This window comes from Mirounga leonina, unplaced genomic scaffold (assembly GCF_011800145.1).
Source record: "Mirounga leonina isolate KUSES-001 unplaced genomic scaffold, KU_Mleo_1.0 Mir_364, whole genome shotgun sequence".
Taxonomy (NCBI): domain Eukaryota; kingdom Metazoa; phylum Chordata; class Mammalia; order Carnivora; family Phocidae; genus Mirounga; species Mirounga leonina.
In genome coordinates, this window is record NW_023270708.1 from 31,329 (window position 1) to 319,686 (window position 288,358).

Consider the following 288,358-nt stretch of genomic DNA (forward strand, 5'->3'; position numbering starts at 1 on the left):
AGCTCACCTTGGAATAATCACTCACCACCTGCTGGAGTAGGGAACCCAAGGACCCCAGGCCCCCAAGCTGTTCTGGCCTGGGTAGTCTGGTCCCAGGTCTGCCCTCGCTCACTGGCGACCTTGGGAAGGTCCACTCTCCCGCTGAGCTCATCCCATCTAACAAATACACATTGGCTAGTGGGAGAGCATGACGGGACCAGGCTGCCTGTGTTCAAATCCTGCCTCCACCTCTTACCAGTTGTGTCACCTTGGGCAAAGCTCTTCACCTCCCTGTGCCTCACCTATAAAACGCAGATCACCACAGTACCCACCTCGCGGGGCTTTGGGGAGGATTAAATGAGTTAACATTTGCACAGCTCTTAGAACAGTGCCTGACACATAGTAAGCTCCAGAGAAGTGTCATTCTTGAGCACTCACTATGTGCCAGGCTCCGTGCTGGCCACGGGGACGTGCTCCTGCCCCTGAGGAGCTCCAGTCTAGAAGGAACTTGGTAGGATTCAGTAGTGCTCCAGATTCTCCCAAGGCCCTAAGAAGCAGAAGAAAGCTTTGAACCAGCCCAGCTCCCGGTGGAACAACCAGGAGGTGCTCAGGGATCAGAACTCTTAGCTCCATCTGGGTGAGAACCTGACCTTGGCCAGGCCCATCCTACCTGTAGTAAGGGGCCTGGGGGGTGGGGAGGAGGCAGGAGGAAGGTCCTAGGGAGGCTCCCTGGCTAGTCGGGGAAGACCAGGCAGGTATAGTGCATTTCCCATCACTTGGGGGTGCCCCAGGCGCTGTTCTCCCCCTGATACACACACCCACCCTTGTTTCTGCTTGAGAGGGTCTGATGGTTCCAGAGGAGGTCACCCCCAGGATGTGGGTGAGGGAGTGGGTGGGTGGTGTAGGACAAGGCTGGCGGTTTCCAGGGCACCAGGCAATGCCAGCCTGTCTAGACCCTTAGCTGGAGGGGCCAGGAGCTGTGCCTGGCACCAGGGACCTTGCCAACTGTGGGCAGCTGCCTGGGAACCAGGAAAGCCTTGCCCTGCCCGGAGCATTGGCCTTGGCCCTGCAAAACCCCATTAGATGCTCCCGATAACAGGCTTCCGCTGCAGGGCCATTTGCATGGTAAGTGTTCCCTTTGTGCTTTCATCTCAAACATCTCAGCCCACCTCACAGCCCTCACTAAATCCCCCTACACACCCACCCACACCCACCCACCCACGCCCCACCCCCACCCGGTGCTCTCCACCACCCATCTCTTCCCAGCAGGGAGAGTTGCTGAGGGTGATGCCTGGCGGGGGAAGAGAGGGCCTTTGGCTCCAACAGTCCCTCTGGTGGGGGGGGGTACCCTCAACACCCACCCCAAGCTTCTCTCCCCTCTTTCTGTCACGCTGAGGGGCCCCAAGTGGATGCTGCTGAGCAGCATGCCATTCCCTCCATCCTTCAGACTCCTTTCTCCTCTCCTGGATTCCGTGTCACCTCATGCCTCCTCCAAGACCACATCCTTAATGAGCAGCCTGGCCAAGTTACCAGTTGCCATATCCTACCTCTACTTTTTTTTTTTTTAGATTACTTATTTATTTATTTGAGAGAGAGAGAGAAAGAGAGAATGAGCAGGGGGAGGGGCAGAGGGAGAGGAGAGGGAGAAGCAGGCTCCCCAAAGCAGAGAACCCAACACAGGGCTTGATCCCAGGACCCTGAGATCATGACCTGAGCTGAAGGCAGACACTTAAACCGACTGAGCCACCCAGGCGCTCCCCCCACCTCTACTCCTAAAAGCTCCAGCCCCCTTCACTCACCCATTCACTTAAATATAAATATCAACAACCTTATTGAGGGTCAGCTTCATGCCAGGTCTCCCCACGGAAGACTGAAAGACACAAAAGATCACTCACTACATCCTTGTCGGCGTCCCCCTCAGCCCCTCTTGGCTCCACCCCTCCTTTCCTCCCCAGCTCTTAAGTTCAGGACTCCATGAACCCAGCTTGAGGACTGAATCTGGTCACCACCTCCCCCCCCCCCCCACCAGAGCTCATCCCCAGAGCCTCGTCCCCTACCCCAGCACAGCCCTGGCTCAGAGAGAAAAGAACTGGGCCCAGCTGTGGGTTTTGTCTCTCCAAGAACAGCTCCACTTCCTGTCTGCAGCCCCACGCACACCGGGCTGCCTGCTGAGGATGGCATCGGGCAGACGTGTGCTCACAGCTAAGTGAGCAGCAAGCCACCTGCCCAGCAAGCATGCTTTGCATCTCAACAATCTTGGGTATTTTGAGCTTGGCCAGTGCTACATCTGCTGAGGAAATGCTTGCCCTCCTCCTTCCTGTCTCTCTCCCTCTCCACTCAGGCTCAGGCAGAAGCACTGGAGGGGAAGCCTTCATCCCTGGCACATGGATCAGGCGGCACAGTGGCCACCAAAGGTCCCCATGTGCAGGGGTCTCCCTCGCTTCTGCAGGCCTGAGATTAGGAACATCTCCCCCCAGCTCCCTGGCTGGGTCCAAATGCACACCAATTGAATCATTATATTTTAAGGCTGGAGCCTTCAAGATCACCCAGTCCAGAGGTCTTTGCCCTGATGGCTCCTGGGAGGTATTGCAGGGGCTTCTGGGGGCAGGCAGGAGGGCAAGGGGTTTGCCAAGAGTGCAGGTCTCTGCTTTGACCTGTCTGGTGCCCTGGGAGTTCATGTAATATTTATTGTCCAAGGTGACCCAGGACTAGGATGGGATTCCTGATTGTTTCTGTCAAGCCTGGTAGTTTCTGCTTTCAGTTTCAACGCAACACTTCAGGGAAGCAAAATCAGCACCACCACAGCAAATGTCTAGGATGAAAGGAACACAAGATGGGTAGGACTGAAAGGAAGGCAATCTGGTTAGGATTCCTCTGGACCCCTGGGCAGCTAAAGGGAGAGAAGTATGCTTCGTTCAAAAGCCTACTTTTTTCCTGGTCTAAAACTCAGTTTCTTTTTGGCTAAACATCAGAAATAAAGCTTAGAGAAGTGGCCTGCTTATTCATACTAAAGTGTGAGAGTCTGATGCAATCCTAGTGCCTGACAACCTACTTGGCTAGATAGAAGGAAGATCACAGGAGAGGGTCTAGGATCATGAAGAAACCGAAGAGGAAGGGGAAGCCTAGAGCAAGGACGGGTGGGGGGTAGAGAAAAGTGGGGCTGGAAGCCTTAAGACAAGCTTTCCCAGCTTCTTGGGTTCACAGGCCCAGACCTGACCCACGGGAGGAGTAGTTTAGAGGACACAGGGTGGGGACTGCAGGAAAAGGCAAGTAGTCTCTGAGGATGTCTCTTCTTATGGCAGGCAACACGTCCACCCAGTTCGGCCCCAACCTTGAAACCCTGGCTCCCAGGCTAGGTGACTTCGACCAAGTTATTAAACCATAGTAAGTTGACCAACTCCCCAGCTGGGCAGGCTCTGGGTGGTCCCCCTCTTCCCCACAGATGGGCAGGCAGGCTCAGGCTGAGCTGGGGGCCCTGGAAGAGCCAGGCCCCCGGGGAATGCCCTATGTGTGATCCCTGTGTGATTCGGGTAGTTCCGCTGTTTGCGGCTGCTCTAGGCAGAGATGTCCCATGCTGCCTGTTCCATTTGTCCTCCTCCAGGGCCCAGGGATGGTCCACACCTCCACACCTCTCCTCTCAGCTCCAAGGACAGCAGGAGCCTCCCAATCTGGTGAAGGAGCCACGTCCTGAATGTGCCTAGGGGACACCTGGGTGGTCAGGACTGCCCTAAGGGATGAAGTTGTAAGGGGCTCCCTTGGGCATAGAGCGGGGTTCCCTCCCCACCCCCTCAGAGCCGGACCAGGACAGCTTCCCCACCTTGGACAGTCCTGGACTCAGAGCCAGCCGGGGCTGTAGCAGAGGGTCCATCCCCTCGGGCAGTCTTTTCCTGGTCCTCCTGCCATGGCTACCTCAGTCCACTTCATGCCTTCCTTCAAGCTGTAACCCCTACCTGCGATGCCTCTCCCAGTCCAAAAGTCCTCATGGATCTCCTGGACTCTTTTATGGCCACAGCCTTTTTCAAGACTTGACTCAAAATGCAAGGAATGGGAAAGGTGATCCTGAGGCCCCATCCAGCGCTAGCATGCTCTGATGCTTGTCTGCCTCCTCCAGGAAGCCCTCCTTACTTGCCAGCCCCATCTCTCCTAACCATCCTCTTTCTTTGCGTTCTCTCACTTTTCAGATATAACATCCTTAGTTCTGCGTGGTTGACACTTTTTTCTTCCTCCTCAGAGCTGCACAGACAGACTCTCCAAGTAGCCTGTAAGCCCCTGGCAGAGGTCCTGGTTTCTCATACCCTGAGGTCCCCCGTCCCTAGCTCAGATCCTCAGACACCTGCTGGCTGCATAAATCCCTCAGATATCCAACCCCAGGCGGGAGAGTATAGCTCCAGGCTGTCCCTCAGCCTCCCCTTCCACACCCCTGGCCTCCCTGCTGTCTCACTCCCAGGCTGCAGGGTCCACCCAACACCCCACACCCCCAACCTTCCCAAGCTCCGCTCTGCAGGCGTGGGGGGGGCGTGGCCCTGGAGGGCGTGGCTCTGAAGGAGCCTGCCTGCGGCCACGCCCTCCGACTCTGATCACTGGCGCGTGTTCTCCCCAGTGCCAGATCTCGGGGCACCTGGCCACCGTCAGTCAGACCCCGACTCCGCCGGCCGCCGGCTCAGCCCCTGTGGGGACTGAGAAAGTCAGGTCTGTTCCTTCCGGACCTCAGTTCCCGGGGTCAAGCCGTGCCAGGCAGCTGAAGCCTCCCTTTGATAGCCAGCGAGGAGGACCCGACAAGAACTTGGCCAAAAGTCTTTCTTTAAACCTCAGCTTGCACAGCCTCTCGTGGTGGCGCATGCTGAAAGTTTCCTGCAGGTTCACAAACCTTCACCCACAATTCCAACTCGATAAAGCTCGGACAATTAAAGATTTTTATGCAGTCACGGTGAATTCATATGGCAGCAAGTGTCCTGACCTGAACCCAGATGAGAATATTTATGGTCTGCCTTTATCCCAACATGTAGGTATTTTTCTGCAAAAATAATAATGGGGTGCTGCCCTAGATATGGCATATGCATTATATTACCTTTCTAAAATTCAAAAATTCTTGAATTCTGACATGACCTGGCCTTAAAGGGAATGGAACTATCAAGAAAGCAGACTTTCTCTGCTCTTGCCCTAAAACCAGTCTCTAGAATTTCCAGGACTCTGGCGGGGAGGTGGTGCCTGGCTGGCTCAGTGGGTAGAGCCTGTGACTCTTGATCTCTAGATAGTGAGTTCAAGCCCCACGTTGGGTGTAGAGCTTACTAAAAAAAAAAAAAAAAAAAAAAGAATTTCCAGGACTCAGAACATGGTGGTTGAAGCCTATTCTTGCTCTTTGAGACTCTCCACCACCCCCCCTTCGGTCTTCATCTCTCCAGTGAGGGGGTCTGGGCTGGAGCAGCTGTTCTACCCCCCAATTCATCCCAGCTGCCATCAGGATTCCCATGGAAGGCCAGTTGTAGCTGAATTCTGGAGTCTGACAGGGGCAAGTCTCTGCTTTCTGCTTCGCTTCTACCTCCTATCCTGACAGACGCCAGGTCATGACAAAGCAGTGTGTGCTCAAGAGAGCCAAGTGTAAGTAGGTGATGGAAGAGCAAATACGATGGGGCAGAGGAAGATTCTGGGGGAGAGGAAGGGCCAGCGAGAGGGAGAGGGGCTGCCCATCTAGACTTTCACTGTGGACCATGAGGCAGTGCTAAGTGGCTGCGGGGGACTCAGCCAACAACAGGGCCCTAAGACCCTTGCCTAAAGGGCGCTATGCATGAATCGAAGACATAAGCACATGAAAAAAGTGGGTAACAAAGCAAGAGTTTAAGACAAACAGGTGCAAGAGATGCCTAGGTCATATGCCAGGTAAGAGTGTGGGTGACAGAGGGGAGGGTTCAAGGGTCAGAGCGGCCCAGGGGGAGAGGCGGAGGCAGCAGGAGGTGGGGATGACGAGGTTGGCTCTAAACCTCTGGAGGCTGACGAGCCAGAATTCAAATTTCAGTGCTGCCAGCCACTAGCTGTGTGACTTTGGGCAAGGCACTTGGCCTCTCTGAGCTTTTTTTCCCACTCACCTATATGAAGAGACTTCTACCAGCACCTACCTCCTGGGATGTCACAATGAATAAATGAGATCATGCACATAAAATGCTAAGCACGGAAAGGATTTGAATTGGACATTGACGGGGGCAAAGATGAAGAGGGGAAGGAACATAGGACACCAGAGGTGCTCCTAACTTGGGAGTCTCTAAGACCAGATCACTAGATTTCTTGAACTCTGTACATATGGATAGCATTTCAGCAGTTTATATACACTTATTTAAGGGGTGCCTGGGGGGCTCAGTCGTTAAGCGTCTGCCTTTGGCTCAGGCCATGATCCCAGGGTCCTGGGACCGAGCTCCGCATCGGGCTCCCTGCTCAGCAGGAAACCTGCTTCTCCCTCTCCCACTCCCCCTGCTTGTGTTCCCTCTTTCACTATATCTCTCTCTGTCAAATAAATAAATAAAATATCCTTATATACACTTATTTAACTACAACAACTCTATAGGTTAAGGACTAGCCCATTTAATAGATGAGAAAACTGAGGCTGGACCAGTTAACTGACTTGGGGCGCCTGGGTGGCTCAGTCAGTCAAGAGGCTGCCTTCGGCTCAGGTCATGATTCCCACGGTCCTGGGATCAAGTCCCATTATGGGCTCCCTGCTCAGTGGGGAGTCTGCTTCTCCCTCTCCCTCTCCTGCTCCCCCTGCTCATGCTCTCTCTCTCTCAAATAAATAAATAAAATCTTAGAAAAAAAAAAGAACAGTTAACTGACTTGCCCTAAGTCACAGTTAATAAATGGGTTGGATGGAAGATCTGAACTCAATCTATGTGACTCCAAGTCCAGTGCTCCTTACACTGTAGCAGGGCCTCGGGCTGCCTCTCTCCCTGCTTACACTGAGGCCAGGGTGGGGTCACCCTCACAGCACCTGGCCCACCTCCTCCTGAGCCCAACTTCTACCTGAGCACATAATTCTCAAGGCACCTGGACCTCTCTTGCTTAGGGGATTCCAGCCCAGGAGTCCCCGTGCCTTGCCTGCCCTCCTCAACCTTAGAAAATCCATCACTATCCATGAGGGGGCTGGTTTGACCCTGAGCCCAACTACAGAGCCCAACTCCTCCTCGGGGGTGGGGGGGTGGGAGGGTGGGGGTGGGGGTGGTTACAGCTCAGCCAGGGACAAGCCGGCCTAAATTCCTTCCCCAAACACAATGATTCTTATCAGTGATGTTTGGCTTTCAATCTACCACCCCAAAGCAGTAAAATTTCTTTTACCCATTCTTCCCTCCAATGCTGTTTTTCTCGGGACCCAATCAATTTCTAAAAATGTATTTAAGTGAAAACAATACCATCCAAATACAAAAAACACTTAGGAATAAGTTTTTAAATATGTGCACGACCTGCATGCTGAAAATTACAAAACATTGCTGAAGGAAATTTTTAAAAGCCCTAAATAAAGAGATATGCCTGTTTATAAATCGGTAGATTCAATATTGTTGGAATGTCGATCTTCTATAAATTGACTTATAGATTCAATGCAATCCCAAACAAAATCCCGGCAGGCTTTCCTATAGATATTGATAAGTTGATTCTAAAGTTTATGTGGAGGGGCGCCTGGCTGGCTCAGTCGTTAAGCGTCTGCCTTCGGCTCAGGTCATGATCCCAGGGTCCTGAGATAGAGCCTGGATCAGGCTCCCTGCTCAGTGGGAAGTCTGCTTCTCCCTCTCCCACTCCCCCTGCTTGTGTTCCCTCTCTCGCTAGATCTCTCTCTGTCAAATAATAAATAAAATATTTACAAAAATAAAATAAAATAAAATTTATGTGGAAATATAAGGGACCTAGAATAGCCAAAACAACTTTTTAAAAAGATTTATTTATTTATTTTAGAGAGAGAGAGAGGGAGAGGCAGAGAGAGAGGGGGAGAGAGTCCTCAAGCAGACTCCTTGCTGAGCATGGAGCCCAATGCAGGGCTCTATCCCAGGACCCTGAGATCATGACCTGAGCTGAAATCAAGAGTCACACACTTAACTGACTGAGCCACCCAGGTGCCCCAAAACAATTTTGAAAAAGAGAGAGAGAGAGAGGGAGAGAGGGAACTTACTGTACTTGGTTTCAAGACTTACCATACAGCTACTATAATCAATCCTATATGGTATTGGCATAAGGATAAACATATAGGCGAATGGAACAGAATAAACTGTCCAGAAATAGAATCTCCTATGTTGAATCAATTAATTTGCAACAAAAATGACAACAGAGTAAGGACCATCTTTTCAGCAAATGGGGCTGGAACAAGTGGATGTCCACATGGAAAACAATAAACTTTGACCTTGACCTTACACAATTCACATAAATTAACTCAAAATGAACAAATAGACCTAAGTTTAAAAGCTAAAACTATAAAGTTTCTGGAAGAAAACATAAGAGGAAATCTTTACAACCTCTGAGTAGACAGAGATTTCTTGGGTAGGACACACAAAAAGCACAAACCATACAAGAAGTTGTAAATTGTACTTCATCAAAATTAAAAACTTCTGTTCTTCATAGGATTCCAATAAGAAAATTAAAAGGCAAGCCAAAGATAGGGACGAAATTTGCCAATACTTTCTTACAAAGGACCTGGATTCAAAATACACAAAAAATACAACTCAATAAGAAGAAGAATAGCCCAATGAAAAAAGATACTCAGATGACTAACATGCACATGCAAAAATGTTCAACACGTGGGGTGCCTTGGTGGTAAAGTCAGTTAAGTGTCCAACTCCTGGTTTTGGCTCAGGTCCTGATCTCAGGGTCATGTGAGATGGATGGAGCCCCTCATCAGGCTCCGCACTCAGCACCCAGTCTGCTTAAGATTCTCTCTCCCTTTGCCCCGCCCCCTGATTACGCTCTCTCTTTCTCTCTCTCTCAAATAAATAAATAAATATTTTTTAAAAGGTTCAACACACCATTCATCAGTGTGAAAATGCAAATTAAGACCACAATGAGATATCAATACATATCCACTAAAAGGGCTGAAATTATGACCGCCAGTAGCTGACAAGAGTACGGAGTAATTAGAACTCTCATACATCACGGCGGAAAATGGTACAATCACTTTGGAATACCATTTGGCCATTTCGTATGAAGTTAAACATAGGCATACCATATGATCCAATAGTCAGGTCCTAGGTATTTATCCAAGAGAAATAAAAACATATACCCATATATGTACGTGTACACAAATGCTTATAGCAGCTTTATTTGGAACAGCCCCAAACTGGAAACAATCCAAATGTCTATCAGCTGGTAAATAAAGAAACACAGAGTGGTACGTCCATACAGTAGAATACCATTCAGCAGTAAAAAGGAATGCGCTGATATATGTAACAAAGTGGATGAATCTCAAAAACATTATTTTGAGCAAAACCATTCAGACACAAAAGGCTATATGCCAGATGATTCCATTTATGTGAACTTCTACAAAGGGCCAAACTAATCTATAAGGACAGAAAGCAGAGAAGTGAAGATCTGGGGCTGGTGGGGGAGGACTGGTTGCAAAGGAGCATAGGGATCCTTTGGGCTGATGGAAATGTTCCCCCATGCAGTAGTTGTGGCGGTGTTTATACGAGGGTATGCATTTGTTAAAACCCCAACTGTGCACTTAGAACGCATGCATTTTACTGTAGGTAATGTTGATTAGGGAAAACAATTAAGGTGGTGGTTTGCTTTCTTCACATAAGCCAAGAAGACGGTTAGAGCCCCAGCAACCACCAAAAGGGAGCCTGGACAGGCACCCAATCAGGCCCCTTTCATCCACCATCTCAGTGAAGCCTCGCATCAGCCTCTAAGATAGGTATTATCATCACCTAAAGCTCAGCAAGGTTAAGACATTTGCCCAAAGCCACACAGCGAGCAAGACAAACGGCCAGGATTTAAACTCAGGTCTAGCTGACTCCAAAGCCTGTGCTTTCATAAACTTGTCTGTACCCTCTGTAGAGAGGAAAGGAACCTAACTAGCAGAGGTCACACATTATAAAAGCACCGCCTAAGTCAATCAGTATTTACAAAGTTGTATCCACAGGAATGACTTTGAGTTATGAAGCTATTGGGATGACTTAAAGACTGGATTGGGTGATGAGACCTGTCATGGGCTCCACTTGTCACATAATACAGTGCATGTTCATTTATAAAACACCGCACCAGTTAATATTTGCAGAATTCCCAAGCCATCCAAGCCAGAACATGAGCTCTTGAGCAATCCTAGACTTCCAGGCCAGGATCAGCCCATTAGAATTAGGGAAACTTAGGATCTCCAGGTGCTATAGACCTTGGAGGCAAGTAACCTGACCAAGTGACCAAGCAGGGGAGGGGGCCACCCTCTACCCCCTTACCCTCCAGCTCCTTGTAGCTGTTGCTCCCCTGGATGATCACACAGTATTCGCTCTGCAGACTGTTCCCTGGAGGGCAAAGAGCCCAGACTGGGGGCAGAACCTGGTTTCTGTCCTGCCTCTCCCATTGATTTGCTGTGTGACATAGGGTGAATCACTGAACTTTTCTGACCCCCGGGCTCCCTTGGGGAACTATTTACACCATCCTATAGACCTCAAGAATGGCTCTGAGGATCAGATGAGAGAGAGAGGCTGAATGAGAAAAGTGATTTGTAAATCACTGCAATACTAAATTAGGTCATTTTCAGCATCACCAGAATTCAGCTCTGGGTTCGTACAAAAGCCCCAGAAACAGTTGCCAGCTTACTGTGGTTTGGGGATGATGGTTGCTTCATTTGAAAAATGGGAATAATCGTACATGACCTGCTTGAAACAGGGGGTTGGACCAGAGATGCTTCGGGGGCACGTCCAACTCTTAAGTCTCTGATTCTGTGATTTCAAAGACCCCAAGAAGATTGGCTTCCCCTGCTCTCCTGATGTTTGAATTTGCTTTTACCAAATGCCCAAACATTTCATCTTATAATCGAAAATGAGACTTTAAGTGCAAATGACCTGGAGAAAGGAGGAACACATTGTCTTCCATTCTCACTATAGTGTGGATGACTGATATCAGATTCCTACCAGAGAGCAAATTCTGATGGGAAGCTGGAGAATCTGGCCTGACTGAGTCATGATAGGGCTTCCTCAGTGAGAACTCAGGCTGAATCCTGTCCATTCTCTGAGACTAAACACATAACAGCCCAAGGCCCCAGTTTTAGCTTATTCTCCAAGTATTTGTCCAGCTCCCCAGACTGGGGGGAGTGGTGGCTGGAGTCTATTTTGTCAGCCTTGCTTAGTTGGGTTCATGACCTGAAAGAGGTGACTCTAGGGACACCTGAGTGGCTCAGATGGTTAAGCATCTGCCTTCAGCTCAGGTCATGATCCCGGGGGTCCTGGGATCGAGCCCCGAATCGGGCTCCCTGCTCAGCAGGAAACCTGTTTCTCCCTCCCCACTCCCCCTGCTTGTGTTCCCTCTCTTGCTGTGTCTCTCTCTGTCAAATAAGTAAATAAAATCTTTAAAAATAAAAAGAAGAGGTGGCTCTAATACTCATACTCATATGATCCCTCTCAGCCCTAACCCAGGCCTAATCAACCATCCCCCACCTCTGATTTCCTCTGCTCACAAGTCTCAAATTCTACCCTGTGCACTGCCACAAATTCCTTTCCCTTCCAACCATATCAACCAGGGTGGTCCAGGCCCCCTGGAGCCCCTCTCTCCTCACCTACCTGGCCCTCGCCCCATCCCCAACTCCAAAACCCCCAAAAAGAATTGTGGAAATGAGCTGATGTCCAAGAGGATGCAGGTGCATTTGTCCTCTTGCTCTCCATTCCAGCTCAGAAACCCCTGTCAGGGCTGGGATACCAAGCTACTATGCCTAATCTCCTCACTAGTAATAATTACTGGCATTAGTTGAGCATTTACTATGTGCTAGATACTATCCTAAGGGCTTTCCATGTACTAACTCATATAGTGTTCATATGAAATAGGCACTATTATCCTCATTTTACAGATGAGAAACTGAGACACAGAGGGGTTAAGTGACTTGGCGAAGAGCAAGGGCTAGCAAGTAGCTGGGTTGGGGATTGAACCCAAAGTCTGTGCCCTCGCCATTATACCCTGCCTGCTGGGGCGACAGCAATGCCTTCAAGCCTGAAATCACTGTCAAACAAACATGTTTGTGCACTGCTCTCTGGGTGGAAATAGAGGCTCAGTTCTATCAAGTTCAGCCCCTTCTTTGTACAAAAGGGTCACTGAGGCCCAGAGACTGGTCTTCCCAGGTCACCAGCAAGCTGAGTTCAGAGCTAGGGTCTGGGCTGACCTGCCTACCCCACCCCACCCCCTTATATTTCAGGAGAGGCCCCTGCTCATAGCCAAAGCACGTTTTTAACCAGGGTCATGACCCGGAAATTAGCCCACAGCCCTTAGCTCTGCCTGTACGGGGACTTCTCAGATCCTTACTCCCCTCCCTGGCAGGTCCTTAAGAACAGTCTCTGGCAGGTCACTGGCTTGGTGTGTTTTCTCGCCTTTGCTTTAGGCAGGCTGTAAATCTCACCCTGATTTGGAGTGAAGATCACAAAAAATGACAAGATTAAAGTAACAGCCTGTACATATTTGGAGCAAGCATTGGGTGGAGGTCACGTGAGTGCCTTTGCACCCACGACCCCACCTCCCACCCAAGTCCCTAGGTCAGAGGAAGAGGGACAGTTGCCCTGTAACTTGCGCTGCGTTCACTCCCCACTCCCTCCCGCTCCCTCCCCTGGGGTCTCCCCAACTCTGATCCTCCTTTTCCAATCATGTACCCTTCCTCCCTTCTCACTCTTGGTCGTTCTCCCCAGAATTCACCCGACGCCAGGTCTGAGATTTGGCTGGGCTTCCCTAGCGGAAGTTTCCCTCCTGCATCTCCAGGGGACACTCCCCACCGTCCGCAGGTCCGCATTCCCCCGGTATCCGCGCGATCCCCGCCCAGCCACCCAGCCCGCAGGGTCTCGGTTCCGCAGGGGGAAGGCAGAGGGTGGAGAGAGAGCCCGGGGCGAGGACTGTGGCTGGACGGAGACCAGGTTACGAGCAGACAGGGCACGGAGTGAGGATCCAGAGAGGGCATCCGAGCGCGGGAGGGACGCCTGGACCGGCAGGGACCGGGCGCGCCGTGCGGATGGGGCCAGGGTCCGAAACGTGTGCAGAGTCCGGGAGCTCGGGCCGGGGTCCTAGGCCGGGCGGAGTGGGCGGGATGAGGTCTCGGACAGGGCGGGGTGGGAAGGGCGGCGGCGAAGAGGACCCAGTGGGACAGCAGATCGGGGCCGGAGCTGGGGAAGCCAGAGACCGAGCTCGGGGCGCGAACTCCGACAGCGAGCCGGGACTGGGGTCCGCCGGGGGCTAAGGTCTGAGTTCGAGGTCCCGCCGCGGCGGGGGCCAGCGGAAGGGAAATGTTGGCCCTGCTCTAGCCCGAGGAGGGGAGGCAGGCGGGCCGGGGACGCGGGCCGGGGGCGCGGCGGGCACTGACCCGAAGTAGGCGGCGGCGGCAGCGGCGGGCAGCGCCAGCAGGCAGAGCGCGGCCAGGGCCAGCGCGGGCGGGGGGCGCATGGTGCCGGCGACGCGGCGCCCTGTCGCATCTCCTCGCGCCGCTCAGCGCTCGCAGCGCCGCCACCAGCCGCCCGTGGGGCTTTAAAGCCGGGCGGGGCGGAGCGGGGCTGGGGGAGGGAGCGGCTCTGGCGGCACCCCCCGCCCCGGGCCGTGAGCCCCCCGCCCCATTGGCCCCGCCGGCCTCGCCCCGCCCCATCGCGGGTGGGGCCGCCGCCCAGGGCCCGCCCCCTCCCCGCCCCCATCTCCGCGTCCCAGCCGCCCCAGGTGAGAGCTCACCTGACGCGGCGCCCGCCGGGGGCGCGCCGGCGGATCGGGAAGGCCCCCGGGCCTGGAGAGGCGGGGATGGGGGCCCGAGGCGGAGACCAGGGAGTCTCCGCATCTCCCGGCCGGGTGGAGGGACGCGCAAGATTCTCTCCCCCGAGGTACGGGGGGTGGGGGGCGCAGAAGGAGGGAGGCTCCTGGGGTCGGCGGAGAAGCAGTTTCGTGTCCGCTCTCCTGCGCGGGGCGGCCGGGGTGGGGGGGCGGGGGTCTCTCTGCCCAGTCCCGGGACTCTGAGGGCAGGGCCGGGTCCTAACGCAGAGCCGCTCTCCCGGAACCGGAGATCCACGTCTAATGAATGGCTGGGGGGGACCCTGCTGTCCAGGAAAAAGAATCCTGGCGGGGTATCCCTTAGAGCAGAGGAGGGGGAAAGATCGATCCCTCTTTCTAAACGGGAGACCGTCAAGGGCAAGGTGCGCAGCGCGGGGTGGGAATGGGAGGGTCAGAGACGAACCTGCTTTCCAAAGTGTGTGGATGCCAGACCTCTGTCCGGCAAGATGGGAATCTCCGGTGTTGGGCCACAAAGCTCTGTCTTGCTTATCCTTTTTTAAAGTTTAACCCCAATTCCTGCAGCGAAGGTACAGTGATCAAGGCAGTAGGTGACACCAGTCTATGAGAGAGACATACAACAGATGACCCAAGCAAGATTTTAAGTGTTTTTGAGAGTCTTGAGCACTGGGTCAAATCAAGCAAAACAAAATATAACTTGTACTGAATGTCAAGATCCGCACGCAAAGTTTCCAAAATCTCGGCCATGCTTGTAGAACATCAGTTGACAGTGACCTTGGCCAATGTGATGGGAGGGGAGCTGGGAGGCTTGTGGGGAGATGGCGGCTTCCACCTTAGGCAGGATGAGCAGAGGAAGCCCCTGCCACAGTGAGCCTCTCTGAGCTCAGTTTCCCTGCTGAGTGGAGTGATTAGATGATCAATGATCTTTAACAACTCTGCCAGCCCTGTCAGTTCTCATGGTCCTGTTTATTGAGGTGCACAGCCCAGTGTGGCGAGCTGGGGCCTAGAGTCAAGTCATGGAAATCGTGAACCCTGGGCATGAAATGGGGATGCTGACCACTATCTCACAGGATTTTTGTGCAGAGTGATTGCAAATGCCTAGCAGGCGTTGTGCGATGCTCACACAGCAGGCAGGACCAGTGGTGTCCTGGTGTTTTACATGCTTTCAGGGTGTGGATGGGTGTCCGATTGTTATCATTTCCCAATTTCTGTGCTGTAAATACTCCCACCATGGCTGATCTCAAGATGATAATGTGGCATCATCCCCAATCTCCTGAGTTAGGAAGAGATTTGCTCGATCGGTTCTGCAAGCCAGTCAGAGCTGACGCCAGCATACCACTTTTAAGACCTTGAACCAGGCTCGGTGAGGCTCAAGGGGGGGGGGGCAAGCTAAACCAGTGTGAGTCAGGGAAGAGGAAGAGCCCCCCAGCAGGCCCCACCACACCCAATGGGCACCAGAGAGCGGGCAGGTGAAGAGCAAGCAGATCCAGCAGCCCCTCCCATCCTCATGCCCACGGCACATGCCATTATGCACCAGCATGTGCCTGGAGAAGGTGGGGGATGAGGGGGCAGCATATTCTCCCAAAGTGACACATTCTCAACATTTCATATAAGTTGCATGTGGACACCTGTCGGTTAAGGCTGTGGTGCAGGGGTTGGAGGAAAAGCACCAAGATGGGATGGAGAGGTGAGTGGCTAGATAGTGAGATACATACAGCAACTATCCAGATGACTGTTCTTGAGCCCTCACCAGCCAATGGCATGGACTCCAGCCTTGGCTCCTTCCTCCTGATGTTAGAACTGTGTGGGTCTCTGGGGTGACTCCTGACTTGCCCACGAAGGCATCAGAGTTCTGCTTCTGCCGCCCCGCTCCTCCGATGCCGGGGCTTCAAAGAATTGCCCAGGTGGCAACTCCTACTGCTGATCATAATTCCAGCAGCAGCTCCCACGTACCGTGTGTGCGTGTGTGTGTGTGTTTGCACGTGCGCGCGTGTCCCAGGCGTGGCACGTGGTCTCACTGAAACCTCCCACCTGTTGCAAGGTCAGGGCAATCATGATCCCTATTGCAGATGAGGAAACTGGAGGCTCAGAGAGGTTAAGTAGCTGGTGAGGGTGACCTAGCTGTAAGTAGAGGACCCAGGAGTTGAGCCCAGGCCCAGCAGAACTGTCACACTTGTTGTGGCCCACGGTTGGCTGTGGCTGGCTGAGGACTGCCTAGGCACAGCCTGACTCACACTGGCCTTTGCATAATTCATCCTTACGGAGCATCATGTACCTCCAAAGGGGCTGCGGCCTGGAGTGGGAGATGTTGGTGAAGGCATATCATCTCCACAGTGGGGGGCTGTGGAGTCCCCGAGGAAGCACATGAGGGGGGCGGCCCTCAGGACTTAGAGCCTTGTGCCATCGGCAATTAGTTGCTCCCACGTCCTGTGAGCCTGACTTCTCTCCGTATGTCCAGGGGCGGGCACAGGACCCAGCACATAGTGGGTGCTCAGGAAATGTGTGTTGTTGCCAGCTTACAACCTGTCTCTGGTCTTTGTGTGGGGCTGCAGAGATAGAAAGTGTCATACTGACAAAATGCATGCTCACAGCATCCCCTCCCAAGCTCAGACACACGCTCCATCACACACACACACACACACACACACGCAATCACACACCTACAACTTTGACACTCTACGACACAAGTCCAGGCATTCAGTGACACACAGACTCCCCCTGCACCTCCCCCACGGATGTCTAAATTCCTAGGCAGACCCACAGCTGCTCCTGGACCCACAGGTTCACACAGGTATGCGGGAGAAGAATTCTTAGACAGCCACATGCAGCTACCTGTCTCTATTAACCAGCCCAAGGCAGCCACGCTCAGGGATGGAGTCCTCCCCTCCCCCTCCATGTACACACACACACACACACACACAGTTTGGAGGGCACAAGCATGTGCCTGAATGGTTTGCAAAGGCTGCACAAATCCAGTTCCCGGGTCTCTCCAGACCTTCCTCCTCCCCCTGAAGCCTGTCCTCAGATCAGGCTGCCCTGCCTGATTCTAACCCTCAGGAAGCATCCAGCTTTGTCTGGCCCCAGGTACCCCAGGACTCCAAGCTCCAGCTCAACCCAGGCCCCAGACAGAGCCCAGCAATCAAAAAATCTCCCAAGCTAACCACCAGGCCATGAGCAAGTGGAAATGAGGAATTCCAGGCTGGCTATCTCCCTCTGATCGCCCTCAAAGCTGCACAGAAAATGGACTCAACCTGACAGGAAGTGGGGCAGGCGATGGCCCAGCAGCTGTGAGGGAAGGCACCAGTGCCCGGGCTGGTCCAAGGCAAGGCTGCTCAGGAAAGCTGGTCCTGGGGAGGCTCGCCTGCCCTCCCCACCTCCTTGTGACCCAGCCTTCTTTGCTGGGGCCTTGCTATGACTACTTCTGTTCTGACCACTCCCATCCGTCCTACCTCTGCACATTTGAACCAGACTTGACCCTCGCTTGCATTATTTGACTCTGGGGCGTGCGGTAATATGCTGGGCATCCATCACTGTCCTCACTATTCGGATACAACCCTAAAGGCCAGAAAGGTGAGTAACTTCTTCAGTGTCATAGAACTCACTGGCAGTTGATGGTTGGGGATTTGATTTTTTCAGAACATCAGACTGAGATGGGACTGAAACTCAGTGGGCAGAGTGGGCTAACAAATCCCTCGCACAGGAGACTCAGGGCTATGTGTGAAAAGAACAACAACAACAAAAAGACAGTGGAGAGAGACACCAAAATGTTAAAAAAAAAAAATAGTGGATGCCTTGGAGGTTGAAAATCTGGGTAGAAAATGTTTTAATCTTCTTTGTATTTTCAAATTTTTCTGTTACAAGCATGCTTAACATTTATAATGAAAATTCCCTAAAAGGGGGAGAGGACAAATACCCAGAATAGTATCTAATGAGATGACTTTAAACATTGTCAGGAAAGATATTTGGGAGAGGGAGAGGGAAACATTCTGGATACCCTCCTATGGCACCCCTCCATCTACACTTCTGTAGGAAGTGCCCCTGTTCTCTCTTGGGGAGCTCACTCCAGAGTTGGCAGATCTCCCCAACCCATGGCTATTCCAGTTCAAAGCCATCTTGCCTTGATTCCTCTCTCCCTTCCTCACCTTCCTCATTCCAGAACAACACCCTGAGTAAAAACTGTGTTGTGTAGAGGAAGGTATGACCCTCCCTTGTCCCCTGCCTGCATGAGGCTCTCCTCCAGCCCTTGATACAGCAGTATCTTTGAGCTTAGCCAAGGAAGACTGAATGCAGAGGGGTGCCCTTTAGCACCCCTCCACCCAGTCACGCTTCCCTTGCCAAGGCCAGCAGGTTTCCTGCTGTGGAGCACCACCCCTGCTGGAAGCCTTGCCTACCTTGACTGACCACTCCTGGCTCTGCTCACTCACCACTTTGGACCTCAAGACTTGATTGGCACAACTTAATTTTATGCTAGTGATTATGTTAATGCACACTGTCTCTGAGTTTGGGGGATGTTATACCCCTGCTATGTGTAGGTTACAGATTTCTCAAGGACCAAGACCTTGACCCCTGCTTTTTTATATGTACTGAGCTTCAGCCCACAGAAATCATTAAATATTTGAATTAATGAATAAATAAACAATGGACCGTGGATAGGCCAAACCTGACTTACTGATGGCTGCAAAACCTGCCCTTGATTTTGGTTTTTGTGGGTTTTTTTTAAGATTTTATTTATTTATTTGAGACAGAGAGAATGAGAGACAGAGAGCAGGAGAGGGAGGAGGGTCAGAGGGAGAAGCAGACTCCCCGCCGAGCAGGGAGCCCGACGCGGGACTCGATCCTGGGACTCCAGGATCACGACCTGAGCCGAAGGCAGTCGCTTAACCAACTGAGCCACCCAGGCGCCCCTTTGCCCTTGATTTTGTAATCTTCATGAGACATATGATGTTCAGTCCTCTATACTAGCATGGTTAGAACTGGAGGGAGTGTTCTGATCTGTCCTGTTCTGTTTAGGGATCATGGGTAGTTTTGTAGGTAGATGGGTAGGTAGGTAGGTAGGTAGATAATAATGTGGATGGACAATCTCAAATTGAATAGCCTGTTCTATTGTCCCCATACGTAACTCATAAATGTTAGGTGACATATATGTCCATGCTCTGCCTGGACACCAGACTCACCATCCATATACCCACCCCCGTGTCCTCACTTCCAGGAACATTCGAGCACAGCGAGATGACTGGCCACGCGGCGCTGGGCAGCATCCATTCTGTCTTTGACTATTGTGAATCCTCCATGGGGCTTTCTCAGGGCAAAGCACTAAGGAGAGACTCTAATTTGGGATGTCTTACAGCAAAAAGTGTTCCATGCAAGGCACAGCTTACTAATACAGCTCAAAGAAAGAAAAATGAAGGAAGGAAAAAGGGAAGGAGGGAGGCAAAAAAAAAAAACCCACAAAAAAACAAAAACAAACTAAAACCAAAACACCTACCCAACTTTCTTAGCAAATAGAAATGAAAAAACAATCCAGAATTTACTACACATAACATTCTAAAGCTCTGACTCTGGACAGAGGCATGCTCAACATCTTCTCTGTAGGTGGTTTTCATCTGAACACATTCTTGCTCTCTGGAAGGGAAGGGTGAGGGGAAAGGAGTACCGTCTTGAAGTTCAGAATGCCGTCCCCTGCAATTGTAGGAAAAACCATCAGAGACGGCTTCCTCCAGGCCACATTTTCACAACTACAGGTACAAATAAGCTTGCGGGGAGTGCTCGTTAACAGAGTCTTCGCTAGTAGACAGTTGGACCACAGCATGTCTTCCTGAATTCGGCGTGGGACTCCATTGTCCCAGCCTGAGGTCGTTCTTTAAACTGGGGAGAGACTCAAACCTTGACTTATATCTGGGAAACAGTAAGCTCAGGCTTAACTCCTCAAAGAGAAAAAGGTGACTAACTCCATTTTACTGCAAAATTTGCATTACATCTAAAGGGTGATTATATAATATTCAATGTAACGAACTTTGATCAAACCTCTGGTCTTAAGCCCTGGGAGTAAGAGATGATTATTTGTCCTTAAGGAGCAGGCAGTTTATTGGGAAAGACGTATAAATAAATACATAGAGTTTTTTGACATTTCTTTATAAGTGTAAGCTAATTATTTAGTACTCACTATGTGCCAAACATCGTTCTAAATCCTATAGGAATATTAACTCATGTAATCCTCACGACATTTTACAGATGAAGAAACTGAGGCACAGGCAGGTTAAGCAACTGGCCAACTAGTCAGCTTGGACCTGGGATTAAAACCCAGGGAGCTTGGCACCAGAGGCTATGCCTTTCATCATTGTGCTGCAATAAACAGCAGAAAGTCCCAAATGAGAGAGGAACTGGCAAAGGACAATCCACTCATCGTTCCAGGGGAGGGGTGTCTGGGGCATTACCAGGGGTCAGCGATATCTGAGCTGGATCTTGCAGAATGGCTTTTTCAGTACATCTTCCTGCATGTTACCAGACAGACACAGTCCATCCTAATTTGTCACATAAATGTTTGAGAAGGAGTCAAGTTTTGCCCTTGGTTGTCCTTATAATTCTAAGGGATGACCCTCCAGAACATTCCTTTGCTGTATTGAGTGCACCTGTGGAGTCAGAAGTAGATTGAAAGGGTACTGGAGACTTTAGAATAGGAAATGCCTTGAGACTTGCTGAACCTTGCTACCCTGTATTACTGACTCTGGAATCTCATTTTCCCACCACACCCCCCCCCCCCCCCCCGCCTCAGCTCCAAGTCAAGGTCTACCCTAGTCTCTCTTTCTGGGTTTAGCACCCGGGATGTGCCTACTGTTCTCATGGCCCGCAGGGTGATCAGTGTCTACCATGACCTGGCTGTAATACCACATGTCTTCGATAGGGGTCGCCAACTAGTGAGAGGATGGGACATCAGCCCCTAGTTGAACGGAGAGAACCCTGGGTCCTAACTTAACCTTCCTCTGTCACCTCATTTCCTTGTCCATAAAATGGATCTAACACTCGCTATCTGTCTTCCTCACAGAACAGTGGTGAGAAATGTGAGGATGAATGTGGACACCTTCCAGTGTGATTCAGAAGAGGCAGCTCCTGTCCGGATGATTTCAAAAAACGAATCATTCCATAACTACCTTTTGAGCATCCCTCATCTTGCCAGGTGCCATATGGAATCCAGAAATTTTCTCTATCTTGGTATCAAAGGACTTTGAATACAAGTTTTAAAGCAAACTGTAACACTGAATGGGGGGCAAGGAAGAATTCTCCCCGGAGAACAGTAAAGCAGCATCCCCTGCCCTGGGAAAATGATGTGCAAAGCGGTAGGACATCTGCCTCAGCCTGGGGCTGGAAGTCCTTCCCACCCAATAACTCATCTCTTCCTCACATAACCCAGTTTGCGCATGGGGAAACTGAGGCAGAGAGAAGCGAAGTGGCGTGCCCAAGAAAGAACCTGGATTCCAAGGACCTCCCAGACGGCTAATTCCAAAACATGGGGTGGGAAGGGGCATAATGGAAAGGCAAGTGACCTGAGCAGACCGGGCGGGACGGAGAAGGGAAGACCTTCCTGTCCGGACACCCTGGCCAGGCAGATGGAGCTGAGGGCTGCTGCGGCGGCCAGCCTTCTGCAGGAGCGCCCCCTGCTGGTCACCGGTGCCGCTCCTCACGGCAGCCGCGGGTGGACGATGCTCGGTGCTGGAGGGGCCGTTCTCTACAGGACCGGAGACCACCCCTTCTCCCCAAGCTAGAGCAGGAAGGGCCGGGGGGGAGGGACGGGGCGTCCCAACCTCTTCACTTTGCACACGGCAAACGCGAAGCTCAGAGGAGGAAGTGACTTGTTCAAAGGCTCTCAGCGAGCCAGAGGGATGCGGCTCTCCCAGTCGTCCTGCCTCGCAGTGCAGAGCCCTCCATCTCCCTTCGCCTCCTACCCCGCATTCCTGAGCCCAGAGGGCCCCTTGCTCCCCGACCTGCGCCAAGCCAGCCCTCATTCCTCCCCTCCTCTCCAGTCCCGCCCCGCCGCACAAGCCCATCCCCTCCCGGAGCGTTCCCGCCGGGCAGCTCCAGAGGGCCCCCTGCTGCGAAGCCCTATTGCCTCCAGGGGCCGCGAGTTTAAAGGCCTTTCAATTCGGAGACGTGCTTTTGTCCGCCTCCTGGCACGATCTTGGGGACCAGAGATGAGGCCTCTTTCTTTTGGATTCTCCACTCACCCGCTCAGCCCTTCCCCACCCAGAGGGGCCTGGTACAGGGCAAAACTGGCCCTGGGTGATGAATATAGACTCATGTCTTTTTCTTCTTCTCAATGCAAAGCAGCCCAGCCGTGTCTATGGCCCTGACAGCCAGGATGTCCATGCTGGCTTTGGGGCTTTCTTTCCTAGCCTGTGGCCTCGGGCAAGCCATTTTAAATCTCTCAGAGCCTCTGGGCGCCTGGGTGGCTCAGTTGGTTGAGCGACTGCCTTCGGCTCAGGTCATGATCCTGGAGTCCCGGGATCGAGTCCCGCATCGGGCTCCCTGCTCAGCGGGGGGTCTGCTTCTCCCTCTGACCCTCTTCCTGCTCGTGCTCTCTGTCTCTCATTCTCTCTCTCTCAAATAAATAAATAAAATCTTTAAAATAAATAAATAAATAAATCTCTCAGAGCCTCTGTTTCCCAACAGTAAAATAGGAATAAAGCTATTCATTGGGCTGGTTGTGAGGCTTGAATGAGATAATGTGTAAAATGTGCCTGAATATAGTAGGTGCTCAGTAATTGGCAAGGTTGATTAGTGAGATTTCCAAGGAGCCTTGGGCTGGTCTCCCTGGCCTCATCCCTCTCCTATTTGGCACCCTCATTCTTGGATGTGAACCTTCCAGATGTAATCCTCCCCGCCCCCTGCCTCGTGTTGGGAGAAGCATCAGGGAAGGGGCCACCCAGTGAGCGTGAAAGGGCCCTAGGAAAGGAGCGTGCTGCTAGAAGACTGGAAAGGCTGAACAATGGGGGTGATCAAACCACAGAGGACGTGACTTTCAGGTACCGGGGTCTGCCTCCCTCACTCCCCTTTCGGCGGGCTTCCTCACCCCACACTCTTTCTCAACACATCTTGCTGCTTCTGCTTCTGTTAACTCCTGGTTCCTGTTTCCTAGAACTTACAGCCTGCACGTGGCCCCTCACGGCCTCCGTGACCTCCTCCCAGTGCTGTGGCCATTCGGCTTTGGAGCCCGGTGGCATCTGTCATGTATCCCGACATATGTCTGAGAAAAACATGGGGACACTGCATCCAGCGCGGCTTGGACCTGTCAAAGGCCATTGGCCAATTGTGGACTGGCCACCGGACGGTCAGGTGTCCACCCCTGGTCCCGTTGGTTGTGGTCCTGGGGACAGGGTATGTGCTGTGAAGCATGGCCCCAAATATATTGACATGTCTAATAGAATAAGCATTTAATGAACACTTATAAAAAAATAATAATATAAATATTAAAAATAATAAAATAAATAATGAACACTTATATGTCCTCCACCCGCGTCATTATTATTTATAATGTTCAGAAGCATATTATTTATAATAATGTTTGAAACTTGTGGAAGTTCATTTGAAATCCATTCGTAAAGGAAACAATCCCTTATGAACTGCTTTATGTGGTGAGCAATCCCCTCTACCTCCACAGACCTCCATGCCAAATTATGTTTTGTACACCCAGATTTTTATGACTGCCTCCACTCGACTCTTGATATACTCACATGCTTGTTACCATAAATACTGCTGCAGGAAAGAGTCAAACTTGACCGATGGTTTGGGGAAAAAGACTTTCCCCTTTCCCCAAATGATCTATAATGTTATTAAAAATAAAATCTCTGGGGGCACCTGGGTGGCTCAGTCGGTTAAGTATCTGCCTTCGGGGGCGCCTGGGTGGCTCAGTCGTTAAGCGTCTGCCTTCAGCTCGGGTCATGATCCCAGGGCCCTGGGATCGAGCCCCGCATCGGGCTCCCTGCTCTGCGGGAAGCCTGCTTCTCCCTCTCCCACTCCCGCTGCTTGTGTTCCCTCTCTCGCTGTCAAATAAATAAAATCTTTAAAAAAAAAAAAAAAAAAGTATCTGCCTTCGGCTCAGGTCATGATCCCGAGGTCTTGGGGTCAAGCGCCCTTATCCACGTCCCATCCGGGTCCCTGCTCAACGAGGAGCCTGCTTTTCCCTGCCCCTCTGCTGCTCCCCCTGCTTGTGCTTGCTCTCTCTCTCTGTCAAATAAATAAATAAAATCTTTAAAGGTAAAATAAAATAAAATAAAATCTCTGGGCACCTGGGAGGCTCAGTTGGTTAAGCGTCTGACTCTTGGTTTCGGCTCAGGTTGTGATTTCATGGGTCATAGGATTGAGCCCTGCACCCAGCTCTGCGCTCAGCAGGGAGTCTGCTTGAAGATGTTCTCCCTCTGCCCCTCTCCCCCTCACCACCTCTAAAATAAATAAATAAAATCTTTTAAAAAAAAAAGTAAAATCTATAATATTAAAAAAAAGCCAACTCGTGTTCTATATCTTTCCTTGTATTTACCCACTGGGCTCCTGACTCTTCCCTTCCTCCTTCCCTCCCCTCCCTCATCCCCAATTATAAGGCCCTGCTCCAGCAAGGAGAGCAAAAGCCTGAATCTTTAGCCAGATAGCTCTGAGAGGAAACAGCAGGACTGGTGGCACAGTGAGGGCGTTTGCTCCCTGTCACCCCTCTGATGACTGTTGGGGTAGAAAATGCACAAAGTTTCTCCACTCCCAGGCTATGGCCTGGAGTTGCCCCAACAACCGCTCACCCCCTCGGGTGGAGGTCTCCAGGAAGATGAGTGTGCCCGTGGAAAAGGCTGGCTGGCAGGGCACTGCCCACCCACACAGCCCCTCCGAGTGATTTAGAAACACATATGTCTTCCTCCAGGCTCTTTACTTCCCAATGTCAAAAAATGGTCTGAGCAAATACGCCTGTGATGCCAATGGGGCATTCCTATATGGGCTTCCCTTTTGCAGTGTCCAACCTGTGCAGCTGTGCATGGCAGCACCAAAGGCATACACCAAGTCATTCCTCTGCCCCATGAGTGGGAAGCTGAGTCTTGCTGACCCAATTGCTGAGTCTTCCAAACCTTCCCCCATGCACATTCCCAGTGGGGACACCACCACCTTCCTGCGTACCCAGCCTCAGCCCTTTGGAAGAGTCGCCTCTCCCTCCCGGGCTCCAGAGTTCACATCTCAGGTCCAGCACTTCCCAGGGCTGTGACCTCAGCTAGGTCTCACAGCCTTCCTGGGCCAGAGTCCCTTAGCTGTGAAGCGAGAGCCATGCCATGCTCTGACATGGGACTTGAGTGAGGATGAGCTATAGGGAAATAAATGCAGTGCAACACAATCAGGGCAGGATGCCACCGAATTCCCCACATCAGCCCCCCTCCCTATAGTCTCCCATTTATACTCCAAACTCTGCCCCAGGAACCTCAGCACGTGGCTACCTGGGTAGCTGGGCAGAGTCTGATCATATGTAAGCCCCTCAAGTAAACGACACACAAAACACTCGCAAGAGTCCTGTACTGAGCTCCTCCTGAAGTGAAGGATTATTTTATAAACTGAAATCCTCATCCCTGCATTTCTTTCTTCACACGCCTGGCTTTTTATTTATTCCAGGGAATTGCTGAGCAGCTCACCTGTGCCCTGGGACACCATCAGCTGGTGGCTTCCCAGCAGGACCTCCCCCTTCAGCTCTGGGCAGTTGCTCTCCAGCCCGGCTCGCCGGAGAGGCTGGCGGCTCTCGCCCCCGCAGCTTTCATTCTATTGGCGGATTGCCCCCCATATATTGAGCATTGGCTGTGTCATGCACTGTGCTCATTCATTTCGGTATCTTATTGATTCCTGCCAATTTCTTCAGAAACTGACATTACAGTGATCACTTGGATTGTTTTTAATCATTGCCATTTGCGGCATCACACATTTTTCTTCCTCTTCTCAATGCAATACAACACAGAGGGTGTACTTGTTTCTTGGCCCTTAAAAACTCCATTTCACATACAAATGCAAAGAACAATCTCAGACTGCCTTCTGGGTGCATCCCTAGAAACCAGACTCTGAATGAAGTTCAAGAAACACCACCAGTTCGGGGCCCTGGGTGGCGTTAAGCATCTGCCTTCGGCTCAGGTCATGATCCCGGGGTCCTGGGATCGAGCCCCGCATCGGGGTCCCTGCTCCGCGGGAAGCCTGCTTCTCCCTCTCCCACTCCCCCTGCTTGTGTTCCTGCTCTCGCTATCTCTCTCTCTCTGTCAAATAAATAAAATCTTTAAAAAACAAACAAACAAACAAAAACCACCACCAGTTCTGAGGAAGGCAACTCATGGCCTTGGGGCCCTGGCTCTCCCCAGGAACCCCAGTTGGAATTCCAATGCCCCAGTTCCCTCCACACCTTCTTGTGCTTCTCCCCTGGGAAAAGGGATAAGAGTTTAATATCTAAATATCTAAGGGGAATTTCAGGATCTGTGGTAAGGTGTTATTAATTACTCACCCCCCCCATTGTCAACGTCTCTACAGATGCTGTTCCTAGATGCCCCAGCAGGTGTCACTGTGACCCTGACCATCCACACAGGTCCCTCTTCTGGGCCTGTACACAAGACACCTTTGAGGCCTGGGGGGCTCCCAGAGGTGGGAAGTCACCTCTAAGGGGTCCCACAGGAAGAGTCCTGTCCCAAAGAGAAGAGCCCCATCTCTGCTGCACTCTCTCCCAGGGCCATTTTAGGGAAGGACTGTGGTCCAGGGAAGGTTCAACCTTACGGTCAAGGGGCTAGGTATAGAGTGGAGAGTGAAGGGGGAAGAGAGGCCCTAGACCATCCTCCCTTTCCTCTATCAGTCTCTTCTTACATTGCATTAGGAGAGTGTCCTCCCCAACCCCACTCTCCCTCAACACACCTAACCACCAGCCCTGAGCTTTGGGGACAAATCTTGGTGACTGCTGAGGGCCCCTCGGTGTCAGGAATCACTAGACTGATGAGGAACCAGAAGGCACAAAGGGGGCTGTAAGTCAGGGAGGGCTTCCTGGAGGAGATGAGTGTGGACTCAAGAGATTAACTCAGGGCCCTGCCTCGCAAGAAGAATAAGGGAGAAGAGGGGCCAACCTGGGGAGTTGGTACTATCTGGGGGAGGAATGTTGGGAGGTGAGTTTATGGATGGCTGTTTTGGGGGATGTTTCTGGAGTCCAGTGGGCTTCCAGGGACTCTCTCCCCACAAGTCAGGGAAGCAGGAGACACAGACTAAAAGTGCGTGTGTGTGGAGTAGGGAGAGAGTCTTGGGAGGGGCTGGCAAGGGGTATGAGAGAATAACAGGATATTGAGTGGTGAGCAGAGCAGGAGACCTTCCTTCCAAGTTAAAATTGGGCTGTCTGGATGGGGGAGGGGTGCGACAGGAGAGGGAGAGGGAGGGCCAGGGAGGAAGGGCTAAACCCGTGCCCAGCCTTAGGTACGGGGCTGAGCCTGCCAGGTGTGTTTGCTTCCTTGAGCCCTTGGCCTTTCTCAGGATGAAAAGTCAGTGACAAGCCAGGGAGATGGGCTTTTACACAAAAGGTGTGTTGAGCCTCCTATTGTGAAGCCCAAGGAGACCTCAGAGGGCCTGGCAGAACTCACCAGCTCCCTCCTCTGCATTTCCGCCCAGCCCATCTGTCCACCCCCTGCCATCTTTCCCAGAGGCCCTCAGTCAGCACCAGTCCCCGGCCACCCCGCCCCTCCCCCTCCCCGCTCTGAGAGCTGGCGAACTTGCCCTTTTGGTTATCACCTCATGGAGATTTGGCCCTTCTGGAGGTGAGCCTTGACACCTGGCGTGGGGCCTGGCCCAGATGGGGACAGGAAAGACTTGAGAACTAGTAACCACACACACACTCGGGCACGGACAACGTGCAAGAGGGAAGCTCGAGGAAAAGCAAGGGTCTCCAGCAGGAGCCCAGGATGGACGGGGTCCGTGGGCAGTCTCACCTCCTCCTTCCTGCGGGGGTCCCGGCTTCCCGGGCGCCACCACGTGCGGAAGCCACCTCAAGGTGCACGTATAGGCAGGGTGGGAGATTTCTGAGAAGGTGCAGTGATGTGTCTTGTCCAGAGCCCGCCTCTGCTAAGCTGTGTGGCACACACCGGCCTCCCTCAAGTCCCGGGACAGCTGGCGGGGGGGGGGGGGGGGCCCCGCCAAAACCGGCCCCCCCCCCCCGGGGGGGCCCCCCCCCCCCCCCCCCCCCCCGCGGGGGGGGGGGGGGGGGGGGGGGGGGGGGGGGGGCCCGAGCAAAAGCTGGCCAGCCAGCTCAGGGGAGCCTCCAGTGCTGCCCCTTAGGCACCCACAGAAGCCGGATGCCCAGCGGGGAAGCCGAGGCCCAGGCTCAGATGCTGCGCACGGGGCTGTCAGTGCTGCTAGGACTAGAACCCAGGGCTGGGTGGCATGCCAGAGGATTGGGAGAAACTTGCACTCTCTCTAATTTGACCGCGTCCTCTCTAATTGGACCACGTCATGAAGCAACAGAAATCACAGGCTGTTTCCAGTGGGGCAGGAGCACGCGGTGTGGAAGGAGCCCTTACACCAGGGAGGTCACCCGGCAAGGAATCCAACCCATCGGGGCCCCAGCCCAGCTTCCACACACAGCGGTGGCGGGTGCCGTAGCCTGGCTTACTGGCAGCCCCTGTCCTGAGTGCACTGCCCCCCCAACCCCCTGCGGCTGATGGCTCTCGATGGACGGCCAGCATCTGGGACACTGGAGCCCTGGTGTTGCCAACAGCCCTCACGGCCTGTTCACTCCGTGGTCGTGTGGCAGACTTCCGGTGGAAATAGTCGCAGCCCCCCACTGGGCGGCTAGGGCACACCCAGCCTTGGGATCCCTGCAGATCCCTCATGGGGTCTGAGACAAGGACCAGGGGGCCAGAATGCAGGTCAGGGGACTTGCCGACTCCCCAGTCCACCCACCTAAGTCCCCCATTGAGGCTTCTTCGATGTCGAGACGCCCCCAAGCCCCCACGGCCCACCCAGAGCCAAGAGAATACTCTTCGGCAGACACATCCCACTGCCTCGGCCTGGCCTCCCCACCGCTGCCGGCCCCTGCCAGCTTCCCGGCGCCCCTGGCTGGTGAGTTTCACCCCAGAGGTGGCTGTGGCCTTTTGGTGGCCGGGGCCACCGCCTTCCCCGAGCCCTTTTCCATTGCTCCGCAGCCCAGTCTCGCTCATCCATGACCCCCAGTAGTGGGGGGCAGGGCTGGGGGGCGAGAGGGGCTCTCTCTACGCAGCGGCAGGGGGCGGGGGCCAGGGGCTCCCCTAACTGCAGAGGCTAGCCTTACACACCCAGCAACACATGTCCCCCTTTATGGCCAGGGCTTTCTCTCGGTGCTTAAAGGCAACTGTGAAAAGAGCAGGGCTGATTCTGGCTGCCTAGCGGTCTCCTGGCAACCGGCCTGGCAGGAGGTCTTTCTTCCCCCCCCACCACCTCCCTTCTCTCCTCCACCACCCCCCTTTTTCCTTTCCCCCTTGTGTCTTGTGTTGCGTCTCATTAAAACTTCCCTCCCAGCCACTTCGCAGCCAACAACCAGGCCCTTCTGGGGCAGCTCAGCCAGTCGGGCCTGGGGGTGGGGGCTCCGAGGGGTCAAGCCCCCAGAGATGAGGCTTTGTGTTCTGGAACCAAGGCTTAAACTCAATTTGGCAACCTTCGGCACGGTCATGAGAGGCAGCCACTAGAACCACCCCTCCCTCGCCCTGCACGCCCCTCTTCCTTCTCTCCCGGCTCCTCGGTTTCAGCTCCCCAGTGTCTTCTGTTAGTGCCCTAAGCCTGCCAATAGAGCCCCGGCCAGGGCCTCACAGGGCTGGACACCAACAGCCCCTCACCTAGAAGGACAAGCCTCCACTGAAGGCTGGGACGGCCCCAGCCAGAGGCCCGCAGCTAGCTCTGGCCCAGTGTCCTGGTCTGTCCTGGAAGGGGTGGTGGGCACAGGGGTCATGGGATAGGCGGATCATCCACTGTGAGTGTCAGGACCAGGACTCCTCAGTCTAGAGGGACACTGAGACCCAGAGAGGGTAAGTGCTTTGCCTGGGAACACACAGGCAATCGGGGGGTGGGCGGTGGGGGTTGGTGGGGCTGGAACCCTGGTTTCTGCTCTCCCTCTTCTGTGGGCTCTTGACGTTCCTTACATTGGGGAACCAGGTGGCTCCCTGAGGCCAGTGTACCTCCTGAGCTCTGACTTGCCTACCCCAAGCTCTCTGCCTCCTCCACGCAAAAAGCTTCTGTCCGGCCTGGACTGGAGGGGTGGCCCCGGACCTTCTTCCCCAGCCCCTCTGGACAACTGGGAGACAGCTGATCTTCTTCCTCCATTCATCCCCCTAACCACGAGTGTCTGTGTCACAGAGGCCTGGTGCTGGGCCACCCTGTCATCTAACACATTCACAAGGCTGGATGGGTGGCCCCACATTTCCTATCTGATACCTCAAGGTAGGGATGATGCTGGGAGTGAGTCTCAGCTCTTGGCCAGGGTGGCTTCCAGATCCAACTCGGAGGCTTCTCCGCGTCTGCCAGCTCCAGCCTGGCTCACCATCAGGACCCCCGGCCAACCAGCAGGTGCAGGCCACCAAGAAGATGCCCTGACCACACAGGCTGGCACCGTGATCCGGCATTTTCCAGACTCCGGGCATTTCCATGCCGCATCTGCCCCACAGTTTCTTAACACTTGTCTTTAAATTGATTTGCTTTGTTCTTAATAAAGAACAAAGATTAAAGAGGGAATGTTAGATGACGGTGATGTTCAACAATGTGATTTCACTCTAACCAGATACTGTGGCCCCCCAGAGGCTCTGAATGTGTGGCCTTCTCTCTTTATTAGAAAGGAATCTTAGTCGTATTAGCACCAAACAGACTTTCTCCTTGACAATACTCAAAAGGAGTGACGGAGAATGGAATAAGGAATGTGAGTAAATGAGCTTTCTCATTGTGTGATTCAAAGTTATTAAAAACCATGCTTCATCTCGTGGGGCATCCATGGTCCTCTCCAGCTTCTGAGGAACATTACCATTAGTGATGGAAACACTCTCCAAATTCCAACCTTTGGCCAAACTATATTTCAGACTTTCTTAAATTCTGGAGCAGAAAAAAAATAAATAAATAAAATGAAATTAAATGAAAAATATTTTGGTTATACCATGTTCTCTGATTTGGGGTTCAGAAAATGATTTCTCATCTTAGCACCCCCCTTGATGTGCAGAGCAAAAGGCAGAGGGGACCTGGGGAGGGTCCAGGTAAGGGTAGGTGAGAAGAATGAGAGGAAGACTCTTGGGCCCACCAAAGGAGATCTGGGAACATCATCACCATCACCACTGGCCCTCAATCATTAAACAGTCTGATCAAGATTTTGCCATTTGGGGGGTCATAAGTTTATAATAAGACTTAGGGCAACAGCATTTGTGGTCTTCCATGTGCCCCAGGCTCTCTGGGTAAATTATTCCATTTAACCCCTGGGAGGCGTGGAATTAGCATACCCATTTGACAGATAAGAAAACAGGCACATGGAGGTCCAAATAACTTGCCTAAAGTCACAGCAAAGCAGTGGTAGGGCCAGGATTTGAAATGCCTCCCTCTGATCCCAGAGCCCATGCCTTCCTCCCCACAAGGCAACCCAAGGCTGGCTGGCCAGTGGGGACAGACCTAACTTGGAGATCCTGGTCCTGCAGATAAAAGGGTGAAGCTCATGCCCAGAGGCCTGAAAATGGGAGGGGGGGGTGCAGGAAGAACACAGCCCCACCCCCACCCCAGTCCCCAGAGGAGCCTTCCACCAGCCCCAGAGAGCACAACCTCGGGAAGCTGTGTGGATGTGTGGGAGGGGGCTTCTCTGGGAGCCTGAGGAGGCCACGAACGGAGAGCTGTGATTACATGTGGAGAGAGTGTGGGAGGAAGGCAGCTGAGCTCCAGCTTTTTTCCCTCTTTTTTTTTAAAATGGGATATAATTCACACACCATAAAAGTTGCCATTTTAAAGTGTACCATTCTGTGGCTTCTAGTACATTCAGTAAGTTGTGCAACCATCACCACCCTCTCATTTCAAAACCTTTCCATCAACCCCAAAATACGCTTGTACCCATTAGCCCTCAAGCTGCAGTTTCTTAAGGAAAATGGAAAAGGCAGCACGAGATGGAAGTATATTCTGGATTAATTTTAAGCCTCATCTCACTCCTACACCATCTCTTGTTGCTCCCTTTTCCCTCCAAGTTGTCTCAGAGCGAGTCTCCCAGCTCCAGGAGCAATTGCAACTTCACCCCCATCCAGACTAAACCCCCAAACCAAGAAAAAGAAGCCTAACCAGCCCATAAATTAAAGCAACTCGATTGTGAATCAACTAGCAGCACTTAATCTAAATGCACCATACCAGACACTACGGGCAGGAGGGACAGATGTCACTTAGGAGGACTGTGGTTGCAAGTTAACAGCCCGGGGTGGCCTAAACAACAAGGAAAATGTACTCTTACACATACCAAGAAATTCCAAAGCAGGACTCCACGGGGGTCAGCTAATGTCTCAGCAGTGGTGTCAGGGACCCAGCTCCTTTCTCTCTCTTTGCCATGTTCTTCCTCCACTACTTAAGCTCATCCTCAGGCAGTTTCCCTCATGGTCACAGGATGGCTGCTGCAGCTCCAGGCATCCCACCCAGACACAATATCCAAAAGCAGGAAAAAGGGACATTTCTTAGTCTCATTTTAAGAGCCCCCAAACCCTTTTCCCAGAAGTCCTTTTGCACCCTCCAGCAGACCTCCCCTCATGTCTCATTGGCCAAAGCTGGGTTACATGCCTACCTCTAAACCAATCCCTGGTAAGGGGGAATGAGTCCAGGACCGGCTTAGGCCAATCAGGATTGATCACTGAGCCAGGTGGGGGAGGAGTAGATACCAGAACAGACGGGGGGCCTCTTTCAGCCCGGAGGAAGGGACCACCAGCATAGAAGACTTTACACTGGAGAGGCTCAAGGAAGAGCAGCGGGCTGTCATAAAAGTAGAGAAGGGCCACTTACTGAGCTCTTCACACGTCCAGGTGCCATTTCAGACACTGCAGACATCACTCCACTGAATAGGCAACAGCCGTCCGAGGCAGGGTTATTATCCCCATTTTGCCCGTTATTGTCCCCAAATTTGCCGTTTGCCCACAGGCTTAGAGAGGGTAGGTAATGTGCCCAGTGTCACACAGTAGGACACAGAGCTGGTGTTCATTGGGTAATGGCGGTGGCAAGAGATCTGGGCTCTAAGACAAGCACTCAGTTAGAGGGTCTCCCCCCCATACATATGAAACCCCATTCAGGTCTTACCCGGAAGCCAAGGAGACGGACTCTGCCAGGTGTGGGGCAATGCCTGACAGGGGCACCTGGTCTGCCCAAGGACCTGCCTACACCTGTCCCAGCCACCTGCTCCTGGGCTCCTGCTGGTGAGCAGCTCTGACCCCACGGCTGGCCCACTGGCTCTCTAGCCATGTGTGTAGGCTCCCAGGACCCAAGGGCCAACGGCTGGGCCCATCCTGAGGTTCCAGCAACAGCCGCTGCTGGCTGCACTGATCTGTGGGGAAGCTAATTAGCTGCAGAGCTCTGGAGAGTCCAAACCAGGACTTGACCAGAAATTTCCACACTATCTCCCAGAATAATATCAGGCTTGTTCTGTCCCGTTTCCCTAATGTGCCCCACGGAAGTCTTCCCCAAAAGACCCCTGAGATGGAAAGAAACTTCATGGCTCTTACCTTGGTTTTCTTTTCTTTTCTTTTTTTAAAGATTTTATTTATTTATTTGACAGAGAGAGACATAGCGAGAGAGGGAACACAAGCAGGGGGAGTGGGAGAGGGAGAAGCAGGCTTCCCGCGGAGCAGGGAGCCCGATGCGGGGCTCGATCCCAGGACCCCAGGATCACGACCTGAGCCGAAGACAGACGCTTAACGACTGAGCCACCCAGGTGCCCCTCTTATCTTGGTTTTAAAGGAAACTGGGAGCCATAGTCCATACCAAGAAAAACCCTGCCAGCCAAGGTCTGGCTCTGCTTCTCTGGGCACCATCACTTCCCCCCAGGGGGCCAGGCCCGTCTGGGTGGGCCCAAGGCAGCATAAAGGGGCTGGAGGAAAGCTGAAGAGGAGGGAGAAAGGGAAGGAGAAGGAGGGGAAGAGTGACAGAGAGGGGGCACTGACAGCGTGGGGAAGGGCAGCATGAGGGCCGCCAAGCCCCAGGTGCCAGCAGGCTGCCAACCCCTGATCTCACCCCACCTGGGGCAGTGCCACTGTCCTCTGAAAGGGAAGCAGGAGTGGCAGGACAGAGCCAGGGGGCTGGGGTAGAGGGAGCGAGCTCTAAGGGCCAAGGTCTATTCACCATGGGGACCCTGAAGGGCTATGAGGAACCCAGACATGAGAGAGGGGTCCTCCCATCTGAGGCCTCAGCCCCTGCCTCCCCCCTCCCTCCCTCTCTCAGCCAGTCACCAACAATGTTTATATGGGGCCTCCCATGTGCCAGGCCCTACTCTGGGCATTGGGGCTTTAGGTAGTCCCAGAGCTTTGATTTTAGAGTAGGCAATAGACACTAAGGGAGCCACTGAAGAGACACATTTGACATACAGTATATGTAACGTAAGGTCCGTGTTAAGGGCTGTGCAGGAAAATAAAGTGGAAGAGGAGGCCAAGCGTCGGGGAGCAGCTAGTGGTAAGGGGATCTTTCTGGAAAGGAGATTTTGAGGGTAGGTTTAAGTTGGAACATCAGACAAGTTTTTCCTGGATAAACCCTTCTGGAGGAAGCTCTTGGGCGCCCGAGGGGGGACTGCTTAGCTGAAGCTGACTGGGGAACAAGGAGCGACCCAAGAAAGAAACCCAATATTTATTATTGCGGCCGCGGTCTGGCATTCTGTCAGCACGTTTCTCATTTAACGCTGACAGCTCCCAATGAGATAGAATTATCTCCACCTCCCACAGAATAGGGGAGGCTCCGTGATAACCAGCAGCTGGCCAGGGGTGCCCTTCATTCTTCCTGTTGCTCCCTCCCCTTCCCAAGGACTCTGGCCCCAAATCGCTTTCCAAAATGCCCTTGGGGAACCGGAGATGACCAGCACCAGAGGAATTCCTGCGGCAGGGAAAAGCCCTCACGTTCCCACAGGTGGCACCTGTGATCTCGGGGTGCGGGTGGGCCAGCCTGGGAAGGACTCGGTGACATCACTCTGCCGTTTGCAGCCTCGCATATCTCGACACAAAGCGGAGGCAGCCGCAGGGTTCCCCGCCAGGCGGTGCCCAGGACACCTCACATCACCTCAGCCCGCCCGCGTCCTGCATCTGGGGCCGGCCCGCCCTCCCAAGGGAGCCACCTGGGTGGGGAGGAGAGGGAGCCCGAAGCCACGCACACCTTATCCTCAGCTAAGCTCAGGGATTGCGAAGTAGATTAAGGGCATTCGCTCACGAGGACGCCTACTTAACCTGGATCCCCAAAGATCCGGGCTGCTCACCAACAAAGTCTCGGGCTCCGGGCCCCGCGGGCTGCGGGTGCGGGTGCGGGGCCGCATGGGGCCCCCTTCCTCGCCAGCCGACTTCCTGCCTTTTTATCAGCACCGCCGCCAGGGGGCGCGCCAGGGCCGGACGACCGAGGGGTGGCCGGCTCTGGCTGGGCGCCTTGGTGCGTTCCATCGACATTTGTGGCTCCCCTATGGTGCTTACGCGGGGCAGGCTTCTGGCACTGCCAGGACGCAACCTCTGCGCTGGGCAGTTTAAAGAAATCTTGTTCAGTGAATTCTTGGGCCCACCACCCAGTCTATGGCCGGCCTGCTTCCAGGCTGTCCTCTCTGGTTGTCCAGCCTTCTAGTGGCTCCCAAGGAGCTCGCTTGAACCGTTCTGAGGCTCCTATAGCTCTTAGGAGAAAGTTAAAAGCCCCTCTCTCCGGTGAGAGACCGTGGGGTCCCCACGCGCCCCCTCGTGCCGCTCCCCTTGTTCTCTTAGGCCCTCTGGACGGGGACACCTGCTGCTTCCCCACCCCTGCAGCATTCCCCTCTCTTTTCACCCTCCCCAGGCCGGTCTGGGCGCCAGGTTTCTGGGCCCCGAGCAGCTTTCGGGCACGTTCCAAGCAAAAATGAATAGCACGGCGCTCGATCGGAGATTTCCTCCTCCCTCCCGGCGACAGACGGGTAGCCCCCTGCGGGCGGGCTGGGGCCTGGCCGCTGTCGTCTTTGTCTAGGCGGTGCTCCGCAGGCGGGCCGGGCGAGCGGCGCGGAATACACAGCTGCCGACGGCGTGCTCCGGGGGAGCGCACATCAAAAGGAACCTCGGGGCAGCGAGAGAGGTGGGGGTGGGGTGGGGCCGGGCCGTCACCCGGCAGCGCCCAGCTCCCCGATACTCACACACACAACACCAAGGGCTTCCCACGTGCCAAACCTCAACCCCCGGCAAACCACCCCCCCCCCGCGGCCCTCCCCGCTTTCTTGGCCCTCTTTCTAGAGGCCACCCTCCCATTCAGGGCGGAGGCCTCGGGGTCCACCGCACCGACGCCGCCACCTCAGCCACCCCGGCTGACCTTGGAGTGAATTTAACCCTTTCCCTCATTGACTGCAACCCACCCCGAGGTTCAGGGTGCCTATTAGAGAGGCGGTGTTTCCGTTCGTGACACGTGGCGCGGGGGCGTCGTCCCCCTCCCGGGTAGGGACCGTTTCTGTGTTCCACCGGCAGCGCTGGGAGGGTGGGAGGAAGGAAATTAAGCCTGTGTTGAAGGAAGGACACCTGGCAGGGGAGGGGAAAGGGCTCAGGAATCCCCTCCTCTGGGGAGATTTCAAGTGGGGGGAAATGCCCACACCCGCTTCCATTCTCCAGGGCGCCATGCAGGGCAGCTAGTGGGTTCCCACACCTCCCCGCCAGGCCTCCCCTCCTTTACTTCCCCAGGCTGTGCTGTCCGCAGAAGTCCGCGATTCCCTCCTCCCACCCACTTGTTTCCTGGCCCCTCTTCCCTTGCCTGCCTCAAGCTCCTGACCTGGGTCTGTGGGTGCTCCCAGGCTGCCTGGAGGAGGCATTGGGTACAAATGGCCCTGCAGAGAATGACCAGTCTTGCCTAGGCTGCCCAGGGCTACTGGCTGGGCATGTCTCAGCCAACGCTCAGCCCACCCACAGCCTCTGGGATCTTTTGCCCCCACCCCCCGGGGCTGGCACCTATGGACTCTGAGGGCCCATAAATGACCCCAAGAGGTCATCTAGTCCAGCTCCTGCCTCCTGGCCACACTGAATCCACGATGGTGTCCTGGTGGCCATGGCAGGTAGACTTGCTCAGCTCTCAGAATGACAATTATGGGCTCTGGAGCCTCCCAAACTGCCAGGCAGAAGGTGAGATCCAGCAGGCACCTCTGATCAGAAAACCAGGGGAGAGTCCCCGTTGGGCAGGACAGAACACAGGGGAGGACCTAGCAGGCCGTGTGGGGTGTATGGAGGGCTCTCTACCCCTAGTGCTGGGACCCCGGAGTGCCACAGGCAATGATTATGGCAAACCCACTGTGACCCTCTTTCCAGGTGAATCAGAAACAAGGCACCCCAGAATTAGCCCATCACGGGAGCCTCTCTAAAGAATCCTCATTTCTGCAGCCTCCATCCCAGTCGTTGTTCTTGGGCAGGTTGGGGCTTTTTTCCGTCTTGCTCATCCTGCCCCTCTCAGCCTCCCTCCTTCCCCCTTCCCCTTCTCTCTCCTCCAGCTCCCCCTGCTAGTCTCCCGCCCTCTTCTCTCTGTATCGATGTCTCTCAGTTTCTCTCTCTCTCTCCTTTCTTCACTCTGTTTCTCCCTGTTCCCCCCTTCCCTCCTCTCTTTCATCTCTCCCCCCACCCCACCCCACCCCTCCAGCGGAGCACCCGGCTAGGAACGCGGCAGGAGCCATGACAAGCCCAGGCGGCTCTCCCGACCCTTGGTGCCCCGGGGCCAGTTCCCCGAGCTCCCCGCGCCCACAGCAGCGGTGTAGGGAGAGGGCTCTCAGGATGGGCAGGGGCAGCAGGTTCGAGCTGTGGGCACGGGTGGCCCAGATCAAAGGCCAGGAGTGTCTGGCCCCTGGCCTGGACTTCCTCCGGCCATGCCCCCCACCTGGTAGAGAGGTGGCCTGCCATTCCAGGCCTCTGAGGGACTTGGGGGCCACTTCTTTGCTGCTCCTTCTGCCGCCATCCCCTGAGCAGTGGCCCTTGCCCCCCATCACTGGCCTTGCTTTCTTCACCCCTGGCCCAGGGCTGCTCCAGGGTCCCGGGTGCCTCTGGGGCCGTGGGTGGCCTTGGGAAGCAGGTCGCCCAGGTGACAGGGGGCAAGTCCCCCAAGAATGGCCTCCATCCCAGCACCACTCAGGGCTGAGACCTAATTCTCTGGAGTCTGGAGAGGGAGAGGACAGAAAGACCCCAGGGGGCTGTGGTGGGACTTTTCTCCTATGGTGGGGGGTGGGGGTGTTGGATACATTTGGCTTCCACCCAGGGAAAGGACCCGTTATCACTGAACCCCAGGTGGGAGCTCAGGCAGAGAGTTGGGGGGGAGGGTGCCCTGGCGGGCAGCACAGTCTTGCAAGGACCCCAGCTGCGCCCTGCTGGGGCTGCTGCGTTTCACTGGCCCCAAACGGTTCATCCATAAGATCCAAATGGGACTGCGGGCACTGCTTCTGACCCGAGCTGGAGGCCGGGCCTGAACCCCTCGTGGAGGAGAAAGTGACCTGGCTCCGCGAGCAGGAAATGCAACTGGCCGCTGGTGTCAGTTGCAGGAAATGCAAAGGCAGCAGGAGGTCCCGATACCGATCTGATCCCTGACAAAAGACTCAAATGACACTCAGCTCCGTCCCCCGGCGCCGCCCGCAGCCAGACCTTCGAGCCTCAGCGGACCCTTCTGCGCGCCTCTCGGACACCCGGGAAGCGACCTCCCGCCGCCGGGGTCGAGTGGCCGGCAGGCTCGCCGGCTCCGGAGGCTGGAGGCTGGGAGGGGTTGTATTTCCCAACCCCCCTCCGAGACCCTCGGATCCTGTCCTGCCCGAGCGAGGCTTCTGGAAACATCCGTGTGCTTTCTACTCTCGATTTCTCACGCGCCCAAGTCCAAAGGGGTCACGGTCCCCCGAGAGACAAGGAGCCACCCATCAATGCCCACGCCAACCCGGCACCACGTGAACGCCCCCGTCAAAGCCCCAGCTTCTTCAACCTGGCTGGCGGGGGGCGGGGGGGGGGGCGCCGCAGCGGTCCCGGGCCAGCAGAGGGTCCAGCGTGCCACCCCCCCCCCCAAGTTCCCACTGTGTCCGGGGCGCGGGCTTTGCCCAAGTTTGCTGGGCGATGCCCTTCCCGGAGCCCGACTCGTGGGCCGGGCGGGAGGGGCGCGTGATTGACAGGCTGAACTACAGACTCATCTCTTACCTTAGGCCGCGGGCGCTGATTGGCTGCTCGCTGACATCCTCAAACCCGGCTGCTCCGCGCTGGGCTCGGGAGGGGGGCGGCTGCGGGTGGAGGTGCGCTTCTGACAAGCCCGAAAGTCATTTCCAATCTCAAGTGGACTTTGTTCCAACTATTGGGGGCGTCGCTCCCCCTCTTCATGGTCGCGGGCAAACTTCCTCCTCGGCGCCGCTTCTAATGGAGCCCCACCTGCTCGGGCTGCTCCTCGGCCTCCTGCTCTGTGGCACCAGGGTCCTCGCCGGCTACCCAATTTGGTGGTAAGACTCGCCTCTTGTCTGCCCGCGGCCCGATTTCTCCGCCGAGTCCCGGGGAGGTGGGGGGCGCCGGCTGGGGGTGGGCTGCAGCTCCTTTCTCCTTGCCTCCCTCCAGCCCCCCACTCGCCCACCCCTCCTGGATTTTCTGCTGGTGTCGCCTTCAGAATCCAACTCCTGGCTTTTCTGATAATCACCATTTTCCCTGCTACTCGCTGCAGAGGCTGGAGGACTTTTCCCGGCTCCGATGGTCTCTGATTCTTAAATCCTCACCCTCCACCCGTCCCCATCTGGGGGCCCCGAAGACCCTCCATTTGCTTGCAGTTGGGTTTCTGGAAATCCAGAGCTGTCCCTGGGGCCCAGCCACTCCTCTTCTCCATTTTGGGGTCTTCATGGGCAAAATCATCTTGTTTCTTCATTGCCACCCCCATCTCCGCCGGCGCCTCCATCAAGAGATTTCCCCCACAATAACCCCCTTTTGCCTTCATATTTTAGACCCCAATGGCTTCAGGGACCCCTGGGGCAGGGGAGCGGGCGGGGGGTGGGTGGATTTCATCAGATTCTCCCCACTCTGCTCTAGATTAATCTTGAGCCTCAGAAGTGAATATGGTATTTGCTGATCCGAGATGCCATTGAATTCAGATTTTATTCATTTCTTGTTTGTCCATCCTGGCAAAAGGGGGGCTCTTTGAAAATGTAGTTGTTTGGGAGGGGGTGGGTTTGTTCTTTGACCAAAAACCCAATTCTCCATGTCAAATTCGTTCCTTTTGGAAAACCGAGGACCGAGGAGAAAGGGAGAGAGGGAAAGGAGAATTCTGTCCCCGAGAAATGCGGATACAAAAGACATTTTTAGTAAATAAGGCTGGGAAACCAGGCGCGGTGTTTGGGGGGGTGTGCGTGTATGGGGGGGGGACTGACAGAGGAATAAACAGCCCTTTGGGAGCCCCAGTTCCAGGGAGTCCCCTTGTTTTCCAAGCAGCCCCACCGCCCCCCGGCAGGTCCCAGAGGCCAGAGGGGAAAGACACACTGAAACCAGTTCTCTAAATTATACCCCGCCTGTCCTCAGTCTCCAGCCCCCTGCATTCCGGAAAACTTTAATTAAAGAATCTTACCCTCCTGGACGTAGGAGAGCCTCGGCCCGGGGGGTGGGAGGTGAGAAGGAAGAATTTGGGATCCGTGAGTAAGAAGAGGGCCTGTGGCCCCTGAGCTGAAAGTCAGAGAGGAAGGCCACCAGGGCGCGGTGCCCCCTGTGCGTCCCCCTTTCCCTGACTCGCCACCCCCTCCCCAGGCCAAGCTAGGGGGAGCAGAGCCAGCATGGTTCCGGGGCCACACCCTGAGTCTGCCTCCAGTTGTTTGGGGGCCAGGAGGGTGGCAGGAGCAAGGCATGGCCAAGGGTCTGTGTGCAGAGGGTGCTGAGAGTTGCTCCCAGGACATACATCCAAGGGAAAGTCTTTCTTCTGCCCAGCCCATCCTTCCCGCGGCTTTGGGCTGGCCTGGGGCCTCCGGTACATAAAGAAGTCCAAGGGGTGGCTGGGGCAGACAGGGATTCCAGGTCGGGGGCTCTGCCTGTTGGGGGAAGACCGCTGCCTTTCCAGCCCTTTCTGACCCTCTTTCCATCCCTGGGCCAAGGCCATGCTGTTCTTTACCTTCACGGGGACTGGTGGGGGAGGGTATGGAGAGAAGGCTTGGAGCGCCACAGGCTGCAGGGGTGAGGAAGGGGCCAGGTCCCCTACCCTAGTAACTGGAGGAGGGCACTTCCCAGGGCGGGAGGCAGTGTCTGTGGGGAAGGGTTGTGGGGGGGGAGAGTCTGGTGTGTAATGGTGTGTTGGGGAGCATCTAGATAGCAAGATGTTGGAAAAACCTGGAAGGCCAGGACATCGATGTGCCCAATGCTGGACACATGGCTTGTTTGGGGGCTGGCGGGGGGCGGGGGGAGACAGGGATGCTGCTTTGTCTGAGCCGAGGAGAGGGGTGTGTGTGTGTGTGTGTGTGTTCTAGGTCTATGATCATAAGAGGTGTCAACTGTACACGAGTGTGTTTCTGCATGTGGAAGAGTCCGTGCCCGCACCGGGGCCACCATGGATGTAAACTCACGTGAGATGGGGGATCCGTGGCTGTGACAGGGTGTGCTGCGTCCCTATACACAGTGTCAGCAAGTGGCTGGTGCTGGGATGTGTGTGTATGTGTGTGTGAGACAGAGGAAGTCTAGAAGCGTCTATGCCCACGTAAAGGTCAGCCCCTGTGTATGCTTGTGACACTATGCATGACTGTTCATGACCGGGCATGCGAATGGTGTGTGTGAGTGCGCGCGCGCGCGTGTGTGTGCATGCGTGTGCACGCATGCCTTCGTGACGGTGTCAGGGGAAAGCCCCACAGCTGTCTTTGTGCATGGATATCGGTGCTCATGGCAATGACCTGATTGTGCTTGTAAGTAGGAGCGTGAGGCTGTGTCTGGGTCCGCCTGGGACCCTGTCCTCAAGTGCCAGTGACTGGTGGGGCCCAGGGTTGTGGATATGTTTGCAGACCTATGACTTACGGGTGTGAGTGACATCCTGAGCTTGGGTGCTGGGTGGGTGTCCGTGGTCCTGGAGGGGCAGTCCGGCAGGAGACAAAGGTCTAACAAGGAAGTTGCGAAGGGCCCGGCTGACCTAGGGTCCCGGGCTGGGCAGTGTCGGGGCAGGGGAGAGAGCCCTTCTTGGCATGAGCTCATCCTGTCTGCCTGAGGACAGCGGCCAGCATCCCTCCCCTCTTAGGCCGTTTGTCTTTGGTCTTGGAGCTGGGGTGGAAGGGAAGGCACCTTCGTAGAGCTGGGGCTGGGCCTGGGACGGGGATGGTAGAGTGGACAGGCCTCGGATTCCTGTTCCCACTCTGCCTCGAGGGCAGTTGGGCAGATTCCAGCTCTTTCAGCATTGGAGCCCAGCACAACCTGCTCTCTTTAGCCCACCCAGCTCACGCATTCCCCAGGAGGGATTTACAGGGGGAATGGTTTAGCTGGGATTGCTGTCCCTGCCACCTCTCAAGAAAGGCCCCTTAAACCCCCAGGGGCCAGCGCTGCTCGGGCCCCAGCCCCGAGAGAAGGCAGCCCAGAAAGTAGAGCCATCAGGGCCTCAGATGGAGGCTCAGGGAAGGAAGAGATGGGCTCCAGGCCTTCCCAGCCAGGTAGGGGTAGAGTGGGGACAGGAAGCCGTGACAGCCACACTGATTTCTATAATTCTCGTCAGTCCCAGTTAGCGCCTGCTGGAGGAACTTGTCTTTCTTCTCCTTCTTGGGGGAAAAAAGAACTCCCTTATTAGGGCCCATCGTAGGGCCTGCTACATTCCAGAGACAGAGGCCCTGATGGAAGGGGCCTACGCTGGGGGTCGGGAGCCCACCCTGCCTCTGTGTGACCCACCCACTTGGGGCTCTGCTTCCTCTTAACGCTGGAGATTCACCAGCCTGTCCTGCCTCACAGCTTGGGTGAAAGGGTTCTGCAGAAGTCAAGGGCAGTGAGCTGGGAAATAAGACACCTGAGTTCTCTCTCCACCACCTGGGACCCATTCCCCCACTCCAGCGGCTGCCCCAAGCCCTGCCTCAGTTTCCCTCTCTGTCAGATGTCGTGCTGCCTCCCCCACTCGCTCCCACCTCCACCCGCCTTTCAGAGGCTTGTGAACATGTTCAGTCAAACCCCGTGGGGGTCAGTGGGCTGGGCCCAAGGAGGCACCTGGAGACTGCGGGGGAGGAAGGCCCCAGGCCAGGTGTTAACACTTGTAACAGGCAGGAATTACAGCTGGCTGGGGCTGGGGCTGGGGCTGGCGAGGAGCTGAGCTGGCTGGAGGCTGTTGATCCCACAGACAGACAGACAGACAGACAGATGGGCAGATCGGATGGCCAGGCTTGAACCGGGTGGTCTCCCTTCCAGGGCAGGCCTTTCCCTGGGGGGATTTTGGGGGGGTGGTGGTGGAAATTAATCCAGGTCTCTTGGAAGTGAGTTAACAACCCTCTTGCCCACCCCACCCCCACTGTGGGTGGGGCTTGCTGTCTAAGGGAAGCAAATTTGGTGGCGGATCTGTTTGTATTCTTATGATGGGACCACATTTTGTTTAAAACAAAAACAAAAACAGGTCAAATGTTATAATACTACCAGGAGCCTGGAGCTGAGTTATTTTCTTGCAAGAACCTGCTTTAGCATAGGGGAAAAGGCACGGGGGAAGGGGTAGCAGTCAGGGAAAGTTCTCCCCGAATCTCAGAGCATTTTTCCAACAGCTCTGGGGCCAAGAGGTGAGCGATGGGTGGAGTCTGGGCTCTGAGCATCACTCACACCCCAGGAATCTTGAGGGCCCTGGGACTGAGACAGCTGCCTAGTAGGAAGACCTTCTGGGAGTGGGGGTGAGTCAAAAGAGTCAGGTGCCAAGTTCTTTAGTGGACACTCTCTCTCCCCACAGCTTTCCCAGTGACAAACCCAGCCAGCCCCCAGCAGCCCCCATACTCTGCTATCTGGGTGCATGCTCAGTAACTGATGACGGTGGAGAAACTGAGGCAGATGGGGAGGGGGCTAGGTGGAAATCCCCAAAGAGTAGACTCAGCCAAGCGAGCATCTCTAAGCCACCTCACTACAGAACTGAATGTTAAAAAGACCTGAATGGGACTTGGACAGACCAAAGATTGAGACGACAGTGTGGGCAGTTGAGAAGGTGATCTGGACACAAAGTAGGGGAAGGGAGCTATGACCTTAGGGTTTTCTCTAGACTTTGAATAGGTCTGTGTGGGAGACAAGGAGCTTGGGGTCAGGGCAGGAGAGGTGAGTTTTCTCAGAGGAGGATGGAGCTAACTGACTTTTCTGGGGAGAGTGGGGGAAAAGGAAGATCTTCCTGGCCTCAGACTGTGGTGAGCTCAGGAGTGGAGTAGGACCTGGTCTTCTAGCCTTTTCCACCCACCCTGCTGGGAGCCGTAGAATCCTTCTAAAGCCACCAGGGAGGGAAAGACATTCTCTACCTCTGTCCCTGCTTGGGAGAGGAGCTATGTCTCACCCCTCCCTTAAAGGTTAGGGCCAAGGATGTTCTGTCTATACGTTATGTTCCCGTGAGTGCCAGGAAGTGGTTAGAGTGGAGTGGGGAGACTCGGGTCTGAGTTCTGGGTTCACCGCCCACAGGTTGTGCGACCTAGGATGAGTTCCTTGTCTTCTCTCTGCTTCAAGTCCCTGCCTCCCTCTGGGTTTCCTTTTCCTTGACTCCCCTGAGGGATCCCTTCTACCCCCTGGGGGTTCCCAGGGCTATGACAGGGACTGATACAGTGCTGCGAAGGGGCGGCCCTGGTGCCACTCTCCCCCCTGCCCTCCCCACACCCCCCCCTCCCCGGCCCACTCAGACGTTCAGGGCCTGGCTCAGGCAGCCTAGCCTCTGACTTCCACAGCCCCACCTGCCCTCAGCCCCAGAGCTGGCTGCCCACTGCTGCCAGGCCAGCCTGCGTGCACCCCGGACCACACTGCCCCCCAAACCAGCATCCCGGCTCACATTCACATCTGGCTCTTTCACGTACTACCTGGATAACCTAGGGCAAGTTAACCTCCCTGAACCTCAGTTTCCCCATTTCTAAAATGAGAATAGTGATCGCTTCTGCCTCATAGGGTTGTAGAGAAGGTTCAATGAACCATGGGCATATAAAGCTCTTAGAACAATGCCCGGCTTACAGAAACTACTAGGTGAATGTTAGTTACTCACACCTCCTGTCTGCAAGCTATTTTGACCCCTTTAAGTCCTAGATCAAAACTTGCCTCTTGGGGCACCTGGGTGGCTCAGTCGTCAAGCATCTGCCTTCGGCTCAGGTCATGATCCCAGGGTCCTGGGATCAAGTCCCGCATCAGGCTCCCTGCTCAGCGGGGAGCCTGCTTTTCCCTCTCCCGCTCCCCCTGCTTGTGTTCCCTCTCTCCCTGTATTTCTGTCAAATAAATAAATAAAATCTTTAAAAAAAAAAAAAAAAGAAAAACTTGCCTCTTCCAAGAAGCCCTCCCGGGTTGGCCTCACCTGGCCCTGCTTTCTTATCTTCTGAGGTCAGCTTGCCCCCTTATCCTTGGCACTGGTGACCATGAGCCTGTAGCTTTATTCTTTTTTTTAGGTTTATTTATTTATTTTTTTAAGTAATTGCTACACCCAACATGGGGCTCGAACTCACAATCCCAAGATCAAGAGTCCAACGCTCGCTCTTCCTACTGAGCCAGTCAGGTGCCCTGACTAGCTTTATTCTTAACTCGACGGAATTAGGCCAGGTAAACCTACCCTCAGCTCTCTGCTTGCCCAGGAAGGGTAGGGAGAGAGGGCACTGGCGCCTCCCCGAGCCCTCCTCCCACCCCACAGTTTGTGAGGCTCTTGCGGCCACTGCCATTTCCAGCTGGGACCTGGAGTCACCTGGGGCTGGGCTGGGGAGGGGTGGGGGGAGGCAGGCGCAGAGGGGGAGTGGCCCTGGGGCCGCCTGGACCAGCCCGAGCACAGAAGTTGCTCCTCCAGGAGCCGAGAGATGATTCAGAAGGTGATTTATAGACGGAAGGCAGAAAGCTTGGCTCCTGGCAGAGGCCTGCTGCTTAATTACATTCTTGGGGGGGAGGTATGAGTAGTGCGGCAGCAGGGGATCGACTTTTACCCCCTCCCCCTCCAGGCCTGTCCCCATCACTGCCCACACTCCGAGCACGGTCCCTCTTTCTCCTGCTGCCAGAAGAAGGAATTCCCTCTCCTCAATGAGAGGCTAGGCCAGGAGCGCAGGAAGAGCTTCGGGGGCTGGAGGAGGTGGAGAAAAAGGGAAGAGGCCAGAGTTGCATCTCCTGGGACTCCTCCGGGGGAGTCTGGCCTACAAAGGGGGCTGGGAAACAGGACCGCCTGGGGAGGAGGATCGGTTCCTCTCTTCCCTGCTTCTGGGCAAGGTGAATCCATAACCCACCCAGGGAAAAGGGTTTCTAGAATCTTCCTGGAGGTGGCAACTCCACACTTTCCCTTCAGTGTCCTATCCTACCGCTGCTTCTGGATCCTTCCTTCAAGTATGTTCCTTTTATGTTTGGTTCTCAGTGGGCCACGGGCTGGGGACTAGGGACCAGGTTCTGTGCTCGGAGGCTGAAACCCAGTTCTTTAGTGCCAGATAGCCTGTGTGTTGTGGGCGCAAGCGCTGCCTTAGATCCAGAGGGTTCTCCAGGGGAAAGGGCAGGCTTGTATCAGAGGGAGAAGAATTTCCTATCCTCAGGTTAAACCAATGTCTCAGGGAGTCCCCTCAATTCACCTGCTTAAGCTACAAAATCTCTTCTGCACTGTTGACAAGCAACCGCACTCTGTTCAGTTATTTGCTGTGGTGACATCTGGGTCCCCTCTGTGAACGCTGACCCATGTGGCAACCTGACATCTCTCGGCTGCTGCTTGGTTCCCATGTAGTCTCCTCGTGGCTTTGAAACCCAAAACCCCGCCACTAGTTCTGGAGGCTAGAAAGGTGTGTGGGGGGCAAGGGGGAGGGTAGCCTAGGCCAAAAGAGTATATTTATCTGTTTGCAGCTTGGCGTGTACAGCCGGGAGGGGTTGGCAGGGGTCAGGATGGGGACACTAGACAGTTCTCTGGTTCCCCCTGAGGCGGGCCTTCTCAAAATGGCCTCATTATGTGTGTGGAGTGAATTCCAGAAACGTCAAGCACACCCATACATCCAGGGGAAGGATGGAGACGCAGAGGTGCGCTGGGACGCAAGAGGGGGCAGTGTGGGGCAGCGGGAGGTTTCTGGCCAGTGAGTTAGGGGCCCTGAGCCCTGGCTCTGCCCCTACTTGGGGTGTGACATTAGGCAAGTCCCTTCACTGTTTGGGACCTCAATAAAAGGGGACTCGGGCAAGCGGCTGGCCTTGGACTTCCAGCTCTGAGATTTCAATCCTGGCTTCTGGTCACCCAGTGATTTGGACTAGCTGCTTGGTGGAGGGGGGCGGTTGGTGAGAGCTGACCTCGGGGCAGGGTGGGGAGTGCCGAGCACAAAGCTTTGTCCTCAAACAGCTGTGAGGTCCTGGATGAGTCTCACCACGTCCCAGGCCTCGGTGTTCTCATCTGCAACGTGGGTGATGATGATGCTGTCACTTGCCCTGCTCAGCTGCAGGACTGTCCAGAGCCTCAGAAGCAATCATCTTGGTGAGGCCCGTTGAGAAGCGTCGTGTTCTTTCCAGAGAAGTTAGCGTCGTTGCTGGTCCTACCAGAAAAGAGGAGTAGGGGTCGGTCCCTGGTCAGAGGGTGCTGAGCATGGACCCAGCAGGACTCTCTGAGCCTCTGAGCTTGAGGAGTTGGTCTTTTCAGCAGAGGAGGAAGGAATGGGCTGATAGCGGCGTCATGAGGCTCAGTGGGGAGCACCCAAGGGAGGGGCAGACGTCGAGGCCAAGCGGCCACAGGACATGCCCATGTTCACAGCGCACAGCCAGGCACAGAGCAGGATTTCTAAGGAGGGACACACAGGGAAGGCAGTGTGGGTGGAGGTGAGGTGGGGTAAGGGTGAAGGGCCGGGAGCTGGAAGGGGCTTTTCTGAGGCCTGTGGTCATCAGAAAATCCTAACTGCCTATACACGCACTTGCAAACTGGCAGACCATTCACTCAAGCTAGGTTGGAAAACCAGGGAGGACTGGGTGTGTGCGTGCATGCGCGCGCGCGTGTGTGTGTGCGTGTGCACGTGTGCACCTGTAGATGTGTGTTGGGGGTGGTCAGGGGGCTGGGAGCAATAGGACCAAGCACCCAGTCTCTTCGGAGGGCCCTTGTGTGAAATCTGCCCCTGGGCACAGAGTCCCGCTTATCTGCCAGAGCCAGCCGGGCCAGCAAGACAAACCAATCTCTCCTTGCAGGGCCATTGGGAATGCAAATAGGGGCTTGTGACAGTGCGTGTGACCAAGCATCCTGCCTCCTGTCCAGCACCGTCCTTGCAGCTAAAGCAGCCCCATGAGTCCGGCACCTTCATCCCTGTTTTGTCCGCGAGAAAATCGAGGCTGCCAGAGGCTAAGTAAGGAGCTGGGAAGCGAGTGGGGGAGACAGGCCATGGCCAGCTGATACTTCATCGTGTATGTGCTGAGGAAACACAGCACACACTTTAACTCGTGCCCCCTCCCCGACCCAACGACCTCAGGATGAAGATACTCCTGTTATCCCCATTCCACGGATGACGAAACTGAGGCCCCAAGAGAGCCGCTGCCTTGCCCAAGGCTGCACAGTTGGCCAGCCCAGGAGTGGCCGCCACACAGCACAAACTGCCGGCCAGGAAGTTCCTTCTCAGGTCTGACTGCAGTCTTTCCTGACTCAGTCCCAGCCCAGACTCTCTGGTTTGTCCTCCTGGGGACATGAGCTTCACTGTGGATTTCCAGTTCATCTCCAGTTCAGGGGTACATTTCTCCCTGAGTCTTCCCTTCTCCAGAACCATGCTCCCCTGATGACCCAGTCTCCTGCACTCCTTTAACCACCTCGCTCTCCCTCTTCTGATGATCTCTCTCTCCAGCTTCTCTAGGTCCTTTTGCAAGTGCCGTGACCCACAGAACTGCCTTGAGACCAGGGAGCAGGGGTCCCGTCAGACCCTTCCACTTAGAGGGCTCCACTCTGCGGTCTTAAGGCTTCAGGGCTTTGGGGCCAGGGTCCCAGCGGTTGTTCCCACCCAGAGTGCACACTCCCCAGCCCTCAGCCTATGCTCTGGGTCCTCAAGCCCCTAGAGTGTCTTGCCCAAATGGCCGTGAGCCTGCTTCTGGGCTGTGCAGACCTCTGTCTGGGTTTTATCCTGCCAGGGCGGGCCATGCTGCCGGTGTGGGTGTCCCAGGGCCCAAGAGGTAGTCAGGGGAGGCCATTTGCAGGGGTTGTGGATGGAGCCTGGAGGTTTCACTGGGGTGCCCAGTGTGGGATGGAACAGGGGTGGGCCGATGGCAGGCTGGGGGCTGGCTCTCCCGTCACTGTTCTTTCTTTCTTTTTTAAATATTTTTATTTATTTATTTGACACAGAGAAAGACAGCAAGAGAGGGAACACAAGCAGGGGGAGTGGGAGAGGGAGAAGCAGGCTTCCCGCCGAGCAGGGAGCCCGATGCGGGACTCGATCCCAGGACCCCAGGATCACAACCTGAGCCGAAGGCAGACGCTTAATGACTGAGCCACCCAGGCGCCCCTGTTCTTTCTTTTTTAAAAAGTTATTTATTTAAGTAATAATAACCAGGGAGCAAGCCTACACCCAACGTGGGGCTTGAACTCACAACCCTGAGATCAAGAGTTGTATGCTCTTCCCACTGAGCCAGCCAGGCGCCCCCGCCCCACACTCTGATATCACTTTTCTAGCATAAAACTCTGTGGAGAACCCAGCCTCTCAGGTGGCGAGCAAGGATGAGAGAATGACTTTTTAATTTATTATTGAAGTCTACATATAAGAAAGTACGTAAGGTCAAAGTATATAGCTCCCTGAGTTGACTGGGACATACCCTATTTAAGTTTGTTACCCTGACCGGAAACCTTTACGCCTCGGGCAGTGGTAAATGAGCCTCTGCTTGTCCTCTCACCCAGGCCCTGTGAACGCCCCAGCCGGGCCCCAGCACTTGGGCAGGTAACGGGGCTCCCCCAGGGCCACACCGGCACAGAATCTGGAAGAAGGCTTGCTTTCTCCAACTTTGCCGCTTACATTTCTCCCTCAGCAGGTTACCTGCCTTCTGCGTGGGCAACACTTCTAGCTCCTTCACGGGCTGGGGTCACCTCGCACCTTCAAGTCCCTGCTTGTTAGGCTGGAACATTGTCTTACCCATCCTCGGCCTCCAAGTTCCTCCCTGTGTGGTGGGATTTGTCGTTTTTATTTTTTATTTTTTTTAAAGATTTTATTTATTTATTTGAGAGAGAGAGAATGAGAGAGAACACATGAGAGGGGATAGGGTCAGAGGGCAAAGCAGGCTCCCTGCCGAGCAGGGAGCCCGATGAGGGACTCGATCCAGGGACTCCAGGATCATGACCTGAGCCGAAGGCAGTCGCTTAACCAACTGAGCCACCCAGGCGCCCGGGATTTGTCGTTTTTAAATGGCCTGATTAGAAGACATGCAGCGGGGCAGCTCTGCGGTTCCCTCCTCCCCGGCGTGGCCTGTGATGCCCTGCGCGGCCCAGCCCTGCCCCAACTCCCCACCCTAGCTTGTGGCCCACTCCCACCTCCTCCCCAGGACCTACTTTTCCCTGCATGGGGAAGAGCGGGGGCTTGGGGAACAGCAGTCCTGGACTCTAGATGGTTCTGCCTTTAGTATCTGGATGACCTGAACTCTCCAAGTCTCCGTTTTCTCTGTAAGACAAGGGCCACTCTAAGGGAGTAAAGGACATAACACATGTGAGACTTCTTATAGGCTCTGGTGTCCACACATGTTGCTGTCCTTAATCTTGGTTTATGGTCTGTGTTGTTCTTCGACTACCTCCTATCTCCAGACCTCTGTGCTTGCGCTTGCCTTCCCTTGGAATGACCCCTATGAACTTGCGTGTGGTCTTCGAAGCCCAGTTCGGGCAACATGTTCTCTGTGTAGCCTTCCCTGGGCACCGGCCCCAGCTCAGCCCCTTCCACTGGGAGCGCGTTCATGGACTAGACCGGGAGCCCCCTGCGGGCAGGACCAGCCCCCGGTCAGCTTTGTATCCACGTCTCCAAGCATAGTGGGGGGCACACAGAGGGGCCTCTAAGACGAGTCATGGGATGAAGGGACACTGCTGAGAGTCACCTGCCAGTCACAAGCTCAGGCCTTCAGCCCCAGCCGGATGCTTAGAGCCTCCGTGAGGTCCTCCCGGGAAGAGCTGCGGGCACTTGTCACGTATCTTCTTGGATTCTTAGTTAGCTCTTCATGTGCATCTGTCCAGCCTTCCCAACTAGAGAGCCCTTTGAGAGCAGGATTGCCCTTAGATGGCCTTATCTCTCCAGTGAGAGATTACAACTGGTAATTGTGGTGATGGGTTGGCTGATGAACAAGGCTCCTTCCCGAGGAACCACACATCCAGGCTCAGCTAGTTCCCACTCTCTGGGACAGGGTTTTCCCTCACTGTGTGATGCCTCAGAGGGTCCAGCTCTGAGTTTCTAAGTCTCTGTGCTGAAGGGCAGCCTAGTGTTCCAGAAAGACGGGTCAAATCTGTCGTGGGGTGAATCTCAAATGTGCTACTTAATAGCTCTGGGACTTTGGGTAGTTTCTTAAAAATATCTGAATCTCAGTTTGTTCATCTGAAAAATGGGGGTAAAAATTCTGATCTCAGGGCAGTTTTTTTTTTAATATTTTATTTATTTATTTGAGAGAGAGAGCACAAGCAGGGGGGAGGAGCAGAGGGAGAGGGAGAAGCAGACTCCCTGCTGAATAGGGAGCCCGATGTGGGGCTTGAGCCCAGGACCCTGGGATCGTGACCTGAACAGAGGTTTATCCGATTGAGGCACCCAGGCGTCCCTTGAGGATGAAATGAAACAACACACAGGAACTGAGTTAAAGGTGAATACTGAATAAGTCAAGGATGTTCTGAAGGTCATTCCAATGTAGCAAGGGTTATAAAACTATCCCAGGCCAGGATTTGTACAACAAAAAGATCTGAATTCCGGGCGCCTGGGTGGCTCAGTTGGTTAAGCGACTGCTTTCGGCTCAGGTCATGATCCTGGAGTCCCGGGATCGAGTCCCACATCGGGCTCCCTGCTCAGCAGGGAGTCTGCTTCTCCCCCTGACCCTCCTCCCTCTCGTGCTCTCTCTCATTCTCTCTCTCGCAAAAAAAAAAAAAAAAAAAAAGATCTGAATTCCTTCCAAAACAGAAGAGGCCACAGTCAGGGAAAACCATATGCTTTATGTTGTTTGGTCCCAACTAATTAACCTGTTTGAAGAAAGAAGTGGGTGATGGGCACGTGGTAGAAGTCTGAGACTCAGTGGACCCAATGCAATGTGGACTCTGGCCTGACCTTGTGTCCTGGTGTCCTGTTCAGCCCAAATACTCACAAAGGCCTCCAGCTCTTGGGAAGGGAAGGATAAATCAAATGTGGAAGCTGTCTGTTTTTACTGGGGTTCCAAGGACTGGTCTGTGTAGGTTTAATAGGGCCCTAGTTAATGGCTTAGACGCTCGCCCTTTCAGTCTCTCTCTCTCTCTCTCAAATAAATAAATCTAAATAAAATAAAATAAAGTTTTCCCAGCTAAGAATGCCTAGACAATATAAATTTCATTTTGCTTATTTTTAACCATTATAAAAATGGTGTTACGCTGAATGCGGTCTTTGCTCTACATTATGTGTCTAAATTTCAAGCTATGTTGTTGGGTCTTACTGGAGCTCTTCTACTTTCACAGCTGTGTAATAGCCCATCGAGCGAATGTACCACACTTGCCAACTCCTGCTCCTGCCGATGTACCAGTGTCTCAGGGTGCAAACGGGGGACAGGAGCTCCTGGGTGTGCCTATTGCAGGGTGTGCGAATGTTCCCCTTTGCGAGCTGACCCCGAGCTTTTCAAAGTTAGGTTGTGCCCATTTCCACTCTCATCTCTGCTCTACACCTTCAGTGACACTTGGAATCAACTGACTTCATCTTTCTCAATCTGGCAGCTACAAAATGGGATCTGTGGTCTTCATTTGCAGAGATGGGGCTGTTTTTAAGGTCCCAGTGCCGGGCGAAGTGGAGGCAGGGCAAGGACCCAGGTGTTCATGTCGACACATAAGACATGCATTTGGAAGAACATATGGCCCATGGCTGGGGTGTCTGGTGGAAATCCCCGACTTTGGCTTTCAGTCCTTCACACTCCTCACATTCTTCGCCTAAGGGACAGAGGGCATCACTGGCATTTGGTGACAGGGGCAAACTGACTGATGAAGCCTTTTCTTCTCTGCCTCACCTCTCCCTCTGCACCACCTCTCCTCCTTTCTGCTCTTCAGATGCACCCTCCTGGGCTGTGAACCCCTGCCCACTTTCCAGAAACAATGCCACTCCTCCCAGGGAGTCCCACCCCAGCAGCCCCCCCACCCCAGACCAGGGGTCCATGTCCCCCCGGCCCTCTCCTGCCTGAGTGACAGCAGTAACATCTCCCAGGTGCCACATCAGGGAAGACCAGAAGGTGACTCTTTCTCCTAAATCTTGATCCAAATGCTGGGGTTCCTTCCTTCTGAAAGAAAAGCTGTGAGCTCCTCCGCACGCCTGGGAAACCAGATGGGGCAGCCATGTCCTGCTGGAATCTCTGTCCTCACAAGTTTGGCCTTGCCCACCCTCCCTCCCCACCCCCCAGGGAGACTCCTCACTTCCTCGGGCTTTTACTATGAAGATAAAGGGGTCTTAGGATCCCTTCCCCGACTGGAAAACTCTTTCCCATTGCTCCTTCACCTGGCCATAACCTTCCCGGGAGTTTTCAAAATCCAGCTCGGAACTGTCATCTTGCTGGGCACTTTCCCAGCCTACCTGCGTTGCTCCTGGCTCTCCTGCGCGCACTGGGGCCAGAGCAGGACTTGGTACATGGGTGGATGCGCTTCTTACACCAGTCCCAAATAATCCTGCTGAGTTGGGCTTCTGGGGTCAATCAAGTTTGAGAAGTGCCACCTGCTACTTCCAGCCTCTTGGTGTTTATGGTGCTCGTTAGCATATTAACATTCATTAGCATGTTAGCAACAGTAGCACTGCAGGGATGACCCTGGTCTTCGTTTGTTTGGTCTGTGTTCCCAGAGTATTTAACTTGGCAGCCCTTTCTCCCCCAGTAACAGCCATTACCTATTTGGAAAATGTGATCTAGAGGATTCTCCTGCTCCATTCATAGGTCAGTGTGTCCTTGTGGTCTTATTCTCAGCAGTCAGGCTGTGATTCCTCTGACTTTTGATTTTTTATTTCATTTTAAAGGCTTTTTGGTTTTTTTTAGATTTTATTTATTTATTTGACAGAGAGAGAGATGCAGCAAGAGAGGGAACACAAGCAGGGGGAGTGGGAGAGGGAGAAGCAGGCTTCCTGCTGAGCAGGGAGCCCGAGGCGGGGCTCGATCCCAGGACCCTGGGATCATGACCCGAGCCGAAGGCAGATGCTTAACGACTGAGACACCCAGGTGCCCCTCATTTTAAAGTTTTTTATTTATTTATTTTAGTAATCTCTACACCCTACATGGGGCTCAAACTCACGGCCCCAAGATTACGCGTCGCACGTTCTTCCGACTGAGCCAGCCAGGCGCCCCCTCCTCTGACTTTTAAAAATCATCCTTTGTGAACTAGTTCAGCCCCGAGTACCTCGTAGCAGTAGGGCTTGAATGGAATGAATGCACACTTTCATGGATGAATGAATGAATGGAAATCAGTCATTCGGTTGGTCATCCAGCTAGATCCCCTCTCCTGGGAAGCAGTCGAAAACGGCCTGGCCATCGTACCCTGGGGCTGCGTCAGACCCTCTCCACAGTGGAATGAATCACTGTCCCACATTAGGCGCCAGTGGTTTTCTTCTTAGGCATTTGTCTTGCAGGGACCACGTCACGCTCACCTCTCCATATTCCCATAAGTGGGTACACAGTCCCTGGTTCCTGAATGGCGTCTCTCCTCTGACTCCTTCCCGAGGGATCTAGAACACTGTGGTTAAGCCTGCAGGCTCTGGAGCCAGAGTAGATGTGTCTGTAACTCCCCGGGTAATCTCCGCGCCTTCAGTCTCCCTATCCAAATGGGAGTGATGATCATAGTACCTTCCTTACAAGGTTGTTAGGGGACTCAGTGAGTTAATAATATGTGGGAAGCGCATGAGACATGCCTGGCACGGGGAATGGGTTGGCCGCTGCTGGTACTCATAACAGGAGGGACCACCAGTCCTTGTACCGGGGACGGTCATGAGACCGATTTACCCACATTGGCTCAACAACTCCTCCCTCCAGTCTCTTTGAAGGAGCGGACAGTTACAGTTTTCTAATCAGAAAGTGGAGTCCTCCCAAACGGACCCGGAGACTGGGCAGCTCCTCTCCCTCCTCACCTACAGTGACCCCACTGAGCACCTGATCAGCTTCTTTATCCTCTGTCCTTCCCCCAAAGATGGCAATCCATGGCACCGCATGGGGGGATTTTAAGTGCACGGTGTAGACAAGACAGAGTATAAGTGGGTGAGAATGAGTTCTTGGAGAGGCCCGGGGGTTGCCATCACCTCCGTGGTAGAGCCAGGAACACAAAGCTATTGAGGCAGGACTTTGCAAAAGCACAGGAGAAAAATCACCTGTGAATCAGTAACGCTGCAGAACGGGCAGAGAGAGCCTGGAAGTCGGCTTGGTATCACCGCCCCATGGCACTGTGCCCCGGGCCTTGTGTGTGCCCAGGAAATGTTTGCAGGCGGGACATCTGTGGTCGCTTTTATCTGGGCAGGTTATCCAGGTGAAAGACAGATGGTTATAAGAGGGCATCAGGCTTGGGGGGGCCATCCCGGACTTTCTGAGGTGAACATGCTGGAATCCCTTTCCGCAAGCGCCAGCTGGCCTTCTCAGGCCCTGTAGGCTGACTCCATTCTTCTTCACTTAAGAGGAGGACCCCAGGAGTCAGGGGGTTGACTGTCCTCTTTTCTCCACAGTGCCAGGGCTTTATTCCAGCACCGTCCCTGGTCTGGCCGTACCACAGAAGAGAGATGTGGGGGTCTTGGGGGAAGGGCTAATTTGGGGACGTGACTGTAGGAGGTTTAAGATGCACACGCCACAGGCTGTTTGTCTTGGAGAAGAGAAGGTTGGGGGGCTGCATTCCAGGCAGGGGAGCAGCTACTCTCTCAGGACCTGAGGAGAGGCCACAAGGACCAAAATGGCGGCTCAGAGGGATGGGGTTGAGGTAAATAGAGAGATTTCCCATCAAATATCACGAGGCAAAGGCACCCATGAGTGGGAGCAGTCGGCAAGGCTGGCAGAGAGACTGAGAGAAGTGGGCCTGCGAACTTTCCAGCCTGGAAGGACGAGGGAATTCCCAGGAATCTATGGACTGATTGGTCTATCAAAAGCTTGACGAGTGTTGAGAATCGGGTAAGGTGTTAAATTTGGATTTTTCTCTTCTCCGTGGTGGCACAGTGTGTTCTGTGAACAGAGGAGAACCAGAATTCTGTGAAGACGTGGAAGAACCCCCTACCATGGTTGGTTGAGTTCTTTGGCTCCTCAGCCCCATGGGATCCCAACTGAACTCCCAAACTTGGGCTACAGAGCCAGAGGGTGTGAACACTGGGTCTTACTGCCTCTGGGCCTCTGTTTTGTGCCAGATGGACCCCCCAACATTCCTTCCAGCTCTGACACGCTTCTTTCAGGGGGAACAGCCCTGGTCCCCACTTCACTGCCTACAGGATCTAAACTCATCAGCTGGGACCTCAGGCCCTGCCTCCTTCCCTCTTTGCTCCTTGGGTTTTGGCGTTTTTGAGTCACACCAATGTCCCAAAAGTACCCTTCCTCATCCTTCTCTCTCAGGGCATAAAAATCCACCTCAGAGCATACCTCTCTGAAGTCCTGGGGATTACCTGTCCCCCAATCCCACCCCATGTCCTCTCCTTCACTTGGTCCCCCATCTCCACCAGAACGATTTATAAGCCGCTGGTCTCCTCCCTCACGTCCTCTGCTCTTGTGCATGTGGCCTACTCATTAGGTTATACCCTCCTCTGGATTAAGGGCCGTGATGGTGTCCTGTGCCCAGTTGAGTGTAGAGCACACAGTGGGTGCCAAATAAATGCATTCTGCTCGAATGATCTTGTTGTCACCAGAGGGTGGGATCTAGACAAGAGTAGCAGACTAGCAACAACACAACATTTGGTCAAACCCACCTTCACTTACTGGTCCCCTGTCTGACTGAGGCTCAGCTTCTTTATTTGTCGAGTGGAGACCATGTGTTTCTCTCGGGACTCTTGAGAGAATTAACCAAGTTGCTTGTGTGGGGAAAATGCTTTGCAAACCGGAAGGTGCTGGAACGTGTATCATCTACCCTGAGCCCTCTCGGATGCCTCCTGGGAGAGGTCCTGAATTCACATGTCCCGTCTCCCACACACATCCCTCCAGTCCTCAGACAGAGGTCTCCTCCCCACGGGGGGTGCTTTGAGTGTCAGTCTAGCCCTTTCCGGGATACAGACAAGTAGACCTCGAGTGTGGAAGATCCATGACAACATTCAAAAGAAAAAAGATCAATAGGCAGGGGCCCCTGCGTTTGAGTTTACAGCCCTGTAAATCCCGAGAGCAGCCTGAGTGGCCGGCTCAACCTGAGTCTTTCCTTCCCCTCCTCTTCCAGCTCCCTGCAGACTCCGTCCCAAGAAATGTCTCCCCTTCACTGCTTTATTAGGCATCTTGGTGGCACCATTTCCTAGTGGTGCGACCCCAGACAAGCGTGCTCAGCCTCTCTGAACTCATGTTTGTCACCTGTCAAAGGGGGATAATTATAACCTCAGAGAGTTCTTTGGCAAATGAAAAGATATATTCCACGTAACATGTTTTTCCGTGGCTCCTGGCACGAGCTGGGCTCCATAAACGTGAACTGTCATTATTCATCCTCATCACCACGCGGAGCGCCCGGGTAAATTTGGTTGCCTCACTACCTTACCTACAGAATTCAGGAAATTATTTCCTCATGACCTCATTAGGCACTCTCGACCCCAATAAATACACCCTGCATTCTCTTTCTACCATTGGGTATACACCGGGATAAGGCATTCCCCTTTATTTCATTTATTTCATTTCTGATGAAATGATGCTTTGACATTTTCCACGCATGCCGAAGGCACATTACACGCACACATCCTATTTGTAGAGACATTTTTTTTACTTTACATGTTTGCTATGTGTGTGTGAGTGTGTGTGTGTATGTGTGTGAGTGTGATGTGTGATTTTATCTTTTCTGCCTTGCGCGTGTTTCTTCCTGGAAGAAATTCCTACTTTTGTCACGAATGTGACTAGAGCAGCAGACTGAGAATACCGAAATTTCCCGTGGCGCCGGCACTTGCGTGGGGATACGCGTGGTCTGGGGGGATGGCAGGGTGTAGGCAGTGAGCAGAGGTGACGCAGCAGGAGGTGAGGACAGACCCAGAGGAGGGGAGTGAGCCCTCTACCCATGGACTCGTGGAGAAAAAGCATTTCCAGGGAGAGATGAGTGGGGAACTCGAAGTCCTAGACTATATAGCTGTGGGCATGAACCAAGGAAGGCATGGACCCCCGCCGGGAGAAGGCCTTAGGACCTCGAACCCCAGGAGTGTTTGTTCGCGTCCTGCAGCTCTGCAGAGGAGGTTCGGCTGGCTCACACCATTCACACCCCGGCAAGGCTGAGAAAAGTAAGTTGAGCATCAGGAAGAAGGGGAAGTGAGAGCAGGAAACACCAGAGGACAGGGGGGACCGAAAGCTTGGAAGGGGGTCACCAGATAAAGCATTAGGCTGTAGGGGGAAGTGATTTCTCTTGAAGTAGACTTCGTATCTTGTCTTTTCGCAGCGTACGTTAGCGTGTGTTTTGTAAGGCACAGAAAACCCGAGCGTGGTGGCCGGCCGGCCAGTGGTTTAGACCCGAGTGTATGTGTGTCAGTGGCCGGGCACGCCCAAACACTTTTGACTGAGGTGCTGCTGCTGGGTCAATAAGGTTTGCTCCCCTCGCTGTGAAGAGGAGATTTGCTGAGAGCGCAGGAGAGGGAGCTTGAGGGAGGGCTCCTTTCACTAGAGGAAGGCAGGCAACACCAGTGGCTGGAAAGAATGGACTAATTCTGGGAGCAAGAGGTGGGGCCCCTGAGGACGGATAGCAGGGAGGGAGGGGAGCACCCCCTCCCATCACCACCCTGGGCGGGCTCTGAGCCTTGTCCGTGACCTAGGACAGTCTGCACCCTGCCTCTTCCCGTTCGCATGGGATGGCACAGAGAAGCGGGGGCACCCGGACCTGTTCAATCTGTTTCTCCGGCGGTGGGGCCCAGGCACCAGCCGCTGTCAGCACCCCCTGGGGCCGTCTGACACGCAGCCAGGGTTGAGAAGCAGTGACCCACCCCTCTGAGCGCTGGAACGTTTAACGGGTCCTGCAGAGGTCTGTGGTGGCCCCCGGAATACAGCTCTTAACAGGTGCTGAGTAGATGTTTGCAAAGCCCAGGCTGACGCCTGCGGCAAGGAGCCCTTGAGCAGAAAGCCCAGAGGGAGTGAGCGCAAGGAACCGGCGGCAGCACTGCGGCCTGGTGGGTTTGGGGGCGCGCAGAGGAAGATGTTGAGGCTCGCTCTGGCTGCTTCGCCTGCAGATGGGGAATGGGACGAGGGGGAGGGGCAGCCACCGCTTTGAACTTGCGTAGAGCCTCCCTAAACGGAGTGGGCACGTCCAGGTGCGGCGCAGGGCTGTTCCACCTGCGCGGCCTCGGAGCCGTGGGAGGACCCGGCGCCGAGGACGCGCTCCTGGGAATGCGGTGGAGATACCCACCTTGAATGCCTGGGAGCGAGCGGCGCCCCCCCCCCCCCCAGCCCCGGGGCGGCGCCGCCACCCCCCCCCCCCCCCCGCCCCGCCCCAGACCCCTGTCTCCCCCCGCCAGCAACAACGCCGCCGGGCCCTGTGCCCTCTGCGGTTCTGGCCAGAAGTCCCGATGTGGTGGGAGTTTTTATTGTTATTGTTCCTTCGAAGTTTTATTATGAAAATTGTGAATCCGAAAAACAGAAAAAAATAGTACAAGGAGCACACATATGCACACCTCCTAGTTCAACTGTTTCACATTTTGCCATAGTTGCCCTACCCCTTACCCACCCCCCCAGCTACCTCCGCCCCCAGTTTGGCTTGGTTTGTTTTGCTGTACCATTTCAAAGTAAGGATAGTCATCATGACTCTTTTTCACCCTTGTATTTCCAAAATATAAGGATAACCCTTATGACCATATACCATTATCCCACTTAACAAAATTAATGATTCCTTTTTTTTTTTTAATTTTATTTATTTATTTGAGAGCGCGAGAGAGCATGAGCAGAGTGAGGGGCAGAGCGAGAAGCAGCCTCTCTGCTGGGCAGGGAGCCTGTGGTGGGGCTCGATCCCAGGCAGACGCTTAACCGACTGAGCCACCCAAGCGCCCCTAATCATGATTCCTAATGATTCAGATTTCCCCAGTTATCCTCACAATGCCTTCATGGCTAGGATTTTCAAACTAGGCTCCAATTATTTGATTGTTAATGTCTCTTAAGTTTATTTTAATCTCAAGCACCGCCCCCCCCCCCAACACACACACTTTTTAAAAATGACAGGAGCTTCTGGTCAGTTTAGTCCTGTAGCTCTGTGTACTGTCCCACATTCTTGTCTGGTTGCTTCCCCGTCGTGTCATTTGGTTTGTTCCTCTGTCCTTTGTGCTTCCTGGCAGCTGACAGTTCTCAAAGCCTGGGGAGATTCAGGTTAAACCTCTTTGACCAGAGAACTTACTACGGCAGACCAGGTACCTCACGTTGCATCATTTCATCCCGTGCTCTTGTCACGCTCTGGGGGAGGTTTTTAATGATCCAGTTTTCTGGACTCCGCCCCAGAAAGTCTGATTCAGCAGGGCTGGCTGTGGCTCCCAGGTGTCTGTATTTTTCAAAACCACCCCCAGCGATCTGGGCGCCGAGGTGCCACGGCCTGTACCCCAGACTAGCCGCAGACAGCTGATAAATGCTTGTCCCCCTTCTTCTGGAAGGTGGTGAAGTCCTCGAGAGCCCAGCCTTCCCCAGTGTGTGATCGGTGCTGTCGGGGGTGAGGCAGGGTGGGTGGGCATCTGGGCCCCAGCAGGGGAGGAGCGTGGGGCTTCCGGGGGCAGCTGCCTGGCTCAGCTGGGAGATCTTGCAAGACCAGAGGTGCCTCCCGCCACTTCTCTGTGCTCCCAGCGCCCGGCACAGGGCTTGGCCCGGCATACATGTCTGTTAAATGAAGATACACACCAAGCCCATGGCTTGCAGAGGAGCAAGGAGGGCTGCTGTGAGGAGGAATTCCCAGCCAAGTGGTTCTCCTTTCCGTGGTCCCTCCTGGGCTTCTTCCTAGGAGTCAAACAAAGGATTTCTGGATGGTAGAGGCAGCAGTTGCTTAATAAGGCCCAGAGAGCCAGTAGGGCCGTCCCCTGCCCTCAGCTTGGCCTGCTGGTGGACCGCCGGAGCCGAGGAGCTGAGGAGGAATGTCCGGGCTAGTCAGGTGGAGCACTCCGGGTGCCTGGGGGGAACCAGACACTCTGCCCATCATACAAAAATGAGTGAAGTAATTCATCCTCTCAAAAAACTCGGTTTTAGTGGAGAAACAGAGTCATTCAGTGGGACGTGTCTAAGGCTCCCCTCGGGTATGTATAAGAACCGGGAAATATCCAGAGGGAGCAGTTCAAACTGAACCATTAGGAAGGGGGTTTTAAAATCAAACCTTGATGGATGAATAGGGAGTCCAAAGTGAACAAGAGGGCTAGGCAGGCTCTGTCTTGTCTTTTACTGGAACTGGCTTGAAGGGTAAAGGAGTGTGCGAACCCAGAAAAACCCTGGTCTGGGGACCAGCAGACGTGGCTTCTCAGAGCAAGCAATCTAACCCTGTAGGGCCCTCATTTCCCCATCTGGAAAATGGGAGACTGACCCCTGCCTTATATAACTCAGGGGCTGGAGGAGAGGGGAAGGGGAGAAGTGTTCCCAGGCTGTAAAGGAGCTAGAGGTACAGATATGGTTTAGGAAAAGTTTAAAGCAGAATTCTGGTTGGTGGAAGGGGAGCCAAAGAAACAAATGGCCAAGATCCGGGAGTCACAGGTGTCCAAGCTGAGCTCGTCTGCAAGGCCCAGCTCAAAGGTGACCCCTTTGAAGATGGAGACCCACCCGTGTGGTTTCCACCCTTACGCTGTGCTATTCCCGTGGACACCTGCGGGGATGTCTGTCCTGCTCCAGGCTGGGGGCCTCTGAGGAGGATGGAGGCTATGTCTTACGCACACCAGGCACGCGATGCCCGTGTACTGAACGAAGCCCCCGCCCTCGGACGGGGAGGGCTTCGAGAAGGAACTGCACAGTGTAAGGGAGACAGAGGTGTGGTTGGGGTCACAGGGCCTGGGATGACCCCTGCGCTGCCTCCAACCAGTGGAGGAACCCTGAACAAGTCACCCTGCTTCTCTAGGCCTTAGCTTCCCCTGAGGGAGTGGACTAATGAATTAGCCCAAGACCCCACCCAGCTTCAACATTCTACGGCCTGGTACCGTGCGTAATAGAATAATGAACGTGTGCGGCTCTTTACAGACTGCTTCCGAAGCCTTCCTCGGGCATCTTATGCCCCTCCCCGCCTCCTCCAACTAGCCAGAGACCAGCAGGAGAACCTCCTCGGGCAGACACTTTTATTCAGCAGGGCTTTATTTTTTTTTGAAGATTTTTTATTTATTTATTTGAGAGAGAGAGAATGAGAGAGAGCACATGAGAGGGGGGAGGGTCAGGAGGGTCAGAGGGAGAAGCAGACTCCCTGCCGAGCAGGGAGCCCGATGCGGGACTCGATCCCGGGACTCCAGGATCATGACCCGAGCCGAAGGCAGTCGCTTAACCAACTGAGCCACCCAGGCGCCCTCAGCAGGCCTTTATTAAGCATCTACCTTGTACCAGTGAGCACCCAGAGACACCTGGTCCCACCATGGTTTCTAGAACGCTTTGTGTCTCTCAGGTGGGAAAGACAGGACCCACTGAGGGAACTTTCAGAGGGCCACCCAAAACTGGCAGGCAGGAGTGTTGTGACCCTAGGCTAGTCATTTAATGTCTTTGGGCCTCCGTGGCCTCATCTGCAGAGAGCATGGCAACGCCTTGTGTGCCTGAGAGCAGAGGTTGGGCTGCAGCTTCAACTGGGAAGGAGCAGGACGCCACCGAACAAGTATGAGATCACGTGGGCTCAGCCGTGAGTCCTGAACTGCCCAGCAAAGCAAGTGGACCTGGGAGCAGCTTCCCCTCTGGTCCCCTGTGAGCATTCGTCTGCCTGTGGTCTTGGTGCCTCTCGGGAGAACCTCGGGGAGTCTAGGGGTGAGGCCGTGGGCCTGCACCCCTTTCACTTCTCTCTGGGCCAATACCTGCCTGAAGGAGGGCACCCTCGGCTCACTGTGTCCTCTCGGGGTGCCGAGGGAGGACACAGCCCCGAGGAGACCCACGCGGGAGCTGCCAACAGGCCACCAACTCCGCCCCTCCGTTCTCCTCACCTTCTCCCCCGCCACCCCCCAACTTCTGTCAGGCCCTTCCCCCCTTCATCTTCCCACTTCTCACCCTCCTTTCCTCCTCCCCAGGTCTGACCATCCTGCTCTGAGCCCTGCCTCTCAATTTGGCTGAAGGGGACAATCGCTTTCTCTCACCCTCCTCCCTTTCTCCACTCTGATCAACTCCACTTTCCTATGAAATTGAGAAAAAAATAAATAAATAAAACTCTCATGCTCACAACACAACCAAAAAACAGGTTTAAACATTTTACAGGTTTCAACATTTTTCAGGCCGCCTTGTCACATCTTATCAGATCAGCCGGGAGCCGCAGGCCAGGCGCTCCGGGAGCTGCTTTGGAGAACAGAAGCTGTAACATTCCAGCTGAGGCTGGCCCGCCTTCCCCTCCCGCCCTCCCTCTTCTCCCCGGAGAAACATCCCACAGGGCTCTGGGACGGGATGGCGGATGGAGCTCGGGGCCAGCACCTCCGCCTCCTCCCTCTGACTGGGACTCAGTCTTTGATCCCTTGGCTTGGAGCATCCACCAGCCACCCCTTCTCTTCCTCCCACGCTTGCCCAGAGCTATGGCCCCTCTGAGCTCTCAGGTGGTCTCAGCGCACCTCCTCGGAGGGCCCCACTTGGCCCTGCAAGGGGACCTCTAGAAGGCGGCAGGCAGAGGGCAGTGGTCAAAGTCACTCACTGAATGTAGAAGTGACCACTTGGCCGGTAGGGCCAGCAAGTTGTGTTGGAGAGTTTAGGGAGCGAGAGGAAGGGAGGAAGAGCCTTCTTGGGCTCTCGTGGCGAGTCCTCAGTGCTGCCCAATGGGAGGGAATGGCTCTTTACTTTGGCTTCGTGTTTGGGGGATGTGTAGTTTCCCATCACGTTCACTCCCAGGCTCCCATCTTCCTGTTCCCGCCACACTCACAGTGACCTTGGGCACACACTACAGGGTGATAGGTCCAGAAAAGGGTGACCAATGTCCAAAGGCCCAGACTTCAGCTGAGCCAACCCAAGGGAAAGGCCCAGAATCTGTGTCCCAGGGTGAGAGGCAAGGGCTACCTTTGTGGCTCCCAGGTAGGAGGAGAAGGGTCAGGCTGGGAGGTGCCACCCATGTGCACAGGGAGGGGCCCCATAGGAGGATGAGGGGATGGGGATGGGATGGGTTGATGGTTTAGTGTGTGTTCAGATCTCTCACCGAGGGAGGAGGGTGGGGACAAGAGTGGAAGGGGGAAAGACCAGACCAAAGGAAGGCTGTGGTGACTCACTCTGTCCAAGTATGTTGGCCGCACCTCCGTGGGGACCTCATCAGAAATACCGGGAAACAGAAGGCAGACGTGGGCGCTTGGTGCCTATGTTGGCTAAATGAGGCCCAACCGAGCTGCCTCCTGCAGGTTTTGGGAGAGCCCTCCCCATTTCCTGGCCTGAAGTGTGAGGTCTGTCTGATATGATGTCCCCACCCCCGTGTTGGTGCTCTCCCTCCTCCGCAATCCTGGGGCTCCTCCCTTGGCACGTGGCATCCAGCGCCCACACCGTGAGGCTCCCAGGCTGTCTCACCCTTTACCGTGTGCCCACTGGGGAGGCCTCAAGTGTCATTCAACTGTTAGCTCCAGCACAGATCCCCCCAAATCTGAATCTCCAGGCTCTGTCTTTTTCCAGCACTGTCTGGACTTGGGTGCCTCATCGGCCCCCAAAACTGTCTTTGTTCCCAAACCTGCTTCACCTCTTAAGTTCTCTTTCTTTACTGACATCATATCCATCTTCCTGATCATCCTGGCTTAAAACCTCAGTCATGCTCTCCTCCTTCCTCCTGTGTCCCCTGTGGCCATCCTTAGTCACCGCTTCCTCACTGCTCCTAATGCCTCTCTCCTGAGACCTGGCCCCACTAGTCCAGACAGGTGGTGCCCAGCCCCAGCCGCACAAGGGGTTCACCCCAGACCCATGAAACATGCCCCCCAGGGGTTGTAACGTGCAGCAAAGCCTGACACTCTCCTTAGCATCAACTGTCACACCAGCCTCCCTTTCCCAGCCGTGGGTCCCTAGTGCCCACCCCCCGGGGCCCGTTGTGCAGTTAGATTTTGTCTAATAGACTAATATTTCCAAAGCCCAGTTCAGGAGCCTCCAATGGCTGCCCAGGTTGCCTGGATAAAGCTTGGCACTCAGGGCTCCTTTCTCCTCCTGGCTCCTTTATACAGCTTCTGGGCTCCAGCGGGGGCTAGAACGGCTGCGTTTCCGTCTCCCACCTCATGCCTGGGGCTTCCCTGCCACCCCAGCGCCCCGCGAGGGAGCCCCAGCCACGCCTTCGTGATCACCACTGGCTGAGACCCTCTCGCCTCAGCCTTCCTGGAGGTCTCGGCCCCGACGGTGCACTCTCTGGCGTGGTGGTAACTTGGGTTGTCGGTTACAAGGGCCTTGGGACGCTCTGTCCCTTGTTCACAGCACCCCCGGCACCCAGACCTAGTAGGTGCTGGAAAAATGCTGTGGCTCCATAACTGACAGATGTGTCCTGCTCTGGGCGCTCCGTGGGTGTGGCTAAGGCCTCTCCATGTCCCCAGCACCTGGCACTCTGCCCGATTCCAAGTCATCACTCAAATGCGTGTTGAGTGAATAGGCGGGGAATGAATCTGTTTACCAAAGGAAGACTTTAACCTGCTCTCCCCCCGGGTGGGCACCTCCATCCATTCCTCATGGCTTATTGCCCTCCCGGGGCCCTCGGCTGCCCGGCTGGCTGGGACTAAGTCAACTTGGGGAGCCCAGCAGGAGGCCTGGGCCTCCATGGGCTCAGAAGCTCTTCCTTCATTGATTCCTCTCTGGTCTCCGGGTCCCAGCTCAGTGCATGGACCCTTTCTACCCTCCCCATCCCCTTCCCTTCCTATACATAAATGAGGGCTTCCTAGGCTGCTGGAGGCACACGAGAACCAGATGGCTCCTCCTTGATGAAAGGCATCCCTTGCGGCGTCTCTAGGCCTGCTCTGTGGATGGAGGGAGCTCAGGAGCCCCTTTGCGCTCAGAAGTGACTCCCTAGCCTTGACCTGCACTGAGATGGGTGCCGGGTTTGAATTCGTGCTCAGCACCCATGGGGCCCACACATGCTCCAGGGAGGATCAGTGGCGGGGCCAGGAGAGATGTAACTTGTGAACCTTGAGTTAGATCTGTCTTGTCTGTCACAAGCTCCCGGCCAAGGCACCAGGGTGAGCGGAGCGTCCTGACTGGGGCCTCCCACATCAGGAGCAGGGATGGCCTTGCCATTCTGGGTTATAGCTCATGTCATTCCAGGAGTTAGATGCGTCTGCCCCTGGCCTGCCCCACCCCGTATGGGCCACTGAACTCGTCAGGCTCCCCTCATGCTGTCCACCAGCCCTGAAGGGCCTCTTGACCTCAATGGAAAGCTAGTAGCCTGCCTTATGTTCCCAAACCAGCACTTGGCTCTTGGACTTCCTGCCCATTTTCAAGGCTTTCCTTCTCCTTCTGGAAGTTTTCGTCTTGTCCCAGGCCAGGGTGGGGCCCCACTGGACCCCGGAGCAGGGAGGGCACCTGTCCGGTACTGCCCAGGAGCCAGCAGGTGGAGCACCAAGCCCTGGGTTATTGTAGGGCTTCTGGAAGCATGGTGGTCACTCTGGAGGAGAGAGAGACACAGATGACCCCAGGGGAAGTGGTTTCTGTCTCCTTCCCTCCCTCTCAACACCCATGGCAGGTGCCCTGTCTGGGGCTGGCAGAGACACTGAGGCTTGCCCTGGGGAAAGGTGAGGACCTTCCTGACTCCAAGAAAGGCACAACTGGGGGAGGCTTGGCCATGGAGCCCACCTGAGACCGGAAGGAAGAGAAGGGGAGACTTTCCTGGGGCTGTGTCCCCGCCCATCTTCCATATGTGACTGTGTAGCTTGGGACCCTCTCCAGGCCTCAGTCTTCCCAACTAGAGAAGGGAGGGATTTGACTAGACCTGTGGTTCTCAGGTTCCATCCTGCAGAGGGGCCGTGGGTGGGGGCAGAAACTATACTCACAAAGCACTACCTTCCCTCCCACTCCCCAGCCTCTGGTAACCTCTACTCTACTTCTGTCACGAGGAATTTGCCTATTCTGGGTACCTCACGTAAGTGGGATCCTACAATAGCTGTCCTTTTCTGACTGGCTCTTTTCACTCAGCATCATGTTGTCAAAGTTCATCCATGTTGCAGCAGGTGTCCGAACTTCATTCCTTTTTGTGGCTGGAGAATATTCCACTGAATGGATAGGCCACATTCTGTTGTGCATTCATCGGATGGACACTTGGGGTGTTGGCTGTGGTGAAGATGGCCGTCATGACACCAACAGCCCGGCGTCTCTTTGCACGCCTGCTTTCACTTCTCATGGGCACGTAGCTGGGACTGGAATTTCTGGATCATGTGGTAATTCTCTGTGTAGCTTTAAGAGAGGAACAGGCCCCTCTTTTTCTCGGTTTTAGGTATGGCATGGGGGGAGGTTGGGTATGATTCCACCTGGAAAAAAATAGCTAACACATACAAAACACCCGGAACTGGATGCCTCCCGAGGCCCCTCCGTCTCTAAAATCCTATTATGCCGGGGGGATGGCAGAACCTGGGGGTCGACAGTGCCAGCGTCACCGGCCAGGACACCTTGCACAGGACACTTGTTAGTGTCCCGCCGTGCGATAGATGGTTTTTTTTTTTTTTTAAAGATTTTATTTATTTGAGAGAGAGAGAGGATGAGAGACAGAGAGCATGAGAGGGAGGAGGGTCAGAGGGAGAAGCAGACTCCCTGCCGAGCAGGGAGCCCGATGCGGGACTCGATCCCGGGACTCCAGGATCATGACCTGAGCCGAAGGCAGTCGCTTAACCGACTGAGCCACCCAGGCGCCCGCGATAGATGTTTAAGTCAAGCTAGCATCTAGGCTGGCCTGCATTCTGTGGTTAGAAGTTTTACCTCTGCCCTAGCTCGCAGCGCGAGCCCACCTTCGGCCCTCTGGAGACAGAGGTGTTGTCGGGGCAGGGGAGGGGGGAGGCCAAGAACCGGGGAGCAGCGGGAGTCCCCCAAGGCCGTGCACATACTGAAGCCCGGCCTCCTCGGGGAGGGAATTTCACTCTGAGAGGTCAACATCGAGGGCCCCACAAGCAGCCTGTTGCCTGCTGGCACCTACTGCCCATCTGCCCAGCTGTCTGTGTCTGTCCTCAGCCCAGCTGGGCGGTGGTGGTTGGGGTGGAGGACGAGCTGTCCTCAGGGGAGGGTGGAAGGGCCCTCGGGCAGGGCCAGGCCAGGAGCTGGGTATAAATAGCCCCTGCCCAGCTGGGAAGGCCTGGCAGTGCCCTCCGCCCTCCCCCTCACCAGCTGCCAGTGCCAGCCGGGGTCCCTTGGGAACCTGGCTGTTGTCTGAGGTCCTAACCGTAGGGACTTCCTCAGCGGAACGGAGGAGTCTTGTCCTGTGTGGAGGCGAAGCCTCCGGATGCCTGGATTCCTGGGGAGTGAGGCTAAGGAGCTGCAAGACAGGGGGCATCAGATTGGCCTTTTGGGGAAGGAGGTTCCTTCATTCCTACCTATCACGTGCCTGGCCTTTCGGTAGACCGTGCCCGTGTGTGTGTGTGTGTGTGTGTGTGTGTGTGTGTGTGTCTGGTGTGAAGCAAAGTGTTGGGGAAACGGGAGGAGGGGCACCCTCTATCCTCAGGGAACTCCCACTCCCACAGCCAGATCAAACTGGAAACATATATGAGTCCAACACTTGGAGATAAGAAGGTTTGAATAGGATGCAGGAAAGACACAGAGGCAGGAGAGGTTACTTCTGTCTGGGAGCCCAGGGAAGTCTTTAGAAACTTTAGAAAGGAGGCGACCCAGGAGCCCCCCTTTTTTTTTTTGAGAGCAAGAACGAGCAGAGGGAGAGGTGAAGGGAAGGGCAGAGGGAGAAAGAGAGGGAGAAGCAGGCTCCCAGTTGAGCAGGGAGCCTGAGGTGGGGCTCGATCCCAGGACCCTGGGATGATGACCTGAGTCAAAGGCAAAGGCTTAACCATCTGAACCACCCGGGCGCCCTCCAGGAGTCCTGTCTTGAGGGCAGGGTAAGATGTTTGCCGGGGGCTGGCAGCGGACAGGCTCTCCGGGAGGAGGGGGCTCAGTCTGCGCAGAGGTGTGGAGGGGTGAGAGGAGGCGGGCGGGCCCAGCACCCGGAGCTGCTTGCACTCTGGGAGGAAGACTGAAGGAGAATGAGACTCACTGTGTGACCCCCCGGGGGAGCATGCACTTCATAGTGGGGACAAGGAGCTGTGGGTGAAATTGATGCATCTGTGGTGGTAGAATTTCAGTCCTGGGCTCTGTGTGGGGAGGAGGCTCAGGGTCAGGGGTGCCAGGCCACGTGTGGGGGAGGGCAGCTGTCCCACAGCCGAGGCCTCATTAGCCCCATCCCCAGCCCGTCGCCCCCATCCCCAGGGGGCCTTGAATGGAGCATTCTGGGAATGTCCCCCTGCCCTTGCCTTTTGGGTTACCTTTAACACTGAGCCAGGTTACAAATGTCCGCGTCCAGCCACCCCAGTTAGGACTGAGCTGCCAGGGAAGGGCCGACTTTGCTCTGATCCAAGGCATCCTTCCCAGTGATGGATGGGAAGGGGCTCTGGAAATTCTGACATGTTCTATCAAGTCAGGAGTGGGAGGGCAGGAGGCAGGAGTTTGCTGACAGGACAGGGGACAAAGTGCTGGGGACAGCCCCTAAACACAGGGCTTCCTGTGTGCTTGGCGCTTTTTATCATTCCTTCCTCTTATTATGTCTATTTTACAGGTGAGGAAACTGAGGCAGGGAAAGGCTGAGTGAATTGTTTGAGATCAGTAGTTAGGAAACAGCAGAGCTGGGTCTGCACCGGGCAGCCTGGCTCTGGGTTGCACACTGGGTTGGCCCCTGGGCAGCAGGGAGGAGCCCGGGTTTGGCCAGAAGGGAAAGAACTCATCATCTCTGGGGGCGCTTGGGGGGGTTCAGTCGGTGAAGCGTCTGCCTTCGGCTCAGGTCATGATCTCGGGGTCCTGGGATCGAGCCCCGTGTCGGGCTCCCTGCTCAGCGGAGAGTCAGCTTCTCCCTCTGCTCCTGTTCCTGCTCTCTCTCTCTCTCAAATAAATAAATAAATAATCTTTAAAAGAAAAAAAAAAGAACTCATCATCTCTGCGGCCCAGAGTTGTTTTCAGAGGGCGTCATACTCGGAGTCTGACAAACCCAGCGTGGAATTCTGGCTCAGCCACTTCCCTGTGTAAGCTGCCCAGCTTCTCTGTGCCTCGGTTTCCCCCTCTGTAAAATGGGGGCGGCAACGCCCACGCCCCGGAGCTGTTGTGAAGATCTAATGACGTGATGTATGTGACGTGCCAGGCACAGACGTGCGGAAGAAACAGACGCCGTCGTGATGGCTGGCATTGCATGTGACCACGGAGGGCAAGACAGAATGTGCTTGGGCTGGAGGAGAGACCACAGTCGTCCAGTAGGAAGGACTTGGTGTCCTTCAGAGGCCTCTCCGTGCTGGGGGAAGTTTGGGGAGCAACTCTGGCCTCTGCGGCCAGCCGGTGCCAAGGGCTCGGGGGTTCTGCCGGGCTGGGGAGGCCGCCCTTGGACCCCGGGGAAGGGAGCTGGTGAAACCAGGGAGCGGGAGCCCCTTTGGAGGGCGGGGACGAGAAGTGGTGTCGCCAAGTGGAAATGAAGAGCCAGCAGGGGCGTCCCCACTCCTCGGTGTCCCTTCTCCGCTGTGGGGGCGGCCCGACCTGGCCCCGTGGTTCTGGCTGTGCAGCCGTGGGCAAGCTGCTTCTCTCTTTGGGCCGCTCGCTTGTTCATCTGTATAAATGGGCTCCTCTCATAGGTTCTAATTCTAGTCCAGGACTCAAGCTTAGCTTGAGGGGGCCTGGGCCTGCCGAGGGGCTAGGAGAGAGCTAGGAAGGAGGAAAGTGATGGAGGATGCCCATCTCTGGGCAAAAGGAGGCTGGAGACTTGGGGCACTCGGGGCCTTGGCTGGTGAGCAGGCCAATAATGGGGGGGTGACATGGGAACATGGGACAGGGCCCCTGGTGCCAGAAGTGACTGTGGGGCAGACCGGCCCAGATCAGAGTGTGTCGTGGGGGCAGGAGGCCAAGCTGATGGCAAGCGTGGCCACCACAGGGCCAGTCCACACCTCCGGACCCGGGCATGGACCGAGGTGCCTATGATGAGGACACTGGGGAGACTGGCTCTGGCCAAAGGAGAGGGACTCTGAGGCTGGGAAGTGGGTGCCAGGTCTTCCCATGCTGCTCTGGGACAGGCAGGGGCCAGACCAGGGCACGGGGAGGTGGCCAGGAATCACGACCCCATTCAGACCAAATCAAGGTGCGGTTCCGGGGGTGGCAGAGGCCCCCCTATCAGGTCTCACCTCCCCTCTCCGATTGTCCTCTTCATCTGGGGCTTCAGGTCCTAAATGTCAGAGGAGGAAGTGGGGAAGGCCTGGGCTTCTCCCCAGGGGAGCCTTGCTCCCGCGCCGCCCGCTCTGCGCTGCGCTGACTCTCCACCCCGAGCCCTGGGCCCGGCTCCCGCTGCAGGGATTGTAGAGCTGCTGGGGTGGCGGGCAGGGCGGGGCAGGGCAGGGCTGCAGGTGCGGGTTGAGAGCACGTGGGGAGGGGCGCCTGGGGGGCTCAGTCGGTTGAGTGTCTGCCTTCAGCTCAGGTCATGATCCCAGGGTCTTGGGATTGAGCCCCACGTCGGGCTCCCTGCTCAGCTGGAAGTCTGCTTCTCCCTCTCCTCCCCACCTGTGCTCTCTCTCTCTCTAATAATTAAAAATCTTAAAAAAAAAAAAAAAAAAAAAGAAAGAGCACATGGGGAGGCAGCCTGAACGGGGAGGGAGGCTCAACTCTGACACTGTGGAGTCCTGCAGACTGGGGCGGGTTACTTAGCTTCCTGGCCTCAGTTTCCTCGTCTAGGAAATGGGATAATAATGATGATAATGAAGTTCCTACCTCATAGACTTGCTGCAACGAGGATTACATAAGGCGAGAGACATGAGCGCTTAGAACTGGCCCAGCATATAATCAGTGATAGATAGTTGAATATCATTATTCTCATGATAAGCTGTTTATAACCGTAACCAGGGTGGGGGCAGGAGAGAACAGCTGCAGGGCCCCATCAGGGGCTGCGTGCCATGTGCCCATCAGGGGGCTCTGGGTTGACCTGCTCTATCCCACTCAGGCATGGGATCCGCGGTGAGGCTCAGGGCACAGATGGGCCAGGCCTACAGGTAGCCCCTCACGCCACCCCCCTGCCTCAGGCCCCAAGCGGGCATTGCCCAGAAGGCAGGCGGCACAGTGGTTTGACCCCCAGGCTCTGGAGTCAGATGGCCTGGGATCCAATGAGCAGCTTCTTAGCAGCTCTGTGGGCTGGGCTGGATGCTCAGTATACAAGGCCACGCCACCAAAAACGGGGCCATTGTGAAGGCCCTTCTGTGTCATACAGTTGTTATAAGGATTCCACGAAGCAAACCCAAGGAAAAGGCTCAGCCCGGTGAGCATGCTCTGCTCTGCTATGGGCCGGGCACCAAAAAGCCTTGAACAAGCTAACTTACTTCCTAAACCTCGGCTTCCTCGGCCGGGGGCTGGTGATGTTCTCCAACCTTGGAGAAGTGATCAGAAATGCTACAGGTAAAGCAGCTGGCACAGAGTGAGAGCTGATAAATGGCAGGCGTTTAGTTCAGCCCTGTGTCTAGTCCAGGAAGCCTGTGTGTGTGTGTGTGTGTGTGTTTTCCCAATCTGCATTTGGGGTCTTCTTGTCCCTCTTCCCAAGGCTTCTGTCATGATTTTGGGTGGGGGACTCGACTGAGGTCACTGCCAGACTGGAGCCTTGGGTCAGTGCTGGATGTGAAGGGGGAGGAGATGGGCCCCCATGCAACCCTTCTTCCGGCTCACACGGTCCCTGATCACAGGGCTGATTGCTACTGGCCTTCGAGTCCACTGAGACCCACAGATCATTTTCTCAGTTTCTCCCGCAAAATGTCATCCCTGCTGTTCCAGTGCTGGGGGAGAGAGGGGAAGAACAGCACCTCGGCTTTCTAGTATTTTAAACTCTATTCCTCGCTCCCCACAAGACCTTCCCTTCTGTTGACTCTTTATAAAAGCTGAGAGGTTGACAGGATATTGATTGAGAAATGAGGGTTAGAAGAGTAAGGTGACTTGACTAAGGTCATGAGTGTTGGCTGGGAGAGTATGATCTGGGATCTTCTCCCTCCTGACACTGAGCTACTCTTGTCTTGACACAAAGCCAAGCTCCAGTCTCAGCTGAGAGGGAAGACGGCACTCTAGAAACTTCTAGGAAGCTGCCAAGATGGTCATGGAGGCCTGGGGGACAAAGGACAGAGGACCTAGTAGAAGCCACCAGTTCCCTGGGGAGGCGCTGGGGGGCTATTGGCTGGGCAGGTAGCGTCCTGGGGAGGAGGCTCAGGCACACTGCCATGGACAGCGTGTGTGTGTGTGTGGGGGGTGGGTGTGGGTGTGTGCGTGCGCAAACCTCAGGCACACGTGTACATATGAGTTTCCTGCTGGGACTGGGGCTTCTCTGCTTCTCTACTTCATCTGAGATGGGACTGGGGTCAAGCCAACTCCTGTCACCTCCCTCGCTTTAGGTTTGGGTTATTTCCCATGGGTCACTGGAGTCTCTGTGTGACCCCAGACACTTAGACTCCCTAGAAGATTGTCCAGCCCAACCGCTTCAGGGCCCATCAGGGCAACTGGCCCAGAGCCTAGGAGGGACTTAACCTGGGCCCCCAAATCCACCTTTCCAGTCCAGGGTTTTTTTCATGGTATTGCATGGCCCCCAATGCCCCCGCGAGAGGTTTCTGTGGGTCCCCACACTAACGTCCGACATGCCCGCATGTCGGTCTGCCCTTCAAGGGGCAGTGTATTGCTGAGGCCAGGGAGCGCACTCAGGTGCTGGGCTGCTCGAGGCTCTGGGCTCCGGCTGACCCACGGGCCTGGCATGGCTCCGCCTACCCCAGAGGGCTCACGAGGAAGAAAAAAGGCCCCTGATGGGCCATGTGCCACCACCCTCTGTCTACCCGCAGGTCCCTGGCCCTGGGCCAGCAGTACACATCCCTGGGCTCACAGCCCCTGCTCTGCGGCTCCATCCCAGGCCTGGTCCCCAAGCAACTGCGCTTCTGCCGGAATTACATCGAAATCATGCCCAGCGTGGCCGAGGGCGTGAAGCTGGGCATCCAGGAGTGCCAGCACCAGTTCCGGGGCCGCCGCTGGAACTGCACCACCATAGACGACAGCCTGGCCATCTTCGGGCCCGTCCTGGACAAAGGTACTGTCTCTGGGCCTGGTAGCGGGTGGGGGGAGGGCCTGAGGACACAGTGACTCTTCCCCCCTCGGGGTGCCTCAGCTCCCAGCCCGGGGTCCGCAGGAGAGGGCCGTAAAGCTGGTCAGGACCCGCAGCCTCCACAAAAGTGGGTCAGCTCCCTCTCTGGACCAACCCACACTGTCACCATGGCCGCCACACCTTCCCAGGTGCTGCTGGGGGCTGAGCAGCCTTGAGATGCTCTGTATCCTGAGATCCTAGGGCAGGACAGGAGGCCATGGCCTTCCTCCCCACCCCCCTCCCAGCTTGCACAGTGGTGGGGGGCAGGCTTTGTTGTGGACTTTTGTGACATTTTCCCATCACTGTGTTAAGTGCTATGCAAATCTAGCTTTTGGCGGGGGGGTGGGGGGTGGTGGGGTGGTGGAGAGCATTACCACCTCTAGGTCCCTCCCGTATAGAAAATTCTGGAGCTGAGGAAACTGTGAGATGCTGGTGGCATTGCATTGAGAAGATTCTGCTGACCCCCATACCCCTGCACGCTGGATCTGCCCAGACTGTGGAGGGGCTAGAGGGCAAGCCGGCCTCCGGGTAACTTTCCCGCCCTCCTGCAACCTGCCAGTCTAACCGGCTGGTGCCTGAAATGAATGGCATTCACACAACTTGACCTCAAGCATGACCAGGGGAGAGGGATGAGGGGGCCACTGCTCCCAAGAAGGGGACTTTGGGGCTGGAGAGTTCTGGGCTGAAGATGGACACCTCTGAGGAATAGCCGTGTCCTGGAATTTAATGACCCCAGCTGGTCTCCTGGGAGCCACCACTCCCTTTCCGCAGCAACTTGAACCCTCCCGACCACCCCCTGGGGTTTTGCCACCCAAACTGGTGAGCCTGGCCCTCCCTTCTTTTACAAGAACTGTATTTATAGCCAGAAGGAAAAGGGATCTGAGAGCCAGGTGGATCTGATGGGGGGGGGGGTGTGGGCGATGGGGGGCACTGACCCCCTACATATTAGTGTGCGGTCCCCCTTTACCTGGGCTTCAGGTATGCTGGGTCTGTCTGACCTACAGGCCATTGTCAAGGGACAGAAGAGCAATTAGCGAATCAATGGATGATGATTCTGTTTACGCTTCTATTACCAAAGCTAATTATTCCTTGTTTACATAAAAGGTTTGGCCTCTAATTGGGGCCAAGTGGCGGCGGTTTGCATTTCAAACCTGATCTTGCCCGGTGTGTCAGTCTCACCGCCTTCCGGTGCCCCACCTCGGGCCAGGTAGTGCTTAATCAAACAGCCTGGCGTCTAGACGCGCTCCCCAAAAGCAAGACTCGCCTTCTGGTTGCTCTTCCCCGCTTGGGACATTTGGCAATGAAAATCGGGCCTTTGAGCCTATTACCCATGCACGTCTGTGTTCAACGTTTTCAATCACCGTTGTAGGTTCTGGTACCTGCCTTCATCTCTAAATTGCAAGAGGGCGGTTCTGTGTTGGCCGGGGGTGGGGAGCTGGCTAATATGTCAGAAACTCTAGGAATGTGATGAAGCCGAGGAAGGTCCGGGAAGAAGGCTCCACGCCGGCACGCGGGCTTCGGCGGGTCCCCACCAACGCCGCGCGGGCCGCCACGCGTTAAGCTCTGCACACGCCCTCCCCCCAACACACACGCTTTGAGAGCCAGGGGGGCGGCTGCGGCGCGGTGGGGGGGCGCCCTGCCAGGGGCGCGCACCGTCCGCGGAGGCCGGGCCCCGCTCCCCACGGTTGGCCGGCCCGGAGGCCGGGCGGCGGCCGGCGGGGGACTCTCGCGGCACCCGTGGGGCGGGGGGGGGGGGGGGGGGGGGGGCGGCGGGGGCCGGGGGCGGGAGGCGACGGGCCGCGACGGCGGGGCGCAGGCGAGCCCGGATCGCGTTGCGCGGGCGGCCCGGAGGGGCTTAGGCGGCTTGAAAGGGGCCCGAGCGCCGCCCCCCCACCGCGCGGCCCGGCCCCGCGCCCGCTGCGGCCGCCGCGCCATTCACACGCCCTCTGGCCATTCGGCGCGGCGCGGCGCGGCGCGGGGGCGGGGGGCGCCGCTTCAATGGGGATTTCGCGGGCCGGCGCCGGGGCCGGGGGCGCGGCCCGGCCGCGGGAGCCGCCCGTTGCTACGCGGTGGCGGCCGGCCCGGCGGCCCGGGCCCGGCGGCCGCATTATGCGGGTAATGCGGTGTGACACCGCGCGAACAAAGGCGGATTGAGCGGCCCAGCGGGCCCCGCCGGACGGGGACCGGCACAGCGGGGCTGTCAGCGCCGCTCCCAGGCTAATCCCCGCCCCGCCCCGCCGCCCCCGCGTCCCCGGGGCTGGGAACCGAGCGCGGCCCGGGGTCCGGGCGCCGCCGCCGCCGCCGCCGCGAGAGGCCGCGGGCCCGGCCGGAAGCGAGCGCTGGCCCTCGGCGCCGCCACCCCCGGGCGCCCAGGGGAGGGCGGGAGCCGGAACGGGGGCGAGGAGAGGGGGCCCGAGGGGGGGCGGGGCCTTGGCCGCCCGCGGGCTCGGTGCGCCGGCGGGGCTGTCCGTGGAAGCGGGACGGGCGGCTCCTCCGCAGGTGGCCCCCGACGCTCCCAGGCTTCCCGCTTGGGTGCCGGGCCGCGATCTCCCTCAGCCCTCGGGATGGGAGCCCCGGCTTCTAGGCCGGCCTGCGTGGCCTTGGGCAGGTCACCTGCCGCTCTGGGTTCCTCTCCTGTCCGGAGAGAGGTGGTTGGACTGCAGTCTCCCAGGCCTTGGCCTTCTAATCCTCAATGTCTGCGTCTGTAAAATGGGCCTAAATTAAGACTTTCTGCCTCCTAGTTAAGAGGATTAAATGAGATCAAGAACATGAAGGGCAGAATCTGGTGCATAATGAGCTCTCAAACGTGGTTATCAGGATCATGAGGTTGGGGGACACCCCTGAGAAGTTCTCCTTTTCCTTCAAGGGATCCTGCCCCGTGTTCTGATCCTTCCCGTGGTGGCAGGGAGAGGGTTTGGGATTCGGGCCATTGCCCTCCTGGTCAGGAACTCTGGTGGCAGAGGGAAGTTATGCCCGTTTTACAAAGAGGGTAACTGAGACTCAGAAAAGGAAGGGGTCTGCCCAAGTGCATCGAGGTGGGGGATGGGGTGGACTTGGGTGGTTTAGGCAGTAGGTTCCCAGGCTTCCCTCCCGCAGGCCTCAGGCTCTCTCAGCAGTGGGAGGGCTCACGCCTGTGCTGCGGTCTCTGGGCAGATGGAGGGTAGGGGGCCCGGGGCCAGAACAGGGCAGGACGACCACATCTCTTCAGCAACCTGCCAGAGCTATAGTTTCTGCCCCTGCTTCTAACAGGCTCGGCTCTGCCCTGTACCAAGTGCTGAGGCCCTGGGTTAATCAGTTAGCTGCCCCGGGCCTCAGTTTGCTCATCTGTAAAGTGGGGATACCTCAGAGGCTGGGCCAGTCAAAAGGGGTCGGAAGGGCACCTTGGTTCCTCCCGCTTTCTCGGGGCTGGTGAGCCCTTCTTCCCGGCTGGGGAGGTCGAGGCAGGGCGGCTGTGCCCCAGGACCCGGCCTGAGCCATGCCCTCCCCACAGCCACCCGCGAGTCGGCCTTCGTGCACGCCATCGCCTCTGCCGGCGTGGCCTTCGCCGTCACGCGCTCCTGTGCCGAGGGCACCTCCACCATCTGCGGCTGCGACTCGCACCACAAGGGGCCACCTGGCGAGGGCTGGAAGTGGGGCGGCTGCAGCGAGGACGCCGACTTCGGGGTGCTCGTGTCCCGGGAGTTCGCGGACGCGCGCGAGAACAGGCCGGACGCGCGCTCGGCCATGAACAAGCACAACAACGAGGCGGGCCGCACGGTGAGCTGCGGCCGCCCTCGCACGACCCCGCCCGGTACCCCTTTGGGGACCCTGTCCCTGCCCCTCCTGGCTGGCCTCGCCCCCGCCCCACCCTGCCCTTCTGGTGACCCTTGTGCATCCCGGGCTCCCTGCTCTCCTCTTTCCCCTTGGTGGAGCTTGGCCCCCACCCACACCCCACAATCACCCCTTCTGTTCACCCATTCTCCCCGGGCTGTTTTGCATCTGCGCCCGCCCAGGGATGCGTCAGCTAGGGAGCGAGGGGCCCCATGGAGCAGGTACCCGCCAGCCCATCCAGTGCACTTGGGCTGCCCTGGGCAGGGCCGTGAAGACCGGTGGGCCTGACTGAATTCAGCCTCCACGGCTTCCTCTGGTTGTTTGATCTAGGGCGAGTCACTTAAGCTCCTGGTCTCAGTTTCCCCATCTGTTAAACGGGGATCACCATCCCCATCTCCTACAGCTTTGAGAAATGGCTGGGATTTCTGCCAATGCTTGGGCTGTGAAGGGGAGGGAAACAATGGTCATCAGTCTTTAGGTCCGCACCTCGGCCCCCAATCCATTCTCTTCCTGACCCCCAGTAGGAGTAGAGAAGGCTCCAGGGATGGGGAGGGCAGGGGGCAGAGTGGGAGGGCCTAGGTGGAGTTGTGCTGGGGGCCAGCTGCTTCTCCTCTTCCCCAGACCATCCTGGACCACATGCACCTCAAATGCAAGTGCCACGGGCTGTCGGGCAGCTGTGAGGTCAAGACCTGCTGGTGGGCCCAACCCGACTTCCGCGCTATTGGCGACTTCCTCAAGGACAAGTACGACAGTGCCTCGGAGATGGTGGTGGAGAAGCACCGCGAATCCCGCGGCTGGGTGGAGACCCTCCGCGCCAAGTACGCGCTGTTCAAGCCGCCCACCGAGAGGGACCTGGTCTACTACGAGAACTCCCCCAACTTCTGCGAGCCCAACCCCGAGACGGGCTCCTTTGGCACCAGGGACCGGACTTGCAATGTCACTTCCCACGGCATCGATGGCTGCGACCTGCTGTGCTGTGGCCGCGGCCACAACACGAGGACGGAGAAGCGGAAGGAGAAATGCCACTGCATCTTCCACTGGTGCTGCTACGTGAGCTGCCAGGAGTGCGTCCGCATCTACGATGTGCACACCTGCAAGTAGGGAGCCAGGTAGGGCGGCGGGCCGGGGGTGGCTGTGGGGCCTTGGGACAGGGACCTGGGTTTGCCCGGCTCCTCTTCTTGACCAACCCACTTCTCTTTCTGAGCTGTCCAAGACACGCGGCCCAAAATAGGAAGCCAGGATTTCCCCAGCTACAGTGGGGATGGTCCCCGGGCAGCTTTGGGTGGACTATACGAAGCACAGATACCAGCCAAGGGTGTGCGCGCGAGACTGCCAGCAACTGATTAATATTTGTATCCAAGTTAGTAAATTATGAGCCAGGTCAGATGTTTGCATGGCCACTGGCTATCATTGCTGAGCATCTGGGAGCCAGAGGAGGGACACTGGGGGGCTGGAAGCCAGGACACCTGACTTCTGGTCCCAACCTTGCCCTGTTCCATGAAGTCCCCAATTTCCTGTTCTTTCACTTCCATGGGCCTCAGTTTTCTTACCGTAAAACAAGGGGGGTAAAATAGTTGAAATAGTAGGCCAAAGATCCTCTTTTACCCCTGGGGCAGAGTCATTTTGCATCCACCTTGAACTTTGAGGGCAGGTTTTTGCACAAGCATAAATCCTACTGACCTCGAGGAGGTGGGTGGGGGAAGCGGTATATAAGCCCATATCCTGACAGATCTGAAGCTTGGGCGGAGTGGGGCCACTCTCACCGAGTTTATGGAAGGGGATGGGGAGGAGGAGGGATTCAAGTTCAGAGTGATGGTGGTGAGTAATCAAGGGATCAAAGGCTGGTGGATTAAGTTCCCAAGCTTCCCAGAGGTGGCCTGCGTGGGAGACACGGTGCCTGGCCCTTGGAGCCATTGGTCCCCAGCATAGGTCCGGACTGATGTAAGGTGGTCCTCGAGTCTTGGGGCTGGAAGGTCTGAGGCCACTATGCCCTCTCTCCCTTTTCTCAGCCCTGAGAAGGAGCCTAGTATATAGAGGCGGGAGCCCTGGTCCAGCTGCCGTCACCTGCCAGCCGGGGGGACCCACCCAAGAGAGTTTTTATAGATCTGCCTCCTTATCTATCATCCTCCACAGAGGTGCTGTGGGGACAGTGCTTGGTTCATTGCGAAGAACTTACCTGCCTGAATCATCGCCCCGGGACAGTGCAGGGGAGAGCACCCCACTGGGTGACGCAGCTCCACAGAGGGCACCTCCGAGCTGGTGGCACGTGTCTACACTGTGTGGGCCTGGGGGAGGGGCCTGGGGCCTCTCTGAGGTGTGGAGGAACCCACGTCATGGGGAGAGTTCTGCGTGAGTCCATCTGGGAGGCCCCTTGGTGTAGCTCAAGCTATGACCTGCCAGGGACGGGGTCCAGAAAGGCAGCAGGCAGCACGGCTTTCTTGGTGTCTGAACGGGCGCACTGTGGCCGGCGGCACCAGGTCAGCCCGGAAGCCCTGAGTCCAGTTTCCTCATCCGTACGGTGATGGTGGGAGCCTAACAGGAGTTTTATAAGCCCCAGTGAGCTACCAGCGGCGAATGCTTGTCTGTATCTGATACTGATAGGGAGTGATAACTGCCATCAGAGAGCCGTGACATGAGGGTGTCATCCCGTAGTGAGATGGTGTCATCCGCGTGGGCAAGTTTTGTTTCCCGCTTCTCACAGTGGTAGGAAAGTCCGCAAACACGAAAGAGCTCACGGGCTCATTGTAGCATGCCCACTGTGGCCAAGGCAACGTGGTGCCCCCAGCAGGACATAGCTCTGGCCATTCTGAGGGGGAGCCGAGGGGAAATCAGAACTTCAGAACACTAACAGCAGACCCATTGCTAGGGGAGGGACACTGAGCCCAGGACACTTTCTGTCTCCAGAAAGCTTCCAGACGGGTCCTGCAGAGGCTCCAGCACAGTGGCTCCACGGGGCTCTGGGGTGTCACCGAGTCGGACCCCAGCAGCTGTGTTCCAGCACCTCCCCTCCCCAGGTGGGCCGCCAAGATAAGCCATCAGCCAAGCAGGGAAAGAGGTGCTGGTTTGACCCTCAGTGTCCACAAAAATCCTCTGCCTGCCCACCTGTAATTAGTACTGATCCTGAGAGGCATTAATACATCTTCAGCACTCTTTTCTCCCATTTCTGAAGTAGAATGGTGTTTTCTCCAATCTGACAGAAAGAGCTACACAGGCATGGATTCGAAATGCCCTGTCCAGGTAGACCAGTGCCCCCGAGGCCCTTCCCTCTGGTCGCTCTGGAGCCCTTGCTCTGGGACAAGGGGAGGACTCGCTCCCAATGTGGTACCTTTGGACAGATTCTCAACTTGCTGAGTGATTTGGGGCAGGCTGTGGAGCCTCTCTGTGCCCCGGTTCCCTCATTTGTGAACTGGGTGGGGGGGTTGTTGTGTGGACCAGAGGCGGTATACACCAAGGGCCCCAGTGCTGGGCCTGGCTCGTGGTCCAAGGAAGCAGCAGAGATTCCCAGGCTGAGCAGAGCTGACCTCCCAGAGCAACGTTCCCCAGGCGCACTGCATGGTCTCGAGCCACAGGCCCAAGACGGGCTGAGACCTGGCTGGTTAGCTCCCCCTCCTTTCATCCACACTGACACTGTAAGCAAGATAGGAACCTTCGAGACAGGATGGCAGGGACATATGCCCTCCCCACACTGGGTGGGGAGCCCCAGTCTAAATGGCTTGATTCCTGGTCCTTTCCTGGTGGGGAAAACATCCTTTCCATTGCCCGTAGCTTCCGTCCAGTGTCTCATGCTGACGACCGGTTGCCTACCCTGCAAGTACCACGTGCATTGCTTGTTATTCAGATGTTGTGAGCACAGTAAGCTGGAAAGGGCTCCCTCTGGACAAGAGTCAGGGGGCCTGGCTGGCCCCAAGTGCTGGATCTGTCACTAAGTTGCCACAAAACCTTGTACATGTCCCTTTAATCTCGCTGAGGCTCGGTTTCTGCCCCTGTAAAATAGTCTTCCACGGGCCCTGTCCGCCCCCTGGGGACTGGAAGGTTGATTGGGAATGCCCTTGAAAGCACTTCGGGCCTCAAATCCTCGGTGAGATGTCAATACACAAATGAGTAAGCGGTACATATTGGTTCTCCCCTGAGAAGGAATTATTCATAGTTCATTAAACAGCCGTCTCCTGTGTGGACAGCTCATTACCAAACAGCTGGTATGACAGAAAAGCACAGTGTCCGCGTCTAGTCTCGTGGGGAACGGGACCCTGGACCGGAGGGTCCTTCAGTCTCTCTACGAGGGGGACTCCTGCCTGGCGGCAGCTGCCCACCACTAGCCTTCCTGCTGCCCAAGCTCCCAGCTAGAAGGTGGGGCAGGTAGGGTGTGGATCCCAGTCTGTGGTTGCTAAAGCCCTCCTGTTCCTATTTAAATCATGCACCCTTCCTCAGCGGCAGATCCCAAAGCAGAGGAGGGGGTACGGGAAAGCCACTTGGGTTCCCCGTTGCCCCCAAGGACACGAGAAATGTCGAGCTCTCCTGTCCACAGCCTCTGATCGCGGCACCCCAACGGGCGGCTCCTCCAAGAAGGGAATTACGTGTCCGATTCTTCCTCTTTGTTTTCCAAAGGGCACTGGGAACGGGTGAAGTGTGTGGCTGGGCAGATTCACCGAAGTCCCATGGGAAGCAGGACCTGGAGCCGGGCTCAGCGCTCAGCACCAGGCAGCAAGGAACCCGGACTGTTGCCAGACGCCCGTGCGGTAAATGACCTGGACCTGTGCCGCCCGCTGCCGGGGAGGCCTCCCTCGCCCTCTCTCTTGAGTTTCTCACCCTGCTCTGGATGGTGTGTGGTTTTTAAAGAAGGGGCTTTCTTTTTAGTTCTCTAGGGTCTGATAGGAACAGACCCCAGGCTTATCTTTGCACATGTTAAAGAAAATAAAAATGGAAAAAAAAATTCTACTCCGACAGAACAGGCTGGGCTGCCATGAGCTCTCTGCCTGGTGGTGAAGAACTCAGCACGGGCAGGACTGTTTCCAGACGCTTCTTCTGGTGACATGCCAAGATGCCTGTGAGGTGGGAGTTAGGAAGTAGGACAGACCCCTGCCGTCTCCTTTTCTTGGTCTCCTCCTGCTCAGATCTGATAGACTTCCACATTCGGACAAAAGCCATAGGTGTAGCTAGGATCAAGTGGGAGGGAGGCCCAAGGCAATTGTGGGAGTAGGATTGGGAGTTTTGAAGAACCAGGAGCGCTGGGCGGCCTGGGAAGCTGTTTGAAGAGCGGCTGTGTGTTCTGCTTAGTGTCGTTTCCTCTGTCAGCCTGTTCTGCGCCAGAGGCTCTTAGGAACTGCAGTCAGAGCTCCCAGTCTCTGTTGTCCTTCTGTGGTGTCTACCAGGAACGCAGTGCGGGGTGTTTTGGCTTTTTTTTTTGTTTTTTCTTTTTTTTTTAAGAGGACGAAACGATGTAAATAGGTTATGTTTAGGGGTGGTGAGCCTTCTGCAGCTCCAATGGTTTCCTAAAGAGAGAAGTGGTATCTTTAGAAGGGGCCATTCAGTCCCTCCCAGCCCTGCTCACCTGCGGATTCCCCACAAAAACAACTCCAGGTAGAGCAGTTTGGAGTTCAGGTTACCTCAGTAGAAATCAGACAAAGGGTCAGAGAGAGAGTAGCGGTTGATTCCTGAAGTCCCAACTTGGTGACTTGTAGCTAGGGAGGATAAAAACAGTTCCTTCGTTTCTGCTCCGATAAAGACACATCTTCTGGCTTCCTTTCCCTGCTTTGGCCTGTGCGGATAAAAGAGAAACACACACCTGCTGGCCTCACCTGTGTGCAGAGAGCACGCCAGTCCACGCAGTTCCCAAGGATCAGGAGGAGGTGTTCGAAGGAGGGCAAGCAGCCTCTCCCAGCTGAGCTCCCCTTGCTCCAGGCGGGTCCTCTTGAGGGTCCTGAACGGAGGCCAGCAGATCGGATGGCACGAGCCAAGGCCACAGCTCTGTCCTAGGGAGAATCAGCAAGAAGAGGGGCAGCGGGGGTAGAGACGAGAACAAGCTTGTTTCTTCCTTTACTCCCTTCTCTCTTTGGTCTGCCTCACACTGACCTCAGCTACCGGGGCAAGTGATCTTCCTGCTTGCTCAGGCAGGCTTGCCAAGACCATCTAGAAGCCATGCCCACACTCTTGATTCTGCTGGCAAGGAGCCCGGCTAAAGATACACATCCCATCCCCCTCTCCAGAGAGTCCGAAATGCCCCTCCCCATCTCACCTTAGACTGAAAAGTTTTCAATCATGTCAACCGGATAATGCTTGCTTTATGTGAGAATTATTTCAGCAGAATGGATACAAATTTTCAGAACAGTCTTTTCATATCTATGTATTCTATATTAAAAGTGATAAAGTCATGTTTCTGGGGCGTATTCAAGTAGCCAACAAGTAATTATTTAATAATAGTACACTGAGCGCATTGTAATTATTCTCGCCGTAGTCAGGTAATAGTATCCAACAGAAATTTCCTACCGATCTGCTGTATCCAAAGTTTTGTAAAAAGTTGTAGAAGTTGTTGATCTTTTTGATTTTATATTCAAAAAGTCTCTTTTTATAAATATTATTTATTATACAATGTATATACCTTTGAGTTAACTAAGATTATATATTATATAAATATATATATATTTGGAGAAAATATATTTCATCATGCAGTTTTTTTCTGTTAAGTCATTAAAGAGAAGGTAAACAAACTTAAAATGGATACATTGTACCATGTGTGGAGTTTCCAGATTAATGCTCAGGAGGTCAAGAATATCCAATTTCTGAAGGTGGTGGCCTGAACTTGCACCCTTAATTGAGTGGCCCAAAGTAAAGCCATTCCCTCTGTTCTCTAAGCAGGATCATCTCAGACATCAGGGACATTGGGTCTCATCTACTGTAGGACTTTCTTACAGGCTTACCTTGTTCTAAGTCCACATCTGACCAGTAATTCCTAGGTTTGGAAGTAAGCGGTTTGGGCTGTAATTCCTTTCCTAGACTCTAGCACTTCACTGCACAAATGAATATCACAGACACTCAAAAGATGTGGCTCAAGGCCAGCAGCCCACGGGGTTGGTTAATCCTTTCCTCACCCATGATTGCAACTCCATTTATTGGGAAAATAGGATTTGCTCTATTGAAAATGAAACCTGACTGGAAATGGCTTCCCCTCCTGCTAGCACAGCTACAGAAGGGGTAGGTTGGTCGGGAAGAAGAAATGGTTTGGCCTGGCCTCTGGGTGGCCTGGAACAGGTATCATCTGAAGTTGGGGGTTGGGCAGAGAGGACCCAGCAGTGGGCGCGCTCTGGGAAGGGCATTTTCTCCTTGGACTGCTGCTTCAGAAGGACTCACCTGAAGCTCACAAGCGATGCGCTCGACGATGAGGGGCAATAATTTGGTTTTATGATGATAGACAATCCTTTGGTCTTCAGACCTGCCCATAAAATGTCACCTTCAGTTTGTGTAGCACAGCTAAAATGCTTTCTTTTTCTTTCTCTTTCTCCCGGTTTACCTTTATTAGAAGCAAATCTTATTCATCTCCCTGCAGAGACGAAAACAACATAAAAATAAAGTGGTCTGGGGGCGCCTGGGTGGCTCAGTCGGTTAAGCGACTGCCTTCGGCTCAGGTCATGATCCTGGAGTCCCGGGATCGAGTCCCGCATCGGGCTCCCTGCTCGGCGGGGAGTCTGCTTCTCCCTCTGACCCTTCCCCCTCTCATGTGCTCTCTGTCTCAAATAAATAAATAAAATCTTTAAAAAAAATAAAAAATAAAAAATAAAGTGGTCTGCCTTGTGCACGGCGATGGGCTGCCCTTGCGCTCTATTCAGACCTTTAACCTGAGATTAGGAATGGCCACTAGAAGTTCATGAACTTTATTGTGCCTGTGATGTGTCATTGCTTAGTCCCTGAAAAGTGTAAGCCACAAAAATGGTTGTACTGGCCGCACAAGGAATTGGACGTGGAGCGCAGAAAGAAATCTCTGTTTCTCACAGCCCTGCTCATCTTGTACTTCACTCTGACATAAAACTAATACTCATCTCCCCCAGCATCCTGGGTACCTTTTTTTTTTTAATCTATAAGATTGCCAAACATTTAAATGGTCCCTATTCATATTTACCAAGGCCATTTGTAATCCTTTCTATGATTAATCATATTCTATGATTAAAGAGAACACAGTTTATTGCAGTGCTTGAACATTCAATTTCTCCGTTAAGTATAAATACTAATAAACATCTAAAAACAAGAGGAAGTTTTAAAAAAAAAAAGATCCAAAAGAAAGAAAAGAGACAATATAGTGGGAAGATCTCTTTCAAAGTGGTTGTTTATGAAAAAAACAGGGGAGAAAGGCTGGGGGTGGGTGGGGCAAATAAAGGCAAAGGAAAGGCAGAGAAAAGGAGGGGGAGGGATGATGGGGAGGTGATCCTAGGTGGATCCAGTGACCCAGTGGTACATCCATGCCAGCCCTGGGTATATGGACGGACATGTAAGCTGTGGCTGATCGACACACACAAGGGAAATTAATGTGGCAAAATGATGGTGGCTATGCTGTCGTTTCTCTTAGCTTGACAGAGAACTCTTGAGGAGGCAAAGAATTACCTTACCAATAATCTGATACTCCTAAGGGAGTATGACCCAAGTCAGTTGCGTGGAGAGACCGTATGCGGGGGAAAGTTCAAACTCAAGTCCTCCTTGCAAATGCTGTCTACACGGCTTGAGATTCTTGCCCATCACAGATACTCGGTAGAGCATCGTCATGCCTGGGTGTCCGCACAGCACACGCCCTCTGTGGGCTCTGCTCCAGGGCCCGGTCTCAGCTCTGCTTGCCAGTGGAGGAGAAACTTTAGATCATTTTGCAATAACTTCTGAAATTTACATGCTTTTTGGACTTTCATCCACACCTTCCCCGGTGTCTTCTTTGAAGAGGCTTATGAATCAAGTGGCCAGGCAAGGAACAGGAAATCTTGCTTTTGCCTTCTGTGCTTGGGCTGGGTTGGTTGGTTATTGCTGACTCAGTGCTTCGACAAGTCTGTTTACCAGGATCTGATTATTACACACTTGAATCTACTCTATGACTTGCTGCTGAAACTTAAAGCAGAGGCGGTTCACTGTAATTTTTAGGACATGAAAAGACAGCCTTAAAGCAAACCATGTTTCAGATTTTAGCCATTATAGTTTTTCTGTTATATATATATAAATATATATAAGATTTTATTTGAGGGAGAGAGAGACTGGGCAGGGGGAGGGGCAGAGGGAGCGGGGCTCAATCCCAGGACCCTGAGATCATGACCTGAGCTGAAGGCAGATGCTCAACCGACGGAGCCACCCAGGCGTCCCCTCTGTTACATAGTTTTGAAGGTATTTCAGTGAAGATGTACAAATACATGTAGGATGAGATAACCTCCTTTTCTGAGGTTTTAATTCTACCTGCTGACAAAAACTAGCCTGTTCACGGTGCATCCGTATATGAAGAAATCTAAAGCAGCAACTGGCTGGCCTCCTTTGCTTTGTCACTAGGCTTATGACGTCGTCATATGCTCGCTCACTCTCTGCCCAGGGCAGCTTTGAAGAGCACTGGGATAGCTTCAAGACCCTACCTTCCCAAGGTTGTGCAGGGACCCGGGTGGCCTCGGGGTCCTCCTAGGAGGTGTGGACAACTCCCAGGGAGCTGACCTCTTTGCACTGAGCCTTGCTGATTCTCTGAGCTGCCTTTCCTCCTAACCTCACCCCACTCTAAGCATCGGGCTTTTAGGCTAAGAGATCCAACAGCTCAGAAAAATGCAAAAAAGGATTCCAAAATGAAACATGTGAAGAAATCCCACTGAGAGTGTCTGAATCCCTTGGTTTGTACATTTCAAAGGAGTAATTCTAATTGAGAAACAGTTTTCCTTTCTGGATTATTACTAACCCATTTATGGCTTTGGTCTGCTTCAGTTTTTTAATAAGGTGGAAATAAGTAAAATAAGTATGAAGGTTCTTGTTATGCATTAACTCTTGCAAATATGCTATTGATGTATTTCTCTTTTCAAGTGACTATACTTCCTAAATAATGAAAACCAGAGACTTTTAAATAAAAATCCTCCATCTCCTTAGGCTAGTTATAACAAAACAAGGAGGGGCTTTTCTGAGCCCCCTCCTCTTCACACATTCCTATCAGTTATGTGTGTTGTTTTGTACAAAACATGGTCCACAGAATGTTTTCGAGTATAGATACTCTTTATTGCATTCCTTCATTTGCAAGAAACAATATATATTTTTCAATACAGTTTTGGACAAAACACAAAAGACATGAACCTCATTTAACGAGAGCCATAAGTTAATACAGTGTGTGTTGCTTTCCTGGGAGGAGAAAAGAGGCAAGTTGCACAAGAGATAGGGGACCCGGGGTACTGGCCATCAGGGATCACAGAATTACACAATACAAAATCCACTTTAAAAAGCCACAAAATAAGCTAGGGATGAAAACCCAAAATGAAGTAGATATGACACAGAAGTCAACCAAAAATATACAGATGGCAGGATCTGGAGATAATTCGCCTTCTACCACGGGGACAAATGACAGCTACACCCAAGTGCCACTGTGGCCACAAGCCTCATGGGCGGTGTGAAGCACCTTCAGGTGGCTGCTGACCGCTCATCCCTGCATTTGAAGCTGCGGGGTGGTGGTGGGGGAGGTGGGGGGGGAGTAGGGGGGTGGAGACAGTGGACTTGCTCCGGAAGTCTCATCACAGATATGACGACCTGATTCATTCCTTCTGACTCAGTTATAAGACTAACCACCGGTTCTCCTTCCCTTTGGAAAGAGCATGTGGAGGGGAAAGGAAGTGTGTTAAACATACTGGAATGGATGTTAAAAGACTCGGGATGAGGGCTAGAAAACGGTTTCTTCTGGAGAATAGTGTTTTATTTAATGCTAGATAGCACAGAGGGTTTAAAATAAAGGAAGAATAAATTCTAAGTCATTAAGATGAGGAAAACGACAAATGGTGATACTAATAAGAAGCCTTTAATATAAAGAACTGTCCCATTTAGAGTTGGACATTAATTAGTGCAGAGAGATTTATAAATGACTTCATTTTAATGACTCCTTTCTGTTTAGGGGTGTAGGCTTTTTCCATACAGGTCTTTCCCAAGTCGTTAACAGCTACCACGTGGTAATGGCCAGCACATCTCTTGCCACGGAGCAAATGAGTAACACTGAGGGGATGCCACGGCCAACACAGTAATAGTCGGACTTTCTATTAAGAAAGATCTCCTGACTGCAACTTGGAAACATCTCTGAAAATGAGAACAGCATCTTAGAAATTCAAAGTCCTGTTTCTTCAGGCAAAGATAACCACCAGTTTTCTGGGAGAACCTTTAACCAAATACCCAAGTACCTTTAGTGTTAGCGGAGGGGAGCTGTAAGATATAATCCCTCTGAACCCATACCTCTAAGTCACTGCTCCTGGTTTACATCTAGAAAGTCTTCCTTCTAACAGGCCAAGTGTTGTCTTGCAACATCATTACATTTACTGAGAGTTTTTGGGTGGTGATGGTGGTAGGGAGCTTAAAATGTCTAGTGTTTACAAGGGCAGTGTATGTCCCACACTTCAAGACTGAGGAAGAAGAAATCATCCTAGCTTGCACAGAGAGGTAAGCATAGCATTCTAGAGCAAATTTGTACCTTCCACAAAACAGAATATCTGAGTAAGCACAAGGAAGGGAGTTTTATTGCACTAATCATGCAGAGTGAGCACACGTTGAAGGTAGGGATCATTTCACTTTGTCTAGGATCTTGAGTAAGTTGAGTGAAGATCCCAGGCCGTCTTCACCTTGGTCACTTCCCTTGGTCACTATGTGTGTGCAAAGAGTCCATTTTCAAAGTCCAGGGGGCTACTGAAAAAGAAACACCCAAAACAAAAAAAAGCAGATGAGGGTCTGCAAAAAGCCATTTACCACAAAATTACTAAAAGCTTAATGGTTTTTCTACATTTTTTGCTATGCATTTGCTATTAGATAAGCATTTCAAAAAAGAAAATGGTCATAGCCCCATGCATTTAAAAGCAGCTTCCAATAAATATGTACCATAGAGTTTTTTCCTGCATTGTGACAAGGAAGTTTTGCGAAGCAGGACAAGGAGAGCAAACCAACAGTACAACCAATTTCCTTGCTTGGTCTCTCAGACCTACAACACAGTGAAGAATGCTAATAAATGGAAACAAAGTTGTCCAAGAAAAGTTGAAAATTCAAATGTATATGCACTGTACAGCAACGCTTAGAACAGGTACTGGGATTTAACAGTGTGGTAAGTCTGGCTCATGGTCTTAAGTGTTGTGTGTACTTACGCTCCTTCTTCTCCTAAGAGGGCCAGGAATTTTCTCACACGGTATTCAGGATCCATCTAAATACATCAGAAGAAATAAAGGACACAGGTTAATGGTACCTTCTAATAACTGTGCACTTAATGCCAAGGAAATGCTCGGTTTCATACTTCCACCAGTGCTCTGCTGAGTCACAGAAATACATTACCTGCTCCCTGACCAGTATTCTGATACACGGCGAAGCAGATTACATCATTCAAGAGGAGTGGACAGGACTTCCTAGCACAGAGAATCACTGTGCACAAGGTTCCAAGTGACCCAGCGGGTCATTCCCAGGCACCTCAGCCAAGTGCCCCCTCAGCTAGCGCTGTGTGAGGAGGCAGCACGTCTGAGAGGACACATGTGTGACCAGACGATGGCTATTCACGGGGGTTCGAATGGCATCCAAGTCATAGGAGTCATCCAACATATAAAAGTGAGACCAAACTTAAACCAGATGAGGTTGATTAAATGACTAAAAAGTAGCTTATTAACTCTTCATGATCAACATATTCGCTTTTCTTAGCCTTGGTCTTCCATGCAGTTTCTTCTTTGCCATTAATGAAAAAAATGGTCATGAAAGTAAAAAAATTTAGAGTGGGGCTGACTCCCCTAATATGGCCCCTGGATAATCTGGATCTCCTGTGACAGAAAAGCATCAGGATAGGGGAGCCTGACTGGCTCAGTGGAGCATGTGATTCTTGATCTTGGGGTTGTGGGTTTGAGCCCCACGCTGCGTGTAGAGATTACTTAAAAAAAAAATCTTCAAAAAAAAAAAAAAGTATTCCTAAGTCTAGGAGAAGATAGGGGAATTTTGGTTCAGAGGCCAAGTTTAGGATATTACTAATTTTCTCTATTCATTTTCTTTTATATTCATGTTTATACTAATTTATTTATATTTTGTTCTCATTGGTCCACCAGAGATCTTAAGTTATCTAAAAAATGATCATTAAAAACATCTTTAATTCCTTAAGATGAATTTTTATTGTAAGAAACATACCTAACTTTTAAAAAATGTTCCAGGGCAAGGAGTCTGTTTCCCAAGAGGGAACTCCCTGCCCTCCAGGGAGAGCTTTCAAATGTCAGTGCAGCCGTGGGTAAATGTGCACTTGGATTCCCCCTACCACCACATTTTTTTTTTAAGATTTCTTCTCTTCTATCCCAAAAAAAACATTGAACAGAAGTTTCAAATGTATCAAAGTTAAGAGGTCAGACTACAAAGGACTAAGAAAAAGTGTGAATAGCTAACAAAAGAAACATTTTCCCTCTTTGGGAATAGAATTACATATGAATCAATTGTCAAGTTCTTTAAAAAAATGGAACTGGCTGGAGCTCAGCTGTAGTCAGTACTTGCAGGTCTTTGCCCATTAAATATATTTAATATGTGTGAGCAACGACTTACTGACTTGCCTGTAGCTATGGAATTAAAAGTCAAGAGAAAGGGAGGAAAAAAGTAATCTAGATAAATGACTTTATTCCCTCAGGTGACATCCAGTCAGAGCAGATCCTCAGCACTGTGCAAGTTTTAACAGAATCGTGTATAGTGAACAGAGAGGTAACATGACTTATATTCTGCTCAACTACATGCCTCTCCACTTAGGCTCAGTCTCTTTCAGGCAGATCTAAAGAGAATTCACTCAGCTGCACGAAATCCATTTGACAAGAAGGGGTTCAAACTCAGAGGCCTATGAAGTGTCAGTCGCTGAAGATTAGGCCTGAGTGCCCCACTCTCACTTTCTGCCCCACATACATGAGAGGCATTAAGTTGATCACTGACCTGCAGGCATCAAAGGAAGAAGGGGTAGGGACTGGAGTGAAAAGCCCACATAGTTTCTTCTATGCAATTATTGAAAAAAAATTATGCTGAAACCAAAAAAATGAAGAGTAGAGCTGACTATCTTGACAGATTTATCTTTTCCCAAGGAAAGAGCTAATACATCTGTATATGCACCTTTACCAAGGATAATCCTAAGCAAAGTGATTAGTCTGTAACTTCAATTTACATTCATCGTGGAAAATAAATTTCAGTCCGGCTGAATGTTCAATACATTCAACTTTAGGTTTCTGAAAGCCACAATTTTGTTTTAAAATAAATGTTCCAGCAAACTAAAAAGCATTCACTTCGTGTTCTCCATTTGTTATTGGTCCAAGAGCCTATTTCAGGTGTAACCGTGAAACTTCACTTCTACCACCCACTGCTCACGGGGCCGGGATGGCAGGACTGAGCAGTGACACATAATGCCAACAGCGCGGCCAGTCTGTCCACCAATGACCTGGGATGGACCCACCTGACTACAGTTCACTGAGCACCCTACTGTGTGTCCAGCTCTGTTTCAGGGACTGTGGATTCCAATAGTGAGTGACAGCCAAGGTCCCTGAACTCACAGAACTTGGCAGGAATACATTTATCATCTAATCAGTGTGTCAGATAAGGATAGGAAGACATAGGATGGACATGTGGAGGGGTAGAGTTCCCAAAGGAGGAAAGGTAAGTTGCCAGTAGACGTGAGAAAGTCCCAAAGAAATTTCATCTGTCTTTGCTCAGGCACTAGCCTAGGGCTCGGTTTTCTATGTGATCCTGGATGCTTTAACCCTACAGTAGTTTGCATGAAATTTCTAGGAGCCCAGCCAGGGGAAAATATAGAGAGCCTAAGTCTACTCTGTACAGTTCAATTAACTTGTCCCTTAAAACAGTCTCCCAGGGAGCCTGGGTGGCTCAGTTGGTTGAGCGGCTGCCTTCGGCTCAGGTCATGATCCTGGAGTCCTGGGATCGAGTCCTGCATCGGGCTCCCTGCTCGGCGGGGAGTCTGCTTCTCCCTCTGACCCTCCTCCCGCTCGTGCTCTCTGTCTCTCATTCTCTCTCTCTCAAATAAGTAAATAAAATCTTTAAAAAAAAAACAAAACAGTCTCCCAGGCCCCTTTTGGTGTAATGCACAGTAGCTTCCGGACCTCTAATAAACAACGTCATCTTCCTTCCATCAATAATTGGCTATGTGATCCTGGATAACCCACTGACCACCTGTGGGACACTCAGTATCCTCATCTCTAAAATGGGGGCAGGGGGTGACGACAGGAGAGCAATTGCCTCTTTGAAGTCCTTTCTAGTTCTAAGATCTAATCACTCCCTAAATTAAAATTGAAAGTAACTTTATAATCTTTTTTTCTATTTCTGAATTTTAAGAAGTGAGAAAGAAAAGTACTCATAAGTTATTGTTTGGTCTCAGAAGCAGGCTACTAATAGCAACTTGAGTTCAGAAATAAGAGAATTGTAACAAACTAATTAAAACCTTAGCAAAGGAGGGGCGCCTGGTTGGCTCAGTCAGTGGACCAGGCGACTCTTGATCTCGGGGTTGTGGGTTTGAGCCCCACAATGGGCGTAGAGATTACTTAAAGTCTTTAAAACAAAACAAAACCTTAGCAAAGGAAATATAAAACCTTGGTATGTCACGAAGCTCCTGTGTCTGAATCCTATGGAGAATGCAGTATCTTACCTGGAGCGACATCTCAATCAACATTAGTAACTTCTTGATGCCTATCCAGACCTTCTTCCCTTTGACTTGCTGTGAAATTGTGGTACGTTCCTTATCTTTGAAGTTGCCCAAAAGCTACAAAAACAATAAAAATGACAAAAGCACTTTTATAGTAAGTGCATCAACATTAGTTAATGCTCACATTTATCCTTAAAAGAACAGTAGTAAGAACTATCTGACTGGTTCAGGTTGACAGGATTTTCTCCTATTTTAAAATCCAACCTGACCTTCTTAAACCCATTAGGTACAATTAATGAAAGTGAAAACTGGTATCCTAAATCCTATTTTCCTAGAGATCTCCATTATAATTTAGAGATATGTTTGCTGGGGGTTGGGGGGAAAAGAAAGCTTCAACCCACAATAAATATCAGTTAAAAATTTTAGCACGTGTCAAAGCAGAGACTAAATTTAATTCTTACCCAACCTCGGCACAAGAGCTGCTCACATAATTAATCTGGAGACATTTATCATACAATATCATGCAATCTATTTTGTTGGGAGTATGCCCCAACTGCATGGGTCTTGAGGATTTTAAGAAGCTTTTACCACTGTCAAACAAATCATTACATAACATTTTTTTCAGATCTCACCAAGTCATTTGTGTACATTGATATTAATCAAAAATTTAATGAAGGTTATAGTTTTTTAAAAATTTAACTTTGTCATCCTCAAAAAATTTAAGAAAACATTTCCATATTATGAAGTTTTTAATAAAGCAGTTTCTTTTACTTCCATAGCATTTTCGCAGTCTCTAAGGTTTTAATCACCATTCCAATTTATTAAATGCAAGTAAATGAGCGGAAAGCTATTACGAGTGACCGAATTTTCTACATATTGATTACTCTACCACTCTACCCTCTCCTTCCCCCATTCCAAGTTTCTGGCCCATGTAATTTGTATGTATCACTCCTGGTGGGCACAGAGTAATTCATTCCTGGCAGGCTGCCTATACCAAGGAATGGGAAATTCATTCACTTTCACTGACATTCATCTCTTCCTCGAATCCCTGAAATGACTGAAGGTATATCCCAGGTGCCCTATTCTAGGTTAGCACACAAACTAGGCACCAGGTGCAATGCCCGCTGCGCCCCCTTTAGCATTATTCCCAGCCCCGACTCCTTTCGAATAGACACTTCGCAATCCATTGACTCATTTTCACCTCCAGAGCCTCCAACAGCTGCTCTCCTGTAGCAATGTTGGGCACGTGGACGGTGGTGCTGAAAGCGTTCAGCATCTCCATCTCCTGAAGGACATCTTTGCGGCTAGTGGTCCCAATGATAAGAAGCTTGCGGCCCTGATCACAGGGAGAAAATGTGTTAAAATGCAGGATAAGACTGGTTAGGAACCTAGAGTAAGCTTGAACAATGTCCATTTATTTAATTGCAGAAATGTAAGTGGTTAGGCAAAAGAAAAGAAATTCAGATTTTCTTCATGAAAATCTAAAGAAAAGTATCAAGAACAGGATTCAGAAAGGCAACAGCTCCTTCTTGTCATTCACGTCAATAAAATAATGGATGAGTAAGTCAGGGAGACATACAAACCAAATAAAAAGATACTGAAGTATATGCTCTAATTCATTTCTCATGGCCAACATGGTGTACGTATGGTGGGGATTGGAAAAAAGGAAATGAATGAATGGGAGGTCTGTATCACTCACTTAGCAAAGATTTATAATGCTTTTAAGAAGGAGTAGGGTAGGGGCGCCTGGGGGGCGTAGTCTGTTAAGTGTCTGACTCTTGGTTTCAGCTCAGGTCATGATCTTAGGGTCCTGGCGCCGAGCCTCGCATGGAGCCCTGCATTAGGCTGCTCAATCAGCAGGGAGTCTGCTTGAGATTCTCTCTCCCTCTGCTCCTCGGCTCGCACTCTCTCTCTCAAGTAAATAAATCTTTTTTTTTTTTTTAAAGGAGTAGGGTAACAATAATGGTTTACATTTCTGCAACACTTACCTGTAAAAGACATGGTGCCAAGTGCTTTACATAACTGTGTCATTTAATATTTTAAAATTTGTTTTATTTTTAACCCAAAAACATACAAAAAATGTTTAAAAACTATAGCAGGCCTACGCCACCATTCCTGATTCCCTCTCTCCAAAGGCAGTCATTTTAAACTCTTAGCTTTCTTCTTGTATTTACCTCCTTTTCTTTAAATAACAAGGTTACACCACTATTTTTAGATTTTCGTTTTCAGCTTTAAATATTATTTACTGACCACCTATTACTGAAGATGGGGATTTAATATTGATTTTTCACACACCCCCGCCATGTGCCCCTTTTTTTGTCCTTCCAATGTGGTTATTTCATAGTCTTTGAATAAAGCTACATTCAGTATTTATCATGATTATATAAGTATGATTGACAGCTAAGCCATGTAGTATACTATTACATTTCCTTTCCTAGGAAACATTTTATATTTATTAGAGTTAATAACTGTCATTTTTACTCTCTGCTTGTTACCAGGTACCTATTACAAGTTCATCCCCAAACACAACCATGAATATCCTTTCAATACACTCAAACATGTCAGGGAATTTTAAAGTTTGTTTGTTTAAGACATCCCCCTCCTGGAGTCCTCTCTTCTCAAAGAGTCTGAATGGACGGCTGCTGCACAGCTGCAGTTCTAGAACTTTCTTCTCTCCTGTTAGATCCCCTACATCCTGGTCTTCATTTATTCCCTCTTTTCCATGGTGCATCTACTTCAATAACTTCCTGAGGGTGCACAGGAGGTAAAAATATAAAGACTTTGAATGTCTGGAAATGCTTTTATTCTACCATTATTATTGTCCACTCTATACCTGAGAGTGCAGCTAGGCACAGAGAACAAGGCTAAAAATAATTTTCCCCTCCAGAATTTTGAAGGCATTACTCTATTGTCTTTTAATTTTCAGTGCTGCTGGCTAGAAGACTGATATTATTCTGATTTTGACTCTTTGCTTCTACCTTTTTTTTTTTTTTTAATTTTAAAGGACCTTTTCCTTACCTTTGTATTCCATAATTTTAAAATCACATACTTTGAGATAAATCTTTCTTTACTCATTCTGCTGGTGCTAGATGGGTCCTTTCTAAACTGAAAAATGATTCAGTTTTAGGAAATATCTTGGATTATTTCTTTGATTTTTCTTCTATTTGTCTTTTCTTTCTTTCTTTTTACTTCTGGTTTTTACCTCTTTCTCTTTCAAATACTTTTTGGGTTAGGATCAACATTATCTTCCAGCCTTTATATTAAGTTCTTTCTATAATATATTTTCATTTCTAAGAGCTCTTTCTTGTTTCTTGAATGCTTTTTTTTATTGTATTTAATGGATATGATACCTTATTTTAGATTTGTGTGACTATTACAGATTTTATAATGTTTCTTCTGTTCTCTGCTTTGCCCTGTCGCCCCAGAGTTCTTTTTTTCCTATTTGTTCACTGGAGCTTTCCCTCAAGTATCTGGTGATTGCTGGATGACTTATTCAGATTTAAGAGTTAAACTAGTGACTGGAAGCTCTGAGTCTGAGGGCTTCACTACAGGTTGATCAGATAAGACTTGGCTGATTATTGGGAGTCCTTCAAAGGTCAGGATGTGTACATTTTTCCCAGAGAAGAATCTTCCAATCTTCTTCCTGAAGGCTATAAAGCCTAGTTTCCAGCATACTGGGATTAGATGCGGGAAGGGATCTGGGTAGCTCACCATTCAATATGGAGACTCCCATTTATTCTTATTTGCAGAATGGCATCTCTTGAGATCAACATCTCATTTCATGTTCATATAATCCTGAGAATTAAGTACTTGTATTATCTCTACGTTACTGATGAAGCTATTGAATCTCACAGATAAAAGTAATTTGTTGAAGTCAAATAGCTAATATATGGTGGATCCAGGAATGGAAGCCAGATCCAGAATCCAAAACTGTATACTGCTTTTCTTGATGAAGAAAAACACATTTAAAAAAATGTTTACTTGGGGGCGCCTGGGTGGCTCAGATGGTTAAGCATCTGCCTTCGGCTCAGGTCATGATCCCAAGGTCCTGGGATCGAGTCCCACATCGGGCTCCCGGCTCGGCGGGGAGCCTGCTTCTCCCTCTGACCCTCTCCCCTCTCATGCTGTTTCTCTCTCGCTCGCTTTCTAAAAAATAAATAAATAAAATCTTAAAAAAAAAATTTTACTTGGGGGACGCCTGGGTGGCTCAGTCGTTAAGCGTCTGCCTTCGGCTCAGGTCATGATCCTAGGGTCCTGGGATCGAGCCCCGTATCGGGCTCCCTGCTCCGTGGGAAGCCTGCTTCTCCTTCTCCCACTCCCCCTGCTTGTGTTCCCTCTCTCGCTGTGTCTCTTTCTGTCAAATAAATAAAATCTTCAAAAAAAAAAAAAATGTTTACTTGGAAAATGGAAGAGGAATGCATTTTAAACTATGTCACTAGATTTATGGTACACGCTTACTCCACAGATAAACCTTTAATACAATCATTAAACCTATTCATGGATCTTAGAAACTCAGGATGTTAAAATGAGAAAACAGGGGTTCCTGGGTGGCTCAGTCAGTTAAGCGTCTGCCTTCGGCTCAGGTCATGATCCCAGGGTCCTGGGATCGAGCCCCACGTTGAGCTCCGTGCTCAGCCAGGGGCCTGCTTCTCCTTCTTCCTCTGCCGCTCCCCCTGCTTGTGCCCTCCTGATCTCTCTCTGTCAAATAAATAAAACCTTAAAAGAGAGAGAGAGATAATGACAATACACTATGGACAGGTGGGAGGTATTATGCATAGGACGTCACGGTAGAGGGAGGGAACAGGTGGCAGAGAAACATCCGCTCTTTCTCTGGAACTGAGTCTTAAGGCATGAGTAGGTTGATTAGGAAGTTGAAGGGCAAGGATATTCCAAGCCAAAAGGAGCAGAAATACGTAAGTCTGAGGGCGAAATAATAAAAACAAAAATTGGGGTATTTACAAACACACAAAGACATACACATTTCTACTATATCACAGAAGAGTGGTGCTTTAACATTCAACACTAAACTCCATCTGTAAACTTAGGAGCACATCCCTGAAGGCTAACAGATGGCTAAAGGCCACACAGGCTTATTATAATGAAAGGCAACTGTTATCTCTCCTTATGTTCTATAGCCCATAATTCAAACTCCCTCATCTTGCCTTCTCTCAAGGAGGGCCACACGTTGGCTGTCCCCAGAAGAACGGCATTGAGGAAGAAGCTTCTTACTCACTCCAGAAAGCTGGAATTGCCATTTTCCAAGTGAAACTTTCTCTTACATTTACCGTGACTATGTTCTTCGGAGTGTTGAAAGACTGGGAAATGTAGAGCAACTTATAATGGAAACACTAATTTATGTTTTGCTTTACTTCTTGTTTAACAAGACTGCAAACACTGCAGAGGGGTCATGACCCAGGCAAGTTCAGGCCTTGACATGTAAAGCCTCATCTTTAAGAAAACACCGAAAATCATTACCAAATAATTAAATTGTGCTGGGTCATTCTGTCTATTAATTAGTGGTAATGCTCATGAGGAAGCTTTATCATGAAAAAAACAACTCTGAGTGTGTTAATGTAGTAAATCATACTGGAGAACAGTTTGGATGAAAAGCTGCCAGCAGCATGTAATAGAAAAGCCGCCTCTAAAAATAAAAGTAGAGTTCAACCCAAGAAGGGAAATCCAACTCATTAATGTGTGGCTACTAGTCTTAAGTCTACAGCATGGAAACATGCCCCTTGATGGAAAGAAAAAAAGTAGACTAGTAACTTATTTGAGGGATAAAAAAAATTGTTCCCAGAATACTCTTTACCGAGATTTGCTAGTTCCTGATACAATAAAGAAACGGGCCTAAATAAAATGACTATCTGCCAATCGGATTATGATAAACATTGTTCCAAGGTTAAATAAGTATTAGTTAACTAATTCTTGGTACCATAAGAAGCAACTCAGGTGAAAACATTTCCATGAAAAAGGCAGGGCTCAGTCAGGTGTTGATCCTTCAAAAAAACACTTCTTTACACGATGAAGAATGAACAAAGTACTAAGCAGTATCTAAGCCTTTTGCCACACAAAGGACTAACCAGATAATCCACACCCTTTCATAGATCCTGCCCATTGATTGGCCCCAATAAACTGATTTGTAACAAAAGTTCATGTGGAAGAAAGCTTTTTTTCTTAAATAAAAATGCCACCAATATAATACTGCAGTGAAATGGAAGGGCTGATTTTAACCTGTGAACAAAAGTAAAGTCAGTTATGCAGTAAAGAAAGGCCATTCTTTCCATATCATTCAATGCTGAGCTGGTGTAATACACCCTCGGTAAGAAGAATTAACTGGGAACAATTGGGAACCCTGAAATGGATTAAGAAGTGAGTTTAAAAGTGCAACTCAAAACTGCTGTGTGTCGGGGCCTTAAACTTTATTTTCTGATTGTTAGAATCTGAGGCTTTTTCTGAGAGAGAAAAATTTCAGAATATTAAGAATTTATAAACCCAGTATGTAAAAGACTAGTCGTTCAGATCATTAACAAGAATTTACTCTGTTCAGGTATTTATGGAATTATGAGATTTGGTTTGTGCCCTCAAAGTGATTATAATTTATCTGGGAAGAGCAAATACACATTCAGGGACCAGTACCAAGTAACACATCAGCAAACACAAACTAATCATGGCCGAGGGGACAGAGCATAAGGGAACAGTTTCACCGGAGTGGGGGCATCTAGGAAGATTCCCGTAGTGCTGTAGAGTCACGGACACAGAGGAGGCCCTGGAGGAGAAGGGACGGGTCTCTAATGCTACTCAATCCTATGTGGGTGGTGGAGGCAGCTGAGCCGGAGTGCTCAGGGCTGAAAATGAAGGCTTTTTAGAGAGAGGGGAGTGGGCAGCCACTGAAAGGAAGACTCAGAATGCTTAACTAAGGAAGGAGATTTGATATAAAAAGCAACAGGAAACTAAAGAAGGTTCTTGAGGAGGCAGAAGAATGAGGAAGAGAAAGAGGATCCAGCAGCTCCAGGCAGGACGGTCTAAGGGCTGGTGGAAAGCTGGGGCACTAACGATGTGCGGCTCTCCAAGTCAGCATGCCCAGGAAGGATCTGCACCTTCCCCCCGAGACCTCACACACATGACATCCTTTTTAAGGCAAGCCCAGGGCTGGCAGGCAGCAAGGGAGGAGAGGCAAGTCCCCTGATGGATAGGTGGCTTGGTGCAGTAGCAAAAGGACAGGCTCCGTCATTCACAGCTGTGTGATTTGGGGTAGATTTCACTTCTGAGTACCCATCTCCTCCTGAGTCATACAAATGGGATAAAAATCCTACCTACCTGTCAAAGTAGAGTGGTCGGGGCGGGGGTCGGGGGAAGAAGGTTGGTGAAGGAGAGTCTTTTGGAGGAGGCAAGAATGAAAGGAGGTAAGAGCTTAAATGAATAGTCTTGAGGAGAATCTGAAAAAGCACTCTGTGTAGGATGTCAGGACTCCCTAACGTTACGGTTAGGTCAGGGTTAGGTTGGGTGGGCGAGCAGTGGGGTGTCTGCAAATCCCTCCCCTCCCAACACAGGGTACTGACAGCAAATGATGCACATTGAGCGCATTCTCCCAACATTCGCTCTCAGGGGATGAGGAGAGCTCCAATCTTCAGCTTGACTAGAGTTCCAGAGTGAGGCCCAGATGAGGTCTGAACTAAAGATCAAACATCGCCTTCAGGAGTCGTGGCAGAGGGTGAGAGTGAGTGGCCTCAGCAAGAGGTTTCTAAGGGAGAGGTCAGTTCAGGGCAGGGGTGTGAAGAAGCATTCCCAGTAAGCCATGCTTTACTCTCCCACTTATCCTAGCTTCATTCACAAAATGGGAAGAATTTCACATATTTTTACTTAGTTTGTATTATTCAACACAGAGACTTTAAAGAAAAAAACACCCTACCCACCATAGTTCTTATACAACTTTATCATTGCCCTTATTTGCAAGTCTGAATCTGTTCCTAGCCTGTCAACTCCCTGCGGGTAGGAGCCATGTTTTATTCATCTCTGTCCTGGTGGTGGTTAGCACACCATGCCTGGCACACAGAAGATACTCCTGTCCTCCCTCCACCTAGAATGCTCTTCCCTTATACATCCGCATGATTCTCTCCCTGATGTCATGGGGTTGCTTCTTGCACAGGCCCACACAGCCCTGCGTGCTCCGCCATTTAAAACTGCAGACTCCCCTTCTTCAGCTCCCTTTATCCTGCTCTCCCCCGCCCCATATGGATCACCTTTTAACATGCGAAATACTTTACTCATTTACTGTCTTTACTTATTTATTGTATTTATTGCTGGTCTTCCTTCAGGAGGACAGGATTTTTGTCTGCTTGGGTCTATTGATATGTCCAGGGCTAGCATTGTGCCTTGTATATACTGGGAAGTGAATACATTTGTGTTGAATGAATGAATGGTGATCTCACTGTAGGCTTCGAGGGTGCAGATCACTCCTTCCTTGTTACAATCTCTGTCCTGGCCCTGGAAAAATGCACGCTATACCAAGTGTTCAACAGGAAAATAACTATCTACCATTTCAGAGTCTATACCTCGGAGTCCCAAATGCGGAATGCTATAACAAGTTTTCAAGAAAATAATCTAGAATGAGGGCGCCTGGGTGGCTCAGTTGGTTAAGCGACTGCCTTCGGCTCAGGTCATGATCCTGGAGTCCCGGGATCGAGTCCTGCATCGGGCTCCCTGCTCAGCGGGGAGTCTGCTTCTCCCTCTGACCCTCCCCCCTCTCATGTGCTCTCTCTCTCCTCTCATCCTCTCTCTCAAATGAATAAATAAAATCTTTAAAAAAAAAAAAAAAAAGAAAATAATCTAGAATGAATGACATGTATGCTTCATTTACAATGTCAGTGGATGCCATAAGGCTGTCATCTCTTTCTTTTAGTTAAATCAACTGATAGTTAAGCTATTGATTGGATAATACAGACTTCTCTAACAGGGAAAAGAGGAGATTCATTAGAAGCCATTAAGTCAAGCTAGTGAAATAACAAGTATTATTAAGCATCTCCTACAACTCTTAAGTTTCCCCAAAACAAGGGAGAAAATTGACTACCAGGAGCCAGGACAGTAAAAGGAGAGGTTGGGGCCTCTTTGCATATTCTGCATGCATTTCTGATTTCTCATGCTCAAATGTCCGGTAACTTTTTTTGTGTGTGTGGTTAAATGTTTAAGTTGAATACCAAAGGAAGGATGTTTCAAATAAATCATGCTACAACTAGGCAGACAACTACACTTGAACTCTCCATTAGCTTTTCCCCTGAAGCAAATTCTTAGTCTACTGTCTTTTAACCATCCTCATGGTGCTGCTAGCAGGGCAGAGGACAATAAAGAGGGGAATTCACGATGCAGATTGGATATGAAATGAGCAACTTCACTCCAAATAATTTAAAATAATTACTATAGGCAAGAGCAAACCACTTTACGGTATTACAGAATATTTTAGTATCAATTTGTGAAAAAGACACTGAATCATCAGATTTTATACTTGAGTAGCTCTTGAAGATTACCTCGTCTAAAGATGACCTAATCCTCCCCTGGTTATTTTGTAGATGAGAAACCTGGGATGAGAGGTGAAGTGACCTGTCTGCAGCTTTTATATCCAGGCAGGGAGCTGAAGTTAGAGTTCAGGCCTCTTAGATATTTCCGTTATGCTTTGCTGTCCATTGTTCTCATCTGTACAATTTTTAACTCATATCAGCAATGGCTGATCTCTTAATTATGAGTCAGGGAGACACATCACCTAGGAATTATGATCTCTGAGCTCTTAGGAGAAAAGTTTAAATTAAGAAAATAAAGCTGTACTGACCATGCCACAGTATTCTTAATGCCGAAAGGAACAGTTCTCATTAGAAACTGAACTAAGATGACCACTGATTCATTAGCAGATTCAAACTCCTCAATCTTGCATCCACAGGAAGTTTCCCTCCCTCTCTGGATGTTTAGTTTGATGCGTCCGTCCCACAATGACCTCTGTGCTCTAATCAGGTCAATTTTCTTCTTCCTTCTCATTTAATTTCTACCTCTGTGACTTTTATCCACAGCCTTCCTCTTTATCGAAACGCTTTCCGGAGTTTTCTAGCAGTCTGCGATGGTCTCTTATGTCCAAGATATTTCAGAACTTGCCTTCTCTCCACACTTTGCCCTCACTTAACCCGACACAACTCCATGTACTCCTGCAGGCCCCAACCTTTTCAACACGGATCAACGTGTGCTCACTTAACTGGAGGCCAATCTGCTAAACAATTCAGCTATCCAGAACACAGAACCAAGAAATAAGCAAAAATCCTCTAACTTCTAGGACCAAAACAAAACAAAACAAAGTGAGATTCAAGGGGCTTTACTCACTGCTAGTGTCACCTTATCCACTAGGCATGTGGGCCCAGTGGCCAGGGCCCATAAAACTTGGAAGGGCCCACAAAAATATATATATATGTATTTTTTTAAGTAGGCTCCATGCCCAGCGTGGAGCCCAACGCAGGCTCGAACTCACAACCAGGAGATCAAGACCTGAGCCAATCATCAAGAGTTGGACACTTAACTGACTGAGCCACCCAGGTGCCGCTCTCTTTTCTTTTAAAACCAGAAGAAAACAAAGAACTTTCAAGTCAAAAAAAAAAATGTTTTCTTGTTTTTTTTTAAAGATTTTATTTATTTGACAGAGAGAGAAAGACAGAGAGAGCAGGAACACAAGCAGGGGGAGTGGGAGAGGGAGAAGCAGGCTTCCTGCCGAGCAGGGAGCCTGATGCGGGGCTCCATCCCAGGACCCTGAGATCATGACCTGAGCTGAAGGCAGACGCTTAACGACTGAGCCACCCAGGTGCCCAAAAATGTTTTCTTGTTGTTGTTGTTTTTAAAGATTTTATTTGATCTCATTTTTAATTTTTTTAGGTGGGGGAGGGGCAGAGGGAGGGAGAGAATCTTAAGCAGGTTCCATGCCCAGCACACAGCCTGACTCGGGGCTCGATCTCATGACCTTGAGATCATGACCTGAGCTGAATTAAGTCGGATACTCAACTGACTAAGCCACCCAGGTGCCCCTAAAGATTTTATGTTTAACTCTACACCCAACGTGGGGCTCAAACTTACAACCCTAAGATCAAGAGTCACACAGGCACCCCTAGAAAATGTTTGAAATACCAACAGTTGGAAAATAAAATTCTGAATTTTTTTTATGGAAGAAAGGGCCCATGTAAGTCATAATGTGGCCCTGTTCATAGGAAAGCTCCTTCAGCTCTTGTGGCCTGGTTATTCTTCCTTTACAAACAACTCATGAGTCCCAGTGGTTGCCTTTTTTAGTTCACAGCTGACCAGAAGCAGCAAATTAGAAAAGTGGGAACCATCAGAGGCAGGTAGGCTAACATAATTCAATGGGATTTTGCAAGTCACAGCTAATAGCAAGACCATTAAGAACAAGAAAAGGTACAAAAAACTACAACAAAACAAAACAGGGCACACTGGCCTATTTCATGACTACCTTGACAGAGCTGTACACATTCCAACAGTTCCTCCTGTTACCCATGATATTACTGACCCATGTGATTATGATTTGTAATGATGATCCTTATTCTTTAACACAGTTCAGACACCAAAAATTATACAGCAATTTTTTCCTCTTAAAAAAGGCTAAAGTATAACAACAATAGATGTTAAAAGAGGTTAAGCTTTCATCATCTGAAAAAAAATAAAGCTTTTGATTTCTTATGAATTCCTATTCTTGTCTCCAGGGAAACTGAATATGCCATATGAAGCCTGAGATAAGTATTATACACAAAACATATCCTTACATTTCCAAATATCAGTTAGTGTGTAAATAGTAAAAATTTGCTAATTCTGGCATATACGCATCTTTCACCATCTCTCCTCATTGCTTCAGAGCTGGAATTCCTTAGCGTGGCAGCATGGCCCTGATAAACCCCCCTTCTACTCATCTTTCAAGACCAAGATCAAGAACTATTTGTGGAACATTTGCAGATTTTCTCAGCAAAATGGACTGTGCTTTCCTTTATGTTCCACTGGAACCCACACAACTTATAAAACTAGATACATCATGTTTACACATCTCTCTCTGTCACTGGATTGTGACAGGGATACAAAAAACAAAACCCTTCCTTGGTGGATGAAGTAGAAAGAAGTGTGCAGCTTCTCTGCCCCACCCCCAAAGCCCCAGTACCTTGTAGGAGCAACTCTCAGGGCTAAGGTTGCCAGATAAAGCCCCAAGTTATGCCCCAAACACTGCACGAGATATACCAAAAATTATTTGATATCTTTCTAGAATTCAAATTTAACTGGGTGTCCTTCATTCGTATCTACCAAATCCAGCAACCCCACTCAGAGAGGATGCAGCCCCACACCAGGGTGGATGGCTTGGTGAGCAAAGTGTGGGCTGAATGCTAACTCTCAATTGTCACTTGACTTTGTATACACCTTGTTCACCAATTGCACAACTGACCAGGTGGTCCTGGATTATGAGCTCTCTGAGGGCAGGCAGTGTCTCACTCATCCTTTATTTCTACAGTGTGGAACAAAATGCTTATTAAGTGCACATCCCAGGGAAAGCATATACTCTATAAAGTCACATTTCAAACTTGCATGTCAAAAGAAATATTTCTGGATAAGGGAAAAAAACCTTCCCATTGCCCTTCCATGGAACTTAATACAATTGTCACCATCTATCTTCGTCAACCTTGGTCACACTGCCATTCCAGCATCAGGAGTTCCTACTGGAAGCACAACACTGAGCTGAATGCCAGGTGGGTCTCCAAGGACAACTGGGAGAGGCATGAGACACTTTCACACTTCTCCTCTCAGGACCACAGGGCGTCTTACAGACTAGACCTTAAATTAAATCAGCCTTACAAGAAAAAACAAGGTTAAAAAAAAAAAAATTACACATAGACAAACTTAGAGACAAAGGTACATTCATTTAACCCTGTTAGGCAAATAGCAAATCAGTTGGAAAGACTGGAATTAAAGAATTTTGACAGTTATATGCTGCTAGTTAAAAATGAAAACAATGGTATACACAAGTTTTTCTTTTTTCCTGATTATAAACTAATAAATGCTTACTGTTGAAAATTTATAAAATATAGGAAGCAATAAAACAGAAAAAAATCACCTATAATCCTGCCATCTAGGGTATAGCAGGTGCCTTCAAGATAGAGAAATAATAGAACTTCCTTTTATTTTTTATTGCATTCTTCAAAAAATTTTTTTGTGTGTATGTTTTAAAATGAGCATCATCTTATAGAATAAGAGATGTATTAAAATGTTGGGAGGATAAGCTCATATGCTTTTTTTACTGGTAGGGGTATGCCTTCAAAAAGCTGGGGGGCCACTGACATAAAGGCAACCAAAAGGAACAATTTTGGCATTATACCCCCTCACCCCCAGTCCTTTTTTCTTTGACTGAAATCACACTTGGAGAGCAACTCAGGATTGAGTGAAAGGTGACTTGACAGTTATGCAGGCAGTTTCTGACACAGGCCCAGTTTATATAGACAGTGGGTTACTGGCTGGGTGGTCAGAGTTTTCCATCTGACTGGTTAATTTCTCCCTGTCTTCCCTTCCCATTATTGCCCCTCTTATTCTGGAAACTGGACCCCTTCTTCAGCTTGCTCCAGGGCTGGATAAGGCAGACAGGGGCTGCAAGGAGCAAGATGGCTGGCAGAGAAAGCTGCTATGCTCTTTCTTCCGGATTTCTAGGGCTGGTTTCTCCAGCAGCAGCCACGTGGAGCCGAGCTCCTTTGATATGCATTGTTTGCTTTGTTGGTTTTATATATTTTTTGTGTGAGGAAAGACGACAGTCAGAGTTTTCTTTGAAGTGAATAATAAACTAATAACTGAGTTGTGCTTTGCAGTTTACAGAGAACTACAATAAATACTTAACTGTATTTAATTCTCACATCCTCAACTTCAATATTACTATTGTTCTTATTTTAGAAAAGTGAAAATTGAGGCTCAGAAGTGGCTGAATTCAAATTCAAGTCTTTGAATTCGAACCCTTGTGCTCTTAGTTCCACCACCATCTAGTTCTATGTGTAGTTAAGACCCACCATCTTCAAAATACCCATTCGTAGTAAATACTATCATCCGCATACCTAAATGGTTTAAAAAAAAAGGAAAGAAAAGGCGGGGCCACTCAGATTGTCTGAAGCCTGCCTGTGGAAGCCCTCTTCCCATTCTCCAATGTGAGGGGCAAGGAAGGTTGTCAATACGAAGATGTGGCTGTAGACCAAGTAGTGACTTAAAAAGATCAAGACCTCGTTCCATCTACACATCCCAATAACTATGAGGAATACTGACGGACTGTTCTGGACCTTTTGTAAGATTCCTCTTACTGGCTCTTCTTTCCCAACAGCTGTTATGCCATGCAGTATAAAGCCCTAGGAAATCTCCAAAGATCTGCGTACTTGTTTCAGGGACAAGAAGGCAGGAGAGAAGCTGTGAGACACTACTCTGGTCCACCCTAAGTTAGGAGAAAAGGGGAGCTTTAGTCACAAGCAACAGGTGGCTTTAGGGGAAAAGCAAGTAGGTGGGTCAGTTCTTGGAGGCTGAAGATAAATGTAATAGGTAGTGTCCTCAGGGATCTGACAATGGCCAGAAGCCCTGTTCCTCCCTCAAATCCTTACCCTTTTTACAGGCTAAAAAGATTCTGTGGACTATCTAAAGGCACCTCTTTTCTTCAAAAACAAACAAACAAACTGGAAAATGCATTTCTAGTTCCATACAATAGTCTTAATGAAATACTAGACCCTCTAAGAACTTTGAAACAGCCACAAAACAGGAACAAACAGAATCTGAGATGGTCAACCCTTGGCCCCAAGCAATGGGAATATTCCAATCAAGAGAACATCCATTCTCTTTTCGAAGATGTTAGGATAAGACTCTATAAATCAATCCTTCACAGATGGCATGCTCTGTGGACTATGGCAGGTTCCTCCTTTTCAGTAACTCCATGCTCTTCACGATAAAGCATCAGTACCTTCTATCTGTGTAGTCCGCAGGTTTGTAGAGGACCTCACAATACATTATCTTCGTTGGCCAATGGGGTAGGTACGGCAGGGAGAATTACCTCCATTTTACAGATGAAGAAATACACAAAGATATTAAGGGACTAGTTCAAAGTTGACTAAGCTACAACTCAAACTCAGGTTTTCTGACCCCAATACAAAGAGCAAGTTCTGTAGAGGGGGGTCCTCACAAGATTCATGGCACTGTGGAATATTATGGTACTAAAATCAACACTTTTCTAACGCTGATGTCATGTCACAATAACACATTTATGGCAATAGTGCTCAGTGAAGACATTCTGGCAGGGAGAGAATATTGCTGTCTCAGCACCATTAGCAGTTCACTGATGATTAAACTTCAGATACCTAATTTTGAGTTAGCTGAAAATGGTGTATACATGTCTTACAATTTTTTGTATTCATTAATACCTATTATAGATGTACTCTACCAAACCAAACAAAAACCCTATTTTGAAAACATGTTTTTTTTTAATGTGTATCTGTTTTTATTTATTTACTTGATTTATTTTTTAAGTAGATTCCACACCCAACGTGGGGCTTGAACTCACGACCCTGAGATCAAGTCTCACATGCCCTACTGACTGAACCAGCCAGGTGCCCCTGAAAACGGTTTTATTCAGCAGGTATCTGTAGCAATATTTTATAAAAGGACTCACTAAATTTCTTTCACTAGTTTTTATGTGCCCGAAATCATTCTCCATATATATATATGTGTATATATATAGAATGTATATATGTAGAATGTAAATATATATAATATTCAATATACATGTAGAATGTAAATATATATAATATATTCAATTTACATAGAACTTTCTGAGACAACCTACTATACTAAGCGAAGTATAGAGAATTTTATAAACTATAGTAGCCATCTAATGTCACTGACTTAATAAATGGAAAAACTGGGCCACTGAATTGTCAACCATCATACAGCTTTTCTTCAACAAAGCAGTCCAATGCACAAGTCATCATCACATCAGTGATTACGATTAATGTGTCTGGCAAAATGACTACACCTCTTTCCTAAAGTGGTTATACATCTTATTGAGTCATATTGTAGTTATTAGCCAGAGTTAATTTTGAACAGATAGATGGGGAGATACTCATGTTTAGGCCTGCACGATTTGGAGTCTCTTCCATTATCTGCTTCTTTCGCTGAAGCAACCCAAAGGCTGAAGAGTTGCTTAATATTACCAAGACTTCCAATACCATCTCTGAAGTAAGACTGTACTCAGATGTTGTGTCAGGATTACATGAAGAGCAATCTTGTCTAGAGACTGGTGATGTTAAAATCCACGGGACAAACAGATACCCCTGCCCGAGTTCCCACTAGCAGCTCACTATAGTTTTTTTTTTGGTATGTGATGCCAGTCTTGGCTCTAAACCCCTACTTCTTTCTTACTAGGTAATATTCCTAGGTGCCAGAGCAGTGAGGAAGTTGTTTTTTTCAATAACATTTACTTTAACAAAAACTCTAACAAGCGCTAGGTCTGAATTCTACTTCAGTAATACTGCTATGAATTCAGAGTGGTCTTCTCTTGTAAGAGTTTAGTTTCCAAAGAGTTTTCCAACTGGTATGCTGCAAAGGAGTTCTAGGTGGACAAAGACATCAGTTCTCATCAGCCCTGGGGAAGGCTGGGTGGCACCTGGGGCGGGGGGGACTGCGCTGAGAGTGGTGGCAGCCATTTACCCAAGTACCTCAACAGACGCTACCGTTTTCTATATACTATTACACTGAACTCAAAGAGGAATGGTTCTCCATGAGTGACAAGGCCATTCTGGTAGCTACAGATGCAGTCTTCCAATCTGATTCCCCAAAGCGTCAAGTAAACCTAGCACTGAAGCAGTCAGGTTAATGAGCTTCACTAACTACTCCCGCACTTGTTGAGGAAACTGGGAAGTCATGTCATTTTAGAGCTTGAGGAGTTCCTTTGCAGGCACTTTATTTTGTCTCCCAAAAAAAGAAAAAAAGAAGGTGCCAGAAGAGCTCTCTGAGAAAAATAATAAAGCTGTCGATGCTGCAGGTTGCGGGAAGATTTACCTGGCCTTATGGCTTTCCTACCGCTTCTTCCTCGACATTAAGACTAAGGCTTTCATCCTCCTGATGTTGAAAAGCACATTCCCCTCAACTTCCATAAATCTGCAAAACCTGAAAAGAGCCCCAGTGTCACTGAGTAAAAGAGCCGGCTTTAGGAATCTCACTGGAAGGAGGGGTGTCTTCAAGCCTCTCACTGCTAAGCCGGACATTTCCTAACACTGGACAAATTGTACATCCAGCTCGGGGAGGGTGAACTGCAGTGGTCTTTTACCCTCCGAGCCAATTGTTAGCTTTTCACAGGAATCAGCAGGGAAGCACATGTGAAACCTCTGTGGTGCCGGTGAGCACCCCCATGCCTTGTGTGACTCTGCATGTAGATGAAGCAGGCTGGGGGCTTTCCGAGCCGCGGCCGGGAGTTCTCAGAGCAGCCCTTTTCTCCCGCGGGGCTCCCTGCTGGGACAGCCCTTTTCAGTGTTCTACCCCCCCTCGATCTCTTCTCCTGCACAACACAGGGCAACTTGATTGAAATAAAGACCTAGGGAACATGTTTTATTTTCTCCTGTTCAATCCATTTTAGAAAAGCTTTTAATTGGTTTTAAAAAGATGCTAAACAAAATGTGATGATGTTTTTCAGTCTTCATGAACTACAGATACCACTTTTTATACTTTCAAAGGGCTAATAAATCAATCATGAAATTAACTCCCAGCTAAATTTAAAGCAAACCCACTGAATACCGGGTTCATTAAAAATCTATGCATTTACTTAGAAAAATTTAAAATTCAAAGAAAATTATCCTAGTAACTGAAATCTGACTTGAATTTTTAGTCCTACACTGAAAATCCAAGACCAAAGCAATCACAAAGGGAAAAAAAGAAGGCTTGTGAACCAGTTTTAATAAGCCAATTTACAACGAGGGAGGGGTGTGGGGGAGGGGAGGAGGAGAAAAGAGAATATCTTGATACATAACAACATAGTGCCCCTGAAGGGATTCTTTTATTTGAGCATGTGCACACATGCACACATAATTTTTCTGTGTGAAAGCTGGAATTACAACAAATACAATATTAAGGATTCTGTGGCTGATATGATTACTATATTGTATCCATGCACAATTCCTCTTTTTAAAGAAAAATGCCTTCAACTTCTGTTTTCTGGACAGTGGTAAAAATAATAGTTTTCTACCATCCTACGTGGCTCTACAACACCCAGATTCATACACTTTTAATATTTAATTGAAAACATCTGAAAAACCTAACATGGATAATGGTTTGGTGAATTGAATGCTTCCACTTTAGAAAGACAAATATTCTCGACACTGGATCAGCCTGAAAATTTTCCCTTGTTCTCCTGAGAGAATACACACTAATTTAAAAAGCAAGGTGGTACAGAAAAAGCATATTTTTATCTTGTCAAATGTACGCCAACTAGAGATATTTGAAACATTAACTTCTCCGGCCACTGATGCACTTATATAGCAGGCCAGGTCAGAGTCACCAAATTCTGATTAATGACAGGCTGGTAATCCTTAAAAGAGAATCCCTGCCATTTCCAATCACTAAGGCAACCAGATCTATCTTTGACTCCTTACATATTCCTATACCTTTCCTTTTCAGTCCTTAGAGAAATGCATTCCACATCCCTTTTTAATGATCCAATCCCTGTTTCTAGGACTTCTCCCAAGTTGGGCCATGTACCTGGGATGCTCAGTCCTTGCTTCTAGTTCTCCCTATAACCCTCCTTTCCTCATTTAAGTAGCTTCTGCAATCACTTTCTTCTTTAAAATCTGTTTTATTGAGATATAAGTCATAGAACACACAATTCACTGATTTACAGTGTACAATTCAATGGTTTTTAGTATATTCACAGAATGTGCAACTATCACCATGATCAATTTTTGAACGTGTGAAACACCCCAAAAAGAAACCCCACACCCATTAGCAGTCACCCTTCATTCTCCCTATCCACCCCTCCCAGTCCTAGGCAACCATGAATCTACTAGATTCTGTTTCACAGATTTGCCAATTCTGGACCTTTCATACAAATGGAACCAATCTGTGGTCTTTTATGATTGGCTTCTTTCACTTAGCATGTTTTCACGGTTCATCCATGTTGCAGCATGTAACAGGACTTCATTTCTTTTTATTGCTGAATGATATTCCATTGTATGGATATGCCATGGTTTATCTGTGAACATCTGGGTTGTGTCCACTTTTTGCCTGTTATGAATAATGCTGCTTTGAACACATGTACAAGCTTCTGTGTGGACATATACTTTCATTTCTTTGGGGTATATACCTAAATTGTTGGGTCATATTGTAACTTTACCTCTAACCTTTTGAGGAACTGCTAGGCTATTTCCCAAAGGCTGCACAATTTTTTTATTCCCACCAGCAGTGTATAAGGGTTTCAATTTCTCCATATGCACAGCAACACTTATTATTATCTGACTTTTTGGTTATAGCCACCCTGGTGGGTATGAAGTGGTATCTCATTGTGGCTTTGATTTGCATTTCCCTGATGGCCAATGATGTTGAGTATCTTTTCATGTGCTCGTTGGCCATTTGAAATTTATTTATTTTTGAATGTTTTCACTTTAATCATACCTTGCCAAATATAAATTACAACAATACAAAATAGTTAAGCCCACCAAAATGAGCACTCAAAAAATATCTTTAGAAGTATGTTATCTATATTTTTTGTTGAATAGGTTATTCATGAAGTACATCTGTATAAACTTGTGCCAGACGCTGTGAGATTTAAAAATATTAGATAATGTTCCTTTCCTCAAGAATTTTACATTTTTACAAAATGGAAAGTTATTCCTAAGTCTTTAATCAAAATGCTGCAAGTCTTTTTAATATGCTCTATTTATTTCTATCAGTATCTATTCTGGATTACAAATAATTCTCAACCAGGGAATGTCTCTCTGTTTAAATAAATGTATTTAACAATGTAAAGGACAAACAGTTTGAAAAATATCATTGAAAAATTATTCTTCCTTCTCCCAAATGACTTCTAGCATAAATTCTTTTTAGCTAAAGATTGAATAAGATATATATATATTTTTAAAGATTTAATTAATTTATCTGAGAGATAGAGAGAGAGAGAGCACGAGCAGGGGGGAGGAGTAGAGGAAGAAGCAGGCTCCCTGCTGAGCAATGAGCCCAAAGCGGGACTTGATTCCAGGACCCTGGGATCATGACCTGCTTAACCAAATGAGCCACCCAGGCGCCCCTGAATAACATATAAATTTAAATGCCTGGAGAAAGTCTCCCAATCTAATACTTTTTAAAATGCTATTTCATAGGGAAGGATTTTTTTGTATGTAATACATACGGACATTGGGGTTATTTACTTTTTCCAACAACTTTATTTATAAAGATTTTATTTATTTACTTGAGAGAGAGAGAGAGAGACAGAGTGAGTGTGCCTGTGTGAGCAGAGGGAGAGGGAGACAAGTAGACTTCCCACTGAGCGGGGAGCCCGACACAGGGCTCGATCCCAGGACCCTGGATCATGACCTGAGCCAAAATCAAAAGTCAGATGTTTAACTGACTGAGCCAACCAGGTGTCCCTTTTCCAGTAACTTTAGATTTATCTATTTACATATTTATTGAAGGAATCAGAGAAAGGAAAAATACTCACTTCTCTAACTTCAGCCTATCTAGGATGAGCTAAAACTCCAATTATTGGGAATGATGGTTTATGGAAAAATGATTACAAAATTCTTACAGTGCATATATATGGTAAATTTTCAAGGTTGTTGTACCTTATGTTTCTTTTCACTATTCTAGAAATACAAAAAACCAAAAATATCCTAGAAAATCAAGACCCATCACTTTTAGTTCTAACACACACACACACACAATTTTAACTGTTAAATTAAAAAGCAGATTCACCAACTTAACATGAAATATTTTCCATACAGCCCAGTTAAGATCTCTAACTTCAAATACAAGATTCCCATAGACATTAAGATGTTTTTCAAGTTACCCCTTTGTATCTGTCTTTGGCATTTCTCAAAGGTTACAGCACACAAAATCAATCAAGAGAATTTGTCTTGTGTCATAGCCAAACATGCTCTGGCAGCCTCTACATAATTAGCATATTTAACCAACCCCCATAGATTACTTTTAAATGTGTTAAGTTACCAAAATCACCAGTCTCTAGTAGCCACATCAATAAAAATGCAACCACATGAACAAAGATCCTGGCTATGAACTCCCTCCTCAAAAGTGCCACATGACACAAGAGAAATAATTTAAGCTTAACTGTAAACATTTTTTAAAAAGAAAAAGAAAAATCTGCCTACAGGAAATAAATATCCCCAAATATAATTTCTTAGGAAAAATCTCTATCAAATGACAAATCAAACAAATGGGAATGTATATTCGATCCCTTCTACATGAATATCATGATCTCTCATGGGAGATGAAGGTGGCCAGAGATGTGTAATATACTGGGGAATTTACAGAACAACAAAAACAGAACATTAATCGAAACTAGGATTTTGGGATATTCAGAAAGGAAACTTCTCTGTTAAGAAAATCATTTACCTTAAAACAGAAGGCCAGACCAGATGACTTTTCCAAAGCCCCTCAACAACAGAATTTTATGTTTATGATTGCTCGCTTATTTAGCAGCTTATTTGCACCATTATATGCAATATACTGGAAAAATTCTGTGAAAATGTTTCTTATGCTATTTTTTACCTGAGGAGGTGCCTTTTTGAGAAGCACAAGAAGAGCCTGTAATACCAGATTAGAAAATCGAGGGCCAATAGGGACATAATCTGGAAGAGAAACATTGCTATGTTTTAGGGATTCGATACACATCTGCACATATTCCAAACATTCAGATTTTTCTGCATCAAGAGTAAACATAGTCCTAAGTAACTGTCATGCAACTAACGATAATTAGAAAAATAGTATCTGCAATAACTCAAAAGCTTAAAAGGTTATGTAAGAACTCTCATCTGTAAATTTTTTTTTAAAAGCTTCTAAATATCCATTTTGAGTTCAGGTAGACATTTTTTTTTTAACTTTTATTTTATTATGTTAATCACTATACATGACATCATTAGTTTTTGATGTAGTGTTCCGTGATTCATTGTTTGCGTATATCTTTGTCTAATATTTGGAGACAGTTGTTTTTGTTTTTGTTTTTTTAAGGAAGAAAAAAACCCAGGTGTATTTACCAAGCATTTCCAAGAAATGACTGCAAACTGTGGTAATACAGTAAGCTCACAGGCAACAACACATACTAGAAAATGAGTAGAGGGGGAAATGGCAATTACTAATGTACGTAAGGTACTTCAGTGTAACTGAAATGATGGTAGAGTCACTAAGACTGGTCCTCAGATGGTGAAGAACAGAGAACTTTCTAAAATTTTCTGCTAAGCTTCTACTAATTCTTCAAGATTCAGCATAAATGCTCCTCCCCAGCTTTCTCTGCATACTGCATATATATGTACCCTTGCCTTATGCTTAGAACTACCTTCAGGCACCAGCCCTCTGAAGTCAAAAGTGATCTTTCCCCTTTTCTGAATATCCAGAACATAAAGCACATTCTACTTTGCAGTAATTTTTACCAATGTGTTACAACAACAGCATGTTACTTATTTTTTCTGAGACCCTAATAATTCTAGCACAGTAGTAAGGGCTCAGCTTACTTGTCAAATAAATGAACAAACAAGTACAGATAATAACTATTCATACAAGTGAAAATATACTCAGAGGGCACACATTCCTGACATAGTAGTGTTGCTATGACCACACATCTCAATTGTGTTTAGATAAAGGAATTTACACAGAGCTATGAGTTTGTGCTTAAAAGCTTTTAAAGAAATAATCCTATAAACTAGGCTGAAATGTATCAAAAACAGCAGACCAAAAACCCCAGGTCACTAGATAAAACTATCACATTAAGAAGACCTCAGATACACCTGATTACATATAGGTACGTCTTTGCTTTATAACAAACATTGCCTTAAGAAACAAGAAAATAAATAACGGAGGACCTGAAGCAAGTCTGAAAATCATGAGGAAAATGTGGTAAGAACAGTTGACTTGAAATCATTACTACACCATTTTGGATAGCTTAAGAAGGGATTACTCAGGTGTTGGGTAGTATTTTCAGAAGTTTATGAAGTCACCATGTGGGTTCAATTTCAACAGTTATCATAGCATCCCGAGTCACTATTATAATGCATTGATTCCAGATTTATCTAATTTTTGAAATGAAATAAAATATAAGTAACAACACTTTTCTGGCATTTACTGGGATATTACACCTTATGAGTTGCATACAGGGACTGTCTTATTATTCATCTTTGTATCCTGTAGCAGTGCATTTTATTTTATTTTATTTTTTAAAGATTTTATTTATTTATTTGACAGAGAGAGACACAGCGAGAGAGAGAACACAAGCAGGGGGAGTGGGAGAGGGAGAAGCAGGCTTCCCACAGAGCAGGGAGCCCAACGCGGGGCTCGATCCCAGGACCCTGGGATCATGACCTGAGCGGAAGGCAGACGCTTAACGACTGAGCCACCCAGGCGCCCCTGTAGCAGTGCATTTTAGCATAAGAGATGGGTAATCAATATTTAAAAATTTTTTTTTAACTATACAGCACCTGTAAACATTTCAGAATGTTTTCAACACTGTTACCCCATTTTTGTCTGCACAATTACTCAATGGGATAAGTAAGGAAGGGAACACAGCCTCTGTTCTTATAAAACAGGCACATTTGATTTCATTGCAAAAATTAGGTAAATCTGGAATAAATGCATTATAACAGGGACTCGTTCTTATAAAACAGAGACTGAGGTACAAGAGAACTTGCAGCTTCTCCCAAGTGTTATTTCACTCCATTCACAGGCCCTTCTTCCCTTAGTTCTGTCGAAGTTCCTAAGTGGAAATTCTGGGGTACAGGCAAGCTCAGAGGTACTAAATAGCAAATATATCCATCAACGGAAACTACTAATCATTTACTAGGGGCAGAGAACTCTGTGGAAGAAACAAAATAATATGAGGTGTGGGCCCTGATGGGAAAGCAGTTTATGATGGAGTTACGGTCATAAGGCATATTTAACATGAATACCATCACTGACTTCAGATATAACATAACATAATTCCTTGAAAGACAAAGGAAAGTATTCTTATTGCCCTATAGTTTATAAATACCCGTTATTTTTCTCTTGTACTTTGTGAGACATTAGTGTAATGTCGCAAAGAAAGTACAATGTCAGAGGTTATGACTTACCAAGCAGTCTTTCAATGTCATCCACAACCACACAACTAAGCTGGGATTTGTACGCATCATCAAAGATCTGGAAGAAAGTAAAACCATTTATTATCTCACTCCTCTCCATAATTTCCAAGAAGATAAAATTTAGTTAATTCTTGAGTAATGCCTACACGAAACACAGTAAAACACCAATATTTCAGGCTCTCCTACATTAGAATTTAACAGATAATAGGATTTTAAAACTAAGAGTTCTTACAACTTAAAAATGAGGAAACTGAGGCCCAAACAGTTAAATGACTTGCTCAAGATGACACAAATGGATCTTGGCTGAGCAAGGAGAAGGGTAATGCTGTTTTCAGCCCCACGAGCTGGATGTGTCACACCTGGGCATGCTGAGGAGCAGCTGGTCATGAATCAACTGACAAATCCCATCAAGTATATCACAATGGTCTCTCCTATGTCAGGAGCGTGACTTCAGTGTTGTGACTCAAGAGCTAGATGGAGCCACAAGGGATGGGTAGAATAAAACTGAATGTCGTTTTATTATTGGTGAGAACTGTGGCCCTGTTAAGCAGGAACAACACTAAGAGAACAGAATCCTGTTCACTCAAATCAGACCATAATGGTCAAAATGTTCGCGGAAGAATTAAGGTTGGTTATAAAGGATTAGACAGATGTATCTTTAGAACCAGACAAAAGACAATAGTACACTGTCTTAAGACAGTGAAAGAAATGCAAATTAAAGCAAGCAGTAAAGGAAGCTATTATATCCTGACAAGGATGTAGCAATTTCAAGCCAGACAGAAGACTTAATTTATGTATAAGTTGGACGTAAGTGCCCTCAGCCTTGAGACCAGCCTTTTCATAAATGTGGGGGTTCCTATTCTAGGGGCTATAACTGGGGTTCAGGGCACCCCATGGATGTCAACGGTAAGAATTAATTTCTGCATCCCAGCCCAGTCTCCCTGGTTGATAAATAACCTCAATGCACCAAGATGGTAACCACACCCTCCACCCATCTTGCTTGGGGTGGCATAATATTCTTTTGTGGTTATCTTTTAACCAGAGATAATTAAGTATTAGGCACAGAAATAAAGTAAATCACGTCTTCAGTATTAATATTTTTCATATTAAATTTAAAGACAACTTGTGTATACTTGGTCTCGAAAGTATTTGTAACAATTAAGAAAATTTACCCTGTCAAGATTAATAATTAGCCTTACTAGTTCGTCAAGATTAATAGATTAGCCTTACTAGTTCAATTTAAATACGCCATTGAATAATTCATTTTGATAAACTTTTACGTTGGAAGGTAAAAGATAAACTTAATAGCCTTACAAATGGTAAAGATAATCTAAGATGCACCATATTTATATTATTAGCTGTATTTTAATTTATTACTAAATAAATATAATTATAGTTACTTTGAAACTCAATGTTTTGTTAGACAAACAACTGAAGTACTTCAAAGAGAAAATAAAACATTTTAAATGTGTAAATACAGTTTAAAATATTTAAAGAAATTTAATTAAGCTGTAAAAGTCCCCTTTGAACTGCTAAATTTCACTAGACCTACAAATAGAATAAGAGATGTGACTGGACTTTTTTAAAGTTTGTTCTCTTTTGTGTTAAAAAACTAGGTTTTAAATTACAAAATTTTAATATGTTGATTTTTCATTTTTTAAACCTTAAATTAGCTATACATGGTCTTTTTTATGCTCAAAAGTCACCCTCAAAGATGCAAAACAAAAACATGGCAAAACAAATCAACTCAGGCGCCTGGGTGGCTCAGTTGGTTAAGCGACTGCCTTCGGCTCAGGTCATGGTCCTGGAGTCCTGGGATCGAGTCCCGCATCGGGCTCCCTGCTCGGCGGGGAGCCTGCTTCTCCCTCTGACCCTCCTCCCTCTCATGCTCTCTGTCTCTCATTCTCTCTCTCGCAAATAAATAAATAAAATCTTTATTTACACACTATCAGTTCTCTAAGGTAGGGATTATGTCCTCAGTATTATGTATTCAATGTCTGACACTGCACTGGTGCTTCATAAATGTCTCCTGTATGCCTATAGGAAAGAAAGCCTCTGTTGCTTTCCTTTGCACCATCCCCTTTACCCCTCAGTCACTCTCCCATATTGTGTTAAAATCGCATTTACCCCTTCATCCTCAGCTACCTACCTGTCTCCCCGTTGGATTGTGAGCTGGATAAAAACTTGATTCATGTCATCTCGAGGACCCGGCACAGAACAGTATTGATACTTGCCCAGTGAATTCAGTGGTTGAAACAACACAAGTTCTAACTCCATCTTGCCATAGATCACTTGTCTCTGTTCTGCTCTGGTACAGCATTTTGTATATTGTGTACATATTAAGGATTCATTACATTCTTCCTTGTATTATACTAGAATATAAGCACTGGGAAAGCAAGTACTATTTTAATTATCTCTGTATCTTCATATCATTTAATATAATGCCTTACCAGAAAGTAATCAATAAATATTGACTGCAAGAATAAATATGCATTTTATTTTTTTTTTAAAGATTTTATTTATTTATTTGAGAGACAGAGAGCGAGTGCATGAGCAGAGGGAAGGGGTAGAGGGAGAGGGAGAAGCAGACTCTCCACTGAGCAGGGAGCCCGATGCGAAGCTTGATCCCAGCACCCTGGGATCATGACCTGAGCCCAAGGCAGATGCTTAACCGACTGAGCCACCCAGGCACCCCATAAATATGCATTTTATATTCAAGCAGAAATATCAAGTGAGTAGCTGGAGACATAGACTGAAGTCAGGGTATGGAGCTCACCTTCCAGGCAGTGACGCTGAAACCATGAGAGGGGAAGAGACCTCAAGGAGAAATGGCAGAAGTAAAAGAATAACAGGCTAAATACATAAATCTCGAGTGTTACAAATATTTTCGAATTGCCATTACACGTTAAGCATCAATGAAGGCAATGGAGAGAGTAATGAATGAGACAAATATGATCATACCTTCCCAAAGCCTGGAGTAGGGGAAATAGGCCACAGGTAACCATAATAAAGCATGACACTACTATGCTGGAGGAAATACAAGATGAGATGGTAGTGTACACAAAAGAGCTGTGGCAGTCGTTGGGGATACCCACACATATACTGATTTTCTTTCTAGCATGTGGTAGGATTGTAGTTTCCCACCCCCTCTCAAGGCAGGGATGACTATGGGGCTTGCTTCAGCTAATGAAATATGACTGAATATACATCATTTTCTAAAAGGAGCTTTAGAGCTACTGCATGGTTCACCATATTCCCTTTATCCTGCTTTGGCTATCATGATCTCACATGTGAGATGGAGCTTCTATTATGTGTTAGTTTGAGTCTCTGAGAAGCTACAATGAGCAGAGCTCCTCCTCTGAGCCATGATGGACATGCAGTATGAGCAAGAAATAAACTTTGTTATGTTAAGCCACTGAGATTTGGGGGTTGCTCCTTATTGCAGCAAAACTTAGCCTATCCTAACCAACATGGAGGATTACGGAGTCAACGCTGGTATCCTAAATTTAGGAAGTGGCATTTAAGCTGAGATCCGAAGGATAAACAATCAGTGGAAAATGGGGAAGAAAGTGTTTCAAGCAGAGTGCACTGAATATTAGGAGGCTCAGAGCGAGAAAATTCAGGAGCACTGTAGGAACTGACATATAGTCAATAAAAATTAAAATGAAGAGGGGCACCTGGGTGGCTCAGTCATTAAGCGTCTGCCTTCAGCTCAGGTCATGATCCCAGGGTCCTGGGATCGAGCCCTACATCGGGCTCCCTGCTCCGCGGGAAGCCTGCTTCTCCCTCTCCCACTCCCCCTGCTTGTGTTCCCTCTCTCACTGTGTCTCTCTCTGTCAAATAAATAAATAAAATCTTTAAAAAAAAAAAAAAAGAATTAAAATGAAGAGGTGTTAGTGTGGTATGCGTGGGGAATGGTAGGTGAGAGATGAAGCAGAAGAGGTGACAAAAGAGCCTGGACATGGAGGGTCTTAAAAATTTCATACCAGTTGAAATTTTATTATAAAGGCAATAAAAAGCCACTAAAGGATTTGAAACAATGCACCACCACGTCAGGTTTATGATTTAGAAACATTTTTCTCGCTGATATACAGAAAAGCATCAGAGGGAAGTAATTAATCATTGTTTAATACTTTAGAACTCCAGGTGAAAGATAATGTGGTCTGGAGGTGGGAAGGGGAATGGGTGTTCTGATAAATGGATGGATTCTAGAGATATTTAGGAGGCAGAACTGAAAGGACTTGGTGATGAATGGGTGTGGTAATGAGGAAGAAACTAGAGTTGAGGGTTCTTTCTGGTTTGGCTACTGAAATAGAGGACAGAAGAGAAGCTGGTTTGGCGATGGATCATAGGTACATGTAAAGAGCAGGGAAAGAAGAGCCCTTTACCTCTCTCTGTATCACCTACCCCCCCAAAAAAGAGAAGAAAAATGGGACATTTCAGCCTCTTGATACATAATGATCAAGCTCTGAGTTGGTGAATACAAGACAGGAGAAAAGTTTAGAAGTAGTTTCACAGTGGTTCTTGGCTATGTTTTTTTTGAAGACTGGACCAAGATAGCAGTCAATGTGGTATCCTATAAATTCCGGTGATGTTAAGGAGTCACTGAAAATAATGTTTGCTCTTCAAATCATTTCTCAGAATTCTACTAAAGGCTCTGATGCAAGCATGTAATTCCATCTGTCAGGCTGTACTAGGGTGGATTAGAGCCACAGGGGCCTGGGATGGTGGACTGGCTATTTGCAGTACTCCATTTTTCCCGAGTCAGTCCTTCTCCCTTCTCAAGGAGAGTATAGAGCTTACATGGCTACAGGAACTCAGTTTGCTGGGGTCAAAACTAATGATAAACTGTACGCTGTTTCACCAATTTATCTCAGATACTGTGTTCATGAAGCATTATAAATCACTTCATAGCTGACTGCATGATCTACCTATAAGATTTGAGAAGAAAAGTACCTACGGCAGTCATTTAATGTAGGTTTTTTTTTTTTTTTTTTTTTTTTACAGACAGCTCTTAATGTACTAATTACTATCATGAGGAGAGGAGCACTCAGGGCTAACTCTCTTAACAACCTACTAACCATGACAAAGACTGCAATTCCAGTTGTAACTTGACCAGTTTCAGTTGACAGGTCAACTGAAACTCCTTTGGGTAGCAACTCTGCTCTAATTTAAATACACACACCCCTTTCACTTCTTACACATATAATTCTTTACCTTACCTAGTCACTACTGTAATATAAGGTCACCATTCTTCCTCTGGATCCTTGTTTTCCGCCTAGGCTCCTCAGCCCCTTCCACTCCTCACCCTCTGGCCCAGGCCCCAGCCCAACGTTCACTAAGAAGACGCTCAGATTGGTGTGGCAAGTATGTGCGATTAGCTGCCAGGTGAAAATGTAAGTGAGAGATTTACATGGTGAGCTGGGAAGTTCTACCATAACTTTAGGTAGATAAACCCAAAAAGGAGGCGAAGTACCAGAAAGAAAGATGCAGAAAAAAATAAAATTGTACAAACTGCCCACTATAACCGAAGTGCCAAACCTGCCCCTGCTAACAGCACCCGGAAGACACAGTGCCTGCTCCAGATCAAACGACGCCAAACGACAGTTAGGCAGGTGGGCTGAAGCTGGAGCTAGTGGATGTATGCCAAAGACTCTTTAAAAATCAATTTAAATTCAGATCCTCTCATTTAGTAAGATAAATGTATGACACTTAAGCCTTTTCTTGTTGGAGAGGTTATCAGCTGGGGATCAGGTAAATAGTTATCATGCAAACCAGGACATATGAAAGGGGGGGCGCTGTTAATAATGCTGGAATAACAGGTAAAAACCAGGATTGCTCAAAGCAAATTGGAATGTGTCTGGTCACCTAGTTTTATCAGGACGTTTCCTGTAGGGCAGGTAAAATTATCAATGCATGTAGTCTTACAGTCCAGTGAGAAATCTGAAAGAGAAGGCTAAAGAAAAAGAATCTGAAGAACTGAAGAAAGAAAAAGTGTGTGAAAGAGTGGCCTTCCATCAACATGGACATAATGAGAGGTCTATTCTAGAAGATGAATAGGATCTCTAGAAAACACAGAATCCCACAGTCTATTTCTGCTCTCTGGTACCACCCCTCTTGTGTGCAAAGGCAGGTACTAGGTCATAAAAGACAGACTAAAATGTGAGGAGACTGGGCTGAAGGCAAGAACCTGCTGGATGCACCACACAAGCAGGGAGGAAAGGGAGGCACGGGGCTCCTGCCACACAGGGGTTGGGGCAGGTCTGAATATGGTCCTCAAGGCCGCTGCAAGCTCTCTAGGCACAGAGCCCACTCCTGGAATCTACAGACAAGCTAGCAGCCACCTGTGTGCAGGGGAGGGGCAGCAGCTGCCGATTCTGGAGTCTACATGAATGCAAATGGGAACACGCCAGCATTAGCTCCATGTTAATCCCAGCCTTTCAGAATCACAAACCACAGCAAAGCGTGTTCTAAGTGGATTCCGTCCTCCATTTTCTATAAACTCGTTAGTGCTCTGAGGTAAGTGAAGCCAAATTCTCTGGTTCTTCTGAGGCTGAAAGAGTTCATCTCAATTCCGAAGTGGCTGGCGTGAAATACCTAGTTAGGAATCTGATGACAGTAGGAATCTGATGACTTAGAAAATCCCTAATGCAGTAAATCTGTCAGCAATTAGTTGAAAGCATACCCTAATCATATTTGGTAGCATATAAAAACGTAAATGAGCAAATTCAAATCGGTGCTATCAGTAATAATCTCTAGTTTCTAAAAATAACTTGGGAGTAGACCAAGCAAACATTAGCTGTCTTCTAATGAAACTGCCTCAGGAAGTGGACCTAAACTTTTGGCAAAGCACTAAAGCTTCCTGGAATGACCTTAAAATCCCTCATTTGTTCTCCCTGCTTTTCAGGAAAAATTCTTACATTTTTCACATAACACAAACCACAGAGTGGGGTATTCTTAATAATATAAAAAGTCACAAGGTCTGAAAGTTCTACTAAAGGTTGCACCATCCTCCTTTGTGTGCCGAAGAGATACAAACGCCAAAAGACAAAGTGTATTAAACAAAACAACACGCGCCTACCCCCCAGCCCTATGGGGACCAGTAGGCACTTCTGGAGTGTCCACTTCTCTCAGTTAATACATGCACAAACTTCGACAAATCAGCTACATGATATATTAGGATGTTAACCAAAAACATCCAAATTCTGTTGCTTAGTAACTGCTGTCAAAAGATCCAATTTCCAGCTCTGCTCTTTGTATGGACTAAACCATGAAAAGAGGAGGATTAGGCACCATGATTCTGTTCTGTACAGACTACAATTTGCAGTGGGATTTACAGGAGGATATTCAAAGAAGATTATTTCCTTCCTGCAAAGCTAGTGGAAAGGAAAATTTCTTCCAATAATTTTCAGTCCTTTAAAAACAAGACTATATTATGTTATTAATGAGTAGTTTTATAAATCACTGATATTCCTACTTAATTTTGTTCAAACAATTTAGTCACATCGGATTGTTCTATTTCATCTCTGTACTGATTGTGTATTCAGAAAGCATCAAGATTAGGTAATTAAAATCAAACTCTATCGTTTTGTTCTTTTGTTCATTTAATGGCACTAATAGAACTAGTAAAATAGATTTAAAAAAATATAGATGTGAATATGGATAAAGGAACTGAAATTTAAAAATAGAATGGAGTTGGGAAACAAACAAAATGGGGGAGAAGATGATCTGTAAACACTTCAAACATCTTAATGGAACATATGGTATCTCCGCCCACCCCACCCCCCAATGTGAGGATAATGGCAGTGTTGAGGAGTTTATCCATGGAGAAAGGATTTATTAAGCAAATTAAGAGAAGTACAAGGTAAAATTTAAATTAATTGAAAATAAACCACTTTCATGTATTTTAGCACCATCCATATGTGAACAAGAAGCAATAGCTTAATTACAATTAGTTGTAATTAAATCTAAGATACTCATTAAAGCAAGCCGAATGACCCTCTCTACTAACAAAAACTCTTACCTCTTGGTTTAAGTAATAAAATGGTATATAAAGATGTTCTATGAATCAACAAATCAGACCACCTCTCTTTAACAAAAATTAATGTGTTAAATTATATGAAATTATAATATTTCTGAGTTTCACCAACTATTGCCATTACAAAACACTTAAAAAATCTTTTAACTTGGGCGCCTGGGTGGCTCAATTGGTTAAGCGACTGCCTTCGGCTCAGGTCATGATCCTGGAGTCCCGCATCGGGCTCCCTGCTCGGCAGGGAGTCTGCTTCTCCCTCTGACCCTCCTCCCTCTCATGCTGTCTGTCATTCTCTCTCTCTCAAATAAATAAATAAAATCTTTAAAAAAAAAAAATCTTTTAACTTGAGCACTTAGTCATTAAAATGTAGCTGAAGAAATAATTTTAAATGCTAATCTTTTACCTCTCAAATTGGCAAAAAAGATTTTAATTAATTGTTAAAGATTTTATTTTCAAGTAATCTCTACACCCAACATGGAGCTTGAACCCACAACCCTGAGATCAAGAGGCACATGCTCCATTGACTGAGCCAGCCGGGCACCCTGGCAAAAAAAAAAAATTTTAATAACATCAAGTATGGGTGAGTGTCCAAGGCAATGGACACTCACTCACATGATGGGGCTGCGAGTGTAAATCGGTACAACTTTTTGAAGAGGTGGACTTTATAAATCAGCAGTATTTTTACGTAAGAGTTTTCATACCAATATTTATCAAAAATCTTCAAAATATTAATGTTTTTACTTTAGCAATCCCAATTCTGAGAATTTATCCTAAGGAAGTAACCGGAAATGTATATACAGTATTAATGATATGTAAAAATAACCACTACACTTTATTGAGCACATATGATATCCCAAGGCACTGCATGATACTCTACATAGATTATCATCTCATTTAATTCTGAATATTATCTTCATTTCATAGGTGACAAAACAGAGGCTTATAGGTTAAGTGACTATAAGGCCTGGTAAGTGTGGTGGAGCTGGGATTCAAAGGCAGATCTATCTGAAACCTAAGCCCAAGTTCTCAGCCATTAAAATATGATGCTACTCTTAGAAAAATCTAGTAAGAAAATGGGGAGTAGTGATTTCCCTAGTTTGGTGGTTCTACAGAATATTTTTTTTAATTGTGAAAAAACCTGGAAACAAACTAAATGTTCAGCAAAAGGGGAATGTTTAAACGAATACTATACAGCTATTAACGTAATACTGAAATACATTTTAACGACACTGAAAAAAAAAAAAGCCATAATATATTAAGTGAAAAAAGCATGTTTAAAACAGTATGTCCAATGTGATCCCCAATAAACAATGTGTGTGTGTCTGAGTATAGAAGAAAACTGAAAGACAAATATGGAGTCCTTTTTTTTTTTTCTTCTGTGCTCTTTTCTATATTTTCTAAATTATTTTTGTGATTAGAAAAGCTGCATCTTTGAGGAGGAGCAGCACGTAAAAGGAAAGAAATGTCTTTCCAGAATTGATAAAAAATTATAGATTATTTGTGCTCTGAAAAAAAGAAAGAAAGAAAGTATCCTACTATCCTAACACTAAAAATGAAGGGAAGAGAACAGCAGTGGGAGGTAGGCTAGAAGTACTGAGGAATGGCATTTTCATTTTCAAAAGCAGCCTGGAAGACTTAGCACCTTTAGACTGGTTTGAGCCCGCAGGCTTTTGTCAACCTATCATTAGGCAACAATGTGAAAACTACTTGCAGGGAAAGATTTTGCAATATTTCTAATATATTTCTAAGACACCTATGCCTCATTCTTTTTTCTGTTACTGTACTTAGTTAAAGGGAATGACATTTTTTTTTTCCCCTGAGAAAACCAAAAAGTCTAATATGAATTTATTATACCGGTGACATGGAAATAATTTTTGTAACTTTAAGGGTACATGGATGATCCAGACAGTGAATCATGAATCGAAACAATTTCGAATAAGCTTGTATAGACACTTATTTTTCTATTCCTTAGCCTTCCACTCATCTAAAAGTCTACCTTGAAAGGCTTTAACAATTTAAAGATTAAATCATAAGTTATTAAGCCATTAATTTAACCATTTAAGCCTCTAAACCCAGCACACATTACCTTCCCCCCTCAAGTCAATTTGCAAGAGATTAAAATAATAAAAATGATAATATCTCACACTTACAAAGCAGCTTTGATCTGTAGGAGCCTAAAGTGCTTTTTTAAAACTTTATAGAAAAACTAGGACCATTCCACCCACATCTCAGAGGACATCTGAGGTAGAAGCTGGCAGCTGGTGAAAAGCAATGCAGTAATTTACCATCTGCAAGGAAGACTACTACTTTTGAGCAAGTACAAGGAATAGACGGGAGTTAGGGAAATGCGAACAGAATTAGCTGTTCAATTAAATGCTACATTCAATGGCCACAGATTCCAAGGGCTATTATTTAAAGTTTCACCAGAGGAAGTTTAGGTTCCCTCAGAGGGGGAAAAAAACAAAGAAAAGCCACCCCCACCTACATTAAGGAAGTTACTGGTTCTAGTGATTCTGTCTAGATTTTCCCCAGAAGGAGAGATACTACTGGTTTCACCTCAGACACAGATAAACGGACTATGACATTTAAGTTCTTTTTCTGTCTGGCAACATTTTCCTCTCTTTCACACTCAACTTCAAAGGCTTTTATATAGAATATTTATCTTTTTAAAAAGATTTTATTTATTTTATTTTGAGAGAGAGAGAGAGAGAGAGAGAGAGTACAAGCAGGGGGAGGGGCAGAGGGAGAGAGAGAGGGGTAAGCAGACTCCCCACAGGGCAGGGAGCCCGCCACAGGACGCTGGGATCCTGACCTTAGCCAAAGGCAGATGCTTAACCGACTGAGCCACCCAGGCGCCCCACAGAATATTTGTCTTGACGGTACAGTGTACAGGACAAGAATCCTGGTTCAAGCTCTGCCCCCTCCATCCATTTCAAGCATGCTACTCGAACAGTCTTCTGCCATCTGCACAAATAAGAAGCTAACTTCTCAAACTTACATTTTTTTGGAGTCTGCTTATTTTAAAATATTATCTTTCCTCTTCAGTCTCTTCCCTTAAAAAAACCTAAAGTAACTGTATCCTCTATCTTTATAAAGTGGGGGCCTAGGAGCAAGGTTAAAGAATTCCAGAGCTGTCTTTATTAGACAGCACCCCAATTCTCAAAGCTCTTTTCTCGGATTCTGATTTTCCCACATCTCTTTAACAGTCAGTTTATATCTATGAAAGATCAAGCATGAAAAATCGGATTTAAGTAAAAGAAATACTTCAACTAGATATAAAAAAATAACTTCTTCACTGTCTGGGAGTATACCAAATCAGAATATCTGGGAACACAGGCTACCAAGTGACATGGAACAGTCATTACATCTTCATCAGTGACTTTTGTTGTTTTTAAAGAGTAGCCACTTACTATCCTAGAAGCCATACATGGCACTTGCTTGAATGTAAGAGAGATGGACCAGATGGTCTTAGAGTCCTTTCAGCTCTAGGATTCTATTCTATGTTGCTCAACTTTCCCTGACGGTTCAAAGCAGCTGCATTAAGAAGGTGACAAATGGCACTTAGAGATAGGAAGAAGGATGAGGGCTGTGTTAAGTTGACAAGCAAACTCTGATTGTCCTAAAGGACCATCATCCCTTTGTAGGGGTTTTGAGAATATCTTTCCAAAGATGTACCTCTGTTCTTTTCCAAACTACAAAGTCAACCTAATTGACCCTAAACAGTGTGATTTTGTACACTGATTAAAAAAAAAAATCCTAAGTGAGTTTGCTCCACTCTACTCAAATACTTTTTTTAAAAAAAGATTTATTTATTTTAGAGGGACACAGAGAGAGAGAGAGAGAGAAAGTGAACAAGAGGAGGAGCAAAGGGAGAGGTACAAGCAGACTCTGCACTGAGCGCAGAGCCCAACACAGGGTTCAATCCCAGGACCCTGAGATCATGACCTCAGCAGAAATCAAGAGTGGGATGCTTAACCGACTGAGCCACCCAAGTGTCCCTCTACTCAAATACTTTTAACTTGATCTTTCTTTCAATCAAGTCAATACAAACTTAAGAAATGAAAATTAACTGTAATATGTATTAAACAAAACATAATTTGGGGGCACCTGGGTGGCTCAGTTGGTTAAGCATCTGCCTTCGGCTCAGGTCATGATCTCAGGGTCCTGGGATCAAGCCCCAAATCGGGTTCCCTGTTCAGTGGGGAGTCTGCTTCTCTCTCTCTCTCTGCCCCTCCCCCCAATCATTTGCTCTCTCTCAAATAAATCTTTAAAAAAAACCCACATAATTTGGAAGATTAAAGAATGCTAATAAGAATGCAATACAAAGTTAAATCTACCTAAAACAATGATTGTTTCCTCCCAAATTCTGCTGATAATTTAGTTCCACTTGAGAAGAATATAGTTGCTATGGCTTTTACATATGTACATGTACAAAGATAGATATACAGGTACATGTGTACACACACGTATCTAAGAGATAGGAGATTAAAATGAAAGTAAAAATCTTGATACCTTCTTCATGGCCTGACACTTGGCTGTCTCAGAAAAGCCAATCATTTTATCAGGAGAACAGATCTTGATGAAGGGGAAGTTGGATTCCTCTGCAATCTTCGCTGCTAAAGCAGTCTTCCCACTATGAGGAGGGCCTGCATAAAGATAGGAGCACGTCAGGGGAAAAAAGCCAACCTAAGCAAAGGGGAATAAGACAAGTTTAAACGTTTATCCACAATGTACTGAGGTCTCAACTAGTTGCTCATTAACATTTCCTGACACAATTTCATAGCAGACATGTTTTCTCTTATTTATTAGCAACTAAACTTAATGAACTGATTAGCATTTCTGAAAGGTATGATGAAATACATTCCTTCTTTCTTTCTCACAGTCTTAATCTTTCAAACTTCTGGCTAAATATATAAAATGCAAGGGTTTTGTTTCTTAAAAAAAAAAAGAATGCATTCAAATGCATATCCGTACTCATATTATTAGTTCCATCAAATCATATGTCTAACAAAAAAATATGATCTTCTTAGGAGATGACATTGGGGGCAGGGAAAAAATGCCTTATTGAAGCAAATGTGACTTAAAAAGCTAAAATTTTAAAGATTTACTTAGGCCTTCTCATAAAGGCAACCAAATCTATAAATGTATCTGTATTTGGACATCTCCTCTTTCCCTTCTCTTCCATCCATAAACCAACCAATTCTTCCTTCCCATCTTCTCAGGAACCTGACACTGACTGAATCCTCTTCCCCATTTGTTCTATCTCTTGCTCTTCCCTACGGTCTGTCCAACAGTATCTCAGCATGCTTTAGTCTACCTAACAGTTTAATAAACAAAGCAAAAAACTCTTCCTGGGCTCACACCCCTCAACACCACTCCTTCTCCCTTCAAAATGAAACTTCTCTAAATAATTATCTATGCTGACCACCTTCACTTTTCATTTTCCCTCCATCCTCAAACCAACCCTCTGGTTTCCATTGCCATTACATGGAACAGGCTCCCATCTGGGTCACCAATGACCTCCACGTCACCAAATCCAACAGACACTTTATCTGTTGGCTTCTTAGGAATATTTGATACAATGGATAACTCCTCTTTTTTAAAAATACTTTTCTTGACTTCTGTGATAGCTCCTTCTCTTTCTCTCCCTCTTACCTCTTGCTCAGTCTCCTTTGTCAACTCTTCCTGATCTACTTGGTTTTTAAATGTTGACACACCTCAGAGATCAGTTCTAGGCCCCCTTTTCTTTTCAACTTACACCCTTCTGTAAGTAACCTCACCCAACTCCTATGGATTCAACAGTCTATATACAGACACTCATGAATGTTATTGCCAGCCAGACCTCTCTTCTGAGCACACATATCCAATGGGCTGCTCAACATTTCCAATTCAATTGTCCTATAGGAACCTCAAACTCAACATATCCAAAACTGAACTCATAATCTTTCTTCCTGAAATGTTCTTCTCCACTAGTGTTCCCAATCTTAGTAAACAGCACCATTTACCAGGTCGTGTAGAAACCTGGCGATTTGATAACTCTTCCTCATATTCAATCTAGTTACTTAATATTTCTAAGTTTAGCTTCCCCATCTACCAAATAGACCTAACAGAAGCATCTGCCCTCAGAGGATTGAAGTGGGGTTTAAATAAGATAATAAGTGTAGAGTGCCAATAGAGTGACTAGCAAATAACAGTCCAAAGAATGTTAGCTTAATTATGATTAATAATTAATAATAATAATTATGAAGTCTCTTTTATTCTCTCTCCTACATATTTCTCAAAATGGTCTACTTGGGCGCCTGGGTGGCTCAGTTGGTTAAGTGTCTGCTTTCGGCTCAGGTCATGATCCTGGAGTCCCGGGATCGAGTCCCGCATCGGGCTCCCTGCTCAGCGGGGAGTCTGCTTCTCCCTCTGACCCTCCCCCCTCTCATGCTCTCTCTCTCTCTCTCAAAGAAATAAAATCTTTTTTATTTTTTAAAGATTTTACTTATTCAAGAGAGTGAGAATGAGAGAGAGACCTCTGACCCTCCCCCCTCTCTCATTTTATTTCTTTGAGAGAGAGAGAGAGAGAGCATGAGAGGGGGGAGGGTCAGAGGGAGAAGCAGACTCCCCGCTGAGCAGGGAGCCCGATGCGGGACTCGATCCCGGGACTCCAGGATCATGACCTGAGCCGAAGGCAATCGCTTAACCAACTGAGCCACCCAGGCGCCCAATAAATAAAATCTTAAAAAAAAAAAAAAGATGCATTAATGCAGCTGCTTCTAACCATTGGTTTCTCCTGTATCTTTTCTGACCCTCCAATCTATTCTCTACCACAAAGAGTCATGATGTTTTGAAAATACAAATCTTATCATGTCACTTCACTGCTTAAAACCCTACAAATGGCTTCCATTGCCCCTCAGACAGAGACTGAATCTTTAATACGGTCTACAAGGCTATGTAAGAACTGGCTCCTGTCTACTTCTTCAGTTTCATGTCTAGCCAATGTCCCTTTCTGTTTCAATCCCCTTCCCGCCGAGGCCTTTTTCACATGCCAGTCCCTCTAGCTAGAAATCTTCCCCAATTCCTTTGCTGGGCCAGCTTCTCCTCATCCTTCAGGTCTTGGCTTAATGTGTTTCAGGAGGCCCTCACTCACAGACTTTGGAAGGAGTTAGATTCCTCTGTCATGTGGACTCACCAAACCTTTCTGTTGTACTAATCATAACTGTAAACAAGTAACTAGGGAATAGAATGTCCCTGCCTTTCCGTCTACTTGGTAAAATTCTAACTAATCCTTCAAAGTCTAAAATTAAACACCACCTTTAGCTTTCTTTGATCATCCCTGGGCAAAATGACTTGCATTCACATACACCTTTACACATATATAACTGTAGTTAAGAATTTGTTTACGTGTCTTTTGTTCATGACCAGACTGAACTCTGTGAATGTCTTTGTATCCCCAGCAACCGGTTCAGTGCCTAAAACATTTTACTCAATGAATACTTATTTAATTGAATCGAGTACTATGTACTGTCTATTATATAACATAGCACTCAGTGGATATTTATTTAATTAACTCAAGTACGCTGTGGTAGCATACAGTCTATTAAGTAACAGAAATTTAGATACAATCCCACAAAAAAACTAGTTGCTATCATTCATCAGTAACATTCTACCCCAAGAAAATTTTTAATTTATGCACAATATTTATACATAGACTGGATTACTATTTTTAGATTATGAATAGATTTAGAATGGAAAATAATTCATTTTTCTGGAATGTGCTAAATAACTTTGCAAAAGTTTTTTTTTTTCTTACTTTTAATGCCATCTCCTCATTCTTTCTTACCTTCCAAAAGGACGCTAACCAGTGGCGTGCGGTCACTATTTTTAGTCTGCTGAACCAGCAGCTCCCCATCTTCTAGAACTCGTGTAACTGGATCACCCCATTTGATAATACCATTCATAATGTAACTTGCATAATCCTCTTGGTTTGTGCCAAATGCCTATGGAGGAAAAGGATAATTTAAAGCATTTTGAGTGTTAGTATACAAACTAAAATACTTAAAGGTACAAAAGATAAGTAATAATTTCTACACACTAAAAGTGTTGAGCAATATCCCATATTAATGTAAAAAGCTTGAAAAGGAAAAACAAAAAACCCATTATTTTATAACTTCTCATTTAACCTTGTACCCAGTGGTGGAGGAGTTACTTTGGGTGACTTAATGGAGTAAAACATAGATCCTAGGGTCAGATTCTACAAGAGCCCAAGCCCTCATGATCCCTGAGAAAGGGTAGTTTCAACGTGCTTGTTTCTGTAAGGAGTACATTGGTTGTGGCCGTCTGTTAAGAACAAAGAGAAAAAGAGGTTATGGACTTAGAAGCAGTTGGCTCAGCAGACGGAGATACTATCTTCACACTGACGGTAGGTGTCTCGGATTAAAATGGAAAATGAAATGGTAATGAGAAGATCTGGTCCACATCAGCTTGGTAGCAGGGGACATATGTTAAATGGCAGCAACGTAAGCCTAGGTTTGTAAATATAAGATTTAGAATGAGGTAGGAAGGAGCAGCTATACTGAAAGACTGAAGTAGGAGAAAAAGGAAATAAAAGCAATTACTATAAATAATAATCTTAAGGGTGCTTGCTACATATTAGAGCTTAAATCACATCCCTCTTCATTTTCAACTTCTACTTTCACATTGTAACTCCCAACAAACCAGCTGCCAAGAAAAGTCAGTAACGTTAGCACTTAGTGACTTAATTGAATTGCGTTTTCATAAGGTTAACAAGTGAAGAAATGAGTAAGAAAACATAACCCAACATAATCTAAGGGTCACATATCTTGAGAATTTCAAATTTTAAAAAATTATCACATCCCCCAAAAAGTCAGTTTTTCATTACCCAACATATGGAATGATTTTAACATTAGAACTTGTACCTCACAGAAAATCATTCCCTGTAATACTGTCTCTTAACATTATACAGTGGTCTCATTACTCTGTTACTTTGCCACCAAATCACTTTGCACACCACCCTCTCGTCCTTGCACACGCTAGTCTTTTGATCCCTGAATACAGAAGAAAGTTATCATTCCCTGTTCTGGATATGGGAACTGAGTGGCCCTGTAAAAAGTTATAAAGGAGGAGTCTAGGAAGCAGTGGCTGGATGGCTACTGTAGGAAATATGTAGACTGGCTGGCTTTTGTCTTTAATGATTCCAAGTATATACTCCAAGCCTCACAACAGCAGGAGCAAGATACCTGAACCAGGAAACAGTGACCCCCTGGCCAAGTCTAACCATATGTAGCAGTCTTCCTTACATATTCTGTCACTTTATTTTCTGTTTTATCCCCCAGACTCGTGCAATAAATAAAAGTAAGTTATTAATTACTTAACTAAGTAAGTTATCTTAGTTTCCCCTTCCTGGTGGCCAAATTATTCGTCATTAAAAAAATCTTGGCATAAAGCAGTTAGGCTGGGCTCTAATATTTTTGGTAACTATTACGGATGACAGCAGCAAAAGATTAAATTATTTCCATTGCTCGATAACTTTTGAAAGTAATTATTTTATATTTAAAAGTCACAATAGTCATAAAGTAGACAGGGCTAAAACAAATTGATTTTTGTCTTTAAACGAGATACTTGCAACAAATAATTATTGTCAAGAATATAAAAGCAACTTATACAGGCCAAATAAAAATAAAGAATAAACAATATAACAGAAAAATAGGCAAAAGACATGAACAGCATTTCACAGAAGACACTCATATGGCCAATAAACATACGGAGAGATGCTTAACTTCATAAGTAATCAGTGATGTGCAAATCAAAAATAAAATGAGATTTAATTTTACATCCAACTGAATGGCAAAAATTAATTCTGACAATACCAAGTGTTATGAGATGGCAATCTCCCTATCATGAGAAATAATTTTAATTAAGTACTGATTAATTACCCAGCCACCAGCATTAATGTGCAAATGTTTCTCACACTGGACACTTCCAGTACTGAGATTTCCTGATTTTTAAAAGTATGTATGATATAACCTTACAGAATATTGACTAAAATGGCATTTACTTTTCTCTTGAATCACTCAATATCCATACTCACTGGTTTGATATCATTCTCCAAAGAAGCAAGGAAGTCTCCTCTTGTCACCTGCAGGCTCTCTGCTTTCTCCATGTCCACTTCCACCTTAGTACTGGCCTAATTAGAAATGAAAACAAAATGTAAGGACTTCCAAGATGTAAGAATATTTCCAGTCTAACATAATGCCTGAAGACTTAAAAGGCATCTTTTCACAGACAAAAAACATCTCTCTCAAATTCACAAACACACATAACCTTTGCCTGAACAATTCCACTTCTTGGAATTTATCTCATGAATATATCCACAAATGTATGCAAAGTTATAGATATCAGAAGATCTACTAGAGTAATTTGTAATAACAGAAAATTAGAAGCAAATTAAATGTCTAGCAAGAGGGTACCAGTTAAGTAAATTATGACACATCTGTACCAAAGAATGCTGGATAGCTTTTTTTTTTTTTTTTTTCCCCCAAATAAGGCACGAGGAGAAAATACACACAGAGGGTCTCCAAGAACAGTGGTTCTCGTCCTTGGCTGCATACCAGCATAACCTCTAGAGCCTTTAAAGATATGCAGAAGCCCAGCCCCACTCCCTTCAGCATTTTGATTTGACAGGTCCAACAGAGGGCCCATACATTTATATTTTCATAAAGTGCCACAGGTGATTCTGATGCTCAAGTACGTTTGTGAACCACTATTCTAGAAGACCAATGTCCTACAACTTTGGTTTGCAGTCATACTCAGTGGTTGAGAATCTATGTGCCAGCTCCAAATATTCTGCTTCCTGCACCTGGAGCTAACACTTAGAACAGACATCTGGAGAAGCACCAAGGCCTTTACCAGCACTTGGAGCTGCCTGGACCTGATGAGTGATGGAGATACCAACACATTTTTTAATGTGACTGGGCTCACTCCCAAGGGCACAAGGCAAGGGAGTCTAATTTTTAAATGGCACTATCTTTTTTAAAGAGGGTATCTTTCAAAAAAATCTGACTGTAAAACAAAAGTATATTAAGCAATATCAACCTTCCATTGATTATTATAAAATATGACTCACGTTCTTTTAGGAACAGATTGTTGAGACAAATGAAATGACAGACATTTTGTAAAAAGTCAGCCTATGGGATAAAAGGAACTATGTCAGGAAACTGGATCGAGATAGCAAATAGAACATATTTATTTATCTCCCTTCCTGCCCCAAATCCCATGAAATGAGAAAGTGAAAGAGAAAGGTTAAAAAGCATGGAAGATATATCCAGAAACTTAACACTGACCCAAGAGGAGTCTCAGAAGGAAGGAAGAGGAAGAATGATAGAGAAAAAACAATAAGACAGAAGAAAAAATGTTTTCCACAGCTGAAAAAAGGAGTGTCTTTGCAGTTTAAAAGATTCAATGAGTACTGATTAGGATGAGTGAAAAAAACCCCACATCTGTCTAGACACACTGTTATAAACTATCAGAACACTACAGGTGAAGAGGAAGTCCTTGAACCTTTTTGGGAGACAAAAACAGGTTACCTGCACAGAAAACCAGAATAAAACTGGTATATCTCTCACCAGCAACACTAGAAACTAGAAGATAATGTAACTAAATGTGGTCTTCAAAAATACATCCAGCTATCTCCCCTAGGAAATGATTCTCACATGCACTTGGGGAGGGATAGGCAAGCACTTTCACAACAGTATTATTTACTGTTCCAGGCACCAGACTCATATCAGAATATAAAACTGACGGAGTTCCTGCTCTCATGGATCTTACATTTTAAATTATGTTATAATATTCTAGAATACTGTGCATTTGTCCAAAATAATGAAGACTTGTATATACTGACATGGAAAACTATCCAAGATCTACTGTCAAGTGAAAACTATAAACTGCAGTATAATTCCATTGATTTTTTTTTTAAAGCACATATATATATGAATGTAAATGTAAGGAAAACAAGACTATATAGATATGACCCAAATGTTGGCTACCTCTGGAGAGGGAAAGAGAAGGGGTATTGGAGACAGCGTTTCTCACTTTTCCCTCTATCACTTGGCATCCTTGAGTCTTCTACACAGAGAATATATTCATACATGACCTCTATAGTTTTAAAAAGAAAGTAACAAATAATATCTAAATAGATATAATAATAGATTCTACTTAAATACAGAGAACAATTAGCATTTCAATTATTAATAGGGTTTTCATCGGCACATATTAGGCATTTGATAAATATTAACCACATTTGGGGCATCTGGGTGGCTCAGTCGGTTGAGCATCCAACTCTTGGTTTTGGTTTGGGTCATGATCTTGGGATCATGGGATCAAGCCCCACATCAGGCTCCGGTTCTGCTTGAGAGATTCTCTCTCCCTCCCCCTCTCACTCTGCTCCTTCTCTCACTCGTGCTCTCAAATAAATAAAACCTTAAAAAAATATTAACCACATTAATCTGACACTTCTAAGTGAAAGAAAGGAAATGGTGTTACAAGAAACAAGCATCTCTATGAAAAAATTACAGTGCTCAGTTCATAATATATAAATCTCTATAGTGCTTTATAGTTTATTTTTATTTATTTTTAATTTTTTAAAGATTTTATATATTTATTTGAGAGCAAGAGAGAGCAAGCATGAGCCAGGCGGGGGTTTGATGGAGGGATGGAGGGAGAGGGAGAAGCAGGCTCCCTGCTGAGCAGGGAGCCCAACGTGGGGCTCAATCCTAGGACCCTGGGATCATGACCTGAGCCAAAGGCAGATGCTTAACTGACTGAGCCACTCAGTCACCCCAGTGCTTTATAGTTTATAAAGTATATTCATATACATTATCTCATTTCATCATACCCATTATCTCACTTTATCCTTATACAAGCCTCGAAGTTTTCTTAAAATAAGGGTAGGATAATTTAACTAAGGGTAGATATAAGATTTCCTTCCTAGGTAATCTTATATAAAGATTTTAACTCTGATTAAAACTTTCTGACACATCTTCAAGGATTCTACAAGATGTCAACTCTCAGGTCAAAGTGAAAAAGAAGCTCTGACAGAATCATGTTAAAACCCCAATGAAGCCTCCGGCCTCCAGCCTCATTCCCAATGTCTCCTCTGTCTATAGCCCTGAGTTTCTACTATGATGTTTTGTGTTTTGATTTCCTCTGCTGGTGAAAGCGAACTCAAATGATAGAAACATATAGCAATACGAGGGGAAAATCTTAACTTTTGATGTTTGCCAAAAAATATGATAGATTTCAGGACTGAAGCTGTGTGAAACTTGTCTGTTTACTATTAAGAAAGGACTTACCCAATGAATTAAAAGTGAAAAGCTGGGGGAGAGTTATTTTAGAACAAGTTGTTAGGCACGCCAGGAATTTTAGAAGTCACCTAATTGTAAACCATCAATATTCTAACTATAAATTATTCCTGCCTATTCATTAAGGTTTCTAAGGACTTCTCTTAGCTAACTTTTACTATTTTATCAAAATTAGTAAAATCTAATTTTAAAATATTCTAGAATTCTGAATTTTCATTCATTCAGAAAACCTTTTCTTGTTTGTCTGAATTACTGTGATTTTTTCCTGCAATTTTATTTATAACAGCTAATCAATATAGAAGAGGCAACATCTTTCAGCTTATACCTGCTGAAACTAATAAACTTGTATTTCAACACTAGCAAATATCAAGTGGTCACCCTTAAATTTCATAACCTTTTAAATCTGACCTTTCAAAGTTCTTATCATTCCTCTTAAATTAAGGATAGAATGACCTTAATCAATCAAAATTCTACAGAAAACAAGAAATAATTTTATTGAAATTCTGCAAGCATAAATCAGAGCTTGGATTCAGATAGAGTGTTGTGTGTGTGTGCATGTCCTCAATTTACTTCCTTAGAACCGATTAGAGCAGAAGAAATTCGGGTTATGAATCTTTTCTACCTGAAGCAGAAATTCCTTTCAAGAAAAAAAACAACCAAATGTCATATGAATTTCAGTTGACCACAAACATGGGTTCACGTACAAATGACATGAACATCAGGTGTTTATGACCGGATTTTCTCCTCGTTTCAGAAAACTTGAAAAAAGAAAAAAAAAAAAAGTCTAACAGGGAAAACTTGTTTAGTTGAGTCTACCTGACTTTATTTAAGCCTAAATCTTTTGAAAAGGATGCAAAATAAAACCAATTAGGGCTTTTTATAATACAAAGACAGGACATTAGAACAAACAGTGGAATGCTGTGGATGTTTTAAAATTGTATATCAACTTCAGATCATAAGCTTCAAATTAAATACTTAACTCATCATTCACTACTAGTAAAGCTATGAACATCTACAATAATGGAAATATTACAACTTTATGCCTTTTGTTTAGCTGAGGAGTCTTGCTGGGAAAACAGTCTTTCAAGACCTTTGACAACACAGATTTTTAAAAACATAGAAAAGAACATAAATGTTCACATTATTTCTCCTTGGGGGCTAAGGTTAGTGTCCTTTAAATCTTTCTCTTCCCTGAAGTGCCTAAATAGTCCCTTGTATTAGATATTACATAGATCCTGAAAAAAATTAAAAGCTCTTTGGTATAAAAGATATTGATCCCAAGTCAGTATGCAGTACCTTAAGTTTAAAAGTAACCACATGGGAAAAGTGAAGGCAAGAATATCAACTATTTGCACTACTTCTTACTTGCAAATCTGAAGGATAACATATTCTGTACAGTGGTAACTAACACTTACAAAGGAAAAAATTACAATTGCAAATAGTCAAATTCAGAAACTCAGGCATTGTAAAAGATACATATGGTTCTCAAATTAGCCAATAATAGCAAAAAATGGAAACAATTAACATTTTATATAGTTTGGAAGTGATTTGATTTTCACAAAAACCTGATGAGGTAAGTAGTTACTTCCCCTTGACAGAAATAAAAAAGTCAGGGGTGCCTGAGTGGCTCAGTCAGTTAAGCATCTGCTTTCAGCTTAGGTCATGATCCCAGGATCCTGGGATCGAACCCCATGTCAGGCCTCTGGTGGCAAGGAGCCTGCTTCTCTCCCCCAACCCTGGGGCTCGTGATGTCTCTCGCTATCTCTCTCTCTAATAAATAAATTTTTTAAATCTTAAAAAAAAAAAAAAAAAAAGTGAAAGAAGTTGAATGCATAGCCACATCTTCTGACTATAAAATCTGTCATCTCTCCACCATTACTCATTGTTTTGTGTGTAGATAAACCCAATATATACTTGAAGAAAGTATGTTTCTTAGTGAGAGAATGGCTTAGAATGACATTTTGAAATAGGACTATTGTGGTAAAAATGAAAGTGACTAAGAGAAAAATCCAGAGGCCACTGCATATGAAAACTTTGATAATACACCAGTCACTGTGGGTTATACCAAGATGCACTGATGTGGTCTGAGATGAAAGATCAGTATGGTGGGGAACAATCCTCACATCATTTACACAACTTTTCTTGAAGTCCCCATCACTTCTAAGACATTTCTTATGTCAAGGAGAAAGGATGAAAGAATGAATAGATGGATGGATAGATCCATTCTATAAAGGAACCAATACTGTTATTTCCACACTATCTGACCTTTGGCATTCCTGAGCTAGAACAAAGTCACTTCTATTACGTAGGGAAATTATGACTTATGGGTAGAGCTTGATTCAGAATACATATATAAGTTTACTAACTTTAGAAACTTACCAAGCACCTGCTACGTTCTCAGTATTTAGACCCATTTGGGGCACTGTGGGATATTCAGACACGAATAAGATATGGACTTAAAGTCTAGAACAGGGGTTGACAAACTTTTTCTGTAAAGAATGAGATAGTAAATATTTTAGGCTTTGTGGGGCCACACAATCCTTGTTGCAAATTCTCAACTCTACCACTGGAGCATGAAAGCAGTCACTGACAACACATACATGACTGGGCATGTTCCCCCAAAATTTCATTTATAAAAATTGCTGGTGAACTGGATATGGCTCATGGGCCACAGTCCTCAAGTTAGAACCAGTGATAGGATGTTGCCAGCTCCACTCGCCTCAATACTCCACTCGACACAGCTGCCAGAGTGAGCTTATGTTTTAACACTATGTCGCTGCTATTCTTAAAACTCTTCAATGGCTTAGCACTACTCACAGGAAAAAAGTCCATACTTCTTAGCACAATATAAAAGGCTCTTTGTGCTCCACTCCCTGCTTTAGTCTCCTGACTTATTCCCCACAATGTCTCTCTCTACCTCCCCTCCCTTTTATGCTGAAGCGATACTGAATTACCCTAACACACCATGCTATTTTGTGTCTCTGTTCCTTTGCCTTCTACCTAAAATGTCCTAACCCACCAAGAGACACATTCACCCAGAAATGTCTCTGTGAAGCATCCTCTCACCCCAGGAGTTGACCCCATCTGACACCCTTTCACTTCCTTACGTCCCCTGTCCTTTCTGTTACTGAATGTGGAGATTAAACCATGGGCTGCTCAGGGTAGGCAGTTTACTCCTTTCAGGTGCAGCATTAGCTGCCTGCATAGTGTCTGGCATAGAGTAGGTGCTGAATAAATCTACTGTGAACCAAAGTGAACTGGAAGTACCATAAGTGATACACTACTATCCCAAGAAGGAAGACAATACATCCTTCTTAGAGGAGACAATCAGAAAAGGTTTGAAGAAAAGTGGTGGCATATGAACTAGGTATTAAAAAGATAAGTAAACATAGAGGGTAAAGACTTCTGCAAAAGCAGGTAAGTGAAAAAATAAATTAATGTCTGATGACCAATGAGTATTTCAGTTGGCTAAAGTATGGAGAATAATTGGGAACACACTTGGAAAGGCCAGTTTAGGGTCAGATCTAGAGGACCTTAAGGATCAGGCTAAGAAGTCTGTACTTTGTTCTGAAGTTTCTGTAGGGTAGAATAGTATGAAACAGGAAGACTAATAAAACAGAAGGTGGGTAGAAACTGAAGGACACAGCCAAGATAGAAGTGACAAAATTTGGTGAATGACTTGATATAGGACACAGTAGAGTGGCAGGAATTAAAGATATTCCTGAAGTTTTAAGCCTGGGAAATTGGGATAAACAGGAAAATAGGAACAGGAAGGAAAGCAGTTAAAAAAAAAAAAACACAGTGAATTTGGTTTGGGAATATTAAATTTGAGACCTGATAAAACATTGAGGTAGAGGTATTTTGTGTAAATCTGAAAGTGGGAGAAAGAAGCTTTCAAGAGATGAGACATAAATCTGGGAGTCATCCATCTATCCCTGAAGAGGAGAAGGGATGGTAAAGACTCAAAAGCACTTTATCAACATAAAAGTATCCCGGTATGTCTTCCTACCATAGTATCAATAACATTATTGTACTAATTTACAAACATGTCCATCCGCCTGACTCTGAATTCCTTGAGGGGAGAAGTCATGGTTTATCATCTCTGTGTCTCCAGGTTAATACTCAGAAAACAGCAGGTATTCAGTGTATGTGCTGAATGACGCAGCCCCCATAATTCTAGCATCTAGAAAACGCAACTTCCTATGACATGTTCCAATTCTACACAGTACAAAGATTAAAAACTGAGCTCCTCATACTCTTCATCTTCACATGTTCGTATCAGATGGCAGCAACCGAGGCAAATGTGTTCGTCGTTACCGTCGGGCAGATGCCAGCATCATCTTCCTACCACTCTAAAGCTTTGGCAGCGGACAGTTCCCATTCCTTTCACCATGTCTCTTCTCTGTCAAAAGTCAGCACTATCACAGCTCTTGGTACATTTGAAAGGAAAGGGAAAGAACACTGACACAGTATTTACAGAGCTGCAGAATCCTAATGTGTTAGCGGATTTTCCTGACCTTGATGTGTCGGTTCATAGCAGTGGACTGTGCCGCCCGCACCAGCCCCTCCAGTTCAGCACCGCTGAAATTCTTGGTCTCCACAGCCAGTTCTTTAATGTCTACGTCAGCAGAGAGTAACTGATGCCCTCTCATCCTTGCAGTGTGGATGTGAAGGATCTGTAGTCGACCTTTCTCATCTGGTAAGCCTGGTAAAATTGAAAATAAAGTAGAAATTATTACAATCCTAATGCTTTTCTTACAGGTACTTAAGCAGGTAAACATGTGCTCTTCATGATACACAACTTTTCCAACCAATGTTAAGTTATAGGACTCTGCTCTTACTAATGAACTCTAAACACACACCCCTCCCCCAACCAGTGACAGATCTGCTTACCTATCTCCATTTTAACTTCCAGTCTTCCAGGTCGAAGGAGAGCCTCATCTATCAGATCTGGTCTGTTGGTCATTCCTGAGCACAGATTTCAAAACGAAACAACAAAAGTTAAAAAATAAGGGCGCCTGGGTGGCTCAGTTGGTTGAGCGACTGCCTTCGGCTCAGGTCATGATCCTGGAGTCCCGGGATCGAGTCCCGCATCGGGCTCCCTGCTCGGCGGGGAGTCTGCTTCTCCCTCTGACCCTCCTCCCTCTCGTGCTCTCTGTCTCTCATTCTCTCTCTCGCAAATAAATAAAAAATCTTAAAAAAAAAAAAAAAAAGTTAAAAAATAAGATAAAATGTCCCTTCAGTATATGTAAGAACAGTAATTTCTCAAATAAGTTAAGATATTTTATAAAGGTCAAATAGAAAACAATTATTCTCAAATAAAAATATCATTTGTTCTTGATCTGTTCTAATGGAAACACCTGAAGACTCTGCTTTAGTATTTCACTATACTGCCAATGGAATATAAATGTAATGAAAACTTCAAATATTTAAAAAGGTACAGTTCAGAGAGGCTAAGTAGCCTGTCCAAGTGAGAGAGGGACAATGTGAACATGATCTGCCCAACCCCAAAGTCCCTCTCCTTTTTTGTAGGCCAATGGTTTTTAACCTTCATAAATATCAAAAGTTTTGTTTTTTAAAGTCATCTTAAAAGAACCTCAGTACATGAAACAGTTAAAAGAAGAAGTTATAATTGGGATACATGATCTGAAGCTCACTCACAGACCCTGAGGCACCTCTGCGGGCCCCTGGAGGCCTATAGGATGCAATTTGAAAACCACTGCATTACACTATGCTGCCTTTTTCATCTTTGAGCTATGAGCATACACACCCATGAGTCACTAAAACCCACCTTTTATTTGTCCTATTAAGGCCAGACATTAAAATAGGTACTTAAGATTCTTCAATATCACCTGATTCTAATTTGGAAACATGGGCAACACAGTATTAACTACAACCTACAGAGATCTTAATTCAGAACCTATGTGTCTAATGTTTTTGAAATCATAAAACTTTTTTTTTTTCAAAGCAAACATACCAATGACTAAGATGTTGTTCAGTTGCTCTACCCCATCAATTTTGGACAGCAACTGGTTGACGACAGTGTCATGAACTCCTGTGCTACCAGCCATGCTCCCTCTCTGCTTGCAGATGGCATCAATTTCATCAAAGATGATTATGTGCAAACCGCTGTTAGCACCAAGCTGTTGAGGGAAGAAATTATAGTGAAGGTCATAATTTGAATATATTACTAAACAAACTAGTCAAAGAGAGCAAAACAAAGCTGTCACAGATTGATTTTCCTCCATTTTGACTAATAAATACAGCAGGTGTACTCATGGCTCCTACCCTTCAAAGGTATTGGAACTGCATTCTCAGAATTCTGCAAACTGAAAAGGCATTCCAGAACCTCATATTTAATAGCCATAAAACAAAAATGTACATTATATATTAATGAATGTGAATAGTCCATCAAATAACCTGTTCATTGACATGCATTTCTTTTCTCACTATTGAAAAGAACAACTCATAATTATCAGATGTCTGTCTTAAGTCAGTGAATGGCAACTCCCTCCCATTTTCCCTGAATTTTGGTGAGAGAATAGTTGCAGCAGGCTTAACGTCTGTCATATTATATAACTAAGCAGTAACTCTACCCGGAGATTGACTGGGAAGTGGGCAGATGACGGAAGGAGGTGAACATGATTCACATTTGGTTATATCACACGAAAACAAAGTACTTTTTTCTAACAGTAAAGTGAGAACAGAGACATAGTTTATAAAAAGAATAGTCAAGGGGGTGCTATTTCTTCTGCATAGTGATTTGAGTTTGTTGAATACAGTCATTATAAGAAAATAGTTTGCACATTGTAAACTTTTAATAGATGCAAATATTTTCAAATGCCAATAATTCATTAGGTTAACATGGACCTTCTAACAATTTATATTCAAGTACTTAAGTCTCTTATAGGAACCAAAGAAGGAAGTGCACTCCATAAATTTTTTCTTTTTTTAAACAAACAAACAAACAAACAAACAAAATCAGGGATTAACAAAACAGGTGAAAATGAACATTAACTTACATATGGATAATATAAATAATGGGCATAATGAGATTCAGGATTAGATATGATTGGTATTCATTAAACCTCTGGTATGGATAGAATTTTTTTTTTTTTTTTAAGAGTTGGGACTTTTTTGGGGCGCCTGGGTGGCTCAGTCAGTTAAGCATCTACCTTCGGCTCAGGTCATGATCCCAGGGTCCTGGGATCGAGGCCTGCATCAGGCTCCCTGCTTGGTGGGGAGCCTGCTTCTCCCTCTCCTCCCTACTTGTGCTCTGTCGCTATTCTCTCTCTCAAATAAATAAAATCTTTAAAAAAAGTTGGGATTTTTTTACTTCGTTATAAAAGCATTAGATGTTAACTGAGCAAAAGTTGTAAAACAAATGGAAATAAGTTAAAAATATGCTATGTCATATCATACCTATGATATATACTACATAATACCTAAAGATAAATGCTGTTAACATTCTGTAGATTTTTATATTTTAAATTTATTTTAATTAAAAAAATTGGGAACTCACTGCATCTTGTATTCTCTTGAACATTATTCTTTGAAAACTAAAATTTTTATTTTTGTTTCTATTTGCAAAATACATGATTATAGAAAATGTGGAAAAACACTAAAAAATGGAAAGAAATCATAATCATCCAAAATTCAACTAGCTACAAATAACTCATATTATTAATTAGGTGCTGTGTAGGTAGTTTGTATCCCTTTTTTCAGTACAGATATTGTCTTCAGCCCTTTCACATGGCTATACATACAACTATATAATTTTTAATGGCTCCATAATATTTCATTGTATGACTGCTTCCACAGAGAACTCCCCTAACTTCACCTTAATTCCTTCCTATCAGATATTTAATAATTTCTAAGTTTTTAGTATTATATATGTTGTTACAATAAACATTTTTTTTAAAGATTTTATTTATTTATTTGAGACAGAGAGAATGAGAGAGAGCAAGCACATGAGAGGGGGGAGGGTCAGAGGGAGAAGCAGACTCCCCGCCGAGCAGGGAGCCCGATGCGGAACTTGATCCAGGGACTCCAGGATCATGACCTGAGCCGAAGGCAGTCGCTTAACCAACCGAGCCACCCAGGCGCCCTACAATAAACATTTTTTTAAGATTTTATTTTTAGGGGTGCCTGGGTGGCTCAGTCAGTTAAGCGTCTGGGTGGTCCTGGGGTCAAGCCCCACATTGGGCTCCCTGCTCTGCAGGAAGCCTGCTTCTCCCTCTCTCACTCCCCCTGCTTGTGTTCCCTCTCTGTGTCTTTCTCTGTCAAATAAATAAATAAAATCTTTAAAAAAAAAAAAGATTTTTATTTTTAAGTAATCTCTATACCCAACATGGGGCTCGAATTCACGACTCAGAGATCAAGAGTCACATGCTCTACTGACTGAGCCAGCGAGGTGTCCCATGATAAACATTTTTGTACTTAACTCCTTGACAATAAATGATTATACTTCCTGAATGCAAATTGTTACTTTAAAAGGTGTGTTGAGTATTTTAAGGCCCTTGAAATAGGTTGTCCAATACTTTTCCAGAAAGATTTTATCACTTTATAATCCCACCAAGGTATATGACAATGACTATCTTGGTATATCCTCACAAGTAATGAATATTAGCAAAATCTAAAAAGTAATTCCCAACTTGATAACCAAACAACAGTGTTTTCCAATTTTTTTTTTTTTTTTTTAAAGATTTTATTTATTTATTTGAGAGAGAGAAAGCATGAGGCGGGGAGGATCAGAGGGAGAAGCAGACTCCCTGCTGAGCAGGGAGTCCGATGCGGGACTTGATCCCAGGACTCAGGATCATTACCTGAGCCGAAGGCAGTTGCTTAACCAACTGAGCTACCCAGGTGCCCCTCCAGTTGTTTTTAACTGGCATTTGTCTGATTACTGAAGAGGATGGTACTTTCTAAAATCATGTTTTTACCATTTGTAATTTTTCTTTTATTATTTGTACATATCCTTTGCACATTTTTCTTTTGGGATTTAATAGTGTTTCTTATTGATTTATAGAAAAATTCTTTATATATTAAGGGTATTATTCATTTGTTATAAATATTTTATCCCAGCTTGCCGCTTATCTTTTAATTTTATTTATGGTATATTTTTGAATATAGAAGGACCTTTACTTTTTTTTTTTACTATGTTGCCAAAATTACCCATTTTTAATTTTATGATTTTTAAAAATTAATTTTACCCTTAAAATCCTTCCCCATTGTAGACCCTGATAGTCACCTATATTTTCTTCTCTTTAAAAATTTTTACTTTATATATAATTTTTCAATCTATCTGGAGTTTCAGTTTTGTAAATGGTACATGTGAAATAAGAATCCAAATAATTCTTATTCAAACAATTAACTGATCCAGTACTGTAGACTAAATAATCTTTTCTCTTCATGGATTGTCATTTCTATCGGGCTTCATATTTTTATATTATTGCCAGCCTATTCTACTACAGCAGTAGGTTGGGTAAGCTTGCTCCCTCCACACATTATTCTTTGTTATAACAATTTTGACTATTTTATGGGGCACCTGGGTGGCTCAGTTGGTTAAGTGTCTGCCTTTGGCTCAGGTCATGATCTCTGGGTCCTGGGATGTAGCCCCACATCAGGCTTCCTGCTTAGAGGCGAGTCTGCTTCTTTCTCTCTCTCCCTCTGTGCCGCCCCAGTTTGTTCTGTCTCAAATTAATAAATAAAATCTTTAAAAAAAATAATGTAGAATCTGTTTTTCAGTCACAAAATTTCCAAGAATTAATACCCTACCATACAGAAGTATTTGGCAAAACTGAAGGTATAGTTCCAATTCCTTATCCTCAGTCTTTTCTACAGTTGGAAAGATGATAGCTTTTGGTGTTGAAATTTTTTTTAAGCAACCAAGCTATCATTTATCATCAGACATCTGTTCAATAAATATGACTATATTGAGAAAATTATTTTTTTTTCAGATTTGAACTTAGTTTTTAAAACACTGGTGGAAGGAAAACAATCTGTAAGTAGTTCAGGAAAAAAAAAACCCTAGTTAAATTTTAGAAACCTTGATGAACACATGACTATCATTTTGCAGAGAACTGCATTAAAGAGTGAACAATAATCCAAATATGAGTAGAATGTAAATATTATATTTTATCTGTTTTTAAAAATTCATTATTATGAAGTAAAACTGACTTTTGGTATGAAGTTTTGTGAGTTTTAACACGTGTAGAGTTTTTTTTTCTTAAAGATTTTATTTATTTGAGAGAGAGAGAGAGAGAGCGCACAAGTGCATGATTTGGGGGAGGGACAGAAGCAGACTCCCCACCCAGCAAGGAGCCTGATGTGGGGCTCGATCCCAGGACCCTGAGATCATGAGCCGAAGGCAGACGCTTAACCGACTGAGTCACCCAGGTGCCCTGAGATTCTACATTATTTTATTTATTTTATTTTTAAAGATTTTATTTATTCATGTGAGAGAGAGAGACAGAGAGAGCACAAGCAGGAGAGGCAGAGGGAGAGGGAGAAGCAGACTCCCTGCTGAGCTGGGAGCCTGACATGGGGCTCAATCCCAGGACCTGAAGATCATGACCCAAGCTGAAGGCAGACGCTTAACCATCTGAGCCACTCAGGTGCCCCTCTACATTATTTTATAAGACATTTTTATTCAAGGTTGTCTGCCAATTTAGCATGAAACAAAAAGCTGCTAAAATGTATGAATTTTGCTGTCATTGTGCCTTATGTTGCCACTGGAATCATGACTTCCTTCTCAGTCCGACCTCAAAAATCATCTGTGTGGATGGGAAGCCAGAGACAATAGGAACACTGTAGACCCACAGGAACAATTTGTCTTATAATCAGTACCATTCTGATCTTTTCAGAACCTTACTAATCTTGTGACCTGTCATCACGTGCCTTCCCCCAACCTAGTCAGTACAACCACACCAATTTTTACAGGTGTGTTACTTAAATAAAGGTAAATTCTTGCAATAAATTAGGAGTCAGGTAAGGAAGATGTCAAGATTAATCTTCACAGATTAATATAGCTGACTCATCAATAAACCCTTTACCAAAGAGTTTAAATTTCCACCATGCAATCCTCTTTAATTCACTGGCCTCTAGCTCTGTTCTTACCATCTGCAAAGTCTTCCCCCACAGAAACAGAGCTGATGCTGTTGAGCCCCTGGCAACTGCCTTCCATAACGGCTGTTCTATATTTAACTAGTTTGACCTATATGCAAGTGTTCATCTCTGTCAGCCTGGACTGTCCAGAATCACAGAGGTGATGCTCTTCTTTATTATGTAACACATCTACCCTCCATGGGGTCATTAGCTGAGTACACCAAGCCATTCCGGGATGTAAGAATTAAGAAAAGGTATAACTGAAAATCCTGGCTAGATTAACATCTACCCAGAAATTCTTTGTCAACTCAGTTGTATCATTAGCAGTGTCATAATTAAAATGTCTGCAAGTTTAAAAACAGCACCAAAGATACCTATGCAGCCATGTGGAAACTATCACAACAGATTTTTATAAAATGCCTCTTTAAAAAGGGGACATTTTGACTCACCTGCACCTAGTGTTTAATCCTCAGTATACCATCAGGGTCCATTAGACACCATTTCAGTTTTTAAGTTTTTTTGTTGAACAATTTTAACGATTTATATTGATATTTCATGACTTTTTATTTTTTATTTTTTATTTATTTATTTTTTAAAGATTTTATTTATTTATTTGAGACAGAGAGAATGAGAGACAGAGAGCATGAGAGGGAGGAGGGTCAGAGGGAGAAGCAGACTCCCTGCCCAGCAGGGAGCCCGATGCGGGACTCGATCCAGGGACTCCAGGATCATGACCTGAGCCGAAGGCAGTCGCTTAACCAACTGAGCCACCCAGGCGCCCCATATTTCATGACTTTTTAAATTAGAAGTCTTCCACAGAAGAAAATGGAAAATATATTTTTAAAAAATAGAATAAACAGGGCACCTAGGTGGCTCCAGCCGGTTAAGCGTCTGCCTTCAGCTCAGGTCATGATCCCAAGGTCCTGGGATCGAGTCCCTGTGGAACAGGGAGCCTGCTTCTCCCTCTGCCTCTGCCCCTCTCTCTCTCTGTCTCTCATGAATAAATAAATAAAATCTCTAAAAAAAAAATAGAATAGAATAAAACTCATTCTATCTTGCAATTACCATGTGAGTCCACTGGACCTTTTTATAAATCTAAGATTATGCTATTTCAACACTCCAGAAATTACACCATCATTACTCATCAATTATTCCTAACTATCCTAAAAAAGATCAAAATAAGAAAATGAAAGAATGATGGAATTGCTCAGAGGGATAATGCAATAGTGAAATCAAGACCGCTATGACATCATCCTTCAGTTTTCTTACTGTGTTGCCCAAAAAATTACAACATCTTTCAAGAAGGTACAAAAGAAGTCTGGAGACACCATCCACCATCTTTGTTGCCTGGTTTTAGCTTTAACTACACACAGTTGAGAATTCAGACCCCCCCCCTCACTGGCCATAATGGCAAAGAAAAGACAACCAACAGAGGAAAATATTTCACTTATTACATCTAATCCAAAGATTAATGCAGAGTGATGTAGCAGCACTTCAGACTCTAATGAAGATGGTGAAATTGACGATTGTAAGTAAAATCTCAGCCTATGGCCTCAGATGATGTTATCCTGCATATATTTTCTCAAACTCAAGTGAGGGGTGCCTGGGTGGCGCCGTCAGTTGAGCGCTGACTCTTGGTTTCAGCTCAGGTCTAACCTCAGAGTTGTGGGATCAAGCCCTGTGGCAGGCTCCACGCTCAGTGGGGAGTCTGCTTGAGTTTCTCTCTCCCTCTCCCTCTGCCCCTACCTTGCCGCCACTCTCTCTCTCTAATTAAAAATAAAGAATGAGTGAATAATATATTTCTAAGGACAAAAAAATGGCATTTTCATCTAGTTATTCAACAAAAATCTTCATTCTGCAATATTTTGTGACAAGAAACTAGACCATCTCATTTTTCTAAAAGACATATGACAGTATTCTTTCATCTTTTATTTCATTAGGCATCAAAATTTCCTTGATATGGTTTCTAAGTAGACAGATGCTGAAGACAGGTTTTATAGAGAGATGATGATAAAAAACAGGTGATATAGATATTAAAAATTTGACCATTCTAAAAGGTGTATACAAATCTAAAAATGAAAATGTTTTGCAATTATGGAGTATCTGGTGGCCATCTCCTCAACAAAACAATGTTTTTAAAAAACAAAATTCTTCAAGTATTGTGTCTTGACAGTGCAAGTACAAAAAGAACCAGAAGTAATGACAAGCTAGACTCCATTAAGGGTGTATTTAAAACTTAGAATCAGGGACACCTGGGTGGCTCAGTCAGTTAAGTGTCTGCCTTCAGGTCAGGTCATGATCCCAGGGTCCTGGGACAGAGTCCTCGCTGAACAAGGAGCCTGCTTCTCCCTCTGCCTGCCACTCCCCCTGCTTGTGCGCGCGCTCTCTCTCTCTCTGACAAATAAATAAAAAATAAAACCTTAAAAAAAAAGAAAATAAAAACTTAGAATCAGTATGTAGAAGTTCATGCATGACAACTGATGAACCACTAGTTATATTCAGAGGCTCCTGCCCATTTGGATGGGGATAGCTATCTGCATAGATACAGATATATAGATACATATCTCTATCTATATCTTCAAAACCAAGAAAATGAAATAAAAATTTAGTTTGCTATATTTAAGTTCTTATTAAATACATAATAGTCTTTCACTCTCTTTTATTCTTACATTTGTAAATTATTTGTAAAATAACTTAAAAATAATTTTTAAAAAGGAATTCTTTCAACCCAGATAGTAAATGGTGGTGACAATTTTTCTTGGTACACTGAGTGTTAAGATTTTTGAAGGAGAAAATATTGTAGTAATAGGGATGAACAGTAAAATTGAATGGTTCTGGGACCGTCTGAAGAGTTACTGGACTTGTGATTACTGGACTTGTACCAATCCACCAGGACCCATGCCTTTTAGAACCAATGTGGCTGAGGACAGAGACCTGAGATCATGATCTGAGCCAAAACCAAGTCAGACACTCAACTGACTGAGACACCCTGGTGCCCCTGCTAGTTGTTATTTTTAATTGTGGTGTTTGTCTTTTTTGTACTTATTATAAAGGAGTTATTACGGAGAATTTATAAAACATCAATTCTTTGTGGATTATATGCATTGCAAATATCCTCTCCAGTTTGAGACATCTGTATTGTGTGTAATTTGTCAGAGGGAGTTTTCTTCATATTATATTAATGTAACCAAATTAACATTTTTTTTTCTTTTATGGATTTGATTACTGTATCTTAATAAAGAAATTCTTCTTGGGGTGCCTGGGTGACAGTAAGTGAGTGAGTGAGTGAGTGAGTGAGTGAGTGAGTGAGTGAGTAAGTAAGTAAGTAAATAAATAAATAAATAAATAGGGCGCCTGGGTGGTTCAGTGGGTTAAGCAGCTGCCTTTGGCTCAGGTCATGATCCTAGGGTCCTGGGATCGAGCTCCATATTGGGCTCCCTGCTTAGCAGGGAGCCTGCTTCTCCCTCTGCCTGCAGTTCCCCTGCTTGTGCTCTCTCTCTCTCTCTGTCAAATAAATAAATAAAATCTTTTAATAAATAAATAAATAAATAAATACTCCCTCCCCCCCCTTTTTTAAGAAATTCTTCTCTAGCCTCAATTCTTAAGGCTTTTTGCCTACATTTCTTCTAAAAATATTTTCTCTGGTAAATTTTAGTTTTAGTTTTTTGTAAATCCATTCTGTTATTCTGTAGGATATGATAAGGACTGTATTTTATTTTTATGAAACAGAAAACTGATGATCTCATCCTGATTCATGGAATATTCTTTCTCCTTTGATTTACATTGTCACTTTCCAAATAGCAAGTTCCTCCTGTGTTCTATTCTGTTTCCTTGGTCTGTTTATGCAAGAATATATAACGATCTCAATACTACAGCTTTCCAGTAAATCATGATATGAAATAAGTCTTCGTAATTTTCCAAAATTTTCATGGCTCTTCAAGTATCCAAAAAAAAAAAACAAGTTGTCAAATTCCAAAAAAGTCCCATTAGACTTGATTGAAAAAGCATAAATTTATAAATTAATATGGGCAGAACTGTCATTTTACAATATTGTCAGTATTCCCACACATAAACATGGTTTATCATTTATTAGCTCTTGAAAAAAGATTCTCAAAAATGTTTATAATTTTCTCCCTTAATTTTCCTGTTAAGATTTAATTCTAGGTACCTTATCATTTTGACTGTTGATATAAGTGAAATTCTTTTTTTTTAAAGTTACATTTTCCGTATCTTCACATTTTCTTTGAATCTTGTCTTCTAAAGAATTTGAGTTTTATTCCTTTCCCAGCTCCTCCTCATGCTTTGGAAAAGCATGAAAGTTATACACAATTTTCACATACACACCTAACTTAAAGTTTGATGTTAATTAACAGTATTATCTTCTTCCCAAATAATGCAAAGATCTTACATAGACTTAATCCACTTCCCCTATGTTTTGTTCCATATTTTAGTTCTATCCTTAAAAAAAAAAAAAACAAAAACCCATATTGATGACTATTATTGTTCTCCCATGCAGTGATTATTGTTTATTTCTTTTAAACTTTTTTTATGGTGAACTACAGCATACAGAGAGGGGAAGTTCACAAAATATGAATGCATGTTTCAAGGAACGGTCATAAAATGAACATCCATATAAGGTAACAAGAAATAGAACAGTGCCAGCATCGTGGGCGCATGTCCTCACAACTCTTCCCCAATATCCCTCCCCATTATTCCCCATAGGCAACCCCAATCTGGTTTTTTATGGAAACTACTTCTCACTCTTCTTTAGAGTTTACCACCTAAGCATGTATCATTAAACATTATATTTTAGTTGAACCTTATATAAATGGAATCATACAGTACATATTCTTTCTTGTCTGGTTTCTTTTTTTTTTTTTTTTTAAAGATTTTATTTATTTGAGAGAGAGAATGAGATAGAGAGAGAGAGCATGAGAGGGGGGAGGGTCAGAGGGAGAAGCAGACTCCCTGCCGAGCAGGGAGCCCGATGCGGGACTCGATCCTGGGACTCCAGGATCATGACCTGAGCCGAAGGCAGTCGCTTAACCAACTGAGCCACCCAGGCGCCCCCCCTTGTCTGGTTTCTTTTGCTCAACATTTATTTGTAAGATTCACAGCTATGTATAACCATAGTCCGTTTATTTCTTATTACTCTGTAATACTTCATTGTATATTTACATGACAATTTACCCATTTACTGGATACAAAGTTCTAACTTAACAGTTCTTCTCTTTCAGCTTCTTAGAAATAGCATTCAATGGATTTCTGGTTTCCATCATCATTTGTGTTGGTATTTTCTATCACTTTCATTGCTTTCATCCTTTGTCTCTGGTTATTTTTGTCTAACATCTTTCAGTGCACCAATTCTCTCTTCAGATGTGTCTAATCTGCTATTTAAATCCATCTACCTGAGTTAATTTCAGTTGCTGAATTTCTCATTCCCAGAATTTCCATTTGATTTTGTTTTTCAGTTTTCACTGCTCGGCCAAAATTCTCAAATCTTATTTCCCTCTGAATGTGATAAGTGTAGTTATTTTAAGTCTGTATCTGAGAATTCCAATATCTGGAGGCCCAATTTCTATCACTTTTGTTTCTTTTTCTTCAAGTTGCCTATGTCTTTGTATACCTGATTGCTTTTGATTATAACCAGGCATCTCATTTGCAAACTATAGAAATAATTTGTGGCCTTGCATGATACTACCTTCCTCCAGGAAGGATCTATAATTCTGATGGATGCCGAGGGGCACTAGTCATTTAGGAACCTTCAATTGAATTTTAGAGAAATTAGATGTGATTCAAAGCTGGCCTCTGTGAGAGCATGTCTACTTCTGATTAACCCCTGCTTCTATTGTGCAGCCTTCCAGAATCCCAACTCAAACAGAGGCATGTTCATCAGGTGTCCTCTCCTCATGAGCCATGCATTTTAACCTCTGGCCCCTTACTCCCACTGGCCTGTCAAAAGGGCCGCATAGCTGTTTAGCAGTTCCCTCCAGAAATGGCTAATATCTCCAAAGGAATGGTGACCCTACACACCAGGACCTTTTTTTCTGGGCCTCCATTCTCCTCCTCCCCAGGGGTTTGCTAATAACTATCAACCCCATGCTATCATTAGTCCAGGATTCATTTTTAAATCAGTTTCTCAGCATGGGGGCCCCTGACCACAAAGGTCAGGGGTGGTGGTGGTGGTGGTGTGTGTGTGCGTGTGTTTTCAAATCCTAAGCATGAGTTAAGAATCCATAGTTCAGAATTCCCATGAGAGATTCTATAGCTCCCACTGCAGAACTCAGACAGATGGTTAAATGTTTTTGTTATTTCTTTGTGCTGGTGAGCAGACAATTTCTAGACCATTCTTTTCAGTGAGGACACAACCCCTTTGAAGGTTCCAGTTCCTAGTCCACATCTTAAGTGAGTTCAAGGGCCTGCTAGTGGGTACTAAAACCCAAACTCATACATTACCAAAACCAAAAGCTGCAGCTCTTATCTTTACCAGTCTAATTTTCTGAGTTTTCTTTTCATTTCTGGAGCTCTCCTTTTCTTTCTTGAGAACTAAATTATGCATTTAAAATGATTTTAGTTATAGTTTATCCAGCATTTGAAGGTGTTTATGGAAGACAGGTTTTCAGGTTACCTAGTCTACTGTATTGCTAGAAGCAGAAATCCTATGGCATTGTTTTTAAACTTTTGTCAATGAAATAAATATGTTAGTATTAGTGTATGAGGGTTTTCCAGAGAAATGTAATCAATAAGATGGATCTATAGATCCATCCTATTGGACACCTGAAAATACACATACATACACACACAGATCTATATGGATCTAAATCTATATCTATCTACAGAAAGATTAATTATAAGGAATTGGGTAACCCAATTATGGGGCTTGACAAGTCCCCATATCTGCAGTTGGCAAGCTGGAGACACAAGAAGGGCTGCAGTTTCAGTCTGAGTATAAAGGCAGGGAAGAACTGATGGCCCAGATAAAAGCAGTCAGGCAGTAGGAAATTCCCTTAGTCAGGGGAGGAGTAGCCCTTTTGTTCTAGTCAGACTTTCAACTGATTGAATGGGGCCCACCCATATTAGGGAGGGCAATTGCTTTACTCAGTCTACCAATGCAAATAGTAATCTCGTCCAGAAATATCCTCACAAACACACCCAGAATAATGTTTAACCAAATGTGTGGGCACCCTGAGGCCCAAACTGACACATAAAATTAACCATAACAATTAGTAAACTCTGGTTTGACTTTTAATTAATTTTTTTCTAAGACCCACATCAAACTTTCCTCTGAGACCTAACAACTCATACCTGTCACTCTACAAGTGAGGAGACTCAGTGGTAAGTAAACTAGCTTTCTGCTCATGAAACTTACATATAGATAATTCTACAAGTCATTTTACAAATTTAATTCCCCCCTTTTCCAAAGGATAAATGAGTTCAAGTCTCTGAAAGTAACGTGGAATAAAAGTGACGCCTGGAAATAAATTCATGATCTGTTTTTGCAAAACTTGGGCTTATACAATCATCTATCTTTGTATTATGTACATGTGGGTAATGACATCTGTTCACATCATGTAAATTCCCTATAATTCCTGGTTCAGTGTTATAATTCAATACTAAATAAATTTTACCTGCATGTTTTTCAAAACATGGATCACAGTAACAAGTTTTCCACCATAGCTTTGGGTTTCATTCATTGTATAAATGAAAACAAACTTTTACTGAATTATACTTATATTAACATTACCCTCCTTTGCTCCTCTTCAGCATCAGCAAAGAGTTTACGAATGTTAGCCTCTGATTCTCCCACATATTTGTTAAGGATTTCTGGCCCATTGACCACTTTGGGCTCCCTTGCATTCAACATCTTGCCAATCTGTCGAGCCAAGAGAGTCTTACCACAACCTGGGGGCCCATATAACAGGATGCCTTTAACATGTTTGCAACCTAAAAAGGAAAAGAAAACAGTCTTATAACAACTAAAATCCAAAGGAAAATTTCCATCTAAAGGAAAATTTTCTTTCTTCTTCATATGCCTGTTAGGAAAACTATAGTCATGTCATTAACATATAATATCCAAGTGCCATGAGCCGAACAAGAATGAACTAAAGCTCTTTTTAAGTAGGCTCCACACCCAACATGGGGTTTGAACTCATGACCTGGAGATCAAGAGTCGCATGCTCTACTGACTGAGCCAGCCAGGTGCCCCTAAAACTCTTTTTTTAAATAGAAAATCCGAAAAAAATTCCTACACAAGTACCAATATTTGAGTGTGAAAGCTGCCAATTAAAGGTCTTTGGAAAAGTATATTCGAACTATCATTTAGAATACTTTTAACTCTGAAGATGTCTCTCTGACCTAAATACCTAATTAGGAAGTATTACTTATTTTCCATTATTTTTTACTTTAAAGTCAAAGAATAAAAGAGATCTGCTTTTAGGCAAATTTAACTCAACACAAATCTATTATGATACGGTAGGCTATGGAAACCATATCTTAGTCATAGAAATTACAGGTCTACCTGTCAACACAAGCCCTTGAAGAACGGGCAAACATGTTTTGAGCTGGCTGGTAGAGAGCAATCCAGAAGGATCCAGATGGATGTTACAACTTAGTGGATAAAGTTGAATGTCCTACTTCATGTGACTAATGCCAAGGGAGGCACACGCTTGTCTCAGCACCACCCAGATGAAGATGAAGTTTCAGAAGAACAGTATTCAATTCTTTTCCAGGCAAGCATTGCTAAATGCCTTAAAAGGTATCAGTAACAACAGGGAAAAAGCAAGATTGGTGATTTAGACTCCCCAGAATTTCTTTAGCCAACTCTTCATGAGCATTTACTTCATTTCTAAGATTCCGATGACCTGTGGTTTCAGTTTACTAACTCTAGGAATTCTCACTTTTCTTGCAGTTTCACACTTAGGATGCATGACTCTTTTCTTATGAGTTTTTTCCTTATATTACACCAAAAAAAGCATTCTGTGAAATAATGATTTATTAGATTTAGGTGTTACACTCAAAAGTACAGGTGAAAAAGAAAATTTCTGGAAATGCAATATAGTGTTTCCATGTATAATAGTTTGCCCTCATTTGGAATGAAAGCCTTAAAAACTGTTTCTTCAAAAAAAATTATGACAATACATTTAATAACTCACATAAAAGAAATCACAAGGTACAACCAACTCTACTAGATATTTTAGATTCTGAGTAGGAAGACCCTTTGGGTTGCCAGTATGGTCACTGCTTGTATATGTCAAAAAAAGACTCCCTTTTAAATCCTTGAAAGTAATGAGATGCGTGCTTATGGTTAGATTTGTAGAGACAAGGGGAACTTAGTGGAAACCCTTGAAGGCTTAGAGTCTTAACCCTTCTCATCACAGAGTAAATTCCTGTCCTGAGAACCATGGCCAATAAAATATCTTTGCCCTTGATCCACTCTTGGAGTACAAGGAGTAGTGAGATAAGGGGGTAAGCCCTGAGCTTCTCTAGAGGCCAACATCATGAGGCACTGCTAGCATCCAAACCACTGGGGCACTTTTGATGAAGACTTGGGAACCTGGCTAATCTTATCCTCCGAGCCAACTGCTACCATCATGACTTGAAACTATTCATATAAACCACAGCAGAGGTAGGTGGTCATGGTGGTGGTAAAACAAGGCAGAGGAAAGGGGAGCCAAAAAGGAGAAAATGAAGACTTGCTGAGGACCAGGACCTACAAAGTACTAGGCCTTATCCTCATCCTCTAATTTCTTAACTTTATCCAAGTTTATCAACTTCCTCCTAATGGTACTTCCTTCCACATTAAGCTATACTCTCTTTCAATTCCCTAGCCTTCTTACACTTCTGTTCTACCCATCCCACAGGCCTGGCCACTGAATGGCTTTACTGCACCTTCACGTTGGCCAAAGAGCATAACCAGAGAAAATTACACCACTGTCCTGACTGATACTCTCACAATTTCCTATTATCCAATTTCAGTTCCACGCTCACTGCTTCTCAATACTGCATGCCACCCTTTACTGGTTTCCGTCAGTCCACCTCCCATTCTCTGCATTAATTATCCAATTAATTGTTCTTCTCTTCTCAAGTGCTACCCCATGCGGTTTTGTTTGTTTGTTTGTTTTAGATTTTATTTATTTATTTGACAGAGAGAGAGAGAGAGCCAGAGAGACAAGTGGGGGAAACAGCAGAGGGAGAGGAAGCAGCGGATTCCCCGCTGATCAAGGAGCCTGATGCGGGGCTCGATCCCAGGACCCTAAGATCATGACCTGAACCGAAGGCAGCCGCTTAACCAACTGAGCCACCCAGGTGCCCCTACCCCATCCGTTTAACTCACAGAAAAGATCTAGATTCATACTTCACATATTAAAAAAAAAAAAAAAAGACTATCAGGTATGAAATCCCTTTAGCTCATTGCTTCTCTAACCACAAATTCATCTGCAGACACATCCATTCTCAACCTCACCATGGCTTCTCAAAGGAGTTTCTTTCCTTTTCCCCAAGGTTTAAGTTGCAATTATTTGTTTATATACCTTCTCCATTAGACCATGAACTATTCAAGGGCAGGTGCTATCTCATCAAGCTGGAATTGCAAACATCCACCATAATGTCTAGCATATAATGTGTACTCAGTAAATGGCTAAATAAGTAAATTGTTGTTGATTCCTTTCCTACAAAACTCAAAAGAAAATGAGGGAGAGAAGACCATTTAAAAAAATTATTTGAGGGATGACTGGGTGGCTTAGTCAGTTAAGCGTCTGCCTTCGGCTCTGGTCATGATCCCAGCGTCCTGGGATCAAGTCCCGCATCGGGCTCCTTGCTCAATGGGGAGCCTGCTTCTCCCTCTCCCTCTGCCTGCCGCTCCCCCTGCTTGTGCTCCCTCTCTCACTCTCTCTCTGACAAATAAATAAAATCTTTAAAAAAAATAAGATTTAAAAAAATTATTTGAAGTTCATTTATGGAAGTGTTTACTTTCATAACTGAACTTATGTGAATACCTAAAAACATATTTACAGTGACTGGGACTTTGCAAATTTAGCAGAACTATATAATATATAACATAGACCCTCCTCAACTTATGATGAGGTTACCTCCTGATAAACCCATTGTAAGTTGAAGACCACTCTTGTGATAGCACGGCCAACTGGGAGCGGTGGGTGCTACTGCCCAGAATCATGAGAGAGTATTGTGCTATTTCTAGCCCAGGAAGACCAAAATTCAAAATCTGAAACATGGTTTCTACTGAATGCATATCGCTTTCACACCATCATAAAGTCAAAAAATCATTAAGTCAAACCATCGTAAGTTGGGGACTGTCTGTGCTACAGTCTTAACTCCATAACTCTGTTTTCGTCTGTGGAAAGTGCTCAATTTAATGTGGTTTGAATTAAATGAACTCAGACTTTATAAACAATTCACAAAATATTACCATGAAGTCTGAAAGAGATAAAATGCATATCCATGGAACTTACTGTATTTCATACAGATCTCTGAAATGACAGAATCTACTCAATATGACACCAACAGGAATGTCATAGAAGCTCTAGTCTGCATTAGAACTATAATTCTTTCAGGATCTCAAGAAAGCACATCAAAAATATACATTGACATGTGAAGATTTTCAAAATCCACTTCCACAAAGGAAGCAGTTACTTGAATAAGCAGTGGAAATGGGACTTTGTTATTACTACTATTATTATAGCCTATTCTGACTTATTACATAAGCATTGGTCTCTAATTTTAAATGAGTCATAAAAACTCTTCGCAAGTAATTCTATTCAACAAAAGTGTATTAAGCTCCTGTTTGGACTAGGCATGAAACTAGGTGTTAGGGATACAAACATGAAAAAGGCAGTCCCTACCTGCAGGGCATTTCTGGTTTAGTAGGAAAGACAGAAATAAAAATAGGTTATCTACAATACAATATGACATTATCAGAGATATGTATGAAATGTTTTTGGAATCTGGCCATGAGAGACTGACTTCTGCCAGTGTGATGGCAGAAAATTAGGGATGGACGTGGGAAGAAATAATATTTAGTGTAGGCCTTGAAGGACAGATAGCAGGAGGTTCATGATTGGCACAGGAGAGGAAATGGCACCTAACGAGGGAAACTAGCATGATCAAAGGCATAGAGGTATGGACATCGAAGCTGTCCTTTCAAAACAGCCAGTAGTAACCTGTTGTGGCTACAGTCTTGGAGGGGAGGGGAGAGGAGTGCCTGGAGACTCTCAACTATGGAAGGCCTTGACACCATGCCCAGGAGTTTTTAATTTGTTTTATAAAAACCCTGAGATTTTTAATCAGGGAGAGTGCACAATGAGATATACGTTTAAAAACTAAATCTGGTGGTAGAGTGGAAGAAGGACTAGAGAACAAAGATGAGAGGGTAAAAGTGTAGTTGGAGGAATATTTTTAACCTTTTTCTGGGGACATTGCCTCATTGGCTGGCTCGGGATTTTTGCCAATTAAACTTTCATTTCCCTCCAAGTCCTTTGGAAGCATATGAACAAATGGGTCCAGAGGCCTTAGAAGGACACCTCCCTAGAGATGCCCCAGCTTTCTCCTGAGCTTCTGCGGGACATTAAGACATGGCTCTGATGCTGGAAAGCCTCTGACCTATAGCCACTGGACTGTCCTGTCTGACTGCCAAGCTGAACTGACTGCTGTCACTTGTTCTTTCTTGATGTCTTATGTGCCTCGCTACTCAGAACTTAGAGCAGGCCTGGAAAGAAGAGAAATCAGTGGAACTGACTCATTTAAATTGTCATATTCTCTCATTCTATCTCTTACATTCTTTCCCATGGAATCATCCAATGGACCTGTCCCGAGAAATGCACATGTACAAAAAAACTGCATGCAGTTCTGAGGGTATTCTTAGATCCTCTGAGGCCTATTCATGGAATCCAAATTTAAAACCCCTGAATGTACTACTGAAATAAACCAGACAAGAGACCAGAAATGGAAAGAGGCAACAGTCGTAAGAAATTGTAGTAGGAAAAGAAAGGAAGATTTGGGAGATAATTCATCAGAGTTCAGAGACCAAAGGAAAATAAAAGAAAAAGGAGTAGTCAAGGTTGACCCAAAAGGTATGTAGCCTGGGCACATGGTAAAATGATGAAACCCTAGAACATAACTAAGAAGTTAGCAAGAGGAGATTAGAGGAAATCATAACTTTGTTTCTGGCTATAAGGCCTTTAAGATTCAAGTAGTAACATCCCTTAAAAAATACAGGTTGAGGGGTGCCTGGGTGGCTCAGTCAGTTAAGTGTCTGTCTTCAGCTCAGATCATGATCTCAGCGTCCTGGGATCAAGTCCCGAGTCAGGCTCCCTGCTCAGCGGGGAGTCTGCTTCTCCCTCTCCCCTCTGTTCCTTCCCCAGCTTGTGCTCTCTCTGTCTCTCAAATAAATAAATAAAATCTTAAAAAAAAAAAAAATACAGATCAAAAGCTCAAAAAAGATAGCAGAACTACTGGTTCCATGTTTTTGAATGCCTGCTCTGGACACATGAAAAGCCACAAGAAGTTTTAAGCAGAGGTGTTGTGATAATGGGGACAAATGCTGCAGAGACAGAGGATGGGGCCTGGAAAGAACACTAGATTTAAAAACCAGGAAGTTCATGCTGATCTGGGCCATAAGGTCTTAGGTCAGGGTCAGATCATTTCGGGTTGAGGTAGGAGAAGGAAGCTAGGTAATATAAGCAGGAACAAACAGAGATCACAATTTGAGAAACTCTGGCGATACAAAGGAGGGAGGGATTTCGAGAGATACCTTGCAAGGAAACCTCTTCTTCTGAGATTAGAGATTAGTTAGGTAAAAGGGGATGAGGAAGTGAGCTGAGGTTTTGCTTGCTGTGCTCTACTTACTATGTGAAGCAGGAGCTAGGTCATCTACAAAATGAGGGACAAGGAGATGATCCTGGGAAGCATGGTAAAGGTTTGGAAAGAACATGGGGAACCGGGAAAATGTGTGGGAACTCATGCCTGAGCAGACAGATGCCATTAAGTGAACTCAGCATATGGAACTCAGGTCACTGAGGGACTCTCCTCTTTGTTGTGATTATCTAAGCTACTTACAGTGTTAGGTGGGGGCGCAAACTTTTTTTTTTTTTTTTAAGATTCTCTTTATTTATTTGAGAGAGAGAGAGTGCACGCACATGCGCACACACGCACACACAAGCAGGGAGAAGGGTCAGAGGGAGAAGCAGACTCCCCGCTGAGCAGGGAGCCCGATGTGGGGCTCGATCCCAGGACCCCGGGATCATGACCTGAGCCGAAGGCAGACGCTTAACCACTGAGCCACCCAGGCGCCCCTGTAAGGTGTAGACTTACTCAACTCCATAAATACAAATTTCATTAAAGCTGGAATAAGAATCTTGACTTTTTTTGGTTTTAACCCCTTTATTTTTTTCAAAACTGAATCTTTAAGTGGGGCAACATGAGGTAAATAACAGCATAAATTTAAAGTCAACATACTTGTAACTAAATTCTATTATCTAATTTTCCTAAAGTGTGAGGGCGAAACTATCACATGACTTGTTCTCATCCACAAAGTTTGAGGCTTTATCTTCATTTCTACATCATTTGCATCTTTTCTCCTTCCTCTATCATTTATATAAGTTAGAACTATCGTGGTTTAACAGCATAATCAAACATAGTTCCAAAGGATTTCTTCTCTTAATTTCCTGTATTCAATTACTTAAGTGCTTATTTTACTAACTGCTCCTGTTAATAATCAACTTCTTCTTCTTAAAAATACCTACTTTTTATTTGGTTAAGGCACAAACATATTATAACTCTTGGTTATAGTAACGTAAAGGATGGTGGTTGGGAAAAGCATAATCTAAAATGGCCAAAAAGAGACTTATATAGTTTTGGAATTTAAGTTGCTTATTACATTTGAATATAGAAGTAAATAAAAGTTCTGGGATAGCATATTCTTTCGCTCACTCAACAAATGCTACATTTGGTGGTGGGGAAGAAGAGGCAGTTCTCTTCTGACTACTTCTATTTTCTCAATGAAATCATGATTCCAGGGCACCAGCAGCTGGTGAGGAGGGACTGGAAGAGGTGGTGCCGGAGGTCTGAGGAGAACGGAAAAGAGGAACTAGTCCTCTTCGAGAGAAGGACAGTAAAGTGGCAAGACTAGGGAAATACAGAAGGAATAGCAGGAAATACTGATTCCAAGAAACACGGAGGGCCCACTTGAGATGTGCTTCTTAAATTTAAATTGAGATCAGACACCATGCTTTGTGCTCTTCTTAAGCCATATCCAATAGTCTGGGTACTGATCCAGAGTAGGCAGGTAGCGGAGACATACCCAGGGCTGTGACACACACAGAAGATAAGAAGCAAGGCCATTAAGGTTGTATTTGAGGAGGATAAACGTGACAGACCACAGACTCGAAGCTGGGTAAAGAGGGAAGAGAGATCAAAAAGGTTGGGAAGTGACAGAGTAAATTAACTGGAGGGTCCTGTGGGATCCAAGCTGCTAGAGCTGGAGTGAAGGCAAAGCTACCGCGGGACAAATGGGAGGCAGGATGCTTAACACTGAGATCCCTGAAGGGGTGGTTACTGGTAACAGTGAAGCCTGGGTTATGACCAAAGAGGGGGTGGCTGAGATGGAATGAAGGAAAGTTTCCTGGAAATGAAGAAGCAAAGAACTGTGAAGATAGACTGTTGAACAAATCACCAGCAAGGACACCCAAGTCCAGAATAACAGAGACAGAAATAAAACACACTAGAGATCACACTCAGGAAGAGCAAGTGAGTCGGGCAGCTTTTTATCTGGCTCCCCTGTTCATTCTTCTCGAGCGGGGCTACTCTTGCTCTCATTTTGTTCTCCAAATGTTACTGACAAGGAAAAATGTTCATGTTTATTAACCCTATTATTATATAATAGCTACTACCAAAGGTATGAACAATATAAAATGCCCAAGAAATAAACATAGCCAATGATAATGCCATTGTTTACTAAGGATTTAAGTTCCCGAGACACTGGAACCTCACTGTAAGACTACATTCAGTAAAGCGTTTGGTATAAGGCTGGCTTGTACCTCATTCCAGACCACTTGTCATAAAGAGTGTTTAATGACACCCTAGAATATGAACCACAGACTGCATTTTAATTATGTTTCACAATAGGTATCTGTCCACAGGATGAACATATGATTTGTGGTCAGGTGCCAGATGGATGAGGACTGATCAGATTAAATGCATTAGGAAATAATTTGAGTGAAAAATCTCTAGAGAACATTAAAAATTACTAACTGTCTCACTTTTCTGAGCAGTGGTTTTCAGACCTTGATTTCACAAACTAGAAAAAGTACTTTTTTTTTTAACAGCGGAGAAGTGATGTCATAGGGTTGCTTAGTTTTTATTTGCAAAGTAAAGATTTCTTAAACAATAACAAAATCAAACCTGACATCTCCTAACACTACCATTTCATAAAAAGAGATATATCTTCATATCAAAAGGTAGAGTGGATGTAATCTCAGAATGAAAGACAGTCTTTATGTTAAACGAATTCCATTTTATATACATTGTCTAAAGTGCAAGCTCCAGACTCAGCTTGCCTGGTTTCAAATCCCGGCTCTTCAGTTTGCTAGCTAACAGCAACTACCTCAGAAGGTTAGTATGAGGATTAAATATAATGCACCCAAAGCACTTAGCAGACTTGCTGACATAGAGTAAGAGCTCATAAATATTGGCTATTAATTAATATCAGCTTATCCTTTACCAACTTGTTGGAGATGAGCAATGAAATGCAACCAGACTCCTAACTGTTCTGTGAGAATTACATCACTGCTAGGTGACTGTAAAGCTTGAAAATAAGTGACTATTTTGCTTATGAAATTCCTTCTGAGACTGACAATGGTGGCCCCTTAACTTATCACACACTACTGTCACTTGAACATTGCAAGTGATAGTACACATTCTGATGGACCTCAAACTCCAAATGAGCACAGTAGTAAATGAGGTGGACCACAGCAATTTCACAAAGGCTTCACGAGGGTTTCAGTAAATCAGGATTCTCCATGGCTTCAGCCCCCCTATGATATCCCTTTCAGCCTCTGTCTTCCCGGTAGATTGGATTACTATCAAAGTCAATCCCACCTGCTTCTCTTATGCCTCAGGCAGAGTTCAAACCATGCCTCAAGTTTTCCAGGCTCATTTAGGGTCAACACATAACTCACTAACATAAACCAGGCCACTATAATTATCAGTTCCATGTGTATGCATCCTGCTATCTCCTCCACCTCTTGTTCTACTGTATGTTTCTTCTCCAAAGTCCCCTGTGTCTCCCCAGTGTAACCACTGTCATAGTCCCTAGCTGCCACTTCCCTCTCAGGGAGCACACACCCTGCTCTGCTGGCACTCACCTGGAACGACCTGGTGCTACCTGGGAGGAACTGAGGTTATTTCTGGGTACTTCATCCAAAAGCGCATTTGCGGGCACCTGAGTGGCTCGGTTGGTTAGGCGACTGCCTTCGGCTCAGGTCATGATCCTGGAGTCCCGGGATCAAGTCCCGCATCAGGCTCCCTGCTCGGCGGGGAGTCTGCTTCTCCCTCTGACCCTCCTCCCTCTCATGCTCTCATGCTCTCTGTCTCTCATTCTCTCTCTCTCAAATAAATAAAATAAAAATCTTAAAAAAAAACAAAAAAAAACAAAAAAAACAAAAGCGCATTTGCCATGCTAGACTACCACAGCCTACCCTTTCCCTCTTCATGTGAGTTATGATATGCCTTCCCACCTCACTTCTTACTCTCTCCGCTGAATTAGCAGTTAATTCTCCAGCAATGTATAAGACTTGGAATATTGTTTGAGCCCCAGGTATTGATACCCAGTGATTATAATCATACAAATTCTGGTGGGGACAAGTCGAAGAGGCTTTAAGGTGTGTGCTACAAATAACCTGAAATGATTTCTGATCCGAAAGTCTAAATTGTAGAGGACCTCATCCATTATAATAAGGCTTATCCACCCCCTGATGAAAATGATACATGAAAATATAAGATATCTAATACGCTAATTGTAATCTCTCTTCTTAAAATAGCTCAATGGAAAATACATAGCCTTACCACTGCACTAAAATGAATAAACAGTAATGTTTGCTGTTTATAATCTTACAAAACATTATCCCAAAAAAGTGACAAGTATGTTTGCTAGGCTCTTTTATTTTAAAAAGCAGTGAATTTTCTTTGTTTTCCTGAGATGATATCAGAAGCAAGCTGCACTGAGGAAAAACTGTCAGTCAACTTTTAGGTATCTGAAAGAAGAAAAATTATACATAAATATAAAAAAACAACAACAACCCATTGATTTTACACAAGAGTAAACAGAATGATAATATATTAGAAGTGATCTCTGTCAAATTAGCATCAGGGTTAAGGAGTGTTTAGTTCATTTTGTGGGCAACGTGATCTGTAAAGAGAGAAAGTGTGAAGTGGGTTTTGAATGACAGCTGATGTTTAAAGGGGAAGTCCAAGTAGCTTCCAGTTCAAATGCAGACAGATTTGCCATGTTTGCCTAAGAGGGAGACTATCAACAGACTAGTGGCAAGTCAGGACATATTCACAAGTCTTGCATGCTTCTCTCTGCAGTTGTATAAACCAGATTTGAATGCTTATTTTTAAACAGTGCATGCACTTGCAGAAATATAATCACAAGTTGATATTAATATATGATCTTTTGTTTTAAAGTTTGTGTAATTCCAACTTCTCCTAGAACAATGAGTATGTTCTCACTTCCATCCAACTCATCATTTCAGTAGTATGATAAGATTACTTACTTTAAGAAATAGTTTTGAATTTTCCAGCCATGCAGTGAGGACTTAGAGCATCACTTCCAAAAATACAATGTAATACAGGAGGCCCTTTTTGTTTGTTTGTCCCTTTCAAAGACTGTCAATCAGCATCTAACACAGGCTATCATCTGCAATTTGCTGAGCTGTGCATTTATCAAATATTTAAGGAAAAGGCACATTCAAGACAAAAAACTCACTCTTGACCCATTTGGGCAGTCAGGTCTCTGATCATCCACAGGTATCATTCTGTCTAGCAGAGATTTGCTGTGCCCCGCCAACTTTAAAATATTCTCAAGAACACTTTGAGTTCCGTTACGATAAAGTGAAAAAGGCCTCCGCCCTGAGCACCAAGCAGCTGTGTGATGTCTACCACCTGACTGGTCTATATCCAAATTAGTCAACTGAAATTTAATATAGATCTTCTCATTAGATAGCCTAGAACTAAAGATGGGGTATGTGTAGCAACTCTCCAAACTAATCTCTGCTGACACCCCCACCCTTTTACACTCCCTTCTAGGGTGTGGCCTGGTATTTCATGAATTCTTGATGACAAAGATCACGCTTCTACTATGGCAGGTCCTGCCTTGCTGCCATGTGGCAGCATGTGTTCTTATTAGTTTCAGAATTTTACAGCTTTCCCTTGCTTCTTTTTCCCTCTGTCTACTTATTTTACTTGCTGCTCTACAAGGCGTCTGCTGCAGACTAGCAAATATCTTATCTTCTCTGGCAGACAACTTATTCTTTCTTTTCCTACACCTGGAACTTCTACTCACTCTATCAAGTTCATGTCCTTCTGCTCCTCACAAATCACCTCCTTAAGTAATGCCACCTAAGCCTGTCACATCGGACTGTGTCAATATTACCTCACTCGCATCACATCTTTGGTTCTATTCTCCAACAATTATGGTAGCAGTCATCAAACTTTCACATGCACCAGTGTTCAATGGGGCCTGTTAAAATGCAGATTCTCAGGCATCACTCCTAGAAATTTGAATTCATTAAGTCCGAAGTGGAGCTGAGGAAGGTGACCAGTTAATAAGCATCCACCCCGCCCCGACCCAGGTGAGTCTAATGCAGGCCAGAGGACACTGAGAACCATTCATACTTACAACTGACACTAAGTCATTTTCTAAGAGTTCTGAGAGTTTTATTTTATTTAGTGTATATGTTCTATGGCTTTAATTAAATCGTAAGCTGAGAAGGACACATTTCTTATTCCTTGACAAGTTGTAGCTATAGAACAGCAAAGAACTATTCTAACAAGATAAGTTATCAAGAATAAATGTAAGATTTCTGTATTTAAGTACAGCTGGGGGAGGTATGGTTTTGTGAGAGATGATGTGGGGGTTTTACTCAACAGTAATTCAACGTGAGATAGAATCCAAGATAGAATGTGGATGTCAAAAACGTTAATGCAATTCTAGCATGCATTAAAAGAAGACTGAGGTTTTGAACAAAGGATGGAGTTCTGGCCTATTTTAGAACAGGGGAGACACTTGCAGGACATCACTGATTTCTGGGTTTCACAACTTAAGGAGAATATAAACAAATGTTAAAGTTCAGAGGAATGTGAATAGGATGGTAATGGGCTGAAAATAAATTATAAAAGGACTGGCTGGAGGAACCAACCCAGCTGGGAGATGTAGCTTAGGAAAAAGATGAATCCTGCAGGACTTTAGGTCTGGACAGAACAGCTCTCTTCATATGCCTTAAGAGCTTTCATAGTGAAGGAGAAGCATCCTTGTTCTATATAGTCTTAGTGGGGAGAACTAGAGCTTGTAGAAGCTACAAGGATACACATCTCACCTTAACATAAGTAAGACTTACATGTACGGTTGTCCAAAACATGGAATGTAACATTCAAAGAGAATGATTCCCGTCACTGCAGGAATCTAAGCTTAGACTAAGGAACTCGACAAGTTATTTAGCAAAAATGGAGAGAAAATGCAAACAAAAGTGTATGAACTAAATGACATTTAAGATCCCTTGCAATGCTGAGATTCTGGTAATTCCCTTGATATTCCCTGACAGAGCCACCTAGTTTTGCAAAGACAATGAGCTTTGAAATAAATATTCCAGGACAGGAAGGAAAAAAAGAGACTGAGGCTAGGAAGATTAAATAAAGAGGATATTGTTTATAGTTCAAGTATAATTTACTGAAGCTATAAAAAAATAAAAAAGGAATGATCCAAAAAATGAAGCAGAAAAAAATTAGGAGTTTTCAATAATGGATTTGAAAAATGCATGCACACACAAATACAGCCAACTGATTTTTGACAAAAGGGCAAAGGCAAATACAATGAAGCAAAGATTGTCTTTTCAACAAATGGTGCTGAACTGGACATACACATGCGAAAAAAAAGAAAAAAAAAGGAATCCAGACACAGACCTCACACCCCTCACAAAAACTAATGCAAAATGGATCCCAGACTTACATGTAAAACGCAAAACCATAAAGCTCCTAAAAGACAACGTAGGGAAAAAACCTAGATAATGTTGGGTATGGAGATGGTTTTTTAGATACAACACCAAAGGCGTGATCCATGAGAGACATAATTGATAAGCTGGAGTTTGTTAAAATTAAAAACTGCCCTGTGAAAGACTATGTCAAGAGAATGGGAAGAAAAGCCACAGACTGGGAGAAAATATTTGCAAAAGACATAAGTGATGAAGCACCAAAATATAGCAAGAACTCTTAAAACTCAAAAATAAGAAAATAACCCAATTTAAAAATGGGCCAAAGACCCTAACAGACACTTCACCAAACAGGATATACAGATGGCAAATAAGCATATGAAAAGATGCCCTACATCATATGTCATCAGGGAAATGCAAATTAAAGCAACAAGATACCACTACACACCTATTAAAATGGCCCAAATCCCTAGACTGACAAGAGCAAATGCTAATGAGGATATGGAGCACAGGAACTCTCATTTGTTGTTCGTGGAAATACAATATGGCACAGCCTTTTGGAAGACAGTTTCTTACAATACTAAACATACTCCTTCTATATGATACAGCAATTGCACTCCGTGGTACTTAGCCAAATAGCTGAAAACTTATGCCCACACTAAAACCTGTACACAGATGTTTATAAGAGCTTTATTCATAATTCATAATTGCCCAAACTTGGAAGCAACCAAGATGCCCTCTAGTAGGTGAATGGATAAATAAGCCGTGGTGCATCCAGACAATGGAATACAATTCAGCACTAAAAAGAAATGAGCTATCAAGCCGTGACAAGACATGGAGGAATAAATGCATATTGCTAAGTCAAAGAAGCCAATCTGAAGAAGAAGTCTTCTGAAAAGAAGTCGTGACAAGACAGGGAGGAACTTTAAATGCATACTGCTAAGTGAAAGAAGCCAATCTGAAAAATATGATCCCAACAATATGAAATCCTGGAAAAGGCAAAACTACAGAGACAGTAAAAAGATCAGTGATCGCCAGGGATGGGGGGGAGGGAAGGCACAGAGGATTTGTAGAGCAATGAAAATACCCTGTATGATACCACAATAATGGATACATGTCATTATACATTTGTCCAAAGCCACAGAATATACAATATGAAGGGTAAACAGTAACGTAAACTATGGGCCATAGGTGATTATGATGCGTCAATGTAGGTTCAATGATAACAAAGATACCATTTGGTAAGAGATGATGATGGGGGAGGCTATGCATGTATGGGGACGGAAATATATAGGAAATCTCTTTATCTTCCCCTCCCTTTTGCTGTGGGCCTAAAACTGCACTTAAAAAAAAAAAAAGTCTTAATAAAAAAAAAAAATGCATGCAAAGCAAAAAGGGAAGAAAACATGACTCCACTGACCTAGAAAATAAAGGTAACTAGGAAGAGATAACTATTTGTGGGATGAGAAAACATGTTTAATATATGTAACAAAGTGGGGTGCCTAGGTGGCTCAGTCGTTAAGCGTCTGCCTTCGGCTCAGGTCATGATCCCAGGGTCCTGGGATCGAGCCCCGCATCGGGCTCCCTGCTCAGCAGGAAGCCTGCTTCTCCCTCTCCCACTCCTCCCTGCTTGTGTTTCCTCTCTCGCTGTCTCTCTCTATCTGTCAGATAAATAAATAAAATCTTTAAAAAAAAAAATATGTAACAAAGTTTTGAACATTTCAAGAATTCATTTCAGTAAGAATTCTTTTCTTTTTTTTTTTTTAAATAGACTCCACACCCAGCTTGGAGCTCCATGTGGGGCTTGAACTCACAACTCTGAGATCAAGACCTGAGCTGAGATCAAGAGTTGGACACTTTACTGACTGAGCCACCCAGGGGCCCCTCAGTAAGAATTCTAATGAGAGATGGTGAAACCTTCTGGAGATAGAGCCATATGTTACACACAGTAAAGGTAATCTAAGAATCACCACTAAATGCTTGGACAAAAGGCATGAATAAGTTCACATGAAATATTACCTTTCGGAAATGGAATTATTAAACCTCCACTCTGAGCATATTAACTTCTAAGAGTTGGAAAAACATAAATGTTTTAGCAAAAGAAATGAATAAATAATTAATGCATACAGAACCCAAGAAGGGACAGATGGAGGCTAGAAGTGCAGCTACTGAAAGCACTGTCCTAAGCGCTTTCTCGTATGTTCTCTTCTGTAACCATTTAAAAAGCCCTGTGAGCTACATATTATTTTTACTCTTCTTATGTCAGATGAGGCACTGAGGATTGCAGCAGTAAAAAGACTGTCCCCTGGAGACACAGCAGAACAAGAGCGCCGGAACTTGAACACCAATCTGCCCAACACCAAGTGAGCACTACAGGGACAGCTCAGCCGCTGGTGGCACTGCGTAGTCGGCTTTGCCTGAGGCTCAGACTCAGTGGACCTGAGGGAGAACCTGGGAATCCGCTTCTGGGTTTTTTTTTTAAAGCTCCCCCAAATTTTGATAGACCCCAAAGATGGAGAATAATTGTGTTACTAAATAGAAGTGGCATCAGAAGGAGAGACATTTTCGAATAACCACCCCAAAACTGAAGAAACATGGTGAAGCTCTTCAGAGTGGGAAAAGACAAGGCTCAGTAGGAGGCTAGGCTCTTTGATTTCATAGGCTGGGGACATGGAGACCTACGTATCACTCTCAACTCCCACAGATATTTACTGAGTATCCATTAGATACCCCAAAATATGCTAAGCCGAGTTCTTTAAGGAGATGAGTAAGATGGCCTTTGTCATAAGGAGCTCAATATTAAAAATCAAAGACACAACTGTACAGAAACAAAATAAAGGGCTATGAGAAACCAAAGAGAAAAAATTCCTTCTCCTGGCAAGATACATGTGTGAGGGATCTTCCAGAGAAGGTAATCAAGCTGCAACTTGAAGGATGAGTTTCCCTGCCAGAGTCTATGTACAGACTTCATATCTCACTAAAATGAGGTGTTCCCATGGTAGTAGTTCCAGAAACATTTCTATATCTAGTCTATCTTCCCCTTTTTACTAATGGGGAAACTACACTAACGAGTCACACAGTCAATGACAAATCTAAGACTAGGCTCCAACACTCTTGACACCTTGTCCATCATTTTCCCAGTAAACCGTTAGAGTTCCTACATTTCTCTCTCTTCCAGAGAACCTATTTAGTGATTGACTTCATCTATAACATTTTGATTTTTTAAGAAGGAAGTCTAAATTTGGCAGTGCATGAAAAAAGGGTTTACACTTGGGAATGCTCTTTGATTCCCAAATTCCACTTCCAGGAATTTATCCTAAATAAATATGGACATGCAAAAAACATTTAGCTTCAAGGGTCATTGTCACAACATAGTGTATAATAGTGAAAAAGTAAATACAATTTATATGTCTAACTGTAGTGGACTTAAATAAGCTACAGCATTTTCATTCTATAAAATAAATTATAGAATATTTAAGAAAAACTTTACATTACTGAGTGGAGGAGAAGAGATTACAAAACAGGAAAACACATTTTTGTCCCCCTCCATACATACATATATATGTGTGTGTGTATATATATGCAAAGCAAAAACTAGTAAAATGATATACTCCAGATATTAATAACAGTTTTCAGGTGTTTTTCTTTTATATTGAGTGATTATCTTTTTACTTGTGTATTTTTAAAATAATAAACATGTATTTCTATAATTAAAAAAATTAATAAAAGTATTTTTATAAACAGAAATCTTAGATCTGAGAGATCTAATAAAAGACCCTATCATGGGCACCTGGGTGGCTCAGACGGTTAAGCGTCTGCCTTCGGCTCGGGTCATGATCCCAGGGTCCTGGGATCGAGTCCCGCATCGGGCTCCCTGCTAGGCGGGGAGCCTGCTTCTCCCTCTGCCTCTGCCTCTCTCCCTCTGACTCTCATGAATAAATAAATAAAACATTTAAAGAAAAAAAAAAAAAAGACCCTATCAAAGCTGGAAAGGTGATGAGTAGATTTAAAAAAAAAAGAAAAGTACTATCTCTGGAACCTTCAGGCCCACCAGAAAACCTGAAGTGGTCTAAAGGCAGGATGGGGCTTTCTGAATCAAATTCAGACTCCAAAAAATAATGAAGCTTATCCTAGAGAACTGGAAATATGGCTTCACATCCAAGTTGTGAAATCAGGAATAAAAAAAAACAGTAATAAATCAAACATTTTCAGTGGCTGAATCAAGAAACCGAAAGGGTACCAGGCTGGGAGTAAGGCAACTTGGATTCTAGCCCCCTCTTCCTTTAGCTTAAATAAGCTGCTTACTCTTCTGGGGCCCCAATGTCCTCATCTACAAAATAAGAATGACATGAATAAAAATCAGTGTTTCTCAAAACTGGTGTTTCCTTGGAACATTATCTTTATGTACGTATGCTTAAGTAAGTTTAAGTAAATTTGGAAAATTTTAGACTAGTTAATTTCTAAGGTCTCCTACTCTCACCTGGTCTAATTCTGATTCAAATATATAGCTACCTTAATGTACTTAAATCTACTATATTTACGGATATACTGTCTACTTGTGGTTCTCTCACAGAGAGGAGTATTAGATAATGCAAAATGGGTGACAATCCTTTTGAGCAACTGTCATACCTTGACAGCAGCAACTGAGTGCAGGAAGCAAAGGGGCTACAAGCAAAAGGGGCAAATGGTGTCTGAGAATGGATTGGATAATTAAGATAATAAACATAAACAATGACTTTTATTCTGTTTCTAGCTATCCTTCTAAATGATCTTTTCCTTCAAATTCTTATAGGAGTTGTCAAAAACAGAATTATTCAACTACAAGTTCAACCAATTCAACTTTTTAAAAATTCATTTTTACATAAAATGAAGAAAAGGATTCAATCTTTTGTCTATGGTAAAAAACTATCATCTTTCTCTCCTCGTGTGGATACAGTGTCCCACCTGGAGCCATTACTACTTACAAGACAAATGTGAATTTTGAACAGCTGAGTTCTGTCATTTATTATCACATATGGGCAGACTTCTCCATCCAGAGAAAGAAGAGATTACAGAGAATCTGTAACTCAAGTGAAGCACGTCTTCCCTATCTCCCTTGGTCTAAGTTCATCACAGCCACAACTGGTTGTCTAAATGAGTTATGGAAGAAGCCAAGTAATCAGGTGGCAGACAGAAAAGCAAAAAGAATCAAGAGAAGTTTTGTAGAAAAAGTTCAGTAACACAGGAAAAGCGTCAGGCAAAAAAGTAGTTGTGGATCAGCAGAGAAATGTCCCTGGAATGCACTAATAGTCAGCAGTCTGGATAATTCGCCTATGTATATCTGAGATTTGACTGAATGTATCTAATGTGTGGCTTGGCTGCATCCTAATTATAGGTTTATCCTGTAGTAACCACTCATTATCAAAAGGCTCTTAAGTCTTGCTAAGTTTTCTCCCTCATGACAGGATTCTAGGTAGATTTTTTAAAAATCAAAGCACTTCCAAAAAAATTATGTCATTGTGGATAAGTTCGAGTAAATACAGGTATAAACGGCAGAGAAGTTCAAGCTACAGATGTATGTATCTTTATACATCAGTTTTCAGTCACTCCGGAATAGGAACGGAACTCAAACTATCACTTGCCCAGAGAAAAGATACCGTGTTAAGAGCCTGAGGTGTTAATGAAGAACTCAAAGCCACCAGTACAGGAAATCTTCGAGTACTGAATACATGATCTACAGTAATTTCCAATGTCAAATTTTACACAATTAGGAAAATGGTATATGGAAGGGATTTACTGCGGTCTACTCTAACTTCTTTGAAAAACCTGAAAGAACATCGTGTTATTTAAAAAACAAAAAGCAAAAACAAAAAGAAACCCACGTTTCTTGCAGGTTTTTTTAAATTATAAACATACTATCAAAGGTATATTGCTCCAAGTAACGAGTCATATGGAATTCTATGAAAAGTCTCTTTTTTGCGTCCCGGTAGAAGTACTCTCCTAAATAATTCTGTATTAAGTTCCATGCAGCTTTTTGCTAACATTATCACTAATTCTTTCTTCCACCTCCCTTCCTCCAATATCCTATCCAGATAGTCATTTTTCTAAATCAGTATTCACATATAAGAAACTGACAAGATTTATAGAAGTGGTAGAGCATTTATCACCTCCTCTCTGATGGAATGTGATAAAAAGTAAACATAAATCAGCCGAAGTATGAGTTCACAAATAAAAAATATTTCTAAGTGTCCCCTTGACTACCTTATCAACAAACACTGTTCAAAATGGGCAATTACCGAACATTGTAAGAGGATAATCTAAGGCGTTAACTATCTTCAACAGCAACAAAAGTTTAAGATAAGGAAATAGATCTATAAACATTTGACTAAAGGCAATGGATTAAAGATTTTTGCCTCCTACAGAGCTGTAAGAGTATCTTAGGCAACAGAATCATACCAACCAACTACCTCTATGGAGTGTTTGATAGTGAGGATGAAGAGGAGTGGGATAAAAAGATGGTGAAATGTACCCAGGGGTACAGAGGTAAGAGACAGTAGCATGAGCCATTAGAGGAACTGAAATAGGACAGGTTGGCTGGAACCCAGAGCATGGGGGAGGGGCACAGGCTTCGGGAAGAGGGGAAGTTTGTCAGGGGCCAGAACACATAGGGCTTATAAACCATGGAGGAAGCTGAGAGCTACTGGAGAGTTTTAACCAGTGGAGTGACAGGATCAGACTTGCCTTTTTAAAAAAATCACTCCAGTTATAGTGTAAAGAATGGACTGGAGAAGGGCAAGGCTAAAGGCCCAGGGAGCAATGCAGGCAAAGGATCCTGACAAGGCAGTGGCAGGGACCGGAGGGAGGGGGAGACGGAGAGACTGGACAGATCTGGAAGAGTGAGGAGACTGTAGCACTGACGGTCTGTTCTGTGACTATCTGGGAAGTGGAGCGGAGGGAGAGAGGAGAGTTAAAGAAGGTGCCCAAATTTTCGGCTAGAGCACTACCTAAGACAGAAGACAGGAGTTGGAGCATGTTTAGGGAAGATGGAGGGGCAGGTGAATGAATTTAATTTTGAACTTATCTGTGTGATCATGAGATAGGCAACAGGTTATGCCAATAAAAATCCAGAACTTTACACTGAGACAGAGACAAAATATGCATATTTGAGAGTTGATGGCATCAAGATACTAACACTGCAGCTATGGGAATCAGTGTGATCAGTTTTACGGAGAACAGCCTCAGAGTGAGGAAAAGAGGAGATCTAAGACAGACTCCCGAAGAACTCCAGCATTTTAAAGGACACATACACACACACATACACACCCCCAAAACGGACAGTCAGAGGTAGAAGGAAAATCAGAAACCCTTGGAGTGAGAGAAACCAAGTAAAAAGGATATTTCAAGAAAGAGTGGTCAACAGAGTGCTTCTCAAACATGCAGAGATTGAGGCTAGGCTTCACTAAATATAAGTATCAGTAATTCTTCCTATCTTCAATTCAGGTTCTAGTTTCTCTTTGTGGTAACAAAAATATGTGCAATGACATCTCCACTCCCCCCAAAGTAGGTCCTCCTGGTCTTCTCATTTCTAACATTTTCTCAGTGAGACCTGACTTCTCACCGCCAACTCTGTCACCCACAATAAGTAATCACCAAATTCTGCCAATTTCATCTCTGTAACCTTTTTTGCATCTTTTCTTCCCTTTCCATCCCCACTGCCACCATCCCAATCCAGGTTCTAAGGACCACACAAATGGGAGAATCTACTGGTCTCCCAGGCTCTTCTCTAGAGCAATCCTTTTCACACAGAATAACCATATTAACTATCCTAAAACATTCACTTCGTCTTATCCCACTGCTAAAATTCTCCAATGACTCCTCATTATAATCATTTGTTAAAAAATTTCATTCATTTAGGGGCACCTGGCCTGGCTGGCTCAGTCGGTGAAGCATGCAACTCTTGATCTTGGGGTTGTGAGTTCGAGTCCCGCATTGGGTGTAGAGATTACTTAAAAACAAAATCTTTTTAAAAAACGTCATTCATTGGGGCACCTGGGTGGCTCAGTCGTTGAGCGTCTGCCTTCGGCTCAGGTCATGATCCCAGGGTCCTGGGATCGAGCTCCGCATCAAGCCCTGCATCGGGCTCCCTGCTCCGTGGGAAGCCTGCTTCTCCCTCTCCCACTCCCCCTGCTTGTGTTCCTCCTCTCGCTCGCTCTCTCTGTCAAATAAATAAAAATAAAAATCTTAAAAAAAAATGTCATTCATTTAGCAAATATTTACTTGGGCAATACTTCTCAAACTATCTATGCTAAGGTCCAGTTTTTTTTTCTTAAAAAGTTTCTAATCGATATTCTTATAAAATACAATAAAAAACCTTGTGTTAATGTTAAATTGCTAAAAAAGTTTCTAAATTCTTACTCTCAGTTTCAATATTTATCTCATCATGGACTGGAAACAATGGTTCATGGTCCAGCAATGGTCTGTAGACCACACTCCAAACAGCCCTGATGTTGATAACACATGGGTAAAAAGACACTACAATTGTGCCTTCAAAGGTCTTAAAGCAGTGGTTCTCAATGCAGGGCAATTTTGCCATTCAGGCGAAATACTTTTGATCACTACACAGGGGGAAAGAGGCGGGGAACTACTGGCATTGAGTGGATAGAGGCCAGAGATGCTGCTAAACAGCCTACCACAAACAGGACCAGGCCTTTCTCCCAACAAAGAATTATCCACCCTAAAATGTCAAAAATGCTGAGGTTGAGAAACTCCCCCTTATGAGTGTAATTCAAATGAATAATTATAGTATATTAAGAAGAGAGCTACATTCTAAGTATATAGAAGGTATAGAGGAAGCACAGAAGAAGCACCTGAGTCTGTCTTGAAGGTCAAATAGGTTTAGTATTTACAAAAAAAAAAAAAGAAGTCCTCATCTCCTGATTCATAGCTTTCCACATACAACCCCAACTTAACTTCTAAATCTAATTTCCTGCTTCTTCCAACAACAGCTCTGCTAGACTGGTCTAAGCTGTGAATTCTATACCTTGCTGAGTCTGTCACTCTTCCCAGGGCATGGACGACCATCCTCTCTCCTCCTATCCAAAATCATACAGCATTCACGGCCTCATTCAAGCTCTGCCTCCATGAAGACTTCGGGGATTCTCTCTCTTAAAACTGCAATAGGACTTTTCATCTATACCATTCATTTGGCACTTTATCATATACTGACTTTTGATATCACTTGTTAGGTTATGGTGGGCTCAACTTCTAAATGATTATTTGATTTTAGCATTTATGTTCCATCTCTAAGTTGACAGTTCACTTAAGACAAAGCTTCCGGACACACCCATAGCAATCACTTCCTTCCTGTATTAATGCTACCATAGGTACCAAAAAACACATGAAGAAAGTGGACTAGACTTATTACCTATTAGACACTGCAGTCCTACAACCAATGCTTCATGTCTTTGAGCTCATGACAATTCTAATATATCCAGTTCCTAGAAAGATAGTTTATTTATAAGACCTTAGTGTTATAGAGAGTTCATTCATTCTCATACATTGAGCACTTATACTTTTTCTCCAGGCCAAGAGAAGTCCATTGATTTTTGCCACATTTAAGTCCCAGAAAATCTGCCAGAAATAAGAAAATTTAAAAATCTCAATTGGGACAGTTTCTCTGCTCAAACTGTAAAACCCAAACAGATAAAGAGATCTTTATATTCCTAGTCAATACCCTCCTGCAGTCACAAAAATCTGAGATTTTGGAAAATGCCACTAATCTAAAAAAGAAGAAGGGGAAGAGGAAAGGGGGTGGGGGAGGAGAGGAAGAGAAGCAGGAGAAGCAGGGAGAAAGAAGAGGAGGATGACAAAAAGGAAGATGAAGGAGGAGGTGGTTTAACTCATTAGAAGAGACGGAGAGGTTGGAAAAGTTTAAACAGTTTAGAAAGTTGTCTTGTCTGATACCTAAATGCAGAAGTCCGATTTCTGCAGTGTATTTTCTGAACGCTTACTTATACCTACATAGGGGCAAAGGTGGGTGGAGGGTGAGGCCAGACCTACAGACCTTCAGGGTTTCCAGTAACTCCTCTCTTCTGTCCCACCCTCCTAACCTGTCATGTCTAAGTTCTCAGAACCTTTCTATATGGACAACTTTGTAAATTTCTTTGAGAATTAATTAAGGGAGAAAGGCAAAAGCGGCACTTATTTACTCATCATAGAATATTCTTTGACCTAAACTTCAGGGCTTCCTTGATTCCTTGATTCTTGGCTCCATCTCTCCAGTACCTGGAGAGACAGCTGAGAACTCGAACTCTGGAACCAGACATCCTACTTCCAACCCCAGCTCGGCCACTTACTAGCTGGACAAACTTAGTAAGTTACTTCCTTCTCCTCCTTCAAGGGTTCCTGAATCAGGAGAACCAAGTTCTAGTCCTAGTTCTGCCTGTGACTTGCTTAGTAACCTTGGGCCATAGCTTCTGCACCTGTAAAGAGAAGCCAGGGGCTTGCACTAGATCACCAAGGGTGATTTTGCCCCCCAAGGGCCATTTTGGCAATGTCTGGATAATTTTTGATTCTCACCACTAAGGGTAGGGAGGGAGTGCTACTGGCATCTAGTAGGTAGAGGCCAGAGATGCTGCTAAACATCCTACAATGCACAGGACAGCCAGCGCCTCACACCAAATAATGATCGGGCCCAAAAATGTCTATGATGCCACAGTTGAAAAACCCTTAGCTCTACCTCCCTCAAAGACTGCCTCAGAGGCCCCAAGAAGTGGGGCTGAGAAGGCCCATTTTAGCAGTTTTATAGGATAGGCTTTCATGAGAGAAGAAGAACGTAAGTGTTAAGGGTATGGCCTCTGAGGCCAGACTGCCTGGGTTCAAATCTGACTCCACCATTTACTAGCTCTAAGTCTTGGACTAGTTAGTTACTTAACCTTTCGAGACTGTTTCCATCTCCATAATATGGGGATGATACAGTATCTACCTGACAAGGTTGTTGTGAGAATTAAATAAGTTAATATATGTCAAGCACTTAGAACAGCACCTGGCACTACAGGAGTATTAGCTACCATTGTCATCAACATCACCATCACCAATCTAAATATGGGAGTAAAAGGGGAAGAAACACCCACCACTTTAAGTCAGGAGTCACGGGAGATGGATTCCTCGGTGGAAAGGTGTGAGGAGGACCGAGCAAATTCAAGCACAGTTCCTCACACATCAGAAACTCTGCTCTCCCTCCAGTCTCTGTGTCCCACTCTCCACCCTCTCGGGCTTCCACAGCTGAGTAAAGGCTGGATGCAAATGTTCTCATGGTTATACCCATTAGCATAATGCAAAAAAGTAACAGGAGGAAGTAGTGTGTTACATATCAGGAAACTGGTTTTACCTTTTCAGTGGAAAAGGACAGGTGCCTCTGACTCCCCTCTGTCAGGGGCTGCCATCAAAGCCCTGGGGGGTCCCATTACCCCTGTGCTCTTCTCCTCCACAGAAACCCCAGGAAGGACGTGGGACACATCTGTTCCTGCGTTCCCTTGTTGTGCTGACAGTGAAGCCACCACAAAAGATAAAGAGCCTGTGATATTACCTTTTGGTTGTTTTCTTAACTATACAAGTAGAAATATAAGATCACAGTAAAACATTCAGATGCAGAAGTACAGAGAGTAAAAGAACAAAAATCTCCCTGTATTTCCCATCCTAACTTCCCTTTCACATAAATAATGTTTTTTCAACTTAATGTGTGTTCACAGAGACTTTTGTAATGCATTTAACTTTCAGTTTTATATATATTTCTTATTAAAACATCTCTATACATTGGGAGCCGTATCATTTTAAGACCCGCTTCACTGTATTCCATAGCAAGGGTAAGAGCATGTAGCATAGTTTATTTAATTATTTCCTCACTGCTGGACGTATAGTTTCAAATTTAGACTAGTGACCCAATTACTGATCTGTAACTCACCTGTAGTTGCCAGTAAATCTAACCCATTAGCTTAGACTCTATAGGCAGTTCTGCCTCCTCAAAGATTTATTTTCAAAAGTTTATCTATTAATAAAAAAGGCTGACTGAATTTACGAATGGTTTGACTCTGAGATATGAGCATAGCTACATTATTTCTATTCAAATATAAGTAAATTTTATTTAAAAAATTAAAACCAGGGGCTCCTGGGTGGCTCAGTCATTAAGCATCTGCCTTCGGCTCAGGTCATGATCCCAGGGTCCTGGGATCCAGCCCAGATCGGGCTTCCTGCTCAGCGGGAAGCCTGCTTCTCCCTCTCTCACTCCCCTTGTGTTCCTTCTCTCGCTGGCTCTGTCAAATAAATGAATAAAATCCTTAAAAAAAATTAAAACCAATGCAAGAATTAATTCAAGGTTAAAATTTTCAACTTATAAAAAAAGCACCTATAGTATTTTTTTAGGGTGTGAGCTTTAGCTCTAAATCTTGTTCTAGAGATTTTTGGAAATCACATGGTCATAAGCCATTTCTTCAATTAAAAAAAAAAAACTTTACAAATTTCCCAATATGAAGTCGGAATTAGTAAATTATTACTTCTTCATATTCAAGTATCATCTATAAGTATTTGGTGGAAAAGCAGAAGGGGGAAGTTTTGCATCTCTAACTAGTGAGCAACTGCTTTCTTTTCCTTTCCTAATAAATTACAGGCAGACTTGAACAGATGTCAGGTTGGCATTCAAAACCTAAAATATAGCTGAAAAGCAAGTTATGACTAATACAAGGAAAAAAGATGAATGTCAGAAAGCTTCATTTTTTTTTCTTTTTTTCAAATTTCAGATAAGCTCTTTAGCCTTAGGGTTCCTTTTACAGAGCCCTGGAGTTCGGCTAGATGTCTTAACCCCCATTTAAATTGCAATCTCTCCTCATGAGTGGGGGTGTGAAAATGCATCTTAAGAGTGTCAGTGTTTATGTTAATCTGAGCAAGAACTCCCTCTCTCCCAAATATGGCGCGTACAAAACCTCAGTGCCCTTTCTTCCACCATATTTTATTTGCACTGTTTTTAGCTTATGAAAGATGTCTGCATGTGATTGAGAGGCTCCTTATCTTCTCGGTGCTCTACTCCATAGAGTAACTGCAGTTTCACTTACGGTATCAGAAGAGTTGCTTTCCTCTAGAATTTCAAAAGAAATCTTAAAAATACAGATTGAAAATGGGCTTAGAGAGGTAGGCATGGAGAAAGGGGACCAAAAAGAACAGAGTCGTTTCAAAGAAGGGGGGCACAAGATATCACAGAGGCTCTCCTCCCCGCTAGGTGGCCTGGATCTCTGCGAGGTATAGAGCCACCAAAAGGCAGCGTGAGGCTGGAGACCCTCTCAGTCTGCACACCCTTTTCCTTCCAGCTCTAAAACGGGTAACTTCTGCCAAAGCCCCTTACCTTGGCTACATGTAAACCTAGTCCTAAAACTACTTTAAGAGATGCTAATTCTTTAACAATCATTCCACTGTCCTTTGAAGAGGATTTTTGGTGGTTTTTTTTGCCCTAGCATTTACAACTTAGGGGTAATTGCCAGGGATGCTGAAAAATGAAGTTTCTTTACAGAATCTCTATCTTTGCCAACAAAAGAGCCACAACAAGAACTGAGGGACTCAATCAATTATCCGCAACACTCTCCACAAAACCGCGTGCAAGGGAATAAGTGTGTAAATGTCTGAACACAAGTATATATTCAGCTGACACCTGACTGTGCTCAAGGACAGCAATCAGCTTCTGAGTTTATTCACCAAGACTTTCAGACTCCACTTTGTGATGCCCACACCTCTACCCTGGGACTCAGAACGTGCTCCTAGGACATTTACTGCATGTGCATGACCTCACCTGACCTCGAATGTTCCTGCATCACTGTGTGCCTCTGGTTAGCCCTTTGGTCTTCATATACCTCACCATAACATTCTGCACATTTCCAAACTACATCCACAATCGTGGAAAGGAACATGAAGTTTCACAAGCAAAAGGAAAGAACTGTATTACCTAGAAGCAAAATTATCACTCATAAACACAATGAGAGAAGAGAATTCTAAATCTATCACTCTGTGAACTTGCAACTTTGATATATAGGCAAAAAGATCCATTTAGTTAGGATTCCTACTTACAAAGTAGACATAACTCTAGACTCCATGGTAAACACAATGATTTGGTCTCAAGCCAAAAGTAAAAAAAGTTCTCTGCTTAGAACAAAACAAAACAGCCCCATAACCTACATAAATTATTCTTTTCTAATCACTATTTTTTTCCATTTTAATTGATTTAAACAATCACGCCCAGTGTCCAATTGGATCCCCATACCATAGAAGTTTAGCTATTTAGTTAATAAAGAGAGAGGGAAAAAATCAGACAGTTTTGTTCCCACCTGACAGGGTAAAAGAACACAGCATATATATAAAAAGAACTTGTGCAGCGTTGTTTTTATATTCTATCCAAATGTAGCAATGTGTACTTTTATATACCTTTACCAAAGCCTAATGAGAATTTTATAACCACACTGTTCTTGGACTACAATGAGGTATTCCACTATGTAATTCCCCCCAAAACTCAAAGGAAGAAAGAAGACTCTAATGGAAAATGCGGAATGACATATGCATAGCAAGAGAATTATTTCTCAGCCATTTTACCATAAAAATGAGCTTTAGGACACTGACAATCTTCATTCAGAATAAAGAAAATAATGTCTTTCAATTTAGCTCAAAAGTAAAGGTAGTTTTATATTTTTTAAATCAAATTGATAACATGCATCTTGATGGCAAAAAGCCATAAAGAGAAAAAAAAATTTTTTTAAAGAACAGAACTCATTTTTTATCCAATTAATGTAAAAATATTAGAAAAATAAATCCACAAAAAAGGTCCTGGATAGTAGCCCTCACAAACAAAATTGAAATCCATGATTCTTAGTCAAAAAACATGTTGACGATAACAAAATTATTATAATTTAACTGATTTCAATATTATGGATTGCAGAAACACAGATTAAATTCACTCAAAAATTCCAAATCTGTTTTGATTTAATTCCAAACTCTCCAACAGCTGGCAAAGTCACAAATCAACCAATATGAGTTTTGCTCCTTTCGTATTATCTGCCCAACTGCAGACGGAGGCCCTCAAGAGTAGGGTTTGGATAATGCACAAACAGGAAACACATATCTGAATAACTGAATCCTTGATAGCTTCCAAAAACTGTGAGAAAATATTTATAACATAATTAAAAATATAGCTTATTACAGAAGCCATTACTTTTCTACTTGTTGGCCGGATAATACAAATGTCCAAAGAAACAGAATCATTAGACTCTTTCTGCCTGAGCTCAGCCTTGAAAACCAGTAAAAAATATGCCGTAAGAATAACAGAACATTTAAAATCACCCTTTTATCTCTCCTGATACCCAAAATATATGCAAACAACATTTCCATGTCTTGGACATGGACTTACTGTGCTTCGAAATACACATTTACCAAGACAGTGAATGACCACATTTTTTACTATGTTCCAAATTAAAATTCCGTTTTTTATGGACTTGGCCTTTGTCATCTTTCAGATAAAAAAAGTATGTTACTGCCATCTCAAGGTGTATAAAACTCAGGTGATGAGGGTCTCTGTCATTTTCTCTTAATCCAACTCCACACTCGACCTTTACCCAGAGAACAGGTGTGTGCTGTGCCTGTAATTTATCAGAGTGAACGGCCAGGCAGAAAGGCTACCAACAATAGGAGGCTAAGAGAACCAAGCACTTAGTGCCTAGAAAGCAGTTCTTTTCCCCACCATACTTTTATCTGCCAGTAGCAATGTAAAGATAAAGAATGATGGAGGTGAAGGGAGTAATATATTCATATTCCTTCAGGTTTTTTTTAGATACTGTTTTTATACTAATAGTCTGCCAGAAGCTGTTATGTTATAAATTCCTTTCTCAGATATTCTATTGCTCACATTCCAATTCAACCTATGATATGGATGTGAAAACAGTCATGACAGCATTTCCACTAGGGCAAATAAAGCCACTTCACACACAGATAAATTAAATAAACCTTCAAGAAGGAAATGATAAATGAATAGCACATTTCTTTATATGCAATATGGAAACTCCCATGTATATCCTGCATTTGTCTTTTTGGATCAAACTTATCTAATTGAAAAACATGCCAAGAATCCATTTACTAGGTATGAAGATGTACTAATTGGGTAATGCAACAGCACAATAAAAAGAAGCAAGAGCTAACGTAAGAACAATGCCCACAGTCTAGTAGGTAATGATGATTCAGCAGGGTAAATCTCAGACCTACAGTGGATCTTTAGAGTCAGGTGAAATTCCTAAATATGCCCTAGAGAAAAACATTCATAAATAAATAAATAAAATGAAATTTCTAAAAATGTCCATACACATACTTAAATTAATAAATCAATAAGATAAAGTAACCCCAAATATTTCTATTTTCCCTATAAAACTAAAATGTAATTTTAAAAATTCTAATACTTAAAAAAAATTTTTTTAGAACATTTTTTTAAAAGAAAAAGTTAAAACAAAAATATAATGGCAGGTCTGAAAAATACTTTCAGAACATTATTTTAAAAAAGATTTCATTGCATTTTTTTTTTTAACAATACAAGATTTTTATCAAATTTTCCTTTTTAAACTCACCCATCTGCTCCACAATCTCTGGAGGAAATACTCGGGACGCAAATGCTCGTCGGAAAATATCTGAAAATTCCTTGTCCAGACCTCCTATTCCCATTTTTTCAAAGTTCCAGTCAGGATTGATGATAGATTGGCGATTTTCCTTGGTTTTAGCTTTGCCTATGTCAAACAAAGGTAATCAAATGTGAAACAAGAACTTCATTACTGGGTGAAAAAAGACAGAAATCACTGGGCATTTTTAATGAATAGAGAAGCTACCCTATGCAAAGATGAACATGCTCTTAGCTGATTTTCTAATAAGAAGAATGAGTTTTGCTATGTTAACTACTTTGTCTGGACCCACGTAGGGCCAGTAAAACATTTCAGAAATGTCTAAACTCATGCGGTATCCATTTGTGATCAATCCATGGAGCTCAGTCTTATTAACCTCTTATCCTAACAAAGTTAACTAACTTGGCTGATGAGAGGAAACACCACGTGTATATCTGATGAAGACAACACTAGTTGCTAGAAATGCAACTGAAATCTAGCAATCCCTCAAGGCTCCCAAAGCAAGTGTATTTAAAAATACATATATTTATCTAGGTTAAGTTTATAAACTGTATGTAACCCCTTAGCCTGAGAGGATGCACTAAGTCTGATGTCTTATTTGTTTTTTTCCCCACTTGCACACAAAAGTCTAAAATCATCCTAAAGGCTTAATGATTTCAAAATTCACGTTTTCTACTTTTCACAAATAAAAATTATCTAACTTAAATGTCATAGTGCCACCTAAAGTAACTCAAGAGAACCACATTAGCCATTTCAAAAACAGTAAAAGTACCTAGTTCACTCCACTATAAACAAAAAAGAAAATGATATAGTTTTTTTTAAATTAGAGACGAAAAGGTCACATTAGAAAAAGTTTATCCTAGATGGTGATTTTATGGGTTAGGGTTTTGTGGACTCATTTCCTTTACAAAGGGATCAAAAATATATTTCTTACACTCTACTGCCCTCTTGTGGCCATATTTACCGCATGCTAAATCAATACACGATTTTATTGATCAGTGGAAAAAAGCCCATCAATCACACCTTTGCATGAATTACTTAGAAATATCCACGTTGTATGAAAGTCATGCAACTCCCTTAAGATAAGATACCTTAACAAAAGGTGTATGAAAGGTGTATAAAATACAAAGAAATCACTTCAGAAATGTATTGGATCAGTAACAGGAGATTCTGATAAAACCTACATCCATAACAACATATATAGTCATTAAAACTTACATTGATGAGGTGTATTAAGAGGTTTGAAATATGTTAGGCAACAAACAAATTATAAAACATTATGAAAACAGAATCAAATTTTAAAATTTTAGTGTGTGTGAGTTGTTTTTGAGTGAATGTTTCTGTATTTTATGAAACAAATATGTTATTGTAAAATTAAGAAAAAACAGTAAGGAGGAAATGATAATTTATGGATCAAGAAAAAAGGTCACATATTTGAAGGTAAATAACCTTGGAAATAATGGTATGCAACCAATGAAAATCCTCTACGTTCTACTGGGAAAGACATCGGCAGAGTGAAAATCACCCCAAAACAGAATTACTATACAGTTAATGGCATCATCATTCTGGTGAGTTACTTTTCTTAGAGTCCAATCTGCATTATCTAACATAAAAGAGTAGGACTGAGCTATGAATCTGTTGGGAACTTTCTTTACCTACACATTCACCATTTAACTCAATCACTAATAGAAGTGATGTTAATATCACACTTAAAACACCACCAAGTGAGGGGCAGTCTACAAATAACTGACCAGCTCCCAACGTGCATACAGACACGTTATGCACCAAGGCGTATAAAGATAGTGGAAGCCTGAGGAACTGCCAGAGACCAGAGAAGACTACGGAAACTAAACAACTAAATGCAGTGTGAGATTGTGAATCACACCCTAGAACAGAAAGGACATAATGAAAAAATTAGTGAAACACAAATAAAATCTGTAGTTTAGTTAGTAGCAATGTAACCATGTTAACTTAGTTTGGGTAACTGTACTATGATTATTTGGGATATAACACCAAGGAAGTTGGTGAAACATACAGGACCTCTCTGAACTATTTTTGCAAATCTTCCATAAGCCTGAACTTATCTCAAAATTAAAAGTTTAAAAATTAGGGGCGACCGGGTGGCTCAGTCGGCTAAGGGTCTGCCTTCAGCTAAGCATCTGCCTTTAGCTCAGGTCATAATCCGAGGGTCCTGGGATCAAGTTCCGCATCGGGCTCCCTGCTCAGCAGGCGAGTCTGCTTCTCTCTCTCCCTCTGTCCCTGTTCATGTGCTCTCTCGCTCACTTCCTCTCTCAAATAAATAAAATCCTTATAAAAAAAGTTTAAACATCAATTTTATTCTATATTTTTTCCTGATCAGTGTCACCATTATGAAATTAAAAATTACACATGGCCCACATTCTATCGGACAATGATGATCTAGTGAAGGTTTTAGACTTTTTTAAGATTTTATTTATTTGACAGAGAGAAAGATAGCGAGAGAGGGAACACAATCAGGCAGAGTGAGAGAGGGAGAAGCAGGCTTCCCGCTGAGCAGAGAGCCCGATGCGGGGCCCGATCCAAGGACCCTGGGATCATGACCTGAGACGAAGGCAGACGCTTAACGACTGAGCCACCTACCAGGCGCCCTGTTAAATTTTTCTTTTTTCTTTAAACATTTTTATTTATTTATTTATTTGACAGAGAGAGAGACAGCACAAGCAGGGGGAGCAGCAGGCAGAGGGAGAGGGAGAAGCAGGCACCCTGCTGAGCAGGGAGCCCGATGTGGGGCTCAATCCCAGGGCCCAGGGATCATGACCTGAGCTGAAGGCAAACGATTAACTGACTGAGCCACCAGGTGCCCTAAACTTTTTCTCTGTATCAGCACATCGGATGGTGATGAAATACTGTGTGATTATGTGATAAGCCTTCTCAACAGAGGTGCCCTTATTCTCCTGCCAGATTTGAAAATCACGGTAGTTGAGTCACATACAATAACAGAGATAGTCCCACTTCATTCAGACTTTTCTAAAAATGCAAATCTTACCAATAAGATTAAGTGATGAATTTTCTGCTTTTTCAAATGCAACTTGACTGTTTCCAACAACCAGTCCTACTTCAATCTGTATAGAAAGACAATAATTAGTAGTTAGCCTAATAGTGAACTTCTGGACTTCCCAAAGCAAGGCCAAAAATGAAGGGGGAATTAAGGTCTCTTCAAGCAAAGCAAATCTTCCAAACTATCATCTAAGTTACATTTATTTTTGTCCTACCTTCTACTATTTCTATTTAATTTCAATGCATGTATCTTTTGATAATGCCTCACTTACTGTTATTATTTGTGTGCAATAAATATCATTGCATTCAACCAGGATTACAAGTACACATACAAATTTCAAATTACTATTAAGTCTGCAAATAAGTGTAATTTATGCTATTTGATAACAGCATTAGCTATAAAAGCAATGTTTTCTCCCTACTACCTTAAAAGAAAGAGTACATAATATGAAAGAAAACACTGAACAAGAGAATGGCTAGGAATGTTATATTAATCTGCACAACTCACACCACAGCGACTATTAGAAATAAAACATACCTTCTGTCTTTTACCTGTCGCAGGCTCTCCCTTCAGGATGCTAGGATCCATGGCTTCGATGTCCTTTACCAGCAAACCAAAAAGCTTTTCGTTGAAGCTAAACACAAGCTATGTAGAAAAGAGATAAGAGGAGAAAAATCACTTCCTGATATAATGGCTGGATTCTCACATCATCACCAGTGTTTTCCAAATGCAGGGAAGGCAGCTTTCTCCTGTATATCCCTCTCAACTCTGCTCCACAGGCAAACTACTCACACAGGCAATGAGAGGAAAAGGGAACTAACATTTATTGAGCATCTTCATGTGCCAAACAAACACTACAGGAGGTCCTATACTTAATGCTCATGAACTCTCTCGGAAACAGATAGTCTTCCTCAGTCTTACTAGTAAGGGAGCTGAGACCCAGGGAGGGCCTAAGCAATGGAAGCCAGAGTCATAGTAAACGAGAGTGCGAGGACTCGAGCTGGGGTCCTGGGTCCACAACTTGAAGATTCATGCCTTTCCACCACCAATACAAATCCCTGCCATACAAGTGCACAGACAGCTTTTGAATGCTCACTCATTCACCAAGTGTTTACTGAGTGCCTACTACAGCCTAGGCCCTCTTCTGCCTCCTGGGGTATAACTGTAACTACAGCAGGCGAAGCTGACTGCCAGTCCTGCCACTACTGAACTCTACAAATGGGAATCAATACAAAGAACAGTGATTTGGGGTAAGATATTTATTTCTTCTCTGTATTATGGAGGATTTTTCTCTCATGGGCTTATAGACATCTGCATGCTACTGGGTTTTAAATGATTACAAATACCAAAGCATCTTCTATTAAAGTAGTAATGCTAAAGGAAAAGGTAAAAACAGTGACATTTAGGTAAGCAATTTGAGCATAATTATTCATCAAAAAGTGTCGGGATCCAAAGGGAATACAGCACAGCTCAAAAAGCAATGGACAGGGGGTCACCAAATGATCAGAGGACTGTCATCTTGGGGAGCCTCCCCGGACCCTCTAATCTCAAGCAGTACCATGCTGGGTCTCTAGTACACCATTTCATTTTACTTACATCAAAGTACTTAACAGTGCATGGCAGTTCTTGCTTTGTTTCTATCTTCCCCAACTAGAGAGTAAGCTCTGTAAGAATAGGAAATGTGTGTATTTTGTTCACTGCTGATCTGCTGGGACTAAAATAGTAGCTGAAACATACTAGGTTATCCAGTAAATATTTGTTTAATTAATTAACTGTTCAATTAACTAATGGGTTCTTGTCTCAGCTATGGCCCTGGCTGTGTAGCCATGGGCACGTCATTTACCTTCTCTGAATTTAAAAATTACTCATTTGCAAAATGAGGAAGTTAGACAAGATAACCTCTGAGGGGGAAAAAAAAACCTCTGAGGTTCACTCTAATTCTAACACTCTTAAAAATAAATAATAAATGCACTATAACCTTTTTCTGTCTATCAGTGATTCAGTTTCACTTGTGAAAGCTTGATTATAATGTATGGATTATCCAGATCCCTGGTCTTGTTCTTCCAGATTTATGCCATTTCACTTAGATGAGAGAATTCAAAGAAGTGACACTCCTTTATTCCAAGAGCTAGTTCTTTCTACCACTTCTCTCCCTGACTGTTCCACACACTGCCCCAGATGAGAGCCTGCAAGGACAATCTAGGTAAGTCACTATCAGAATGCCCTAAGCAGCGACTCACAAACTTTTTGGTCTCAGGATCCCTTTATATGCCTAAAAATTTTTGAGAATCCCTGAAGAGCCTTTGTTTAAATGGATTATATCCATTGGTATTCACTATAGTAAAAATTAGAACAAGAAACTTAAAAATGTATTTATTAATATAAAAATGACAATAAATTCACTATGTGTGAACATAAATGACATATTTTTAATTTATTAAAAAACCCCGCCAATTCCCAAAATAAAAAACGTAAGTGGGAACTGTGGCACTGTCACATTTTTTGCAAATCTCCTTAATGTCTTGCTTAATGGAAGAAAGCTGGACCCTCACGTCTGCTTTAACAGTCAGGGTGCTGATGAGCTAGCACACATCACAAAGTCTGCAAAACTCCACTGTACATTCATGAGGGAATAAGAGAAAAAAGAGACATAACATCTTGGTATCACTATGAAAATAAGTCTGACTTCACAAACCCCCTGAAAGAGCCACAGGGACCCCCAGAAGTCTCTGGACCACACTTTGAGAACTACCACTATGGAGCTATGAATGACAGGAGGAAGGAATTAGGAATAATTAAGGAAAGTCACAAAAATGGGAGACAAATATAATGGTGAGGTTAAAAGAGCAGTGATTGTTTCTGCGTTCAAACAAGCAGCAATTTATGAACTCATACAGCTTTTTAGGTAAAATTTTAAAAGAACAGAATTTCTTTGTAGGAGGTTAACAATGTATTAACTGAAGTCTAAAAAAAGGCAAGATCAGCAATATCACTTTTAAGGATAGAAAATCCGGGCTTCAGATGTTCCATGAAAAACCTGCAAATTTATATACATATTTGTCTTAAGATTCTCAAGTTAGTTTATAACCAAAAGAGTTAAGAATTACTTTTCTAGGGGCGCCTGGGTGGCTCAGTCGTTAAGCGTCTGCCTTCGGCTCAGGTCATGGTCCCAGGGTCCTGGGATCGAGCCCCGCATCGGGCTCCCCGCTCGGCGGGAAGCCTGCCTCTCCCCCCTCTACTCCCCCTGCCTGTGCTCCTCTCTCAATGTGTCTCTCTCTGTCAAATAAATAAATAAAATCTTTACAAAAAAAAAAAAAAAAAAAAGAATTACTTTTCTACAGAAATATATCAGTAAATGAGAAAGCCATCCACAGACAAAACAAATGTCCCACAACAAGAAAAGTAAGAAATCTGAGACATATAAGTTTGCACTCTTCCCAAATTTACAGAGGAAAGAGCTGCTGTAATTAAATATGATACTGTAACCTAAAAGCTACTTTAGAATTTTTGTGACTGGACTCAGAGGTTCAGTAAACACATCTTCCATCACTTTTTATCATTCAACTGGATATATCAGTCCATATGTGAAGCTCCTTGCAATTTCTAAAAAGTAGAATTAATTTTGGACAACTACAGACACTGGAATGCCCATTAAGTGGGAGGAATGAAAGAAAATTCAAAACCACCTGCTGTCCCACTGAGAATGCCTGGTTGTTGAACTGCTGAATGAATTCTGCTGCCATCTTGTCAGTATCATAAGGGTTGGAGTCAATGCTCTTTTTCTGCAGGAAATCAATCTCGATGGTCATTGTGCCAATGCACTGTTTGGCCTTGTCAAATGTATATAAGGATACTAGGGGAAAAAAGAAGCATTTTTAAAATCTCAAGGACACCAAATACTTGCTGCATTTCAAGTAACTAAAAGTTTCACATAAATGAAGCCTAACAGAACTTGACCAAAAGGGGGCTTTCCATGGCCATCACTGGAGGGACACACAGGCACAAATTAAAGAACATAATAAAACCACTGGAGATTTTGCTCCCCTGTGAATTAATTAGGATATATTGAACAGCACTCTCCCTCTACTTTTACCCCTCACCTGACTCTTATGGGAAATCACAACCCTTCCCACACGGTCTCTACATCTTCCTCCTTCTCATTTCACAGAGGACAAAATGACAGCCTAGGAAGTGCCAGTGGAGTTGGCATAGCATGCTGCTTTCAAACAAGATTTTCGTTTGACACCAGCAAGAGCTAACGTGAGAAGTATGTGGACTCTTCTGCCCTGCAAGGTAGTGTGTGTAGGACAAAAAAAAAAAAAAAGCTTGAGAAACAAAATTTACTAGGTGGGTTTGCTCCAGAGCAACTTAGAGTTTGACATTTCTTTTTTAATACTCCAAAAATATTTACTGAGCACCTACTATAGCCAGGGAGTAAGTACTCTCAAGAGTGGGTACTCCATGTACAACATGTAAAAGAAGGCAAGGACTATGTTTTTAACTCATCTTTATATGAACAGCATGTAACAGCAAAAAACCAAATCTCCATGCTAGTAACAAAGGAGGCAAGACAAAGGAACTTCGGAGTTGGAGTCTGTGTCTCAAAAGATTCTGTTAGGGGGCACCTGGGTGGCTCAGTCAGTTAAGCAGCTGCCTTCGGCTCAGGTCATGATCCCAGAGTCCTGGGATCCAGCACCACATTGGGCTCCATACTCTGGGGAGCTTGCTTCTCCCTCTCCTCCTGGCTTGTGCTCACTTGCACTCACTCATGCTCTCTGTCACTATCTTCGTCTCTCTCTCTCAAATAAATAAATAAAATCTTTAAAAAAAATTGTTAGTTAAGTATAAGAATCTAAGTAAATCATCTAGCTCTCTGTGCCTTTGTCACATCTGTAAAACAAGATGGAACTACATAAACCTTTACGTTTCTTCCATACCCTAAATTCTGTTCTAAACTTGTTTCTTATAGTCTAGCCAGTTGAGTTATGTATGAAGATTGTCTATAAATTCTCTGAATGAAATTGCTTGTATAATCATATTTTAATATTTTGGTTTGCCATTGTAAAGGGGGACACACATAAAGATAAACGTTTTCAATAGAAAATTCACTGAAGATCAAAGAATAACTTCAAATCTCAGCTGAAAGTTTCAAAAGACTTTCCTGCCTCCACTTCTGGGTGTTCTGTTCTTTCTTAACATTTTCCAGAAAGTATAGGTTACACATTAAGTAATTTTCATAAGCAAGAGAGCCTAATTGTTTCCTCATATAGTGAAGATAAGTACAGAATGAAGTATTAATATAAAAATGAGTAAGTTGGTTCAGCAATTCCATTTCCAGGTGTTTGTACCAAAAAGACTCCTAAACATTTATCTAACAAGAGATCTATAGAGAGGTTCCTTGCAGCATTATTTATAACAGTCGAACATTGAAAAAACACTGATCAGTAGGGGAATGATGAGTAAAATGTGGCATATTCAGAATGTGGAATACTGTACAGCAATTAAAATTAAAACTTGATGTATATTGGGTGCCTGGGTGGCTCAGTTGGTTAAGCGACTGCCTTCGGCTCAGGTCATGATCCTGGAGTCCCTGGATCGAGTCCCGCATCGGGCTACCTGCTCGGCAGGGAGTCTGCTTCTCCCTCTCCCGCTTCCCCCTCTAGTGCTCTTTCTCTCTCTCACTCTCTCTCTCGAATAAATAAAATCTTAAAAAAAAAAAAACTTGATGTATATTTAATTGTATAATTATAAATTATATTGTATGTATATGTGTAATTTAGATGTATAAAATGTGTATAATTTAAATGTATAAAAGATGGATGGGCTATTAAAATATAACATTGAGTAAAAAACTGTGCTGCAGAAAGATTTATAGTATGATACCATTCTGTGCATTAAAGACTCAAAACCAATTCTATAATGTCATGTGTATTTATGCATGTGTGTATTCACATATACACATACACCTATGTGTGTATATACATGTGTGTGTCATCTATATATTAAGAAACTTGAATACATGTATTAAAGTGTCATTACTACTGACTATAGTATTCAAATGTGCTTTAATTTAAGGTCAGTTTTCCTAACAGAAAAGACCAAGCTGTTACAATTACAAATCCTGTAGTCAGTACCATGGACAGTACCACAGGCAGGACCATGGTCAGCACCACTGTCAGTCCCAAAGGGACAGAGGCCCTGAAGGTTTCATACAGGAGCAAAGAAGGGCTATAAGGTTGAGAATGTTTTCTTATTTTATGATTAATAGAAATTTAATGCCAAAGACTAATAAAAATTATTTTTATAAGCAAAGAATGGTATAGGCAGTGCTTTGAATAAAAAGACATTACAATGAAAGGCATACACGGGGCACCTGGGTGGCTCAGATGGTTAAGTGTCTGCCTTCGGCTCAGGTCATGATCCCAGGGTCCTGGGATCGAGCCCCGCATCGGGCTCCCAGCTGGGCGGGGAGTCTGCTTCTCCCTCTCCCTCTCCCTCTTCTCCTCTGCCTCTCTCCTTGCTTGTGCTCTCTCTCTGTCTCTCTCTCTCTGATGAATAAATAAAATCTTAAAAAAAAAAAAAAGGTATACACTATAATGGTCAACCGGTGTTAATTGGACATCAGTCCATAACACTTAAATATGCAAATGATTCTTCTAGAAGATTCCTTCACACTCACTGACTTGACTAAAAAAATTCTCACCTTACAGACAGGACTCCTGTTTCAGAATCTTTGAATTAGCACTCCCCTTCATACCACACATCCTATCCTATCTGTGCCCACATTGCTACTTACACTGAATCAGCTTTCTTCCTTTATGGCCACATCATCCACATCACTCAGGCCCCCAAACTCTTCCTTGCCACAAGCTAAATCTACCTTAGTCCCACCTAATCACTTAGTTTTATAATTTTGCTCATTAAGTCTGTTTGATTCACTTAAAAAAAAAATGTTTATTTTTTTAAAGTAATCTCTACACCCAACATGGGGCTCAAATCCACAAGCCCAAGATCAAGAGTCACATGCTCTACTAATTGAGCCAGCAAGTGCCCCTGTTTGATTTACCTTTTAAAGAACTGACTTTACAATCAAGACAACCATTTCTGGTAGCAGAAGAATGCTTTAAACATAATTTAAGTCACAAAACACATTTCTCAACTCATTAAGATTTATAATCTTGAATTTTCATACCTTTTCACAATAGAATTTACCTACATTAAAGGTTAAATTTAGGCACTCTTAATATTTAGAAAAATAAGTTTGAAGAAGAAACCTACACTACAAACACACCTATTTTCTCACTAGATTTAATAAGCATACATTTTTATTTCTGCCAATGTCTGTAAATAAGGAACCCTGATTTCATGCACTAACCTACTTCACTCTGGTGCTGAACTCCTTCCTTGTCTCAGCTTCTCACCAGGCTTCAGGTGAGGGGGTTAGAGTTAAGGGAATCACTTATGTCAGTGTTTCCCAAAATGTGGCTGAGGAATCACTTAACAGTGAGTGTTAAAAACACAGATTCATGAATCAGACTTCGCAAGGAAAGGGCCTGGGAATCTTTTTTTTTTTTTATTTTTTAAACAAACTCTCCAGGTGTTTCTCCCAGGCAAGTATGGAAAGCACTAATTATGCAACTCTCTCCACCAACTACCCATATCTAAAGTAATTTCCTTTATTTTCACCCCCAATCAGAAAATTTTAGCCCTCATCCTATTTCCACAAAGGAAAAAAAAAAAGCCACCTAAAGATAACCCCAATATTTAAGTTCCTTCTAAAAAAAAAACCCCACAAAAATTGAAAAAAATAACTCAACAAATGTCCTATAAAAAGAAAACAAAACGTTTATCAAAATACCACAGCATTTCAGCTGATAAAGTGTCTTCCCCCCAAAAAATCAACCATGAACTAGAAAAATATATATATAACACTTTAAACTGAATTAAATATCCTCAAACAAGTATGTAGAGATATAACAAAACATCTATAGTCAGAAGATTAAAATGTAAGAACACAAATAGACAAAAGAATGCAATTAGAGTTTATGAAAGTCAGGAAGGAAACTGAAGAAAAAGATAAAAACTATTTCAGAGTGAATAATAAATTACAAAGTGCCCACAGGAGAGTAGATTCAAATTAATATTTAGTAAGAGGCAGTGAAAGAAGAGGAAAACAACCAGATAACAAAAATAAGATAAAATTTTTTTTAATTTTTAATTTTTTTTATTTTTATTTTTTTAAAGATTTTATTTATTTATTCATAAGAGACAGAGAGAGAGAGGCAGGCTCCCCGCTGAGCAGAGAGCCCGATGCGGGACTCGATCCCAGGACCCTGGGATCATGACCTGAGCCGAAGGCAGATGCTTAACCATCTGAGCCACCCAGGCACCCTAAAAAATTTTTTTTTAAAGAACAAAGAGGGGGCACCTGGGTGGCTCAGTTGGTTAAGCATCTGACTCTTGATTTTGGCTCAGGTCATGATCTCAGGGTTGTGAGATCGAACCCGGGTCGGGCTCCACGCTCAGTGCAGAGTCTGCTTGAAATTCTCTCTCCCTCTGCCCCTCCCCCGGCTCATGCTCTCTCTCTATAATAAACAAATAAAATCTTTTAAAAAAAAACATCTTTAAAAAAAAGAACAAAGAAAAAAGTAGAAGGAGAAGGGGAAATAGAAAATGATCATGAAATGTCATATAGGCAACAGATGAAAGTCAAAGGATATCACTTAGAACTGACAGAACTGGGGCACCTGGGTGGCTCAGTCGTTAAGCATCTGCCTTCGGCTCAGGTCATGATCCCAGGGTCCTGGGATCGAGCCCCACATTGGGCTCCCTGCTCAGCAGGAAGCCTGCTTCTCCCTCTCCCCCTCCCCCTGCTTGTGTTCCTGCTCTCGCTCTCTCTGTGTCAAATAAATAAATAAAATCTTAAAAAAAAAAAAAACTGACAGAACAGTTTATGAAAAGGTCAAGTAAGAAAATAAAAAGGAGGGGGCTAAGGGGGCTATGAGACATATAAATGCAGAAGTAATCATTAAAACAAAAATATAAACACTCCAAATACCAAAATAAAAATTCAAAAGTAGCGAAGACAACATGCCAAAAAGAGAAACACAACTAAAATGTAAAATAACAGAACTGAGATCAAATATATCAGTCATATCAATAACGTGAATGGGCCCAATAAACCTATTAGAAGATTTCAAATTGGCTCATAAAGCAAACCCCAACTCTATATTGTATGCCACAGACACATCTAAAACACAGAGATTAAGAAAGGCTAAAAGTAAAGAGATGGGCAAAGAAATACTGGGCAAATTAAAAACAATAAGAAAGCAAGGTTTGTGATCCTGACATCAAAGTATAATTTACAACATATTAAACAAGATAAAGAAGGACACTTCATGATGCTAGTAGCCACAATTCACATTAAAAATATAAGTTATGAATATCTACATAGCAGATAACAGAGAAACTACTATGTAAAATAGAAACTACATGAAATGCAAGGAAAAATAGACAGAAAAACACTAAGATTTTAACACACCACTCTCAGTACAAAACAGGGCAAGGGGCCAACAATAAGTAAGAATATAGAAGTTCTAAGCGGCATAATCAGTAAAGCAGAGCTTCTGGATATACAGCAAACACTACACCCTGATAACAGAGAATATACCTCCTTCTCAGTGCACATTCTTTCTGTGTGTGTGTGTGCATGTGTGCACATGTGAGATGAAAATGCTTGAGATCTACCCTCTTCTCAAAGTTTAGGTATACAATACAGTATTGTTAACAATAGTCACCATGCTGTACATTTGACCTCCAGAACTTATAACTGACACTTTGACCAAACAACTCCCCATCTTATAAATGTTTTCTTCAAAAAGATCACCGTCATCAAAGGAAAACAAAAAAGCTGAAGATTAAATGACAGCTAAGTACAATACACGGTCCTGAACTGGATCCTATACTGAAGGGGGAAAAGGCTGTAAAGGAAATAACTGGGACAATTATCAAAACTGAATTATGGACTACAGATTAAAGTTTCAGTGTTTAATTATATTAATGTTTCATTTCCTGAATTCAATTACTGTAAGAGCGCATCTTTGTTCTCAGGAAATACATAATGAAGTATTAGATGTAAAGAGGAATGATTTCTGCAACTTAATCTCAAGTGGTTCAGAAAAAAAATGTGTGTATGCAGGCATGTGTGTAGAGAGAGAATGAATTTTAAATATATAATTGGTGAATCTGGGTAAAAGTAGTAATATAGGGATTCTCTTATTTTTGCAAACTTTTCATAAATATGAAATTTTTTAGGTTTTAAAAGCAAGCAGAAAGAGGCGCCTGGGTGGTTCAGTCGATTGAGCATCCAACTCTTGATTTCAGCTTAGGTCATGATCTCAGGGTCATGGCATTGAGCCCCGGGTCGGGCTCTGAGCTCATAGGGGAGTCCGCTTGAAGATTCTCTCCCTTTGTCCCTCCCCCCATTCATGCACACTCTCTCAAATAAATCTTTAAAATACTTTTAAAAAAGAAAAGCAAGCAGAAAAAAACCTGACTTAATTATACTTGCTTCTTCTTTCCTTCTCCTGCTGTACCCATGAAGTTGACTGGAAACTATCTGACAAGAAGATTCATACCCCATTTTCTCAATTTGCCACAGTGCCTAAGAGACAATGCCAGTTTTTGCTTATTAGCTTCTTGGCTTATTATCCACAAGTAGCTTAGTCTTTTTTTCCTCCTGAAGTCAGAAGCTGCTTTCCACGCCCTTCCCAACTATGGTGACTTGATACACACTTCATTAAAAAAAGCACATTTGGAGTGCCTGGTGGCTCAGTTGGTTAAGCACTGGACATTTGGTTTTGGCTAAGGTCATGATCTCAGGGTCATGAGATTGAGCCCCACATCAGGCTCCCACTCAGTGGGGAGTCTGCTTGAGGCTTTTCTCTCTCCCTCTCCCTCTGCCCCTCCCCTGCTTGCATGCACGCATGTGCTTTTTCTAAAAATAAATAAATCTTCAAAATAAAAATTTTAAAAAAAGTATACCATTTGCTTAAATACTGCTACCCTTTCCTTAACTTAAATCTAATTTATCTTTCCAAACACAGAAGAAAACATATCTCAGTATACAGTAAAATGGAATCACCAAGTAATACCAATTATTTCTCTTCAACATAACTTAGACTTTTTTTTTTTTAAGATTTATTTATTTGAGAGAGAGAGAGAGCCCAAGTGGGAGGGGCAGAGGAAGAAAGAGAATCTCAAGCAAACTCCACACTGAGAGCAGAGCCCAAGGCGGGGCTCGATCTCATGACCCAGAGATCATGACCTGAGCCGAAACCAAGAGTCAGACACTTAACCAACTGAGCCACCAAGGCGCCCCCAATATACCTTAGACTTTTAGAAAAATTTTTGCATAGCCATAATTTCACAAAGTCCTATTCAACTTAAGTCTAGGCAAGTCAAATGATCTCCAAGCTATTTTCCTTAACTCCTGAATTCTCCCCTTTCACTATCCTCCACACTGACATCAGAATCTTTTTTTTTTTTTTTTTTTTAAGATTTTATTTATTTATTTGACAGAGAGAGAGAAAGCGAGAGCAGGAACACAAGCAGGGGGAGTGGGAGAGGGAGAAGCAGGCTTCCTGACGAGCAGGGAGCGCGATGCGGGGCTCGATCCCAGGACCCCGGGATCATGACCTGAGCCGAAGGCAGACGCTCAACGACTGAGCCACCCAGGCGCCCAGAATCTTTTTTAAAGTTAGGATTTTGATGGGCTCATTCAGAAATTCTCAGGAGCTTTCAACTGTCTTTGAATAAAATCCAAAATTTCCACTATATACTTTTAGGCCCTCCACGAACTGCATACTCTCATCATTTAATAGACTCATTCAGATAAATCCTTTCAATCACACAAACATACTTCCTGAGCACTGCCTATGATTTGCTTGCTCCCATATGAATGCCTTTTATTGATATTATTTCTCATCTTAAGAGTCTTTCTTCCTTATCTCCACTATGTAATGCTTTCCCCCTACTTCATAATCATGCTCAAAACTCCAGTGCCTAAGATTTCTCTGGCTGACTTTCCAGTCTCCAATCAATTCATTCACTCCTGTTCTATCTTAGCACTTTCACACAGAGCTCCCAGTGGTAATATCTGTGTACTTATTTACCCTGTACACTTTCTGAGAGCTATGAATAAGTGGATATTCTTTCCCCCATTAGGTTGCAATTTTCAGGCAGAATAGCAAGTCAAGAGGTAAGTACCATAACTATTTACTTTTCCATTCTCATATATCTAACCAGTAACTTAAATAGGATCAATGTTTAATGGCCTGACAACCAGTAATAGAAAATTTTACAGATATCCACAATCATAAGAAACTCATAAAGAAAATCTACATAAGGTAGCTAAAAAACATACCTTCTATTTCTTGCCCAATAGAAAGTCCAGCCCATTTTCGCTGTAAAATAAAAGAAAAAAAAAAAAAAGAAACTTAAAATCAAATCAATCAAAATTAGAGAAATGAGGAAAAGAGGGATTTCTATGAATTTCAGTAACAGGAACACATTCAAAGATCAAAACGTGGTTTAGTGTTGTGTGTTGAACTGTGTTCCACAAAAAGATATGTTGAAGTCTTAGCCCCTGGCACATGGGAATACAACCGTATCTGGAAATAGGGTCTTTGCAGATGCAATCAAGGTAAGATGAGGTCATTATCAAATTAGGGTAGGCATAAGCCAGTATGACCCCAGTGTCCTTACAAGAAGAAAAGAGACAGACAGACACAGGGGGAGAAAGTCATGTGATGATGTTGGCAGAGACTGAAGTGGCACATCTACCAATCAAGGAACATCAAGGGTTGTTGGCAACACCAGAAGCTAAGCATGAGCAGATTTTTCTCTAAGGCCTTCGGACAGAGCATGACCCTGTTTACACCTTGATTTCAGACTTCTAGACTCCCAAACTGCAAGAGAATAAATTTAAGCCACCCACTCTGGTACTCTGTACAGTGGCCCAAGGAAACATATTTATTTATTTATTTAGAGATTTTATTTATTTGACAGAGAGAGAGAGCACAAGCAGGGGGAGGAGCAGGGAGAGGGAGAAGCAGGCTCCCGCTGAGTAGAGAGCCTGATGTGGGGCTCGATCCCAGGAACCTGGGATCATGTTCTGAGCCAAAGGCAGCTGCTTAACTGACTGAGCCACTCAGGCATCCCTAGGAAACATACTTATATACTATAATTTATATCTGAACATCTATCTGAAAACATACAAAGCTTGCTTTTGTACAATAGAACTGGTATCACTGAGTAGGATGCTTCTTTGCACACTATATTGCTCCTGAAGGCCTTCATAGTATCAGATAATATTTCGGTGTTCTAAATGTACTATGGTTACTTATATTGTTTGCTATAATATCTCAAAAAGAAAGACACTCAATTCATGAAAACTAAATTAAAGCTGGTCAGCTAATCTAGCTTGAAACCTAAGCAGCAATTCCAATCATTAGATGGTCCTGATTACTCTTCGTACTAGTCAAAGGATTTTCAGACAAACTAGACTTTGGCTTCTCCCAGATCCAGACTGGTTACAATGGCAAGAATATACGGAGGCAGGCCAGACTGTGTTTAGGCAGGAATTTAGGACTGGCTTGGTATGGATTCAAAATTAGTCACTACAGACAACACTTCAAAGAACAGTGGGAAAAATAATTTTTGGCTGAAAATCCACATTTTATCTACTCATCAAGCAGTGCGGATTTGCGGGTGGATGGTGAAGAGGCTGCACTGTGAATATGTGTAACACCTGCTTTCCCCGCTAGCTCTCTCAGCACAGGATGCTTCTCCCTCCTCTCTGCCCTTCATGCCCTCTTCTGTAATATCCCATCTCACTTCTGGCCAATGAGAAATTTAGCAGCATGCTGGGTAAGTCCAGACTTTGGGTCACAAAGCAGCCACAGTTAGGTTCTGTACTTCAATCCCAAAGACAGACTCAAAGGATGACAGTAATAGTATCTATCATATGGGGTTGTTTTGAGAATTAAATGAGAATTAAAACATGCAAGAGTACCTAGAAGAGTAGTCCTGATAATCAAGAGGCATCCAAACAGAGAAAAGGGGAACTGTGAGTAAAGATCTCCCATAATTTTTGAGGGCTTCAAGAGACCTTCAACAGATCCCTAAAGAGTGTTTGATCTCTTTCCTTCAGCCTCCAGGGGAGTAAATCAATGCTCATTAGCATACCAGAAGGTAGGGGTTGCATCACATTGCTGAGGACTGTGGGGTAAGTAGCACAAGTAAGATGATAAGGGAGTAAAGGATACAGACTAGTACTTGCAATGCTCCTCAAGTATGTATTAGGTGCCTGCAACAGTGCAAGGCAGTTTTCCCGCCACAGAATCCACCAACAGTCATACATGTAATCATAACCCTTCCACTCCTTAAGAAGCCCAGCAAGTTACATTGTAATTTGAGACAGCAACTATTCATATCATATTCATTAGCGTAACATCATTGCACTTTAAAAAAAATCACTATTATTCGATGTCAATTTTATAAATTTATTTTTTAAGATTTTATTTTTTTATTTGACAGAGAGAGAGAGCACAGGCAGGGAAAGCAGCAGGCAGAGGGAGAGGGAGAAGCAGGCTCCCCGCTGAGCAGGGAGCTCGATGCGGGACTTGATCCCAGGATCCTGGGATCATGACCTGAGCTGAAGGCAGACACTCAACTGACTGAGCCACCCAGGAGCCCCTATAAATGTTATTTTTATATATTTTCTGTTACCCTATGAGTTAACATTAAAATAACTTGAGACTTTATCTGATAGCTAACTGATATTACTGCAGAATTTTTTTAAAAATTAGTAAAAAAATCAAGGCAATAAAAGGCAAACATAGTAAAACCCATAATTAAGAATGTATCTTTAGGGGTGCTTGGGTGGCTCAGTCGGTTAAGCATCTGCTTTCAGCTCAGGTCATGATTCCCCGGTCCTGGGATCGAGCCCCGCATTGGGCTCCCTGCTCAGTGGGGAGCCTGCTTCTCCCTCTCCCTCTGCCCCTTCCCCTTGCTAGTGCATGCATGCGCTCTCTGTGTCTCTCTCTCAAAAAAATGAATAAAATCTTTAAAAAAAAATAAAAGAATGTATCTTTAGGGGAAACTGGGTGGCTCAGTCGGTTAAGCATCAAACTCTTGATCTCGGCTCAGGTCAGGATCTCAGGGTTGTGAGATTAAGCCCCTGTGTCAGGCTCCACATTGGGTGTGGAGCCTACTTAAGAGTCTCTCTCTCCCTTTCCCTCTGCCCCACCTCCCTTTAAGAAAAAAAAGAACGTATCTTTAAATTCCTTATATAAATACCTAGATGTTTTTCTTCCACATGAATCAATTCAGTTCCAGGATGAGGTTTGCTTTATATGAATTGATTTTTCTAGGACTTTCAAGAATGGAAGAGAACAGGGGCGGCTGGGTGGCTCAGTCATTAAGCGTCTGCCTTTGGCTCAGGTCGTGATCCCGGGGTCCTGGGATAGAGCCCCGCATCGGGCTCCCTGCTCCACGGGAAGCCTACTTCTCCCTCTCCCACTCCCCCTGCTTGTGTTCCTTCTCTCGCTATCTCTCTCTGTCAAATAAATAAATAAAATCTTTAAAAAAAAAAAAAAAGAATGGAAGAGAATAAATTAGCATCTAAGTTACCTGAGGTAAGCTGAATGCAATGCTCCCTGGAACCACTGACGGATGGGTCCTCAATGTAAATGTGTACCTGTGGTTGGGAGAGGTTCTCACAATCACATGCCTGAAAGACAAGAAACATAGTTAGGGCCCCATGTCAAAGGAAATAAAAAACATCAATTCCACTGCATGTGTTCATTTCCAACAACTGATGCTTGATGGGTACCAGGTGGAAACATGGCAGAGTATTTGAGAGTCCTGAAGGAACAGAACCACAAATTTCATTTCTCAAAACTGTAAGCAATTCAAAATGTTTTCCAGGCATAACCTTGGGCCAAGCACACATCAAGGAAAATCAGGATCAAGTTCAAGAGAGTACATACCAGTCAAAATAGCAACACCATTATATTTCCAGTTTACATAAAATTGAAGACAATGATTTAGAGTCCTAGATATTAAGTAAAAATTAGATGAATTTCCTCTCCTGGGAATTTTTCACACCTTAAATAGAATAAAGGGAGGAGAACCAAAGATAGAAGAACCAGGATATAACAGTCCAAAAAAAGTTAGTTTTAGGACTATTCATTAAATCTCTGTAGGCTCTCACAATAGTTGAAACAGTAACAATCTATAAAAATAAAAAGATGGTAAAAATAAAAAATTGTCACAAAACACATCAGCTTTCATATAGATATCAATATTTATTATTTCAAAGCATTTTGTGCTAATTCATTCTGCTCAGAAGTTACCCATAATAGATAAAATATAGTCATCTCATGATAACCTCCTACAACAAGAAATTGCCATGGACTGTGTGTATGATAAAAGCTTCAAACTCTATTTTGCAACAGTACTATCTGTTTTAAAATCGTCTTTTAGAGGGGCGCCTGGGTGGCTTAGTCAGTTAAGCATCTGCCTTCAGCTCAGGTCATGATCCTGGGGTCCTGGGAGCAAGCCCCGAGTTGGGCTCCCTGCTCAGCGGGAGTCTGCTTCTCCCTCTCCCTCTGCTCCTCCCCCTACTCATGCTCTCTCTCACTAGCTCGCTCTCTCTCTCAAATAAATAAATAAAATCTTTTTAAAAAATTATCTTTTAAAATGCTAGGACTTTTTAAATATTAATGGTTAATGTTTCTATATACATCATTTTGTCACAACACAAGTTCCTTATATCTGGTATATTTCAAATAACTCTATCATGAGTATGGTGAACATTTGACAAATATAAGAGATTTCCATAAACAAATTCTTACACTGATTATCTACACCCTAGTTTATACATAGAAAGTTCTGTGTTCAACTTAGTATCAAAGAATTTTTAGGACAAGAAACAATATTACTGCAATAATGTAGTGCAGCCCCTTATTCTAAAGCTGAAAACTACAGATAATTAGCAATTCTAACTTTGTAAAACTCCTGGATTTTACAGAGCTTTGATTTTTTTTATTAAGGCTCAGTTAAAATTCTGCCTTATTTGTTCCTTATTTCCCTACTCTGCCTTCTGGTGGGACGACTTTATCTCCTTACCTCTACCAGCCTCAGAAGCATATGGGTGGCACTGAGCTTGGTAGTAGGGTTTTTAGAAATTCTGGCAGTGGGGGATGTGAATCGGTTAAAATAAATGACAACAAAACAATACTTATAAATACTTTGTTGTGCATCTTCTAATTTTCATGTCCCTTAGATTATCATAGTAATAGTCATCAAAATAGCTAATATTTATTGGGGCGCCTGGGTGGCTCAGTCAGTTAAGCAGCTGCCTTCAGCTCAGGTCATGATCTCAGGGTTCCGGGATCGAGCCCCGAGTCGGGCTCCCTGCTCAGGGGGGGTCTGCTTGTCCCTCTCCCTCTACCCACCCCTCACTTGTGCTCTCTCTCTCATATAAATAAATAAAATCTTTAAAGAAATAGCTAATATTTATTGAGGACTTACTAATGTGCAAGGCACTGTTCTAAATGCTTTATTTATATAAGTCAATCTGCCCAACTACCCTGAGGAAAATATTATCATCATCCCCATTTCACAGATTAGGACACAGAGGCACAGAGATGGTGAATAGATAAAACTTATCCATGGTCACCCAGTTTGTAACTGGCAGAGCCAGAATCCAAACTCAGACAATCTCACTACAGAGCCAAAATCCTAATGACTATGCTATATGATTTCTATAACCAGTATGTTTAGTTCTGCTAAGAAAGTTGATGAAAATAAAAGTTATACATAAAAAGCTATGTATGATTTTTAAAACCTATTAATCAAAGTTTAACATAGTAAAGACTAAAATACTTAACTCTCATCTCTTCCATTTTCCAACTCAGCAAGAGGAATTAAGAAATTATTCTCAAGTTTCCTAAAATATAAGAGCTCTCTAGAAGTTTCTAAAATACCACTTGGCAGGTTAGGAGAAAACAAAGATACTCACTGGCCAGGCTGGAAATCCTTTTCATTCACAACTGCACAGTTGGTTAAAGATAATTCATCTGTAGGACATCTTGCAGCTTGCATACTCTATAAAAATCAATGATTAAGAAAATAAAATTAAGTCATCTTTCAAAGATTTTTTTAAATTTATTTATTCAAGAGAGAGCACAAGCAGGGGGAGCAGCAGGCAGAGGGAGAGGGAGAAGTAGGCTCCCCGCTGAGCAGGGAGCCCGACGTGGGGCTCGATCCCAGGACCTGGGATCATGACCTGAGCTGAAAGCAGACGCCCAACCGAGTACCCAGACACCCCTAAGTTATCTTTTATAACCTTAAAGAATAGTTTATGCCTCCTGTCCTCTATTCCTCATCACCTGTAGTAAATACCTATTGTTTTTGACTCCCTGCATTCCTTCCTCTGTGGTAACAGCAAACCCTTCCTTTGGGAAACTGTTCCTTCCCCATTCCATATGCTTTCATGGGCCTGCGAATCACAGCACACGGGCAACCACAGATTCTATTTCATCCGTGGGATTTTATACAGACATGTACCAGAAGGATACTCTTCCTTGCCTCACCACTGCATGGAGGATGACTTTCTGCTCTAAAAGAGAGTGAAACTATCCCAGAGAAAGCAAAGGTAACAGAGACACAGACAAACAGACACCTTCAAATACAGATCTGACAACCAAGTTAAAGCCCTTGAGACAAGTACTGAACATTGGTTATGAACCAATAAATTCTTTTTTTCACTCAAGCTTATTTGATTTGGTTTTCCATCTTTTCTGAAGAAAAGACTTTTGACTCATTCAAATGCAATGAAGTAAATTCAGTAAGTTTAATAAAGTGTATCATGAAAAAATTTTTATAAGAGATCCCAAGTGGCCTGAGCCACATTTCCTAAGGATTAAGAAAGACCATCTTCCAAATATCTCCAAACAAAGACAATTAGAGGATACACTTTTTTCAAAGCAGCGATTAATCTTTTTGATCAACAGCTACTAGCAAAACATTCCTTCATATAATGTACTTAACCAATAACCATTCCACCATTCTCTAGGGTTTCCTAGTTAGTGAAATATGACCCTTGTAGTCATGACATGTAGTTTATGACTAAAGTGCTCATTCTTTAAATCTCAAGCCAAAGCTGATTCTTCTTAAATTTGCCTTCCAAATACAAATGTATAAAGCAAAATAAATTACTTTTTGCTTTGCTTTTAACTAAAAGGCTAGTTTCAATACAGTTACCCCAGTTGTTTAGAGCAGTGGTCCCTAAAGTAGGCTATGTGCACCAGAAGGATTTGCAGATAATCCAAGTATCAAAATTAACTGCATTTAGCAAACAGACCTCTAAATAGGTAATATCATAAAATATTAAGCCAAAATTTTTAAAGAATAATGAAGTAGCACTTTGCTCTTTGTATTTTTTAATAAAATAAAAATGAGAATATGTTTTACATCTTCAGTTCATCCTTTTTAACACTTTCGTAAATGATTATGTAAATAAATTATTAGTATGTCACTTATAAATAAATATGTATACATATTGGAGATACATGAACAAAACATGTTTAACTTATGGGATTCATAAAATGTTTAGAAATCACTTATTTAGAACATAAGATGAATAAAGTCTGGGTCATAAGTTTGCTTTATGAATAAGACAGTATTTTTGCCCATGGTCAGTCTGTCTAGCCATCTGACAAAAGTGTACCAAACTTTTTTAGTTTCCTGCCCATCCTGGGGTCTCTCTCATCTACAAGCTTCTTCCTTGTATATACTTCACTCTCCACTAATGCTAAGCCTCTTGCTTAGCTAACTCCTACTCATTTCAACAATTCTCAGCTCAGACTTACTTTTTCTACAAGACCTTTCTAGACCTTTCTCTCCCCACTGAACTGATGCAAGAAAGCACCTGACTGTATTTTTATTGTCTGTTTACATGTATGCATGGCATAAAAGACAGTAAGCTTCTCAAGGACTCTGACTGTATCTTCCTTATATGTGTGGTTCCTCAGGACTAGTACAGAGCTTGGTACACAGTGAGTGCTCATCAAACATCTGCTAAATAAATGAACTTATGGATCAATACAAATCTAACTGCAGAATAAACAGTTCAAAGGACATGTACACAAAGGACATTTCAAGGTTACTTAGGAAGTGATATGAAGTGATTTAAATTACCTAATAGTTCAAAATTGCACAGAACTGATATAGTCAAAGTAATAAAAAATTTACAAAATGCTAAGTTAACCTTTTCATTTATTAACTTGTTTAGTTGTCAAAGAGGTAGTGTCCTCATATTTATTTTCTTACAGTTTCTGTGGCTCAGGAGCCTAGGCATGGCCCATCTGGGTTGTCTAAAGTCTCACAAGGCCATAATCAAGAAGTCAGCTGGATTGCACTCTCATCTGGAGGCTTGCTTCAATGATCACTGGGATTGTTGGCAGAATTTATTTCATTGCTATTGTGAGACTGAATGTCCAGGCTTCTTGCTATAAAAAAAACATCCTCAGTTCCTGGAGAATATTCTCAATTCTTGGCTACATGGCACTCCCAATATAGCCACTTAGTTCATCAAGCCATCAAGGAAAGTCAGTAGGTTGACTCCACTAGCAAGCTGGAGTGTTATGTAACATGATGTAATTATGGAAATGACACTGCATTGCCTTTCCCATAATCTATTGGTTAGAAGCAAGCTGCATGTCCCATATACTCAAGAAGTGATTACACAGAGGCACAAATAACTAGAGGCAGTGGTGATGGGGGGGGGGGGGGGGGGTATTACCTTCCAGTCTGTCTGATACAGGACTTTATTTGTAATACTTTTCTACATCCTCAAAAAAAAAATTGCCAAAGAGGTAGTGTCCTTCAAAAAAAGTAAAAAACTCTGTAGAAGTCATCTGGCTAGCCAACCAAAAACAGATGCTATGAGCAAAAGGCCTCCCTACTGGAATCTAGAAGCATCTGTGTTTTTATGAAAGCCAAGCAGGGTATCTCATTTTCTCATCAAATTAAATTCAATATAAATTCCTATAAATAGTAGCTGTTACTTACCACAGTAATGCCAAGGGAAAATTCCACAATTTTTCTAACATTGACCTTGCCTCTAGGAAACAATAATAAAAACTCAGCCACTACAGCCATGCAGCTATTATGAAATGAAAATACTACACTGATAGGTAATTTTATATAAGTTCAGTTATCTGAGATCTAGAACATTTAACCATCTAAAGGCTGTAAAATATTTTCACTACTAACTTGAAATGTAAAAAATTCTTAACTCACTGCTACTCAAAAGAACAAAAATCTCAACAAATCTTTAATGGAAACTTCAGTAGAAGTAATTATATCATTACTTAAAAGCATCTGAAGCGCAGAAAGAGAATTTGCTTCTCTTCATCAAAAAAAAAAGGAAGGATTTAACCAGGTCTCCTCTGGGCAATGTTATACAGTTTTCGAATTTAAATAGCATACTTCCACTGAAAGGTCTACTTTAAGAACTGGATTAATTAGATATATGCTTTATCATTTACCAAAGAATTTAGTAGGGTAAAATAAATAGAAAAAAACAGAGTGTAGTACCTAACTAGAAGAGCTCATTACCAAATAACTGCCCCTACCCTAACTAACTGCAACACTCATGAATGCACTGGTTCTTCCTCTGTGGTGCTTGAGGCCTTGGTTACATCTCTCTAGAGACACACAAATCCCCCACAGGAAAGGGAAGCAGGATGGATAACATGAACTTGCCCAGAGCCAGTTCCACTGACAAGTCTCACTCAACTATTTGTCAGACGATCTTTGCTAAAAAAAATAACATTTTAGAACTGCACTGTTCAATAAAGTAACCACTAGACAGATATGGCTATTAAAATTAAAAATTCCATTCAGTTGCACTAGCCACCTTTCAAGTGCCACATGTGGCTAGTAGCTATCACTGTGGAAAGTTCCATTGGACAGGGCTAGTCTAGAAAGGTGTGAGAAAGGCCATCAGTGATACCTGTCTTCAGGCCTATGGAATCTTACTCTGTGCTATAAACTCCTGTAATAATTTCTGTTAAAATTTTGAAGTTACGTGAGCCTAGAAGTGATGGAGTAGAAATAAGTTAAACATCCTGAAGCTATCTCTCAAAGAGCCTGTAGGGATACTTTCACATTATCCATTTCAGACCAATAACTATTCACATAAATGAACCTCCTGACATCCCTTAGGGCCTTAAAATTCCTTTACAGATTTATACTGAAAAAGAAAAAAAGCAAGTTCCCATTTTCATCTTTTTTGCGGGGGAGGGACCCCAAAGAAAAATGCAAAGGGCCAACAACACTAAATACTGGCAAAGACATAATACAGTTTCTTATTAAGTTAAATGTGACCCAGCATGTCTATGCCTAGCTTTTTATTCAAGAGAAATGAAAACATAGCCACACTTGTACACAGATGTTCACAGAAGCTTTATTCATAATAGCCAAAAATTGGAAAGACACACAAGTGCCTACCAACACATGAATGGATAAACAAATTGTGGTACAGCCATACAATGGAATACTACCCAGCAATTAAAAAGAAACTACGGATACCTCCAACAACATGAGTAAACTTAAAAAACATAATAATGAGTAAAAGAAGCCAAATGCAAAATAAGAGTTCACCGGATATTATGTAAAATTCATCTCATATTCAGATGAAATTCTAGAAGAGGCAAAAGTAATCTAGAGCAACAACAACAAAAGATCAGTCAGTGCTTGCCTGAGTGAAAAGGACAGCAAAGAAGTATGAAGTAATTTTTTGAGATGACAGAAGTGTTTTATATGTTTTTTTTAAAGATTTTAATTACTCAGGGGGCGCCTGGGTGGCTCAGGTCATGATCCTCTCCCACTCCCCCCTGCTTGTGTTCTCTCTCACTGTGTCGCTCTCTGTCAAATAAATAAATAAAATCTTTACCAAAAAAAAAAAAGATTTTAATTACTCAGGGATGCCTGGGTGGCTCAGTTGGTTAAGCTGGTTCCTTCAGCTCAGGTCATGATCCCAGAGTTCTGGGATCGAGCCCCACATCGGGCTCCCTGCTTGGTGGGGAGCCTGCTTCTCCCTCTTCCACTCCCCCTGCCCCTACTTGTGTGTTCACTCTCGCTCACTCTCTCTCAAATAAAATCTTCATTTTATTTATTCATTTGAGAGAGAGAGTGCTCGCAAGCACGGGGGAGGGATAGAGGGAGAGGGAGAAGCAGACTCCCCACTGAGGAGGTGCCCAATGCCGCGCTCAATCCCAGGACCCTGGGATCATGACCCGAGCTGAAGGAAGACAACCAACTGAGCCACCCAGGCACCCCATAAGTGTCTTACATCTTGACTGCATTTTACTGTATATAGGTTATACCTCAAGAAAGTTGAGAGATTGGGCGCCTGGGTGGCTCAGATGGTTAAGCGTCTGCCTTCGGCTCAGGTTATGATCCTGGAGTCCCGGGATCGAGTCCCGTATCAGGCTCCCTGCTCAGCAGGGAGTCTGCTTCTCCTTCTGACCCTCCTCCCTCTCCTGCTCCCTGTCTCTCATTCTCTCTCTCTCAAATAAATAAATAAAAATCTTTAAAAGAAAAAAAAAGAAAGTTGGGAGATTATGCTCTGATTTTAATGGCTGTACAACCTAATAATTTCCACAGCAAAGATAGGATAAATGTTAAAACTAGAAAATAGAGTTTCGGTACAGTTCAAAATGGGGCCCTTATCCCTATATTAACATAGACCTAGACCTTGATACATCCATACTCCTACCTGGTAGAGAAGATAGTTAGGCTTGCAGAACAGACTCCGTTCACTCCCCAAACAGTCCTCATCCCAGACGTAGGGACATACAGAACTAAGAGAATGGTCAGACCTACCTCTAAAAGGCCAGTCCAAGGGTGCTGCCCATACTGGCCTGCAGTCCTGGGCATAGGAAGTGAAAGATGAAGGATAAAACCTGCAAGTCCTTCTGGCACAAATGTCCCATACTGACTGTTAGATTGGTGATTCTTCCTCTTGAGAAGAGTAAGGATTTTTTTTCCCTGTAATAATTCTTCCCTTAAGAGGCAACCAAGTTTGATATAAAGTTCTACCCTCCCTACAGGCAGGGATGGAAAAGGGAGGAAACAGGAAGAAATGTGCACCCACCCATACATACACAACAGTAAGAACTAAATGAGATAATCCTCATTTACTGATGCAGAGTAAATACTCAATGAATCTTAGCTATTATTGTAACTATCCTAAAGATATTCAGTAATAGCAACAACAACAACAAACAAACAAACAAACAAACACAGATGCCTAAGCCTAAATAAATGCCAGAAATAGGGGTGTGGCTAAAAGAATCTCAACTATGCAACTGTTTCAAAGGTCAAGGTACCTCTGTGTGTTATTGACAAGGGAAAATGTCCACAATATAGTGCTAAACTTTTTTTTAAGTTACAAAACTGTGTGTAGGGTAAGCTTTTTTTTAATAAACAAGATACGCATAAATTACTGATACTGATAAATTAACAGTAGCTACCACTGAGGAGAAACAAGAAGGCATAAGGGAAACACTTCCACTTTTCACAATTCTGAAATTATTTTTACAATAAATAACACTTGTCTTATGGAGATAATTTTTCTTTAATTTTTTAAGTTTATTTTAAGTAATCTCTCCACCCAACGTAGGGCTAAGACTCACAACCCCGCGATTAAGAGTCACTCCCTCTTCTGAATAAGCCAGCCAGGCACCCAGGGAAATAATTTTAAATATGGAAAACTTCTATGTACAAAATTGTTCTCTACAGCATTATTTTAACAGTGATAAATTAGAAGCAACCTAAAAATACTATTTCCAAGTAAAGGCTATGTAAACTACAACATAACCACTTAATTAAATATCATATAACCATCAAACTCCTCGTAATATATTGAGGGGTTTATATCACAGGAACATAAAAAAATATACGTTAAGTTTTACTTTACAGCTTGATTTTTTTTTTTTAAAGATTTTATTTATTTATTTGAGACAGAGAGAATGAGAGACAGAGAGCATGAGAGGGAGGAGGGTCAGAGGGAGAAGCAGACTCCCTGCCGAGCAGGGAGCCCGATGCGGGACTCGATCCCGGGACTCCAGGATCATGACCTGAGCCGAAGGCAGTCGCTTAACCAACTGAGCCACCCAGGCGCCCCTACAGCTTGATTTTTTAAAAGAATAGCAAATCAACTAAATGGAAACACACCAAAATGTAAAAAACAATTGTAACTGGATAATGGAACTACAGATGATTTCATTTCTTTTCATCTTTTTTTCTGCATTTTCCAATTTTACCAAATTAAAATTTTTGTTTTAAAGTTAATTGATGGTGGGGTGCCTGGGTGGCTCAGTCAGTTAAGCGTCCAACTCTTGATTTCGGCTTAGGTCATGGTCTCAGGGTCATGAGATCAAGCCCCACGTCAGGCTCCATGCTCAGTGGTGAGTCTACTTGAGATTCTCTCTCCCTCTCCCCTTCCCCCCACCCCCTCTCAAATGAATAAATCTTTAAGTTAATTGATGGCATTTCATTTTAGACCTCTGTCTGCTTCTGTATAGATAGTTATGACCATACACATTAGGAAAATAACACAAAGGACATGCTTAATAAAGGCCATTGTCATTATTCATGACATACAAGACACTGCGTCTCAACCTTCGTGTTTTTTTCTTCATAATTAAATCATGTTGGTTAAATCTAATTTTGATAATGGTGTGACAAGGATTTTTGTAAATAAAGAAAAAGCACTTCTAGCAAACTCAGTAAGAAGCTGTAAAATATGGTCTGAAACACAGAATCATTTGATAATTATACAAAGAGTTAAAGATTTATTTACATTGGGCAGGTTAACCAATGACAGCATCAAAATGAGCACTAAATCATAGTCAGTTAACGGAGTCCTTGGCACTGTGAACAAATAACTTCCTCTCCAAGGCTGCATTAATCTGGGAAAGTTCATCAATGCCTTAAAATAAATTACTTAAAAATTTGGAGAAGTACCTGGAACAATATCTAGCACATGACAGGGACTCAATAAGTATTTGTTGAATTTTAAAATTTTTGGAGAAATATATCTACAAAGTTGAAGAAAATTAATGCCTATCTAAGCAGATAAATACATAAAATCAAAAACTGCTATAAATAGGAAATAGACAACAGGTTCCCAGTACAACAGAAACAAAAAATGCTTAAAGTACTAGAAAAAAGTTTAGCAAAAATGCATAAGACCCTCATAAAGAAAATCAATGGAAATACATAAGAGAATATCCATACAAATGTAGAGAGAAATATGATGTTACTGTATGCAATGACTCAATATTGTAAGGGTATCAATAACTCCAAATTAACCTATAAATGTAATGTAATTATAAGCAGAATCCCAATGGGTCATTAATAAATTCAATCTAAACTGCAACCTGCCAAGTAAAATACATTAGAGGAAGTGGGAGGAATTTTTTAAATTTGTTAAAGTAACCAAGAAAACTTTTAGGAAGAATGAGGGAAACTGGCCCTACCAGACATCAAAACATGCTATATACAGTAATTAAAACAAGATGGTACTGGTACAAAAACAAACAGTTCAGGGAGTAGAACCACCAACCCAGAAATAGGATTAGATATATAAGAGAACTTAATATACAAGACTGACAATCAGTGGGGGAAACTACTCAGTAATGGTGTTGATACAACAGACTACCCATTTGGTGGTGGTGAGGGAGGAGTGTTAATAACAATAGCTAATATGTTTGGGGAGCTTTCTTATGAGTCAGGCACTGTTCTAAGAGCTTTACATACCTGCAAGCATTACAGCCCACAATTCTTTATTACCAAAATCTAACATTACAGTTGACCCCTTGAACTACATGGGTTTGAACTGCAGTTTTTTTATAAATACATTATAATATTATAAATGTATTTTCTCTTCCTTATGATTTTCTTTCTATACACACACACACACACACACACGTATTTTTTTTTAAATCAAGTAAAGTCTACGCCCAACATGGGGCTCAAACTCACAACCCCATGATCTAGAGTCACATGTTCTACCAACTGAACGAACCAGGTGCTCCCCCTTATGATTTTGTTACATTTTCTCTCTAGCTTAATTCATTATTAAGAATACAGTATACAGTACGTACAGCATACAAAATAAGTGTTATTCAACCATTTATCAGTAAGGCTTCTAGTAACAGACTATTAGTAGTTAAGATTTTGGGGAGTCAGAAATTCTAAGTGGAATTTCAATTGCACAGGGAGTCAATGTCCCTAACCCCTGTGTTCTTCAAAGGTCAACTGTATCTGCCTCACTCTAGCTACTGCTTTTGTTTCTCACAAGAAAATTACTTCTCTCTAAATGATTTTTTTTAATGATTCATTCTGAATACTGCACACTTAGAAGAGAAAAAAATTCTAATTTTAAGATGAATAACATGAAGATTACACATTTTCATCCTATAGGTACCTCCAATATAATTCAAGCATGTAATATAGTTTCATTTCATCACCTTCAAGGATCACAACATTACACTGTTTGTTAACTTCAGCCATGGTGGCACCCTGATATTGGACTTCTAGCCTCCACAAGGGTGAGAAATAAATTTCTGTTATTTAAAGTTACCCAGTCTCTGGCATTTTACTATAGCAGCCCAAAGAGACTAAGACAATTTCATACAACATACAATTCATCATTTTAAAGTGTACACTTCAGTGGTTTTTACTGTATTCACTGTTGTGCAATCATCACCACTAACATTTCCAGAACATTTCCAGCAAACTCCAAAAAGAAACCCTGTACTTATTAGTAGTTTAGTCCCAACTCTCCTCTCCCTTCATCTTCTGATAACCACTAGTTTAACTGTCTCTATAGATTTGCCTATTCTGGACACTTCATATAAACAGAATCATAAAATCTGTCATCTTTGTATGACTGTCTTCTTTGACTTAGTGTAATGTCTTCAAGGTTTTCTATGTTGTAGCATGTGACAGATCATTCACATTGTATGAATAGACCACATTTGTTTATTCATCAGCTGATAGACACTGGGTTATTCCCACTTTTTGGCTATTATGAATATGCTATGAACATCCATGTAACAAGTTTATGTATAAACATGTACTTTCAACTCACTTGGTTATATACCTAGGAGAATTGCTGAGTCATTCTGTTTAACTTTTTAAAGAACTGCCAAACTGTTTTCCACAATGACTGCATCATTTTACATTCCCACCAGCAGAGGATAAGGGTTCCAATTTTTTAACTATAACCAACCTAATGGGTGTGAAGTGGCACCTCATTGTGGTTTATTTTTCTTAATGCTGGGGGTGGAGCCTAATGCAGGGCTTGAACTCACCACCCTGAGATCAACACCTGAGCTGAGATGAAGAGTCAGACGCTTAATCAACTGAGCCACCCAGGCGCCCCTCATTGTGGTTTTAATTGGCATTTCCCTAATGACTATGATGTTCAGCATCTCTTCACATGCTTACTGGTCATTTGCACATCTGGTTAGGAGAGATGTCTATTCAAATCCTTTGCCGATTTTTATTTTTCCATTGCCTGTTTTTAAATTGAGTTGTCTTTTAATGTTGGGTTGCAAGAGTTCTTTATATATTCTGGATACTAGACCCTTATCAGATATATGATTTGCAAATATTCTCTCCCATTCTTGGGTTGTCTTTTCCACTTTATTGATAGTGGTCTTTGATGCATAAAAGTTTTAAATTTTGATGAAGTCCAACTTATCTATTTTTTGTGCTTTTGTCATATCTAAAAGAAAATCACTGTTTAGCCCAAAGTCGTGCAGCTTTTTACCAATGTTTCCTCCTAAGAATTTTACAGATTTAGATCTTTGATCCGAGTTAATTTTTTGTATGTGGTGTGAAGTAGGGGTCCAAATTCATTCTTTTGCATGAAGATATCCAGTTGTCCCAGCATCATTTGCTAAAAAGACTATTCTTTCCCCATTGAATGGTCTTGGCATGCTTGTTAAAAATCAATTGACCATGAATGTATGCGTTTACTTCTGGACTTTCAATTCTATTCCACTGGTTTATAAGACTATCCTTACACCACTGTCACATCATCTTGATTACTGCAGCTTTGTAGTAAGTTTTGAAATCAGGTGTGTGTCCTTCAACTTTGTACTACTTTTTCCAATTGTTGTGGATTCAATGGCTTTGCAACTCCGTATGAATTTTAGGAGCAGCTTATCCATTTCTGGGGAAAAAAGCAGCTGGAATTTTGATAGGGATCACATTGAATTTAGAGATCAATTTGGGGAGTATTGCAAGATTAATAATATTAAGTCTTCCAATCCATGAACACAAGATGTCTTCCCATTTAGATCTTTCTTTCAACATGTTTTGTAGTTTTTAGTGTACAAGTCTTGTACTTCTTTGAACTTATTCAGAAGTATTTTATTCTTTTTGATGTTATTGTAAATGGAATTGTTTTCTCAATTTCATTTTCAGATTGTTCATTGCTAGGGTATAGAAATGCAACTGATTTTTGTGTAATGATCTTGTATCCTGCAACTTTGCTAGATTCATTTCTTGTCAATTTTTTAGGGTTTTCAATATATAAGATCATGTCATTTGCAAATTGAATTTTATTTCTTTCTTTCCAAACTTTTTTTTTTTATCTTACTTAACTGCCTACCTAGAACCTCCAATGTCGCACTGAATATAAGTAGCAAGAGCAGGCATCCTTATCTTGTTCCTGATGCTAAAAGGGAAAGCTTTCAGTTTTCACAAGTATAATGTTAGCTGTGGATTATTTTGTTGAATTTTGCTTGTTGAACTGAATTTACAGAGTGCCAACTCAAGGTTGCTCCGAGAATCTAACAAGAAAAGATCTGTGAAGGTGTTTTCAAAACTGTAAAATACCATTTAGTTTAAGATATCCTTATTCAGTAACTTCGTGCTCTCACTCTAAAAAGTTATCTCTAAATGTTAAAGAAATGAAAACAATTGTTTGTGAACATCTCTTTTTAATTCCCGACATCCTGATGAAAGTTTAGCACCTATGTTCTTTTGAAGGGTGAAGAGGAAGAGAATAATCTTTGGAGAAGTAATCAGAACAAAAATAGAAGGCCTAGAGCCTCACTCCAGTTTAAGAACTACCATTTCTTTAAATAAACTTTTATTGAAGAAAAACATACCTACAGGAAAGTACATATGTTAAAGTGTTTGGCTCAATGAATTTCTAAAAAGTGAACACACTGAGTTCAAGAAAGAGAACACTACCAGCCTCCCATACTTCCCCCTCCTAGTTACTAGCCCTTCACCCCCAACTACAGGTAACCAGTATCTTGTTTCTATCACCAGAAATAATCACAGTTTTGCCTATTTTTGAAACTTTATATAAACAGCATGTATAATTTTGCGTCTGACTTCTATCCCTCAATGTTATGACTGTGAAACTCATCCATACCGTTGCCTGCAGCACTAGTTTATTCATTTTTGTTGCTTTTTACGGTATATAATTATATGAATATGCCATTATTTATCCATGAGTTGTCTCCAGTTTTTAATTATGAATACTGCTGCTATTAGCATGTTTGTACATGTTTTTTGAATAATATATGTATGCATGTCTCCTGGATATACACCCCCCCACACACAGCCTCCAGCAGAATTGTTGGGTCATAGCATACACATATATGTTCAGCTTTAGGGAATTTTGCCTAACATGTACAATGTGGTGTTTTGATATAAATATACTTTGTGTAATGATAACCACAATCAAGCTAATTAACATATCCAGCACCTCACCTTGCTACCATTTTCTCTGTGTGTGGTAAGAACACTTAAGATCTACTCTCAGCAAATTCCAAGTATACAATTTATCATTTTTAACTACAGTTACTATGCTACCTAGCATTTTAAATAGTTTCTATAGGAAGATCACTTAGAATACCAAATTCACTATATTGCAGGAAATAACTATGCTTTCTTTAATGTTTGAAAACTGGATACAGTTCAAGGTATTAAAGGGAAGAAAAGACAATAATCCTGAAATCTCGAAATAACAAGGTTGAATATACATTTGGAAAGAAATATGGGGAAAATATCTTCAGCAATTTGTTAAGGAACTAAATTGGAAAGCACAATATACCAAATCAAAGCTTCTTAACTTGCATACATCAGAATCACTTGGAGAATGTGTTAAAGGAGATTGCAGGGCCCCACCACCAGAGTTTCTTTTTTTTTTTTTTAAAGATTTTTATTTATTTATTCATGAGAGACAGAGAGAGAGAGGCAGAGGGAGAAGCAGGCTCCCAAGGAGCAGAGAGCCCGATGCGGGACTCGATCCCAGGACCCTGGGATCATGACCTGAGCCGAAGGCAGACGCTTAACCATCTGAGCCACCCAGGCGACCCCCCCACCAGAGTTTCTAATTTAACAAATTCTCAGGTGATACTGAATAGCTGGTCTGCAGATTCCACTTTGAGAATCACTGTATTAAGTAAGGAGAAATAAACTTCATAAAAACAGAAATACCTATAGGTTCCTTTCTTTTTACAATAGAAAAGTAGGAAAACGGATTCAATAATGCCCTTAGGCCATTTCATCATTTAATTTGATAAATACAATTAAGTTTATTTTGATGCTTGATAAGTAGTAAATTGATTGGGAGGCTTTATATATAAAAAACAATAATCAGACTCAGTATCGGCACTTGGAGAAAAAAGACTAGCATGAAATCCAGCAGCTGTTTAAAGTTAGATCTATGCCACGTTATTAATAAGCTGAATAACAGAATAAACATAAGTACAGTATTCAATAGCTTGGCAGAGAATGTAACATTAAAATTCAAACTACATTGTCCAAAATGATGATTTATTAAGGTATTTAGAAATAAATGTTCATCCATTCACACAACAATCATTCACCGTGTAATACCTCGACACCAGGCTCTGTTCCAAACAGTGAGAACCACGTCTTTTATCATCTCACAAAATGTTGTCAATATTATTCTCTAGGAGAAAAGTAACTAGGATAACTAAATTTTTTTAATTCCCCAACACTGATGTTCTTTGGAAGACCTAGAATTATCGATAATTGCTATTTTCATTGCTTGTCAATCAAGTAAAGTGTTTGTTCATATGTACATAACACTAAAAACACTTTACAATATTTAAAAATCCACCAGCAAAACCCTAAAATATTCTTTTATGATTTAGGGATTTTAAAAATAAGTGAATGTTGGATTTCAAAAATGACAACTTATTTCTTACTTTAATAATTTTCCCATTTTCTCCATTACCAAAGATCTATATGGCTAGTGCAGAACACGTGAGAACTTTAGCATTTCATTCTGAATTTAGCAGAGAACCAAAATACCCTGCATTACTCACAAACAGCTGATGCTAATTCATTTGGTTTCAAATCTGTAGAGCACAAAGTTGTGATAAATTATTATTTTTTGGCTTAACATCAAAGAAAGGAAAAGAAAATCAGCTTTGTAGAGTAATTCAGCTGAATTTTATTGAAATTATCTTTTATCTGCTCTTGTAAAACAAAGAAAAAATGTAGGTCAAAATCAGTAGCAATAAAGATAATTTTTTTTCCTAAAGATTTTTTATTTTTAAGTAATCTCTACACTCAACATGGTGCTTGAACTCATGACCCTGAGATTGAGTCGCATGCTCTACTGACTAAGCCAGCCAGGACCCCAATAAAGATAAATTTAAATTTAAAGATAAAGATATTTTTTAAAAGAGGAATGATTACTTTCATATGGAAATGCCAAATAAAGAAAAATAAGGAGGGGGCAAGAATAATTTTAGCATATAGCAAGAATAATTTTAAAGCTATCGTACGATATACATAACATCAAATAATAAATTATAAAATATATAACATGATATATATTTAATATAATATTAAAGCGATTTTAATTAAAACAGTGGCATTGGTGCACATATAGGCAAACAGAATATAGTCCAAACCACAATAGTCCAGACTTAGGGTGGTTATAAAACAGAGATAGCATTAAAAATCAGTGGGGAAAAAAGGATTCAATAAATGATACTGGGACAACTGGCTATACATATGGAAAAGATAAAATTAGCTTCCCAATTCACACCAAACACAAAAATAAATTCCAGATGAATTAAACACCAAATTGTAAAAAACAAAATTTTAAACCTTTAAGATGAAAATCTTTTTGACTTGAAGGTAGGTAAAGATTTCTTTTAGGGCACCTGGGTGGCTCAGTCAGTTGGTCAGCTAACTCTTGGTTTCAGCTCAGGTCATGATCTCAGGGTCCTGGGATTGAGCCCTGAGTCAGGCTCTATGCTCAATGGGAAGTCTGCTTCAGGATTCTCTCTCTCCCTCTCCCTCTGCCCCTCCCCTGCTCTCTCCCCCTCTCTAAAATAAATAAATTAAAAAAAAAAAAAAGATTTCTCTTAAAGCACACAAACACAGTAATCATAAAGGTAAAAAATGGGTAATTATAGCTATAATAAAATTTAAATAAAAAACTCTATAAATATGAAAAGATCACCACTGTCTGGAAGAAGCTATTTACAACTAAATAAGAATTAGCTTCCAAAGCATACCTTACTCCCCCCAAAAGGAAAACTCTACAAATCAATTCTTTTTAAAGATTTTATTTATTTGACAGAGAGAGACACAGTGAGAAAAGAAACACAGCAAGGGGAGTGGGAGAGGGAGAAGCAGGTTTCCCGCCAAGCAAGAAGCCTGATGTGGGGCTGGATCCCAGGACCCTGGGATCATGACCTGAGCCTAAGGCAGACGCTTAACGACTGAGCCACCCAGTCGCCCCTCTACAAATCAATTTTTTTTTAAAAAATACTAACAGCTAAAAGGTAAAAATAGGCAAAGTTTATACAAAGGTGATTCAGAGAAGAGGATATCCCAATGACCAATATGAAAATTGCTCATCTCACTAGTAATTAGGAAAAAAATACAAATTTATTTTTTCTAAAGATTTTATTTACTTATTTATTCATTTATTAGAGAGAAAGCACGAGGCAGGGGAGGGGCAGAGGGAGAGGGAGAAGCAGGCTCCCCACTGAGCCAGGAGCCCAATGCGGGGGCTGGATTCCAGGGCCCTGAGATCATGATCTGAGCCGAAGGCAGACACTTAACCACCTGAGCCACCCAGGTGCCCCGAAAAAATGCAAATTTAAACAATAAGATTGTTTACACCTATCATATTGTAAAAACTAAAATGTCTGCAATGTTAAGTGCTAGAAAGGACATGAGTAACACACACTCATATACTGCTGGCAAGAGTGCAAACTGGTATAACTAGGTAAAGACAAAGGTAACTTACCACCCAGCAATTCTATGTAGCAATTCTACATAGGATACGTATCTAAGTTTCTAGACATATATCCTAAACAAACTCTTACATGTGTATGTAAGGAGACATATAGACGAATGTGTACTCCATAAAAAATAAAATTGGAAGCCATTTAAATTATCCTCAGATAAGAAAACAGATAATTGTGGTATAGTCACAAAATAGGATACTACACAGTAAACAGAATTAACTGGCTCTCGATATATCAACATGACTAAATTCCAAATGTCATTTTAAATTTAAAAACTGCAGTTTGCAGAAGGAAATATACAGTATGACATCATTATATATATTTTTAAAACACACAAAACAATATATTACTTATGGGCACAAACATAGGTAAATGTGAACAGAAAGGATCTATACCAACTTTAGAATAGTGGTTATTTCTGGGAAAGGTTAGTGAAATCAAAAGGAGATACGAAGAGATTCAACTGGGTCTGTAATGTTTCATTTCTAAAAATTAAAGTTCTGAAACAAATATCACAATATGTTAACACTTAAATCTGGGTGGTGAGCATATGGATATATTTTATGCTATTTGCTGTACTTTTCAACATGCTTGAAATCTTTTTTAAGATTTTTTTTTTTTAAGTAATCTCTATATCCAACGTGGGGCTCGAACTCACAACCCCAAGATCAAAAGTTGCATGCTCTTCTGAGTGAGCCAGCCAGGTGCCCTATGCTTGAAATCTCTTAAAGCATGTATAAATTATACTTGTTTAAATGCATAGAGCTTCTAGAAATACAGTCAAGCAAGGAATAGTTTCCATCATAAAAAATAAGTTGGAAATTATGAGATTAAATCACTAGGAAACTGAAGACAGCATAATGTAGGCCTCAGAGCCATTCAGGGGTATTAATACTGAATTGTGAGAGAGGATCTCCTTAAGAGACTCTTACCTAAGATACCATACCCAGAGTATGGACCCTTAAGAACCACACTATAGCAAGTGTCTAGTATATTGCTAATGCAGGTGTTTCCAAGGTTCACTGTTCTGCCAATTCAAGAATTTTCAACAGTACAATAATATACTTTCTTTTTTTCCCCCCAAGACTTTTATTTATTTGTCAGAGAGAGAGCACAAGCAGGGGGGGCAGCAGGCAGAAGGAGAAGTAGGCTCCTCGCTGAGCAAGAAGACCCATGTGGAACTCGATCCCCAGACCCTGGGATCATGACCCAAGCCAAAGGCAGACACTTAACTGAATGAGCCACCCAGGCATCCCCAATAGTATACTTTCACCTTATACCTTTGCACCTTGTCTTAAATACTTGAAAAAAGAACACATCCATTTTAAGCATAAATTCCTTTTGTTTCAAAAAGAAGCTATTTTAATAGTGCTATAAAAAGTTCAATTTTAGTTTCTAAAACATATTGCATTTGACACTTTTTAAAAACTCCACTAAAGTAACATGCACAAACAATAACTACTGCATATAAGATTGCAGAAAGTTGGTATGCATTGTATAGCAGAACTCTGACTTTATGAAACAAGACTACAAAACATTCTGTATTGTTTGGACTCGTGGTACTGCACATAAGGATCCCCAATTCAGAACTTGTTCCAAAACTACCTGAAGGTCGATTATTTGGTAAAGCTGTCATACACCCACAAAATGTTTTAAATGGCTAGGTTTCTTGGGGCGCATGGGTGCCTCAGGCATTTGAGACTCTTGGTTTCAGCTCAGGTCATGATCTTGGGGTCGTAGGATAGAGCCCCACGTTGGGCTCTGCGCTCAGCAGGAGTCTGCTTCAGATTCTCTCTCTCCCTCTCCTTTTCTCTCCCTCTCTGTCCCTCCCCACTCACACTCTCTCTAAAATAAACAAAATCTTTAAAAATACATGCATACATACATACATAAACTGCTAGGTTTCTAGACTAGGCTACAAGTTTCAACAATATACTAACTGATACTAAATATACTAGCCTGCCTCGTCAAAACACGAGATTAGGTAAATTTTACCTCTTTTTAAAAAAATTTTTTTAAAGATTTTATTTATTTATGTGAGAGAACGAGTGGTGGGGAGGGGCAGAGGGAGAGAGTGAGAGAGTGAGAGTGAGAGAGAGAGAGAAGCAGACTCCCTGCTGAGTAGGAAGCCCAATGGGGCTCGATCCCAGGACCCTAGGATCATCTAACATCTTTCTATATAGCTCATTCAACTCCTAAAAGAGTTCTCTTGCTTAGATTCCTATTTAACATCATCTTACTCCATGCCTTCACAACAGATTACCTCAAGGAGGTGTAAGAATTTATGAAGAAAGTGACCCATTGGCTTTATTGGCATTTCTGTGTGTATTTTCAGAAAGGCACTGCTGAGTCCCCAGGAAGTGAAATTTCTGGCAATTTTAAAAGACAGAGTACAAAAAAGTTCAGGCAATGTGGAAAGCCTTTCTTTTTTTTTCAGTAACCAGGTGGTGGTGGTGATAGTAGGGGCCAAGAAAGCAATACCAAATAGAGCAGCTTTACTAAGGAGCCTCTACACTTAGAGTCAGCTCTCCTAAACATTTAAGGCTGTATTTCAGATTCTTTCTTTCCTCTACTGATTCTATGATTCCAGAGAAGCTGTAGCGTAAGAGTTCTGGTAGACAGTGTGGAGGCCTGGGGCAGTGGTAGCCATCTGTATGGGGAGTTCATTTATAAATAAGAGTCTGTATTAAATGTAAGTAATAAGAATTAGAACTATAGAATCTGCTTTATTACCAGCAAAAATTTAAGACAGCCAAGAACACTTATTACCTAATTCAATCTTTGGAAAGGCCAAAGGAAATCAAGTACGTTTAAATCGATTCATCATTTATTATAAAACGTATCCAACTTACAATTCCATATTTTTTTCTCATATAGTAGATACACTAAAGAAGATAATGACAAAAATTATTTTCTTTCAGGTTCTTTGCTTTTCAGATTAGGAGCTTCAAGATATTTTAGGAATTAATCAAGTTCTGATGACCTAGACGCTATTTATTGAATAATACCACACATTTTATTCTTCAGCCAATTTCCCAGATGAACTAAACATGATGCTCTCTTTTGCCCAGAAAAAGCAAAGGACATACAGACAGGTTACTAATGCTACCAGTGATACATGTGATATAATGATACAGTGAAATAAAAAACCCTTCAATTACATAGTGAATATAAATACCATTTACAAGATACCAGAATGCCAAAATTAAACTAACCAAAAGCAGTAATAAGTCAAAATAGCTTTTCTCCCACAAAAAGGAAATTCAGAACTCATTTTAAAAGCATCACAACAAGGCTAACTCTATTTGTTAAACAACAATAAGTAGTTACTAGGAAATTATGGTTATCGGAAAAAACAAGACAATCAGGGATGGGCAAAGGTGTTCAGATTTTCCAAAAGATAGAAGGTAGTTTTTGAAAATCAAACTTTGGCAGCAACCTCCAAAAGTTCTAGGTAAGGTAAATCTACTCTTCTCTAGACCCTTGCAACTAAATTGGTGAAGCAGGTAATTGTAGCAAACTGAGCTGAATTCATATCCTGACCCTGCTTCTTGTTAGTTGTGAACCTGGCAAATTAACGAGCCCCTAACTCTGAGAAAAACAATATTAATACTGCCTAGCTTGCAGGGTGGTTTTGTCAGGATTAAATGAAATATGTTTGTATTTAAGTAATGGTACCCAAAGTATATTGATGTGTATCAGTCTAGAGGAAGGTCTCTAACAGCATGTTCAAGGGCTATTTCTGACCCATCTTATTCTCCTTATTATCAATGACTTGAATGTAGACACAGAAGTCATGATTTTAAACCTACAGGTGAAAACAAAATCGGCAGACAGAGCTACTATGTTGCATAACATGAAAGAATGGAGAATCAAGAAGACCCTGAACAAGCAGTAAATAGGCCCCAACCTTAAAAAAAAAAAAAAAAAAAAATTTGTAAAGGGGATAAATGTAAGGTTTTATACTTAGGTTCAATAAAACTGCACAATACATAGAATGGTGTGGAGGAGCCCATTTTAAAAGAATATGAGAGTTTTAATTGAGTGCAAGCTCATTATGAGCCAAGAGTGTGATATACTGCAGAAAAAAAGCAAATACCCTGTATTAATAATGGTAGTGTCTAGCTCGAGAGATTAAGAGTTCAGCATATTCTTCACTAATCACTGTGTTCCACTTGGGGCACATTTTAGAAGAAACATTGGCAAAACAGCATTTCCAAAGGAAGGTAACCTAAGTGATGAAGGGTTTGGAATACAGAATATTTGAGGAATTGGGGATGTTTAACTTGCAAAAGAGAAAATCTGAGCGAATGTGTAACCTGTCTTCAAATATATGAGGAACTATCATATGGAAAAGGAATTGTGTTAGTTCTATGTAGCTCTAAACAGCTAAAAATTATATGGAACTCCATATAAAAAAGACCTTTCTAACATGACACTAAAATGGGTTAGCTTTAGTGGTGATGCACCCTCTACTGCTAGAGTATTCAAGCAGAGATTAGATTAGTTTCATTTTAAACAAAAATGTATTGAGCACCTAGGGCTGAGGCAGTGTGCAAAGCACAGGTGATGATAATGAATAAAAAACTAACATGGTCTCTTCTTTCATGGAAGATAAATGGTAAAGGCAAATAACCACACCAATAAATTTAAAATGACAAACATAAATCTCTAAGGAAAGGAATACAGTTAGTTCTTCAAGAGCATATAACAAAGGATCATGACTTGTGTGGGATCAGAACAGGCTTCCCTTGAGTAGATGAGTGATCTATGAGTAGGAGGTAAATGGTTGGGAACAGAACATCACAAAGAAAGGAAACAGTACGTGCAAAGACCTTGTGGTAAGAGAAACTACTAAAGTTCAAGGAACTGAATGGTTTATATAACCTGAGCATAGAGAGTAAGGCAGTGAGTAGAGAAAAGCAGGAGTAGAAGAACCACAAAGGGCCTTATAGGCCCAGTTTGGACTGATCTCCCAAAAGTAACCTGATGCTATTGAGGCAGGGGTTTAAGTACCAACAGGCAGGGGAGGAAACAAGCAATGTGGAAAATGCTGTAAAGAGACCTCTAGTGAGCTTCCTGAAGTAGTCCAAACCACAAATGATGGTAGTTTGGGGAAATGAGGTGGAAATGAGGATGCAGAGAGGCAGAGAGATTGAAGAGATTTTTAGGATATTAAAATGACAGAACCCACACGACCAGCAGTCCAGTGGGTTATTTGGGTATAGTTTAAAGCAGCAATGCCTGGGGCACCTGGGTGGCTCAGTAGTTAAGCATCTGCCTTCGGCTCAGGTGTGATCCCAGGGTCCTGGGATCATTGGGCTCCCTGCTCTGCAGGAAGCCTGCTTCTCCCTCTCTCACTCCCCCTGCTTGTGTTCCCTCTCTCACTGTGTCTCTCTCTGTCAAATAAATAAATAAAATCTCAAAAAAAAAAAAAAAAAAAGGCAGCAATGCCCAAGCCAGAGTCTTCGGCCCTAATAATACCCTTTTAGGGAAGGGGTGGGGGTGGGTGGAACAGAACTCAGTGATGAATTTTACTGGGGGGCAGAGGATGTGGTGAGAGAGAAGTATAAAGGATGACCTTGACCACCACCACCGCAACCACCACCTCCCCACCCCCCACTGGTTTCCAGCCTATGGATGGTGATGCCATTCATTGAAACAGAAAACAGGAAAAGTACTAATTAGGTGGGCTAAGATCATGGGTTTGGATGTAAACTGTAGAGTTTGAGGTGCCTCGATTTTTAATAGGCAGTTTGATATATTGATCTGCAACTTAAAGGATAGATCTGGACTGGGAGTCAAATACTGAGAATCACTGGCATACAGATGGTAGTTGAAGCTGTAGGCTTAGAAGAGATCGCCCAAAGAGAAAATGGAGAAGAGAGCCTTGAGGAATATCTGCATTGAATAACAGGGTAGAGGAGGGTGAGTCTGCAAAAGAGAGGTATGAGTAAAAACAGGAGCAAGGCTGCACAGAAACCATGGCAAGAGTGTTTTCCATGAAGGAGGCTATGGTCAACAATGTCAAATGCTGTGGAGACATCCAATCAAAGAATGAAAAATGTTAATTAAGTTTAGGAGCACGTTTCAGTGGACTGATAGGGCCAGAAATCAGACCGCAGTGGGCTGAGGGGTAAGTAGGTGGTAAGCAAATGAAAGACGATAAATGTACACAATTCTATCAAAATATCTGGCTGAAAAATGGGAAGAGAAAGGAGACAACTGTGGGGGTGGAGGGAGGGTTTGTCTTAAGGTGGGAGAAGCTTAAGTATGTTGAGAGGGAACAGGTGAATGCACAGGAGTGGGGGTTCCTTGGGTGGGAAAAAAGAGAAGCTAAAGCATGGTAGAGGAAGTAACCATAAATAAAAGGAGAAGCTATGGGGAAAAGGAAGAGAAAGAGGTCAAATTAAATGACCTTTAAGGTCTCTTCTCACTCCATCATCTCAGGACTTACAATTTCTTTTAGATAGGACATTTGCATGCGTGCGTAAATCTATACAAACTTGTTCAAATATTCCAGTATAAATAAATCAGTCAAGCACATCCTTATCCCCTAGTGACGCAGTTAACGTCCCCAGGTTTATGACCAGTGTAATCTCTGGGCAGGATCCATCCCTCAGAGAGCTTTTAGCTCAACACACACTGCAGTACAGCACAGAACCAGCCCTATCTCCCCTTACCAAACCCACACTACACCGCGATCTTAAGAGGCTAAAGGAGGAAGTAAAATTTAAAACCCTGAAACTATAACATAACCTGCTGCGTTCAAAGCGACTGTCATTCATAAATACAAAACGCGACACCCCAAATGCATCCCCACTCCAAGCTGAAGACATTCCTGCCTGTTCCGACAGTGACAGGTCCCCCAGGTGGCTGGGGTTTAACACTAAAAGTCATTTGCACCTCCTCCTCCTTTCACAAGACCTTTCACTCAAATGGGTTCCTAATGATCCTTCCCACAGCCCTCGCCCCCAACGCAGCAGACGGATCCCCCGCAGTTATTCCAACGGCTGCACCTAATAAGCCCTAGCAAGGGGGTGCGGAGAAACCCCCAGAGCCCGTCCGACCGGACTGGGACCGCCACAGTCCTGCGGCTGGCTTGGGGGACGCGGGTAACAAGCCCCAAAGGATGGGAAGGGAGAATTAAAGGAGACCCAGGAGACCCATGGTAGTGAGGGGGTCACCTCCCCTCGAGCTTCCTTAGGGGGATGGAGTTTCTGAGGAAGGCTAATCCCCTGCCACCGCTCCCCCTTCTTACCCTCAAACCCTTCTCTGGCTTGCCGCCCTCCAACCCCCCATCTGCTCAGACTCACCCCCCCTCCCCTGGGCCGTCCGGACCTCAGAGTGCCCGCGAGCCCGGCACCCCCGCCTCCAGCCGCAAGTTCGGGGCCGGCACTCACCCGACCCGCCATCTTCGCGGACACGTCCGGCTCCGCGGCTGCAACTGGGCGCTTAGTAGAGCCCGCCCCCGCCGCGCGCGCCCGCGCGCCCGCCGCCCGCCCTCGCGCAGGCGCGTAGCCGCCGTGAGGCCGCGCGCGCGGCCGCCAAGGAGCGGGCGGGGCGGCGGCGCCATTTTGAGCGGTAGTTGCGGGTGCTGTGACTTTGTATTTTTGCAGAGTTCCTGTGCGCCGGCAACTTTCTCAAGGGCTTCTTTTGCGAATCTTGTGACAGCTGGCCGGTTGCGCCGGGCTTTGTAGCAAGGCCTTTGATGTTTTAATCCCTTAGCCCTGCTTCTCTTTGCCCGCTGCTGCTTGCCCAGTAATGGCCTCTCTCAGCCTTTTAACTTTCTGCTTCCAGACTCACTGAAATGTGAAAATGTGCCTAAGAGCACCTCGCGCGGGTACTGGCCGGCCCAAAGTTGGTTCTGAATTCAGGTTCTGCGTGAATTCAAGCTTTTCTTTGTGGGCAGGCTTGTACCTAGCTCCTGGAAATTACCAGCGTTGGCATTTGTATTTAGCTTATACGTAGCCTGGAAAACTCAGTATTTTCTTCAAATTTAAAAGTGAATTGTGATTGTTGCTATACCTTTATTTTCTACATTTTTTTATTTCATTATTAAGTGTATTTATTTATAAAGGTAATGTTTTTAAAAGTATAATCCCCCAGTATTGTTTCAGTTTAGAGAACACGGCGGAATTTGAATGAAATATGCCCAAAATTCGTTCCGTTTTTTACCTCGATGTTTCTACTATCCTGTTTCCTCACTGGAGTCTCAGAATAGAGGATAATAATAATTAGGATAAATAATAACGGCAGCAGCACCCTGCAAGAAGAGAGATTCTGCTTAGCAGATTCCCTGATGCTTTTATTGCCCCTGCCGCTGATAGCTTGTATTTCTCTCCGTATTTACACAAGACAACGAGAAACAACAGGATTTTTTATCTTTAACTTCTCACAGCTGATTAGGAAAAAATAGTTTTTCCAACATGAGCAAAGGAAAAAATTAGAAGAGCTGGGCATGCTTAGCAGTTTAAGATTGAGAATAAAAATCAGTAAGTGACCTGAAGGCGGGCCAGGGACAGAAAAAACAAAATCAGGCCAGTTTTATAAACTCGCACGCTGTGCCTGAGAACCACATTGCTTTATTGGACAAATCAGATGTTAACTAAATCAGTGGATCAGAGTTTATCAGGAAAACAGAACTAATTGAACTCTGATCTATTAACTTGCAAAAGCTACAAAACAATGAGAATGAATTGGGGAGCCTGGAGGTGTAGGTTCTTGTCCCTTTTCTTGCTCTGCCTACTCATTTGCCATATTTCAACCTCTCTGAGCCCCAGTTTCCTTGTTTGCAAAGTGACAGGTATAATTAGGTGAGCTTAATGGATGTGTCTTAAATTTTTTGATACTTTGAATTTGAATCTGTAAATCAAAGAGATTTACCAAACAGATCCAGAAGATGATATTGGTTCTCAGTCCAATGACCTGACATTATTTTCAAGACCAGAGAATAGTGCAAATATATGTACACTGGTTTGTTACTAGGTAAAATAGATTGCAAGGGAAAATGTCTAATCTCTCCAACAGGGAGGAATACTTACCACCTAGGAAAGATAGGCTTGCTGGACAGGTTCCAATGTGTCTGTTTAGAGCGCGTATTCCCATGATAAGCCAACCTCTGTAGCATCTCACAAGTGGTATAAATTCAGTAGCATCACATACACAGTCCTACAGGTCTGTCTACCAAAGAAACTAGGTAGACATGAGCTCTTGCCCTTAAGGTGCTTAGTATCCATCTGGAGCAGAAGGATTCTGAGACATTGGTCCAGGCTGTCACAGTGTCTGCCTCCCATCTGTGCCTTACTCTGATATTCAAGGTTATCTTAGAAATAGTGGAGCTATTTCTGCATTACCTTTGAGCAATTCTTACAGTGATAGTGATGGTCTATAGAGAATAAATAGTTTGCTGCCCCAAATCCTCACCCCTTTTTCTGGCCACAGTTCCTCCAGCTCATGCAGCTTGGAAACTGTCAGACAAGGTGCCCTGCCATCCCCTGGCCCAGGAGGGAGCACAGAACCCAAGCTCAATTAATCAGATGGTTCTCTCCCAAGCAACTGCAACCTTGACTATCCTGAGGAAGATAGAAAACAGTGAGAGCTGATTTACTGCAATGGTGACACCTTGAAAAGACCATGAATTATCTAGACCCCTGGAGTTTATCTGGTTTCCGTCTTCTGCTCTGGCTGTCCCTCTTTGTCTTCATTTGTTTGTCAATTTCTTTTTCTTTCCCTTCCTCAAAAAAATACCTCCCTCAGCTCTTCATTGATCCTGAAATCTTTTTAATATGCTTTTCTTTTACAATGAGAAAGTAGGTAAGACAGCTAACAATGATTTAGATTTACCCTATTTTTTTAAAGTAATCTCAATGCCCAACATGGGGCTCAAACTCACAACCCCAAGATCAAGAGTCACATGCCCTACTGAATGAGCCAGCCAGGCGACCCTAAATTTATCCTGACGTGTAAATGACTAACATAATTTTCTAAGGGCTGCAAGGCTTTTTAGCGAGGCAGGAGGTGGATGAGGTGAGACTAGGGATAGAGACAGAGAGGAAAGGGGTATTAGATACCTCGAATGAAAGGACAAAAGATCATGACATAATAATGAATTAGATATAGCAGTATCTAGGATAAATAACAGTGAGGAATGGGGGTGGTGGTGGTAAGGGTTTGATCAAGATCAGTTCTTGTTAACATGGCCACTGTGTGACCCAGTGTGATGGTTAATGTTATGTGTCAATTTGGCTGGGTCACAGTGCCCAGATCCTTGGTCAAACATTATGCTGGATGTTTCCATGAGGATATTTTTAGACGAGATTTACTGATGAATCCCAGACCTGTACCTCTGAAACAAATAATACATTATATGCTAAAAAAAAAAAAAAAGGAAGAAGAAGATAGTAGGAAGGGAAAAATGAAGGGGGGGAATCGGAGGGGGAGATGAACCATGAGACTATGGACTCTGAGAAACAAACTGAGGGTTCTAGAGGGGAGGGGGTTGGGGGGATGGGTTAGCCTGGTGATGGGTATTAAAGAGGGCACGTATTGCATGGAGCACTGGGTGTTATACAAACAATGAATCATGGAACACTACATCAAAAACTAATGATGTAATGCATGGTGATTAACATAACATAATAAAATAAAATTTAAAAAAAGATTTACATTTAAATCCATGGATTTTGGGGCGCCTGGGTGGATCAGTCGTTAAGCATCTGCCTTCAGCTCAGGTCATGATCCTGGGGTCCTGGGATCAAGCCCCACATCGATTGGAGCAGGAAGCCTGCTTCTCCCTCTCCCACTCCCCGTGCTTCTGTTCCCTCTCTCGCTGTGTCTCTCTGTGTCAAATATATAAATAAAAATAAATTTTTTTTTTAAAATTAAAAAAAGTAAATCCATGGATTTTGAGTCCAGTAGATACTCTCCATAATGTGGGTGGGCCTCATCTAATCAGTTGAAGGCCTGAATTAAATAAAAGGCTGATCTCTTGGGAGCAACAGGAAATTTTCCAGCAGACTGCCTTCTGACTTCATCTGCAAAATCACATCTTCCTGGTTTCCTAGCACACTGCCTTTGGATTGGAACTGCAAATCTTTCTTCTTCTTTTTTTTTTTAAGATTTTATTTATTTATTTGACAGAGAGAGACACAGCGAGAGAGGGAACACAAACAGGTGGAGTGTGAGAGGGAGAAGCAGGCTTCCCGCTGAGCAGGGAGCCTGATGCGGGGCTTGATCCCAGGACCCTGAGATCATGACCTGAGCCGAAGGCAGACGCTTAATGACTGAGCCACCCAGGCGCCCCTAAATCTTTCTTGACTCTCCAGCTTGCCAGCCTGCCTCATCAAATTTTTGAACTCCTCAAGCCTCCACAATTGCAAGAGTTAATTTCTTAAATAAATCTTTTTATTTTATACAGATATTTATACAATACACCCTATTGATTCTGTTTCTCTGGAGAACCCTGCCTAATACACTCAATTTCCTGTCAGTGACAACAAAGGTATTCCAGGCTTCCACATAGTAAAACTTAATATCACCTGTTCCTCCCTCATGGGTAACCAACATTTATAGGTGGAGGCCTGATTCAAAGACTTGAAGACTGCATGGATATAATTCTATGTTCAAATTATGGCCCATTAAACATCACTTAGTAAGAGCTCCATTGGAATGGGGCTGAATAACTTTCCGGTTACAGAGTTATTTTGCTTGTAACAGTTGGGTAAGAATTTAACTGGGGGAAAAATTTCTTCTGTGTTTTGAAGAGTGAAGGCAACAGTAACCTACGTAGAAGTAAACTGAACCAGAGTCGTCTAGTTTATTTAACAAAGCAATACAGCTTTTTGGTTCTTGCCACCTTACCCAGAGGAAAACTACCTTTTGTCTGTGGAAACTCTAGGTTAAACAAATGGTGCTGGGAACAGAGAGGTGTTTTAGTCACTTCACGGTGTGGGTTTCAAACATCTTCCAGCAAGACTGCATGCAGGTGTTTCAGGGAACAGGTCTATGCAGTGAATTCACCACTGCATTGTAAATGTTGGAAATCATCCTCCAGTGGTCCTGTGTATGTGAGTGACAAGGACTGGCACCGCCCCTCTTGTAGAAGATGTCATTGTGGAGCAATAAAAGTGGTCTCCAGAGTCCCTTTTACACTGCAACACCTCCTCTCTTTCCCAAGTTCTTTGAGCATTAGCAACCTCATATATTATACTTCTCAGAAGAATATGCAATTTAAGAGAATATTGCTGGGGAGAGCAATGCCTAACCTAAAGAAACAAATTGCTACTGGTGGAATTTCAGAGATTGTGACATCTGTCTAGGGAGCTTTATGTGGATAATGATCCTTACTTCGCCCCTCCAATCATAACCCACAGGTCAGCCACCCATGCCCTAAGCCCAGGCTTAAGGGAGCCTTGTTCAAAACTTCATTTTACAGCCCCATGGTAGCCAGTTTTAGGAAAATGGAGTCACCATCTGTTTGTTTTCTGTTGGAGAAAACTATTTTCCCAAAACAGTGGATAAGGCTAGGGAAGGGAGCAAAATGGAGAAAGGGTATGGAATTTTTTAAAGAAAGGAAGACAGGCTGATGCAATGCAGCGTTTTAGCTGCAGTCAGGTTTTTTATTGTTGGTGTTTCTGTGTTTTTTGTTTTGATGAATATGTCTTTTCTCTTTGGAAGATCAAGGACAAACACCTATAGTCACAAAAATCAATTCATTCTGCAAAGTCTGAGTGGGCAGGAGAGATGATAGAATCCTCCGTGGAAAGGAATGAATGTTGCTATAGAAACCAGATGATCCTTTAGTGCGAGTCCCAAAGCGCTTGCCAGGCTGCCTAACCCTGCATATTAACATTGTGGGTCCAGAGAGCTGCTTGCAGTTCTTTGGAGAGGGATTATTCAGATATTGGTCTGATGAGCTTTTTAAGGTTTTATTTATTTATCTGAGAGAGAGAATGGGAGACAGAGAGCACGAGAAGGGGAGGGTCAGAGGGAGAAGTGGACTCCCTGCTGAGCAGGGAGCCCGATATGGGACTCGATCCCGGGACTCCAGAATCATGACCTGAGCCGAAGGCAGTTGCTTAACCAACTGAGCCACCCAGGCGCCCTGGTCTGATGAGCTTTTATGCATCTTGTGAAAAGGAAGTCCGAGTCTCCTGGGAAAGGCTGAGTTGCCTGAAATCTTAAGATACTAAAAGCCCACAAACCACAGCTCACTGGTCATGACAATACTCGTTATCTGCGATGGTTCTCAGGAGGGCTTCTGAGAAAAAGTGAAGGTTGTGTCTATGGTTTCTGGAGGGCTGTTTCTAGGGCAAGGAACATGTAAAGTAGGGCTCCTAGAGAAGAAGACATCTCTTGAGCAGAAGTGTGACCAGGATAGAGGGATAAAGGGGTGCCTGGCTGGCTCAGTCAGTAGACCATGCAATTCTTGATGTTGGGGTCATGAGTTCAGGCCCCATGTTGGGCATAGAGATTACTTAAGTTAAAAAAAAAAAAAAGAGAGCGCCTGGGTGGCTCAGTTGGTTAAGCGACTGCCTTCAGCTCAGGTCGTGATCCTGGAGTCCCTGGATCGAGTCCCGCATCGGGCTCCCTGCTCAGCGAGGAGCCTGCTTCTCCCTCTGACCCTCCTCTCTCTCATTCTTGCTCTCTCTCAAAAAAAAAAAAAAGAATAGAGGGATAAGTTTACTTGGGGGGGGTGGTATGGGTATACAGTGTGACATTTAGACGCTCTAAACTTAAATGTTTTCATGTGAGAATTAGATGAGATGATTATCATACAGTACCTAACACGGTCAGTATCTCATGCAGCAGTTACACAGATACTAACTACCACTACCAAGAGTACTATAATACTAGTAACCCTATTAGCTGATTTTAAAGTCTAACTTAGAGAAAGCAAGCTATCTCCAAATGAGATGTTTCTCGGGGTGAAATGATCTCTGCTTCTCCCCAGAGCTCTTTCTACTTGCCATGCTGTACAAATAACATTATATTGATAAGAAATGTTTTCTCTTCTCTCTCTCTTTTTTTTTTAAGATTCATTTACTTATTTGAGAGAGCATGTGAGCGTGCGTGGCGGTGGGGAGGGGCAGAGGGAGAGGGAGAGAGGGAATCCTCAGCAGACTCCCTGCTGAGTGAGGAGCCTGAGACACAGGGTTCCCTCCCATGACCCTGAGATCATGACCTAAGCTGAAACCAAGAGTCGGATGCCTAACCGACAGCCACTTAGGTGCCCCAAGAAATGTTTTCTATTAAGGAAAAAACCCCACTCAATCAACATCACCATATGCAATTCATTTATTGAGTCACCACAATTGAGCTTAATAAAACTTCCCTGGGGCGCCTGGGTGGCTCAGTTGGTTAAGCGACTGCCTTCGGCTCAGGTCATGATCCTGGAGTCCTGGGATCGAGTCCCGCATCGGGCTCCCTGCTCGGCAGGGAGTCTGCTTCTCCCTCTGACCCTCCTCCCTCTCATGCTCTCTGTATCTCATTCTCTCTCTCTCAAATAAATAAATAAAATCTTAAAAAAAAAAAAAACCTTCCCTGAACAGTTACCATGATTTCAATGAAACCTTCTTCCTAATTGTGGGTTTTGTTTAAAAAAAAAAAAAAAAGTTGAGTTTTGCATTATGAAATTAGTATTTTCTCTCAATCACTTGAAGAAAAAAATCACAACCCTGTCTCCTGAATACAATCATTAGTAAGTTAGACCTGTTTTCTTCTAGCCCCTCTCCCATACATTCCCCATGCATATTATTATTAAAAAATATATGATGGGTGCCTGGCTGGCTCAGTTGGAAGAGCATGCGACTCTTGATCTTGGGGTTGTGAGTTCGAGCCCCGTGTTGGGTGTAGAGATTACTTAAAAAAATAACATCTTAAAAAACATTTTATATGTTTATATGTATAAAACATATATGTATAAAACATACATATAAACATATAAAACATAAATGTGTGTGTATATATATGTATATATAAACATGTCTCTGTGTGAATATGTGTATCTATATATGGCCGTAATCCTTCAACAATTGAGTGCCATGTGGGGGGGGACTTTGTTTTATTCATAGGCATCATGATGCAGATCTTGGGAAAATAATGCACATTCTCAGGTCATCGAGGTGGAGGGATAAAGCCCCATTATTATCAGCTCCAACATTCCTTCTGTAGGGTACAAACAGTGGTAGGAAAAATTTTTTCCTTGCTATTTCATCCTTTTTTCAGGTTATGATGAATCCATTTAAGCAGCCTTCATAATTACTGGCAAAACAGTTTTGCATCTTTGACTTGGAAGTCAGCAGAAGGACATGAATAGATCATTTGTAGTAGATGAAATAAAAATACTAGTAAACATTTGGGGACAAATAAGTAATTAAAGAAATAAAATGAAAATGAAACCAACATGAGATACTTTTTTTTTCTTTGGTTATCAAATTAGCAAACAAAATACATTAAAAAGAGCTTACCAAATGATGAAGTAAGCACTGTTTTCACTTGGCAATGGGAAATGTACAAATGTACATTACCAAGTGAATGGGAAAATGTACATTTTGGGATGGGAATATACATTTGCATAGTCTACTCAGAAAACAATTTGGCGGTGGTGAGTCCACTTCTGGGGATTTTCCTGAGGAAAAAAAATAGCCAGGAATGCAGGGGAAAAAAAAAAGTTCACTGAAACATTATTCATATAGAAAAACTTAAAAACAATCTAAATGTTGAACTCCATGAAAGTGATTAAATAAATCAGGGTATATCCATATAACGGAATATCACACAGCTTTCAGAAATGTTTAAATGCTAAGTAATGTGGAAAATGCTCAAATTAAAATGCTCAAATTAAAATGTTTACTGGAAAAAAACCAAAATTTTATGTATTCATAGTCTGAACTATAACAGTGATTGCCTCTAAATGATAGAATGATGGGTGATTTTTTTTTTTTTTTCTCTTCCCCCTTCTCTTTTTCGTCCACACTCTGGTGAGGAATGCCATTTTTCATGTATTTTAAGAAGTGACTTTGTAGGGGTGCCTGGGTGGCTCAGTTGGTTGGGCATCTGTCTTCAGCTCAGGTCATGATCCTAGGGTCCTGGGATAGAGCCCACCTCTCGCTCCCTGCTTAGCAGGGAGCCTGCTTCTCCTTTTCCCTCTGAAGCTCCTCCTGATTGTTCTCTCTCTCTTTCTCCCTCAAATAAATAAGATCTTTTTTTAAAAAAGTGACTTTCTATAATTTTTTTATAGTCAGAAAAACATTTTTTAAGGAGTCACATAGAAAAACCTCTTATATATTTACTGTCATATATACAATCACTGTGACTGGGAAAGAAAGTATGTGGTAAAGAGATTAAGACCTAAGCTTTTACCTCTGTTCGGCTACTTACTTTTCCTCTTGGTAGAATGGAAATTATAGTTTCTAACTCACAAGGCATTATGGTCATGCAGGTAAAGTCCTTGACATAGTTCATGGCACATGGTATGTGTTCAATCGGTGTTCATCTTTCTGATTATGTCAAGTACTATTTGCAGGAGTTAGTTACCTTTTTAGCTAACCAAGTTGGCTAACCGAGTTTAAGGGGTCTGGGTTATCCAGAGGGCTGTGATACTGGACATCTGAACGGTGCAGGTGGCTTGTATCTTACTCAACTGTTGAAAATCTGTTTAGAGGCAGGGCTGCAATTTAGCTTCAGCCTGAGCAGGAAACTTTCCTTAAGCCTCACTTCTGTGTCAACGTCTGGGTATTCCCCATACAGGTCACCGCCCCAAACTAGTTTCTACTTTTAGCTCAACCGCGGCAAATTTCCTTAAGTATCTCTAGGAACTCGGCCCCGCCCACATGCCCCCACCCGGTTGGTTCGAAAGCTCCCGGGGTTTGTTCAATCCTAGGGATTTTTCCGAGTTGATTGGCGGAGCAAATCGGAAATCCTTTGACTTCTCTGATTGGTCGCGTACGGCATTGGGGCGGGGCGTGTGGGAGTGTCTCGTCGGGACGCGGGGAGCTGTCATTGGAAGATGAACCCGGCATTTTCAGAGCTTCGTGCCGTCGCCTAGGTCGCGAGGGGCGGGCCTCCTCCCGACCAGGCTCTAATTGTCCTTTGCATTGGCCAGACATATCGTCACTCACGGAACTTCGAGGTCATTGGTACGAAAGCTCCAAGAGGCGGTGGATGATTGGTTGGTTGTGGTTCCCGCCTCCGCGCCAGTCGCCATTTTGCAGAGGGAGCCGAAATCTGAAAGGCAGTGGTGTGGCTAACGGTGCTGAGTGCGGCGGCCGGTGAGTCGCGGGCTGGGGAGAAGGGGCGGCAGCACTTAAGTCCTGGCTGGTTTTCCGCACCAGCAGCGGGCGGGAAACCAGAGAGTGGCGGTTGGCCTGCGGAAAGGGGTTGGGCTCCCTGCCTCTTCTCCACTTTCTGTGGGGCCGGCGCTGTCGGGATTCCAGGGAAGCTTGGCGCGTGCACCCGTGGTCCTCCGCTCTCTCGAGGGCCGGCACCTCGAGGGGGAGCGGCTTGGCGGGCGGGCGGGCGGGCAGAAAAGGCGTTCGGGGCTCTTCCCGAGGACCCGGCGCGCGTGCCCGCCCGCCCGCCGCGCACGCCCCCGTGGCCGCCCGCTCCCGTTAGTGCCCTGGGGGTCTCGCCGCCGTTCCTCCCTGATGGATAGTTGGTGCTTGTGGCAGGGAAGGGTGAGCGGGCGAAGAGGCGCCAGGGTCGGGGACGTTTTTCCCCAGAGGGTGTCCCCAGGCTCAGCGGGATTTGGGCACCTCTGGCAGATGAGTGGGAAGAAGAGGAAGAGAGAAGCAGCAGGGAAAAACCTAGGTGGTGTACTGTGTATAGTTGGGAGGGAGAATCGAGCAGGAGTATTTGCCTCAAAGGACATCTAAGTGGGAAGTACTCCCCCTTCCACTTCTAGCACACTCCTTATAGTTTTTCTCATCTATGCGCTTTGTCTTTTTTCGGAAACAAAGACAAGGCATCTCTAGTTTTGTTGCCCAAAAAGATTTTGACTGCTGCAGTGCTCCGGACGTTTATATACTTTACATACAGACCTACTATGAATGGTTAAAACATTCATCATTCGGGGCGCCTGGGTGGCTCATTGGTTAAGCGACTGCCTTCGGCTCAGGTCATGATCCTGGAGTCCTTGGATCGAGTCCCGCATCGGGCTCCCTGCTCGGCAGGGAGTCTGCTTCTCCCTCTGACCCTCCCCCTTCTAATGTACTCGCTCGCTCTCATTCTCTCTCTCTCAAATAAAAATAAATAAATAAATCTTTAAAAAAAACCCATTCATCATTCTTTGGTTGTAGCAGTTCACTTTTACTTCATTTATATATGGGACAAATGCTCTGCTTTTCTCTGGTCGTGGAATGGAATGGTGTATGCTTGGACATCATCCATATTAAGCCACCGTGGGAAACCGCTGAATTTCAGACGTGGGGCCTCTGGAATTTGGTGACCTCCCGTTTGAGGTCACTAGGGTCCAGATGAATGAGAGGTTGGCTGTCCTTGTTGCATTTTCCCTCTGTTCTGCCAGGGAGTAAAGTTTTTCTTTGGTTAGCAGTTTATTTTATTTATTTTGGGGAGGGAGAGAGAATCTTAAGCAGGCTCTACGCCCAGCGCGGAGCCCAATGACAGGCTGGATCTCACCACCCTGAGATCATGACCTGAGCTGAAATCAAGAGTCTGGCACATAACCGGCTGAGCCACCCAGGCATCCCTGGTTAGCAGTTTAAAAGGAAAATCATAGTCTTTGGAACAAGGACTTTTTTTTTATTTTTGAAGAATCTTTGTAGACTTTCAGGAGCTTGGAGGTGCAGACATACGACTACTTTTAAGTCTTTAGAATGTCAGGCTCACACTTCAAATAGGCTGATGTGTTAAAAGACTGTAGAATAAATTTCTGCAAAGCTAGTCTGTCTTTATTGCCTTTCTTTTTTTTTTTTTTTTTAAAGATTTTATTTATTTGAGAGAGAGAATGAGAGAGAGCACGTGAGAGGGGGACCCCGCTGAGCAGGGAGCCCGAGGCGGGAATCCATCCTGGGACTCCAGGATCATGACCTGAGCTGAAGGCAGTCGCTTAACCAACTGAGCCACTCAGGCGCCAGTTACTATTGCCTTTCTTTAAAATATTGCACACTTATGCTGTTAGAAGTCAATATAGTGACTTTTGGGAGGTAATGACTGAGATGGGAGACAAGGAGATCTGGGTCGCTGGTAATCATTTTGATGGGTTCATGACATTTCATTGAACTGTTTGGTTATCATGTGTGTTTTTATCTGTATGGAAATTACATTTCAATAAAAAGTTAACAGAAATTGGTTGAGAGTCAGGTGATGGTCAACACTGGATGCTATGGGATCTCCTCAGCTCTTGCCCTAGTCAGTTTCTCTGTTAGCAGTGTGGTGTCACAATGCTGTATTTCCTCCCCTCCGAAATTGTTCTTTTCTGGGTGTTGATGCCGTTTGCTAGCCAAAGGCAACAACTGAATTTCTAAGAGATACTGGTATTTAACCTGCCTTAAGGACTTCGCTTCACATCCCGTTAAATAAACTGGTTCTCTGCTCGAGTTCTCATTTCAAGAGAGTTTAGATATATCTGTTGGCACTGCTTCCATACTTAGGCTGACTACAGCCTGCTGCCATAGTGGTAGCATTGAGACTGTGTTTCCACTTACCCACTTGGATGCTGCAGTGGAAAAGAATTTTCTGGCTAGGCATCAAAAGGCTTAGTTGAATTTCCCTTAAAAACAAGACACACTACTCTTTCTTGGCCAAATTATACTTAAAATTGTTTAAATTTTTTACTAGGAGTCACCTCTAATAGAGCCTTGTTTTATGTATGGTGTTTCTATATCTCTGTAAAGAACAATTACTTGACTTGCCTTTCTTTTCATTCAGGTAACAGAATTCAGTCACAATGGGGAACGTTTTTGAAAAACTGTTTAAGAGTCTATTTGGGAAAAAAGAGATGCGGATTCTTATGGTGGGTTTGGATGCAGCTGGAAAAACCACCATCTTGTATAAATTGAAACTGGGAGAGATTGTGACTACCATCCCTACAATAGGTATGTTCACGGCCTGTGATGAGACCAGTTTACAAGTTAGTATGTTACACATTTACATGCCTTTTATATTATTGAATACTTCTTTCTGAAAACCTTGTCTGCCCCAAGAGCGTAAACTTTTTGAGGCCCAAACTAGGTAATACAGAATTTCCTAATTGCTCCCTGGCACCTCTAGGACCATTGCTAGGTTTATGGGGCAATCAGAGGGTCACATTTAGGATAAGCACAATTAACCTTATCTGCTTGGCAAAAAAGAAAAAGATAATGATTAAAACGGGGAGGGCGCAGGGGTCCCTGGCTGGCTCAGTTGGTAGAGCTTGCGACTTTTTTAAGATTTATTTATTCTAGAGAGAGAGCGAGAGTGAGCTAGCTTTGTTGGGGAAGAGCAGAGGGAAAGGGAGAGAAACCCAAGCCGACTTCACACTGAGTGCAGAGCCCAACGCAGGGCATCTCAGGACCCCAAGATCACAACCTGAGCTGAAACCAAGATTCCGATGCTTAACTGACTGAGCCACCTAGGTGCCCCAGAGCTTGCGACTCTTGATCTCGGGGTTTTGAGTTAGAGCCCCACTTTGGGTGTAGAGATTACTTAAAAATAAAAGCTTAAACAGACAACCAGGGAGGGCAGTTATGCCCTCTATTCCACTCAATTAGTGTGTGTCCCAGCCTATGCCTGAGATGGGAGCTGGGAATCTGCTGTTGCCTCTTCAGCCCATCTTCCTTCCAGCTGGCCTTTCTAAGTGGAAGCATGTCCACAGGAAGTATGTTCCTAGGGTTTAAAGATGCAGTGTGATTTCCTTCACTCTGGCTCAAGCCAATTACTTGAGTTGGTGTCCAGCTGAAGAATCTGCTTTGTTCTGGTGCTGGAGGAGAACCTGGCAGTGGAGTTATTTCTGTGAACCAGCACTGTGTTTTGTGGGCCATTTGAGGATTTCACAAAGGCAGGTTGGATAGGACTTAATCTTTACCTTAAAAACTGCCTCTAGATCCAAACTCCTGAGTGAGAATAGGCCCCACGGGATGGCATGTGAAGTCAGTAGTGTTCAGAATGTTGGATTAGTCACAGGAACCAAATGATCAACTTCCAACTTGGGCAGTAGTTTCAGAGATTACAACATTTGGAGAAGGAGGAAACCAGATGGAGAAAACGTTCACACCCACAATTTAAAAAATGTTATTAGTCCAAAATGAAAATAGCGTAATTGCTTGGTTTTCTCCAATTATAAAAATTATTCATGCTTCCATAATGTTAGACATACAGCAAAACATAAACAAGTGTTAAAAAACACTACTGTTAAGATTTTGGTGAATATCTTTGTAAAATCATATGCATTCTGTTTTCAAACTTTGCATTAAACAGTGTGTTTGGATCTCTTTCTATATTATTTCCTCTCTGTGGAATGCTTTCCTGCCTTTTTCCTTAGCTTCCTCCCCTTTTATGTAGGTAACACCAGCTCATTCTTTTGGTCTTAGTTTAAACATTATTTATCAGGGACAACTTTCCTGATAGCCTGGACTGGTTTTCCCCTGTTAAAAGTTTCCATAGTAACCGGAACTTCTTAATAATTCTCAACACATTTGCCATTGCTTGCCCACTTCTCTTCCTTCCAGCGGTGTGTAGATAAGGGCAGGAACCATGTCTGTCATTTTCACCATTGTTCCCAAGCCCCTGGCAGAATGCCTGGCACATAGTAGCTGTCCAGTAAATATTTGGTGAATGAATGGGATACCAGTCTTGTAGATTGTGAAACTAATGGCCCCCAGTGAATCATCCCCCTCAGTATCCACCCTCTTGTGCAATCCCCTTCTACAGTGATGCTGAGCTTGGCCACATGGCTTGCTTTGGCCAAGGGAACATCAGTAAATGTAATTCAAAGATTGAATGAATAAGTGCTTGTGCCTTGAGGCTTGTACTTTTGGAACATTGCCACCACTGTAAGAGGATGCTCAAAAATGAAAAGACCACCTGGAGAGAGATGGGCCAGTCCACTGCTCAAGGGACTCCATAGCTGGATGTAACTACAGGGGGAAGCCCAAGAAACCCACAGAATTGTTGGGTTCATTATTCTAAGTCACTAAGTTTCGGGGCTTAAATAACAACCGATACAGATTAACATCAACATCAAGTTTTAATAACTGGATAGTATTCCATTATATGACTGTATTTTTAATAAATTTCCATTGACGGTTGATTCAGTTATTTACAGTGGTTCTTTTTTTGCAAACATGAACTTTACTCCTTGTAGTAATTTCTGGAGGAAGAATTGTTAAAAGTAATGTACATTTAGGGATGCCTGGGTGGCTCAGTTGGTTAAACGTCTACCTTCCGCTCGGGTCGTGATCCTGGGGTCCTGGGATTGAGTCCCACGTCGGGCTCCTTGCTCAGCGGGGAGCCTCCTTCTCCCTCTGCCTGCCGCTCCCCCCTGCTTGTTCTCTGTCTCTCTCTCTCTCTCTCAGAAATAAATAAATAAACCAAACCAAAACAGAAAAACCTAATGTACATTTAGGGGCACATGGCTGGCTCAGTCCATAGAGCATGTGACTCTTGATCTTGGGGTCATAAATTCAAGCCCCACATGGGGCACAGAATTTACCTAAAAAAACCCCAAAAAACCCTTACGCACATTTAAAATGTGGGTACACATTGCCAAACTTTTCTCCAAAAAAGTTGTGTCACCAACTATTAAAAAGTGTTCATCTCCAGGGAATTTGCCAATCTGATGGGGAGGGAAAAAAAACCACTGATTTTTATTGGAATTTCTTTTACTGTAAGTGAATATATTCAAACATCCATTGGCCATTTGTATTTGCTCTGTACTCAATTTTATTTATTTATTTAGTTTTTAAGCTTTTACTTATTTATTTGAGAGAGAGCGCATGTGTGCACATGACAGGGGAGGAATAGCAAAAGGGGGAGAGAGAATCTCAAGCAGACTTCCCGCTGAGCACAGAGCCCAATGTGAGGCTTAATCCCACAACCCTGAGATCACAACCTGAGCAGAAATCAAGAGTCGGACGCTTAACCAACTGAACCACACGGATGCCCCTTATTTATTTTTTAAGTAGTCTCCATGCCCAATGTGGGGCTTGAATTCACGCTGGGTGGCCCTTATTTATTTTTTAAGTCATCTCCATGCCCAATGTGGGGCTTGAACTCACAACCCTGAGATTAAGAGTCGTGTGCTCTACCAGCTGAGCCAGCCAGACACTCCAGTCTATGACTTGATTTTAATTTGGTTCTACTGGTTTTCTTTTTGTTGGCATGTTTATATGTCTCTTAACAATTTGAAGGAGGACATCATGGGTCAGAAACAACTCTTGTCATGTGTTAGTTTTCTAGTCAATTGTCTTTCAACCTCATTTTTTCTGTGTTTTGCCATATAGAATTTTAGGTAGTCAAATTTACCAATTTTTTTTTTTAAGATTTTATTTATTTATTTGAGAGAGAGAGAATGTACAAGGGAGGGAAAGGGACAAGCTGACTCTGCACTGATTGTGGAGCCCAACACGGGGCTTGATCGCATAACCCCGAGCATGACCTGAGCTGAAATCGAGTCAGACGCTTAACTGACTAAGCCACCCAGGTGCCCCATCCATGCTGATATTAAATGCCTTCTTTATCATATACTAAGTTTTCATGGGTGTGTGTGTGTTTTTCTGGGCAACTCCCTGTTGTAGTCATTTGAACTTAATTATTTCACGTGTTACTGAGTTTTGATAATATCTTTAAAAATAATTTATCTGTTTTCAGAGAGTTCCTGGTTATGTTTACTTGCTTATTTTTCCAGGTTACATTTAAGATCATTTTGCTAAGTTTCCACCCTACCTCCCTTCCCTCATCACTTTAGGATTTGAATGGCATTGAATTTATACATTTATTTAGCAAGAGTTGAGATTGCTGCAATGTAGTGAGTGCCCCTCGCTAAAACAAGGCATGACTCAGTGAGATATCGAAAGTGAGCAGGCCCAGGTTGTGGTGGACCTTGACAGTCATGTTTGGGATTTGGGTGTGGGAAGCCAAGGAGAGATTAGTTTTTTTTCCCTTATTTTAAATATTTCAGTCAAGCATAAATGTGTAGTGAAGTGATATGACCACATAATGTGTTTTGAGAGTTTTGATTGGAAAATGGTAAGTGGACGGAGAGAAGAAGAGTAGCTGCAGATAGTTAGGTCGCTTCAATAATTGAGGCTACTGTCTCTTGGGTTAGGGTGACTATTAGATATTTAGGAGGTTGAATTGATAAGATTTGATAATGAGATGTTTAGGGGTGAGAGTGTTGGGAGTGTCAGGGATGCCTCCCAGATTTCCGGCTTGCGGGATGAAGTCAGTACAGGGGTAACTAGTAGAGGAGGGGCAGGGATCTTTTTTTGTTTGTTTTTAAGTAGCTCCTTTCCCAGCTTGGAGCAAAATGTGGGGCTTGAACTCATGACCCTGAGATCAAAACCTGAGCTGAGATCAAGAGTCAGACATTCAGCCAACTGAGCCACCTAGGCACCCCTAGAGGGGTGGGGATCTTATGTTCAGTTTTGACATAATGCCTTATTGGAGCCTTTGAGACATCTAATCAAAGATGTTGGATAGAAGGTTAGATTATGAGCCTGAGGCTTAGGAGATCTGGGGATGGGGTAATGTAAATTTGAGAGTTGTTAGCACAAAGGTGGTAATGAAGCCCCATGAGTGAATGAGATTACCTCTTGGGGCTGTGGAAAGAGGAGAATGAATGGGGCAGGACAGAATCATAGGAACTCCATCACTTAAGGATCAGTCAAATGTGGTTGAGCTCACTGAGTAGACCAAGAAGGTTCAGCCATAGAAATACAATGAAAATGGGAAACCAGGGAAGAGTTTCAAGAAGGGAATGAGCAGTAGTGTCAGATATAAAATCAAATTATGCAAGAACTGAAGAGCATCTGTTGGATTTATTGACGTGATCGTTGCTCACCTTGGCAAGGCCAGCTATGTAACATGGTGAAGCAGAAGGTGTTCTTGGGTGAGAGGTGACACAGTGGGTGCAGTGAATGTAACTAAGCTTCTTAGAGAAGTTTGGCTTTGATGGGGAAAATAGAGGGTAATATAGCAGGTGAAGATGCGGAGTCAAGGAAGGGCTTTTTGAAAGATGTGAAGACTTAAGCATGCTGAGAATAGGTTGGAGACTTCGGAGAGGTCCAGACTGTATGGGTGGATGGAATCAGCATTGGATAGATGCCCCCTTCTCTTCTAAGAGGGAGAGAAAAAAGTATGGGTACAGATGTAGGTCGGTTTCTATGCTGTGTGGTGGGAGGTGGAAGTCAGTCTCATTAATGGCTTCTGTTTGCTCTGAAGTACGCTGTAAGATCTGGGAGAAAGAGGGGACGTATGAGGTTGGAGAGAGTAGAGAAGGTTGGAGACACCGGTCATGATGAATAGAAGAGCAGAGCTGACTAACATAGTCTGTTTTGTAAACTATAGATCTTTTTTTCTTTCTTTCTTTTTTTTTTTTTAAGTAAGCGCAATGTGGGGCTTGAACTCAAGACCCCGAGATCAAGAGTTGCATCTCAACTCATTGAGATGCAACTCTTGATGAGGCTGAGCCAGCCAGGTGCCCCCTGTGAGCTAAAGATCTGTGACTAGCAAGTTGCTTTGTAAATTAAAAGTAGTGTCCAAATATTAGCTGAAATTCATTTGAATTGTTCAACAAGTCTTCATTAAAATTTTTCTTCATCTTCCCAATTTAGGCTTCAATGTGGAAACAGTAGAATATAAAAATATCAGCTTCACGGTCTGGGATGTTGGTGGCCAGGACAAAATCAGACCTTTGTGGCGACATTATTTCCAGAACACCCAAGGTAAAGATTGTCCAGTCTATGGCCTTAGACCCATTTGTATTAAATGTGTCTAAAGATGGATGCTTGAAGCAAAACTTTGTGTTCTGCTTTATTTGGACTGTCAGTCATTCCTTCTCTTCTGATGACCCGCTTACACTTACTGGGGAGGTTTCTTTTTGGAAAATGGTCCCTGCCTTCCTAGAAAAAGTACTTGGGCATTAATGCCCTACATAGAAAACTGCTTTTAATGCAGACTAGTTAAAAAATGGCTATCCTGATGAATTTTGTCTTTTGGTTAATTGAGAGCTGTATGTGTCTCAGATGAAGTACCAGGTTTTGGAGAATTTTAGTTTAGTATACCCTTTTAAACTCATTGAGAATATCTAAAAATCATGCCAATGGTGAGAAAGAGATGAACAAGCCTGGCTGGAACCCCAAATACCAGCATCTTGTGTGGCCACGGTCCCTCCCTGCTGCCCTGCTATTCTAGAAGTGCGTGAATCAACACGCGTATACCAGATCATTACCTTATTTCCTTATCACTAGTTTCTGGGTTTTTATTTATTTATTTATGATTATTATTATTATTTTTAAAATATTTTATTTATTTATTTGTCAGGTAGAGCTAGCACAAGCAGGGAGAGCAGCAGGCAGAGGGAGAAGCAGGGTCCCTGCTGAGCAAGGAGCCCAGTGCGGGACTTGGTCCCAGGATCCTGGGATCATGACCTGAGCTGAAGGCAGACACTTAACTGACTGAGCCTCCCGACTGAGCCTCCCAGGTGCCCCCTTATCGCTGGTTTTTTAAAAGTGCGGTTTTAATGGGTCCACTCCCTTGTCAATCTACTTGAGGTTTGTTTCCATGGATTTTGTGTTGGATCAATGCTACCTTAGAGAATATTGCCTCTCAAAATACCCATAAACTGTTCACCTAGTTTTTGTACCCTGATTTTCTTGTAGCATCATAACCAGATGGTATCTCCACGCTTCCTTTAGAACTTGTTTGGAATCCTAATTTTGAAGATTCCACGACTGGTGGTGTTTGCATCGCATGCATTCCTTAGTGAACACTTGTGTTCGTTGGTCTTGTCAGACCCAGTGCCCACACTGGCTGGCCCTTTACATTTTAGATCATTGTTTCAGCACTTCGTTCGGTTTGTGGTTCTTGTCTCTGGATTTGGTTATTTTTCCTCAAAATAGTGCATTTTTTTTTTAACTTTTGTTAGTAGAAAATTCAAAACAAATACAAGGAGAGAGGATACATAATGAACCCCCTTGTGCCTGTTGCTTCTACAGTTACCAACGTTTTGCCCAGAGTATATTCTAGCAAATCCCAGACATGATAAATGAGGCCTTTTGCTCATATATATATCTCCTTCAGTTTTCATTTCAAACTGGTAAAGCCTTTTTTTCTGCACATAATCTTCATGCCATAATCACACCCCCAAAATCAATATTCTTTCATGCCAAGTACCTAGTCCTTAATTGAGTTTCTCCAGTTGTATCAAATATGTCTTTTCCACATTGGATTTGTCTGCATCAGGAACCAAAGTTCACACATTGCATTTCATTGTTCTGTCCCTTTAGTCTCTTATTCTACAACAGATCCTCTCCCAACGCTTTGTTTCTGCGCCATTGTTCTTGTTAGATGTTTATCCCACATTCTGGATTTGGCTGATTATTATAGTATTACTTGTTTGTCTTGGGATATCTTGTAAAACGGTGGTTCTAGAGGCTTGATTATGGTTCATTTTGGCGGCAAGAATACCTCACAAGTGGTGCTAAGGATTCCTCTTGTATCACATCCTGACACAGAAGTTTGGCTGTCACACTTTTGGGATGCTGGGTGGGTTCAGATGGTATCAGCCTAATTCTCCCAAAATAAAGTTCCCTTTCACCTACTGATTTTAGCATTCATGGAACACTATTACCTAGATCTGTTATTTCATCAGAGGTACAGAATGGTGATTTTTCTAGATCTTGTCATTTCATCTGTATTTGTTAGCTGAAATCCTTCTAAGCAAAGAATTCCTTCATCAAATTCTTGGTTTCTCTGAAATACAGTGTATGTAACAAAGGCAGAAAAAGTGTTTAATTCTTTCCCTTTATTGATCTTCAGACAAACAACTTGATACCCTAGCAACTTCCATGATGACTCTTAGATTTTTCTATCTTTGTGTTTCAGTCCACTGCAGACAGTACTTTAGATACCCGGAGTGTTTGTTTATCTTGGCTTGGCACTTGCCATTTTGGCCAAACTGTCGCAGTTCCTTATTACTTAATAAAATGAGAAAGCATGGGTTTGAACCACAGCTCTGCTATGAAACCTTGGGAAAGTTTGTCTTTTCTCTCTGTTTCCTTATCTTTAAAATGGAGGTAGTACCTGCTGTGTTGGATCATTTGGCTTAAATGAGACTGATTTTGTAAAATGCTTAGTTCTGTGGTTGGAAGGTAGGCACTCAGATAGAAGCCTTTATTAGTCTGGGTTCTCCAGAGAAAACAGAACCAATAGGATGGATGGAGATATATATATATACATATATATATACATATATGTATATATACCATATATATATATATATATACATATATATACCAGATTAATTATGAGGAATTGGCTCACATGGTTATAGAGCCTGAGCAGTCCCAGGATCTACATTTGGCAAGCAGGGGAACCGGGAGAGCCAAAGGTGGAAGATCCAGTCCAAGGGCAGAAGACCAGGTCCAGGATGGTCAGGCAGAGACTTTGCTCCTCTTGTGCTCTTTTCAGGCCTTCAGTGGATTGGAGAGCACCCCCCGCCCGCCCCCCCCTCGCCGCCCCATGCTGTGAAAGACAGTCTGCTTTACTCAGTCTACTGATTTAAACGTTATTTTTTTTTTTTTAAAGATTTTATTTATTTATTTATTTGAGAGAGAGAGAAACAGCATGAGAGGGGATAGGGTCAGAGGGAGAAGCAGGCTCCCCGCCGAGCTGGGAGCCCGATGCGGGACTCGATCCCAGGACTCCGGGATCATGACCTGAGCCGAAGGCAGTCGCTTAACCAACTGAGCCACCCAGGCGCCCCTGATTTAAACGTTATTAACTTCAGCTAGAAACACCCTCACAGGGGCGCTTGGGTGGCTCAGTTGGTTGAGCGACTGCCTTTGGCTCAGGTCATGATCCTGGAGTCCCGGGATCGAGTCCCGCATCAGGGAGCCCGCTTCTCCCTCTGACCCTCCCCCCTCTCATGTGCTCTCTCTCTCTCTCTCTCATTCTCTCTCTCAAATAAATAAATAAAATCTTTAAAAAAAAAAAAAAAAAAAAAGAAACACCCTCACAGACACACCCAGAATAACGTTTGACCAAATGTCTGGGCACCCCGTGGCCCCGGTCAAGTTGACACGTAAAATTAACCATCACCAAACCCAAATTGTGAGAGGTTTTACTTCCTCATTCTCTGGCAGGAGTCCTTTTGCTTGCTCGATGTAGAGTCACATTCAGGCACCAAATTGAAATGCCTTTTTGTTTTCAATCTTCTATTCATAACAAGCCCAATTTTATGGAACTTCAGTAACTTGCTGTGATGGCGGCCACCTGGCTATGATCTAGGGCCCTAGGGTGGGGCCAGTTAGACTCTTCGTGAAACTACAAATGGGGACTGTTTGAAGAATGGATTTGCTGTCTGTGATGGGTTCAGACATCTCAGCCAGGAGTAGCCTTGGATGCTGCCCCTGTTTCTCCTGCCAGCTTCTCAAAGGTCAAGCGGTCTTTTTTAATTTAAAATTTTTTCATCAGTATTGAGTATGACAGACTTAATGATAGCTTTTATCTCTCCATTAAGACACTTAACTGTGTGTTCACTTAGACTCACTTGTATAGATTGAAATTTGAACTGTTTATTTGATTTCTTAGTTGATTATATTATAGAGAGTGCATAAAATGGTCTATTAGTTCTCACTTGGAAAGATTTTTCTCCTTGATTGTAGGTACAGTTATTTTAATTCGTTAAATGGCAATACATGTATATGGTTCAAAATTCCAAAAGATAGAAAAGTATATAAATGTACAGCCAGGGCTCTTCCTATTGGCTGAACCCACCAGGAAGTGGGAGGGTGACCAGTCAGCCCTGGGGCAGACAGCAGGTAGGGGAATGTGTAAATGTACAGTTAGAGCTACATGAAACAAGTTGAACCTCTCTTTATGGCATAGCTCTTTAGATAGGTAAAGATAGCTGTCAGTCCCTCCAATGAGTCTTTTCTCTCGATAAAATATCCCTGGTATATCAGTTCTTTTTCATCTGACATGGTATCTCGTTCCTTTGCCATCCTAGTCTTTCTTTGAATCCTTCCCAGTTTGCCTGTGTTTTAGAGTGTGGGGTCCAGCAGCGACCACGTAATAGTCGCAGGATGTTCTGATTGTCGGATGATGGAGAAGGCTTTTTCTCGCTCATGTCCTAGAAACTGAGCTGCCATCACTGCTCTTGATACAGCCTAGGAGCAAATTAGTTCTGGCACCTGCTTCACATTTTTGTCGCACAGAGGGCTTATTGTCAGCTAACCACCTGGTTCTTACTATCATTATTGCCTCAGGGAGTACTGCTGAGAGGGTCTTCCCTGTTCTGTATTTGTGTGTATGTTGGATTTCCCCCTGTGGAATGCTCTGGAGATCGTCTTGCCCCACCGCTCCCTCCATCCAGTGTGGTAGCAGCCAGGTCTGTGCAGGGGGCAGCCGGCTTGGCTTAGACTCTTGCTTCCTGGGGATATCTCCGATGCTGTCTAGTATGGGGTCCTGCAAAGCTTTCCTGACACCAGCTTCCTGGAGTTGGGCCAGACTTCACAGGTTAGGGGCACAAGACTCCCTCCCTTCAGATACCTGCTGAAAATGTGGGGGGCTTCCCAGAACATTGTCCTTTCCCTGTGGCATCAGGACGCACCACCTCCAGCACCCTGATGCATGACGTCTGCAGGGTATTGCCAACCAGGGATGCTTATCTGAACTTTGATGTCCCTGGTTTTTATTGCGACTTCGTTATGTAAACAGGATGTAGAAGTGAAGTGATTAAGCATGAACCTGGGGAAGGCCTGGATGCTTCTGAAGATAAGCTGGTGCAGTGTGTGTGTGGCAGGCTCTCTTAACTCTGGAGAGTACATGTCCTTCCTTAGCTGATTGCTTTCAGTGAAACCATACGCCTAAGTCGGGAGAAGCTGTAAGGACATAGAAACCTCTTGTCCTTTCCAGATTCGGATCACCAACATGCTTGTGATTTCTTTCCAGGTCTGATTTTTGTGGTCGACAGTAATGACAGAGAGCGAGTCAATGAAGCCCGAGAAGAATTAACGAGAATGTTAGCAGAAGATGAGCTCAGAGATGCAGTCTTATTGGTGTTTGTAAATAAACAGGTATATTATTGGCTTTCTGAGTACTGGGACCGAAATTGCTGCCAGATATTCACTTAAAAATACAGATATTTAAATTAGATGTCTGCCTCCCTCTCTCTAGCCCCTACCATAACCTTTCCCTCCACCTCCTTTTTTTTTTTTTAAGTAAGCTCTAGGCCCAACATGGGGCTTGAACTCACAACCCCGAGATCAAGAGTAGCATGTCCTACCGACTAAGCCAGCCAAGCGCCCCCCTCCTCCTCCTTTTTAGCTTATGTCTTTTGTTCATTCACTCAACAAACATGAATTGAGCATCTACTAAGATCCAGGCATTGTTTTAGGTATTGGTGACATAGCAGTGAGCAGCAAGATAGACAAAAGTCCCTGTGTTCATGGAGTTTCCATTCTAGTGGCAGGAGAGTCAGTCAGTAAGAAATATGTAATGTGTCTGCTGGAAGCATGGTAGAGGAAGGTAAGCAGAGGAAGGGGGCAGGCTGGATGTGGGAAAGGGCCAGAATGCCTCCATGATGAGATGACATCTGAGCAGATCTGAAGGCCAGCAGGAAGGGAGCCGAGTGGGCTAGGAAAAGCATGGCTGCCAATGCAGCTGGAACAGAGGGGGCGGGGGTGGTGAGGGCGGAGATGGTTGCATCATATAGGGTCTGTTGTCAAGGAAGAGAAGGGGCTTTTACATAAATGTAGTGGAAAGCAGTAAAGGAAGAGTGGGAGGAAGGCCAAGTGTAGAGCCGTCCCGTCTTGGGATTCAAAGAGGAATGAAGCTGGGAAAAGAAGGTAGCATCGTGGAATGAGGTAGAGTCGTGGAATGCACCAGCCTGAGATGATTTCAGTCAGGTAGTGATGTGTTTTCCTTCCACTTTCTCCTTCATGAATACATTCGTTACGCGATTGAGCTCACGGCTCTTCTGACAGGGCCGCCTCCTGTTTTGTCACTTCAGATTTATCGAAGGCATTTTCTCTTGCCCTCCAACTCTTTGTAAACATGATTTTGTTTTATATTTTATTTTATTATTATATTTTTTAAATAGGCTCCACACCCAGCATGAGCCAAATGCAGGGCTTGAACTCATGACCCTGTTCTGAGATCAAGACAGAAGCTGATCGGGACCAACTGAGCTACCCAGGCATCCCTGTAAACATGATTTTAAATGGTGGCTGGACCATCATTCGCTCAGTCTTTACCCTACCGTTAGGTTCGATGCCAGTCCTGAATTTCACTCGTGAACATAATGGACTTTTAAAAAGATAATTACACTTGTTCTTTTTTTTTTTTTTTAAAGATTTTATTTATTTATTTGAGAGAGAGAGTGAGAGAGAGAAAGAGCACAAGAGGGGGGAGCGGGAGAGGGAGAAGCAGACTCCCTGCTGAGCAGGGAGCCCGATGCGGGACTCGATCCCAGGACTCCAGGATCATGACCTGAGCCGAAGGCAGTCGCCCAACCAACTGAGCCACCCAGGCGCCCTACACTTGTTCTTTTTAATTATAAAAGCAGAACATGCTCATGGTGTAAATCTGGCAGCAGTTTAGAATACCAAGTGAAATATTCTTGCCTCACTCTTCAGAGTAAAATAATATTGTTAAATTTCTTCTGTCCTTTTTCAGAGATACAACTTTCGATGCCTGTATAAGCAGTTATATGATTGTATTCATGGATCTGGAGATCCACCTGCTTTTTCACTTAGCATATTTTGATGTCATTCCATATCAATATCTCTAGATATACCTTAGTATGTGCCAGGCACGGTTCTAGGAACTTGGAATATATCAGAGGACAAGATAGAAATTCCTGCTCTTGTAAAACTTGCGTTCTAGTTGGAGACAGATAATAAGTCATCAACATAGGAAATAAGTCAGTTTTATAGTACAGTAACGTGTGGTGAGTGCTGCATTTGAAAAGATGAAGCAGGACAATTAGGGAGGGGTCCTGGGGGCTCGGGTCCCGAGGGCCTTGCAGACCACCGGGAGGACTCCAGTTCTTCCCCCTGAAAGAGATGGATCTGCCACAGAGTTTTGAAAGAATGACTTGTTCTGACTTTCACTGGCTTGAACATAGACCTGAAGGGAACAAGCACACAAGCAAGGAGACCAATTCAGAAGTTTTGTCCGTACCCCAAGTTAGAAACGGCGGTGGGATCGGGTGGGTAGCCATGGAGGTGGCGAGAAGTGGTCTGATCCTGCATCTGTTTTCATGGCAGAGCCAGTGGGTTTTCCTGATGTGGAGTTGGGAGGTCAGAGAGAGAGAGAAATTGAGGATCAGCTGAGCTAAGACTGTGACTAAAGTTTTGGGAGAAGAGCGTATTTCATTATACAAATGCATCATTATAAACTGACTTTTTTTTTTTTTTTTGAATTTGCTTTGTCAAGGATCTTCCCAATGCGATGAACGCAGCAGAAATAACAGACAAGCTCGGCTTACATTCCCTCCGCCAGAGAAACTGGTACATTCAGGCCACTTGTGCCACCAGTGGAGATGGGCTTTACGAAGGCCTGGACTGGCTCTCCAACCAGCTCAAAACGCAGAAGTGATCGGAAGCGCTCCATTCCCCATGCATTGTGGCAAAGTCAGCTGGCCTCTTCTGTGTGCGTGTGTGCGTGTGAGGAGCCGAGGATGGGTGTGTGGCTGGGAGTGGGAGCAGCGTTCTCACACCGTGCCTTAGACGTGCTATAAGAAAACCAGGCTTACATTTGAAGAAAAACCAGTGTTACACTTTAAATGCTACCTTCCATTTCAGGAGTTTCGAGGGTTAGCTTAGGAGGTGATGGAGGGGTCCATAGGGCTTTCCTGGCGCACGACCTTCCTAAAGGCCCTGGGGGTAGGCAGGAGGAGGAGAGCTGGCGTGGGGCCCGAGTGGAGCTGTGCCGTCCTGGGTCTGGCGGCTCTGCCTGCCTGGGGTCCTGTTAGACTTTGGTGGCCTTTTGTAAAAGAGGAAGGGCCTGTCGTTCTTCCCCATCACTGCCGGAGCTAGCAACTCACTTTTCAGTGCTTTAAAGCAAACGATCCTCAAGAAAAAAAGACTCCTGCTTGCTGCAGGGTTGAAGTTCAGCTTTGAACTTTTCCCTTAAGTTATGTTCTTCCTGGTTTAATGTGCTTTATTTAAAGGAACTCGAGATCTTTTTCATTAGAGTATCAAGACTCCATTAACACTCGAAAATCATCCAGGCCTTCCCTCATGCTAGTTCCTTCCCCTGTTTGCCTCTTATAAGCCAAATGGAGACCATTTGGGTTAAGTAACCCAGTGTGAGGCCAAGACTCTTCACTGGGGCCACACAGTCAAGTGAAGGGCCGGGTTACGGAAGCGAGCTGAGGGTTGGAAGGGAGGTGAGGGTCGTGTTTGTGTCCTTGTATCACCACCTCGGGTTTCAGACTCCTGAGACTGCTGCTCCCACTTCTCTGCTCTGCTGAATGTTCTATGCTCGAAGCAGGAGGTTCACTCCTGGGATGGAATTGTCACCAGGTTCAGTTGTCTCCGTTCGACTTGCGGTTTTGGTTAGTTTCTGTTCCCAGAACCACACACCTGTGAGTTCTGAGAGTGAGAGAGGATCGAGAGGTTCATTTTGGAGACGAAATTCCCGGCAACCCCTGTTATTGCCCCTGAGTTGGTGCTAAATTTTGCTATGAAAAATGTCTAATCCTGACCGCTCTCCACGGTGCTGACTCCCTCTTCTGGGTGGCAATAACGTCCTATGTGGAGACGTGCTTTATGTTGTCTTCAAAATATTCATAGAAATGGCCTGGGGATGAGCTCGGTTTCACACGGTAGCCTAGAGCTCGTTGTGCAAACAGCTGTCGGCCAAATGTGTACCTACGCGCGTCCCCTAGTTCACCTTTAAAAATTCCTTTTTCAAGAAAAATGTTTATTTAAATTACAGAGGAGGGGAATGTAAGGTGAATTTTAACAAAAGTAAACCTTGTTTATTGATGATAATGAAGTTGGTATTACTAGGAAAAAGTTTCATACCATGATACATGTGGGGTGTAATGTTTTTCTTTAAAATATTGACTTGAAAGAATGTTCATTGCAATACTGGCATCCAAGTCCAGATTTAGTTTTTAACCATGGAGTAATTCCTGAGAAATATGTAGGTTGTATGCCTCAAATTGGCAGGGACTGTGTCTTACACTTTTGTATTTATACTTAGTACAGTGTACCTAGTACAGTGCTAGGCCTCATTAAACAATTATTGATTGGTTGGACAATAAAGAACTTGCTTTGGAAGGAGGAGAGGACAGCCATGTGCTTCTCAATGTCTTGAATGACTTTAGAATTCCTTTTCCCCTCCATTTTTTTTTTTTTTAAGATTTTATTTATTTATTTGACAGAGAGATAGCGACAGCAGGAACACAAGCAGGGGGGAGTAGTAGAGGGAGAAGCAGGCTTCCCGTTGAGCAGGGAGCCCGATGCAGGGCTCGATCCCCGGACCCTGGGATCATGACCTGAACCGAAGGCAGATGCTTAACCATCTGAGCCACAAGGCGCCCCTAAATTAAAAAAAAATTTTTAAAGATTTTATTTATTTGACAGAGAGACACAGCAAGAGAGGGAACACAAGCAGGGGGAGTGGGAGAGGGAGAAGCAGGCTTCCCGTTGAGCAGGGAGCCTGATGCAGGGCTCGATCCCCGGACCCTGGGATCATGACCTGAGCCGAAGGCAGACGCTTAACGACTGAGCCACCCAGGCGCCCCTCCCCTCCATCTTGGCAGACTGACTTTATGCCTTTACCAATACTCCTCACTGATAGTTTTCCTGGCGCATTCAGCTGTGGTCTTCTTCTAGGATTTAGGGCTGCTGATTAGGGGTAAGTGGGGCCACCTCAGTGTAGTTACTTTGAACTTTGGACTTGGGTCCCTGAATGCCATGTTGACATCCCAGCTGTGTCCCTTACTAGCTGCTGGCCTCAGCAGCTAGTAAGGGACCATTTACTTAGGCCATTTACTCCTAGCTTCTGTATCTCTGAGCCTCAGTCTGCTTAATGTTAAATGGGGATAATAATACCTGCCTAATAGGGTTGTGCAGATTCAGTGTCTCAGACCTTTGCACACCTTGCTCTGGGGTTTCCCTGGGAATATCTTGATGTCTAAGTGTGAACAGCAGTGCTGGCCGCAAACTGATGAACATTATAGGAGAAGGGAAGTGGGATGGTGGGGGGGGGGCTACATTTAATCTCTCTCTTGCTCTATTTACCTTCTAATCCTGCTGAGTGCTCTGTCCTTTTCTAACCATGGAGAATGCTAATGAGACCAGCCAGGATGCTTGTTCAACAAGCACATTGCTGTGTCCTACCCTCACCTGTTCCTCTTCCTTTTTTAAGTGTTTAGGTATGTATGTATGTTAAAGTTTTGTGGTTTCTAGTATATGCAACCACAACTACTAATTTTCAACAACCCCCAAAGAAACTCTGGATCCATTAGCATCCATTCCCCATTCTTCCCTTCCCCCAGCCCCCCGGCAACCACTAATCTACTTTGTTTCTTTGGATTTGCCTATTCTGGGCTGGTGAGGGGTCTGGGGAGCTAGTGGGAACTTCAGGGAGTGCTGAGGTGCTGTTGGCCTGACCACGCTCCGGCCAGAGGCATCAGTCTGAGGTCCAGATGAGGCAGAACCCCAGGGAAAGACTACCCCTTAGGGACCGTGGCGTTTATTAGCTTGAGAGGGAATGCGGTGCTGCCAGTAATTACGTGGGACACGGCAGAAAGTGGGTTGTGTGGTCACCTATAGAATGGTAAGAGCTCTGAACCTGGAATCAAAGTCCGAAGCTGAAATTAAAGCTCTGCCCATTTACTAGTTGGATTCGGTTGGGCTACTCAACCGCTGACCCTCCCTTTCCTCCTGGAAATGGAAGTTCCCAGGCTGACCTGGGATACAACAGCTCTGTGTGGATACCAACAATATGGGGTAATGTAGGGGTTCTGTGAGTCAGTTCTATAGACTGTGGGTCCTGTGGTTAGGTCTATTTTAAATAATGTCTTAACAGAGCTGGGAATATTTCCATGTGAGTTGCTCAGCACAGGAGGGTTGAAGTTTCAAGTGAAGTGAGGTAGGACACCTAGAAGTGACCGGAGACCTTTGCCCACAGGTCTGATGGAGGTTGTCAAACAGTACACAGAAAATCTGATGATGCGTTGTGGAGATGAAATTTTTTTCCCTTTGAAAATTTTGATACTCGCCTCACCTTTTTTGGTAGCAGCTTTGTGGAGAGATAATTCACCTACTCTACAGTTCACCCATTTAAAAGTTTACAATCAGTGTTTTTTAGTATACTCAGATCTGTGCGACCATTACCACAATTTTAGAACATCTTCCTTATCCTGAAAAGAAACCCCGTACCATTTAGCATTCACCTCCCATCTCTCTCAGATGCCCCCCCCCCGCCCCAGTTCTAGGCAACCACTAATCACTCATTGGTCTTTCTGTCTCTAGACCTGTCAGATGCTTTTTTTTTTTTTTTAAGATTTTATTTATTTATCTGACAGAGACACAGCGGGAGAGGGAACACAAGCAGGGGGGGTGGGAGAGGGAGAAGCAGGCTTCCCGCGGAGCAGGGAGCCTGATGCTGGGCTCGATCCCAGGATCCCGGGATCATGACCTGAGCCGAAGGCAGATGCTTAACGACTGAGCCACCCAGGCACCCCTCAGAGATGCTTTTTAAATTGCTTTGTCACACCCTGTGGTCTCTAGGAGCATCATGCGAAGAACTTCTGTTTTGATTTTCTTTTTTTTTCATCTTTTATTCTAACGCATGGCATGGGAAGGATGGCGCCGTGCACACACAAGCCTCACACGCGAGCGTTGGATGGAACGCTGAACTTCAAGTGTGCAGTCAGACTAGCTACTAACCTGGCCAATAAGTAACTTGCTGCGGCTCATCGCCACTAGGTGGTGCTGCTGCTTCGTCCCACTGACCTACCCCCAGCCCTGGCAGGGGTGGGCCTTGGGGGTGCCCAGAATCCATCTTCTTCCCTGGATACCGGGAGTAACCTAGAAAACAGGGACTGCAGGGACGCCTGGGTGGCTCGGTCAGTTGGGCGTCTGCCTTCAGCTCAGGTCATGGTCCCAGGGTCCTGGGATCGAGTCCTGCATCGGGCTCCCTGCTCAGTGGGGAGCCTGCTTCTCCCTCTCCCTCTGCCTGCCGCTCCCCCTGCTCGTGCTCTCTGTCTCTGACCAATGGGTGAGTGAAATCTTTAAACAAACAAACAAACAAACAAACGGACTGCAGCCAGGGATATGCCTGGAAGAGAAAGGCAAATGGGCACCCAGAGCAGAGGACTCATGAGTGCCGATGATAAAGGTGGCAGCAGGCTGATGGTAACTGTAAAGCAGTGGTCACTGCTATCTACCGAGCATTGTGGAGACGTTCTAGGCACTTTACATACATCATCTCTACCTCCCGCTCCAAGGTACATGTATTGCATCTACTTTGCAAAGGGAGAAACCAGGGTTCCAGAAGATACAGTGACTTTCTGGAGCATGATTCAAATGTTGATCTGGGGCACCGGGGCCCATGTGCTTCCAGAACACACCGCCACCTCAGACTCTGCAGAAGACCACACACTGGCCTCCAGAGCTTGGCACATGGGGAGAGAAAGAAGCAGAATTGCACTGTGGAGACAACTGGGGAGGGCCCAGAGCCTGGGGTCACAGCAGCAGGTGCAGAACAGTGTCAGCTGACAGGAAAGGGAATGAGTGCTGCACGAGGGGAAGAGCCAGGGCATGGGGATGTGGGATGCAATATTAGGTCAGCGGAGACAGCAGCCAGGGAGACCTGGACCTACCTTGGGCGCTTACAATGTTCTTTGGGAAGCAAAAACTAGTGTTCTAAAACTGGATTGTGTTGATGGTTGCACAACTATACGCATTTACTAAGAACCTTCAAATTGCTTTCAAAATGGGTGCATTGTATGGTAGGTAAATTACACCTTAAGAAAGTGATGTGAAATTTATAATCATGAAACCAATAGCAACGAGGGTGCCGAATTAGTAGGTCTCAGCAGTGCTGTAGGCACTTTGAGAAGAGGGGGAGAGTTTCATCTCCGAGTAGAAAGTCTGGCTGATGGCTGTCCAGCCTCTGCTTGAATGCTTTCAGTGCCAGGGAGCTCAGTACCTCATAAAGCAGCCCATTCTAGTTTGGGATAACTCTCAAATCTTCAGAAAGTTGAAATCTGTCACTTGCCCTTATCCTTTTTTTTTCTTTTTTCTTTTTTTTTAAAGATTTTATTTATTTGAGAGAGCATAAGCAGGGGGGTGGGAGGGGCAGAGGAAGAGGGAGAAATAAGCTCCCTGCTGATCAGGGAGCCCAGGGCTTGATCCCACGACCCTGGGATCAGGACCTGAGCCAAAGACAGACACTTAACCCACTGGATAAAAATACCAACCTCTCTGAGCCTTATATTTTAAATCTAGCCTTATTTCTTCATCTTGCTCACCAGAAATCCTCAAAGATTCTGTCAGGTGCTTTGCCAAAAGTAAGTACACGGGAGACGATGGACTCTGAAAAACAAACTGAGGGTTCTAGAGGGGAGGGGGGTGGGAGGATGGGTTAGCCTGGTGGTGGGTATTGAGGAGGGCACATTCTGCATGGAGCACTGGGTGTTATGCACAAACAATGAATCATGGAACACTTCATCTAAAACTAATGATGTAATGTATGGGGATTAACAGAAGAATAAAAAAATAAATAAATAAATAAAGTACGTACATAGGATGCATAGCAGTATCTCCATGTACCAGTCTGTCAACATGGGAAATGAGGTTAATTTGACCAGTGAGTACTTTGGCCATTAGTAACACCTGCCATCTTCTATAAGGACTCAAAACCTAGCTGTCTACAGGTCAGCATCAGGCATGCCAATCTGTAATTTCTGGAATCCACTTACTCCTATGTGGACAATATTTCCCTATCTCCAATTTCCCCCCACTCCTTGTAGCTTCCTGATTTCTCAGTATTTACCAGTAGGGGTTCTGCAGTCACACCAGAAAGTTCTCAGATATATTTAGTTGGGATCAGGAGAGGTGAGCCCATGTACAGCAGCAGGGCTCTCCTTGAGCCTCATCTGTCTTGGGTCCCAATTACCCCATAATCATGTTTGTTCACCTTTCCAGCTTGAAGATTATTCTCTTTAATGCAGGAAATGGAAGGAAATAGGGAGAAAGGAGGCTTTAGCTTTTCCCCAGTCTTTTATTAATATCTTTTATTAATATGTCATCTGCCTTGAACATCTCTTCCCTGTTGTTCTTGCTTGGAAAAAAATTTAGCTTTTAAAGGCTGCCTTTGTTACATGTACATTTTTATCACAAGCCCTCATCATTCTGGTATTCAATAATAGTAACACCACCTAATGTTTCTTACTTACCATGTTCTAGTCGCCATGCTGTCTTACACATATTTGTTTAATTAGTAGACATTTCCAAAACCATCCATTCTTATAATCTGTCCTTCAGTGTTTCTCATTCATGTCCTCTTAAAATCTGAGTTTAGCCCTGGGCTCCCAGTGCAGCCACTTGGATTTCTTTATTTTTTATTTTAAAAATTTTTTTATTGTTATGTTAATCCCCATACATTGCATCATTAGTTTTAGATGTAGTGTTCCATGATTCATTGTTTGTGCATAACACCCAGTGCTCCATGCAGAACGTGCCCTCCTCAATACCCATCACCAGGCTAACCCATCCTCCCACCCCCCTCCCCTCTAGAACCCTCAGTTTGTTTTTCAGAGTCCATCGTCTCTCATGGTTCGTCTACCCCTCCGATTTCCCCCCTTCATTCTTCCCCTCCTGCTACCTTCTTCTTTTTTTTTTTTTCTTAACATATATTGCATTATTTGTTTCAGAGGTACAGATCTGAGATTCAACAGTCTTGCAAAATTCACAGCGCTTACCAGAGCACATACCCTCCCCAGTGTCTATCACCCAGTCACCCCATCCCTCCCACCCCACCCCCCACTCCAGCAACCCTCAGTTTGTTTCCTGAGATTAAGAATTCCTCATATCAGTGAGGTCATATGATACATGTCTTTTTCTGTTTGACTTATTTCGCTCAGCATAATACCCTCCAGTTCCATCCACGTTGTTGCAAATGGCAAGATCTCATTCCTTTTGATGGCTGCATAATATTCCATTGTGTATATATACCACATCTTCTTTATCCATTCATCTGTCGATGGACATCTTGGCTCTTTCCACAGTTTGGCTATTGTGGACATTGCTGCTATAAACATTGGGGTGCACGTACCCTTTTGGATCCCTACTTTTGTATCTTTGGGGTAAATATCCAGTAGTGCAATTGCTGGATCATATGGTAGCTCTATTTTCAACTTTTTGAGGAACCTCCATACTGTTTTCCAGAGTGGCTGCACCAGCTTGTATTCCCACCAACAGTGTAGGAGGGTTCCCCTTTTTCCGCATCCCCGCCAACATCTGTCGTTTCCTGACTTGTTAATTTTAGCCATTCTGACTGGTGTGAGGTGGTATCTCATTGAGGTTTTGATTTGGATTTCCCTGATGCCGAGTGATACTGAACACTTTTTCATGTGTCTGTTGGCCATTTGGATGTCTTCTTTGGAAAAATGTTCATGTCTTCTGCCCATTTCTTGATTGGATTCTTTGTTCTTTGGGTGTTGAGTTGGATGAGTTCTTTATAGATTTTGGATACTAGCCCTTTATCTGATATGTCATTTGCAAATATCTTCTCCCATTCTTTCGGTTATCTTTTGGTTTTGTTGACTGTTTCCTTTGCTTTGCAAAAGCTTTTTATCTTGATGAAGTCCCAATAGTTCATTTTTGCCCTTGCTTCCCTGAAGCCTTTGGCAATGTTTCTAGGAAGAAGTTGCTGCAGCTGAGGTCGAAGAGGTTGCTGCCTGTGTTCTCCTTTAGGATTTTGATGGACTCCTGTCTCACATTGAGGTCTTTCAACCATTTGGAGTCTATTTTTGTGTGTGGTGTAAGGAAATGGTCCGGTTTCATTCTTCTGCATGTGGCTGTCCAATTTTCCCAATACCATTTGTTGAAGAGACTGTTTTTTTTCCACTGGACATTCTTTCCTGCTTTGTCAAAGATGAGTTGACCATAGAGTTGAGGGTCCATTTCTGGGCTCTCTATTCTGTTCCATTGATCTATGTGCCTGTTTTATTGCCAGTACCATACTGTCTTGATGATGACAGCTTTGCACTTGGATTTCTTTAAACGCTGCTGCTCGTCCCTTCCTCCTGATTGGGTGGGCCCTGCCTCTGAGGAGTCCTGCCTTCCAAGACCTGCAGGAGGGGTGGGGTCCCTGGGGCTGGATGGCTGATGCAAGGTCCTGACTCAGCCTAACTGATGGCTGCTTACATTTAACTAGGGAAAGATGCAGAAGGTGGAGAGGTGGGCTGGCCCTAGAAGTGCTGTGGGAAGGAGTCCAAAGGTTAAAGTCTAGGCAGCTTGGCATGGCAGGAAGTGGAGAGAAGAAAGTCATTCCAGAGGGAGGCTGTAACAGTGTGACCCCATCTACGAGGGTTCATTGTATGTGTTCACTTACCTGGGCTAAGGGATACCCAGATAGCCGCGAAAACAGTATTTCTGGGTCTATCTGTGAGGGTGTTTCCAGAAGAAGTTAGCATTTGACTCAGACTGAATAAAAGTTCATCCTCACCAATGTGGGCTGGCATCATCCAATCCACTGAGGGCCAGAATAGAACAAAAAAGTGGAGAAGGGCAAATTCTCTCTTTTCATTTTTTTTTTTTCCTAATCTTTTTGTTCTTCTTTTTTTTTTTTTTTTTAAGATTTCATTTATTTATTAGAGAGCATGCACAAGCAGGGGGAGGGGCAGGCAGAGGGAGAGGGAGAAGCAGGCTCCTCGCTGAGCAAGGATCCCAATGCGGGACTCAATCCCAGGACCCCAGGACCACAACCTGAGCCAAAGGCAGATGCTTAACCGACTGAGCCACCCAGGCATCCCCTCTCTTTTCCTTGTTGAGCTTCAACATCCATCTCTCCTGTCCTTGGACACCAGAATCAGAGCTCCTGGTTCGTGGTCTTTGGACACTGGGACTTACATAGGGCCGACCTCCTTTGGCCTCAGACTGAATTATGCCACCAGCTTTCCTGTTCTCCATCTTGCAACAGCATATAATAGCATATCTCAGCTTCTATGTAAGCTAATCCCCATAATAAATCTCCCCTTATGCATCACTCTATGTCCTGTTTCTGTTTCTCTGGAGAACACCAATACACCATCATTTTTCTCTCAAAGATTTTATTTTTGAGAGAGAGTGTGTGCGCGTGTGAGCAGGGGGAGGAGCAGAGGGAGAGGGAGAAGCAGACTCCGTGCTGAGCGTGGAGCCTGATGCAGGGCTCAATCCCATGACCCTGCGATCAATGACCTGAGCCAAAACCAAGAGTCGAACACTTAACCAACTGAGCTACCCAGGTGCCCCTATCATTTCTCTTTTTATTTTTTTAAAAAGGTTTTACTTATTTATTTGATAGAGACAGATAGTGGCAGAGATAGCAAGAGAGAGCACAAGCAGGGGGAGAGGCAAAGGGAGAGGGAGAAGCAGGCTCCCCGTGGAGCAGGGACCCCGATGTGGGGCTCGATCCCAGGACTCTGGGATCATGACCTGACCTGAAGGCAGCCGCTTAACCGATCGAGCCACCCAGGCGCCCCTCATTTCTCTTTTTAACCATGAGGGTCAGAAATGAGTCCAGAGGAGTGGCTGTCTCTCCTACTTCCTCAACCTGCTGAGGAGGAAGGCCGGCAACAAGCAGCTAAGACGTTCCAAGACGCTCTACTTTCAAGTGAATGAGCCTTTCTACCTGTTTCCCGGAGAGCCACATTTCCTCACCACTCCTGGATTTTGCCTCTGTTCCATTCTGTGATTTGCATTAAAAAAGAAAAAAGATATAGCCTTCCCACCATGCTGTCAATTTTGAGATAAAGGACTGAATTTTTGCAGTCTTCCTAGGGCTTAGCACTGGGTAGGTGTTCCACAAATATTTGGTGAGTTAATGAATGACATCAAAGTGCTGTCCTTATGCTCTTCCGGCTGGGTAGCGTACAGAATCCCACAACACCATCATTTGCATTTCTTCCTTAACTGACCCTAGAAATTCTCCACCACGTATCCATTCTCAGATGTGTGAGTTTCCATGCAAGCGTTTTCCACACAAAGATTGTAAAATATATATTACTTATTCATCAGACTAAAGACCCCAGAAGAGACTAGCACCCCAAAGGAGCAAATATTTCTCTTTTAGGGCTCCCCAATCCAAAGCAAACATCTTAGGGATAAGCATGCAGTTGGCAGTTAATAAATACCTGGTTACTAATTAGGGACCATCATATGCAAAAGTGGTCAATTAAAAAGAGCTGTGTTACAGATAATCAAATAACAAGTTATCTAGAACAGCTGAATCGACTGTGCTCTGCCTGTAGGGAGAGGAAGCCTCCACCCGCTAGAGAGATCTTCCTTCTAATCAGGCTTCCATCAGGATAATATTGCAAGTAGCTCAGGATATGGTTGCACTCATCTGCTACTCTTGGAACAAACCCATGGGGGATTTAAGTTGGGCAGCAGAAGAAGGCTGTCCCAGGAATAAATAAACACACTGTGAACCACTCCTGAGCGAATCCTCCACACACGGCTAATGAAACGTTCACCATCAATGAAAACCTGATTGGGTTGCAGTGTTTTGCCTCAATGACACTTAAACACAAGCTCAAGCATTTAGATGGCCAGGAGCATCTCTACTTGCTGGGTGGGGTGTTGCCCAATTCACAAATCATTTAATAAAGCTAATCAGATTTTTAAAAAAAGAATTTGGGTGGCTAATTAACAAGACATGGCTCAGGAAACTATAGGTTTCGAATCTCAGAAAAACTGGTGAATTTAGACAACTTGAGTATCTTCTCATTAGGGCAGATAGCCTCAGCCTCCAAGCCCTGGCTGACAAGACTTGCTGTCGAGATGGGCACTGAACGGAGTAAAATACATTCTCCGTTATCTTGCCCGTTATTGAGATGTGAAACAAATCTACTTCACCCCCTCGACAATCCCCTTTAATGAAACAGCTCAATTCTCTGTGTATTAATCTGTTGACAGGCCCCAGAGGATGAGCCATCTGGGGGTGCTTGCTCCCCCCGGCTGGGCCGGGTGGGGTTTGGCTGGCAGAGGTTCCTTTCCGAGGGCTGGTGAGGCAGAACCAAGTCACAAATCCGCCTTCTCTGACCCCTTCAGCCAGCAGAGTTTGCTTTATCTTCCACCCCCCATGCTGCTTCTCTTTTCAGATGGAAGAGACAGCTGTAGACCACAGAGATTTTTATCAATGGGTTAGGTGATGCTAGCTTTCCCGAGGCTCAGCTTCTCCATCTATAAAATGGGTATGATAGTATCCGCCAGAACCATTTGGAAGGTTGCTGGAAAGGGGTGGCGCCTCCTTGGCTTCCCTAAGCTTTAAAGAACTGTATGCACAGGTGCTGGTCTTGTCACCCGCAATCATCACTGGAACGCGGATGACCAACAGCTCTCAGGACCAGCCCCAGCAGCCTCCACATTGACGCAGGGCTGTCTTGTGGATGGCACTGTGGCCTGGAGAATGCTCCTGAGAGGACCCTGGCAGGTGGGACTACACCTGAGAGGGTGGGGCCATGGGGGAGTGGGGTCCAGCCTGGGTTTCTACTTTGTGTAAGTCCTGGGTGTGTGCCCCAACAACAGGTACCCCAGTGTCACATTTGGCTTCTCCTAGGGTCAGTTCCCTGCTTAACCAGTGATCCTCCATTTCTCCTTTTCTGCCCGCCCCAGTGGATGGAGTGATGAGTCTTGCCTGCTGGGTCGTGCCCTTTGACTCCTGCGAACCACTGCGGCAGGTGGTATGTCTGTAGCCCCTTCAATCCCTTCAGGGCATCATAACACTTAAGATGCCTCCCCCCACCCCCGGCTCCATCTATCTTGTGATGGGGGCCACCAGCTCTGCTTTTGGAAACAGCCTTGTTCTGACTTTGTTTCCCATCGGAGATGAAGCAAGGCAATCTGAGAAAGGATCTAAGCCAGTGAAAGAGAGAAGGTGCCAGGACCCCCTAGTGGGGCTCAGAAGACAAAGGCCCGGGCTAAAGGGCGGGCTTGGCTCCAGCCTGGTGGGATTCTCCTCTCACCACCCAGCGTTTCTGTGACCAGGGGCTCATTATGGGGGAATGCCTAGAGGCTCCTTCCCTGCCTGCGCAGAGCAGAGGATGATACCTCTCGTCTAGGATGCAATAGCGAAGACTAAGTGAGATGAGTCATGCCACAGGCTTGGCAGGGCGCCTGGCACACGGTGAGATTCAAATGATGGTGATTAGTATTCAGTGAGGAGCAGAGGTGATGAGGTGGGGGGTATCCGACCAGAGAGAGCACACAGACAGCTAGTGAGGGAGGCCCGACTATGGGAGCAAAGTGAGAGTGGTGAGGAAGGTTTCTTGGTGACCCTGGAGAGCTACGGTGGGGACCCACCTCGTTCTGCTGACCCCTGGGGCGGCCATGTCGTCAGGGAGCCGGGCACCGGGCAAAGCGAGCCAACCATCTGGCCAGCTGGTTTTGCAACAAAAATAGGTGGTGGCTGGGGCTTGGAGAGCCAGACTCCTTCGACCACAACTGCCAGTGGAGGCCGAGAGCTCCCGGAGAGCGCCCAGCCCCGATCAGCAAAGTTTAGGCCCGCATACTGCAGTGGCCTAGTGAGCACGGGATCTAGCCTCCCGGAAGCCAGCACAGAGGCCAGAGGGCCAGAGCGTGCACTGAGCCAGTCACAAATCATGAGAGGACTGAAATGATCCCTCTGTCCTTGTCGGTGATCCCGTCCCCCAGGGGCACAACCGCCTCTGTGTCCCATGAAGACGCCTCCCTACCACGACTACGATATTCATTACACTGCACAGTTAGAAGGGCGGGCTCTGAGGCCAGAACACATGCGTGAGCTGTGTGACCTTGGCGAGTTGCTTAACCGCACTGTGCCTCAGTTTCCTCAACTGCGAATGAGTCCGGAGCGTCCATCGAGTTAATGTGTGTCAGGTTGCAGCTGGGCCCGGGGATGTAACGTGCGCCCCGTGGGCACGAGCTGCACGGCTGGGCCTGGTGCCCTAGGTGCCCCGACACCTCATCCCTTTCTCTCCTTTTACACCCCATCCGTCTCTGTCTCCCCGCCTCTCTGCCTCTCTCTCTCTCCCTTCGCTCTTCCCTTGCTCATCCATTGAGCAGACATGGCAGGCTGCAGGGAGGACAGATGTGGGGCGCACAGTGATGGAATACAGAGTGAGCCCCGACAGGACTCTCCCAGGCCCCACCGTGTCACGGCCGCCACCTGCCCACACTGTGATGTCTTTACCGTCCGGTCTCCCCGGCCCCCCCAGACTTGACAGGGCCTGCCATCACCCTCAGCCTCCAGGGAGAGCTGGTGACCCTGGGGGAGGGGACCTTCCTTCCTGAGATGGGGGAGGCAGCAGAGCTAAGAGTCGGGCTGGAGTGAGTGGGGCTGCTGGGTGACAGCCCGGCTGTCAAGTCCTGGAGCTCCTCATCTGGGGTCAGTGTGCTTCTGCCCTGCTAATGACAGAGCTGTCACTCACAGGACTCCACGGCATTGTGCAGGACCAGACACCGCTGTCTCTCCCCAGACAGGGCAATAGGTATCCTGGGGGCCTGGGAGGTTCTGAGGGGATAGTTAGTGTCTCCCCTCCCCCCCAGTCATGTCACATCTCCCAGAGTCATGCAGAAATGTTCTTACACACCTCAGTGCCTTTGCACAGGCCATTCTCTTTGCCCGACCTGCCCTCCCCTACCTCAGGCCTCCTCCATCTGACAATGTCTCACATATCCTCCAAGGCTCAGTTCCTGGGGCACCGCCTCTGGGAAGCCTCCTTCAGGACGCCAGGCCCAAAGGAACCCCGTCCTTCTCTGAGCTGCTCTGATGATTTGCACCTCCTTTTCCTACCACAGTGGTCACGGCATTTGTTTGGGTGCTTGTCCCCCTGCCACAGACAGTGAGTTCTTGAGGCGGAAGGCCAGGCCTCAGCTTTCTCTGCATCCTAGGGCTGAGCACATAGTTGGCACCTAACGAATGTGTGCTGAGGAGGGGATCGTGTTTGCTGTCACCATCCACCTCTACACACGGGTCTTGATACCGAGCAAGATCCAATCCCTGCTTGGTGTCTGGCCTGCAGCAACATCCTGCCTTAGGGAGAGGTTTAGAAAGCCAGCTGGATAGAAGGATCCAGAACGAGGCGGCCTTTTCCTGTTGAGGACCAAATCTAAGCCTAACGCACTAGGAGATACCAGTTTGGAATTGTCTTTAAATGTACATGAGGAGTTTGAGCTCAGAACCAGTTGAGCCTCTTGGTCCCGTCTGAGGTGACCCACAAACGGTGAATGGCACCCACTGGAGGCAGAAGTGAGGCAGGACTCCCCGGGTAAGACATCCAGGCAGATGCCTCACGGACCCCAGGGGGAAACAACAAAAGAGCAGTTTCATTTCAGTTTTGTAATGCAGAAACAGTGTTCTGCATGTCTGCTTTTGAAACAGAGAAGAGAGAGGGTAAAATGACTTTAACAAATGAAGGAAGTCATTAGAAAAAACAAGTTTCTTCCACCCTGTGTGATGGCCTGTTGAGGAAGAGATAGCAGGGCAGAGAGGAGAGGAAGGGAAGAGAAAGGAAGATGGGAGGATGCAGAACTAGTAACGTGTGAGTGAAGGGCCGAGAGAGAGAGAAAGAGAGAGAGGGAGAGAGAGAGAGAGAAAGCCCGAAGAGATGGTGGAACCCCCCCCACACGCTCCTCCAAGACTTGCTTTTTAATTGTGTTTGTGTTTTGTTACTGTTTTTACCAGTTTAAGGGGGCAATTTTGAACACATTTCTCTTGTTTTCCGACTTCTAGAATGAGAAGCTCCTAATGAGATGTCTCGTGCCATTCTTAGTATTGATCTTTTTTAAAAAATATGTTTATTTTTCCTTCTGAAAGCTTCTAAGATCTTCTTTTATCTTCATACACACTACCACAAAATTCGTGTGGACCTTTATTCATTTATTCATTCATTCATTGATGTGGGTACTCAGTGGGCTTTTATTTTTATTTATTTTCAATGGGCTTTTAATTTTTAAAAATATTTTATTTATCTATCTATCTATCATCTATTTATTTAGAGCATGAACAGGGGGAGGGGCAGAGGGAGAGAGAGAATCTCCAGCAGACTCCCCACTGAGCGCAGAGCCCAACGTGGGGCTTGATCTCACAACCCTGAGGTCAAGACCTGAGCAGGAGTCAGTTTCTTAACTAACTGAGCCACCTAGGAGCTCCTCGATGGGTTTTTAAAATCTGGAAATGTAGGTCCTTCAGGTCTGGAAAATATTTTTGTATTACTCCTTTGACTCTGGACTCTCTTCCAGAGTCAAAGGAGTAATGGGGGTGTCATGGGGGCCTGGGAGGTTCTGAGGGGATAGTTGGGGTCTCTATCCTGTATTTCTCTATCTTGTATTTCTTCTGTTGGGCCTCCTAAGTGGATCTTTTATGTTCCTTATTTTTTCTCTCGCCTCTTTTCCATACCTTTATTTTTTTTTCTACTTTCTCAATGATTTCCTTGACTCTTTCAAAACCTCCTATTGGCTACTTTATTTCTGCTATCGTATTTTCTTTCTTCTTTTTTAAAAAAGTAAGATCTATACCCAACCTGGGGTTTGAACTCAGGACCCTGAGATCAAGAGTGGCATGTTCTACTGACTGAGCCAGACAGGCACCCTTCTGCTATCAGATTTTCAATATCCAAGGGTTTGCTCCTTTTTACCCCCTGATTATTCCCTTTTAAAAACAGGATTTTGGGGGTGTACAATTTATATTCCATAACATTTTAAGTGTGATTCAATGATTTTTAGTAAATCTACAGAGATGTGCAACCATTACCACAATCCAATTTGGATTATTCCTTTTTGTATAGTCTTTTATTCTAGTTTCATAGGCGAAATATCTTCTCTCATCTCTCTGAAGGCATTAATGCCTGTTTCTTTGATGTTTTCAAGCTCCTCCCTTTGGTTGTTGGTCAGCTGGTCTCAGTTTCTGCCTTTCATGTTGGAGACTTTCCTCAAGTTCTTGGGTATCCTTTGCAGTTCACTAATATTTAAGGGTAAGACATTAAAAAGCCATCTGGATACTGTGTGTGCATGGGCGTCATTTGTCAATTGATGAGCTTCACCCTAGGAGTTATATTAGCACCATCTCTTTGAGATTCCCCAAACGTCAGTAGCAGTGAGTCTTTTTTAGGGGCCGTTCAATTTCTCTAGAAAAGAATCTACCAACCTCTCTGGGGTTGAGGTGGATGAGTGGAGTGGGTTAGTGCTGATCTGGTTGTCAATATCCTTGGAGATGCGTGGTGCGGGGGTCTGGGGGTACAACCATTTGCAGATCAACTTTCATGTCAGCCTCCTGTTTTGCCTCTGGAGCCTCCCTCTTCTACTGTTCCTGCTGATGGGGGCTTAGACCCTCAATTTTTCCTCCTGCTGGAGGAGGGGAAAGGTGGTCACTGGCTGTACTGAATGGGGGAGGGAATTCGGGGTGTCTTTCTACCAACCCCTCGGTTTCCATTTGGGCAGAACCTGCCAAGTTTCCAGTTCTACGACTCATCCTTGTCTTTTGCAGTCTCCGGCGCCTGCCATACCTGTGTCTTGCCAAGAATCCACAGCTTGAATTGGCTCTGTTTCATTAGCATCCCCCTGTGTAGGCACATGGTATTCAGATTTGTCAGCTCTGATAATTCTTCTACCTGCTTTCCATCTTCCAAAAATCTGTTGACATCTTTTGTCTTCTGCTAGGTTTTTTTCTCTCTCTCTTTCTCATTCTTTTCATTCTTGTGGGCTCAGACATCTTTTTAATTCCTTAACTCACATTTCAGTGGTGTTTCAGAAAGAAACAATGATAAATCCATGTGCTTAATTTGTCAGGCTTTACCTGAGATGTGGGATTAAAGGCCTTTCAAGCTTTGTTTTTTTAGATGTTTTTGCAACCGTAGACATAAGGAGAAACAAGAGGAGGTCCCCTGTATTCTATACTAAATATGTTATAGATTCTCTTCTTCTCAGAGTGATCTTTCTAATCTGGGTCACTGGTTTGTTGAAAGAAAAGGTGGAAAACTGAAGGAAATCTTGAGAAATGATGATCAAAGGGATGGACCTTGGATCCAGGGAAAGTTTGAAGGTGTTGGTGCTGTTTAACTGGGCAGAGAGGATCAGGGATGGTTTAGTTATTCAGTGGAATTCATTTTCCTTAAAAGTGATTTTTGTCCTGATACATCATGTTGCTCTGTCCTATTTTGCATTTGTATGAACTTCCATGTTGCCGTAGAAGAGTCATCCTAAAACATGAGAGGGAGGAGGAGTGTGGGAGAGACTAAGCCTGTATTAATCAGGGTAGACTAGGCAATGCTACTGTAACGGATAAATACTGAGATGTCTTAACACAGTAAAGGTTCATTCCTCTCTCACTTCACCATCTTCTCACTGCTTGGTAGCCCCCCCCCCAAGAGGTGGCCTTGGGACCCATGCTACATCTATCTGTTTGCTATACTGTCTGGGACGCATGGCCTTCCAAGGTTCTGTGGAAGGGGACAGAGAATTGAAAGATCATGCATTTGAGGGCCCAGAACGGAAGTGATTTATATCTTCTACCCACATCCATTGGCCAGAACTCTGTCCTGTGGTCCCAGATTACTGGCAAGGGAGAATGGGAAACGTGGTCTTCTTGTGCACTCTTGAAGTAATGGTGTTGCATTGTCTCTGCCATCTGTCTACCAGGCTTTCTGAGGGGGGGGTTGCCAATATTCTTAGAGGGAAGGGAGATATGGTCTCCGTGTCCATAATGCCTGACCAAGAGGTAATAACGTTCAATTAAAGTAGGAGACCGCCGTCAGACATAAAGAGAAATTTCTTGACTTTAATGGAGTCTAACATCAGAATGGGCAAGTGAGAGGTGGCATCTATCCTTACAGATCCTTAAGAAAAATGTTTCTGGAAATTGATGGATCTATCTGCTTAAGAGGTGAACTGGATAATCTTTTGAGATCCCACCTAATTCTGGGATTCTAGTCTCAAATATGCAGGCCTTAGGGTTTGTGAAGCAGGACCGCCAGGAGCAGGGGTGGGTCCAGGTTTTGTGAAGCCTGAAGCTTACACTACTTTGGGTGCCTTCAATAAGAAAAATAGGTACCTTCTATAATTCAAAATTAGGTGCAGAACTTGGAAGGGGCCCTCGCGGTGGAAAGCCTCAAGCGTAAACTTACTAGTTTCCCAATAAACCCTCCTCCAGTCAGAACAAACCCATCGCTCCTTTGGAGCTAATAGATCCCAAAGTGTCTTCCCCAACAGACTCGCTCTTCCAAATTCTGGTTCAACCCCATGATTTTCTCTGACTCTTTCACTCAGCAAAAATTGTTGAATGCCCACCACATACCAGGCATTGGGTTGGGCCCTTCATCACCCACCTAGGTTGCAGGGCTGAGCTGGAGACCAGCCCCAGGGACATCGGTCCTGACCCCAGGAGCTCCTGAGTCCATGCTGGCAGCCTCAGGGCAAAGGAGGAGGAGGAGAACGGGCACAGAACAGGGCCACGTGTGACCTGAGGACATAGGGAGTCGTCTGTGGGACGTCAGGCCCCTGTGTGCAGGGGAGAAATCCATGCTGCTCTCTGTCTTTCTTTGAAAAGGAAATGTTCCTACAGCCACTGCCGAGACCTCAGACCTGCTGTGGAACAGAAGGCTCAGCTATGTCCTCGGCTGTGTCCCACAGCCCCTCTGGCAGACACATCACTCCTCTCGAGGAGCTGGAGCCTGGAGTCCAGTGTCACTGTGAAGAGTCAGCAGTCTGGGCTACGACACTTGGTCCGGAGCCCAGCTGTCAGCCCTGTCCCCACCATTGTCCCTGGCACTGTCTGGGCCTTTTCAAGCTGATCGAACTGCAGTGTCTGGAAAACTCCAGACCAACACTAGGTCCCTGCAACAACCTGTCTTCTCTTAGAATTTGCAAACAGCAGAAAGTCAAACTAAGAGTGAATTCTGAAGCCCTCTCAGGAGACCAGGCCACAGATTTGCTGGGTGACCCTTGCAGATCACCTTCATCTCCCTGGGCCTCTTTTTCCTCTTCTGTAAACTGGGAAAATAACCAACCCCTGGGCAGGACAAATTTTGTCACCATGGTCAAGGTCAGCAAGGATCTGGGGCGAGGCTTGGGGAAGGGACACTGACGTCTCAGAGTCTGTCCTATGGCCCAGCTGCACAGGGGCTGGACAGGGGTCCCAGCCAGTCAGGTGGCACGGAGATAATCTAGCGGGTCCAGGCCCTTGGAAGTCCCAAATCTGCTTTATGGTTTATGATGTTCTTGCATGGTTTGCATGGAGACCTGGCGAGCCTAGGAGGAAGGAATAAAAACAACCAACCTGCTTAAAGTGCTTAAAGTGATTTGTCTGAAAATTTTTGCATCAAGATGCATTGTACCAAAGACAGCATTTTTAAAGGCTTTCTAATGAAGCAGATGCAAAACAACTCACGTTAAAGAAGGCTCCGTCCCAGCACAACGTTGGGAAAATGCAGGGTTTCTCAGCCAAAGAAACTGGGCTGAAGAAGAGGTCAGGGAAGCATCAGGGTGGAGAAGGTCTGGGAGGACTGGTTAGGGCTCCCCACCAGGGCTCCCTGGGATCCCGGTTTGTACCCGGAAACTCCAGGGCCCTGCTCTCTGCTGTCGACACTAGTTCCTTCCCAAACTTAGGCGGTCTTTTAGTGGGGTCTAAAAGCCTATAGGGGCTTCTTCGGTGGACTTCAGGAGATGCCAAACCCACTGATCCACAAAATTTCATGTGGGTGGAAAAATTTCATGTGACTGGGCTTGGAATTTCTTCTGGGAAGAGGGGCCTGAGCTCTCCTCCAATGTCCAGTGGGTTCGGGACCCAGAGCAGAAACCTTCACTCTAGACTATGCTGGCAGCAGGAGAAGGTAAAGGAAGGATCACTGGCAGAGTGTGGAATGCAGGCCACTCCCAGCTTTAGAGTTTAGAGCTAGCTACCCACAGGACGATGGCGCCTGGAACCTTGGAATGCATTTTCCTTGAGGAGGTCTGTCCCTGTGGAAGTCATGCTCCCTGGCAAGTAGCCAGAGTTTTCTTCAGATGGACTCATTCAAAAGCCCTGTTCAGTTCCCGAGGTGAGTGCTGGCTGCTGGAGACATGAGGGAGATTAGACATGATTCTTTTTTTTTTTTTTTTTAAGATTTATTTATTTATTTGAGAGAGTGAGAGAGCAGGGGGAGGGGCAGAGGGAGAGAGAATCCTCAAGCAGACTCCCTGCTGAGCAGTGAGCCCTATGCTGGGCTTGATCCCAGGACCCTGAGATCATGACCTGAGCCAAAATCGAGAGTCAGACGCTTAACCAACTGAGCCCCCCAGGTGCCCCCTGGACACAGTTCTTGTCTGCCTTTGTCAGATTCTCAGTCCAGGGGACGAGGTGCCCAGAGAAATGACCCCGGTGGGCTCAGTCAGTGGAGCGTGTGACTCTTGATCTCGGAGTTGTAAGTTCGAGCCCCACATTGGGTACAGAGATTACTTAAAAATAAAATCTTAAAAATAAAAAGAAAGAAGGAAAGAAATGACAATACCAGGCGGTCTGTGCTATAGGAAACGTAAAAGAAAGGTCTGGGCCGCACTGAGGGAGGAAAGGTTCGCTCAGTCTGGAAGCTGGAAAGCCACCCAGATGTGTGGCATGGGCCAGAGGGTCAGAGACACGAGGGTGTGAGTCCAGGCCGTGCGACCTCTGAGAACCTCATTTCCCTTTTAAAATACAATGAGAATCATTCATAGAATTGTTGAGAGTCCAGTGAAATCATGCTCACACAGCACGTCCATGGATTGGACCTTAAAGTGGGATTTGGCTTTCGGAAATATCTAGGGGCAGCAAGAGCATCGGGGGTAGAGGCGCGGCTCAGGAGGGTACTTTGGGCCGACTCAGCGATGCTTCTGTGCTAAGGCTTGGGAGACTCACATTTGATGGTCCAGCAGTGTGCGGATTCAATGACTCAGCAATTTTGAATTCGATGGTACAAAGTGAGAGGACTTTATAAATCGGGGCTGCCGACGATCACAGTAACAATCGTTGTCACCAGTGACCGAGAGCTTCTTACATGCCGGGCCCCACGTGGTGTTTGTGCATTAACTCGCTGGATCACTTGACCAGGCTGGTGCAGGAGACCTCACAACCCCCTCGCCATAGGGCTGCTGTCACCCTCCGTCCCAGTCCCTTCCTGCTTTACCCCTCTTCTCACTCAAGCCTTCCCACCCTTACCCCCCATAAGCCATGACTGTACTCAACATCCTAGGTCAGAGCCAGGAGGGACCTTGGAGACCCCCCAGTTCAGCTCCTCATTTTACAGAGGAGGAAAGAAGCCCCTAAAACAAGGGACTTGCTTTTCTAGACCATAGAAAAGGCTCCCGTGCACCCTCATAGGTGTTGGATGAATCCAGTCAGGAGGCCTGGCTTAGCCGCCATTTATTGCCCCCATGATCTTGGGCAGGGGTCCTCTGGGTCAGGGTCAGACCGGTGATAAGCTGGGTGTGTCCACGTGCTCCCCAGGATTCACATCCAGGCCATTCTCCTCTGGACGGTCATTTTCCTCAGTGACCCAGGCTGCCTGGTTTCCCCTCAGGTCAAGCCCCTGAGGTGGGAGGCCTCTCCAGGGCTCTAGTTCAGGCCTTGGGGGGTGCGGGAGACCCGGTCAGGGTGTTGTGTTGACTTAGAAGTGTCACTGCAGCACCTCGCTTCCTTTGGGGGGACCCCTGGGAGTGGGACTGCTAGATCAAAGGGTAACTCTATGTTCAGCTTCCTGAGTAGTTGCCAAACTGCTTTCCACAGAGGCCGCACCATTTTACATCCTTACCTGCAAAGCACAAGGGTTCCATTTTCTCCACATCCTGGCCAACATTTGTTCTTTTGGAAATCAGATTCTTTTTCCTCTCTGATAGCAGTCCCCCCCGGGGGCCGCCCCCAGCTGTTCTCTTTAGATTCTGCTCTCAAACGCCTCTAGTTCACCCTTCCCTCTTCCCTCTTCCCTCCTCCCCTCTCCCCTCTCCCCTCGCCTCAGCCCAACTGCGGCCACAGGAACAGGTGCTCAGACAGCGGTTCTCCAACCCGAGTGCAGGCCAAGGCACCCCCCCCGCCCCGCCGCCACGGGCAGGTAAAACATGGATCACTGGGCCCCACCCCCAGAGTTTCTGATTCACTGGGTCTGGGGTGAGGCTCTAGAATTTGCATTTCTAGTAAATTCCTAGCTGGTGCTGATGCTACCTTCTCGGAACCACTGTGAGAACCACAGCTTGAAGGTACCACTTCCTACATTTTGCCCTCCACGGCCCCTGCTGTGTTCCTTCCCTTCCTCATTTGCATAAAACAATAGCTCCCCTCACCTCACTTATGCTTCAAACTTCGCTTCCCCCAGATCTTCTTAGGCTGAGCTGTGGGATGGGCAGGGACGGGAGGGAAATGATTGCTCTGCTTCCTCAGTTCTGGCCCCGCCGTGCAGCCACCTCTGGAGCATGAATGTCCCCTGTTCTGACTCTGGAAACAAGATGGCCTTTTGCCGGGTCCCAGGGTAGCCTTTGGTCAGCTTCAATCAACTTTCCACTTTGAAGCTGTTCTTGGTGAGGGATTGATATTTTATTCAGTGCATTAAATGCCTGACAAGAGTTGAGTATGGTGAAGGATTGCCATGGGAATACTTCCCCAAGACCTGGTGTGGGGGAGAAAGAATGCAAGTCTGGGGTGGAGGGCTTCTCAACCAGGCCCCAGAATCTTCCACCGAAGTTCTGTCCAAGGTAACCAGCCACTTGCACAGTCCTCCCAGCTGCCATCAGCTCCTCCTCACCTCCCTTGCTGTCCTCTCCCCAGGCTCTAGCATGGAGATCATGGCCAACCCTTGGCCTCTGGATTTGGTGAACAGTTTCTGGCATCTCAGCTCCATCTTGGCTGCCCATTTTGCATGACAAATCACTTCCTTTTTGGAGACCTCAATTTCCCCATTGGTAAAATTAAAGACTTGACTATAGCAATGGTTTTCAACCTGAGTTCCACAGGGTTCTGCTGAGGGTCAAGGTATACTCCAAGTCTACCACCTCTGCTTTATTAGAGTGGCTCTATATCTTGAAATTCAATGTCAACAACTCATTTGGAAGACAAAAGTCCTGCTGCTAAAAATCACTAGCCTCGAGGATCTTGAAGACTTTTCCTGCCCTGGTTTTATGGTCTAGATTCTGTGGGTTTTTTTGTTTTTTTTTTTAAAGATTATTTATTTATTTATTTATTTATCTGAGAGAGAGAATGGGAGACAGAGAGCATGAGAGGGGGAGGATCAGAGGGAGAAGCAGACTCCCCGCTGAGCAGGGAGTCCAATGCGGGACTCGATCCCAGGACTCCAGGATCATGACCTGAGCCAAAGGCAGTTGCTTAACCAACTGAGCCACCCAGGCACCCCTAGATTCTGTGGTTTTTTGACCACTATGTCTTTTTTAAATCGCAGCCCGTGTGTGACCTCAGCCTTGAGTTTTTCCTCGAGTTTCTGAAACTCAGTGCTCAGGAACATGTGTTTCTTTCAGGACAGAGGTGGGGGGTGGCAGGCCAGGTATGTTGGCCCCTGTTCCAATCACTGACCTGTGCTTGAGGGTGTATCTGGGCCAAGCAGATGGGGCTGGCTGGGGTGGAAAAAGGAGGTTTGAGGGGATACCAAGAGCCTTTCAGGTATGTGTATGTGTGTTTTCCACTAAGGAAAGGCCATCTGTGAAGGAGAAGGAACCCATTTCACAGTCCCTGTGATAGGTCTGTGGGAAACGCCAATAAACTTGCAGGCCCAGGGGAGACGTGAGAGCAGGGATTGAGTGGGACCCCGCTGTGAGGGTCTTTTCTGGATATCAACTTAATCTCCCATGACTGAAGTTGGCATGGGACAATCAGTGGGCATAATCAGCTTGGCATACTGGAACATCTGAGCAGAAAAGGGACATGCTTCTGGCATGCCTCTCTGAGAGCCAGAAAGGAGGTAGTTAAGACAGTAAAATTTGTTGAATTGGAGGAGCTGAGGCCATTTCTCTTGGGGAGAAGGAGGCAGGGGGTTTGGGTGGGTAGATGGGCGCTGTCTGTTACCAGGCTCAGGGACACATATCCTCGTCCCAGGAAATGTGATACACAGGCTTAGATTTACAGTGAGAGGGAGGCAGGTTTCTAAGTTATTTTACAGACCCTGAAGCCATGCCTGGGTCTCAGGCTGGAATATATTACGGGGTGGGAACACCTCCTGTGATATGCCATAAATTGTGGAACCATGGCTACTCCAGAGGCACCGGAAACACTCAAAGGTAAAGAGGAAGAGAGTGGTGTGGCAGGATTGTGTGTGCGAAGAGAGTGCCCAGGCGGGGGGGGGGGGGGGGGGACAGGGGGCCTGCAGTGAGGAAAAACTCCCACCCAGGAGACTCAAGTTCTAGCCCTGCTCTGGCACTTCTTAGTTGCATAAATTTGCTCAAGGGCCCTTACAATGTACTAGAAAGGGCTCTCAACCTGCCAGAGCTGGGGTTGAATCTCAGCTCTACCAATTCTTAGCTGGATGACCTTGGCAACTTACTTGAATTCCCAAGCCTCAGTTTCATGATCTGTAAAGTGGGAATAACAACTGTGGATGTCGTTGTTTGTTGCCGGTCTAAAAGCTCATCTCTCCTTTCTCCTTAGATTTTGTTTAGATAACACATTCTCAGAGAGGGGCCCTTCTAGCAATCTCAGTGGATAAATTACAATTGGTCTAATCTAAGCATGGTCATGTCATTTTCTTTTTGTTATTGCTTGGTTTAGGAGTGGACCTACGGCCCAATTTTTTTTTTTAAAGATTTTATTTATTTATTTATTTGAGAGAGAGAGAGAGAAACAGCATGAGAGGGGATAGGGTCAGAGGGAGAAGCAGGCTCCCCGCCGAGCCAGGAGCCCAATGCGGGACTCGATCCCAGGACTCCGGGATCATGACCTAAGCCGAAGGCAGTCGCCTAACCAACTGAGCCACCCAGGCGCCCCTACGGCCCAATTTTAACCAATGCCTTCTGGGAAGGATTTTTTCCCCCTCATATGCCAAGAAGTCCTGCTGTCATCTTCCTGCCATAGATGAGGTTGGGTGAGGATGTGATGCTTGGAGCTGTGGCAGCCATCCTGCAACCATAAGGTGTGAAGCCTGAGAAAGCAAGGCTAACATATCAAGGATGATGGAGAAAAATAGAAAAAAGACTGGATCTTAGATGACTTTACTGAGCTTCTTCATCAATCCTGGATTGCCTATCCCTCCAGACTTCTTATCTGAGATAGTGACAGATCTTTATTCCATAAGACATCAGTAAGTATGCTGTTACCTGCAGCTGAAATATTCCTCCCTATAACACAACAGTCTCACAGGGTTGTTGTAAGGGTCAGCCAGATGTTCACATATGGCAAATTCCTAGCCCAGGATTTGGCTCAGAGTAGGTGTTCAATACACACTAGTTTCCTCCCTCTTCTCTCTTTTTGTCTCTTAATTTTAGATTTTTCCCGCTCTACCAATCTCACAGGATTGTGGTAAAAAAGCAAATGAGATAATTTTTATTTATTGCCACACTAAGGCTCTAGTAACAACCACAAAACCTCAGTGGCATATCACAATAAACATCTCTTTAGCTTACAAATTTGGTTCTCTGTGGCGTAGGCTGGCTACTCTACAGGGTTGGTGGCGGGCGATGGGGCAGACTGGGTGTGTTCTCGGTAGCAGGAGAGGAAGCAGAAACACACCACATTTGTTCCCAACTCTGCTTCCTTCCTGTTGGCTGACATCCCATTGGTTGAAGCCAGCAGCGTGGCCAACGCCAGCAGCAAGGGGTCGGGTAGGATGAGACACCATGCTCACATGGACGGGCACCACCGAGTTGCATCACAAAGGGAGTAAGGAAGAACTGGGCCAGTGTTTTTACCTTTTTATTTTTATTTATTTTTTTACAACCCATCTATCACGATAATATATAGGAAAGGACTTTATAATCTGTAAACATTCTACAAATAATAGTGATGATGTAGATAATGGTCCATGAAGGAGGAAGGTTACATTCAAGGTCCAGAACAGGCAAATCTATAAGGGCAGAAAGTAGATTAGTAGTAGCCCAAGGCTGATGGGGTTGGGGAGTTTGGGAGGCTGACAACTAAGAGGTGTAGGGTTTCTTTTGGGGGGTAATAAAAATGTTCTAAAATCGATTGTGGTAATGGGTACATAACTCTGTGAATATACTAAAAGCCCTTGAATTATATCATTTAAATAGGTGAGTCGTATGGTATGTAAATTATACTGTAATAAAACTGTTTTTAAAAAGGCAGAAAGGGAGGAATGATTCTGGATTAAGGTGGGGAGAGGTGAATCACCAGGTGGTGGCCATATCCCCGGTTTCCCACAAAGCTGTCAGGACACCACCATATGTGACCATTAAAAAGCCAACTTGTTAAGGTTTTCTCTGCCACCCTTGGAAAAAAATCTCTGATTTTATCATGGATTCTGTGGGGGGAAAATCACACTGTGTTTATAGCCATTTGCTGCATGGCCAACTTTGCAGGAGAGCAAGCCCCCACAAGCCAGGAGAGGAGCTGGGACCTCAGTGCATGCGGGGAGGGGAAGCTTTTCAGAGGCACCAAAACATTGGCCCCCGTTGGCCCCCATTGGCCTGTGGAGGGGAGGAAACGTCTCCCTTGACCCTCTTAGGGTCCCTGGCTGGCTCTGCCAATGAAACTGACAGGATAACAGAAAACCTTACAAATTAATTTAACCTACATTTTACATGACAGTGGAGCCATCAGGAAATAAAGACATGAGGGAACGTTCCACCTGAGTGTTTTCATGTGAGGTTTCATGAAGAGTGGACAGTGTGTGGAAACAGAATATGTCAAAGAGCGTGAATAAGGGTAGTAAACTGGGAGAAACTTAGCAAGGTCTCTTGGTTCAGTTCTTTCTCAGTCTTCCTCCTCCTTGGAGGATAGAATGCTCCTTTCTTCTGGGTACAGGGAGGACACCTGTCGTGAGAGGGTCTTATGACCTGCTTCAGGGGAGAAGGGTTCAGAGAGAGCCTCCTGTTCATGCTGTTTTCTCAGACTTTCTCAAACTCCTTCAGCTTAAAATATTCACTATGTCAAGATGCCATAATTTGGGGGTAGCATGTCCTGAGCCCTGTCACCTGCTTCTGGGCTGGAAGGGGCATTTGCAGAGGGGGGCATGTGGAAAGGGAAAGGGTAGAGGGTGAGAGCGATGATGGGGCTGGCACGTGGGACCTACAGGGAATGAGGGAAAGAGGTGGGTTATGAGCTGGAGAAGATGAGCTCAAAGGTCAATGTAATAGCCATCTTTGGGAACCAGATGGGTTGTTAACTGAGAGGGGGCCATGTCTACAGGCTCTT

General features: G+C 45.0%; 4 protein-coding genes across 4 annotated transcripts in view; 2 read left to right on the forward strand and 2 right to left on the reverse strand.

The window, feature by feature from the left end:
* WNT9B (Wnt family member 9B) overlaps positions 1–13,575 on the reverse strand; it is a 20,915-nt gene extending 7,340 nt beyond the window's left edge. The window contains exon 1 of the mRNA XM_035030369.1: positions 13,496–13,575. Within this exon, the coding sequence (XP_034886260.1) occupies positions 13,496–13,575 (80 nt within the window). The remainder of the gene's footprint in view (positions 1–13,495) is intronic.
* A 25,871-nt stretch (positions 13,576–39,446) lies between these two features.
* Positions 39,447–83,632, forward strand: WNT3 (Wnt family member 3). Its single transcript, XM_035030371.1, has 5 exons — positions 39,447–39,526; positions 74,552–74,793; positions 78,338–78,603; positions 79,279–79,766; positions 83,263–83,632. The coding sequence occupies exons 1-4, from the start codon at positions 39,447–39,449 to the stop codon at positions 79,756–79,758; spliced, it is 1,068 nt and encodes a 355-aa protein (XP_034886262.1). The 3' UTR covers positions 79,759–79,766; positions 83,263–83,632.
* Positions 83,633–88,844: 5,212 nt separating this feature from the next.
* On the reverse strand, positions 88,845–234,177 carry NSF (N-ethylmaleimide sensitive factor, vesicle fusing ATPase). Its single transcript, XM_035030372.1, has 21 exons — positions 234,079–234,177; positions 210,349–210,434; positions 207,954–208,053; positions 204,685–204,724; positions 195,947–196,113; positions 192,798–192,905; positions 192,249–192,324; positions 189,176–189,331; positions 159,083–159,282; positions 146,210–146,375; positions 145,126–145,200; positions 144,750–144,937; positions 136,965–137,060; positions 134,697–134,853; positions 131,381–131,514; positions 118,825–118,891; positions 116,276–116,355; positions 95,679–95,813; positions 94,481–94,594; positions 90,975–91,030; positions 88,845–90,525 (listed from the first exon to the last, which is right to left on the reverse strand). The coding sequence occupies exons 1-21, from the start codon at positions 234,088–234,090 to the stop codon at positions 90,483–90,485; spliced, it is 2,256 nt and encodes a 751-aa protein (XP_034886263.1). The 5' UTR covers positions 234,091–234,177; the 3' UTR covers positions 88,845–90,482.
* Positions 234,178–243,873: 9,696 nt separating this feature from the next.
* ARL17A (ADP ribosylation factor like GTPase 17A) lies at positions 243,874–262,132 on the forward strand. Its single transcript, XM_035030373.1, has 5 exons — positions 243,874–243,948; positions 246,566–246,732; positions 252,448–252,558; positions 257,789–257,913; positions 260,276–262,132. Exons 2-5 carry the CDS (start codon positions 246,585–246,587, stop codon positions 260,435–260,437), a joined length of 546 nt encoding a protein of 181 aa, XP_034886264.1. The 5' UTR covers positions 243,874–243,948; positions 246,566–246,584; the 3' UTR covers positions 260,438–262,132.
* Positions 262,133–288,358: the final 26,226 nt, after the last annotated feature.

What these genes read in the sequence shown, in the direction of transcription:
- WNT3 (XM_035030371.1), top strand. Translation starts at nt 39,447, where the DNA reads ATGGAGCCCCACCTGCTCGGGCTGCTCCTCGGCCTCCTGCTCTGTGGC. An exon ending in GCCGGCTACCCAATTTGGTG is followed by an intron (nt 39,527 to 74,551) that starts GTAAGACTCGCC and finishes GTCTACCCGCAG; the next exon opens with GTCCCTGGCCCTGGGCCAGC. An exon ending in CGGGCCCGTCCTGGACAAAG is followed by an intron (nt 74,794 to 78,337) that starts GTACTGTCTCTG and finishes CCCTCCCCACAG; the next exon opens with CCACCCGCGAGTCGGCCTTC.
- NSF (XM_035030372.1), bottom strand. An exon ending in CATTCTCAGTGGGACAGCAG is followed by an intron (nt 192,906 to 195,946) that starts GTGGTTTTGAAT and finishes TTTTCTACATAG; the next exon opens with CTTGTGTTTAGCTTCAACGA. An exon ending in AGTGTCAGGCCATGAAGAAG is followed by an intron (nt 118,892 to 131,380) that starts GTATCAAGATTT and finishes ACTTTCTTCCAG; the next exon opens with ATCTTTGATGATGCGTACAA.
- ARL17A (XM_035030373.1), top strand. Translation starts at nt 246,585, where the DNA reads ATGGGGAACGTTTTTGAAAAACTGTTTAAGAGTCTATTTGGGAAAAAA. An exon ending in TTATTTCCAGAACACCCAAG is followed by an intron (nt 252,559 to 257,788) that starts GTAAAGATTGTC and finishes ATTTCTTTCCAG; the next exon opens with GTCTGATTTTTGTGGTCGAC. An exon ending in TGGTGTTTGTAAATAAACAG is followed by an intron (nt 257,914 to 260,275) that starts GTATATTATTGG and finishes TGCTTTGTCAAG; the next exon opens with GATCTTCCCAATGCGATGAA.